The sequence below is a fragment of the Equus przewalskii genome, chromosome 7 (assembly GCF_037783145.1).
Source record: "Equus przewalskii isolate Varuska chromosome 7, EquPr2, whole genome shotgun sequence".
Lineage (NCBI taxonomy): Eukaryota > Metazoa > Chordata > Mammalia > Perissodactyla > Equidae > Equus > Equus przewalskii.
Genome location: NC_091837.1, coordinates 12,493,674 through 12,760,749, shown reverse-complemented (window position 1 = coordinate 12,760,749; position 267,076 = coordinate 12,493,674). Strand labels below are relative to the sequence as shown.

The following is a 267,076-nucleotide window of genomic DNA, read 5'->3' as shown; positions in this document are numbered from 1 at the left end:
CTGCTGTGGGTCCTGGAGTCTCTGAAATTAACTGGCCGGGTGGGGAAAACAGACTCTGGTGCTCGTGGCCCAGCGCCTGGCACCTCGCTGGCCCTCTCCGCCCTTTACATTACTGGTCCAGGCCCATAGCCAGCACCTGGCCACCGGGAGCTCTGGGGGCCGGGACCATCAAGAGGCGGGCTAAGACGGTGGGGGCTGGGGCAGGATTTCAGGGTTTGGTCAAAATGGCTCTGCGCTTCTGCCCTTGGCCACCAGGGGGCAGCTGGCTCCTTTCCCAGCATCTTCTCAGGGCCTGGAGGGCAGCTCCCTGCAGAGCAGAACCAGCTCTACCCCTCCCCCCAACCCCTCACTCCCCACCCCCACCCCCCCACACCTCCGTCCCTGGGACAGCCTCTCTCCAGGCTCTGCCTGGGGTCCCTGCAGGGAACGTGAGGGCAACAGGAAGAACACCTGCCTGGCTCAACTGGAAAAATGGCCCCAGCACCACTGATGGGGGGTCGCCTGCCCCTGCCCCTCAAAACACAAGTAGTACAGAAAACAGTAATATTAAGACTGAGCAGTTACCATGTGCCGGGCACTGTTCTAAGCGCTGTACGTGCATCCTCTCTTAATCTGCCCCGTCGCTGGAGAGGAATTGCTAGTCTCAGCCCCATTTTACAGATGGGGAAACTGAAGCTCAGAGGGGTTGAGTAACTCATCCAAGGCCACACAGTTAATCAGCATCAGAGGCAGGATTCCAACTCAGATGGTCCGACTCCAGCACCTACCTCAGCCGCTTCGTCCTTCTGCCTGGACACAAGTTTGTTGCGATTCTTGCTGCTGTCCATGCTTGGGCTCATCATTTCCTGGATTCTGATTTACTTACTCACAGTAGGGCCTGGGCATTTTTCAAAGTTCCCCACACGATTTGAACGAGCAGCCAGGGCTGAAAAGTGCTTTCTCGGGGAAGCTGCTGGTTGACAAGTTTCCAGGCTGCATGAGGGCCCCGTAGACACCCATGGCAGGTGCAGAATCCAGGGAGGTGGGGGCCAGAGGCTGGGGCCCTAGAACCTGCCCACTCCTTGAGACCCTCCCCCTTCCTCACTCCCTGGGGACCACATGTCACTCCTGGTCCAGCCCGTTACTCCTGCTCCAGTGAAGCAGCCACCTTTGTGCCTTGGCAGTGCAGCCTCTCAACCTGGCCACCACCCCCGGCCACCATATGGGCCTGGTGACATCCACTCCTGGCCACCTGTCTCTGATACGACATTTGCAGACCATTTCCATTTGCAGCATCACCCCTTCGCATGGCAGACTGTGCTGGGTCTCGCCCCAGTTGGCCGTCAGAACCACCACCCCCCCCCACCCCCACCCCGTGAGTGCCCGGCCCCGCCACCAGCTGCTCTGATGAACCAAACTCGGGCGGGCTCCTCCACGGGCAGTTTGCAAAAGCTCCCAGGTGATTCGAACGCGCGGCTGGGGCTGAGGATCCTATGGTCATTTCCGCACACCATCGTGGTGCAGACAGCTCTCCTCTGCCTGGGCTCCCGTCATCTCTGCCACCCACTAGCCATGTGGCCTTGGCCCAGCCAGGCCCCCTCTGGATGCTGCGGTCTCCTCATCTGAAAGATGGAAATAATAATACCCAGCTGGTAGAGGTTTCATGAGGCTTGAATGAGAAAGTGCACGTAAAGCCCTTGGCACAGGCCCGGTGCATCGTGAGCACTCGGAATGCTCCTTATCAGAACGGCCCTGTGCTGAGAGGCACAGGCATCGCAGAGCCCAGAGGCTCAGAGTGTGCGCAGAGCTGGGTAAGAGTGCCCAGCCCTGTCTGTGCAGACGCCCTTGGTTGAGACCCTGGGCTGAGTTCAAGAAATAGCTGGTGCCACTGGCTTCCCAGCCCCCTGCTTCCTCCCCGAGGGGCGGTCACAGAGCTGGCGCCCTCTTTGCAGCCAGAGCACGGCAATTTCTCAAGTCAGCACTTGGAGCCGCTCCCGGCCTCTGCTCTGGCTTTACCACCCCTCATAGCCCGAAGTTCGAGAACGTTCCCCTGGTCTGCCAGAGGCTGCACGTCGGGAGGCAGGCAGCAGAAACTGACTCACCCCAGACAGAGCAGCTGCTTCATGGCACCGAGTTCTCTCTGTCGGTGGGGACTTTTCCTCCCCAGAACGTTCCCCGTGAACCGCAGCCACCTGGCTGGTTGGGTGGCCAGCTGCAGGTCCCCGGGCGTGCTTGGCCCAGCCTGTCCTCCGGGGCGCCTGGGCTGGGCCCCCTGCCCTCTTCATTCCCGTGCCCCGGCAGCAGCTTGGTGTCCAGCCCCGAGCAGGCACTCCCTTCCCTGACCCTTCCTGTTCCCCACTGATTTGGGACCAGCTCCTTGGCCGTCCCTGAGCGCCGACTGCGTGCCAGACCCAGTCCTTGTCTTAGATGAGGACATCGAGGCCCAGAGAGGTTGAGCAACATGCCTACACTCACCCGGCCAGGGGTGGCGAGCTGGACTGAAGTGGAGGTCATCAGGGTCCAGAGTCTGGGCCATTTAGCTTTAAAATTACTGTTGTTACTATTACAAAAACAGTATATATACACTATAGAAAGAAAGAACAGATAAAAATAAGAATAACAGGGGCCGGCCCTATGGCTGAGCGGCTAAGTTCATGCGCTCTGCTTAGGCAGCCCAGGGTTTTGCTGGTTCGGATCCTGGGTGCGGACATGGTACTGTTCGTCAGGCCATGTTGAGATGGCGTCCCACATGCCACAACTGGAAGGAACCACAGCTAAAAATACACAACTATGTACTGAGGGGATTTGAGGAGAAAAAAGCAAAAAAAAAAAAAAAAAAAAGAAGATTGGCAACAGTTGTTAGCTCAGGTGCCAATCTTAAAAAAAAAATAAGAATAACAAAGTACCATGTTTTGCCACTCAGATTCCTCTGTTAACAGCTGCCCCCTTTCCCTAAGTGTGTGCGTGTGTGTGTGTGTACGGGCGTTTCGATAAAACAAGGTTGCAGTGGTCGTGCCGTTTTGCTCCCTGCCTCTTTTGTTAACCATCACTTTTCCGTGTCAGTATGTTTTCATCTGTGACGCCTAGGCCATTGTCACATCTCCCCCCAGTTGCCCCCAAAATGTCCAGAACCCTGTCCAGGACCCCACATCTGGCCGTGAGAGCCCTCAATTCCCTTTTGCTCCAGCACAGCAGCCCTCCCACACTCTCCTTCCTCCGTTTCGAGACGCGGCCAGTTGTCCTGCGGAGGGTCCCGTTGGTCGTTCAGGTTGCACCCCTGCTCATGGCCCTGACAGCTCCTGAGTCACTGGCACCCAGCCGTCCCGAGCACCGGCCGTGGGCCCCGCGGCACCTCGTTCTTCACGTGCCTCACCCTGCGAATCCGCTCAGTTCAGCCAGACGGGTCTCGATCCCATCCTCGGTCTGTGGAGGAGTAAACAGGCCTGGGGGAGGGAAGTGACCTGCCCCGGGTCACAAGGCCAGCAAGTAGCAGAGTGGCATCTGAACCATGTCTGCGTGACTTCAGCTTCCCGCTCACAGCCACTGTACTGTCTCCAGGACCTGACGCCTGACCTCCCAAAGCCCCCTCTCCATCCGTGCCTCACTGCTGTGGTGGAGTTGTCACATCCACCACTGTGGCCTGCTCAGCCCGCCCCTCCTGCCCCCTCGGCCCCCATTGCTGCCCAGGCCTTGGACCCCGTGGCCCTGCCAGCACCATGGACAGGCACACTGACCGAACTGTTGAAGAGCAGGATGTGCTGCCCCGCGACACGTCTCCCCACGGCCAGGGAAAGTCTGTCGGGACCGGCTCCGACAGGCATCCCAGCCTGTGTCTTCTCAAAACTGAATCGCACGACGGCAGTAGTCTCCACCATCAACCAGATGAATGTTTTGGTTGCTTGTGATTAGAATGCAGAAGTGTCACCGTCAGGAGGACCCTTGGCGATCACACGGTCCAGTCTCATTTGCTGTTGATGGGGAAACTGAGGCCCAGAGAGCCAAGAGACCTGCCTAGGGTCACACAGCAAGCCGCCTTTGGGCTTTCTCCCCACAGTCGGGGCGTCACAGGAAGAGCACTGTACTGGGAGTTAGAGACCCGTCTCAGGGCCTAGCTTCTGCACGGCTGACTGCCAGCCTGGAGAAGGGGGTCCCCTCCGGGCCTCAGTTTCCTCACACGTAAAGTGCCAGGTGGCATGCCAAACCCCTGGGGTGTTGTCATATTTAATTCCCTTGTCAGCTCAGGTGCAGGTCAGACGGGCCCACAGTCCCTTGTCTGAAACCCTGGGCCAGGTGGGATCTGGGATTCAGAACTCTGCAGTTTGGGGATAGACACGCTGCGTCCCATCCCTCCCTGGTGGCATCTGGGGCAGCACCACCCCAGGCTCTAGCGAGAGCAGAGATGCCACCTAATGTCAGCCAGGTTGCATTGGCTGCCCTGTGAGCGCTGGGGCCCGGCTTCTGGGTTTGAAAGCGTCTTGGATCGTGGCCCTGAATGATTCTCCCGTTTGGCAGAGAAGCAGACAGATGCTCCCTCAGTGAAGGTCAGTGACACCCAAGGCCACAGAGCTAAGAGGGGGTGAAGCCCAGGCTTGAGCCCCCCACCATCAAGCTGGGCACTCTCTCCCCCGCTGCAGGGTCTGACCAGGCCCGTCATCGTCTGCCAGGGTGAGAGGGCCCTGCGCTGGCCGGTGGGGGCTGAGGGTGAGGGGCGCCGGTCCCAGGGACACTGGCTCAAGCCGGTAAGCCAAACCAGACTTGTCTGTCTTATTTATTTTTTTCCCACCATAAGCTTGTAATGTGACAAGCGAGGCTGCAGGAAAATGGCCCACTGATGGCCCTCGCCTCCAGCTGCTGGGCCCTCTTGGGGCTATGCTGCTTCCTGCAAACCAGGGGCAGGAATGGGGGGCCACGGCCCACCTCCCCCCAAGCAACCGGAAGAGGGGGCCAATGCATCAGTTCTCATGGCACTCGGGGACTGACGGAGCGGGCAGCGTCCAAGTGACACTTAGGGGAAGAAACGGAAATCGGGCCTCTTTCCCTGGCTGCTCTGCCAAACCCCCTGGTTCAGGAGATTAGCTGGGTCTGTTTTCAGACCACGTTTAGGATCTGATAAGGAAAGCATCCGTTTCGAGGTATTTGCATAATGCATTGGTGGAGGCCAAGGTAGCCCACTGCAGGCTGGTGGGGCCCCGGCTTTGCTGGGATGCGCCTGCCTCCTGGGCACCCTCCCCTCCTAGAGAGAAAGGAGCTGCCCTCCTCTCCAGGGCCGCCAAGGCCTGCAGGCAGATCCCAGCCCTCAGCTCGTGGACACGATTCAGCAAATGTTAAATGTGTACTTACTACGTGCCAAGAACTGGGCTGGGCCCTGGGGAGGGGAGGTGACTCTCAGGGCTGCTCCTGCCCTCGGGGCCATGCTGGCTTGCGGCTCTGCATGCCTTCACATCCCTTCTCTCCACCCACACCTACACCCACAGGAAAGTGTGATGAGCCTCATTTGACAGATGAGGAGAGTACTGTCCAGGGATCAGGAGATTTCTGAAATGCTGTGTGACTTAGGCAAGCAACTTACCCTCTCTGGGCCTTGGTCTCCTGTCGTTTCTGAGGATATTATTTCAGCCCATGAAAAGTGCCCTGGGATTTTCCACCTGTCCCTCAGCACCACTCTGAGGAACCCCACCCACTCAGAGACCTCCAGCTCCACACCTCCAAGAGTGGTCTGGGGCACCATGCAGCGTGCCCTTCCCCAAGCTCCAGGGACGGCCATCCTGTGAGAGAGTGGACACACTGTGGCCCAACCTTTCTGTCTAGTTTCTAAAGAGAATTCAGGAATCTGGAATTTTTTTTTTTTTTTTGGTGAAATACCCTGATTTTTAAATACTGTCAACCAATAAAGTAAAACCAATTGGAAAAAAGGAAAAACCCCCAATGGCCAAATGAAAGTCTTCTGCAGATGGAAAACCCTCCGGGGTTGAGACCTCTGTTGCTCCGGAGACTGTGGGGGCCCCACCTGTGGGAGGGCGCCCTGCCGGCGGCCTCGATTACCCCTGGGCGCCCCGGGGATGGCGGGCGGGGCCCTGAGGTTGGGCTAAGAGCGCTTCCCCCGTGAGGCACAGATGGTATTTTTTTTTTTTTATCAGTGTCAGCATTGGCTTCTTTCTGCTCTGATGAATAGATTCTAAAGAGGCAGTGACATTATTCGAGATAACAGAGGAACAGAAAAAGGGTCAGCACGGAGAGAAAATGGCAGAGCCAGCAGATAAAGCGGAGGCGGCGGGGGGGGGGGGGGGGGCGGGAGTGGGGGGTGCCCCGGACCCCGATGGCGATGCCCCGGCTCCCTGCCGCGGGGGCGGGATGCCGCCCGGTCCAGGACGGGCAGGAGGCGGCCGGCTGCGCGCCTGCTCCCTCCGCCACAGCCCGCCTCCAGCCCGCCGCCCATTCCGCCTTTTCAATTCGATTCAATTAGGCCTCCCCGCTCGCTCGGAAGCTTGTCTCCTCTGATATCCAGTTTAACTGACAGGGGATTAGAGCTGTTTGTGTTACACACACTCGGGCTGCTGAACCGCCAGCAGGGCCCAGGGACCCGCGTTATTTATGGAGCCCGCAGCGCTGTCCCTCTCTCTTCCTGCTGCTTTCGTGGGGTCTGGGGGCCCTGCTGTCTCCGCATCTCCCTGCACCCCCACCTTCCCTCCCGGCCTGGGCAGTGGAGCAGAAGAGCCCAGAGAGAACTCTGAGTTTGAATCTCAGCTCTGCCCCTTGCTGGCTGTGTGGCCTTGGGCAAGTGACTTCACCTCTCTGAGCCTCAGTGTCTTCATCAGGAAAATGGAGACAACCAACTGAAAGGTGGTTGTGGGGCTTAAGGGAGGTAACAGGTGTAGGGCATTTGGCACGGTGGCTGCTATTCACTCTGCATATTCAATCAACAAACATGATTGAGCGACAGCTCTGTGCCAGGCGCTGGTCTGAGTCACAGAGGAAGAGCAGTGGGCCCAGCAGACCCCATGCCTGCCTGCAGGAAGCTTACATTCCAGTGCAGGCGATCTCACTCACGGTGCTATGTGAGCGCACACAGGGGGTGGGGGGCAGGTGAGAGCCGAGACGATGAGGACGACGATGGATGAAACAGCTCACGGTGCAGGGCCTTCGCCTCTGCTGGTCCCTCTGCCCGGAACACCCCCACTGCCCCCATCTCTCCCTCTGTTTTCTTTCCAAACTCTGCATCAGTTGCTGCTGCATTGCCCGTCTCCCCAGCAAACAGCCGGCTCCCCCGGGGCAGGCATCTCTCTCGCTGCCTTGCTCACTGCCGTCTCCCCACGGCTGGGAGCCGCCACATGATGAGAGCTTGAGGTTTTCCAAATGAATGATGGGTGAATGAATGAATGAGAAGGAAGATAGGCAGAACGTGGGTCCTCTCGCCTGCAATACGGCTGCCCCACTCAGCTCAGGAAACTGGCTGCCCCAGCCCACCTCCCAGCCCTCCGATGGGGTTTGCTGGGTTTAGGAACCGGTGGGGTTGGGGGCTTGGTCAGGAGGGGGTGGGCGTATCCTTTCTGCACTGGGAGGGGACCCTCCCTCTCCCAGCAGGAGGGGGTGGGGAGATGAGTGCCATTTCTAAAGCCCTTTGAAATGCTGGGAGGGAAGGCCCGAGGGGTGGGCAATGTCCTCCTTGCGGGGAGGGGGGTGGGGTGTTCCTGCCAGGACCTCTGCACCCTCTTCCTCACTCCACTTACCAGATCTTGGGGGGCCCTGTTCCCCAGGGGAGTGCAGGTCTGGATATTTATAAAATGCACTGTGACAAAATTACATGCATGACTGCATTTCATTCTCACAGCTGTTCTCAGTGGCAGGTGTTGTCTCCATTCTCCAGAAGAGAAAACTGAGGCTCAGAGTGGTGGCAGGGCGTGCCCCACGTCACCCAACCAGGAAGGAATGGAGCTGGGATGGAGCCCCGGACTCTGGGGTTAAAGACTACTCGTTCATCGGACATGTGCTGTGTGCAGGCACCTTTGTGTACACCGTCTCCTGGCATCCTGAGAAGTGGGGATTTCAGCCCCCACTTTGCAGAAGGGAAAACCGAGGCTGAGAGAGCTGAAAGGGCTGGCCCCTCAGTCTCACAGCCTGTCAGAGGCAGAGCCAGGTGGAAACACAGCTCTGCCAGGCTCCAAATTCAGTTTGCAATCTCTCCCCTGCCATTTACTTCTCCACTCAAGTGCCCAGATTGTTTGAGATTTGTATTGGGCCCTGGGAGGGCAGTGAAGGGTCAGATCAATCAACTGGCTCCTGAAGTATGACACAGTCCTTACTGGTAAGGGAGCTCTCATCTAGTTGGGAGAGTGATATTTTAATATGTAAAGAGTTATAGGAATTAAATGACAGTAGAAACTTTGGGCACATGTGTGCTTCATGATCCTGAGGACTTGGTCAGGAAAGCTGGCCTTGAATGACATGTGGGTTTTGGAAACTGTCCATATGATAACCATTACAATGATAATAATCATTAATAATCACCGTAATTAGTCTTTTTTTTTCTCAGTTGGCCAAATCCAGTAGCCCTGGACCAGCTGCACTGGGAGGAGGCCACTTTTCTTTTTTAAAGATTGGCACCTGAGCTGACATCTGTTGACAGTCTTCTTTTTCTTCTTCTCCTTCTTCTCCCCAAGGTCCCCCAGTACATAGTTGTGTATTTTAGTTGTGGGTCCTTCTAGTTGTGGCATGTGGGACACTGCCTCACCATGGCCTGATGAGCGGTGTCATGTCCGCGCCCAGGATCCGAACTAGCGAAACCCTGGGCTGCCAAAGTGGAGCGCGCGAACTTAACCATTCGGCCAGGGGGCCGGCCCCCATGTTGTAGTCTTGCTGTTCCCATTTCACAGAGGGGGATGCTGAGGCTCAGAGAGGTGCAGTGACATGCCCAACGCCAGCCAGCTGGTAAGTAGGACTCAAGCCCAGGTCCTCTGACCCCAAAGCCAGTTTCTCTCCCTGCACCTGGGCGAGCTCACAGTATCAGGAGTGGGAGACTGTCTGGCCCGGGGCTAAATGGCTGAGCCAGCATTCGTTCAAGAGCCAGCTTCTTGATCAAGGCGGCAGGTGGACATACCACCTGAGCTCAGACTATGTGCTGGACCCTGGGGTCTCAGGGGCGAATGAGACCCCTCCCTGCCCTCCAGGGCTCACAGGGCAGGGCCAGCTGGGCAAACTCAATGACAGTAAAGAACAGCGGGTTCCAAGTTATCCTGGGAGCCCAGGGAGGGGTGGGACATATCCCAGCTGGAGTGTGGCGAGGGGATCAAGGAAGGCTTCCTGGAGGAGGAGGCACCCGGGCGGAACTTTGGCTGAGCCAAGAGCTGAGGGAGGGCGTTCCAGGCGGCAAAGGCGCTTGGGGGACCAGTGCTGGCAAGCCACAGATGGTTTGGTGTTCAGCTGGCACCTACCGTAGGAGGCAGGGCCAGGGCCACCACGAAGCGAGATTTGTGCTGAGGGTCCGGGGAGCGAGGGTGGGAATTAAGTGAAGGAGGGCAGGCCACAGTGCGCTTTGGGAAGTCCTCTGGTTGTGGCGTGGTGGATGGAGGGGCAGTGGGAGCGGGGAGACGGCAGTGGCTGGAAGGCAGCGGACGGAGGGGAGGTGGCCGATGGGAGGGCTCCACGGTGCCCAGAGGGGCCTTGCAGTTTTGGAGTCTGACTTGTCTCCCCTGTTCAGGGCACGGGGATGCCCCTTCCTGGTCGTCTCCTGCCAGGGGTGGGGCCTCTTAGCTGGTCCCGAGTCCGCATGGAAGCCCCTTGCGTCAATGTCCCGAGGCTGCCATAACGAACTGCCACAAACTGCAAGGCTTAAAGCTACGGAGGTGTCTTCTCTCACGGTTCTGTAGCCTGGACGTCTGACGTCGGGTGCCAGCAGGGCCGGGCTCCCTCTGAGACTCTGGGTAGAAGCCTTCCCAGGTCTGGCAGCTTCTGGGGTTGGCCGTCCCTCCTTGGCGTTCCTTAGTTCACAGCTGCGTCCTCCAATCTCTGCCTCAGTCGTCACATGGCCGTCTTCTCCCTGTGTGTCTCTGTCTTCACGTAACATCTCCTCTTCTTATAAGGACACTGGTCACATTGGATGAGGGCCCACCCGAATGACCTCATCTTCACTTGATGACCTCTGCAAAGACCCCATTTCCAAATAAGGCCACGTTCACAGGGACCAGGGGTTCAGACTTCAGCATCTCTTTTGGGGGTACACACTGAGCTCATTACGCTGTAAGGGAGGGGTTTTCCTGGTTCGTTTCTGCGTCCGCGTCCCCCACACAGAGCTGGCGTATAGCTGTGCTCAGGGGAGAGTCACAGATAGAATCGGGGCATCCAGCCTCCCCCCATGGCTGACCCAGCCCCTCTGACGACCGCAGCAGCCCCGGCCATCGACATCTGGGCAAGGCAGGTCCCCAGGGGCCACCTCTCCCACGGGTTGTTCTCCGAAAGACGTGGTGTTGATGTCAGCAGATGTCTGTCACTTTCTTTCCCCAGCAGAATCTCAACTGTCAGAGTCAGTGAAATAGTCGTTGCCTATCCTTGCGTTTGAGATTTTGTTGGCAGTTTCATTGTCACCCAAAAAAACCTCCTTTTCAACGCTGGCATTTTCATCAGGCGAGTCCGGGGGCAGGAGGAGGATGCGGGGCTGGCTCCTGAAAACGGGTTTTGGCAGGGGGTGGGCACTGGTTCCGCTGGTCTGGGGCCAGCAGGGGCAAGAGACCCACATACTGGGCTCCCCAACACCTGGGCTCCAGCCCTGCCCCACAGCCCCCTCCGGGGGACAAGAGGGAAATAAGAGACAGGACAGGAGGGCACCTGAGGGTCCCTGGATGGCCACGGGGGCCAGATGGGGCAGCGCAGGCCCCACAGTGGGTCCTTGGGCTCTTTCCAGCCCTCCCTGGTGGGCTCCAGAGAGGCGTCAGGCGCTGGGTGAGCACCTGGGCTGTGGGATGGGAGCCACCTGTGTGCAGTTCTCGGCTCAGCCACGTGCACCTTAGGGCAAGCTCCTCGCCCTGCAGAGCCTCAACAGCCCCATGTGTCAAACGAGGTCGTAACGGGTCCCTTCCACTGGCCAAGGCTTCACCATTATCCTGTTCAGTTCCGACCAGAACCTGGAGAGCTGGGTGCCATCAGGACCCTCACCTTAACACTGTGGAAACCAAGGCTCAGAGAGGTGAGGTGGCCTGGCTCAGGCCACCACGGCCGGGGAGTGGCAGAGGCTGTGTTTGAACCCAGGCTCGGAGCCCCCAGTCCTGGCTGTGAACCCACCTTGTAGGGTTAGTGGGAGGGTGCAGGCCATAAAAGGTCACACGGCGCCTGCACGTAGGGAAAGCGGTCTGCTATTGTTATTGTTGTTAGTGTGGGATGGAACCGGGTCCTGCGGCAGCCACTCTGTCCCCAGGACTCTCTGGACATCACTGGGTGGTCTTGGCCACAGGGCGGCCCAGGGTCCTCCGAGGGCATGGCCTGAGCTCAGGGTTGTGCAGGGGCTGAGGACTCGGTCAAGGCTCCTATCCCGCTCCTGTCCCCCTCTGTGCACCCCCGCCCTGGCGCCCAGCAGGGCTGCAAGTGGGGCGATCAGCTACCCAGTGGACAAGGGCGAGGTCAGCTGGCTACAGCGTCAGACTGAGGCCTTGCAAAGCCGCTTAATGCGTCCACACCGCACAGATGGGAAGCGAGGCCGGGAGAGCCAACCCTGCTCAGGGCTGCCCAGCCAGGCAGGGGAGGAGAGTCATGGAAACCATGGATTCTGGAGTCACTGAGATCCGACTTTGGGTTCTGGTGCAGCCACTCAGGGGCCGGTGGAAGTTGTGTAAGTTTCATCCTCTGTTCAATGAGATACTAAAATGACCCCTCGGGCAGTCCAGGGGCTCAGTGATACTGCATGGAAAGTCCTTAGCGCGGGGTCTGGCACACAGAGAAAAGAAGGCAGAATTTTAGCACCTAACGGCTTTTTAAAAAGAATTATTTATTGGGGGCGTATTGGCTTACAACCTTGCATAAATTTCAGGTGTATGTTATCACGTATCAGTTTCCGTACAGACTGCCTCGTGTTCGCCATCAACAGTCTCGTTTCCGCCCGTCACCAGGCATGTGTGCCGCTTTATCCCTTTTGCCCTTCCCCTCGCCCGTTTCCCCTGGTGACCATTAACCTGCTCCCTATCTATGTATCTTCCACGTATGAGTGAAGTCGTACAGTGTTTGTCTTTCTCTGTCTGACTTATTTCACTCAGCGTAATACCCCCCAGGTCCATGCCTGTTGTTGCAAATGGCACAATTTTGTCTTTTTTATGGCTGAGTAAAGGCTCCTTAGGGATCTCAGAATGCAAACCCCTTCGTGGTGCACAGGAGGAAACTGAGGCCCAGAGAGGGGAAGAGTTTCCTCTTAGCCACCCTCAGCGCTGGGGCTCCCGCCTCGGCCTCCGGACTCCTGGTCCAGTGCTCCAGGCCCACCCCATCCAGCTTGTCAGCCGAGTCCGCCTCCGGCCCTCCCCACCTTTCTCCTGGCGTCTCCGGCCCCCGTGGCTTCGAGAGCTGGAGCCACCGCGGGCCGCAGCAAGGAATGCTATTCTCCCTCTCCCCGGCACACGGAAGGTTTTGAAAGTTAAAGTATTACCGTCAGCTTTGTTGTTGCCTAACTACGACAGACAAATTGAGAACCAGTTGTCAAAATGTCAGAGCACAACAAATCAACATGCGAAACGAGTCGCGGCGCTCTGCGGTGTATAATTAAACAAAAAATCCCTTTTAGAAATTTCAGCGAGCGTTGGTTCCACTTTATATTTGTCTGTGTGATTAATAAAGGCAGCTAATTTTCAGACTTTAAAAACAGCTAGAAAATAGCTCCTAATTACATATTAGGTTCCTCGCGGCCCCCGCTGAGCTCCGCCGGCATTGGTGGGCCGAAGAATTTGGCAGCGCCTTAATTGCATTCTGAGCATCATCTAATTTTAGTTAAATGTAATGTAATCAGCAGCAGATGTCTGAAATAAAATATGAATTATGAATATGATGAAATTTCATTCTTGAATAAAAAAGTAATTTGCTATTTAGTTCATTAAAGTCTTAGAGGTTTATTAGGAGCAGGTATGTATAGCCCGGCGAGGTGATACGTGAAATGATACAGGGGAGAAACAGAGAAACCCCAAAGGGATGGGAAACTTTATCCGGGAGCAGCTGGTTGTGATTAATGACTGTGGGGCCCGGGTGAGGCGCCCGGGGGCCCGTGACTCCCTCAGGCCCAGAGTTTTGGGGCAAAGGAGCTTGGAGTGGGACGCTGCGTGTGCCGCTCAGGCTGCACTGCCCCGGACATCCCACCTCCATCCCCTTCCCACCCAGGGCTGGTGTCCCCTGGCCTCTGAGATGAGCAGGTGGTGGCTGGCTTCTGGGGACACCGCTCTATGCTGGGGACTGTGCTGGGCTTGGTGACACCATGGGAGGTGGCGACAGCACCCCAGGCACCAAGCGGGGTTTCAGTCTCTGCCTCTCGCTGTCTGTGCCAACTCAGTTCAGGGCCTCAGTTTCCCTTTCCATATAATGGGGATAATAATAGCCCCTATCAGACACTCAGGACAGAACCTGGAATGTGCGAAGCTGCGGTTTACCGTTGGCTGATGCTGTCGGAGTTGTTATTCTTAGTCGTAGAGGTCATAGTAAGTCAGCATCAAAATGCCTTCTTGTGTCTCGTCTTTAGAAGCAGCCCATGATGCAGAGATTACAAATGACTTTTTCTTCATCTGGGGTTCAGAGAAGTTAAGCAACTCGTCCGAGGTTGCACAGCTAGTAATTGCCAGAGCTGGGATTTGAACCCAGGACCATCCCTGCTCCCAGTGTTTCCTGTTGCATCCCAAAATGGGGCTGGGAGAGCTGGCCCGGGGGGAACCCTGGGCTGAGGATTCTGGAAGGGGGCTGAGCACGGGGCTGGAGGGAGAGGGTTCGTCTGTCCCAGAGCTGGGGCAGAGAGAGGCGAGTAAGGGGTGGCGTCCTGGGCTCTGCCAGAAGCCACTCTGGGCAGCCTGGGGGACAGAGGCTGGCTCTCCACCCACGCTTCACACCAACCAATAGTTTCCTGCAATTATCTGGAAAAGATTAATTAGCAAAGTGCACCATATTGACTCGAGGCTGCCTCAGCGGTCGATAAACTTACGAGAGTCCCCCGGGTGAGTGGAGAAAGGACTAGAACTTGGAAACGGGGGAGGAAGCCCAGCTTTGGCGGGCCTGCGCCTGCTCCCCAGCACTGGGGAAGGCCGGTCGGCTTCCTGGGTTGGAGCCCAGCTCTGCATGACTTCCAGCTGTCTTTCAGCAAGTCCCTTTGCATCTCTGAGCCTCAGTTTCCTCATGTGTAAAATGGGGGCTGGGCTGCCCCCCACCAGGGATCTTCCCTCTGCTCCCTTAAGTTCTGGGGAGAGAGCAGCTCTCGGGGGGGTCCTGGGGACCTGTGGGCAGCCGCCAGGGGGGGAGCCCCTCTTCTCTTGGGCTCCGCTTCCCTTTGCTGACACGGCAGCCTGTTGGGGGCCGAGGAAGCATGAAGGATTCGCCATGGCCGCCTGTCAAAGGCGCAGGACAGCATCCGGGCTTTCCAAAGAATCATGCACGTACAGCCCCAAAGAGCTCTCCGCTGGCTCTGGTGTCTGCTCAGGGCAAAGAGTGGAGCATGTATGGCGTGGGGGTCAAGATGACAGGGCTGGGGGTCAGGCAAATGACTTCCCACCTCCCTGCTGGGCTCCCGGGTCAACGTCCTCGCCTCTCTGAGCCTCAGCGCTCGCCTCTCTGAGCCTCAGCGCTCTCCTCTGGAAAGTGCACATCCCATCGCGTGGTTGGGAGTTTCCAATGGCCAGCAGAGGCCGAGGCCCAGCCCAGTGCCTGGCACAGAGCAGTGTGGGGGCAATGGGCCCCAGATTCCCAGCCGGCTCCACCTGCATCCATCAGCATCCCGGCAGGACCCAGCGTTCCCCTCAGACGGTACAAATGACAAGAGCTAGTTAAGGGAGTTCTGTATACAGAGGTGCGAGCCCGCAGGGGATGTCGAGATCCTCGGGGTCTGGCAACAGCAAGGCCCCCTAGACTCGAAGGGGCAGAACTGGAGTCACAGAGCCCAGTGTCAGGGGAGCTGCAGAGGGGCGCAGGCGCCGTGGACTGGAGGGGACACCACCCATTGCCGAGAATGCAGCGCTGAGGCAGGCGGGGCGGGGCGGAGGTACCCCAACCTCCCCCTGCTCCCGTGCCCTCCCCCACCCCCCCCCCCCCCCCCGCCCCGGTTGGGGAAGCCTGCAGAGGTCAGCCTCCCGGGGCACAGAGCCGGGTAGAGAAGGTGGGGAACAGACAGGTGTGACCCCCACAGCCCGTCTCCCCAGGACTTTGGAAAAGTAGTGGGGGAGGGGAGGCGTCTGGGTTCTACGCAGGTGTTTGGACTTCACCCCATATCGCACACCAGGCCCCAAGGGACCTCTCTGTAGGGCTTCTCCCCTCTCTCCACCGGGCCTCACCCTGCCTATCAGGTGCACTTTGCATCCACTGCTCCCGAAACAGTGCTCCTTGGGAGTCACAGAGTTTGGCCAGACAGGCCTGGGTTCGCCATCTGACAGCTTGCTTGTGCCCCGGCTTTAGCGGCCTCACCTGCTCATTGTGAGATCAAATGATGCCGCCTCAGCAAAGTCCCAGCACGGGGCCTGATGCAGTCGGTGCTGCGTAAAGCATTCGCTTCCTGCCCTCTGCACTCTCTTTCCAATGAGCCCCGCGGCTGTACCCACTCGTCTGGTAGCACTTGGGCTCCTGCTAGGTGCCAGGCCTGCGCCAGGCCCACCCAAGCTGCGGTGAAACTGAGGATCACTCTCCTGAAATGAAAACGGACAGCATCTCCTACGAACCGGGCTCTGGGGACACGGTGGTGATGAGCCAGGCCCAGACTCCACTCTTGGGAGGGCCACAGCGTCTCAGGGAGGCAGACGCGAAGCTGGAGTCTTCAGAGTTTCGGATGTTGTGGTGGGGGTGTCCCGGAGGGCTGCAAGGTGGGGGCCCTGGCGTCAGTGGACAGCACCCATCCAGGAAAGACGCCCCCTCCTGTATTCTGAGGCTGGGGCCTGGGAAGCTGTCCCTGGGTTAGGGGCTCAGTGTACAAAGCCCCAGTGGGTGGGTCCAAACAGCCCCATGTCCTGGGCCCCGAGGGGGCCCTGGGAGGGCTGGATCGCTCCGGTGCCTCCCCCTGAGTCCCCTCACCTCCTGCCAGGCCCCGAGTCCGCCTGCCTGCCGCCCCTTGGCCACTCCCCGGCCCAGGTCAGCCGCCTGTCCCTGCTCTATTCATCAAGGGCATGACAGCTAAAATTCATTTGAAGATGAAAAAAGTGCCCGCTAATCCGTTCTGCAAGACATTGATAGACTAGCAGCTGAGGGAGAATTGCACAGCAGTAATGAAATTAGGCTAAAACTGCTGGCGGATTGCAGATAATTGCCCTTGTCTGTCACCAGGAATAACATCTCCCAAATCCAACACAAGGATTGTTCAACTTGCAGGAATTTCTTTTCTTTTCTTTTCTTTTTTTAAAGAGAGGCAGGAGAAGCAAAGCCAATCGGGGGCTTGGGACCTTTGTCTGGGCAGCGGCCTGGGGCGGGGGCATGGGTATCGCCGTGGTGACGGCCTCCGCTGCCCAGAGAGGCCCCCCGGGAGCCCCAGCCGGGCCAGAGGGACAGAGGGTAGGAGGAGGGGGCTGAGCCGCAGTCCCAGGATGTCCCTCCCACAGCCCTTTGTGTGTCTGCCCTGAGCCTTGGTTTCTCCTGGATGCCCCCACCTCCAGCATGTTCCGGCTGGCAAGGCTCTGGGTGGAAAGCAGAGACATCTTGGGGGAACTGGGGCTACAGCAATGACACTTGCAGATTTTTAGGGGGTGGAATCGGGTTGAAAGAAGGATCAGGGGACTGGCGTTAAGTTGCATTTGCCTTATGTCGAGACAACATCAATCCTCATATAAGGGAAGGAACTGCGGGGGGCGGGAACAGGTAAGGTCTCTCTGAGCCGCTCTTTGGTGCCACCCTGGGGGTCTGGATTCTCGTAAAGGAAAGTTCTGAGGAGGGACAGTCTAGGGACTCAGAGTTTTCCCGGACTGTTGGTGTCACTGGTACGTAGCTGGCTGGCACTCAATTAACACTGATGTCGTAGAGGGTTTGATGTCAGCAACAGCACGTTCGAATGTCAGCATAGTGGATCTTTTCACGCGTTGGCATTATAGACTGTTTGACATCAATATCATTGGATGATGCCACAGAACATTTGAATGTCAACATTATGCTACATTCAAATGTCAGTGGCCCAGAGAGCTTGGGTGTTCCTCTGAGAGGAAGTTGGAGGGTCGACATCATGGACTGTTAGTGCATAAATATCATTGACTTGTAGAATTTGGGAGCTCTAAGGAATCTTAGGGATTGGTCCAAACTCTTTATTTGACAGGTGAGGAAACTGGGGCCCAGAGAGGTTAAGCGGTGTGCCAAAGGTCACACAGCAAGAAGGATCCTAAATGTAAGTTTCATCGAGGTCACAATTTATCTAGGTCAGCCCTCGGAGAACTTGTAACCCCTTCGTCTCTTCGAAGCCGCACCCATTGCAGTCCCCTGAGGTGCTGGTCCCTGGTGCTCAGTTCTTGGGGATACGCCGATGTTCTTGGATCCATAGCAGGACCTCTTGGAATCCTCAGGCCTGCTAACTAGTTAGCCAGTGTCAGTAATCAGCTCCAGCCGTTGGCCGAGTCACACTTTCCATCTTCTCACTCCTTTGGATCAACCTAGTCTGTCGAGGGCGTATGACATCCGAGGCAGGGTGCTGGGAATGCGGTGAGGCTGGAAGAGGGATACGGAGTGGCCGGGGGCTGCGGAGGAGGGGGACCTGGTCCCCGCTAAGGGCTTATATTGAGGAAGGCTTCAGGAAGACGTTGACTTGGAGCAGGATTTTGAAGGAGCCCAGAGGTTTCCATTAGCAGCGTCATGAGATTGGGACCAAGGGAGGAGCTGGGTGTGGGGATGGGGGACCCATGCCCCTGGATGGGGAGGAGGCCGCAGAGGGTGGGGTAGGCACGGTGCTGCCCGAGGAGGTAGAGCAGTTCACGGAGGTCCTTTCACCCATCAGGTGTCATCGCTCTTCCAACATCCCTGGTGGCCCTTGGATGATCACCCCAGATCAGTGGCTCTCCAAGTGCTCCACAGACCTCTGGGGGTCCCCAAGCCCCTCTCGGGTGTCTGTGAGATCAAAACCATTTTCAGAATCATGCTAAGGCCATATTTGCCTTTGTCGCTGTGTTGGCATTTGCACCAATGGTCTAAAAGTAATGGGGGAATAAGACCGCTGGCCTCAAAGCGTGCTCCGTGGAGGTGATGGCACCAACCGTAATGGAGATAGTTGCTCTCTTTACTCCAAATACTCTCTCGGTTAAAAGCTAACAAGTCGGGGCCGGCCCGGTGGTGCAGTGGTTAAATTCACACTTTCTGCTTCTCAGCGGCCCGGGGTTCGCCAGTTTGGATCCCGGGTGCGAACATGGTACCGCTTGGCAAGCCATGCTATGGTAGGCATCCCACATAGAAAGTAGAGGACGATGGGCACGGATGTGAGCGCAGGGCCAGTCTTCCTCAGCAAAAAGAGGAGGATTGGCAGCAGATGTTAGCTCAGGGCTAATCTTCCTCAAAAAAAAAAAAACAAAAGAAAAGGAAAGAAAGAAAAAAGCTAAAAAGTCAGTTGCATGTCAGCATGTCCTTGATGAAAAGTAAAAATCACTAAATTTTTTAAAAAATCTCAAGCTTTGAGTACACATCTTTTAAATATTCCATGTGACACCATGGGAGGTGTGCACTCAGAGCCCTCCCCCGTACCCATCGTTGCTCCAGAAAGCGCCATGTGACCGCTGGAGTCGCGAGCCTCACTAGCCGCTTTTCTCACGGAACACCATTTTTTTCTTGAAATAACCACTGACAGACTAACGCCAGCCTTTCCGCCTTGGCTATGGGCAGATATTTTCTCGAAAATGAACAAAGCTGCCTGTCAACTGGCAGTATTTGCTGCCAATGATAAAATTTGACTTTCAAGCAAAAATTCGAATTTTGGAGAACTCGTGTCTGGCAGGGTGGGTTTGACAGCTTCCTACGTAAAGACTTTCCTGAAGAGGTGGGTGGTAATACTAGTGAGTGGGACTTTTTTTGATATTGTCTAATGAAATATGTCAGCATTTGGAAGAGCTGCCTAACTCAGTAACCCAAGAGTTTCCCCAGGACCAATGCGCGATGTGACAAAATGCGTGAAAGACCCATTCACACTGCGAAATAGACCAGTGGGCTTTGACTGAACAGAGGGCGGAAGCTCATCGGTGTGCGTTCAGAGGCCGTATTGCGGCTACCCTCTAGCAAACTGCCGCCTGTGGAGTTTTGGGTTAGTATCAGAGAAAAATATCCGAAAGGATCCGACAAGAGCGTTAGAGTACTCTTCCATTTTCTAGCTACCCATCTCTGTGACGCCCGATATTCTTCACAGACTTCATCAAAGACAACGTTTCGCAGCAGACTGAGCGCAGAAGCACACGGGAGACCCAGCTGTCTTCTGTGAAGCCAGACATTAAAGAGATGTGCGAAAATGTAAAACATTAAGTGAATCCCCATTTTACAGATGCAGAAACTCAGGCTCGGCAGGCCCTGGACCAAATCCCTTCCCTACCTGGGTCTCGATACCCCCATTTGGCAGGGAATCTGTCAGGCAGAGGTCTTGTCGTGTCTCCTGCCCAGGCATCTGGGAGGCGGGGCGGGCCCAAAGCCAGCCTTCTCGTCCTGCCGCCTGGGGTGGGCAGGGGCCAGGCCTGGGCAGCTGGCAGCTGGCCCCACGTCCCTGGGGCCGGTGAGAGGTGGCTGAGGCCGTTTGCAGTAATGGATGGAGGGCGGGTGGCGGCCGGGTGAAGGAGTGTGCCGGCCACGGCCCGTAATGCCTCACGAGCCAGCTCTGGCACGGGTAATTTACTGCCGCCGACAATAACATATTTCACTTCCCGTCGCCCCGATGAAGATTAGTTGTGTTTGAAAGTGGCTGAGTACACAGTCAATTCCGCTTAAACGTTTACAGTCAACTGAGCACAGATAATGCCCCCTCCGAACATGTGTCTGGGCCTCCTGCGGCTTGGGGAGGGGCTCCAAGCAGGGAAGGGGGGGGTCCCCGGCCCAGGAAGGGGCTGCAGCTGTGAGGAAGGAGGGATTCGGGAGGTGGGGGCTGGGCAGAGATCTCTGGCTTCCTTCGGCCCCACTTTTCAGACTGTCTTTTAAAATCAACAGATGCTTTCTGAGGACTGGCCAAGGACGTCTGTGCAGCCTTTGGGTACAAGAAGAATACAAAGCCGTGATTCCATCTGATCCCAGCAACAGCCCTGGGAGGCAGGCTTCCATTCCGAAAGAATGGAAAGAAGGCTCAGAGAGGCTCAGTAGCTTTCCAGATGTCACACAGCCAGTACTAGATGGAGTCATGATTTGAACCCAGGCCTGACGGGGTTTCTGAGTCTGGAATTGTTCCTAGCGACCTTGATCCTACGAGCTTCTGCCCAGGGCTTCACGAACTGTGGACTCACAGCCCCTGTGCACCATGTCTGGGTTGACCAGCAGCCTCCAGGGCTCCGGCTTAGAATCCCTGGGTCATAGGGGGGTCCCATGGCAGGACTGGGGTGCCAGGAGCCTGATAGAATTGGGAGCTGGAGAGAGTCCCGGGCCCAGATTTCGCTTCTTGGGTAGGGAGGCTGCCCTGACAAGCAGGCTTCTCGCCATCTTTGGGAGGCAGAGTGGCTTGAGGGTGGCCATGTCCACGGCACTTGCAAGGGTCTGGATCAGGGTACAAAGGGAGGGCCCAGCGCCAGCCCACCCGGCCTTCTCTTCCTAACATGGGCCGAGTCCAGGACTGGAAGGGCCTCGCTCACACACACGGGGACAGCAGCCTGCCAGGCCAAGCTGGGTCCACACCGACCCCTTCCAGGTCAAGGCTGCCCCTTGACCATCCCTGGGCCTGTGGGTGCTCGCCTTGGTGGCAGGTTTGTCCTGGAGGATAGAGCTCAAATGGACCTCGGGAAGAGGCCCTCCAGGCCTGGGCAGTGGGCTCAGAGCTGTTAGAGAGGGGGATTTGGGGTCTCAGCTTCCTGAGGGTGGTCAGCAGGGGCACAAGCTCCCAGGGGGGCGCCTCTTCTTGGCCCGTAGTCTTCACCCTGTGGGAAGGGGTGGGTCAGGCCTTCTAAGATGCAGGTGGCCCTGGTCCAAGGTGGTACTGATGCCCAGCAGCCTTGCTCACAGGGTAGGGGGCCAGGGGGGGAGTCAGTGGCCTGGGTTCCTTCCCATCTGCAGCCAGCCCCTGAAATCCACGAGGACTTCCACACCGCGGTGACCGTGCAGGCGCTGCACCCGCGGCCTGCCGGGAGGGGTGGGGGGTGGGGAACCAGAGCTTGCGTACCTCCCCTGGGGCGGGCTTTCCACAGCCACGACCACGCCGTCAGTAACGGAGCTTTATTGAGCGCCTACAGGATGCCAGCCCTCTGCCGGGCCCCGTGTGCACAGCACTTCACGCAAGCTGCACCGTAACCTGATAGGTGACCGTTCCCGCTCCAGTCTCAGAGGAGGAGACTGAGACTCAGAGCCACAGGGGGGGACACATGGAATGGGGGACAGGACCAGGATTCACAGCTAGGTCTGCGTTCCTCTGGGAGGTCCTGGCCTCTCTGCTCTGGACGCGGGGTGTGAGGCAGAATGTGAGTGCGTGTGCGTGTGTGGTTGTGGCCATACGTGTCCCTGTGTGACAGATGGGCTGCATCCCTCACTGTGTGATATCACGTCTGGTAAGTCGTGCCCGTGGATGCCACGGGCGCTGCGTCTACGAGGGTGACACTGTCCCAGTTACGCTGCGTTTTTCCACATCCCTAGGACATGGCCACGCGACTCCAAGTTGTCTGTGTGACGCCATCCATCCATTTCTCATGACACTGTCCGGTGACCTTGTGTCCAGGAGGTGCTTTTCCCTGTGAGGGGCTGTCACTGTGCATTCTCGGGCTCGAGAGCCCATGCTGGGCACTGGGTGCTGGCAGAGCTCGGTGACTGCTAGGCCCATCCCTGCGGCCCCAGCCACTCTGCCCATCCAGCTGGCCGTGCTTGGACTCGGAGGCCCAGCCTGGAGTCAGGGGGCTGCCACAGAGGCCACGGTCCTCGGCCATACCCATCAGGGTGCCTGCTGCTGGGCAGAGCTGACCCCAGGTCATCTTGTCACCCCCTACGTGGCGGGGGCATCTTTCACCAACTCCTTTCTGTCATCAGGGGTGGCCCTCTATCCCAGGCCGGACCCCACCCCAGCCATTTCTAAGTCTGGGGTCTCTGCGGGGCTCCCGGGACCCTCCACCCATCCATTTATCAAGCTCTTCCGAGGAGCGAGCCTGTTCCGGGCATTGGGGAGTCAATCATGTCCTTGCCCTTGCTGAGCACGCCATCAAGCGAATGTGCTCAGGCCAGGAGCAACCCAACTAGGCCACCCTCCCACGCAGAGCCCCTGCCCGGCCTCTGTCCCCGGGTGCCCACAGAACAGCTGAAGCCTCCTGTATTGGAGAAGAGGGAACTCAGGACAGGATCTATGAGACTGACTGACATCCCCTTGCTGCGTGACCTTAGATATATTGCTTAACTTCTCTGGTCTGAGACACAAGATGACCTAAGAAAGGCCTTTATGATTTGGAAGTGCAGCAGAAACAGCGGAACGCCCTGCATGGCACAGTGCTCTGCAGGGTCCAGGGGGTGGCTGCTGCCACCGTTGAAGGCAATGCAAATGGCAGCTTCTGTCTCTCAGCGCAGGCTCTGGGTCAAGCCCCTTGCATGCTGTATCTACCCAGAGGCAGGCCCTCTTTTATTCTCATTTAGCTGATGTGGAAACTGGTTCAGAGAGGGCAAATTACTTGCTCAAGGCCACACAGCAAGAGACGAACAGAGTTAGTTAGACCAAATCCATACTGAGAACAACCCCTATGCCTCCTACCATTGTCTCCAGAATGGATGAGACATGGCAGGAATGACCATCCTTTCTACAGAGGGGGAAGCTGAGGCTCTGAGAGGGGATGTGATGTTTTGGGGTCTCTGGACTCCCAACTCAGTGCTCTCTTACACTCTCCCCAATCTCTCTACCATCTTGAGTGCAAATCACTGTGGCTGGGGTGGAGGAGGGCAGGGCAGGCAAAGAGAGAGAGCCCATCTGAGACAAAGGGCCGCTGTGGCCACACAATAGTGACAATCCAAGCCAGATGACAGGCCCTGGGCTCGGGAGCAGCCTGGAGCCCACCTGCAGCTTCCCGCAGACAATGGGGCGCCTGTGCTCCTGGGAGGGGCACAATAGCCCCCTGTGTTTGGGGGCCTGCCTCTCCCTGCTCTGCTATGGGGACGAGAGATGGCCCTGGCAGCCAGTGCCCCACCTAGGAGCAAGGGGCGAGGGGCAGGGTGAACTCACGTGGTGGCGGGAGAGGGGGCCGCACAGCCCGCCCACATGCTAGGGTGTGGGAGGTCCCTCTCTCCTGGCCTGAACACCCCGCCATCAGTGGCCTGTCGCCATGCCTAACAGCGCATAGCCAGCTCTTCATTCCCTTGCCTTTGAGCAGACGTCTCAGAGCCTCAGTTTCTCTGTCTATAAAATGGAGATGATGGACGTCACCTGGCAGAGGGGCTGTGAGAGTTAGATGAGGGAGACACACAGAGTGACCTGGAGTAACGGCTTGAGACGTGTTAGTTCCTTTTTGTGATGGATGGATAGAGGGCTACGTGGTGGGTGGAAGGGTGGGTGGAGGAGGGAATACGTGAGTGGGAGGGTGGATGGACGGACAGATGGGACAGTAGATGAGTGGAAGAATGGATAAGGGATGGGGGGATATGAGGCGAGGGTCTGGGTAGCAGGTGGAAGGAGGAATGATGGCTGGGTAGTCAGGGAAGGCTTCCAGGAGGAGGTAAGCTGCAGATAGGCAGAGAGGAGGGTGCTGCGTGCTCCTTCCAGGCAGGCAACATGCATCTCGCAGCCCTGAATCCCCCGCTGCTGGCCTGGGTCCCCACATAAAGCAGGTACTTAGAGATCCCCCCTCCGGGGATCCCAGGGCAGCGCTGATCAAGTCCCTGGTGTGTTCCGTCCCGCACCTGGACCCTCCAGCGGCCGAGATGAGGACTCCAGTCGCTCTCCATCCTTGGTGGAGGTGGCAAAGGCAGGAGACTTGGAGTCGGGCGGCCCTGAGTCCAAGTTCCAGCTGTACCTCCTACTCACTGTGTGACTTTAGGCCGGTCCCTTTCCCTCTCTGGGACTCAGCTTCCTCTACTCTGTAAACCAGGCGTCCTCATCCCAACCTCACTGGTATTGTGGCTAGGCGGAGAGAAGGTGGAGATGGAAGCGCCACACACAGTAGGTGCACAGGAATGAGTCTGTCTGAGGCATGGAGCAGGGAGCGGATGGCAGCGAAGAGGCTCAGGGCCCAGAGCCTCTGCTGGGCCTGACCTGTCGCCTCCTGAACCCTAATATTCCCCAGACGCCCATCCTCCGGGCCCTGAAACTGGAAGAAGCCGCCGGGACTTCTTCCCGAACGAAGAGACTCTCGAACCACAGCCGCCTCTTAATGGAATTACTGAAAAGGGCTTTGTAATTAAAAGCAAGAAGTTGGGGACCGGTTCACGTCCGTAATTCAGGGCCCGGCACTGCGGTCGCCCATGGTTTCATTTCCCTCTATTTATGTCCCTCTCTCGGCATCATCTATATTGTTAAAATCCTGCGTGAAAAACGGCGCGGCTTTTCAGGTGGAGCCGTAAATATGTCCCCTGCCTGACGCGGGTCCCCTGTCGCGGGAAGCTTAGGGGCTTTTAAATGCAGCTTAAGACATCCCCAAGATGTCTCATTAAAATGTAGTCTTGCCTTTCTGGCTGCTGTGATGAGCACTCGCAGGGCAGCGGGAGGCGGCTGGAAGGGGAACATGGGGGTGGGGGCGGGGGCGGGTTGGGGGTCCTCGCTGTGCAGGCCTGGATGCCCTCCCTCCATAAAGGCCCACAGGGCAGGGGAGGTGGCCCGGGCCGGCCTGCCTCTGGGAAGGCGAGGCTCGGGGCCCAGGGCTGACCCTGAGTGCCTGTGGGCTACTCCATCTCACCCCGTCCCAGCCCCCTCCTCACAGAGCCAGCCGTCCTCCTGAGTCCCTCCTCCCTGTCTTCCTCCCAATACGCCACACCCCCTTGAGCTTCTAGGCCATCGCATCTGCTGTTCCCTCTGCCTGGAATACTGCCCCTGAGTTGCTTTGTCTCTTCTTAGCTCCTTCCGGTCTCTGCCTACATGTTGGTTCCCTGGGAGACCGTCCTGGCCCGAGGGTTGGATGAGGGGCCCCTCCTCTCTGCGCTTGCCATGATTGTAGCAATGTCACCCTAGGCTGTCACTGCTGCCTACTTGTCAGCCGCACCCTCCCCCCGCCCCATCCGTCTGCTTCCTGGACGTAGCTAGGGCATACTTCTTGCTCGTCACCCACCATGTCCCCAGCTCTACCACAGGGCCTGGAACGGGGAATGAGCTTGGAATGGCAGACAAGGTGAGATTGGCCCAGAGTGTGTCTGGTGGCGGCTCCTAGGTTGCTTCCTGGGCTGTGCCCCGAGGCCCTGCCCAGCTTTGGTGGGGAGTCTGAAGGCCTGGGGCCCCCCAGCTGGGCTCTCCCCTCAGCACAGCTGCAGGGTGTGACTCAGAGACGCTGGGCAGGCGTCTACTCACCAGTGAGGACTAGTTTTTTTCTGTTTTCTACCAGCTTAGTGAGATATAAGCCACATATCCTATAATTCACACATTTGAAGAGTGTCACCCAATGGATTTTAGCATATTCACAGAGTTTTACAACCAGCACCACAATTTTAGGACATTTTCATAATTTTCCCCCAAAGGAAACTGTCTTCTCATTAGCGGCCCCCCCCCCGCCCCCCCCCCTCCCCACACACACACACACACAGCCTCTGGCAACGGCTGAACCTTCTGTCTCTGGTGTTCCCTGTTCTGGGCAGTCATGTGAACGGAGTCATATGCTCTGTGGCCTTTCGTGACTGGCTCCTTTCTCTTGGCAGAGTGTTTTCAAGGTTCATCCACGTGGTAACCTGTACTGGTGCTTCACCCCTGTTTGTGGCTGAGTAATACTCCGTTGTGTGGGTGGACACATTTTGTTTATCCGTCCCTTGGGTGACAGGCATTTGAGTGGTTTCTGCTTTGGGGCTGTTAGAACAATGTGCTGTGAGCATTCATCTGTGTGCAAGTCTCGGTATGGACCTACTTCTCATTTCTCGGGGGTGGGTACCGCGGAGGGGATCATATGCTTGGGTCTCATGATGCATTTTGGCCACTCTCCTGGGTGGCGAGGGAGGGCCCTGTGCTGAGAGATGGTGGGAGGGAGGGAGGGTCATAGAGGGCAGAGCGGCAGTTCTGGGCTACCTGCCGTGGCGTCTGGGCAAGTTGCTCCCTCTCTGAGCCTTGGCCTCCCCATCTGCCAAACAGGGACAATCAAGGCACGTCCGGGAGTTGCTGGGAGCCACATGAAATGACAAGTCTGGAGGGAGAAGGCTCTCTAGGAGCCACTCCCCTTGGCCTTCGTCTGGTGTAGGAAATGCTGTGTCAACTGTCAAGCCAGCGGAGGGTGGAGTGGGAAGAGCCAGGCTTTGCGGACACTGACTACGTTGCCCTGGGAGGGAGGTGTCATTATGGTGCCCATTTTGCAGATGAGGAAACTGAGGCCTTAGGAGGCAACGTCACTTGCTGAGATCACATAGCCAGCCTGCAGTCTGTCTGATTAAGTCCCTTCTTAATCTACTCCTAGCCTGGTCCTGCCGCCTCCTGGCTGCATATGCGATGCGACGAGGAGCCAGGTTCTATTTGGGATGTGAGTTTCCCAAGGGCTGGAACTGTGTCTGTCCTGGCCCCTGGTGTGGCCCCAGTGCCCAGAATAGCCCCTGGCACAGAGTGGGCACTTGGTAATTTTGCCAAAAGGCTGCATGATTTGGAGCCTCAGTTCCCTCATCTGTGAAATGGGGATAGCATTTGGTCCCTCGGGCTTGTGACAGCACCAGGCACATAGCCTGAGCTTTTCAGGAGGCTCCCGCCTCATGGGGATGGTGTTGGGCGTGGATGAGAGACCAGCCCCCACCTGGGGCCAGGTCCCCTGGGAGGAGACAGAGGTGACAGTCCATGGCTGGTCCTGCCCTAGCAGAGTTCGTGAGGGCACCTGGCGCATCTCCCGCTGCCCTGTCCTTCCCAGCCTGGGCACTGTCAGTCAGCTCCCACACACCTATCTGGGGGCTCCGCCCCACAGCTCTGCCCTTCCTGGGGCTGCCAAGTGCATGTCTCTTCTGCACAGAGATGCCCTCGCTCATTTTCCAGCTGATGAGGCCAATTAGTGGTGTCAGCAGGTCCCCGCAGCTATGATTCTGTTATGACAGCCAGATTTTAACAGTCCAGATTATCAGGTGCCCAGCCTCGCGCCTCACTCACTCAGAAATGGGAGCAGAGGGAGGGGTGTCCACAAGGTGGGGGTGCTGAGAGGCCTGGCTCGGAGCGGGCCACGGCTTCTCTCTCCCCATCCCCAGGCATTGCTCGGCCCGGGAGTCGGCCCCTGCCTGCTCCGGTGGCAGGGCGGTGGGGGGAGGGGGGTGCGGCCTCCCCCATTCCCAGCTTTCCTTCCTCGCACCAGCTCACACGATCCTCACAGAGGCAGCAGAGTTGATTGGAGAGCTGAATTCCCCTGGGGCTGCACGACCCGAGCCCTGCTTTGTCAACCTCAATGACAGGTCGTTGCTGTTATTGCATCATTATTATTGTCAACATCCCCCACAGATACACTTTGCAAAATGCGGCCCCGTGGAAAAAGCCACGGAGTGGGAGGGAGGGGTCTGGGTCCTGGCCTTTCTCTGCTGGGGTGACCTTGGCAAATCCCACACCTCCAGACCTTGAGTCCCGGTCCGTACAGCGGCAGTGGCCCCCAGCCGCCAAGGCCCAGGCTGGGAGCGGGCTACCCGCTCTGTTCTTCACAGGCAGGCGACCTGGGGCAGATGACTTAAACACTCAGAGCCTCGGTTTCTTCATCTGTATAATGGGGGCATAGTAGTGCCCGCCCCGCTGGGGCGGGTGAGGACCTGTCTCGGGGTTAGGTCCGCAATGCCTGACTCCTAGCAGGACTCGGTAAACGTTAGCAAATGTTGCCAGCCCTGAGGGCTGATGCAGAAGCTCAGGGAGGTGACGGGGGTCGAGGGGTGTTTGGGGAATTGCTATGCAGGGGAGCAAACAGGGGGTTAGCGGCGGAGGAGGGGGGGGAAGGGACCACAGGCAGAACCCCTCCCCACGCCGGCCCCTCCCCAAGGCGAGGCGGGGCTGGCATCCTCACCCGCGGGACCTGTGCCTGGGGCAACCCCACGGGGGGATGTCGGCGCGTGTCACCCAGGGGCTGCGGTTGGAGCCAGTACCCCGTTTGTGTCATTTTCCAATCTGCCACGGAGAATCAAAGGGTCTGACGGGCCTGTTAGCGCCCATTCTCCGGGGATCACTCAGACAATTTCCGCAGCGCTCCGTGACAATGGGCCGTAATTAAGGTGTCAGCATATCATTTAGCCCCTTCAGTGCAAAGCCCAGAGACAGGCTGGGCAATCTTCAGCGTCTTTAACGAGAGAAGCGGAGGGAGCGGGAGGGTGGGAAGCAGAGAGGTGCGCATGCGCGAGAGGGGGTGGCAGCCTTCGGAAGCCTTTGCTGACCCATCCAGGAGGCAGGTGGGTATCCGAACAGGGGAGGTGGGCAGGAGAGGAGATGTCCCGGGAAGGGTGCAGGACCAGGGACAGGCTGGCTTGGCTGCAGCAAATGTGCCTGCAGCCCCCGAAGCCCCCGCTGGAGCTCTCATGAGGCTGCTTGGTCAGCAGCCCGTGCAATCTCACTCTCCATTCTAGACGGCCAGCTCCTTGAAGACAGCGACCATGGGTATAACCTCTATCTCTGTGTCTCCAGTTCCCCAGCATGGAGTTTGGCAGAGAGTGACACTCAATAAATGCTTAAAGAGTATAAGAAAGAAAGAAGGAAGCGAGGGAGGGAAAGAGGGAGAAACAGACAAGGTAAGAGGAAGCCGGAGTTTAAGTGTTTCATAGGACAAGGGATGGGGTGTGAAAATGGTAGAAGCCTGAGAGAAAGGTGCAGAGGAGAAGGGTGTGCATGTGTGTGTGTGTGCATGTGTGTGGTGGGTTGAATTGTGTTCCCCTAAAAGATATGTGAAGTCCTATGCCCCGGTACCTGAGAATGGGACCTTATTTGGAAAAGGGATCTTTGCAGATATCGTCAAGTTAAGATGCGGTCATTAGGGTGTGCTCTCATCCAATGTGACTAGTGTCCTTATAAGAAGAGGAGAAAAGACACAGAGACACACAGGAGGACAGCGAGTGACAACAGAGGCAGAGATCGGAGTGATGCAGCTGTAAGCCAAGGATTGCTGGCCACCTCCAGAGGATAGGAAGAGGAAAGAAGGATTCCACACAGCGTCTTAGAGGGAGGATGGCTCTGCTGCCATCTTGATTTTGGACTTCTGGCCTCCAGAACTCTGAGAGAATACGTTTCTGTTGCTTTAAGTCTCTCAGTTTTTGGTACTTTGTTACAGCAGCCCTGGGAAACTAAAATAGTGTGTATATACCTGTGTGTGTAAGAAAGTGAAGAAAGACAAGAGAAGAGAGAGAGAGGTGGAGATGCAAAAACACGGTGGGGGTGGTGCCTGGAGAAAACTGGGGCTTCAACATAGCTTGGCCTACTGCACTTTCTGTGTCAACAGAATCTTTTAATAGCAGTACCACATCCCCGTAACCACCACCACCACCATCATCATCACCACCACCACCATCACTATTATCATCACCATCACTGTCATCACCACCACCGTTATCACCACCATCACCACCACGATTATCACCACCACCGTTATCACCGCCAGCACCACCATCATCATCACCATCACTGTCATCACCACCACCATCACCACCACCATTATCACCACCACCCGTATCACCTCCATCACCGCCATCATCATCACCATCATCACCACTCTCACCATCACCTACACCATTGCCATTGTGACCATCATCACCACCACCACTATCATCATCACTATCATTGTTGTCACCATCATCGTCACCACCACCGTCATCACCATCACAACCACCATCATCATTACCATCATCACCACCACCACCATCATCATCATCATCACCACCATCATCACCACCATCACCATCATCATCACCATCACCACCACCATCACCACCACTATCACCATCACCATCATGACCATCACCACCACCACCACTATCATCGTCACCATCAGCACCACCGCCATCATCATCGCCATCATGGCCACTATCATCATCACCACCATCATCACCATAATGACCACCTCATCACCACCACGTGTGGGGGGAGAAGCAAAGACGGAGACGAGCAGAGCCCGGGGGAACACCCGCATTCAAGAGGCAGGCAGAAAAGGAGGAGGCTGCACATGCAGAAAATCGAGCAGGCATGTTCGGGGAGGCAGGAAGAGAACAAGCGAGAAGACCTCTCAGACTCGAAGGGAAAGGGGAGTTGTAAGGCGGGCGTCAGCACCGTGTTCGATGCCACGGAGAGGGCTGTAGGTGGGGCTGGCGCACATCCAGGGCTTGGGGCGAGCAGTGGCGGATGGAGGCCAGCGCAGATTGCTGGTTGAGAGAATGGGAGGTGGGAGTGGAGTGAGGGCGGCAGGCTGGGAGTTGGAAAGCACCCCTGCTTGCGGGTGGAGGATGGCTGGAGGAGACAATCCTGAGCCGGGGAGGCTGGGGAAGGGCTGCTGCAGTCCTCCAGGGGGGAGGACGGCACAGTGGCAGTCCCCTGGGGGAGGGGACTTGGGGACCGCGAAGGAAGAAGCCTTGGCCAGGCTGGCTGGCTGGCCAGCTCGCCCTCATTGCCACTGTGTTAGTGTCCTGGGGCTGCCATGACGGTACCTCCAACTGGGAGGCTTAAAACGACAGGAGCGTCTTCTCTCACACTCTGGAGGCTGGAAGTCTGACATCAAGGCGTGAAAGGAGCTGGTTCCTTCTGGAGGCTCTGAGGTCAGAACCATTCCCTGCCTTTCTCCTAGTTCTTGGCGGCTACTGATAATCCTTGGCGTCCCTCAGCGTGTAGATGCCTCACTCCAGTCTCTGCCTCCGTCATAACACGGCCTTCTCCTCTCTGTGTCTGTGTCCGCATTTCTCTCAACCTAGAAGGACACCAGTCATCAGACTTAGGGCCCACCCTACCCCAGCACGACCTCATCTCAGCTTGATTACATCTGCAAAGACCCTTTCTCCAAATACGGCCGCATTCCTAGGTACCAGGGAGGTTAAGACGTCACCATATCTTTTTAGTGGGACATAATTCTACCCACCACAGCCGCTGGCCTGCTGTCTGTCATCCCATCACTAGGGGCGTTTGGTAAGCGCCTCGTTGTCCCCGGAGCTGGCCCGGGCACGGGTCTCCTGCTCACGGAGCTCAGAGTCCATGACCAAGACACACAGCAGCAGCTCTGGGGACTAGGGCTGGGGCTCGGAGGGACTAGGAGGGTGTCGGGGGTCCACCCGTTGGAATGCTGTCCTCAGGGCTGGACTAGGTACAGGAGGCAGGCTGGGCGCAGCGGACCGCAGCCTCGGCCCCCGGTCCCTCTCGCCTTCCCCGGCATTTGGAGAAATCCACAAAGGAGCCCGTGGCATCTGGAGCCTGTGTAAACGGAGCATAAATTAGCTCTAACAGTCACATCTGTAGCCAGCACGCTGCAGTCTGCTTCCTGCCAAACCCCGGGTGGGTGGGAGGGCAGGAGCTGGTCCCATACAGGCCTGAAACCCCCACTGTTAGCATCACGGTGTCTAGAAGCTTCTGCTAAAATCTCTTTGTGCTCATGACACATGGGACACAGGGTTCTTTTCTTAGACTGTGGAATCAGAGTGTTAAGAGATGTGGACGTGGATGGAACAAGCTTTGAAAGGCGGGGAGTTGGGTGGGGCACCTTCTGGGGGTGAGGGAAGGTGAGAGCAGGACCACATAGCTCAGAGGCCATTGCAGTGAGGGACATGAGCAATAGCCCGTGTGGCCACAGAGCCAGCTTCACACCCTTCTCAGTGCTTCCTCCCTCCCCCACACCAAGTTGGGGTCCCAGACCAGCCAGGAGTAGGGAGGGAAGGAAGGGGCCACCATGGGCCAGACTGTTACAATAACTCAGCGCACAGCACCTAATCCTGACCGTGTCCTTGTGAAGGTGGTGTGTATCGGCCCCATTTCACAGATGAGGAAACTGAGGGACTGAGACTGGACCATTAAGACTTATCTGAGTCAGAACCCGAGTCAGGTGCTTCGACTCCTCTCCCTCCTTGTCTCACCCTACACCTGATGGGGAAAGGGTGCCACAGGGGTGTGAGCATGTGGGTGTAAGTGTGTAAGGGCATGCGTGTGTGTGTATGTGTCAGTGTGTGTGTGAGCACGTATGTGAATGTTTGGGGGGCAGCCTCTCCCCCGACTCGGAGTCAAAGTGCAGGAGTGGGACCTCCTCTCCCCATCCTGACCCAATTGGCAGGGCCACCGTGGGTCAGTGTCACCCAGTATTGAGTGCCTACTGTATACAGGACCAGCACTTTTGCCCTCGCAGCCACTCACTCGTTCATTAATTCAATAAGCCACTTCTTGAGCTGTGTACCAGTCCCCGCGCCAGGCATTGTGGACACGAGATGAGTGAGATGCAGTCTCTGACCCCAGCGGGCTCGCTATCCAGTGGGGGAGGCAGCCAGGGCACAGCTGAACTCGGCAGCAGACTGTGGTAGACGTCCTAAGAGATTAAGGTGGTAGATTTCTAGGAGGTGGCATTTGGGAATTTGCTCCCTGAGCACAGGGACCTTGTCTGTCCGGTTCATGCTGAACCCCAGCTCCCAGCACAGTCTCAGGCCCACCATAGTTGTGCCATACATGTTTGTTGAGCGACTATGGATTGAAAGATGGGCAGGTTCTCAACACGCAGAGTTGGGGATGGGGATGGTCATCCTGGCTGAGGACCCTGAGGCACCGGTGGGGACGTGCTGATCTATTTGGAGGAACAGCTTTGTGGGGAGCCTCGACCAGGAGAAAAAGCATGCCCCTGAGAATCAGACTGGACAAGCACTTGTGCGCTTGCTGGGTGAGTCCAGGTGGGCTTCTTAACCTCTCTGATCCTCTGCATTCTTGTCTCCAAAGTGGAGCCCCAAAGGACCTATATTTGCAGGGTTATTATTATTATTTTTGGAGGAATTTTTTCCTTTTTATTCTGGAAACTTTTAAACACATGAAAAAGTGGAAAGAATTGAATAGAAGAACTCCCACACACCCGTCATCTAACCTCAACACTTACCCTCATTTTGCCGTTCTGGTTTGAAGGTCCTTGACACAGTGATAAACTCAGTGGGTGACTGAAGACAATGGGGATACCTCTGGACAAGTTAGGGCACAGGGGCCAGAACGAGTTCTCCATGACCACCGCCTGCCTGCGGGCACCGGAGGCCACCGCTGCTGCAAAGCACACTCCGATTTCAGAGATGTTAACATGTGAAGAAATGTGCGTCTGGAATTGAGGAAATGCAGCGGCAGCGCGCTCACCCTGCGTTTCACTTGTCCTTAGTCCCTGTGCCGGGGGAGGGTGTCAGGATTTTCCTCACTCAGTGCTTTGTGAGTTCTTCGGTAATTTTTTTCTTTTTCAGCCTCTCCTCCCAACCAAAACGCAAACAGAGAAGGGCTCCTGGCAGAGTTCCTAGGATCAAAAGTGATAACGGGCTGAGTAGTATTCCACTGTGTATAGACACCACGTCTTCTGTATCCATTCATCTGATGATGGGCACGTAGGTTGCTTCCAAGTCTTGGCTACTGTGAATAATGCCTCAGTGAACACGGGGGGTGCAAATATCTTCTCAAATTAGTGTTTTTGTTTTCTTTGGATATATTCCCAGAAGTGGAACAGCTGGATCATGTGGTAGTTCTATTTTTAATTTTTTGAGGAACCCCCATACAGCTTCCATAGTGGCTGCACCAATTTACACTCCCACCAACAGTGCACAAGGGTTCCCTTTCCTCCACATCCTCGCCAACACTGGTTATTTCTTGTCTTTTTGATGAAAGCCGTTCTAACAGGTGTGAGGTGATATCTCATTGCGGTTTTGATTTGCATTTCCCTGATGATCAAGGATGTTGAGCATCTTTTCATGTACCTGTTGGCCATCTGTATCTTCTTTGGAAAAATGTCCATTCAGATCCTCTGCCTATTTTTTAGCTTGACTATTTGGTTTTTGTTGTTGATTTGTGTGAGTTCTTTATGGATTTTGGATAGTAACCCCTTACTGCATATATGATTTGCAAATATCTTCTCCCACCCAGTAGGTTGCCTTTTCATTTTGTTGATGGTTTCCTTCACTGTGCAGAAGCTTTTCAGTCTGATGTTTGTTTTTGCTTTTATTTCCCTTGCCTTTGGAGTCAGATCCAAAAGAATGTCTTTAAGACCAACGTCAAGGAGCGTATCACTATGTTTTCTTCTAGGTGTTTTATAGTTTCAAGTCTTTATTCCATTCTGAGTTAATTTTTGTAATGAAATCTTGCCATTTGCGACAGCGTGGATGGACCTTGAGGGCAGTATGCTAAGTGAGATGAGTCAGACAGAGAAAGGCAAATGCTGCATGATTTCACTTATATGTGGAACCTGAAAAATAAGAGAAACAAAACAAACGCAGGCTCATAGGTACAGAGAACACATTCGTGGTTGCCGGAGGGGAGGCGGGTTGGGGGGGGAGGCGATATCTGCGAAGGGGATTAAGAAGTTTTAACTTCCAGTTATAGAATAAATAAGTCCTGGAGATGCAATGTGCAGCCTGGGGAACATAGTCAATTGTATTGAATTGACTTTGTAAGGTGATAGGTGGTAACTAGACTTATCATGGTACACCTGAAACTTACATAATACTGTATGTCCATTGCACCTCAAAAAAAATAAAATAATTAAGATTAAATAAAAATTTGAAAATTGTGGTATAATACACATTAAAAAAAAGTGATAATGGGGTGTGGGAAGACGGCTGCTTTAGGTGTGATGGTGGAAGGCTCCAGGAGGAATTGCCCCGTGGACTGAAATCTAGTTGAGATGTGAAGAACATTCCAGGCCAAGGGACAGGCGAGAGCCGACCTTTGGGTTCAGGGATGTGGACGGAGACCAGCGAGGTTGTGCCTGCACAGTGGTGGGATGGAAGGAGAAGGGGAGACGGCCCAGGCAGCAGCGGAGACCTCTCTGGGCTTCGGAGGCCTCGGGAGAGGCTCTGATGTGCTCCTGAGAGTAGCGGAAGCTCTTGGAGGGTTCTGAGCAGAAGAATGGTGTGCAGGGTGGAATCATGGTCCCCGAAGATGTCCACATCCTAACCCCCAGCCCTATGAGTCTGCATCTGACACAGCAAAAGAGACTTTGCAGCTGTGATTACATTCAGGACCTTGAGATGGGAGATGATCCTGGATTATCTGGATAGACCCCACGTCATCACAAGTGTCCTTACAAGAGGGAGGCAGGACTGCCAGAGTCAGAGAGAGATGTGACGACCGAAGCAGAGGTCCCAGTGATTGGGGGCCATGAGCCGAGGAATGCAGTGGCCCCTACGAGCTGGAAGAGGAAGGAAGTGGATGCCCCCCTCGAGCCCCCAGAGAAGAACGCAGCTCTGTACCTCGATGTTAGCCCCCTAAAACCATTTGGACTTCTGACCTCCAGAACAGTAAGAGGATGAATCTGTGTTGTTTCGAGTCACTGGGTTTGTGGTCATTTGTTACAGCAGTAAAAGAAAACTCAAACGCACGGCAAACTCAGATTTTAATTTTTAAGAGCCAAGGTTCTTGCTTTCTAAAGATATAAAGAGGACGTGTCACCTGCCTTGGATGGAAGGCCCCTGACTGGGGCCCTCGCCACCCCTCTCTCTGCCTCGATTGGTCCCTGGGATCTCATCCCGTCTCGTGCTTTAACTACCATCTATGTGCCGGGAAGCCCTGGCTTCTAGCCCCAGCCCACAGCTCACCCTCAAGTTCCGCTCCCTCCTCTGCCTTCCCCCTCCCAGTCAGCAGCCACTCCATCCTTCCCTGCAGCATCCATCCTCCAGGGTCCAAACTCCATGTCATCCTTGACTCTGCTCTTGCTCTCAGCCCACGCGCCCATTCCGTCTGCAAACTCCCTCCTCTGGCGCCAGATCACTGGCCTTCCTGCCCCCACCCTAGCCCCCCTCAGTCTATTCTCAACACAACTGCCAGATGGAGCCTTTCCAGAGATGGGTGGGCACGTCACTCCTCTGCTCAAAAACCCACCGTGGCTCCCATCTCCCTCACCAAGAAGCCGGAGTTCATCCAGTGGCCCACAGAGCTGCCCTGGCCCCTGAGCCTCCAGCCCTCTGCCCTTGTTCACTCTCCCTGGGCTTCTGTCTTGTTCCTTCATAACCCGTGACTTAAAAAAATTTTTTAGGGCCGGCCCTGTGGTCGAGTGGTTAAGTTCACATGCTCTGCTTCGGTGGCCCAGTGTTTCGCCAGTTCGAATCCTGAGCAGGGACATGGCACTGCTCATCAAGCCATGCTGAGGTGGCATCCCATGTGCCACAACTAGAAGGACTCACAACTGAAAATACACAGCTATGCACCGGGGGGCTTTGGGGAGAAAAAGAAAAAATAAAATCTTTAAAAAAAATTTTTTTTAATTGAGAAATAATTCACGTACCATAAAATTCACCCTTTTAAAGTGTACAATTCTGATTCAGTATATTCACAAAGTTGTGCCACCATCTAATTCCAGAACATTTTTATCACCCCAGAAAGAAACCCTGTGCCCATTAGCAGTCACCCCTCATTCTCCCCTCCCCCAGCCCCAGGCAACTACTCTCCTCTCTGTCTCCATGGGCTCACCTATTCTGGGTGGTTCGTGGGCTGGATGCTTGAAGGATCTTCCTGCCTCAAAAGGCTCCTCTTCCCTCACACGGTGCCTGGAATCCCCTGGAGCCTCGGTCTGCAGGTCAGTGTGGTGTCCCCCAGAGGCCCCCTGGGAAGGTGCGGAGGGGCCATGTGGCCCGGCCTCCGGGAGCCGTGAGGGTGAGGATGGAGCACAGGTGGCTCTTGTCCCCTTGGGCCCTGGGGGCAGACACGATGGGTATAGCTGCTCTGCCCACATGACAGATTGGGAAACTGAGGCTCATTTGCCAAGGAGGGAATCGCAACACTGAGAGCCCTAGTAACTTGCCTAAGATTTTCCTGCTGCTTCTTGGAGGAAGCCGGACTCAAACCCAGGGGTTTCTGACTTCCAACCTCATTCTCTTCATCCCGCAGCATTTTTTGGACCACAAGTGGGCCTTGGCCCAGAGGTACTGGATTCACCGGGGGAACTGGCCTCAAAAGACACAGTCCCAGGCCTCACGCTGGGAGTTCTGTTTCAGTGGATCCAGGGTGAGACCCAGGACTCTGTCTGTTGAGTCCGCTCACTAGCTGATTCTTCCGGTGCTTTCTGAGTGCAAGACCCACAGTCTACACTTGGCTGCTTGTGAGGGTGTGAGACCTGGGGCTCAGGACCTGGAAGTTTGAAAGAAAGAGTGACCTGAAGGTAACTGGTTCCTGCCCCCAGGCCCCTCAGAGCCTCTTGAGGGACTCAGCCTTTGCCCCCTCCCTCCCTCCCGGGGGGCTGCTGCCAGCGGGGGCAGCTCTGCTAGTAAAGTCTTTATCGGGAATGTCGCCTAATGCATTCATATCAAACAATAGCGCCTCATACATCATCCCTGCCAGAGGCCACCTCCGCTAGGACAAGCACAGTCCATTACCCTGACGGGCGTAGGCCGTGCGCAAAACAGATAACGGGTCCTGGTAGTACGGGGGCACGTGGGGCAGGGAGTTGTCATGTGCCTTGGCCAGCACCAAGGGGCCCCTGGGCAGCTGCCACCCTGGGGAAGTCGGGACACAGGGCGTCCAGTCCCAGCCTTACAGGGTGGCAGATAGAGTATTGTGTGAGAACCTGGCTTTGCATCCTCAGGGAAGTGACTCAACCTCTCTGAGCCTCGTTTTCCCCATCTGTGAAAGGGGGCTGTGAACAGTGTGTGATTCACATAGAACGGTCGGGTGGGCTCAAGAAGAGGAGGCCAGAGAGAGCTGGGCACGATGCCAGGGAAGGAGGAAACGGTCTGCAGACGGGAGCCCTGACTGTTGCTGATGGATTCCCAGGCCCCCATTCACGCTGGCCTGCCCCTGCATAGGGACCATCTTCAACAGTCTTCACACCTCCAGACTCCCGTGGGTGTGGACGGACAAGTCACCCCTCCCCACTGCCGAGTCCCCAGAAGCAGACCCCGAGACTAGGGCTTGAGTGCAAGTCTGCAGACTGTTTGTTTGGGAGATAAAGCTCACACCAGGAGGAGGGCGGGGGAGGGAGGCAGAGAAGGAGGTGGCCAGCGGCAGGTGCGTGACAAGCCCCATTTTCGCTATGGCGAGCGGGCGAATCCTGCCGTGACGCTGGGACACACAGCAGCTCAAGAAGCTGGGAGCCGGGGTCTTTACAGATCTCCTCCCATTGCCATTGCGGTCACTCCATGGCAGGAGATCCCTGGCACCTCTGGCTTGGTGTCCACGTGGCAAAGCAGGCTTCAGAAAGCCCTCGGGTGGGGAATGGAGGCGCTGGTAGCCAGAGGCGGGACGACTGTGCACCCAGGTTCGAGGGTGAGGGGATACGGGTGGGACACTGTTATGGGCTGAATTGTGTCCCCTGCAAATTCATGTGTTCAAGTCCTGACCCCCAGTACCTCAGAAGGTGACTGTATTTGGAAAGAGAACCTTTAAGGAGGTAACCGAGTTGAAACGAGGTCATATGGGTGGGACCTACTCCACTAGGTGTCTCTATAAGAAACGATGAGGACACAGACACGCATGGTGGGGTGGAGACCCATGTGGAGATGCAGGGAGGAGAAGACAGCTGTCTGCAAGGCAAGGAGAGAGGCTCCAAGAAAACCAACCTTGCCGACACCTTGATCTTGGACCTCCAGCCTCCAGAGCAGTAAGAAAAAAAATGTCTGTGGTTTCAGCTGCCCAGCCTGTGGTGTTTTGTTACTGCAACCCGAGCCAACAAGACAGGCCTGATAGAGTAGCCACACCAATCAGCCCTCCTCTCCCTCTTTCCAGGCCATTCACCCTCTCTGCTGGCCAAGAGTCACAGGGCCAGTCCAAGGGACAACGGACTCTGCTGGTCCCCTGCTCTTATCCAGCACCCTCAGCTCTCTCTTGGTTCTCCAAACCACCTAAGATCTTTACTGTTCCTGCCACCCGGAATGCTGTTCCCTCAGATCGTTAGAAGGGCTGGCTTCTCATCCTTCATGTCTCAGCTCACTGGTCCTCTCTTTGCAGAGGTCCTTCCTGACCCCTTCATCACTCTCTTTCACCATATTTTCTTTTTTTTCAATTTTATGTCTCCTTTTCTTCTATGCAGTGCACTGGCCGTTCCTTATGTGTTTGTTTCTTGTCAACTCCCTCCAGTGAAGGCAGGAAACTTGTCCATCTTGTTCTCTGTGGTGGCCTCAGGACCCACAATGGTGCTACATTCGTATCGAGGGCTCAACACGTTTGTGGTGTAGTCAGCATCAGTCCAGGAGAGGAATGCCCCCTCCTGATTCCCCATGTGAACAGTGCCGTGGACTGAATCGTGGCCCCTCCCCGCCCCTACATCCGTGTGTTAAAGCCCTACCCCGCAAGGAGATGGTATTAGGAGGGGGGGGCCTTCGGGAGGTCACTGGGCTTAGAGATGTCGTGAGAGTGGAGCCCTCAGGCTGGGATTAGTGCTCTTATAAGAAGGGGTGCCAGACCTAGCTGTCTCTCTTTGTCCGCCGAGTGAGGACGCAGCGAGAAGGCAGCCTTCTACAAGGCAGGAACAGGGCTCTCACCAGAACCTGACCACGCTGGCACCTTGATCTTGGACTTTCAGCTGCCAGAATGGTGAGAAAACAAATTTAGGTTGTTTAAGCCGCCAGTCTGTGGTATTTTGTTAAGGCGGCTGGAGCTAAGACGTGTGGTGAGCTCCTGAGAGTGTTTCAAAGCTGTTTGCGTATCCACCTTGCCTTCAGCACAGTACAGGCACACAGTTGGTGCTCAATAAATCATTTTTAAAAAGGACAAGATCCGTGGGAGTGTTCGTCTTTATTCGCCTGCAGGCCTGGTGGGTTTTCCTTGGTTTTTGCCTGAAAAGTTTAAAGCTATGGATGTGCTTTCTCCCGTCTCCACCTCTTCCGGGAAGGGGTCACCAGGTGGGCGCCCTGGGAGAGGAGGCAGATTCCCCACAGCTCAGGACCAGGGAGTACAAGAGGCTATTACATTCTCCCAGCAGGGTTATGGGGAGGGAAATAGGCTGGATTAGCCACCAAGGACCATGGGAGACTCTGCTGATGCTTCTAAGAGAGGTTGGTTCTGTTGGTACCCAGGGAGAGGGCAGGAAGATGCCCCCGTGCCTGCTGGTTCTGGCTGACCTTCCCTCCAGCTCTGGAAGGCAGCCTGGGTGGCGGCTGCAGCTGGGACTCTGGAACCCTGTCTCCCAGATTCAGATCCCAGCCTTACAACCTTCTGGCTGTGCATCTTTGGGCAAATTTGTGAAACTCTCTGGGCCTCAGTCTACTTTGTCTGTGAAATGGGGTAACAGTAACTCCTTCAGATCGTTGTTGCAAGCATCAAAACCTGATGACATGAGTTTGCATATAATAGAATTCGTTTCCTGTCGGCCGGCTCTAGTCATTTGGCTCACATCACATGTGACTTTGCACCATATGCAATTGATTACTTTGGCCCCACTTTTAAAGATGATGGCAGGGTTTTTACTGCATATAACGCATTTGCACAGCACTGTGTGTTAACTATTATGATGATTAATCCCATTTTAAAGAAGACAAACCTGGTACCAGAGCTGACAGCTGGCAGAAGCCCAAGGGCAGGAGAGGGCATTTTTAGGCCCCTTGAGGTGTTAAGATAGGGTGGTTTCAGATGGCTCAGCCCTCCCCAGGGGCAGCTGGCAGGTCCCAAGGGGCAGCAGCTTCATGACATGCCCTGATCCCCCCACATCAGCTGCGTCAAGTGAAGGGACACACGATCGTAAACCAGAGTTTCTTTAGCTGCCCTATCGGTGGCTGGGCTGGGCTGGGTCTCCCTGCTCCAGGCCCAGAAGCTGAGTCCGACAGCTACTGCCCACGCAGGGCCCCGAGCCCCAGAGTAATCCAGGAGGGCACACCTAGAGCAGGCAGGAATGGAGGTTGGGTTTGAAGCTGTGTAGCAGGCCAGAGAGTAGGGGAGTGGGCCAGGCTCTCAATGGCATGTGATTAAAGACCCCAATAATTGTGTCTGACGGGGAACTCATCCCCAGGGCTAGACAGGAGGGGGACCCCAAAGCCCAGATGTGACCTAGGGTAGGAGCAGACTGGGATGGGGGAGCACCCCCTCAGAGCCCCTGAGCAGTGAGTCCTGTGGTTCTAGAAGATGGTGTCATACATCACCCAACACGCCTTTCCGTGGGACCGGCCTGGCTGACAGCAGCCATTTATCTGAATGTCATTGGCAGTAAACTGGTACGGGGGAGGGTGGTGAGGAAGGAGGTGGCTAAGGCAGGGGTGGGGGTCTCCTCGGGAATTTCCCAGAGGCCGGTCCACAGCCTCAGCCTTGGTTGGGGGGACGGGGCGCAGTCGTGGCTCATGGGGCGCTGTCCGTCGTGCTGAAATCCGCCAGGCCCCTTCCTCTCTCTCTGGGGACAACGTGGGTGGAGGCCAAGAACTCTGCGCTACCCTGGGAGTCAGATGGGAGCTGGGGGCTGCTCCAAGAGTGAGACACTCTGTCAGGGGAGGGAAGTGACAGTCATAGGCCCTCGTGCTTATGGACATGGGATTTGGAGCCATAATCCTGGTGTGTTCATTCATTTAAAGGATATTTATCAAGAACAGGTTCCCCAGGACATAGTCCCTGCAGATGTTGATCAAACAATCACACAACCTAAGGTAAAAATTTCAACACTAGCTGTGACACCTTGGGCAAGTTACTTAACCTCTATGTGCCTCAATGTCCTCACCTGTAAAATGAAGGTAATAACCATAGCCACTTCAGAGGGTTGCAAGATTAAGTGAGCTAATATAGTTAAAGTCCTTAGAACAGTGCTTGGCTCACGGAAAGTGCTCAACAATCTTGGCTAGTGTTACTGTCATTATTAATACTATGAGTGCACAGGGTGCTCTAAGAGGCAATAATGGGGAGCCAGATTTTGTTCACAGAGCCCAGGAAGACCTGAAAGATGCTGAAGACTTGCATGGAGGAGTGTATAATTCTGGGCAAAGGGGACAGCATGAGCAAAGGCCCTGAGGTAGGAAGGGGGCAGGACATTATCAAAGAGCTAAAAGGAAGCCAGAAGGGCTGGACCATGGAGAATAACGAAAGAACCTCAGTTTCTTAATCTGTTAAATGGACCTCATAGTAGAACCCACCTCCAGCGAAGCTGTGAGGGTTAGATATGAGATGATGTGTTTAAAGGTCCCAGCACAGAGCCTGAGCATGCAATGGCACTGGCTGGCATGATGACTGGTTAGATTCCTGGTTCCAACCCCAGGGAAGGCAAATCCAACTTGCCACACCCCACGTCAAAGCTGGAAAGGACTTCAGAGGCCGTTCCTTTTGCAGACAGGAGCACTGAGGGCTTTGCAGACCCACCACACAGGGAGGCTGCTGGGGCTGCCTGTTCTGGCTCCTGGGGTAGGCGAGGGTGTGGGGCAGGGGAAGAGTGCGGGTTTGGGGGCCGCGGGGTGGGCTTGAATCCTGACTCCAGTGCCGCCCTGTTGTGGGATTGGGTATGACAGACGCAACCTCGAGGGCTCAATTTCTTCATGTGTAAGGTGGGGACAGTAACACCCACCCAGAAGGCATTCATGGTAACAAGAAGGGTAAACACTTGAATGCTCACAGGGGCCAGGCAGGCAACGCAAAGGAGACAAGAGGACTGGGGGCACCGCGGGGCCAGGAGAATGCGAGCTCCACCTGAAGGGGCCGCATGCCCAGCAACCCTGTGGGAAAGTGGGCTCGGCATTGCCCGGGAGTCCGACTTTTCCAGAGAACCCTAAATTCTGACTTTATGTAGGATTTTCCTATTTGTAAGTGTGAAAAACTAATTCAAGCTTTTTACAAACACAAGGTGGATCCAAGGAACCATGTTGGTGGCTTGAGTTTGGTCCGTGGATTCCCAGTTTGCAGCCTCTGGTGGAAGGTAAGGCACTTAGTAGGTGCTTTGTTCGTGAGGTCCCTTTCCCTTGAGGAGTGAGTCGCTGTCTGCCCCCAGTCTCTAACGCCTCTCCTTTGTCTGTCTCTAGGCCGCCACTTGTCTGCTTGGAGATCAGACCTTCCCAGGCCAGGCTAGGGCCCAGGACCCAACACCAGGACCCTCGAATTCAGGAAGGGGCTGTGCCCACCCAGATCTAAGCCTCTGGCCATCCTCAGCTTCCTCTGCCACCATCCTGGGAGGTCCCGTCTTACACTAAGGTGCTGCCTGCCTGGGGACCCAGGATTGTGAAGCACGCAGGTGGCGGGTGTGGGAGGCACATGTCACAGCCCTGTCACCACCACGGCTGCTCCCTCCTCCTGTCTGTGGCATCAGGAAACCCTGGGAACCAGGTGACACAGCTCCCTGGGGTCTGTACCTGCCTCAGGGAGTGGCCGCTGTGACTCAGAAGTGCGACCAGGCTCAGATGCTGGAGAACGCTCCAGTAAAACAGGCAGAGAAGGAGCCATACCAGGCCACAGCTGCACGGGACCCTGGAGGGAAGCCCAGCAGCATTCAGCAGGGAAACTGAGGCCCAGAGGGAGGAAGGCCTCACCGCATGGTGGTGGGATCCACGTCAGCTGACTAGCGATTGGATGCTCTTTCCATGACACCTTCCTCCTAAACCAAGCCCTGGAGCAGGGATGTTGCACCCTGGGGCTGGACCACATTCCCTGGCCTTCCGCATCCCCTGGGTCACGGGAAGAAGAATGGTGCTGGATGCCTATGGACTGTGTTCCCATCCTGGTTCTCCCATTTACTGTGTGTCCTTGGGCAATTCAAAGCTTCTCTGGGCCTCAGTTTCATCATCTGTAAAGTGGAAATAAATGCTCTGCCAAGATTAAGTGAGAACTAGTGTAAAATGCCTGGCTCATAATGGATGCTTAAAAGTCTTTTAAAAGGTACTTGTATCTGGCCTTGTTTCAAAAAGGCTTAGAAATGACTTACAAACATATACCATTATGCCAAAGCAGGAAAGACCTAGACGAGAGGACCAGGGTGACAGGATGGGGGTGGGTAAGGGCCTGTAGGGTTTTGAGCAGTGGGCTGCGCATCTGGCTCAGAGTTTCCTGGCAGCCAAAGCAAAGAGAAATGTGCCCATGATATGACTTCTAGAGTCCATAAGCTGAGAAACTACCAGTTGTTTAGGGGGAAAATGGGCTTTTCTCAGGAATGGGTTTCTTGGTAATGAGATGTGAGTGGTTCCTCACACGAGTCTTCAAAAATGGGCCCGGTGGGGAAAAGTGGTAATTTTCCTTCCTTTCCACTTCCTCAGCCCCTTCTCTAGCTATTTTCTTAGGGTCACCCCAACCCTACAACTGTAGTTGAGGGCATAATGCTTAAGAGACAGTCCTGAAGATAAAATTTGTCTCTGCCTCTGTGCAGACTTGGGCTGGAGATCTCCCTTCTCGGGGCCTCAGTCTCTTCATCTGTAAAATGGGAGGTCATCACGATGACCGCCTCGTCGGGCTGGCCCTGAAGATGGAGAACGTTATTTTCTGTCAAGAGCTTGGAGCGGCATCTGGCAACACAGTAAGTGCTCAATAAACGGCGGCCACTTCCTTTAACAGCAGGAACTCAATAAACGCTCCGTGAAGGAGCATCACAGGCAGGAAAAGCATTTTGTCTCCCGAACTGTCCTTTCCACGCTTCTTGGCAGGAGCTTTCTCCCCAAACCGAACTGAAACTGTGCGTGTGTTTGAATCAATTCCACGGTTTGTGGGAGCCAAAAAGCCTGGGTTAATGGAACACCGCGGAATCCCCCGTGAATTTCAAACCCTCCTTGAAAGGCCTCTGCTTTTTCCTGCGCAGCCACTGGGAAGCCACCGCCTCCACTCGGGAGGAGAAATTGAATAATTGATGCAATTTGAATAACACTAGGATTTGTAATGATATTGAAATGTAAAGATAAAAAGGGGCGTGAACGGGTGCAGATAGCGGAAGGGAAAAGTTGTTAATAGGCACTTAGGGGCTCCCGTAAGGGGAGCATCCACCCCCCCACAGGCCTCCTGAAAAGGCAGCTAAGAGAGGAGGCGCTGGGGGGGGGGCGGCTGGGAAGTCTCCACCGGTGAGGGGGAGAAACCATATTCATAAATAAGATGCGGAAATTTCTCCCGACTCAGCAGCACTAACAGTTAGAGAGTGGATAATTATTTAAATGCCAAATCATTCTGTTCATTAAAATCTCAAATCATATCTGAAGAGACTGATTGCCCAGGGCAGGGCGGAGGAGGGGGCCAGGGAGGAGGGAGGTGACCAGGAAAGCAGGAAATGGGGGAGGTCTCCCCAACTTCTGGTCCAGGCCAAGGGGAAGATGGGGGTAGAAAGGAGGGCGGGATAGTAGGGAGGGTAAGACCATAGGCTCAAAAGTCTGACAGATGGGGCCGGCCCGGTGGCACAGCGGTTAAGTTCGCACGTTCTGCTTCTCGGCGGCCTGGGGTTCGCAGGTTTGGATCCCCGGTGCGGACATGGCACTGCCTGGCAAAATCCATGCTGTGGTAGGCGTCCCATGTATAAAGTAGAGGAAGATGGGCATGAATGTTAGCTCAGGGCCAGTCTTCCTCAGCAAAAAAGAGGAGGATTGGCGGCAGTTAGCTCAGGGCTAATCTTCCTCAAAAAAAAAAAAAGTCCAACAGACCTGGGTTCAAGTTCAGCATCTGGTACTTCCTGGCTGTGGGCCTTGAGCTGTGTTGCCTTCCGTCTCTGAGCCTCAGTTTGCCCAACTGAAAAATGGAGGATGCAAAGGTCTATTTTGCAGGCAGTGACTGTTGGCTGCTGCGATCAGGGAAGGATTCTGGGAGGCAAGACTGATGGACCAGGGAGGGAAATGGGCTAGGCCTGGGGGAGGTGGGAGGGAAGCCTCAAGTGAACCCCAAGTTGGGCCCCTTTTTCCTCTCCACCCCCAGCCACACACATAGGAGCTGACTTGAGAGGTACAGACTGAGTCCCAGGGAGGGTAAGGAACTTGGCCAACGTGACACAGTGAGTCCAGGGCAGAGCCAGGGACACCAAGTACATACACATCCTACAATCCCCATGGGCCCCCAACTCCCAGCCTGATCTGGCCACCCTCCAGGGTGCTGGGCGGTCTCTGAGGTAGGAGCCGGCTCAGCCTCTGGGAGCGTTATCATGTCTATGGACCCGAGTCACAAGGGCAGGTCGGTAACAATTCAATTATGCCGAGGGATGCTGGGCTGGCTGGCGCCCCCCTCCCATGGCAGACTGCCATGCCACCCCTCAGACACAAACGAGTGGGGCTCCTGGAGGAGGGAGGGCGACAAGGAGCACTGGCTGGGCTTAGCTGGGACAGGAAAGCCCCAAACAGGTGAACAACATGCATTCATGAGCTCTCAATATAACCGTCAGAATATTAACAATAAGACAACCACACACCTGTCAGTGCAGTTGTGTCTGTCAGCTTTTATTCTGTATCAGGCCTTGTGCTAAGCATTTTACATCATTTAATAGTCAAAAAGACCCGGTGAGCGGGGACAATGGGGAAACTGAGGCCCAGAGAGGTGAGGCGACTAGTTCACACAACTCGAAAGCTGTGAGGCTAAGGTTTGAAGCTATCTGCCTGAAACCTGAGCCTTGTGGAGTCGCTTGCCTCTGCACCCAAGCCTCAGTCTGCGCCAAACGCCTTGCTTTCTCCTCCCCATGGCTCTGGGAGGTCCTTAGGTGCCCTGTTTCCAGGCAAGACCCCTCACAGTCCCACAGAGCCTTGGAGAAGGAGCTGGGATTCAGGCATAGGTGGTTCTAATCTCAATCTCACGCAGCATCCTGCCCGCCCCTCTCTGCAGCCTCAGATCCACGCTCCAGACCACCTTGCCGATGACCCTCCACCCTACCCGACCCCCGTGGCCTCCTGGTCAATGCAGAGGGCAGCCCAGCTGCCTCTTACCCCATCCCATCCCTTCAAATAGAACTTTCCACAGCCACCTACCCGGCCCCCTGGGAGGAAGAACGAGATGCAGGACCTGGCACATAATAGGTACTCAATAAGTGGGATTGCCCCTCCCCCCAGCCATGCTCCTTTGATGGAGGCCCCTAAAGAGGGGACGAGGGGGTGTCCTGTCCCTCAGGAGCCTCGTCAGCAGGGCCCGCTCCAAATCGATCTTTTTCCCCCTGTTTTCGCACACGGCGTCAGCATCTCTTGGGGCAGGCAAAGAAAATGCCAGCGTCAGCACACCGTGTGCCCCAGCCAGACATCGCTGCTCTTTATTAATTAACCGCCAGATGTTAGTTTTGCATCTTTTATCAGAGGCAGGTTTATCACCAGGACCCTGTATGTCAGGCCATTAGGGAGACGCAGGCAAACATCCCATGGGGGGGCCCCAGAGTTGGCAGGGAGCTGGGGAGGGCAGCAAGAAGCCAGGTGTCCAGCTCCCTCCCCTCCAGAGCACGTGGCCTCCAGCTCAGAGCACCCCTATGTCCCGGCTGCCCCCCAGTGTCTCCCTGGTCACGTCCGTGTCTGCCACTGGGCCCTCCGAGGAGTGTCCGTGAAGCGGATGCTTGTGCAGCAGTTCACGGGGGCCACTGTGGTGAGCAAAGCAGACGCAGCCCGCGCTCTCCAAGGCTCACAGTCTGCGGGAGAGACAGCCATAATCCAGGAAATCCGAAGAAATAACCTTATGACAAATTGAGATCGGTGTCATGAAGGAAACTGACAAGGTTCCCCGAGAGGGGGCAAATAGCCGGCGGGGACCTAATTTAGATGGAGCGATTTCCCTGGGGAGGTGACATTTACGTGGCGTCATGGAAAAGGAGCCGGAGGACAGAAGTTTCCAGGCAGAGCACACAACGAGGGCAGAGGCCCTGGGCAGGAGCCAGCCCGGCACATTTAAGGACCTGAAAAAAGATCCGAGAGGCAGGACTGGGGTAAGGGAGGCAGCCGCCAGGCTGCTGAGGCCGGCTGGGCCTGGACCAGGGGTCCCTGTGGGACACAAGGAGGAGTGAGGATTTCTTGTCTTGAGGGCACTGTGGAGCCACAGCAGGCTTTTGAGCAGGGGAACGATGTGATGCTGGGATTTTGACGTTAGAAAGAGCCCTGTCTCTGGAGGGTGGGAGTGGATCGGAGAGGATGGAGAGAAGACGGGGAGCCCACGAGACGGTCAGTCTGCCAGGGATGGTGAGACCTGAGCAACGACTGAACAATGATGTAGCATTTACCAGACGCTTACAGGGTGCCAGGCAGAGTTCACATTCAACCAACGTCAGGAAGCAGCAGTGGAGGGTGGGGAAGAGAGAAAGATCCAGGACGACTTCAAGTGCCTCGCTCCAGACACGCCTGGGTCTTCTCATGCTCCCAGACTGGCGTTAGGATTGTCTTCATTGCACAGATGAAGCAAAGGAGGCACAGAGACGTGCAGCAGGATCCTCAAGGTCACACAGCTCAGCTAGGAGCAGCAGACCCTGCATCTGAACCAAGACTGCCTGCCACCGTCTCCCCTGCAAACTGCTGCCCCAGCTCGGGCAGCCTCAGGGAACTGCTCCTCCTAAACCTGCTGGTTCGTGAATGCCTGTGCCGTCCTGCCCCCAGTCACCGGGCCATCACACTGGACCCAGCAGAGGGGTCCTGGATGACCTGACCAGGCAGGCGGCCAGGGGTCCAGGTCCAGCCCTTGACTTGTCAGGAGACAGTAAATCCAGACCCAGGTCCACGTCAGCTCCTTCAAATAGAGGCGGCTATTATTTCAAATACCCCTGGTTATTATTTTCCTCCTGATCCACACGCCATCTGATAAACAGGTGATTACTTCTCCTCCCAGTTCAGGTTCTGATTTGCATACAATAAATATCACCCCCAGGAAGTCTGTGTGTGTTGGGGGATGGAAAACAGGGCTCATGTCTTATTTATGAGAAATAAACAGGAACGCAAGCTCGCATAATCAACACATATTTAATCTGGCCCTTCCTCGCCTTTTTGACTCTAATCAGGCCAGGTCTGTGTGTGTGTGTGGGGTGTGTATGCACGAGCACCCACACAGGCTGCATAGGGACACCCCTGTCAAGATCTTCACCCCATCCTGGTCGGGCTGCTGGTTCGGGGTGTAGACTGCCTGAGAGGGCTCCTGAGCCTGGGGCTTCTCAAGGGGTAGTTTGGGGGTCAAGGTTCAAGCTATGGCAGGGGGGCATTCGCTCCCCCCAACAACTTCACAGAGGAAAAAATTCTTCTAATGTTGCCAAAATATGTTTGAACCACCAAAAGGACTAGCAATATAAATTGTGCAGTTCTGTTTGCGGTGACATCTGACATGACATATTTTTCATCAACATAGAAATGCAAAACTGAAAAAAAAAAAAAAAGCCAAGCATTCCTTGGAGAATCGAGGTCACATGCTCGCGCATGCCAGAGCCGAGACTCGAACTTGGGACTCTGACTCCAAAGCCCATGTTGGTACGCCCCCATGGTGCTGCTCTCTGATGTGACGAGTAAGAGGTTGGGGAGAAACGAGATCACCTCCTGTGTCCAGCTCCTGTTCCACTGATGGAGAAACTGAGCCCAGAAAAGTAAAAGGACTCGCCCAGAGTCATACACAAAATGTGTCAGAGCTGGAATTCAAATCCAGGTCTTGATCATGTGTGCGTGTTTAAACAACTCTTTTAGCACGCTGACCTAGACAGGGTACAGCAGAGACAGCTCATGCTTGCTCACCAATGACTGGGTCCTAATTTGGGGTGGCTTGAATGGCTAGAAATATGTCTGGGGTCCCAGTTTTGGCTGCCAAATGAGTTCCTTGGTTCTTCTCCAAGTTGCATGTGCTGGAGCTGAAATGTCCACGATGGCTCTTTCACTCGCACCCCTAAGGCCTGGGCTCAGTGGCTGATGCAGCTGGAGCTGGCCCGTAACTCCCTCCACTTCACATAGCCTCCCGGCCAAGGTTGCTTGGGCTTCCTCACAGCGAGCTGATCTCAGGGTCGTCAGACTCCTTACACAACAGCTGACTTCCACCAGAGTGAGCATTCTGAAATCTTGGGTATGGTTTTTATTTTGGTATGCTTCTCTGTTTTTATGAATATATTGTTTTTCTACAAACACTAATGGTGGATGTGTGGTATAAAAATTCAAACAATTTGGGAAAATGCAAAGATTAGAGCAAAAAACTCATTCAGAATTTCACCACCCCGAAATTAACATTTGGTGAACCTCAATCAAGGAATCTTTCTACAACAAGATATAAAGATAGAAGGATGGATGGATGGGTGGGTGGATGGATAGATGGATAGATGGATGGATGGGTGGGTGGATAGATGGATGGATGGATAGATGGATGGACGGGTGGGTGGATAGATGGATGGATGGATAGATGGATGGACGGGTGGGGTGGATAGATGGATGGACGGGTGGGTGGATAGATGGATGGACGGGTGGGTGGATAGATGGATGGATGGATAGATGGATGGACGGGTGGAAGGATGGATGGGTGGGTGAATGAATGGGCGGATGGATGGATGGATGGATGGATGGATGGATGGTTGGATTGGGAGGGGATAGATAGATGGATGGATGGGTGAGTGGATAGATGGATGGATGGGTGGATGGGTGGATGGATGGATGGATTGGTGGATGGATGGATGGGTAGATGGGTGGGTGGATGGATGGGTAGTGGGGTGGATGGGAGATGGGAGGTGTATGGATAATGGATGGATGGATGCGTGATAGGTGGGTAGGTAGATGGGTGGTGGATGAGTAAACAGAGAAAACAAACGATACAAAGAAGAAAACTAGCCTGTTGAGGATTCTAGGAGTTAGGGAAAGGGAAAATTAAGGTTCTATGGATGTTGGAAAAATGGTGGTGAGAAAGGCCTGTTACTCCAGACCCTCACTCCTTCCACTCTGCAGCCGTGACTGAATCTGACTGGCTGCAGAGTCCAGTTCCTGATGGGATGGTGGAATATTCTGGAAACAGACCACTTCTCTCAGGTGAATTATCTAAGAGGAGATGGTCAGGAAGTGGGGCCCAGCACCTCACAGACATAGGACAGGTCTCCTCTCAACCCTGCCTCCACACTAGTCACCTTCCTGAGTCTTCCTAGAACTCAAACTCTTCCCTTCTCTTTCCTTCCCTTCCTTTCAGTGACTCTCTTTGCCTACAACGCGGAGTCCAAAGTATTACTACGATTACTCTTACTGCCACTACTCTTCCCACTACTATTGCTACTATTACTAGTACTATTACCACTATTGCTATGATTACTCCCACTACTGTTACCTATTTCTATTACTGCTATTACTACCATCACTATTACCACACGTATTACTAGTACTCTTACTGCTATTACTACTATTACTGTTACCATCACCACTATTACTATCATCGCCATCATTGTTGCTACCACTATTACCACTATTACTTCCACTATTGCTACTATTACTATTACCACCCCAGTGATTACTGTTATTACTATTACTCCCACTGTTGCACTATTATCACTATTACCAATACTGCTGTTACCGTTGCTACCACGATCACTATTATTACTACTTCTCCTCCTTTTTTCTTCTGCAGTAATTTAAAAAATTATTTTAAAGTCTTATTACAAAGGGAGCACATGTTCATCACAGAACAATGAAGAAATTAGAGATAATTTTAAAGAGAAATAACTCATCGCCAAATATGGCCGTCAGAGGTGTCAGCCCCCGTTAGGTCCCCCTTGGTCAGCGGGTCTGCAGGGCCCTCCGTGGCCAGCCACTGCCCACCGCCCCATCCCCTCTCCTCTCTGACCAAGCGCTCCAGCCGGAACAAACCTCCGACGCCCTCGCACTCACCTGCTCTCCCTCCTCTTGTCTCTGGGTTTTGCACATGCTGTTCCTTCTGTTCAGCATGGCCTTCCTCCTGCCCCGCCTGGCTGAACCCCATGCTCCCTGGGCTCCGAGAATAGATATAGGAGCTCTAGGGAGGCTCCTGTGAGCCCCCTCCAGGCCCCAAGAGTCCCCTAGGGTCCCCTGCTCTGAAGCGCAATTCACCGTCTCTGTGATGAGTTGCTGGTTGCTGTTTACCTGTCTGCCTTCTCAGTGCAGAAAGCAGGAACCATGTGGAACCACCTCTGTGTGCCCAGCATAGCCTGCCACATAGAAGAGCCTCCATATGTGTTTGTTGAGTGAATGAGTGAATGCATCAGTCCAGAAGTGTTTCCTAGAAGATGTGGCATCAAGCCACATTCTCACGGTGGTATGGGAAAGAAAGCAGTCAGGCTGTAGGGCCAGACAGCTTTTTCTGCCCCAAATGACGGGTCTTCTGCATTGACCTTTGACCTGGGCTGTCACCCGGACCCAGGGGCCCCTTGTTTGCAGAGCCACCAGCCTCCCGGTGGCGTGTTTGAGGAGCCCGGCGGCTCCCGCCTCTCCACTGCTAAACAGACAATGTCAGACACGAGGAACAGGCTCCTCCGCACTATTGATTTTTCATAACCGCCCGCCGACAGACAAGGTGAACAGTCCGCTTTTATGAATCCTTGTTAACGGTGTGGCAAGAGATATTTCACTTTAAGTGCCCTCTTTTTGCTGAAAAAGAAAAAAGGAGAACTAACAGACAATGTAAATTTTCTCATCATGGAGAGACGCTGAGAGCTCTGAGCTGGGCCTTCAGAGGAGACAGGCAGAGAGCGGCTGGAACGTGAGAACGGGGGGCCCCTTCAGGAGCCCCTGAGTGGTCAGGGCTGACCCAGGGGCCTTCCCTAGGCAGAGGTCGGCAGGGAAGCCAAACCTGGCGGGGGTGTGTGGCCATGCAGCTGAGGGCCACGCAGCAAGCGGTTACGGAATAGAAGCCAACTCTGTGCATCCAAACGGGCAAAGGGAAAAGTACAGGGAGGATCATGGCAAGCTTTAATGAAAACATAAAACTGGTAATAACCTAAGTGTCCATCAATGGGGGACTGGTTAAATGTAAATTTTAATACATCCATTTAAGTGGAGTACTATGCAGCTGGGAAAAAGAGTAAGACAGTCCTTTGTGGGCCAGTAAGAAAAAAGTATGTGAGACATTATTGAGTGGAAAAAGCCAATTATAAGACAATTTACAATGTGCTACCACTTATGTAAAGGAAAGCACATAGGTGTGTTAAAAGTATTTTGTGTAGCAAGAGTTATACAAAATCTATTCACAGTGGTTCTCTCTGGGAAGTGAGACTGAAGAACTGGGAACTGGTTCCATTTGTATTTTCATGTCATTTTCATTTTCACTTTCATGAAATCTTTTGATTTTCACTTCATTCACTTTTGTGCTAGTTTAACTGACCTTTTACTGCATGCGCTGTGACTTCTATAATCTCAAGTGTTTAAAACCTTAAAAAATGTTCCGCTTCAGGTGGGAGACTCTAATTTTTGCCTTTATATCCTTCTCTATTGTTTGAGTTTTTTATAACAACCAACTATTGCTTCTGTAAATATAAATATATAATATAAATTTTTTGAACAAGAAAATATTGGCTCAGGTGTCAGGCAGACCTGGTTCTTGTTCTCAATCGTCCCTTTGCCAGCTGAGTGATGTTAGGCAAGTGCCTTAACTTCTCTGAGTATCAACTTCCTCCAGCAACATCGGATATTAATAGTAAGTGCAGAGCAAGCATGCAGGGAATAATAGCTTTATTGTCATAATTATTATTATCCCGTGGAGAGAGATGGAGAAACTCCCTGTGCCATCCCAGTCGGGGAACTAATGCCCGTCTCTGTGGCAGACCCTAAGGAGCTATTGTATGCCATTGATCCTTACACAGTGTTTAGGTATGTAATTCATTGACAAATGGAATCTCAGGTGAAACCCAGTGTGTGTAAAACAGTTACAGGAACATTTTAGTAGCATCCAAAGTGTGACATTTACACACAGGCATGTTGGCAGCCTTCTGTCTGTACTGCATCCTTTCTCCTTCATTTGGTGACAGCACCCCTACCTTCCTTTGGGGAGATTGTCCTTCCCCTGCCCTCAGCCCCCCACCTACCGCCCCAGAGGTGGGCGTGGACTCAATGCCTGAGACATCCCCTGGCCACAGGGAAAGGTCCGGGGACCAGATTGTGACCAATGTGGGCCAGTCAGGCTTGTGGCTTCCATGCAAACTATCAAGGGAGAGAAGGTTGTTTTTCTCCTGGATTTGAGCCTGGGATGGGTATGAGGTAAGCCTGGGGCTGCCAGAGTTCACCCTCGGAGTCTAAGAATGAAGCTAATACTGTGAAAGGCAGAGCTGAGAGGTGGCAAAAACTTGAGCTCTGGTGATATGTCAAGAGCCCGTGAATCACACTGTGCCTGAAGCCAGCCCCACCCCTGGAGTTTTTTGTTGCAGGAACCATTATGCTCCAGCCAGTTGGGTTTTCTGTCACTTGCAACCAAAGAGTGCTAAATGATATAAGATATTTATGCATAGAACCACTTAGGAAGAACAAGGAAGCTGCTTTGACAGACATCAACATCTGAAATCAGGAGTTAAGGATGACAGCCACTGTCTTGTATCAATTGCATCCAAATGGTTTCTGTATTTGGTTCTGGTTGCTGAGTATCAAGAAAATCCTGATTCACAGGTAAGGATTGCAGCATAAACACTAAACGTGTCAGGCTTAGGTGCCCAGACTCTGGAGCAAAACAGTCTGGGTTCAGATCCCTGACCTGATACTCAGCAGCTGTGGGACCTGAGGCAAGTCACTTTACCTCTCTGAGCCTCTGCTTCCCAGAACCTACCTCCTTGGAGGTTTGGGAGTAGTCGATGAGTCACTACTCGAGAAAGCATTTACAGAGCGCCCGACACCTGGCAGCGGGAGCGCTTGTTACTATTCTGCCACAGTCCCGCTCTCTGGAGCACCTGTGCGCTGCCTTGGGTGGCAGCTTCACAGGAATAAACCTTCTCCTGCTATGCCGGTTTCGCTGACAAGCACCCTGAGACAGTGGGACAAGCTGTTACACAACTTAGCGACCACTGCTTCTCTGACTCAGGATGCTCTGGAGCATGACCTCAGGGCTGTGCCGTGGGGCAGGGGATCCCGAGAGGAGCTCTAGAGAAGTGAGTTTGAGCTCAATATGGAGCATGTTCCAGGGCATGGAGTCGTCTGGAGATGGGCCAGGCTGCCCTCTGGGCAATGAGCTCCCTGCGTCAGGAGAGGATTCACAATGAGACTGGATTCCCGGGCAATGAACATTGTAATAGGGACGCCAGCTCCAGACGGAAGATGGGCCCCATCCACTCATTCATTCATCCATCAAATCTTTACCGTGACCCAGGCGCGAGGCTGAGCCTCCCCACTCACTCTCAGATCAGATCATTTCATAAATGATTTCTTGCTACGGAGGAGGGACTCCCTCCGCCAGCCTTCCGGGGGCCGCTTCCTTTTTAAGAGGACCAGTTTAAGGGAATGGGTTTCTGACGCTGGACTCTCAGGTGCTTCAGCAGCTTACCTGGGTCTAGAGGGGAGAAGCAGACCCTCTCATCTCGCCTGGCATCTTACCTGACCCAAATGGACGGAATTAGGGAGAGGGACATGCCCCCGCCACCTCCTGGCAGGTTTCAGCTCACAATAAAGGTATGAACATGGACGGGCTAAGCGCGTGACACAAGTGATAGTTCGTTTCAGCTCAGCTGCCCTGGGTGGTGGTGGGGTCCCCCAGTCCGGCAGTTTGGCCTCAGACAGTCCTCCTCTTTACCCCACCTCACCCACCGGACGTCCTGGACCTCCTCCAGCACTGGGTGCACACGAGGCAGCCGGCTGAGCGGCCGGTGGTGCCAGGGGCTGGCAGCGTGGCAGAGCAATCAAACTGTCTTCCTGTGCGTCAGGTCAGGGGCGGAGCACAGGCCTCTAAGGGGTGGGGAGAGGAGGTGGAGAAAAGGCCAGGAGAGCGGAGCCCAGAGACCCTGGGGGGTCCTAGCTCCCCGGAACAGAGGAAAGTCTCCATCCACTGAGTGTTTTCTGTGTGCCTAACAACAATAACAGCTGGCGTTACGAAGCGTGTGCTGCGCAGTGCACCCAGTGTTGTCCTCATAGCACCTCTGTGACGTCATACTCTTATCTTCCCATTTTCAGACGAGAAACATGAGGCTCGAGAGGCAGAATGTCTTGCCAGGGAGCAGGCCTGTCTGGCTTCAGAGCCCCCGGCCTACCCACTCTGCACCCTGCCTCCACATCTCCCTTCATCCTCCCCAAACCTCCAAGGGTGGCTTTATGCCCATTTCACAGGGGCAGAAACAGAGGCCCAGAGAGCTAAAGTCACTGCCCAAAGTCTCACGTGAGCTGAGCCAGACTTTGGCCTGGTTCCGTCGGACCTCCAATCCCAGGGGTTCCCCTTTCCTTGCGGCCTATCTCAGCAAGACCCCAAAGGAGGCAGAGTGGGGTGCACAGGCCACAGAGTGTCGGGGAGGGGGCCGGGCTTCACCTGTCGTGGGAAACCATGGACCCCGTTCTTCCTCTGCAGCCGGGGGAGTATCTCATCCCCACCAGGGGCTGCTGGTATAACAAATAAATCTGCAGGTTTCTCTCTCTAAATGTAATGGCAGGCAAGTGGGATGCTATTGGTTTTAGAAAAATAAAAAGCAACAGAAAAGTAATTTGCATAGATCCGTGTGCAGCTCTTGATGAAATCTCAAGAGAAAGATCCCCCAGCTCTTGCTTAAATCCTGGGCTTCCACCTGGGAGGGTGAGGAGGGCTCAGAGAGGAATCATCAGGCCCTTCATATCCCTCTGCGTCCTAGGACAGCCTCTCCCTACCTCCCTCTCCTCCTCCTCTTCCCTCCCTCCCACCTCTCCTTTTGTCTCTCTCCCTCCCTAACGTCTCCTCCGCTTCCCAGCTCTCTGATTTTCTCTCTCTCCTCAGCCCCCAGGAACTCCGCTGGTGCGCGCTGCACCGAGAGGCAATTTATAAAGCAGATGTTTATTGCAAGGTTTCACACGAGCTTGGTGCCTCGCCAAACGTTATAGTAATTGGAGGCTGCGTTTAATTACTGATCAGTGTAAAGTTGGGGCGAGACAGGCCTGGAAACTGCCTGCGGTCTAGACAGTTCTCTCTGCTTCAGGCAAGGCAGGAGCTCCTGGCCCATCCTGAGCCGAGCCCGGGGCAGCGGCAAGGAAGGAGCATGTGGGCTTGCAAGTCCCTACTGGCCTGCTGGCCTCCAGGGAATGGCTTTGGCGAGAGGAGACCCGATTCGACCACAGTGCTTTTCTTGCCATCCCATTATTATTGACGCCTAGTCTGTGCCAGGCTCTGTGCTGGGCATTGCAGTCACAGGGATTGATGAATTTCTCCATGCTTGGGCTAAGGGCTTTACATACATCATCATTCACTCCAACACAAGACAGTATGGTACCCAGGCTCTGGGGTGGCCCCCAGGGATCCCTGCCTCCCAGTGTTCACCTGTTGCATTGTCCTCTCCCCCATGAGGCGACTGAGCTGTGTAACCAACATCACAGAAGCAACAACTTGTGACTTCTGAGGCTCAGTCGTTAAAGACGTGGCAGCCCCTGCCTTGCTGTCTGAGGTCACTTGCCGCAGAGGATGCCAGCTGCCACATCCCGAGGACGCTCCCGCCACTCCTCAGGAGATGCACGTGGGGAGCAACTCAGGAGCCACTTTGGGGAGGGAAAGCTCCAGTGCAAGCAAGGCTGAAGCCCTGGCTGATGTCCCGGCTGCAACCTCGTGTGACACCAAGCCAGAATCCCCCAGCTGAGCCACTCCCAGGTTCCCTGCCCACAGAACCTGTGAGCTACTAAATGGTTACTGTGGTAAGCCAGTAAGTTTTGGAGAAACAGATAACTAATACAATAGCCATGGGAAAGAAGGAAACATAAGGAAGCCTGATAAATAAGAAACACAAATGTGGCAAGGAGTTCAGCCATATAACCACACAGTACATAATCACCATATATATGGATGTGGACTTTTTGATATATTTATATATTGATGATATATATTTTATATATGATATTGTAATATAATCACAATAAATGTGAATGAGTTAAATTCACCAATTAAAAGGAAAAATATTATTTCATTCTTTCCTCAATGTAATCCCATGAGATAGGCAGTATTATACCCACTTTACAGATGAAGGAGTTGAGGCTCAGAGTAGGGAAGAAACCTGCCCAAGATCTCTCAACTCAAGAGTGATAGGGTTGGGATTCAAACCCAGGTCCTTCCAGCTACAAAGCCCAAAGCTCTAACATCATACCGTGTTGTTAGCTCCTTAGATAAAAGAAGAAACTGAGACTCAGAAAGGGTGAGTGACTTGCCCAGGGTCACACAGCAAGTCGTTTTGAAACCAGAGCCACAACTGGAGCAGATTCATTGTCTGGGGTCTGCCCCATGATCAGAGCTCTGCCATCGAAGCACAAGGATTTTATGGGTCTTCTATCTTCATAACTGCTTAAGACAGCTGGAGTCTTTTGGCTGTGGCCAGAGAGACCCTGTGGGGTCAGGTGGGGCAGCTCCTCAGGGAAGAACACCAGCACAGAGCAACGTGCAGGGGTACAGGGTGGGGGCGGCTCGAGGCATCAAGCTGAACTCTGGTAATTGCATCAGGGCTGGCAGCGTAATTTGTATCTGGATGATGAATGTCTGTGTTTTCGGGCCTGATTGCCCTATTTACATTTGGAATTTTCTGATCTATTATTAATGCCTCCTGGAAGCCAGGGCAACGGGCATGAGCAGCTGGGGAGGCCCTTCCCCCTGATCCAGGGAACACTAGCTCTTAGGTGCTAGATACCCCAGACACCCCCCACTTTGTGTGACCCTGGCTTTCATGGGGCGCTTGCACCCATTGGCAGAAGGGCTGACCTGCAATGAGGTTTCTCGACCTATTTCAGACCCATGCACACACTCAGATGTGCGTGTGTGCAGACACGGCACGTGCCTACACGCACACGCTCGCACATGTATGTAGATCCACATCCTCACATACCCATAGGCACCTTGAGACGACCATGCACATACATGAAATGCATGCGCTGACATGCAGACTTGAAGCTCTAACCCCTTATGTGACGGTATTCGGAGACGGTGCCTTTGAGATGTCATTAAATGGGAAGTTAAATGAGGTCATGAGGGTGGGGCCTTCATGTGGGCATCAGTGCCCTTATTCAAAGAAATCCAGAGAGAGAGCTCTCTCTAGCCATGCACATGAACTGAGGAAAGCACACAGCAAGAAGGCAGCTGTCCACAAGCCAGCAAGAGAGCTCGCACCAGGAACTGAATCAGCCAGCACTTTGATCTCGGACTTTGTGGCCTCTAAACTGGGAGAAAATTAATTTCTGTTGTGTAAGCCACCCAGCCTATGGTGTTTTGTTATGGCAGACACACCATTGCGTGTCTTGCCGTGCTGGGAGCGGCACAGCAGCTTGCCAAGGTCTCCCATTTTGAGAGTGGTACGGTAGGACCCGTGGACCCTGGGCCCAGGTGGCCTGGGTTTGAATCCCAGCTCTGCCACTCACAAGCTGTGTGACCTTGAGTAGTTACTTCACCTCTCTGTGCTTCTGTTTTCCCATATGTAAAATGGGAATGATAATGTTGCCACCTCATAGGGTTGTTGTGAGGATTAAATGAGTTAATGGAACTCACTTGCCTGGTGCACCACAAGCATGAGACACATATTTGCTGTGTCATTATTGTTATTGTCGTTGATGTGAGTTGTCACAGAATAGGCTCTCAATCATTTTATTGAAAGATGATTAAACACACCCTTCCACACCCATGTACTTGTAACACACACACACACACACACACACACACACACACACACAGTCCCTCTGCCCCTGCCCTCCCCCATCGCTGCTTCCTCCCGCCTCCTGGGCCCTGGGGCCCCACGGCCTCTTCTTCCTGAAGCCCCTCCTGATTCCTCATGTCACCTCAAGGCTGCAGGCAGGAGGGGACTGGGGAAGGACCTCTGATCGGGCATCCCCAAACCAAGAGTCAGACCTTGGCTCTGCCGCCTGCTGCCAGCATGGCCCCGGCCCAGCAATTCTAAGCCTAATGCTTGTCATCTACCCAGTGGGCGGGATGATAGAAATGACCTCCCAGAAACTGAACCTCCGGGGGATGGCAGGTGGAGTTAAAGACGGTGGAGAGGGTGGACTATTCCCAGGCCAGGCTGGGCCCTGCTGTCATGCAAATGAGCATGCAAACTAACGTTAACTCCCTAAGACCCAGGGAAGACAGACACTCCCCAAGCTGCAAGGCTCCCACCTCCAACCAGCTCTTTGCTGCAGGGCACAGGGTAGGGACGAAAGAGCACTGGACAGGGAGTCAGGAGATGTGCCCCATGGGTGATAGGCACAGATACCGCCTGCATATGCTCGCATGTATGTGGACACCCACATCCTTACATCGACAGCTTTAAACAAACCTGTACCTGATGGGAATGCATGCGTATGCATGAACATGCAGACACACATGGTGCAGCCACAAGGGAAGGGCCTGGACCTGGAGGCAGGTGGTGCTGTGTGACCTTGCCTGAGTTCCTGTACCTCTCTGGGCCTCTGTTTTCCTCCTTTGTAAAATGGAGTGAGTCACATCTGGCCCATACATGGTTGTGGTGAGGACAGACTGAGACAATAGATGGCAAGCTATGACCCCAGAGGCTGGTGTACTGTAAGCCCTTAATATATGGCCACAAAGTTATGAGCATCCTCTTCTGTGGAGGTGCCTTGTGACCTCCCAGACGGCTTCAAGGTCCCGGGGTTCTGTGAGTCCCATCCACTCCTCACTCCACCTATCAGCCATCCAGCCTGGAAGGCCTGGTGCAGGTTCCAGAAATTGGCCAGAAAAGGTGATTCAGCCATTCCTTGATCATGCTGGCGCCTCTGGCCCACAGTAACGATGAGGACTATGCTGGCAGGCCCCGTCGTGATGAAGGAGGAAACTGAGGGAGGGGCGTGAGCCACCAAGGCCAGTCCAGAGTCGGAGGGGAGACTGACATGGCAACCCAGCCTGTGGGGTGCTCAGGGCCGGGCTCACGCAGCCGGCATTTTCTGCAGCCCTTCTCTGCCCAGAGCAGAAGCAAGGCCTGGTGGCCGAGGCTGGGGGTTCCTTCTGCTTCAAGATGTGGCCCATCCCAGGGTCACCAGGCCCCAAGTAGTGGCCCCCCAAAATAAATAAACAGAATTTTATGTAAAAGCCACAAAGCCCCATAACCACGCCATATATTAAGTATTTGCTGCACACTAAGCATTTCCCATCTGTTTTATCTCGTTTGACCCTCCCAACCAGGATGCTCAGGCAGAAACACACACACAGCTTAAGGTCATACAGCTCAAAAGTGGCAGAATGGGGACTCGAACTCCGGCGTTCGCTGACTCCAGAGCCGCCGCCCTCAGCTTAAGCTCCAGCACCATCTCAACGATGCAAAGCAGAGAAAAGTGAGTTTGCAGACTGCAACAGACGGGCCGACCTGACGACTTGATTGCTGGGGTGGGGGAGGGGGGTGACAGGAGGGGACACGTGGCACAGCGGTTGCGGTAGCAAGAATCGTCCGATGCGTGCTCCAGAGAGGGCCCCCCGTTTCCCCGCCATCCCTAGGAAGGTCGAGCAGCGAGCACGTTAAATAAGGCCATAAATTTGTCATGAAGGCCTTAGAAATGGACGGGGCTTATCATTTATGGATGGAATAATTAAGCTACTGCGCTCGGCGGTTCACCGACGCCTGTGGCCGGACGCCAGGCGTCGCCAGCAGCTAAGCCGGCGACCGGTTTGGGGTCTTCGCTGTCCCCTCCGCGGGCCCCAGCATCGCAAACCAGACGCCGGGGTGCGCGGGCTCCACCCGCAGCCGGGGCAGCCGCAGACACGCCCGTCAGTAGCCACGGCCCCGCCCTCGTGATGTCATAACAACCCCTGGCCAATCACAGGGAGAACTCTCTCGAAGCTCCGCCCACTGGGGGGTGCCCGGCCCCCTTAGACGGAGGTGGTGGGTCTGGCTTCTCCTGGGGTTCGTCATAGGGTAGAAAGTGTGAGAAGCTTGGACTGACTTGGGTTCAAATTTTGTCTCTCACACTCCAGCTGTGTGCCTCTGGGCTAGTGACCTCACCTCTCTGAGCCTTGGTTTTCTCCTTTTGAAAATGGGCAAAATAATACATTGTACAGGTTATGTGGTGAATCAAGTTAGATTATAGTTAGAGAGTACGTAGTGAGGTTCTGGTTTATAGTAAGTGCTCCACAAATCCAGCATCTCACTTCTTCCCCCCAACAGAGCAGTTGGGCAGGCAGGAATCAGAAGCTCAGAGAGGCAAAGGGACTTGACTAAGGGTGCACAGCAAGTGAGCAAAAAGTGGGCACCTACTTCCTTCCCTGGGAATTCCTGTCATCACTCTTGTGAAAGGGCCCAGCCCATTTCCCAATAGAAGGTTGAGGCGCCTGTCCCCTGCCTGTTCCCAGCCACCCCAGGACAATGGAGAGGAGAGGTGATTGTAAAGGTGACCACAGCCACCGATGTTTTAAAGCTCCTGCAGTGGCCAGGCCCCATGCTCTGTCAGTGCGATTTCACTTCATTCTCCAGACAACCCTGGGAAATAAGAACTGCTATTATCCTTCCCATCTGAGAGGTGAGGAAACTGAGGCCCGTGCTCAGACCCTTGACTTGAGTCACTCAGCCAAGAAGCGGAATTTGTGTGCGGTTTCCTGGGTCCCAGCCATGCCAGGCTTGGGAGGAGGGTGGTGAATTAGAGACTGTTTGGGTTCCAAAAGAGATGTCAATTGACTCGGTCGGCACGTTCTAGAATTCCAGCTTTGATAGTCCATGTTCTCAAATGGGTTCAAGCCCTGATGTTACAGATGAGAAGAATGAGGCTCAGCCATGAGAGGCAGAACCTTGGGGCTGGCCCACCAGTTACCCAGGGCCTGTACCATGGGTGGGATGCCAAGGGTGGTACAACCAGAGGCCTCTGGCACCTGCCTCGGGGAGGAGTCTGGCCCCTCCTCGCCTCCCTGCCCCACCCACCCTCCGTCACCATGGCAACCATGCAGGTGAGCCTCATCACCACTAATCCTCTAATTACCAGCCACCTCTTCAATCGGCTGTAATTACTTTGGGGACACAGTTAACCTCTCATTAGGAACGCACGGCCGCTTTCTCCAAAAGCGCAGCGGTGACATGCCTAGTAATTTACCGCCCCGGCTTGCGGGCCGCTTTGTGTTTAACTCGGGCGCCATCGCATCCCTGTCATTACTCCAGCCCGGTTGTCATGACGATTAATCATTCAATCCCTCATCAGCAACTTTTGCCAAATGTCACCCTGCTCTTGATCAAAATCCATCCTGCAGCCCGACACTGGGGGACTAATGACTTGGAAATAGGCTTCTCCATTCCCGAGAGCTTTTCCCCAAGACTCCTTCTCAGCTCCCTCCAGGAAAGGGAGAGCAGGGCCTGAGCTCAGCGTTCGGGGAGGTGGGTGATGGCAGAAAAACTGGTGCGCATTGGATGGTTACTCTGTGCTAGGCACCTGAGGGCCATTGATGCATTGAACCGTCATGTCAGCCCACTTCCCAGAAGGGGAAACTGAGGCTCAGGGGGGCTGGGTGATTTACCAGCAAGGAAGGGTGGAGAGATTCCCCCTCAAACATGTCTGATTCCACAGCTGAGCTTTTTTTTTTTTTTTACCAAATCTCAAGGATATTGAACATTACCAAGTAGCATGGATCCTAGAGTGTCCGAGTTTGGGCAGCATTGTAGAAATTAGCTGGCCCATTCAGTTCAGGGCAAAAAGCCTTAAGAGACAAACCTGGGCACTTTATGATGAGGAGCCCAATCTAGAGTGAGCAGCTAACTGTCATGAACACCTATGTCCCAAACAACATGACAGCAACAGCCAGCAGACAGCAACCCCAGAACCCGGGTGGAGAGATAGGCTGAATCCTTTTGGGAGCAGGTCCTTGAAATGATCTAGACTGAGATTTTTGACCTGGGGTCCTTGGAGCTCCATGATGAACTTCAGTGGCCTGTGAGCCTCCTGAAAATGTTGGCTACATTGTGACTGGATATGAGTAAGTGCATTTTTCTAGGGAGATGCGACAGAAAATGTTAAGAACTCCTCCTCTAGTACATTTCTCTCATCTTTCCCCATATCCTTGTTTTACAAAAGGGGATACTGAGGCCCAGAGAGAAGCCATTGCTTGCCCAAAGTTCCACAGCAATTCAGGGTGAGAACGACTGGTCCAAGCAGGGGTGAACTCTTCCCAAGGTGCCCAGGGCAGCCAGGTAGGGCTGTGCAAAGGGGCAGAATTCCCCCTCCTTCACAATGGCTTCCAACCCCCTAGTCCCCAGCCACCTGAGAAAGCCCAACCCCCCACCCTGCTAAAGGAATCTTTCCGAGGCCCCTCCCAGAGAACGTTCCTGCTGGCTGGGCTGCCAGCCTGTGTGAGACATAATTACAGCACGTTGTAAATGGCATTAACAGACTGTCACAGCAGCCACATGGTATTAGCAAACGGCTCTGTCTTCATCATGCAGTCTCTGCAGCCCCTGGGCTAGATCACTTCCCAAGGGGTCTTCTTCCACGTCCAGGGTTGCAGAAGTCTCCTGGCGGGGGCCTGGGGGTGGGGGCCGTGATTCAGTCCACAAAGAGGTGGAGGTTTCCCGAAGGCTTTCTGAGGTCTCAGCAAAGAGCTGAGTAGAAAGTCAGGAAATCTGGTTTGTAAACCTGATTCAACCTCGAACTAAACTTCATTGGGTAGCTACTTATGTGTCAGGGGCTCTGGAATGTAATCTCGTTTAAGCCTCCTAACCGCAACCGAAAAGATTATATTCTTCACTCCACTTTATAGATGAGCTAACCGAGGCTCAGCGGGGAATGGTGACTTGCTCAAGTCCCTTCAGCTAATGAGTGGCATCTGTAGGATTCAAACCAAGTTCTGATGCTTCCAGAACCTGTGCTTTTCCATACATGATGTTGCCTTCTTAGAAGTCTTTGATCAGTTTTCTGCGAATAGATACTATAGCCTTGAAGGTAATTCCCTGAAGCTACCAGCCCACCAGCAAGTTACCAGCCCCTGAGCTCTGCTGACTAGGACTTTCAACACAGTAACAATCAAGATTGTAACAAATATTGTGTGTTTCTGTACAGTTTCTCCTATGATCTTTGTGGCAAACCCTTGAGGGCAAGAGAAACAATTTATCTGATTTAAGAGAGTTGGGAACTAAGGCCCAGAGGAGGAATGTGACTTGCCCAAGGCTCCACAGCTAGCTTGTGGTGGAGCCAGGATGAACCCCCCCTCCCCCGTCTCCTGATTCCCAGTCCTGGTTCTTTTCCACAAGCCACTGAGGAAACATCCACAGGCCTGCGGCTGGAGATTGAACAGGGCCGCATTCACGCTTCCAGGTGCCTCCTGCCCTGCTGTGGCCCTGTGGGCACCAGTGATTTATGCTTTATCCGGGAGGCCTCTGGGCTGCAGGCAGCAGGATGGGCTGCCTCCCGACTGGTAAGCAGATCCCCTGCTGAGCAGGTCATATTTTATCCGGGCCACCACCTGCCAGCTCGTTTGCTTATAGATACAGGTGCTTCATCAGGGAGGAATTAGTGATTACTTAGCCCAGGGACCCTGGCAGCCGGAGAGCAAGCCAGGGCTAGAGCTGGGGTGGGAAGCTGGGAGCCTGTCTGTGAGGTCTCTATCTCCTCCCAGGGCCCTTAGCCCTACTCTGAAACCAAAGGGTGGGAGTTAAGGATAGAAGAGGGGACGTGTCTGCTCTGGGGGAAGCTGATCCCCCACTCCCCACTCCCTGCTCTGGGGGAAGCTGATCCCCCACTCCCAGCCCCACCCACATTCTACCAGTTCCCCCAAGGCTGGGTGCCAAGAGCCCCACGCCCTGCAGCCTTCCACCATCCTCCACTTTCCCTGCCAGAAATCAGAATATAATAAATCTAGCAGTCCCAGAGTGCTTATTGGTGCCTAGCACTTATATGCATTGCTTCTTTTAATCAAATCAACTAAAGCAGGCATTTTAAAATCCCCATTTAACTGAGGAAGAAACTGAAGCTCAGAAAGATTAAGCAACTTACTCAAGGTCACGCAGTGGGTAAGGTGCAGAACCCAGTCTTGTCTGGTTTCAGATCTGCACCCCTAACCAGGACATATTCCTCCCCTAGGCTGTTCCCCCAAACTCTGTCCTTTCATTTTTGAAGATTTACTTGTTTATCTATTTACTTCTTTTTAAAGTAATTTTTTATCTCAGAGCAATTTTAGACTTACAGAAAAATTACATTGATAGTACAGGGTGTTGCCATGTGCCCTGCATCCATTTTCCCCCGTTATTGACATCTTACATTTGTATGGTACATTTGTCACAATTAATGAACCAGTACTAATACATTATTATTAACCGAACTCCATTCTGTCTTCGGATTTCTTTAGCATTTACCTAATGTCCTTTTTCTTTTCAGGATCCTGTCTAGGATACCGCATTACATTTAGCTGTCACTTCTCTTTAGACTCCTCTGGGCTGCGACAGTTTCTCGGACTTTCCTTGGTTTTGATGACCTTGACAGTTTTGAGGAGAACCAGTCATGTATTTTGTAGAATGTGTCTCAATTGGGATTTGTCTGATATCTTTCTCACAATTAGACTGAGGTTGTGTATTTTGGGAGGAGGACCAGAGAGGTAAAGCGTCAGTCTCAGCACATCCCAGCAGGAGAACATACTATGCATTTGGCTTTCCACTGTTGACCTTAACCTTGATCACGTGGCTGGGGTAGCATTTGCCAGACTTCTCCACTGTAAAGTTACTCCCCTCCCCCTTTCCACACAGTCCTCTTTAGAAACACGTCACTGTGTGCAGCTCACACTCAAGGAATGGGGAGTTATGGTCCTCTCCTGAAGGGCAGAGTAGCTTCATCAATTATTTGGAATCCTTCTGCACAGATTTATATATTTTCCCTTTTGGCTATTTATTCAGCCATTTATTTATATCAGTATGGACTTATTTTATACTTTGGGTCATAATCCAATACCACTCTGTGCTTTTTAAATGACACTTGGTTCTTTCTTCCTTGGTTTGTTGGCATTTCCCAAAATCTATTCTGAGACAATCTCATTCCATGGGATTTCAACAGGCAATTCTCTTAAAATGGGTTCTGGAGGCAAGTCATTTGGGGTAATAGGGCTTGAAAAGAGATCTTGGTTGCAGGACTTGTCAGATCTTTTAATGTGCTAATAATGTGAGCCAGTGAATCACCCAGAGGGGGATCTAACAGGCAACATTTCCTACATTTCTTTTCCTGACCCCCTGGGCTGGGGCGGGGAAGACACATACGAGAAAATAATCTAATTATGTATCTTGCCTTCCCCTGGAGACCAAAAGTTCTTAAGAGCAAAGCTTATGTTTTATTCTCCTTTTTATCTCTAGAAATTAGCACTGAGAAAGTGCTAAGGAAAAGTAGTTGGATAGGTGAGAGGATGGTTAATGAAAGGATGGACGGATGGACAGATGGATGGATGGATGGATGGATGGATGGATGCGTTGGAAGGTAGATGTATGAGTAGATGGATGGATGGGTGGCTGGCTGGCTGGATGGATGGATGGATGGGTGGGTGGGTGGATGGATGGGTGGGTGGGTGGATGGATGGATGGATGGATGGGTGGATGGATGGGTGGGTGGATGGGTGGATGGATGGGTGGATGGATGGATGGGTGGGTGGATGGATGGGTGGGTGGGTGGATGGATGCGTGGATGGATGGATGGGTGGGTGGATGGGTGGGTGGATGGGTGGGTGGATGAATGGATGGATGGATGGATGGATGGATGGGTGGATGGGTGGGTGGGTGGGTGGATGGATGGATGGGTGGATGGGTGGGTGGATGGATGGATGGATGGATGGGTGGGTGGGTGGATGGGTGGGTGGATGGATGGATGGGTGGATGGGTGGGTGGGTGGATGGGTGGATGGGTGGATGGGTGGATGGGTGGGTGGATGGATGGATGGGTGGATGGATGGATGGATGGATGGATGGATGGACGGGTGGGTGGGTGGGTGGATGGATGGATGGATGGATGGACGGATGGGTGGATGGATGGATGAGCAGATTGGTAGGTGGATGGATGAATGGGTGGGTTGATTGATGGATGGCTGGCTGACTGAATGGATGGATGGACAGATAGAATTGTAAGTAAACCGACTGACAGATGTTGACTTCTGGTATTGGTAGGTCCCTTTGTTAATCCTAAGAATTCCTCACTTCTCAGCCATCCACAAGCTTCCAGACTTAGGGCTTGAGATAATTGCCTGCTGCTGACAGAAGGCAGTGAAAGTAGTGACCATTTATTATGTCCTGACTGTGTGCCAGGTACTTTATATGCTCTTTCATCCTTGTAACAGACTGTATTATTATTTCTCTTCATTAGTCAAAGGAAGAAACTGAGGATCAGAGAAGTCAAGAAATTTGGACAAAGCCCCCTAGCAGGAAAAGTGGTGGAGCTGGAACTGGAGCTGAGATTTAAGTGTCTTGACTCCCTGGATTTCCCGGGATGACCCTGAGTCTGCAGGCCCATAATCATCTCTGATTCTCTTTGCTGGGCTCCACCACACCAGTGGGAAGATGATAGAGATCTTCAGGGACCTGGAGAAGAGGGAAGCAACACAGCAGGACCTATCTTTAATCCAGCAACAGGTTCCAGAATGTTCCAGGTGAGGGAGGGCAGAACATAGACCAACCAGAGTCCCAGGAAGCAAAGAGAAGGGAGGGCTTCAGACTAGATGTGTACATGAGTGTCTGTGTGCGTTAGTGGGCATGTGTGTGTGCGTGCGTTTAAAGGTGGGGAGAGTTTTATATAGCAAACAGTGTTGCTTCCAAAAATTATTTGAGGTAGCTGCCATTAAAAAAAAAACCCTGCCCAGGGGCTGGCCCGGTAGTGTAGTGGTTAAGTTTTTGGGCTCTGCTTTGACGGCCTGGGGTTTGCGGGTTCGGATTCCGGGCGCGAACCTACACATCGCTCATCAAGCCATGCTGTGGCGGCGTCCCACATACAAAATAGAGGAAGATTGGCATAGACGTTAGCTCAGAGACAGTCTCCCTCAAGCAAAAAAAGGAAGATTAGCAATAGGTGTTAGCTCAGGGCCAATCTTTCTCACCAAAAAACCCCTAAAAAACAAAAAACACCCTGCCTAGTTAAAATTATACTATTAAAACTAGATATAAAACACAAGACCCTAATACAAAGAGGGTTGGGAGCAGAGAGGTAGCAAGTTTCTTACATCAGAGAGAGTGAGCCAGTGGAGAGGCCTATGTCGTTGGATGGGGGCGTAGGGGATACACACAAAAAAAGTCTCCATTCTCTGACTACCCTCTCTCTATTTTCCAGTCTTGCAAGACAATTATTAGGTCAACCTATTCCCTTAGAAACTGTTTAAAAGTCACCTTTATCAGAGAATGTGGTTTTTTCCCGACAGTATGTGAGGAAACAAATTATATCGGAAAACCTAGGATAAGGTAGCAGTTGAAATCTAAACCTCAACCTGAGCTTCCTAGCAGCCATGGCAAAAAGGCAAACAAGTTAGTTTTCCTAGTTCTCATTGTCTACCAAAAAGAAAGTTTAAGGGAAGTAAAACTATGGGTTGTCCAGAAAGACTTTTCTCAGGTCTGAATACTGAGAGGGATGTGTCCCCTGGGCCCTTCTGGAATCCATATGACATGGAATGACCGTGGACAACATTGTGGATCAGTTTCTTGATAGCAGTTTTGCACAGAGAAAACCCCTGTGTGATTCTTTCTCATATAAACACTTAGCGACCACAAAGGGCTCCATCACTGTGTGGCCCTGGGTGGGCAGGTCTCCTGGGAAAAGGGTAATTTGGTCTGACAAAACCTGGATACTCCAGAGGGCAGAGGATCGGTGTCTTCTGGAGGCAGCAGGATGTAGGACTCGCATCCACGGGAGCCACGGAGGGTGTGCGAGGAGCTGGGCACAGAGCAGTTGATGTTCCCTAGCCGTCAGGACCAGAGTAGAAAACCAGGCTGGTGAGTGCCTTCTTTCTCCCCGCGAAGACGTAACCTGGGCGTTTGCCCCCCAGGAAAAGGCTTCAGCCTAGTCTAGCAGAATAGCTTTGAAATCAGACAACCAAGACTCAAATCCTGGCTCTGGCCCTCGCTGTGTGATCTTGGATAAGTCTCTTGGCCTCTCTGAGTCTCAGTTTCCTCATCTGTAACGTGGAAATAGAGACCACATGACAGGGATGCTGAGACCTTGAGCGACATGTAAAGTCAAATAAGCAGATGCCAGTTTCTTTCCTTCCTTCTCCTCTCCTGGCCCTGAAGAATCCAGCGCCCTGAGGGATCCCCGGGGAGGGGGAGCAGAGCCTGCTGCTTCCAGCGTGGGAGTTCTTTGGGGTCCGTGGATAGGTTTTACTGTGTTCATGAACCCCTGAAATAATAACAATAATGCATTTTTCTGGTTAGAAAGTCTACAGCTTTTATCAAATGCCCAAAGGGCTCCATAATGCCCCAAAACCAAGGACCACTGCTCTGAGGTTGGGTCTGGTCTCCTGTCCTGTGCTACCCCAGGCCCAGTCGTCAGGCCATCTGCCAGCCTTGCTGGCCATCGAGCCCTGGCCAGGACCTAGTTCTCAGGAGGGTGCAGCCCGGATCTGAGCTGGTGCAGGGAACAATGGGCCCAGGTGGAGGGGCCCTTCTGAAGGGCCACAGGGCTGTGCATGTCACTCCTTCAATCGTCCCTGAGCCCTGGGATGCAAGAGCTGTTATCATCCCCACTTTGGAGGAGAGGAAACTGAGGCTCAGAGAAGCGGCGGGAGGGCACACAGCTAGAGGCAGTGTGGGATTTGGACCCCGTGCCAGCTGATTCTGGAGCCCGTGCTCTTTCCACGGTGGCACAGGGGACCCAGGCAGTCTTTGGGGGTCCCAAGATGGGAATAGGGCTGCAGGATACAGCAATTCGCTTGTACCCTGCCCAGGGCCCCTGGTTGAGGGAGCGCATTGGAGAGTGAAAAGCATCTCAAACGCAGCCGAGTTCCACCAGCTGGGGCTTGCACCCAGGGCCGTCAATAGCCTGGAGGAAGAGCAAGCTTTTGGGAAGGGTTGCACCCCGAGGGGTGCTCCTCTCTAATTGGTCTGCTCAGAGGGATGCCTTTTTCTAGCTCCAACAAAGCCCCTAGATGGGCTCCCTGCAATCCTGGTGGAAACACGTTTTCAAAGGCGAGCATGTTGGCGGGAACTGAGGCGCTCGGCCCTGCTTCTAAAATGATGCTTCTGAGTGGACTCCCGGGGGGTCAGGGCCTGGGAAGAGCCAGCTCAGCTTCAGCAGGTGGGAAACAGTGCCTGACACTCTCCCAGGCAGCCAGGGCCCATGAGCAGGGGGCTTAGGACCCTGTGCATTCTGCTCGGCTGCCCCCTCCAACCTCACCTCGCCCCCCGTCTCTCACCCCCGCTCACCATGGGAATCCCTGGCATCGGAGGCGGGGCCCCATCTGCCATCATTTTCCGAGCCGCGTTGATCCAACGGTGCTAGCTTTCTAGGGAAGGGTGGGCAGGCCTTCCTGGTCCCCTAGAACGTCCCCCCACCACTGGACATCTGCCAGGATGGGTGGCTGCTCCTCCCAGGCAGGCCCGATGGCCACTTGTAAGGACTGACCACCAGGGGCCTCCAGCACCCAGCTTCCCTCTCTCCTCTTCCCAACCCCCTCCCTGCCACCACCTCCAGCCTGATTAATTCCCCCAAATCTGCCATGCCACAATGATTAATCAGGCGCATGCCCCACTAATTGGCACTCAGAGACCTGACAAATGGCTCTGCTTGCGGGATTCTGGGGCTCAGCCGCCTTAACTTCCCACGCCCAAACGACCCCAGGTTTGCCCCTAAGATAAGTGAGCTGGAACCTTGTTGGGGAGGGGGAGCAGAGGACCCAGGACAGAAGGGAAAGCCGCCACAACCCTGTGATTAACTCAGCTCTGCCACTTCCTGGCTGTGTGACTTGGAGCAGATTGTCTCCCTCTCTGAGCTCAGCCTTCAGGCTCCTGCCTTCTCTGAACTGGGCCTTGTCTCCAGCTTTAGCCCCTCAGGCCCCTTGTCCCCACCATTCCATCCAACCTGCCCAACAGAAGTGGCTTAGTCCCAGCTCTCTGGGGAAAAAATGTGTATGCATTCTATGTGTGTGTGTGCATAATTATAGTCTTGATTGATACACATTGCATTGATGTTGACCTGTGGTCCGCAATTTAAAAATAGTAGTAAAATATCCAATAGTCTTCACTGTAAATTCCATAGAGCCAATCGATTGGCATAAAATACTTTGATTGGTTTTTGCCAAACTCTCATATCCATAGCCAGCCTATGGTTGGGACTGATGGACCAGCGTAGTTCAGGCATGAATATCGGTTGATGTTTTCCTCCAAGTGTTAATGGGTAAGCTGAGACGAGACAACGAAGATGTATGTCAGAATGTCACTCATTTGTCTGTGACGTGAGCAATCTCTTTGCTGAATTGCATAATGGTTTTTGAATCCTGGAAGAACATTTCCTCCAATTTCTGTGTTCTTCACGTGTAATGGCTATACAAACAACAGACTTTTAAGTTTAATCTATGTTATTAACATTTTCTCCGTGACTTTCTAAGTTTAGATCATCAACGACGTGATAAATGAAGCTCTGATTTGTAGCACTTGCCAATTTCTGTGGTGCAAATACTCTGGTTTCAAACTCACCAACATGTGGGTGAAGGCAGAGTTGGGAATAGAGGTGCAGATACCATTATACGGTGTTTCCACCATGTGGATACAATAGACGGAAATAACCTCAAGAACATGATAGCAAAGTGTAGTGAAATATGAAGAAATGATGAGTTTTGAGTATTTATTACAGTTATGCTATGATTTATTTGGCTGTAAGTTTATATAATTTAAATTTCAAGAATTGCTCTGCATGGTGTAATAAAGAATTTGACTGGGGACCGGCCCCGTGGCCAAGTGGTTGAGTTCATGTGCCCCACTTCATCAGCCCAGGGTTTCACGGGTTCGGATCCTGGGCGCGGACATGGTACCGCTCATCAGGTACCACGCTGAGGCAGCATCCCACATGCCACAACTAGAAGGACCCACAACTAAAAATACACAACTATGTACCGGGGGGCTTTGGGGAGAAAAAGCAGGAAAAAGAAAAAGAAAAAGAAGATTGGCAACAGTTGTTAGCTCAGGTGCCAATCTTTTTTAAAAAAAAAAATTTGACTGGCCTTTGTCTGGTTCCTAGGAGGGAGACTCTAAATGCTTGGAATTTCCAGACTAAGAGGAGTGTGTGTGTGTGTTGTTCATGAGCCCCTTGGGTCACTCCTGAGTTTGTGCTAAAAGGTGAGATGACTCAGGATGTGGCTGTCACCAGAGAGAACAACCATGTGACCGGAAGGTTGGGGCCTCGACCCCCCCAGGCCCCCACACCAAACTCCAAGCAGAGGAGAAGCCTGGAGGTTGAGTCCAGTCACGTGGCCAATGGTTCAGTCAGTCATGCCTGTGTGATGGAACCCCAATAAAAACTGTGGACGCTGAGGCTCAGGACAGCTTCCTGGTCGGTGAACTCCCTGATGCGCCAGGAGGATGACGTGCCCAGATTCCACGGACGAAAGGGCTTGGAAGCTGTGAGCTCAGGACCGTCCCAGACCTCATCCTGTGTATCTCTTCATTTGGCTGGTCCTGATTTTATCCTTTATAATAAAACCATAATCATACACATAGTGCTTTCCTGAGTCCTATGGTGCGTTCTGGCCAGTTATCAAACCTGAGGGGGTCATGGGAACCCCTGAATTAGTAGCCAGTTGGTCATAAGTGTAGGGACCCCTGAACTTGCAGCTTTGTCTGAAGTGAGGGCCCTCTTTTTGGGAGGGTGCCCCTTGACCTTTGGAGTCTGAGGCTAACTCCAGGTGGTTAAGTATCAGAACTAGATTGAATGGCAGTACCAGCTGGTGTCAGAATGTGAGTGTCACACGAGCTCATCAAAATTCCTGAAAATTGGCAGCTGGCTCGCACTGGATTGGTATGAGCACAGCTGCCTAGTCCCAGTTCTGAGCCTTTGCTGATGCCGTTCCTTCTGCTGACGCCCTTCCTACACTCACGTTCGCAGAGGTGTTCACTCGCTTGCTCCCCAGCTCCCTCCTGAGTGCATGCTCTGTGCCAAACTCTATGCTGGACACTTGGGATAGTGAAGAGGGGCCGGCCTGGTGGCGCAGCGCTTAAAGTGTGCACGTTCCGTGCCAGCGGCCTGGGGTTGGTCGGTTCGGATCCCAGGTGCAGACATGGCACCGCTTGGCACGCCATGCTGTGGTAGGCGTCCCACATATAAAGTAGAGGAAGATGGGCAGGGATGTTAGCTCAGGGCCAGTCTTCCTCAGCAAAAAGAGGAGGATTGGCAGCAGTTAGCTCAGGGCTAATCTTCCCCAAAAAAAAAAAAAAAAAAAATAGGGTAGTGAAGAAAAGAGACCTCAAGTGCAGTGGGTACAATCCATGCTCCGCTCCCATCCCCCAACAGTTTCCACGTGCCGCCCCCCGCCAGCTTCTGTGCGCTTCTCCTCCATCTGCCTTCAGCTGTGACTCCTTCAAAGAACTGACCTCTGGCTCCTGGAGCCCCTTGCTGGCACGTGCCCAGAGCCCTCCTCGGCCCCTACTGGGGCGATCCTGAGTCAATGCCGCAGGTGAGGGTGGAAGTCCAGCCCCCTCACCTCAGAGCAGGAGAACTCCGTGGTGTAATTCATGCTCCTGAGCTCCTGTGTGGGATCAGGCTGAGGCCCCCTTCCATGAGGCTGTCCCCGAAATTGCGCCCTGCATGGCTTCCTCTCCTTCTCTGTCCTGCTTCCTCCACTCCCTTACTCACCTCCCTCGGGATCACTTCCTTCAACAATCACTTGCACACCAGTCCTTGTCCCAGGGTCCAACCCGAGACCCCCCTCTCTGCCCTGGGGTGGTCACCGTCTAGTGAGGAGACAGGCATCGTTCACAAGATCCCAGAAAGACACATTTCTTTATAAATGGAGATCAGCGCTCTGAAGGAAAGCAACAGAGTCAGGAGCAGGGCCTCTGAAGGCTGTGACAGAGACATGCTCCACCAGAGCAATCAGGGAAGGCTTCCTGGAGGAAGCAGGGCTTCCTGGAGGATGAACTCTGAAGAACAAAGGGGGAGGTTACCAAGTGAAGAGGACAAGAGAAGGGAGGAAGCTTTGCAGGTGGATGGCATAGCAGGTGCAAAGGCTCTGTGGTAGAAGAGGTAGGTCAGTGTGGCCGGGGCACAGAGAGAGACGGAGCCAGAAGAATTGATAGGGCAGGACCATGTGGCCTGTCAGCATGAGTGGGGATTCAGGTCCATTTTCTGAGAGGAGTGGAAACACATCTAAATGTCAAGCAGAGGGCTGACTTGAGAGATTTAAATTTTGAATTTGATCAAGTTTTGAAATATAAAGATCCTTCAACCCACAAGAATTTACCCTGTGAATAAGCCCACCTGTGTGCACACGGATGCTCATGGCAGCGCGATGTATGACAAAAAAATGAAACACGGAACCTACCGAAATACCTGTCACGAGCAGACGGGTTCAATAAATTTGGTCCATCCTCTCAGCAGACTCCTGCACAGCCTTTAAACAGCACGAGGGAGATGTAAATATGTTCCGCGGAACTCTCCCGAGGCTGGGCAGTTGGGTGGGAAAAAATGCAAAATAGCAGTGTGTTCACATTCTCCTAAAAGCAAAGTATACCCAGAAAATGTTTCTGGAAAGTCATGCACACACACAATTGCTAAAAGGAGCTCCAGGGTGCAGGGCACGTCATTAATAAACGTTTGCTGAGTGAATAAGGGAGGGAGTGAATGAAGGAATGACGGGACGCATGCATTATTGCTTCTAGGGAGGAGACACGAAGGCAGGAGAGAGCCCCACTTGTCTACTTTTTAATTTATAACCTTGTTACGTGGGGCACGACGACAGTTTTGCCTTTTCTAGAATTTCACGCACGTGAAATCGTGCGGTGTGCAGTCTTTTGAATCGGGCTCTGAAAGATGAGGGGGCGTTGAGCCAGGTAAACGGGATGGTAAAGGGGCGGGGAGGGAGGAAGCTGCAGGCAGATGGCACAGCAGGTGCAAATATATAATTTTTTGGAGATTCACGCACGTTGTCGCTTGTGTCAGGGGTCCGTTCCTTTCTGTCGCCAGCAGTCCTCGCTGGTACAAGTGGACCGCGGGTTGTTTATTCGTTCACCAGTTCGCGCATGTCTGTTCACCTTCCTGCTCACACGGCCCCGCCTCCATCCACCCCCACACAGCCCCCTGCCCTGCACCCACCCATTGCTACCTTCTTGCCTGTCCCCCCTGAAGCCCCATGAAGGGAGGAACCACATCCCTCCTCGGTGACCTTCAGAAAGTGTAGGGAGAGGTGGTGGCCAGCACTGTGGGCGGTCATGGCAGCCTCGTCCTCCACCGGCTGAGGCCAGGCCTTGGGTCTGGGAGAAAGCTCGGCAGGGGAGCAGGCAGGGGCCTGGCTGAGGGCTCTCTCCCTGGGGCCCCGTCTTTGCCTCCTCTGCGCCTCAGGCCTGAGATAGGAAGCAGGATCCGGAGAAGGAGGCAGGAGGGACCACTGGCTCCTTCGAGGGCTCCAAGCATCCCACACGCCCCTGGGAACGACTTCCTTTAATCCCACATGACCTTGCGTGGAGTGAGGGTCTTGTTTTGGAAATAGGGGAACAGCAGGTCAGAGAGGGCAAGGGCTTGCCCAAGATCACACAGCTCAGAGAGCGGCAAGCTGGGATCTCACCCCTCACCTGCTGTTGGCTCCGGAGATGCTCGGAGGTCCTGCAAGATCCAGAGAGAGTGAGCGGGAAGACATCCTAGAGGCACTGAGGCCACTGTGAGTGTGTGAACGGAGCCGGGCCAGGCCGTCCTGTTCATCCCTCTGGCCTCCGCTGCGGGGGAACCAGGTAGAGCAGGAAACATCCTGGCTTCTCGGCTCTGTCTCCTTGGTCCCTCTCTTCGCCACCCGGGGAGCTAGCCTGAACCCCTCCAGCTGTCACGTGACTGAAGAGAAGGGAAGAAACAAAGGAGGGGTCCCTCCCTACCAGGTAGGGCGGAAGGTGGACCCCAGGGCTAGGAGGAAGGGGGTGCCTCAGTATGAGCTGTCCTTTCTCTCCTGTCTGCCTGTTCGCATCCCCTGCCCCCTCCCTCCCAAGAAGCCAGGAATAAGAATCCATTTTTTAAACCCCCTACAGTCCCTACTGCTGGGCTCAGGGACATGAGAGAGCAGCCTCTGGCTGTCCATAAACATGAGAGACAGATGTTGCCAACATCTGGAGAGCAGGGAGGCCCAGTCCTGCCTGGAACTGGGAAGAGCGCCCAGCTGGGAGGATGCCCCAGGGGGAGGGGACCCCTACCTGTCACTCATCTGGACCCGGGCCACTTCCACCTCAAAGGAGGGCCCCCAGGGCCTGGCCAGGTTTGGAGGCCCTTTGGAGGAGAAGCTGGGCAGGGGCAGCCGGCAGGGAGGAGACTTCAAAGGCTCCCCTAATCCCCAGTGACATTTTCAGACACAGGAGTTTGCTTTCTTATGCTGCGGATCAAAGACGGGAGCTTTATAAATAACCCTCATAAAAGCCGAGGGGCTTGTAAAATTAAACAGTGTCACGAAGATTGTGCGCATTTGGGGGCAGGACAGAGGCTAGGGAGTCCAGCCCCTGCCCCTGCTCTTCTCCCTCCCGCCCCCCCAGGCAAAAGATGGAAGGCCCTGCGGGAGGCCAGGAGGCAGGCCTAGAGGGCCTGGGTTGGATTTGGAGCCTCCTCTCCAGCCCCCACCAGCTTCCAATCAGCATCCTGGAGCTGGCCATTCATTCGTTAAATCATTCCTTCACTCATTCATTCTTTTAGTCACTCAGTCAGTCAATCAACAAACATTCCCTGAGAACCCTGGCGCAGGGTGATGAAGGCATTTGCCTGTGGATGCCCAGCTAGACTGTGGTGGGACTGGAGTTCAATCCCAGGCCTGGCTGATCCCACGTCAGCCTTTTCTGCTGCTCCTGGAGGCGTCAAAGGTGGGCAGCTCAAAGCCGGAGTCTCCCCAGCAGGATCCACCTGACCCAGCCAATCCGGAGAAAGCAAGTGAGCTCCCGAGCAGGGAAGCTGGCTTAACATCCGGGCAGCTCTTGCCATGAGGGATTCAAATCTAGCTGCTGCCACCCAAGCTGCCAGCTTCCTGGTTCCCTGCAAAGAGGGATGAGGGTTGGAGAGCCAGGGGAGGTGGGCATGTGGCTCAGTCCGTTTGGGCTGCTGTCACAGAATACCAGACACTGGGTGGCTTATAAACAACGGGAATTGATTTCTCACAGTTTTGGAGGCTGGAAGTCTCAAAGCAGGGAGCCAGCGTGGCCAAGGGAGGGCCCTCTTCCTGGTAGCTGACTTCTCCTCGCGTCTTCACATGGCCCAAGGGGCTAGGGAACTCTTGGCAGCCTCTTCTATAAGAGCATTAACCCATTCATGAGGGCAGACCCCCCCAAAGGCAGACCCACCTCCCAGTACATCACCTTGGGCATTAGGTTTTCAACACGAGACTTAGGACGCAGACATCCAGGCCCCGGCAGCGTGCTGGGAATGCCAGTCATTGGTTCCATCCTTCAGGGAGGGAGCGGCACTGAACAAACCGTTTGTTAGCACCTGCCACACGCCAGGCCCCGGGCTGGACACCAGGGCTGCAGTGCAGACCAGACGAGCAGGGTCCCTGCCCCACAGAGCTCGGAGTGACCCAGCCCAGGGTGAGCAGGGCGAGGCTGGGGACACAGAGGTGGAACTGAGCCCGCACGCGGAGGAGGGTCCGCAAGAGCTTTCCAGTGGAGGAGACAATTGAACTGGGACCTAAATAATGAGCAGAAGTCAGCCTGGGAAAGGGGGCCGGGAAGGGCATTTCAGGCAGAGGGAATAGCCCGGGAAAGGTGAGAAGGCACAGGGTATAGACAGAAGGAACCCTCCCCCACAACACTCCTGTGCCCGGTTTCAAGATCAGGATCCCTGGAGTTCTGCATGTGTCCAGCATCCCACGATCCTCACATCCACTATGCCCCCAGCCCCCATCCCCAGGTAGATACTATTCTCATTATGGCACCTAAGACAAGGGAGGCTCAGAGAGATCGAGTAACTCACCCAAGGCAGCACAGCAAAGACACCTTAGATCCAGACCATCTTGGTGGACGTGGGCATCGGGGAGCTGTTTACCAGGAGCCCTCCCAAAGCCTCGAGGGTTTACAGCCTGTGCCCTCAGCAAGTCACGTCTCCTTGCTGAGCTTCAATGTCCTCATCTGCAAAACAAGACCCGGTGAAGCCCCCTCCACCTGTTACAGCCGCATCTCTCACTGACCTCATTAGGGCAGGTGGCCTGGAGCAGCGGTCCCTGCGGGAGGCTAAGCCACAAACCCTGTCCCAACTAGGCCAGGGACAATGGGATCCCCCTGTGGGCGTCTGGCCTAATTGGCAGTGGACCCCTGGGAGCTGTGCCAGCTTCGCTATGATCGTTTCACGACCCTTGACACGCTTGCCTGGAGCTCTTCTGAGCCAGCGCCAGGACCTAGCTCCTCTGAGGACAGAGATCAGGCCTCCACCACTGGACGGAGCCCCTCGCCCTGCCAGGCCCAGGCTGGGTGATTCCCGCGGATGCCCTTGCTTGATTCCCAAAGCGGCCAGTGAGATCAGTACCTACGTCCCCACTTTTCAGAGGAGTCCTCCCGGGGCGGTGGGCATTGCCTGCAGAGCCCTCGCCAGGCTGGAGGCAGCCCTTGGGGACAACCTGACATTCCGGGCCTCAGTCCCTCATCTGGAAAATGAGGATGATGAGGCCCGTCTTGTGGGGCAAGACACTGGCCTCAGTTTCCTCATCTGTAAAATGGTGTGGACCTCACCTGCCAGGTTATTGTAAGAATTAGCCACCAAATAATAACAACAGTGCACAATTATTGAGCGCCTACTGTGTGCAGGCACGTTTTAGGGGCTCTGGTGTATTCGCTCTTTTAATTCTCACAGAGATCTCAGGAGTCGCTCCTGCCAGTGTCCCCCACTTTACAGTTGAGCAAATAGAGACACCAAGAGCTTAAGAAACATTCCCAAACACAGATAAAGGCCTTTGCACAAAGGAGGCCTCAGAAGGGTTAGCTTTTCCTTCTGTCCCATTCCCCCAGGCTCCAAAGCCAGCCCCCGCTCACACTCCTTGCCCTTCCTGTATCTTCCGCCTCCTTCTAGACAGTGGCAGAGGGTGTCATTCGTGCGATGACCCAGTGGACGGAGTCGCAAATGCTTTTACTCAGCCTCAAGTTAGACAGCAAAAGGAACTTCCCAGCCGTGGGGGCTGTGAGCGGAAGAGTGGGACTCCCATAGTCAAGGCTGAGAGAAGCTGAGATATAACCCTGTCCCAAGACAGCAACAGGGACAGGCAGCCCTTCCAAGATCCTCCCAGCATTAGGATTCTAGAAGCAGGCCCGCAGTGGGGCCGGCCCGGTGCCATTCCTCCTGTGTTTCCTCCTGGGGCGGGGATGCCAGGCTATTGTCTGGCCCTGGGGGAAGGGGAGTTCCTCGCAGACGGGATCCTGGGATCCGTAAGCACACCGCCCTCCCCGCCCCGTGCTCGCCGGCCCCCCAGAGCAGCTGGGCAGCATTTCTGCTGTCTGTGGGCTCATTTATCATTCCGAGGGGGGCATTGCCGCTGTGAGGTCCCCCGGGACAGCCCTGCCGTGGCCCCGTCTGATTGAAATCCAGGCCCGGTGCAGATTCGGCCTGGGGAAGTGCCTGCCCGGAACTCGAAATAAATAATACCATGGGCAGGAGGCACAAATCCACCGCTAATTACGGCATATCCTGATTAAATGGGCTGCGTAAATAAATATTTCAGCTTGGAAGATGAATCGGCCAGGAGGGCTGCCACGGCCAGCCCCGCTCTGAGCCTCTCTTGTCCTGTTTCTTCCGACAAAGGACAGAGCCTTGGCCCTACTTGCTGGGTGGCTCAGGATCACTCACTAACCCCCCTCGGCCTCAGTTTCCTCATCCATCAAACGAAGTGTCAATCGATGATGACCCCTCAGCCGGGCTCACAGATCTAGGGTGAGAATCAGAAAAGGCATTTGGGGTGACTGGGTTTCGACAGAGCTGAGGAGGCAGTAATCATGAATAGGAAAGAACAAAGAATTCGGGGCCAAGCAGTCTTGGGTTTGAATCCCAGCTCTGGGACCATCCCCGTGCCTCAGTTTCCCTTTCTGTAAATTGAGTGGATGCAAAGAGCCAATGAATGCTCTGAGCCACGCCTAGCACACCGCATGAGCGGCACCGGCTGTGAGGATGACCAGCACCACACACCGGAGTCCTGGCAGTTATTGCCATTGAACGTGGAGGTGCCCTGAAGACCCAGCCCTGAGCGAGGTCCACACTCTCCACACCCGCTCAGAGGCCCTGCCCGGAGACTTCTGTGCCTGTCCTCACAGATGCCACCTACTCATTTCCGAGAGGCAGCGTGATAATAGAATCGGGGGCCCCGGGGAGGGGAGGAGGAGGGAGTCTCATCCTGGAAAAGTTTAAATCAATTAACTCCCTTCCAGAAAACAGGCTGGGAAACGTAATGGAGAAATAATAACTTTTCCCCACAGGATGAAATGACATAGACCAGGGCCCAGCGAGGAGTCAAGGAGGCAGGCGCAGGAGCCCTGTCTGTGATTACCTGTGTGGCCTTGAGCAAGTCTTCCCTTCTCCGGAGGCTTAGTTTCCCTCTCTGGACAAGGGGAGGGGCTTGGGCCGGCATCAGGAATGGCTAATCAATGGCGTGAGTCCTGTCACCCTCCCCTCCCTTGCCCGTGGCAGGCATCGCTAATCGATTGCAGCACTGTTCCCATTGAACCCAGATGGTACAGCAAAACCAATCCAAGCCAGTGTCCCAGGCGTCCCCTCTGGGTGGGTCAGAGTTGACACACAGGCACCAGACTGCGTTTACAAGTCCTCCTCTAGCACTAGCTCAATAGTCACCAGTCGTGTTATTATTGCTCTGATAGACTCAGAGTCCACCATAGTGTTAATAGCGAAGGTTAACATTCACTTGAATGTCAGCTGTGGGCCAGGCACTGTTCTAAATGCTTTCATACACTAACTCATTGAAATCTCATAACCAACAGATTATGAGGGTCCTATTATTATTATGCTTATTTCACAGGGGAGAAAACCAAGGCCCAGAGAGGGGAGGTGGTTTGGCTCAGGTCACACAGCTAATAAGCGGAGTCAAGACTTGAACTCACACCTGACTTACCAGAAACAGTCCAAATGGGGTGGGGGACCCTTCTCTTCTCTTCTGATTGGAGTCTGGGAAAGAGAGCCACCGTTTCTCCATGGCCAGCTCTGTGCCAGATGCATCACATCTATTATCAGTTTGGAACTGCAATTATCCTCATTTCCCAGTTGGGGAAACTGAAGCTCAGAGAGGGGATGGGACCTGGCCAAGGTCACGTGGCTGGTGGTTTGCTAGGGGTGGGGTGAAGTGGCACTGTTCTTTTCCCACCTGCCAGTCGCCCTGCAGGAATGGTGCCTGTTTATCACGGCCTCTCCAATGCCCAGCCCAGGGCCTGGCACACTGGAGTTGTGGAATGAATGAATGATACAGTGAGTGCTAAAGGAGTTCCAGGCTTGGGGTACACACCGTCCCCTCTATCACCAGCCCTCGGACCCCTAAGCTGATTCCCTGTCCCTGTCCCTTGCTGACCCACCTGCCCCAGCTGGGTGACCTCTTACCTCTGCTCATGGCCCCAGATGACCCTGGGGGCTTCTGGTCGTGGCCCAAATCCATCATCCCCGAGTGGTCTGTCCCAGCCCTGCCTCCGCCCATCCATCTTCCCACCCCAGCTAGAGAGAAGGAGGTGGTGCTGGGACAGAGGGGGAGGGTCCCGCTCCAGGAAGCTCTTGGCCCCACTGACATCCTATCCAGGGTCCTCTCATCACCTCCTAGGCAGCCACTTCCCACCTGCAGAACACTTTGGAACCCAATACAAAAGACAGCCAAAGGCGGCGGGCTCTGGCTGGTGGGCGCAGGGTGTGGAGTCCTGCCTGGTGGCCAACCTGCCCTCCTTCCCTCCTGGCACCCCCAAGGTGGAGACCCCAGAGAACTTTCAGAGAGCCACAGAGAAAAACTCTGCCCTGGGGGCCAGTAGACCCGAGTTTGAACTCCTGTTCAGCCACTGGCTTGCTGTGTGACATGGAACAAGTCCCTTCCCCTCTCTGGACCTCAGTTGCCTCAACTGCAACATGAGAGGATTGAACTCAGTGGTTTTCAAACCTTTGTTGTTGGAATAACGGAAATCATTTTTCAAATTAAGTCCCACTCTGAGCTCCAATATGAAAAAGGGATGAAATTGAACATGCTCCGGTTGAAGCTGGCGAAGTGGGGGGTGGAGTGTGGACCCCAGAGCTCTATATTTTCAAGCTCCCTTTGCCCACCCACACCACCAAGCAGTGGTCCCTGATGCATCTACCTAACACCCTAAGATTCCTAGAAAAAATTTGAAAATAAAGGAATAGATTTTTTTTTTTTTGGTGAGGAAGATTGGCCCTGAGCTAACATATGGTGCCAATCTTGCCCTCCACTCTCTTTTTTTTCTCCCCAAAGCCCCAGTACATAGTTGTATATCCTAGTTGTAAGTCATTCTAGTCTTCTATGTGGGATGCTGCCACAGCATGGCTTGATGAGCAGCATGCAGGTCCGCACCCAGGATCCAAACTGGCGAACCTGGGCTGCCGAAGTGGAGCGTGCAAACTTAACCACTTGGCCATGGGGCCAACACCCAGGGATAGATATTTGTTTCAATCACTTGATCATGAAACATTCCAAACATACAGCAAAGTTGAAAGACATTTACAGCGAACACTGAAATATCCACTACCTGGATTCTACCGTTAATATTTTACTGAACTCACTTTATTAAATAAGGGCATCTTCTCAGCTCTGCAAAACTCCCTGATTCAGCGAGGGCCACACTGGGGGGCTCTGAGTCCTTTCTGGGAACCCCCGTGAATATGTGATGGCAACACGGCTGCTGTAACAAACAGACCCCGGCATCTTCCTGGCATAACTCGAAAGAAGTTCATTCCTCGAACAACAGTTCAAAGCCTGTGTTGCTGGTCAACAGGTCACAGCTTTCCTCTGCAGGTGATTTAGGGCCCAGGTTCCACCCCGCCTTTGGCAGAACAGAAAACTTGTACAGCAGGGGTACATCCGCTTCTGACTTCATCTTGCTTATTTTTCATTGGCGAAAGCTACTCACACACAGCCGGGCCTGGAAGCATAGTCCCCAGCTACATACCCGCGCTGGGCTCTGCTTGCCAGTGTCCACCCCATCCCGTGGAAGGGTGTATGAATCTCAGAGGTGAGTTGGCTGTCTCTGCCACACCCAGGGTGCTAGACCCATCCGGAATCATCCCAGCCATCCCTTGGTCTCTGTGCTACCCCATGCCAGATCAGAGGGGGCCTAGCCAGCTCTCCAGGGGAGTCTAACTTTGTTCAACAAACATGTATTGAGCTCTTACTGTATACTTGGGCTCTGTACCAAGCCTTGACCATACAAAGATGAACAAGAGTAGGCCCCTGTCCTTAAGAACCTTCCAGTAAATGTTACAGACAACTCTTTCCTCTTGAACTCTCTCTTTCCTAAGAGAAAGCCTGTGAGATCTTCCGTTTTGTGCAAGTGGGTCGATCTGATGTTGGGACACTGGAGGAAGGAGTGGTTTAATCAAATCTTTACTAGGCACCTCTGTGTGCTCAGAACACTCACGTGGTTGAGCTTATTTCATTCTTCCTTTGCTCTTGCAAAGGCGCTTTCCCCATTTTATGTAAGGGAATGAAGGCCAAGGCTCAGAGCAGTAAAGTGACTTGCCTGAGGTCACACAGCTAGTGGTGGAGCTGGGATTTGAATCCAAATATCACTTCCTAGTTCCCTGCTCTTTTCTGCTCCATCAGAGCGTCTGCTGGAATCTGCAGTAGAACGGACACAGAGGATCAGCTTCCCCACACATGCCCTAAGCTGGCGGCTGCACGTGCGTCCCCTCATTTCTTACTCCCCACATCCATCAAGTCGCTGCTGCGATTCTTGCCATTTTAGAAAACAGGAAGCAGAGGCTCAGAGTGGTGAAGTGACTTACCCAAGGTTGCACAGTCAGTTTGGTTTCCTATCCCGGTCTCTCTGACCTGATGGGGGCACATCTTGATGTACGGGTGGTTTTTATGGCAAAACATCGAAGCAGTGGGGTTGCTCCTTGTCACAGGATGGCTTAAAAGGCAACGGGATGCTTTCGCCATTAACAGTGGCGTGAACATATTTTAAGGCAACGGAATGGCGTCTCTGAGCAATAATGGTTTACAAAACGGCTGCAGACAGCTTAGCAGATCCCCTCCCCGCTGGATCCCCGCCAGAAAGGGGCTCTGGGGCAAGGGCGGAGGCACCTTGCTGGAGCTCTCTGGGTCTGAGCCAAGGGCTGGGGCCAGGGGAGGGAGCCCAAGGCTACCGGGCAGGAAGCAGGGCCCGGCCTATCGACAACGAAAGGACCAATCAATGCTATCTCCCCAGGCCATGCCTGGCCAGACATTGATTTCTGCCGCTGTTGTTAACTCCCTGTTTATGTAACGCCTGAACTTTGCACAACTGAACCGTTTCATGTGCAGAAGAGGGCCTGTTGCCATGAAAACCAGGCTGCACATGACAGCCGGGATGCGGCGGTATCCCTGTTTTATTGGCCTGCGCTGAATGTATTTTAACCTTGATAAGTCAATAACTTTTTGTACAAAAGGAGATCTGCCAGGCTGGCTTGGGAGGGGCTGCCGGCCTTTCCAGGGGCCGGAGGGGCAGTGGGGCGGGCTGGGTTTAATCCCCTGGAAATCTTGCCACTCAGAGCCTGGGAGAACCAGGCCCAGCGGGCCAGAGACAGAGACGACCTTGGGGGGTCACGGGGACCACCCCCACCTCCAGTCACTGTTTCCTGTTTGTTAAGGCCTCCAGCTAAGTCAGAAACTCTCTATGGCAGAGAGACCCTCCAGGGTTCACATTCTAGTGCCACCCACTCCGGAGCTCGACGCTGCTTTGAGCAAGGCCACTGACCCTAGCCGCAGGGGCCATGTCTGTAATGCTGGTCAGTGATTCCCCTTCACAGGCTTGTTGCAACGGTTGCAGATCGCGTATGTGAAGCGCTGGGGCAGGGCCTGGTCTAGAGCGGGGCCTCCCGGGATGGACGTGATTATGATCGTAGTTGCTGCATTTTACAATCATAACCGTTGATCATATCTGTAGATCCCATTAGGTTTTTGGACGTGTTATACCGATTTTCTCATTATAGTCCTTGAGCTAGGCAGGCCTAGGGTAGATAGCCCCAATTTTCAGACGAGGAAACTGAGGCCCAGGGAAGTTGGCTGACTTGTCTAGGGGGTCACATGATAAGGTGGGGGTGATGATTGAAGGACTAAAGCCCCCTGACTGCCAGTCCAGTGCTCTTTCAAACTCCATGCACAGGAATAGCCCCCATGCTGTTAGTTCCCCAACAGCCGACCCCAGACTCCAGCAGACATCACTAATCCATGGCCACACAGCACGCTTTCCCTTCTGAGCCTGGGTGAGGCCTCAGAATCCTGCTCAACACAGAGCTAGGGTTGGAGATGAGAGTCCTATGGAACTGTGTGACCCCCAAATTGCTCTGGCTTTGAGTTCCACCTCTGACCCAAACTTATTGCATGACTTTGGGGAAGTGCCTTCCCCTCTCTGGGCCTCCTGACCCCCAGGGGTGAAACTAGGGGGGCATTTAATGGTTCCCAGATTCTCCAAGGGGTCTCCCAGGTGGAAGGGACCCCCACCATCTCCTAGTTCTCGTCCCAACAACCCAGGACCCTTGAACTCTCCCCAACTCCATCAACAAATACTGACATCAAACTTCCTAGGTGTCAGTGACAATGCAAAGGCTGGGGACACTGCAGTGAGGATGATGATGAAGAGTCCCTTCTCTCCCAGAGCTGACAGCCTGAACAGGGAGACAGGAAATAAACCAGTCAACCCCTATGTGCTCAGGGAATTGCTGAGGGTAATAAGTGCTGGGAAGGGAAAAGTGAAAGAAAGGTGCTCTGGGGAGAATAACAGATGGGGTAGTCAGGGAGGGCTTCTCTGAGGAGGTGCCATTTGAGCTGAGCCCTGAAGTATGATAAGGAGTCAACTGTGCGAAGAGCAGAAGGAAGAGTGTTCCGGGAAGAGGGAATAGCATGTGCAAAGGCCTCAAGGTAGGAAACAGTTTGGCACCTTCAAGCCACCAAGATGAGGCCAAAGTGGCTGGATGGGAGTGAGGGTGAGCGTGGTCAGGGAGCTTACCAGCGGCCAGTCCCTGAGGCACTTGGGCCCCGAGCCCCCTCCTCTGGCCTCCATGCCCCATCCCCCTGGGCCTGCCCTAGAGAGAGGCTCCAGGTCCTGGGGGGCAGGGCTGGGTGCATAACAAGGTTACACGTGCCTCTTCTTTCCCTTTTCTCCAGGAGGAACATAAAGAGCTCTTTCTTTTCTGCTTATTAATAGCTCTGATTAAATTATCTTGGAAAGCCTACGTGGTGTGCACCAATGGGGGCTCGGCTCCCTCCAGGCTCTGGCCTAGATTACAGCAACCAGGGCAGGTGAGGCAACTGGGGGCTGGGGAGGGAGGCTGGGGCAGGCCTGCTCCCCCACCAGGATAAGGGCTCAGTCTCTGCCTCCTGGCCTCCCTCCCACCCCAGCGCAGCCTCTGACCCACCTTCACTCTAGCGACAGGCACAGCTCCCTCCCTGGGGTCACTAAGCCTTTGCACTGGCAGCTCCCTTGGCCAGGAGCTCTCTTCCCTTACCCCTCCCCTTGGCTGCGTCCTACTCAAGTTTACAGGGCAGCCCATCAGCCTTTCCGCCATCAGCAGCCCATCGGCAGGGTCGGGGCCGTTCCGTGCTCTCCTTCCCTCTTCCCCTGGATGGTTACTGCTAGCTGTCTTCTCTGTCCCCTGTGAAACTTGAGTCCCACGGAACCAGGGACTGCGTCTGGGTCACTGCTGAATCCCCAGGGGCTGGCATAGGGCAGGTCCTTAGGAAATGATGAATGAATGAATGAATGAATGAACGAGCAGAGTTGAAGGGGGAAGCATCAGGCCTCAGTGAGTGAGGGCAGACTAGCCTTACATATGGGGGAGGGTGGGAGCGAAAGTTCCACGTTCCAGGCCCCTTGAGCAGTGCCTATGTGACAATTAACCCCATTTCACAGACGGGAGAAACTGAGGCACAGAGCAGATGAGTCACTGGGCTAGTAACCTGAAGAGTCAGGATTCAAATCCAGTCATTCTGATGCCACTCTGTCTTCCTCTCCCTGCTCCTCCCTACAAGAAAACACAACAATAACCTGGGCCACTTTCATTCACTGATTCAGAGATTAATTCAACAAACCTTTAGTGAGCGCTGACTGTATGCCAGTCCTGTGCTAAGGATAGAGCAGTCTGAATGCAGGCCCTGCCCTCACAGAGCCCTCAGGTTGGTGAGGAAGACTGACAAACAAGTGGGCCATTATAACACAGACTGGGTACCTTTAGGAAGGGGGAAGGGCTCCAGCCTGGAGGATGGTAGTCAGGGAAGGCTTCCCAGAGGAGGTGGCACCTTAGCTGAAATCTGAAGGAGGAGCAAGACTTAACTACCCGGAGGAAGACTATTCTAGGTGGAGGACACAGCATGGGCAAAGACCTGGAGGCCAGAGAGACATGTGGGAGGACGTGCAGGTATTTCCGCAAGGCTGGTATGTAAGAGGCATATGGGGGCAGTGAGGAATGAGGTGCTGTCTGCCCCCCAGCCCCCTTGGACCCCTGGCTGGAGCCAGTGTTCAGGGACTGGCCTGCCTGGCAGTTCTGTGGACCGTGGCAAATACATCTTGACACTGACTCCATTCACATAATGCAGAGTTATTGGACAAGACCAAGAGCAAGGGGAGGCTGGAGGGAGTTGGGGAGCTGGGGGGCACTGGCACGAGGGCCTGACCTCAGGGAGGTGGGCATGTGGGGAGTGGTGGGGGGGTGGGCACTGTTAGTCGGGGGGTGGGCGTAAGCAAAGATCCAAGGCTGAGCATCTATGGGGGGTGTTCACCTGCTTGGGGTGGGGGGGATCTTTGAGCATGCTCCTGCCTGAAATTCCGACATTAGCACGGGCTCACAGACCTTCCGAGCTGGAGGGGCCTTTTGAGATCTGGTAACCCCCTCGCTGCACACTGGAATCACGTGGAGACCTTTGGAAGCTACCGAGGGTGGTGGGGTTGTACCAGTTTCAGAGTCTGATTGGCAGGGCTGGGTTATGAGCCCCACCCTGCATTTTACAGCAGAGGAAACTGAGGTGCAGAGAGGAGAAGAAACTTGCCCTCAAGGTCATACCCAGTCAATTAGTGACTGGCACACAGCGCAGTAAATAAGGTCGGGGCTCTGGTGTTTGGGACCCCAGTCTGTCATTGTGTGACCTTGTGAAAGTCACGTGGCCTCCTTGGATGTAAGACATGGATAATAATGGAATAGATCTCACAGGGATGCTGTGAGGGTAAAAGGAGATAGAACTATGTGATATAAATAGCACTGAGCAGGAGGCCGGCACACAGTAGGTGTCAAGTCATGGCAACCTATGATGAAAAATATCCCAAACTTTGCAGAGTTGGTGGTGTGGCCCGGGTGCCTTTTTCACCCCTTCCTGCCCTCTTTCCTCCCAGGGTTTTGGTTGTCGCTGTCCCTTGCCCTGCACCCAGCTTGAGTCGCTGGCCACGCACTGTCCCACCTGTCCACACCCAGGGTCCACCCAGCCCGTTGCCCCGGCAACCCGCCCTGACGTCACTGGCAGCTCAGGCGGCCGACCAGGAGCTGAAGCAGCTGGCGGCCGGATCAAGTTTCCAGGTAAATCCTTACCCCCACCCCACCTCCCGGGGGCTGGGTGGGGCTGCTGGGGAGGACTAGAGCGGGGCGCCAAGGCGTGGAGCTGCTGGAAACGGCGTGCATGGCTGCCTCTCCGCGGCCTGAAACAGGGCCAGCTCCTGCCCTAGATAAGGTGGCCTACTTGGGCCCGCCCTGGGGCTGCCCGGCGGGCGCCTCTCCCAGGCTCTGGGTAGGTGTGGGCTGGCTCCTGGAAGTAGACTAGGGTCCAGCTATAATCAGCTCATCCCACGGGGTACGTTCACCAGGGTCTCCAAAGCCCTCTAGGTCTGCATGACCACAGCTGGCATTTATTGAGCACTTACCGTGTTCTGAGTCCTTTCCACGGAACAGCTCACTTTGCCTCACAACCCTGTAAGAGAAGAATTATGATACAAAGACAAGAAACTGAGGCACAGAGCCACGAAGATAAACGTCCAAGGCCGACAGCTAGCAAGGACAGAGCTGGAATCCCACCCTGGTTCTTTGGGACTCTGGGGATCACAGGCTCATAGCCCGAGGGTGGTGGGAGGAGTTCTGGCTGCTGCTTTGCATTTCTGTAGGGATCCTGAGGTCTTTCCTGGAAAACTGGCTGCCTAACTTGTTGTGTGATGGAAACAGGGCACCTGAGGGTCTCTCCCAGGACTTAGTTTCTCCAGCTGTAAAACGGGACTGCTAAACGGGCCACCCATGGGCTATCAGGCAGACCAAATGAGAATCTGTGAAGCTACTTAAGAAAGTAAAAGGCAAGGTGCAGCATAGTTTGATGGATCCAAAGTTTGGACCCCAGGTGATACTATGCTTCAGTTTCCCAACCTGTTAAGTGGGGGAGAATGCTGGTGCCTGCCTCCCATATATGTGGTGTGGATTCCATGAGATGGAGCTTTCAAAGAGCTCAGCACCTACCTGGGTATGTAGTTGGTGCTCCACAGATCTCAACTGTGATGCCAAAAAGCAATGTCTGCCAAAAATATGCCTTGAGGCAAAACAGGACAGAATGTCACCTTACATCTCTTCACCTCAGTTTCCTCTATAAGTTGGGAGTATAATAATAGTACCTACCATATCGGTTTTCTCATCTGCAAAATGGGGGCGATAATAATACCTACCTCACAGGGTTGTTGCGAGGATTAAAGGATTTTGTTACGTAGTGTTAGCTTCTGTTATTATTTTCATTATTTTTAACAAATTCCTCATAGAGTTGTTTCCAAGATTAAATGAAACAGTGCAGATAACGCACTTAACACAATGCCATGTCCCAAATATGCGCTCAATAAATGATCCAGGTTTTTTCATTCCTGGTTCCCGACAAAGGGACTACAAGTACCAGCATGCCCTGCGCCCCCGGTCGGGGACCCCTCCGCCCGGCGGCGGCGCGCTGCATGCCGGGAGTTGCAGTCCTCGCGGGGCAGGCCCCGCCTCGCCCTAGCTAGGGGGAGGAGGTTGGAGAGCCGCCCTGCCGGCCTTTGAATTTTGCCGCGAAAAGCGCGCGTGGCGGCCCCCGGCCCCGCCCCCCGCAGGACGCGGCGCCGCGTCACCCTGGTAACCGCCTCTCGGCCGCCGCTGATTGGGCAGGACCGCAGGGGGCGGGCGGGGGGCGAGACGCCGCAGCCTCTGCCGGCGCTCGCGTCTGTCAGTCGGGCCGGAGCGGAGCAGCGGGCAGGACGGCCGGGCAGGCGGCTCCTCGGAGAGGCTGCGCGCTGCCTGCCGGGGGAGGCGAAGAAGAGCCGGGCCCGCCGCCTGCGGGGCGCGGCGCGGCGCGCGGCACCCGGGCCTGAGGCGAGGCGAGACGCCGGCGCGCGCCAGGCGGCGCGAGGCTGAGGCCCCGGGAGCCCCCGCGCGCCGCCCGGGGCCATGGGCGCGTGAGAGCCCGGCGCGCGCCGCCCCTGCTGCAGCTCGGGAGCTCGCACGTCCGGTGCACCGTCCTCCGGCCCGTCCCCACGTTCGCCCTGCGCCACCCGGACCGGGTCTCTCTCGGCGCCGAGGCCCCCAGGGCTGCATCCGAGGCTCCGCCGCCCTCTGCCGCCGCCGCGGCTGCCGCTGCTCTCCGCCTTCCCCTCCCCCAACACCCGGGGCTCGGAGCAGGAGGAGGAGGGGCCGGTGCGTTCTCCCCGCCGCTCTTTGCAACCTGCGGGGGCCGGTGCATGCCCGGCGAGGAGCCGGGGCCGCCGCAGGTGCGTGCAACCCCGGAGGAGACAACCCCCCCGCCCCAGAGCGAACCGGGGGGCTGCAAGCCGCGGGCAGGCGGTCGAGCAAGAGGAAGCAACAAAGACAGGCTGCAGCTGGGGCCGGCGAGAGGGGCCGAAGCCGCCCGGCTCCTGGCGCGGGCGGAGAGGGCGCCCCGGGGAGCAGCGCGGGCCGAGCTGCAGCCCTGAGCGGGCCCCCGAGGGGAGGCGCAGCGCCGCCCGCCGGACGCGGTGAGCACAGACCCTGGCGAGGATGCGCCGCCTGGGCGCCCGCGCGGCCCAGGTCCCGGGCGGGCGCGACCCCCGCTGAGCGGAGAGACCCCCCACTCCTCACTTCGGACAGCGCGGGTAGGCGCCTGGATCGCCCTCACCGACAGCATCCCTTCCTACCTGGAGAGAGGCATCGGCCCCCAAGGGGGGCTTCCTCAGGCAGCCTCTGCCTCCTCTGCATGGCTGCGACCCGGCGAGCGGAGAGTCGTCGCCGCTGAGACCTGCTGCCCTTCGACGGCCTGGCTGATCCCGTGAGTTCCGCGGGGCGGGGTTCCGGGCTGGAGCTGGGGGCACCCCCTGGCGTCGGGGCAGCCCGGGTTGGAAATAAAGGGGCCTTGAGGTGTCGGGGCTCCTGAGCAGGGGTGCCTCCTGGCCGCCCTTTCCCCTCCCACCCACAACTTGTCTGGATCGGCCAGCCGGCCAGAGTGGAGATTGGGGGCCCTTTGTGGGCACTCTGCGGAGCCCTTGGGCGGGGCGTACGCCAGAGAGGAAAGGTCACCCCACCCCTACAGCCAGGAGACAAAGGTAGCGGTTCCATCATCTGAAAATTCCCTGGGAACTCCTATGTCTTGGAGGCGTTGGGGGGACGCCCAGGATGGGACAGCTTGAGGTTCTCCCAAGTAGCCTCTGAGATTTTCAAGGGACATCAGCTCAGAAGGAAATGTGGAGTCCCGGCCAGGCAGGTGGCTGCTTTTGAGGATTGTGCCCTCTGAGGCTAGACGTAGCAGGGTCCTCTCGCAGCGCGCGCTCCTACAAAAAACTCGCAAAAAACGCGGATCCCCCAGTGAGGCCGCGGCGTGACGTCACTGCCAGGCCTCTGACGTCACTGGGGTTGCCGTGGAGACACGACTTGCCTTGACCCAAGGCCGGAGGGGCCGGGCCGTGGTAAACAGGGGCGGGGCTGGATGCCTTTGGGTAGCTGATGGGTGAAGGCAGACTCCCCCACCCCCAAGTGCAGTCCTGTGACCTGAATCCCCAGCGCCCTGATGAGGTGGGGGAGGGAGGCAGTGCCAGCTGTCCCTACTGATGCTCCTCCCCCAAGGACAGGTGTTCAGCTTTGCCCATATAGCCTGGCAGGGCCTGGGGGCTCAAGACTTCCAAACAGAGCAACTTTCTGCTTTCAAAAGGAATGTGACAGAGGAGACCTCCCTGAATCCCACCATGCCCCCAGCCAGCAGGCTGAAGTTCCCAGGGTCCCCAGAGAGATGTGGGCCCCCTGCCTTAAAACAGGCTACTTCTGCTCAGGAAAACATGGGTGCCCCACCCCTAGCCGGGGAAGGCGCAAAGGAGTTGCTGCAGCCACCCCTCGGGTCCGGGGGATCCTCTGCTGTTCAACGCCAAGATGGGGAGCCTTGGCCAAGCCAGAGTTCCTGGCGGCCCCCACTCCCCTTTTGGTATTTAAGATGATTTTGACGTGCACTGTTGGTGCTTATTAAGTGAATGGAGGACAAGCCAAGCCCCTCAGTGCCAAGGTCTGAATAAAGCATGTCTCTGCCAGCGGCCAGCTCTGATGGGGGTCAGGCCCCAGCTCTCTCTCCCCCGCCACACCCCAGCACTGGCCCTGTTCCTGTGAAGGCCCAGAGAACCCCCAGCCAGCATCCTACTGCTGGCTCTTTCATTCCTCTGCTAAGTTCCTTCCAGCATTTGCTGCCAGCATCGGATGTGCGTGAAACTGCTCTGATCACATTTCTAGGAAAAGGTTCGAGGACTGTGTCATGGCTTCTGTGGCGTGGGGTGGGGTGAGAGCAGAGAGGGGTGTGTGGGGGGTCATTGGGAGAAGCCAGGCCCCAGTCTCTGTGCGGCCAGCATTTGTTCTGTTCTCTTATCAGGCTCTCCAGCTAGATTAACAGGTCAATAAATGTCGGTGGAGCTGCTTTTGGGGGCTTGGCAGGGAGATGATATTTCCAGCTGAAACGGTGTCGTTAAACACACAGGCTTCCAAGGACAGAGGAGCAACAGCAGATGGGGGGAGAAGTGGGAGAGGTGGGCAGAAGGGCTGTTTGCGCTTCCTCTCGAAGCTTCCCAGTTTAGAAACAAACTCAGAGTGTGCGCCAGAGAGCCACAAACACAGGCAGCTGGAGGTCCTCCGTGGAGCGTTTACACTCCCACAGCCAAGGCGGAGGGGAAGGCTGTCAGAATTGGGCAATTCCTTCTGCTCCCTTCCCTGGGCTTGGCAGGAGCCCTGAGCGACGAGCAGGAGGGAGTGCCAGCTTACCCAGCATCTCCCTATGTGCCAGGCATTTTATCAGATCTCAGTGACTCCTTGGGTTCCCTCGGGGCAGGGGTGTGAGGCTGCCCCCAGCCTTCCCAGGGGCTCTCAGCTGGTGGGGAAGGCAAGGATGTAGGTGGGACAAGGGCAACTTGGGTAGACGTGGCTCTTGACCCAGCCGGAGGATCGGGAAGGGCCCTATAGGAGGGGTGCCATGTGACTCCTAGAAAGGACAAATAGGAATTCGCCAGGCAGAGGAGTGGAAAGAGTGTTCTGGGCAGTGGCAGTGGCCGTGTAGCAGGCCTGTGAGTGCTTGGGCATGCTGAAGGAGGAGAAGGGGTGGCCCTGGGGTGGCCGTGTCCTGGAGGCGTAGGTGGATGGGGGAAGTTTAAGCAGGGGAGAGGATCCAGTTCAGTAACCCTGAACATCCCTTCTAGTCAGTTCCCGGGGCAGTCCCCTCTCTCAAGGTTACCTCCCCACCCCCACCCCCAGTAATCCTTATCACTTGTCTAATTCTGTGTAAGCTCACCATCCGCTATCCCTTCTGAGCCTCACAGTTGCTCTGGACTGGAGCTGGGCTGGGCTGCTTAACCCCCAGGGGTGGGCAGTGGCTCATGATTAAGAGCCAGGCTGTGGAGTGGGTTCACCACTTGTTGGCTGTGTGATCTTGGGTGAGTAGCTTTGCCTCCCTGAGCCTCAGTTTCCTCATCTGAGAAGGCGCTGATAATTGCACCCACTGCCCAGGGTCCTGGTGAGGATTTGTGGAGGGCTTAAGCACGGCCAAGGCACACAGTAAGCGCTCTATAAACGCACATTCTCATGGCCACTGTTAGCCTCATCCTCAGAACAGGGCCTTGAATGGTTCTCCCAGTCCCTCTTGGAGCCAAAGATCAAAGACCTCTGGGTGGGTCAGAGACCCCCACCCTTCCAGCTGCCTCCCCTGCATCTCCCACCCACCTATCCAGGCCACCCCACGTGGTGAGCACACGTTGCTCCCATCCGACCTCCTGCGGAGCTGGGGCCTGGCCAGGGGGCCCCTCCGCCGCCTCCCCCTGCCCCCTCTGCCTTCCAGTCCCTCACGAACCGGAGGAAGGAGCGGAGCAGCTCATATCCATGAACCGTAATTCAATCAGGCGGCGAGTCCTCTGGGCTCGGGGCGGGGGTGAGAACGAGGAGGCGCACAAAAGGGCCGCCTTATTACCTCCCGCGGGCCTGGAATTGCTGCTCTCCCCCGGCAGCGGCCGCAGCCGCCTTTATTGTGTTAACCCATTTGCGTGTCAAGAGCTATTGTGAGCTTTCTCTGCCGGTGCGTGCGGGGCGGGCTGCGGGAGGAGGGCCGCACCGCCGGTCACCTCCGCGGGCACCGCCCGCCGCCCTGATTGGTTGCTAAGTGATTTGCATCCAAGGTAATCACTTTTATCTCAGAAGGATGTCGACTATAATTATAAGCTACTGACATCTTTTGAAATCTGCCTAATGACTATTTTAGTCTGCGAGGGCTGGGGGTGGGGAGGGGGATTCTGGAGGCTGGGGGCGGAGGGGGGAGGCTGGAAGGAGGATGGATTCCTTCCACCTGGACCACTGATTCGTTAGTTGAGAAATAGCTGAGTGCCTACTGCGCGCCTCAAACAAAAGGCAGGTGGCAGAGATGTTGTGTCCCTGTGGGCGGAGTTAGTACCATTTCAGAGATGGGGAAATAGAGGCCCTGCCAGGGAGCCACCTGCCCAGAATCACACGCCTGTTACGTGATTGGAACCTGAGTGTCTCTGACCTCCAAATTCACATGCTGGCCGCTCCAGTGGGTGCAGACAAATAATAACCGTAACCATTCCTGGTAGAGGTCACCTTCCAGCACCTCCCAGGGTTTATGTCATAGCCTAAGAAATGCAGGTGCTGTCACTACCCCCATTTTACCAAGGAGGAAACAGCACAGGGAGGTTACCTCACTGCCCAAGGTCACACAGCCAGGAAGTGGCAGAAGGCTGAGGTTGTTGGTGGCCAGAAGTGGGGGTGCCATGTGGCCAGTAGGAAGAAGAGGAAAGGGCAAACCCGGGCTCCAGCTCCCGCTACGCCACCACCTGTGGTTCCATTCAGTGAACACCCACCTCAGCCTGGGCGAGGGCCCCTTGCCAGCCACTGTCTGGGTGGCAGAGCCCTAAGGAATCAGATGGCCCACAGCCCCCATGGGGGGTCAGATGAGTCTGCGACTAATTCAGGCTCTGGACAGAGCCAGAGCAGGGCTGGAGGAGAGAGAGACAAGGACAAGGGAAAAACTGCAGCTGGTCGTGGAGGGTTTCCTGATGGAAGGGGCCTAGGCTCTGGGCCCTGAGGACTGGGCGGACCTACCCAATGGGGAGCGAATGGGGATGTCTCTGGCAGAGGGAGTTTGAGAACCAAGGGCCGTGGTGAGGAAGGGCAGGGAGAGCTCATAAGAAGGCAGAGGTGAAAGAAAGAGATCTATCAGGGTGTGCAGGACCTCGAGAGCTGAGCTCAGTATCCAGTGTGTCCAGAGGACAAGTAGCCCAGTGACGGTATCTGGGGAGGAGGGGTGTGACATGGTCTGGGGGTCCTAAGAACAGTCTGGCAACCTTTGCAGGGGCTTGGGAGTCACAGATCGGAAGGGATCCCTGGCTCCTGCACTCTCACTGGCTGTGTGTCCTCAGACAAGTCACTCTCCCTCTCTGGGCCTTACTCTCCTCATCTGTTCATGGGCGTACTAGCAGTTTTCTCACAGGCTTGTGGGTGGGCTCAGGCACAGGCCCCAGCTAGTCATCCTGGCCCTGCCGCAAACCAGCCTCCCAGCCACAGCAGCTGTCTGGGGCCCTAGGAGCCCCTGCCATTGTGCAGAGGGCACAGGGGACAAAGACCTGGGAAGTCAGGGGGTAAGGCCGAGGCTGGCTGTGAACAGGCTCCCGGGGATGGGGACTTCATGACGCAGAACTTAATGACCCAGAGTCTGTGTGCGGGGGCCTCCCTTGGAGGAGGAGGAGGAGGAGGGGGAGGAGGACGGGGGAGGTCCAGCAGCCAGCTGTCTGCTCCAGGATTCACTGCCAAGGCAGGGCAGCTGCCCCGCAGGGCCAGGCCTCAGCTTAGCGTCCGGGGGAGGCAGAGGTGGCAGGGCCTCCCGGCCTGCAGTCCCCAGGCCTGAGTTTGGGGCTTGGCCCTGCCCCTCAGCATTTGCGACCTCAGTCTCCTTATCTGTCTGGTGGGCCAGGGCTCCATTTGGAGGGCAGCTGCGAGGTTTGGCAGGAACCGATAGCAAGTGGGCAGTAAACAGGAACTGCTATTTTTGCTCTTTATTTATCCGTTCATTCAGAGAGATGCGCTGCTCTCTGCCAGGCTCCCTGCCAGGTGCTGGGGATGTGAAGATGAATAAGCCCAGTTGCCTTGAACGGTGGTGAAGCCTTGGACACGCCATCACGGTACAGTGGGTTAATTGCCACAATACAGGAATTCACAGTGTGCACGCATTGTGCCAGGAGCAGGGGTCACAGCAGTGACCAAAGCCAGACGTGGCCTCTGCCCTCTGGGGCCCCCAGGCTCTCAAAGCACGCTAGGAAATCAGAGGTGGAAACTTACTTCCAGCCAGGGTAGCCAGGGAGGGCTCCCTGGAGGAGGAGGCACATTTGATTACTGGCTTTGGGGACTTTTAAACACCTTTGCCTATTGGAATCACAGGATGCTGTTGGCATCCACCATGTGCCGGACTGCGCTTCCTGCTTTGGCATTTTGTTCTCTCATTTACTCCTCATATGGTCCCGGGAAGGGTGTTTTTATCCTTGTTGTGTAAATGAAGAAACTAAGGCTCAACAAGGTGAAGTGACAGCCTAGGGCTACATGGCAGGTTGACAGAATTCCCTTTGTTAAGCCTATTCCTCTGCCTGTGAGGGCACGGGGGCGGGGTGGGGGGCAGGGGGCGGGGTGGGACTCTCATGGGAGGATCCTTGGGTAGGGGCTGAGGAGACGTAGTTCTGGGCCATCTGTTGCCTTTATGAGCCGCACGACCTTGAACAAGTCATCCCCCCTGCCCCGCCTCCCCCAGCCCGGCCTCAGCTTCGTCCTCTATAAAATGTCAAGGATGGTGAATCTGTGGCAGGCTTGGCTTGCCTTACACTGCTGTGCCCTTGACAGACATCGCCAATCAATTGCTGCCCTCTTCCCCTGCTGAGTTCTTCCCCTGACCTTGGGTTCTTTCCAGGGCTCTGGGCAGGCAGCACCAGTCAATCAGCGGGGCCTGAGCTGCAGCCTGCCTGCCTGCCTGGCCTCGATGAGCTCCGGGGTCCCTCTGGCTCATCTTCCTGTGGCTCAGAGGACCAGGGTGCCAGAGTGAGGGATTTCTGGGGGACCTTCTCTTGAGGATATGGGTTCTTCAGCCACGAGAACTGTTGAGGTGTGGATGTCTGTTACCCTCCTCCATCTCCCGGAGAGACCTGTGTCCTCATCCATGCAGCCCCACGCACGCTCAGTGCAAGTGGTCTGGGCAGCTTCTGGACGCATTCAGTCTGGATGATGACAACAGTGTTTGCTCAGCTCTTCCTGAGAGCTAGGTCCTTCGTGGGCACCCTGTCACTCATCATTCCACAGATCCCCTGCAGTGTGCCTCTCTGCCCCCCCCCCCCAGGAAGAAGTCTTCACCCATCTGAGAGATGAGGAGACGAAGGCTCAGAGCTGATTAAGGCAGAATAGGGTCATGCACCTGCCGAGTGCTGAGCTGGCATTCAAGCCCAGGTTTTGGTGTCCACAGCCTGGGACAGCCAGGGCAGCCTTCCTGGAGGAGGTGTCATTAAAGGCCAAGGCCTTAAAGGCTGGTGGGCTTCTGACAGGCAGAGCTGGGCCTTCTAGGAAAGGGAAGGGGGCCCTTCTAGGTGGAGGGAGCAGCATGAGAAGCAGCTCAGAGGGAGGTAGGCAGGCATGAGTGTTTAGGTTAAGGGACTAGGATGTGGCTGGACTGTGGAGAGAGGGGGCCAGGGGTGGTCCTGGCATTTGGACTTTGCCCTCCCATAGCAGAGAACTGTGGCAGCTCTTTGGGTAGAGAAATGATCCAGTCCTGTTCTAAGCATGTTTATTTAACATCTCCATGAACCCAGGGTGAGGTCTACTGGTGCTTGGGGCTCCCTCTGGTGTACTGGAAGCTTTAGCCTGGCACATAGTAGGTAGGCATCCAAGAAATCTTTGTTGAATGAATAAATGAATGAATGCTCGCCGGACTGAAATGCTCCTGACCTCCCCATGGGCCCAGCTGCAAGGAGGAGACAGGCCACAGTCCCTCTCTCCAGAAGTTGAACCCCAGGCCTGTGGGTGGGGGCCGGGGGAGGGAGCCAGGTAGGCTCCTGGGGCAGGGGCTTCCCCCGTAGCCCTCCCAACCCTCCTGCCTGTCCCCAAGACCCCTCCTAGACCTTCCTGCAGGGCTGCCCGCCATGCCTGGCAGGCAGCCTGGACCCAGTGCTTGGGAGGATAAAAGATGAAGGTTCGTGACCATTTTTTAACTCAATAAAGGGAGACAGGCTGCAGGCTGCAGGCCGGAGATATAATTAGTTCGCAGCAGTGGCGCTTTCTTGATTTAGCTTCTGAGAGAACAAGACAAGGATGTTATACCCAATTAGCAGTAACATCCAGTCGGAGCCTCAATAGGTGAGATAACAAGCTATTTTTATGACTTTTCTGTCCCAGCATGGAGGGGGCGGGGGGAAGGGGGTATCAGGGCCTTATTTCTTTTCATCAGGGAACAATTATTAGCGATCTCAGGATTTCCCATAGCCAAATGATGCATTTGTTAACCCAAACAAGCAAGCGTCCCAGGGCGGCAGCTGTGGGGTGGCAGGCTGGCATTGTGAGGCCAGGTGTATGGAAGGGCTGCAGGCCCCCCGGCCCTCTTCTAGAAGCCCTTGGAACAGGCTCCCAAATGCAGAGAGCCCATTGGTTTGGCAGGGGAAGCCCAGGCCCTTGAGATGTTCTCAGTGCCTGCCTCGATTTCCCCACCTGCCTCAAAGAGGTGTAAGGAGGCTAGGCCAGTTCTCCTGGGGACAAGGAAGGAGCCAGTTCTGGCCCTTGACAGCCCTTCCTGGCATTACCTAGATCTTTCTGCCAGCTGGGCCAGAGGTTCTGTCTCCTCAGCCTTGAACCTGCGCTGCACTCTGCCTCCTGGACCCCCGTTATGGCTCACAGTGCCTGACCACCCTCCTGCCCGTCCCAGGTCCCAGCCCCGGTCTCTGGCAGGGCTCACTGGCTCCACTCTCTCCACCCTCCTTACCCCCGCAGCCAGGCCACCTAGCACTGGCCAAGTCTTTACTGGGCAGGGAAGCCTTGCCAAGCCCCACCCCAGCTGCCTGGCCACACTCCGACTCCTGGCGAGGGCTGGGGGATGCCCAGAGAGGGAGCTGGCATGGCTGTCCTGACAGCCATCAGCTCAGGCCCCAAGCCCGTCCTGCAGAATCCCACCCCACCGTGCCCCGAGTCCCAGCTCCCTGTCAGTGTGGAGCCCCACGCTTGTGGTTCAGACAACTGACAAATCCAGCCATGCAAAGTGGGAGTTTAATTGCAAACAGTTTTTATGGATCATGGGCCCATCTGTGCTACCATATGCAAAAGGAAAAAAAATCCCCATTTAAAAAAAAAAATTTCTCCCTGCCCCACCCCCCAAACTGACTCCAAAAGAAACAGTTGCCAAGGTTTTTCTGGCTGGAGCCAAGCACAGAGCTGGGACCCATCCTGGGGGCTTCCTGCAGGTGGGCCTGGCAAAGTCGGGGGACCACGTGGGGCAGGGCTGAGAGCAGCCCACGGGGCTGACCGTTGAGAGGAGCACACGCCTCTGCAAGCTGCCAGCACTTCCTGAACCCACTGGATTCTTTCATGGCTCTGGGCCTTTGCACGTGCCACGCAGCTGTCCGAGTACCTGCCGGCCTCTCCCAGGCACCTTGCTGATGCCTCTAGAGCACGATACGGCTTGGAGCGGGCACTGCACGGTGTTGGTGGCAATGCAGGAATGAGTGGTGGTGTGTCCCGTTTTAGCCCAGGGGGATGGGGCTGCCCAGGCCTCATGGCCTCCCTTCTTCCCAGTGGTCCAGGCCTCCTGCTGTGGTGCTTGGCCCGGCAGATACGCCGCACCCAAGAGGTCAGCCCTCCCCAGCCCCTCAGAAAGGGCATCCACCCAGGGCCTGAGTGGCCGGTCATCCGGGTCCTGAGAGGACTCACCTCTGAGACAGGCTGCCAGCGTTTGATCACTGGGCCACCTGGTCCCAGTGGGTGCCTTCAGACTGTCGTTTCCGCGTCTCCTTGCCTCTGGGTTTTCTGCTGTGGAAGGTGGGTGAGCAGTCGATGGGATGCTGCTGTGAAGAGACGCTGCACCTGTCCGCCGTAGCTCATCCCCAAGCGAGGGGCTCTGCTCTGCTCACTGATGTCTGCCCAGGCCCCTCTTCAGGATGCCTGATGTTACTGCATGAGTGAGGGAGGGAGAGGGAGAGGTGTTTGGAGGGCTCCAGGGAGCCACTGGGACACCTGGCTTGTCAGGAATTCAGAGTTTTTACCCCCTTTCTCTTGGAGTCTAGAAACCGCTCTGCAACCTGTGGGGATTGTGAACTCCATTCTGCTCTTGAGGAAAACTGAGGCTCAGAGAGATCAGAGGACTCTCCCAAGGTCATGCGGCTGGAAGGAGGCCAGAGCTGGGCCGGGAACTGAGCCATGTGATTCCAACTGACCACTTCCCTGCCCCTCGCATTATAGGTGGAGAAGGATAGGCCCAGAGCCGGGAAGGGGTTTGGCCAAGGTCACACAGCAAGGAAACAGCAGCCAGCGTTTGTGGGGCCTCCCCAGCCCCATTGTAAGATGAGGAAACTGAGGCCCTCCAGCCTCAGAGCCAGGCCAGCTGAGTCCCGCTGTTCTTCCGTGCCTCCCCTCCCTCTCTCCTCTCTCCCCCGGGTCTGTGCCCAGGCTCACTGTGCCTCTGGGTTTCCCCATCAACGTGAAAAGCTGGTAGCCAGGTGTGTGCCAGCAGCCAGGCCCCATGCGGGCATCCCAGTGCCCGAGGCCTGGTATGCAGTGCAGCCCTCCTGCAACAGGTGGCAGGGCAAAGTGGGACCCCTGGGACCTGAGCAGCACAGGCTGGCCAGGCCCCTGGCAGCAGCCCAGGCCAGGCAGCAGGCCGCCCGTTCCCCGCTCGGTGGTGATCGCCAGCTCCCGTTGTAATCATTAAAACTATTAGAAGGAAACGCTCGCTTGAAGCAAATGTCAGGCACCGAGTTGTGCTTTGTAAACGTTCACAATTAATGCCAATCAGGCCCGGAAGAAAGCCGGCCCGGAATCCTGTCTGTTTCGTCTCATTTGTCAGCTGGTGCTGTTCCATGCTGCACATTTTCATACAATTGCTATAAACATAAAGGGGAACTCCACAGTGTTCCCGGGCACCCGGATGGTGCGCGCCGGCTTAATTACTTATATTCTGCTGTTCACTTGGCCGCCTCGAGCGGGTGGGAGGGAGAAAGGGGGACTTCATGTGGTAGGGTGAGGGCTCCCGGGGGTCAGCCAGGGAGATGGGTCAGGCTCCAGGCCCGGGTCTCCTGCCCCACCCTCCGCGGGCCCACGGAGCTGAGGATGTCCGTGAAACAAGAAAAAAAACTGCTAAAATATGTTTGCAGAATCCTCAAGGAGAAAAGAGGGGCTCAGAGTCCACCAGACTCGGCTTTGACGCCCGCGTCCGTCTCCTAGAATGATTCACCAGGTTTATTGCCCGCCTCCGGCATGCCAGGCAGTGCTTCACTTGCCAGCGGGGCCTCGGTTTCCCCTTCTGCGAGTTGGGGGTAACAGCCCCGTGGTCAGGGTTTCAAGCTTGCTGGACCTGGGCTCCGGGCTGAGGGTGTCAAGCAGGCTTTTTCTCAGTTGCTTGTCGCACGGCCCCTTTGAGGGTGGGCTGCCCTTCCTAGCGAGGTCAGAGTCCCACTGCTGGGAGCGGTGGAGCGGGATTGGGACCTGGGTCGCTGGACTCTGGAGCCCATAACTGTTGTGCTTTCCTCCTGCGCCCTCCCAGGGTAGCCATGGAGGTGGAAGGAGATGATGGGGCTCAAAGTCCCAGCACACAGGAGGTGTCGCATGAACAGTAGCTGCTGTCATCCCACTGCCTGGATACGGGCCGGGGGCAGTGGGCTCAGATCCTGGTCTGGGGGTCAGCGCTAACACACATGAACCTTGCTGGGTGGAGAGTGGAGGGTGGAGTGGTCCACAGGGGGATGCCATCCCCTCTCCCTGCCCAGGGTGCTGGCCTCCAGGCCCCCAAGGTAGGGCTGAGGAGGGAGATACTGGCCAAGGCCTAGGAAACCCCTGCCTGTCACCCCCTTCCCCACTTGCCCCTGATCTGACTCTGGGGTGCCAGGCGCTGACTGTGCGCCAGGCCCCACATTGCCAAACTGGACCCTTCCCAGCCCAGAAGGTCAGGCGTGTGATCATCACTGTTTCCAAGCTGACTTGAGGTCATGCAGCTAGGAGGTGGGGACACTGGAGCCAGGTTCAAGTTCAGCTGCTCCGAAGCCTTTGTCACGCCTTCCTAGCGCCCTCCCCATCGTACCCTGGACATGAGGCCTAGCCACACACTATGAACCCTTCCTGGACCCTGTGAGCTCTCGAGCTGTCTGTGGACGGGGTCTTCTGAGGGCAGGCTGGCTCAGCAGGGACACGCCAGCCTTTGTGTGGGCTGGGGTAGGCTCGGACCAGGCGGGGCAGTCAGCGGAATGGGCAGAGGGCGGTGCAGCCCAGCCGGCCAGGGATAAATGCTCAGAGCGGGGAATAGAGGCCCCTTTGTGTGGCGCTCGGTGGGGGAGGGGTGCTGCCAGCTGCCACCCTCTGTGACCCGGGAGGCCCGAGCCCTCCACAGAGATCTGCCGCCACCCCCAGGGGACTGGCCAGGGAGCTGTCGTCTTTTCCCCTGCTGCTTCCTTCCACCATTATTTGCCTTCCTCTTGTTTCCTGGGGGCCCTGGCTGCTATGGAGCTGTGGGCAGCCATTACCCTGGTTTGCTGCAGGCCTACTATGTGCTGGCACTGGGCCAGGCACTCCACCAACCCTGCAGGTAAAGGCAGTGGTCCCGTGTTACGAAAGAAGACACTGAGGCTCAGAGGGGACAGTCTCACCATCCTCACGCAGCTGGTTACAGGGCCAGGATTTGGCCAACTTCTAATCCTTTTCTTTCCATTGATCTTTGTGTCCTGGTCTCAGGTCCCAGGACCCAGGGCTGCAACTTGAGGTCCTGCTTCAGTTGCCTGGGTGGCCTCAGGAAGGCTGCTGGCCGTCTCTCTTTCCTGGGCCGGCACCAGGCATCCATTCCATCCCTCCATCCTGCCCAGGCTCTGGGCTACTGGCTGCAGGTTTAGTGGAGACCACGCACAGGACCCTGTTGAGGGCCGCCCTACCCATTAAACCTTTTCTGTGCCTCCATCTCCTTAGCTTAAAAATGGGAATGAAACAGAATCCACCCTCAGGAGCCCTGGGGGATGTCGTGCCAGGAGTCGGGTAAAGCTGAAAGGACAAGCTGAGGCAGTGGCCGGGTGACAGGGATGTGGGGGTAACTCTTAGGAGTGTAAGCATGTTGCATTGCGTCCCTGCCACAGCCCCATTTTACAGGTAAGCAAGCTGAGGCTCAGATAACTGAAGTGACTTGTCGAGGGCTCCAAGGAGCCCAGGAATACAGGGAAGGTAGTTTCCCAGAAGGCCCAGACCTTGGTCTCTTCCTGACCGCCACCTGGCCCACTGGGCAGCTGTCCATTGCAGACACTGACGAAGAACCCTCTGTGAGCCCAGTCCTGGGAGAGGCCCAGAACCAACCACAAGAAGCCCCCAAAGGCCATTCAGCTCCCGGCTTCCCACAGCATATTCCAGCAACCTGGGACCAGCTCACACCCACCAGGTCACCCCCTCTTCTGTGCTGAGGCCGGGGCTTCCACCGGGAGCACATGTGCTAGTCCCTTCCCCAACGCACACATGCACACGTGCCTTCTCTGCAGGGGTCACTCTGACTCGCCTTTTCCCTCAATGCCCCCTGTTCAGCTGGCACTTGGAATCCCCCCGCTGGGTCTCGTACCCTGCTCACTGCTGCTAGAGCCCCATGCCTTTTCACCTCTCTTCCAGCTCTTTGTCCCCTGTGTGGCACATAGTAGGCCTGCAGGGAAGTCTGACACAAAGGCACAGCCCTGGCCCTCCGGGACCTGGTCCCCACCTAGCGGGAGAAACAGAGATGAGTGACAAGGCTGCAGGTCCCAGGATGGGGTCAAGTGCAGGACACCTGAGGAGGCTCCCCACCTCCCCAGCTCTCCGTCCTCTCCCAAAGGGCGAAGGGAACGAAGACTTCTGAGCCCTTCTGTGCACCCGAAAGCTCAGCCGTCTCCTTTTAATCCTCCCAAGGCCAGGCGGGGGTTGTACAGACGGGACAGCAGGCTCAGGACAGCAGAGACAGCTTCTGAGGGAGGAGCCTTGGACCAGGGGACCCCAAAGCCCGGGCCGTTCTCCAGGAAGGAAAGCTCAGGTGCCCACGGGGGCCACCCAGGTGACACCATGAACAAAGCAGCTGCCACTTGACCTCGTGGGAATGTGGGCTCAGTGGTTCCAGAGCTGCCAGTTTTTTGTTTTTTCTAAGAGAAACCAGACAATGAGAATTTCAGGTGGAATTTTATTTTTTCTTTTCTTTTTAATATTCGCAACTGTGTCACAATTTTTTTTTCCTGCAGCAAACAGGGCAAAGAAAAGATGTTTGTGAGTGGGATTTACCCTCTCCAGGGACGTGGTATTGTCTGGGCGGGGGGTATGTTATGGGGGTCCCAGGATGTCTCGCCTTCCCCACCTCCAACCCCGGCCAGCAAGAGCCCCCGGAACCCAGCAGCAGGTCCATGCACCCCTCAAGACACCCCCAGATCTGCCTTTACCGCCAGAGGCAGGAGGCAGGGCCTGAGCCCCATGAGGGCACCACCCAAATAGCTATAATCAGCAGCCTCGCCAAGACTTCAAACTCACCCAATTATCCTGCGAGGGGAAAAAAAACACAAAATGAAAACAAATTAACATGTTTGCATAGAAGCTGCTGCAGCAACACACACAGCCGCGCACGCACATGCTGGCGCATGCCCCGGCGAGGCTCAGAGACGCCGCCGCCACCCCTCCCCAGGCCTGGCACCCACCTGGGAGGGCTGGGCTGGTCAGGACTGTGCCAGGCTGTGCCCACCACCCTGGGCCAAACTCTGCTCTAGGCCCAGTGACTAGATTGTTGCTAAACCTGATGGCACTGTCTCAGTCCACTGGCTTCCAGTTTCTTTTCTTTTTTCCAGTTTAATGAACAAACAGGTGAAATTCATTGTGTGCCAAAATTCAGCCTCATTGATCTGAGCCCCTTTCTTCAGATGGGGAAACTGAAGCACAGAGAGGTTAGTTGACCTGCCCAAGGCTGCACAGCTGGTGGGTGGGGTTTGAACCCAGACAGGCCAGCTCCAGAGCCCTCACTGTAACAACCACACCTTCTCCCTGGCTCCCTCTTGCCCGTGGATGGTGTGCCAAGACCTCGGCCTGGCCTTTGAGGCCCCTTCCCCAGTTGCTGCAGCCTGTGTCCATTCTTCTCTTGCCCACCCCTGCCCTGCATGCGCCCTCGTGCCGAGGAGCTGTGGGTGTGGTAGTGATGACCGCAGAGCCAAATGGATGTGGGTTCAAATCTCCAACCCACCAGTCCCTCACTAGATGGCTTTGGGCAAGTGGCTTCCCCTTCCTGTGCCTCAGTTTCCTCTCCTGGAAGATTGGGCTAATACCAGTCCCTACCTCAGGGAGGTTAGGAGGATTCGGTGGGTGAATTGCAAAGTACTACCTCTGGCACCTGCCCATGGGGAGGGGTTCCTCCACCGGAATACCCTTGCACACACATCCCCCCCCCGACCATTCAGTTGACCCTACAAGGCCTGGTCCTCAGTCACTGTGCCCCTGCTGGGTGCCTTTGGGCTCCGTTCCAGGTGCCGTCCTTGCCCCCAGAGCATGCAGTCAGGTGGTTCAGCTGCTCCCTCTTCCAGGAAGCCGCTCCTCCTGGGGGCAAGCCCCCTTCCCTGGGCTCCCTCCACCTGGGGCTCGGGTTGCTGGGCATGTGTCTCGTCATCCTGCTGCACCTCATTCTTCTCCGGGTCCCCACAGGCTGGCACCCAGCAGGTGCTCAGGCAAGGTGTACGAATGGAGCCAGCCCCTCGCCCCGCTCTCACCTTGGCATATTCCGGGCTTCTGAAGGGGCTGTGAAGGGTAGACTGCCAGGAGTTGGAGTTTTGGTCTTGGAGATCCAGTGTCCCCAGGCCAGGGCTGCAGACGCCTCCCCAGTCCTCTCTCCTCTGCTCTGCATGACCATGGACCAATCCCCTCACCTCTCTAAGCCCCTTGCTGTCACCTCTGGCCTAGGACAGTGATAGCTGAGGGCAGCTACTGCTGGCAGAGCGGGCACCCAGTGGGCAGTGGATTTCAGGGAGCTAAGAGGGGAACACTGACAGTGGTCCCTGCCGCTGAGAGAATGACTACACTCAGTAAACACGTTGTCAGACTTGGTCCTCACCACAGCTGGTGAGGAACCCGTGGGTTCTAGCCCCATTTTTTATCCATTCATCTGTTGATGGGCACTTAGGTTGCTTCCACGTCTTGGCTATTGTAAACAGTGCTGCAATAAACATTGGGGTGCACAGGACTTTTGGGATTGCTGACTTCAGGCTCTTTGGATAAATACCCAGTAGTGGGATGGCTGGCTCGTATGGTAGTTCTATTTTTAGTTTTTTGAGGAATCTCCATACTGTTTTCCATAGTGGCTGCACCAGTTTGCATTCCCACCAGCAGTGTATGAGGGTTCCTTTTTCTCCGCAACCTCTCCAACATTTGTTGCTATTAGTTTTAGATATTTTTGTCATTCTAACGGGTGTAAGGTGATATCTTAGTGTAGTTTTGATCTGCATTTCCCTGATGATCAGCGATGATGAGCATCTTTTCATGTGCCTATTGGCCATCAGTATATCTTCTTTGGAGAAATGTCTGTTCATGTCTCCAGCCCATTTTTTGATTGGGTTGTTTGATGTTTTGTGGTTGAGTTGCGAGAGTTCTTTATATATTAAGGATATTAAGCCTTTGTCAGATATATGACTTGCAAATATTTTTTCCCAGTTAGTGGGTTGTTTTTTTGTTTCAATCCTGCTTTCATTTGCCTTGAAGAAGCTCTTTAATCTGATGAGGTCCCATTTGTTTATTCTTTCTATTGTTTCCCTTCTCTGAGAAGGCATGGTGTCCCAAAAGATCCTTTTAATGCTGATGTCAAAGAGTGTACTGCCTACGTTTTCTTCCAGAAGACTTATGGTTTCAGGTCTCACCTTTAGGTCTTTAATCCATTTTGAGTTTATTTTGGTGAATGGTGAAAAAGAATGGTCAATTTTCATTCTTTTACATGTGTTAGCCCCATTTTTTAGATGGAGAAACTGAGGCCTCAAGGGACTCAGTGACTTACTCAGGAGAGTCCTGCTGGTATGTGGCAGGGCCTGGATTCAAACACAGCTGTCCTGTGTTTGTGCTGTAGCTGCTGGGGGCTTCCTGGGTATCGCCGATCAGGGGCCGAAGGAGGCAGTGCCTCTCGGGTCTGGAGAGTGAGGACCAGTAGAGTGCCATCCTGGGGGGGCGCGGGGCGGCGGTGGTAGAGAGCTAACTTCACTGGCCTCAGGATGGCCCTTTGGCATCAGCCTCTTGTCCTATATTCACGCGGACCGCTCAGGGCCAGGGTGGCAGCTGGGGGAGGTGGCCAGTGGAACCTCGGGTGCCCGTTTGGAATCCTAGCCCTCCCTTGGCATGGCCCTGCCTCGGGCTTGAGAGTCCAGCAGACCGGGCTCACGTCCAGACCCCACTAGCTGGTCCTGGACAAACCTTTGTCCTTCCTGAGCCTCTGCTCCCCTCCGGAGCACCGAAGCCATGGATATGCCCGCCCCTCTTAGGATGAGCCCGAGGCTGAGACGTGGCATCCAGCACGTGGTCGCTACTACATGAAGCAGCCCTTGCCCAGACCTCCTCAGGGGCCCTCTCCCTCCTCCAGAAGCTTCTCAGCCCTTGAGCTTCCACGACACAGCTGGGGGTGGGCTGGCCTTGCCTCCCAGACCATGCCCCACTGGCATTTGCCTACTTGTTGCCAGCCCTGCGCCTCTGCCCGCTCACCCACCGTGCTGACGAATACTCCCTCGGTTCTCTCGGGGCCCAGTTGTTGCAGACCAATGGAGGGGTTTGCTGGGTGGAGGTGATAAACTGTGCAGTGAAATGACCCCGAGGCAGATGACCAAAGAGGAGAGGAGAGCGGTGAGCCCTGGGCCATGCAAGGAGCAGCCAACCAGAGAAAAAAGCCCCAGGGCATCCCTCTGTTGGTTTAGCGAGGATCTATGAAGCATCTGCTCTGTGCCTGACCTTGGAGTAGAAAGAGACTGGAGATGGGTCTGCGAGGCCCCAGGCTCGGGCCGCCGCACTGCTGTGCACCCCTGGGCAAGCCACGCACTCTGGACCCAGCCTCCTTGCACAGGGCTGTTGAGAGGGTTACAGTAAGATGACATCCAGTACTAGGTGGGTGAGAGCCTGGGAGTCGCACACTCAGAGGTTCAGGCCGCTGTGCACCCCCCCCCCCCCCCCCCCCCGCCCTGGGAGTAGGGGAGGAGCCGGTTCCAGTGGCTGTCATGGAGCTATGAGTGGCAGGGGGCATGGCTCCCTCCTGCTCACCCTTCTGAGGCTCAGAGAGCAGAAGCGAGGGGCTGGTGGGTGCAAGAAGTAGGGAGAAGGTTCTTTTCCCTCCTCATTACAAAAACAATATTCATCTTTTAGTATTTGGAACTGACAAGTCTGATGAAGAAAAATTCAGTCATCATCCAACTGCCCAGATCTAAGCACTTGGTCCCGTGATGAGGACGATCTTCCCAGGAGTCGGGTGTCTGATTTCACTTTGCATGAATGACCGTCCTTGTCAAGCAGTGCTCCTGTGCGTGAGCTGAGCGTGGACATGGCCAAGCCCGGGGCCTGGCCCCCAGGAAGGGCCCGCTGCATGCTGAGCCTGTCCCGGGCCCGCGCCGCTCGGCACGTTCCGGCCTCGGCTGCTGGGAGCCACCTGCCCACCCGCCCGCCCAGCAGCCCATTGTCTGGCATGTGGGGGCTCGGAGCAGCCGTTGTTCTGCACACATCTGATCCCGTCTTTTTCACATCAGATCATTTGTAACCGTCACCAGGCAATCGGGCCGTCGCTGATTCAATCTCGGCTTTGTGCTGTCACAGCCGTTTTTCTGCGCCGGGCTGATTTTGAAAGGAGGCCCATCTTCTGGGCCTGCTTTTCAGAAGTGGGGGTGGGGGGGGCTTTGTGTGTGTGTGTGTGCATGTCCCCCACACACGTGCATACACACACACACACATTGGCCTCTGCCTCTTGTCACTGAGAGTAGAGTTTGGAATGAGGTAGGTGGACAAGGGGCCTGGGCTGCCAGCCCCGTCCTCATCCTCTACCACCTGCCCACCCTAAGCACCTACTCTGTGCCCCAGTGTGCCAACACAGCAGTCTGTACTAAGTAGAGGAGACAGATGCTAAACCATTTGTCAATAAGATAATTTCAGAGTGGTAACGACAGCGAAGGAACTACAACAGTGATGGGACAGTGGCTGGGCAGAGGATTGCTGACTTAGGGTGATCAAAGAGGGCCTCTTGGAGGGGGTGATGTTTGATTTGAGGCATGAATAAGGAAATGGAGCTGGCATGGAGAATGCCACCCAATCTGAACTGAGATATCCTGTAAGTGTAAAATCACCCCAGATTTCAAAGACTTAGTATAAAAAAAAACCAACATAAAATATCTCATTAGTAATTTTTGAATATTTATTACATATTGAAATGATACTATTTTGGATGTATTGGATTAAATAAAATATATTATTAAATGTAGTCTCCCATGTGGGTACCAGAAAACTTATAATTATGTTATATTTCTACTGGAGAGCATTGGTGTAGAGATTAGGTAGAGACAAAACTGTAAGTGCAAAGGCCCTGAGGTGAGACCAAGGTTGGTCTGTTAGAGGATCAGGGTGAGCAAGGGGAGGGGGACAGTTTGGGGAAGGGGTTGACATAGGGCCTCAGAGGATGTTGTTAGAAATGCCATGGAAGCCCATGGAGGGGTTTGAGTGGGGAAGGAAGTGAGTTCCACATGGAAAAGCTCCGCCTGGCCCAGTGAGGTGGAGAATGGGGTGCAGGGCCCTTATGGAGGCCAGGAGGTGACAGGGCATGTGGTAGGAGCAGGGTGTGTTGTAGCAGAGTTTCTGCCAGGACCTGCTGCAGGGTTGGCGGGCCAGATCTGGCTCCCCAGAGGGCTCCCTGCCTCCCTTGGCTCCTTCTCCTTTGCCTCTCCCCGCCCATCTCCACCTTCCCGGCCACCACCGCCACCGCCTCCTCCCTGAGCAGCCGCTCCCTGTCACGTCAGTGAACTTACAGTGCGCCCAGCTCCTCGTCTCCACGTGGTCAGCGGTTGAAATCCCTTTTGAAAAGTTATTTTAAAAAAACCCCGGAAGTGATGCACGTTCATTGTAGAAAAATTAGAAAGACAGAAAAGCACCAAGAAGAAAAATCAAGCTCCCCAGAGACAGACACGGTCACACAGCCGGACTGTGGCAGAGCTGGGGTTTGAACCCAGGTGGTCTGGCCCCAGTACGCCAGCTCTAAAGTCATAGTGCCCTGTGGCCAGATGACACCCGGAGGTGGGGGGAGCTCCTCCACCAGAAGAGGGCTCAGAGCCTCTGCAGCCCCAGCCCAGCTCACAGCAAAGGGCGACCGGGAGGCCTGGCCCACGCACGAGTGGGGTTTAGCTCTCCAGGGTTAATAGATATATATATGTTAGTGCTCTTGTTGGCCCTCAGTGTCCAGACCTGTTTCCCTCCCCCTGCCTAGAAGCCTCCGCTCATTTCTGCGCCAGCCTGACCCCCAGAAGCACCTGTTAGCCTTGGCTTCAGGCTGCAAGTCAAGACCAGCCTTTACCAGCCACTTTACCCCCCCCCCCCTTCTTCCCCTGCACCCTACCCGCCCAGCTTCTGCCTCCTAAGCTCTCCTGGCTGTTCCTGCCTGGGGCTCAGTCTTCTTCCCTTCCTCCTCTCCCCCTGGGATCCAATCCTCAAGCTCACTGGCCCAGGTCCCCCTCTTCCGCTGGGCTCCCCTCCACCAGCCGGCCTGTGGCCCTGGACAGCCCCTTCCCCCTCAGCCTCGGTTTTCTCATGGGTGCACGGACCATAGTAATCGTCTCTTTCTCCTGAGCGTGGGGTGGGTTAAATGAGGTGATGTCTGTAAAGTGCTAAGCCCAAAGGGAACACTAAAAATAAAAACTAGCTCCTATTATTGCTCTGATTATTAGATTTTCTCCTGCTCTGCTGCTGAGTTAACCCTGAAATGTGGGTGCAGGAACTGGGGAGAGGGGGCGGGGAGTGGAGGCGAGAGGATGGCTGGGAGCACCCAGCCCCTCCTAGCTCCACACTGGGTCTTACGTTTGACGCAGTGTTCCCTCCTCCAGACCGGTTATCCCAGAGTCCTCTGATAACGCCCACTGTCCTTTTGCTCTTTGCTCCGGCAGGAAGGTTCTCTGACCTCCTCCAAAAATACTAGGTTGAGGCCTTTCTACTGAGCCCTCCCAGCCCCCATTACAGCATCATCGCACTGATGTCTTTGGTATTGATTCCTGGCTTCACCCCCCCCCCCCCGCCCCCACAATTGCTGGAAGGTGTTGATGACACTTGTCATTAAACAGCCAAGGCTGGAACTAGGAGATGGAAGCTTTCCAATGACTGGTACAGTCGGGCCCCGCCCCAAACTTCCCACCTTGAGATCTGGCTCTCAGGCAAGAGTGCTTCAGAAGGTGGGAGCAGGGTAAGGGGTCTGAGATTTGAGGGCTTTGCTCCCCCAGCTAGGGCTTCCGGACACTCATTTGCATGAGAATGAGAACACCCCACCCCCCCCCACCCCCCCGCCTAACTATAACCCTCTCAACAGCCCTGTACAAGGAGGCTGGGTCCAGAGAGTGCGTGGCTTGCCCAGGGGTGCACAGCAGTGAAGCGGCCGAGCCTGGGGCCTCGCAGACCCATCTCCAGTCTCTTTCTACTCCAAGGTCAGGCACAGAGCAGATGCTTCATAGATCCTCGCTAAACCAACAGAGGGATGCCCTGGGGCCTTTTTCTCCAGTTGGCTGCTCCTTGCATGGCCCAGGGCTCACCGCTCTCCTCTCCTCTTTGGTCATCTGCCTCGGGGTCATTTCACTGCACAGTTTATCACCTCCACCCAGCAAACCCCTCCATTGGTCTGCAACAACTGGGCCCCGAGAGAACCGAGGGAGTATTCGTCAGCACGGTGGGTGAGCGGGCAGAGGCGCAGGGCTGGCAACAAGTAGGCAAATGCCAGTGGGGCATGGTCTGGGAGGCAAGGCCAGCCCACCCCCAGCTGTGTCGTGGAAGCTCAAGGGCTGAGAAGCTTCTGGAGGAGGGAGAGGGCCCCTGAGGAGGTCTGGGCAAGGGCTGCTTCATGTAGAAGCGACCATGTGCTGGATGCCACGTCTCAGCCCCTAAGTACTGCCGCTGGCGGGTCTTGGCTCTGAGAGAGGGCCGGCCCGGTCTGCTGCCAGTGGTAACGATGCCCCCTCACCCCATCACTGAAGGGGGCTCTTTCCAGCCTTCATATGAGCCAGCCATCCACCCAGCACCTTTTCTTAGCCTCTCCCTGCCCCGAACCATCACTGGTCCACAGGAAGTGGATCTTCCCGCCTTGAGGTTGGGGGTCCCTCCCCTGTCCCCTATGTCCTGGTGACCCTGCCTGGCCTCGCACAGATGGGGCGCTCTCGATTACTCACCAAGAGGGTTCCTTTCCAGCAACTTGGAGCTGCTTCAAGTTCTCCACGCTCACCAGTTTCTTTCCAGTTCTCTCCACACGCTTGCCTGTGCGGTCCTCTGCTGGGCGCCCCCTGCCCCTGCTGCCTTTGCTTGGCTATTTCCTACCCACCTGTTGATAATCATCGTAAACGCTAGTAATAACGCCTACCCCTTAGGAGTTACCACTATGGCCCTACTGCTTTATTTGTACTAATTTGTAGTAAGGAATTAAGCCCTTTTTCAGTCGAGGAAACTGAGGCTCAGAGAGATGGTGGGATTTGCCCGAGGCCACAGAGTTAAGGGACAAAGCTAAGGCATCTGGCTCCAAAGCCCAGGATATAATACTGTCACCCTCCTTAAAAGGCAGCAGGGCTGCCCTTTCGTCTTGATACCTCCAGGCTAGGCTAGCACTTGTCACCCTGCCTTGTAATTGCCCTTCTGACACGCCCACCCCCCTCAGGGTCTGTCACTGCCTCAGCATCTAGCGCAGGACCTGTCACACAGTAGGTGCTTAATTTGTCCAGGGCGGTAACGTCAAGGTTGGTTCCCATGGCGACTGACGCACTACGTTGGGGCTCGGCCCCGCCCCTTTCTCCAGGGCGCCTGTGCTGGGAGCTGGCCGTGGTGCTGAAGGGCCCCGGGACGGCCGCCCACCCCCAGTCGGCAGCCCTGTATCCCAGTTGGACGCTCCCTGAGCCCCGCCTTGCCCCGACTCCCTGGGCCAGCCTCTTGCCCATCCTTCCTTCAGGAGACAGCTTCCTGAGGGCCTACTATGCACAGGCACTGGTCATAGCATGGTGAACCATGGAAGGAGAGGTCACGGAGAGCCACACGGGGATCTCCATTCATCCAATTAGTCATCAAACATTTATGAAGCACCTTGTATGTCTCTGAGGAGCCCTTGAGGAACCTGGGCTTCAGTTGAAAGCCGAGTAGAATTTCAAGGGGGAGAGATGTGGGAAGGGCATACAAGCAGAAGGGATTGCACTGGTAAAGGCCCTCCGTGTGGTGGTGAGAGGCACGTCCTGAGGGATGCCCGTCTCGGGACCCTGCCTCCTGCCAGCCATAATTCGTGATTGTCGGTTCACTTTTTGGTCTCCCCTGCAGCCCAGAACTACCAGCATCTGTCTCTGGTGCCCCACCCAGGGTTGGGCCCAGGGAAGGTGCTAGGAACAGCGTGCGAGGACTGAATGGAGGGGTGCCTCTCTGTCCTGGGAACAGAGGCAGTCAGGTATGCTCTGTGGCCAGATCTGCATTTCAGAGAGACCTCTGGCCTCCAAGTGGAGAGGGCTGCAGCGCTAATCCTGGCAGTAGATGAGGCCTCCTGTTGGAGGGGGCAGTGCCTCCCCCGCCCTTAAAAAAAGAAAGTGAAAATCCCCTTCTGGTGCTGAGGCCCAAATGCTGTGGGAAATAATCACTTTTCACAGGCCCCTTATCCACAGCCAAGCCCTGTGCCAGTTTAATCAGCAGTGCCAGTGTGACTGGAAGATTCCCAGGCTTGAGAGATCAGGAGAGGGGTTAAAGAAAATTACCCTCGCCTCCTCCATGCTAATGTAATCTCTAACCAGATCTGCCTAGCCGCAGCTCAAATTGCTTTTTAGATTAACATTTAATTATTAACAGGGTCCCCTGGAAGGCCTCGGGCTCAGAACAGGGATGGGGGAGGGAGCAGCTGGAGGGGGTTGGGGGTGGGCTTCTATTCTGGCTGCCTTGAAGAGAGCGTGGGGGGTGGGTAGGGGAGAGTGGGGTCAGGAAGAGAGTGAGAAAGGAGACAGCAGGAAAGGAGAAAGGAGACACCAGGACAGGGGGGTGAACGGAGTAAGGGACAGGGATAAAGACAGGAGTGGCATAGAGAGAGATAGTGTATCCTTCTGCTGTGGGGGATGGCTGTGCACCCAGATTCCCGGTGGCACTCCTGGGCAAGGATCCTTCCACCCTTCTGTCCTGCACCCTTCTGTCCTGCCAAGGGCAGGCAAATCCTGCCCCTCGCTGTTTAGTGGGGACTGAGCTTTCTGAGGCTTCCTGGTGGCCCAGCTCAAGGTGGTGGGGACCATACAGAGAAGTGGTCCACTCAGGGCCACACAGCTGGGATCTGACCCCAGCTCTCCCAGGTTCCCAGTCCAGTGCTCATTCCCTACCCCAGGCCCTGAGCCTCCCGCCACCACTTCAAATTCTTCCCTGCATTTGGGGGGCAGGCTCTATGGCCAGGACAGGGTGGAGGAGACCAAATCAAAACATCCCCTCATGCCCAAGCGGGAAGGCCCTCCTGCGATCGGTGGGCCACTCCCCATGGATTCACAGAGGGAAACTGAGACTCAGAGAGGGGCTGTGACTTTCTCAAGGTCACTCAGCCACTCAGAACCTGGTGCTTGGCCCTGCCTGGAAGGTGCCACCCTGAGGCCACCAGGACCAGCCCTCCCCTCTGAACTCCTAGTCCCATTGGATGCCAGGAAGGGCCCGGCGTGACCTTCCCGTCCAAACCAGAGCCAGTCTTCGGCCTTGACTGGAGCCGCAGAGGCCAGAGCTGCTGCTCCAGGGGGGAGGGAAGGACAGGGGCTGGAAGTGGCACAGCTCATGGCCTTCACGGGGTCACAGCGTCGCCCTGCTGTGGAGCCCAGGTATGTCCTCACATTCTGCCCTGACAGGGGGCAGGCTGCTGACCTACAGGATACTCGCAGGAAAGTTCCGCCCACCTGCCGCTTCAGGGAGATATTGGAGCCTGGAGGGAGAAGCTGGGAAAGTCCCTTTTTAAGGGGCTGGATTTGGGAGTGGGCAGACGGTCTCAGATGCTCCCTTTGGGCAGGACGTTCTTACTGGTTTCCGGACTCCAGCACGTGGTCCGGGGCTGGCCCCCAAAGGATGCTCAGGCAGTGTTTGCTGCCTGCCTGCCTGAATGAAGGCCTGAGTGAGTGAATGAATGAATGGGGGGGTGGATGACTGCCCTCTCAAAGCAGGTCCCTGGAAGAGCCAGGGCCCGGGCGTTATTCATCTCAGGACTGTTCTGCCCCACACAGGCTTCATGCGTTGTCCTCTGTGAATGTTTATGGGATGAATAAGTGGCCTCCTGGGAGCCCCTCCTCCTCCTTCCCCTCCTCTCCTCTCCCTCTCTGTGATCCCAGCCCCTCCCAGAATAGAATCAAAGTAGACTTGGGCACTGGAGAGAAGCAGGCCCTCACTTCTGTTCCTTCCTGCCCGGCCGATGGGTAGCTGGGGGCTGATGGCCCCTGCCACGATGGAGCCAGGGGTGGGGGCCCTGGCTGGGGTTGACACTCTCGGGCTCTGCCACCTAAAAGCTGTGTGACCTTGTGCAGATTACTTCCCCTCTCTGTGGCCATTTCCCAACCTGTGAAATGGGGCTAAAAGCAGAACCTACCACCGCAGAGGCTGCTAGGAGGCTGCAGTGGGCATAATGGACAGGGCGCACGTGGGGTGTGGCACAGAGGGAGCAATCAGTAAATGCACATGCTATTATTAGCGCTGAGGTGTGCATTGCTATTTCTGAGCTCCCCCCTCCCACTGGCCTAGGGGGGGCTCCCCAATGCCCCCTACAGCCAGATAGGCAGGGAGAGATGACAAAAGGCAGGCAGGGCCAAAGGCCCCAATTCCCCATTCTTTTAATAAAAATAAAGACAGCCTTTAGACATCCTGCTCCCACGCATTGTTCTGCCAAGACGAGCAGCACAGACTCAATTCTTCCTCGGACTTGAAAAGTTCCTTCCCTTTTTTCCCCTCCCCTGTCACATTTCCTTTATCTAAATCCTCAGCTATGAAAGGGCATATCGACAGCTGGGGGCGGTATCTGTGAAGGGACCTTTCCTAGGGGTGCCTCCGAGATAACGCGTCTTATCAGCCCCCATGTCAGGGTCGGTGCCAAAGCATTCTAATCATTGAGGCTTGCGACATTTCCCCCTCCGCCCCCCTTTTTTTTATTATTAAAGTCACAAAAGACCTTGGGCTTATAAACAGCCTGATTTGCAGATAGAGTTTCAGAATGAGCAGGGCTCTCAGGACGGTCCCTGGCCAGGGAAATAATGAGGGGCTGGCTTTCTACAGACGGGATGATGCCAAGCAGAGACGAGGCAGGGTGGGGTCATGGGAAGATCATGACTGTTTTAGGCACCTGCTTCAGTGCTGTCTCTAGCTTGCTGTGTGACCTTGGGCAGGACGCTTGGCTTCTCTGGGCCTCAGTCACTTCATCTAACAATAACCAATTCAGCCATTCATTCAACACCTATTTATTAAACGATTACTCTTTGCCAGGCACTGGGGAGAGAAAGACAAATAAGACATGGTCTTTGCCCCTGAGAAACTCACAGTCCACTGGAGAGAGACAGACATGAAAATTGGCAATTACAAGTCTGTGTGATGAGGGCTGTGACGGGATGCCCGGAGGAGGGGACAGCTGAGCCAGAGTGGGAGTTAAAATGGCTCAGGGCCCAGCACAGGTAAAGGTTTGGAGGTGTGAGGCAGCCAGGCTGGAGGGAGGGCCAGGGGAGATGAGAGGGGCAGGTCAAAGGGGCCGTGAGGGCCAGGCAAAGAGTGCTGGGCTCTGTTCTGAGGCCGGAGAGTTTTTAGGCCAAGGAGAGGATCTCACTTGGTCGTGTTTGTGGATAACGGGATGACTCAGAAACCGGAGGTGGTGGTCCATTCATACTCATGCTGGGCTGGCTCCTGCCCTGACCCCACCCCGGACTCCCACCTGTCCCAGCGGCAGGGCACAGGGTTCCTGGGAGGATAGGCAGTGAGTTGGAGGGATTAGGGGTGCAGAGAGAGAGATCCCTCGTCTCCAGTGAAGATAGTCTGTCAGGCTGCAGGACCCTGCCTGCTGGTCCTCCAGAAACGAGGGATGAAACCATCCAGCCAGCTTCACCAGAAAAGCTGAGTTGAGGCCTTCACAGGGACACTCTCTCCTCCAGGGAGTCCTCTGTGGCCTCCGGAGCTGGGGCAGGGGACCTCTCTTGGCTCCCAGAACTGCCTGTGTGTCCGCCGTCAAAGCACTCTGAAAACCGGAGCCTGGCTGGGCGGGCAGTAGACGGGGTCCAGGGAGGCCCCAGAATAGGCAGCCCACCCCTCACCCAATAACCTCTGCAGCTCCCAGCCTGCCCTCCTCAGCTGCAAAGCATGCTAGGATGTCATGGGGGCCCTGGGGGTCATGGGGGTCATGGGGGCCTGGAGAGAGCCTGAGTTTCTGGGCCCCGGCACAGGTGAAAGACCACAGGTGGGGAGGACCTCCCAAGGCCTGAGTCCAGCCTGAACATGGAGCTGCTTTTACAAGGCCAGAGAGGGCCAGTAGTTCCTCTGGGGTCACGTGGCGGGCACTGGGCCTAGGGAGGTTCCAGGCTTCCAGCCCAGGTCTCCTCGGTGAATGACTTCGCTGGCCTGCCTCCTTCCTGGGCCAGTGCTGTCCCGGCTTGTGGGCAGCAGTGTCGCCCAGTGGTGAGGGGCAGGCTCACCCCGCCCCTGCCTGCTGGGTGGCCCTGAGCAGGGTGCTGCTTCCATATGGCTTGGGTTTCCCCATGTGGAGGGAGAGGCTTGGGCCCTGCAGCTGGCTGGCCTTCCCCAGCTCACCCCTCTTCCCCCAACCCCTGCGTCAGAACCGTGGGAGGTGGACGCTGCCCTGGGCTGGCTGGGGGAGAGGCCCGGCTGCCGGGGTGGCTGCAGCCCTCTGACCTGCAGGTGTGCACACGACTGTGCGTGCCCGTGCACTGCCTTCGTGTGGCCGAGAGGGGTCCAGAGGGCATGGAAGGGTGTGTCACACGGTGTGGACAAAGTTGTGACTGCGGTGTGCCCACCTGCAGTAAGACATACGGGGTGAGCGTGCACGCGCGTGTGTGGACCAGGTGTCCGAGCGGGGCAGAGCGTGCCCAGGTGTGCGGGTATGTCCTAAAGAGTGCCAGCAAGCCCTGCTCTGGCCGCCTGCTCGCGTCCCTGTCCCCGGGGAACAGCGCCTTGTTCCGCAGTCACGGGCTTCCATCTCTGCAATAAGACCCACTTCATTCCCTTTTTAAACTGTATAATTTCTGCCTGATTGTAATGGCATATTTTAAAATTACCAGAAATCAATGCCAGGAAGTGGATACTGCAGCTTTTATTGCATGGCTGGTTAAGGCTGGCGATTGGGGGGGGAGGGGTAGGGCCCCCCCCCCACCCAGCCCCTACTCTCTTATTCTTTTGAGACGGTAATAGGAGAAAATTGGTTTTGAAACTGAATAAAAGTCCCTTTCAGAGTAAATCATTTCTTTCAGGGTACCTTTGCTGAGAGTAAAATAGGGCATAATGAAAGGTGGTTACGCGATTGTCTCTCATTTACCGAGAGGCCAGGACAGACGGAGGCTGCAGCCGGCTCGGGAAAGACAAGATTGGAATAATTGCGCCGTAACAAGGAGCTTGTTGTGAAATTAGTATCTTAAGAAAGTAGTGAAAAAAGGCTTTTCCTCATGAATACTTCATTATTAGAGGGAAGCGGCAGAATTTAGGGCTCCAGACACCTGTTTAGTATTAAATAACTTCCCTTTCTTCCCCTTAAACACAGCCCCCTCCTCTGTCTGCTCCTTCTGTCTCTAAACCAGCAGGAGGATGGAGTTGGCCCCGCCTGGCTGCTCAGGCCCCGGACTGGGGGTGGGGTGGGATCAGGAGGGGGTGGGGATGGCGCGCCCGGGCTGGGTGGACATCGAGGGTGTCCAGAGTTGAACTCCCACCTGGGCCGCCCTCTCCTTACCGGGAAGAGGAAGGGAGGGGTCTGGCAGGGAATGGCTCCCTCTCCCCAGGGGCCTCCAGGGCGGGCCTGTGTCATCCGGCCCACAGGGGCTCTGCGTCCTGGGAAAGCGGGTTTTGTGAAGATGAAAATGCACATGGCCACATAAACCCTGGGCTCTGACTGAGTGAGCAAATAAGGACCTGTCAGGAGCCACACCTGAGCTGCCACTGTGGGAGAACTCTGCCCAGCCTGGGAGGGCAGGGCTGCCCTGGGTGGCCCTGCCCTTTCTGTTTGGGGTAGGGAGCTCGTTCAGGGAGCCCGGTGGCCCTTGGGGCTTGGACTCAGGGCTCAGTCTGAGATGCCAGGATCAGGCTCAGCATGGGTCAGAGGCAGAGCAGCCGTCATTCTCCCAGGGTGCCATCCTGGACATCTCTCCTCCAAGGGTGCTGTGACAATGCCCCAGGCCAGGGTCAGACCAGCACTAAAATAAACTGGAACACCCATTTCCCTCCTGGCAGTTCCAGGCAGCCTCTGCGTCGTTTCCAGAGGTGACCAGATGAGGTCTTTGCCCTGGATGAGCTTGAAGCGGAAGGGGGGTTGCAGAGCTATTCACAGAGGGTTATGGGAGAGCTGGAGGCCACCGCCACTGGAAGGACAGCCTGCTGAGGGAACACAGGCGGGTGAGGATCTGAGCAGGCTGGGGACGTCAGGGAAGCTCCCAGAAGGAGGTGACCCGCACACTGAGCAGGGCCGGGGCACATCTGACTGCACAGTTCTGGCCCTGTCATAGGGGAAGGCCACCACTCGAGAGACCCCGATTCTTTTCTTTCCGGTGAGGCCACGGATGAGCCTCTTGATGTCTCTGGGCCTTAACCTCCTCTCTGTCAAGTAGGGGAGAAGGGTGTGGGCTCTGAATGTCCCCGGTGTTTGGCGGGGTAGTGGGGAGGGAAGCTGCTGGCGGCGACTGGCAGCTGGGAAGCAGGAGGCGGGCCTGGAACAGCCCCGTGTGACCAGCACCTCATTTCCCTCGCAGGGACCCTGCCGCAGAGCGTGCCCCACCGCGGACCCCCAGCTCAGCCATGCTGGCCTGTCTGCAGCGGACCCAGAACCCGCCGGGCCAACACCTGGTCTGCCCGAGCAAGAGCCTGGAGCTGCGCAAGTGTGAGTGGGCACCCTCGCCCTGCGTGACACCTTCCGCACTTCCCCAGGCCCCGCCCCCACTCTGTCCACTCTGCATCCACGGGGCCTTTTCTCTGTTCCTGGACACACCACGCTTTTCCCACCTCGGGCCTTTGCAGGGCAGTTCCCAGGCAGCAAATGCCACCCATCCTCCAGCATGTCCACCCACCACGACCCTGTCTTGAACTCTCCATGTCCTTCTAGGCCATTGCCTGTGCTGTGCTGCCTCCCTGGCATCTCTCCCCGACTCTGGCACCCACTCCCTTTGTCTGGCCGACTCCCACTGGGCCTGGGCTTCTTCCCAGCAGCCTTCTCTGGCCACTCCCAGCATCATGGTCCCCACTATGCGCCATATCTGTCTCGCTCACCACCATTTTCCCGCGTTAGCAGAGAGCAGGGTAACACGGAAGCAAATGGTCCTCAGTGGGATCCCAGCTCCGGTCCTGATGTGCTGTGTGATCTCAGGCATGTCCTTTCCCTCTCTGGACCTTGCTTTTTCAATGTGTCAAATTAGGGAGGTGGACTTGGTGACCTCCAAGCATCTGTCCTCTTTGACCATCTAATACAGGGATCCCAAATCCTCTGATTATTTTTAGTTACCATGGGGTGTTAAAAAAATCTGAAGTGAGGCCGGCCCAGTGGTGCAGCAGTTAAGTGCACACGTTCCACTTCGGTGGCCCGGGGTTCACCGGTTTGGATCCCGGGTGAGGAAATGTGCAGCACCGCATGGCAAAAGCCATGCTGTGGTAGGCATCACACATATAAAGTAGAGGAAGATGGGCACAGATGTTAGCTCAGGACCAGTCTTCCTCAGCAAAAAGAGGAGGATTGGCGGTAGATGTTAGCTCAGGGCTAATCTTCCTCAAAAAAAAAAAACAAAAAACTGAAGTACTTGGAAACATTTAAAAACACGGAGATTTGTATAAAACTCTGGATTTCTAGTGTCTCTTGAAAAAAAATCAGAGGATCTGGTAGCATAGGCACGTGTCCTCATACTGCAGCTGTTGGTTAGAACTATTGCGTCTTTAAAGGAGATATCCATCTCCAGTTCACCACAGTCCCCACCCCTCCCTATCGCCTCTGTCCTATAGCACAGGATCACTTGCCATTTATCATTCTGCTTAACTGTTGCTTTTCTCCTTTTTCCATACGTATTTAGCTTTAGACCTGGTAATACATTCATGTGATCCAGTATTCAGAAGGAATAGAGGGACATACAGACAAGAGACTCCCTCTCCCTCTCCCCACGGGACAAGTTGCCCAGCCTGGTCTCCTATCAGAGGCAGCCATGTTGTCAGCTTCCTGTGTGACCTTCCAGGTGTTTTATGCACATCCCAGCAAATATGTGTGCACACACTGTCCTGCACCTCACTTTTCACTTAGTCATACATCCTAGATGTCAGCATCTAAAGAGCGTCCTCATTCTTTTGCCATATAGTTTTCCGTAGCAGGGATGATCCATAATTTATTTGACCAGCTCTAAGCAGAACCATACCTGGCCCGGGCATTACAAGCAATGCAGCAAGAAACAACTGTGTATGTGTCCCAAAGGTGTGACTAAAACTATAAGATAAATTTCTAGAAATGGAAATACTAGGTCAAAACTATGTTCATTGGTAATTTTGATAGATGTGGTCTGACTGACTTATCTAGTCATCTCCTTGGTCTGTTTTTCCAGTTGGGTTGTTCTTGTCCTCATTGATTTGTAGGAGCTCTTTGTATATGATGGAAGTAGACCTCTGTCTGTCTTATGAATTCCAGATGTTTTCCCCAATTTGTCTTTTGCCTTTGATTCTGCCACGGAGTAATTTTCTTTGTGAAATTTGTCAGTATTTCCTTTGATGGCCTTTGGATTTTATATCATACTTAGAATGCCCTTCGTCATACCGAGATTATTTAAAAAACAAACAAACAAATGAAAAAGCTCCCCTAAGGTTTCTTCTAGTTCTTTTATGGTTTAGTTTTTAAAATATATGCTCTCTGATTGTTCTGTGATTTATCTGGTATGAAATGTGGGGTATGATCCAAGTGTATTCAAGTATCAGTGCAATACTGTTTGGTTTTTTTTTTCCTTGAGGAAGATTAGCCCTGAGCTAACATCAGTGCCCATCTTCCTCTACTTTATATGTGGGATGCCTACCACAGCATGGTGTGCCAAGCGGTGCCATGTCTGCTCTTGGGATCTGAACCGGAGAACCCTGGGCTGCTGAGAAGCAGAACATGCAAACTTAACCGCTGTGCCACTGGGCTGGCCCTTGCAATACTGTTTTAATTGTAGAGTTATAATACATTTAAAAAGTTTTTAGCAGCTTTATTGAGATATAATTCACATCCTGCACAGTCCACCCATTTCAAGTATACAATTCCATGGTTTTTAGTATATTTACAGAATTTTGCAACCATCACCACAATTTTAGAGCATTTTTATTACCTCAAGAAGAGACCCCTTACCCATTAGCAGTCGCTCTGATAACCACCACTCCCCCGCTTCCTTCCCTATGGATTCCTGTATTCTGGACTTTCATAAGAAGGGAATCCTTCAGTACATGGCCTTTGTGACTGGCTTCTTTCACTTAGCATCATGTTTTCAAGGTCCCTCCGTGTTGTAGCATGTGTATAACACATCTTAATCTTTGATGGTCCTTGTTCCTTGTTATTCATCATTCTCCCACGCAGAATTTCCTTGGCTGTTCTGTTTTTCTGTCTGAACTATAGAATCAACTTATCTGGGTAAGAACAAAAATGCTGTTTCTGTTTTTACTGAGATTGCATGAAACTTAAAATTTAGGAAGAAATGACTTTTTTTATGATGATGTCTTTCCCTCTGAGCACCTGATATGTAAACTTTCTCTTTGTTCAGACTTTCTTTTGTCTACCTCTGGAAGGTGTTAATATTTGCTTCATTTAGATCTGGCACCTTTTTAAAGTTTACTTCTGGATAGTTAACCTTTTCTGGCTAGTCTTTTCTTCCATAAATGCAGGTTGTTTATATAAAGGCTATTAACTCCTGCCACCTTACTGAAATCTTTTATTGTTTGTAATGGTTTTTCAATTTAGTCTCTTAGGTTTTCCAATTATATTATCATATCATTTGCAAATAATTTTACTTCCTACTTTGGAAGTTTTAAACTTTAATTTCTTTGTCTTATTTAATAGTGTTGGCTACTATCCCTGAAACAATGAAAAATAATAGTGGTGATAATAGACATTCTTGCTTTTGTCCCTGACTTTAATGTGAAGCTTCTAGGATTTCTCCACGGCACAAAATGCTGGTTTAGAGGGCAGATATTTTAAAATTAAACTGAAATTAAACAGAAATCAAACTGTTAAATAAGTGCCCATCTATTCTGGTTTTATTAATGACTTTAAATATCAAGAATGGAAGTTGAACTTTACCAAATGACTTTTTAGTGTCTGTGACCATATGGTTTTTTCCTTTGACCTCTTAATATGAATAATGATATAAATTTCTTAATGTTGAACCATCCTTGCATTCCTGGTTGAATCCCACTTGGTCATGATGAATATTTCATTCTAATATACTGCAGGATTGGATTTGCTATTTTATTTAGGAGTTTTGCCTCAATTTCATTGGTGAGATTAGTCTTTAGTTTTCTTTCTTTGGAAGAATTTTTGTTGGGTTTTGCGATCGGTGTTACACTTGCATCATAAAGACAATGGAGGGTTTCCTTTTTTCTCCATGCTTTGTAACAGTGCAAGTAGAAATGGATTATCTGTTCTTTGAAGATTAGTTGATCCTCCATGACACAGGCTGGGCTAGGGCATTTATTTGGGGGGGGGGGGTAGCTCTTAGCTTTTCTTCTGTAATAATTGATGTTTTCATTGTTCTGCTTCTTGAATGAGTTTGGCAAATTATGTTTCTCTAGAAAAGTGTCCATTTTACCTAGGTTTTCAAATTTATTTGCATGAAGTTGCATAAAATAATTTAAATTCTTTTAAGTGAGTATTTCACCTTTATTCCTTATATTGTATATTTCGTGTTCCCCTTCCCCCATTTTTCTTGATTAGGTTATTTAGCTAATGAGTCTATCCCCTTTCCCAAAGATCTATCTTTAGGATTTATTAGCAGTTACCCTTGTCTGATTTCTAATTCATTCATTTATGCTTTAATCTTTATTAAAATCTTCCTCTTGTTTACTTTTTTTTTAATTCCTTGAGTCAGAGGCTTAAATCTTTATACTGATAAAAAGAGAAAAAAGCAAAATTAAGGTGGTGAATTCTCTGAGCACTGCTTTAGCTGTATCCTATAGCTTCTAATATGTATTATTTTTCATCGTCATTATTTTCTAGATATTTTATGATTTTGCCTTTGATTTTTTTCTTTGACCTAAGGCTCATTTGAGTTCCGCCTATCCACACAGATAGTAGGAGCTTTAGTGTTTTGTTATTTCTAGTTTTATTGCATTATATTCAGAGAACGATGTCTATGATTTCTACTTTTTTGGACTTTAGTGAGATTTTCTTTGTGATATAATCTATGATCATTTTGGTGAGTTTTGTGACTTTTTAATGGGGATTTGAAAAGATGTGGCTCTGTTTTCAGGATTCAGAGTTTGGTGTAGATCAATTATACCTGCCCCACTGATTATGTTAGTTAGGTCTTCTGTACCTTGCTTACCTGTCATGGACAGAGAAATGAATTCGATGCCTCCTGCTGATGTGTTCCAGTCCATTTCTTCTTGTAGCACCTATAGCTTTGGCCTTATAAATGGTGATGCCATGTTATTTAACACATAGATCATACCTTAAATTTTCATAGTGAATTGCATCCTCCTTTGCCATATTTAATACTTTTGGGGCAGATTCAATTTTATCTGTTAAGATGGTAATCTCTGCTTTTTTAATTCACATTTTTCTTGAAACTTTTGCCAACCCTTTTATTTCAACCTTTCTGAATTACTCTCTTTAGACATGACTCATCATGACTACAGAGTTGGCTTAAGCTTTGTGATCCGAACTGAATGCCTTTAAAAAAAAATTTTAATAGGAGAGTTTCGTCCATTTACATTTATTGATATGACAGAGGTCTGGTCTTAGTTCAATCATTTTGTGCTTTGTTTTAATTGCTTTGGAAAGTGTTTCTCTCTGTGATCTGTGTTCTCTGCAATCATGAGGAAGCCTGGTGTTTTGTTCTAGTGGTATAACTTTAAATAATACCCTAGTATTCTATTTCTTTAGAACAGTATCTATAACTTTCCATAAGCTGAACAAAATGATGAAATCAGCGCACTTCCTTTTTCTCTCTACAACACCTTCTTGGAGTTCATTTGGTACTTTTAAACCTCTATTACCTGGCATCAGCTTTAGATGATAGCTTTTGATCCCAGCTACTGAAGGTGAGGACATCATGTACCTACACCACTGTCCCTCTCTCTTCTCTCCCGCTCCCTTCTGCTGTTAGAGACACCATGACTCTATTCCCAGGGCTTGTAATGTCAGCATCTGGTTCCATCACCACAGTCCCACAGTGGTTTCCATCTCGTCTCCTGGATAAATAGGGTCAGTGCTCACCACCAGTTCTTTTGTCTTACCTTCCCGTCATCTGAAGTTGGCCCTCTAGTCTGCAGCTTAAGGCCTCCTGTGAACAACACTCCTGGAGTTCCCGCATGTACAGAATGGTCTGTCTGTCACCTTTCTACTTGAATGAGTGAAAAATAATCCCTGGGTCACTTCGTTCCCTTGAAGGTTTTTACAGACTTTGTTCTATTCTCTTCCAACGTTGAATGTTGCCATGGAGAAGTTGAAGCCTGATTTTCCCTCATTTATATTTCATTTTGATCTTTCCATATCTTTCATCTCATTACTTCACTAGCAGGTGTCTTGGGGTTGACTGTTCACGTCTATTTTTCCTGGAACACGGCACCGTGGCCTCTCGACAGGTAGATTCAAGGCTTCTATCGTTTCAGTTTTCCTTCTTTTGGGGACTCCAGTTAGGCACAGACTGGCTGTCTTTCACCTGTCTTCCCTCTGTTCCCTCTTCTGATCGAGCCTTTCTAACTCCTTACTTTCTTTTCATTTTGCTCAGTTTTCTTCCTGTGTTTTCTGCACCTTCCTTTTTTTGCCTTGTTCTCATTCCATTTCCTCTTTTAGTTTTATGATGAGGTTTCCCCCCCTACTCTTGTATATCTGCTTTGTGTTTTTGCTTTATACAAACACTTACTTACTATGTTTTTTCCTTCACCAAGGAAATAGTTGGCCATAGTCTTCATCTCTTCTGTGGCCACATTATTCTGACGGGAAGTGTTTTTTGCCAACCGTTACTTTGCTTACGTTTTGCCTTCCCTTTATTTTTCTTACACATTTGGATTGGGTCCTATGTGGGGTCAGTTTTGATTGCTTGCCTGTGGAGGAGGTGAGTTTTTCCCAGCCCAACTATTTCCCTCCCATTGCCTCAGAGATAGACAGGTTCCTACAAATATGGCGTGTCTGCAGGATTTCTTATTTAGCCCCACCTCCTTTGCTCTTTGGAGCCAGGTGGATCTAGGGAACCTCTGTCACCAGCTGCTGCAGGCTTGGTTTCACTGCTGCAAAGAAGGGGTTTAGATTTTGTACCTCAGGGTGTGTCCCTCCCATCTGGGAAGTGTACACTGCTGGCTCTTTCTCCAATCTACAGCTGTGGCACCCTCTCTCTGCTTCCTCCCTTCCTCACCCCTACTTGATCTCTGCTGCTTTGGGCAGCCTATATACCTGGGGTTTTTGTTGTTGTTGTTGTTTGTTGTTGTTTTGTTTTAGGGGTTTAGCTGTCTCCTAGTTTTGCCAAAAATGGAATTTGTGTTTTTATTCCATGTTGCTTTCAGAGTATTTCCGGAAAGAGAAGGGGGCCCTAAGATGTTATATCAACATCCTCAAAACTGAAGGTCCTCTGATGATTTTCTTTCAGAGATGGGGGTTTAGAGAAATATTTGCATTATCAAAAATAGAACAGTGACAGATAATTTGGAAAGGCCTTTGGTTTCAAGGAAAGATGTTCTCCTTGCACAGTCCCCTTCACTCCTTTATGTGACCTCCAGGGAGAACATCTCATTCTCTTTTACAAAATTAAGTACTTCACTGAATGGATTGTCCATGACACACAATTCAGAAAGCATAAGAACTTACAGTGAAAAATAACTCTCCTTCCCAGAGGAAACCAGCGTTAGCAGTTTCTTAAATCCTCTCCTGAAAAATAGGCGCGTGTGTGAGAGGCAGTAAATACCCTGTACATAACCATTTGCACCCCTACACTCTTCTAAGCTCCTTGCCTTTTTTCCTTTTTTTTCTTACCAATATATCTTGGAGATTATTCCCCATCAGACTGAAAGAATGCCCTCCTTCTTTCTAACAGCTGCCTTGTATTCTATCTCATGGACAAAGAATGGTAATATATTTACCCCCGTGTTGATGGACGTTTACATTGTTTCTAGTCTCTTGCGATTCTGAACAGTGCTGTAACGAACATCTTTATACATGTTTGTATCTGCAAAAAAATTCTTCCAGGATGGACTTGTTGGCTCAGAGGGTCTGTGCATTTTAACCTTTGATTGTTGCTGACCAGCTGGCTGGAGGCAGCGGCTTGGCCCAAGGACCTGGGCTGGTCGTTCCTTCCTACTCCAAGGCCGAAACTAGAGAGCGCAGAAGGCCACTAAGGATGTCCTGCTTACCCTGCCCACTCAGACCCTTTGACATCTCTGCACTTATTGGAAAAGACACTGCCTCTGCCTATAATTGAAGAGCACAGGAAAGAGGGAGGCAGGAAGGGAGGGAGATAAGCAAATTGAATTGGGTGCCCTGCTGCCGGTCAAGGCCTGGACACTTGGCAGGGGCGGCTCCTGCCCTTTCCTCCTGGGCATGAGTCTTGGGTGATCAGGCCCTGAACTGACCCTCTGGTCCCTGTAGCCCCGAGGCAGAACCGAGACAGGAAGGGCTGGCCTTGAGCTCTGTGACCAGACCTTGTGCTCTGCTGCGTTTCTCACCAAGGGAGAAAGGTCTCGACTGGGCCACGTACAACATGACCTTGGGCAAGTCGATGGGCCTCTTTGGGCCTGTGCTCCCCTTCTGCAAAGCAAGGGGTTAGATTAGATGGACCTAAGAAGCCATCCAGCACTGCCCGTCTGCCATGATATGTCAGGAGCCCAGTAAGAAGAAGATGTGGCCCAGTCTGAGACCCCCTCCGTCCTCTTCCTGTAAAAGCGGATTACAGCAGCCTGACGACACAGGGCTGTACTGAGGACTGGCCACCACTTATGCCCAAAACATGGCCAGTAAACCAGAAATTACCGCAGTTCACCTCTCTGGAACCTGAGGTCAGGCAGGCGGTGGGGCTGGGGGCACGGGTGGCTGTGTGTCCAGGAGCCCGGGTGGCTGGCTGTTGTAGCCTGTTCCAGATGACTGGAGAAAGTGACCTGGAACAAAACAAAGGAAAAAAGATGTGGGGGGGAGGAAAGACCATTCTCCTTCCCCTGTCTCAGGCCTCAGATCGTGGGCTGCTCCCAGCTGGCCAGAGTCCCTGGGTCCCAGACAGGACCTGCCCACCCCTGGGACAGAAACCTGTTTTTCTCAGCTGCTCAGGACCTTCCCTGCTAATAAATATTTGATTTCCTCATCATGGTGTTGATACATAAACTTTGAGTCACATGCCGCTGAAAGTACAGGCTGTGCAGAGAGCCACAGAGAGGCACCACTGGGCTTGGCCAGGGGGCGGGGCACTGTGGCAGTTGTCCCGGAGACTGACATGGGCTTTCGCCCTCGCTCTGCCGGACCCTGAGGCTTTGGGACCAAGATGATCGGGGGGGGGTCAAATCCTGGCTGTGCCCTGAGTGGGGCATGTATGTGGTCTTGGGCGAGTGAGTGATCAGCCCTCTATGGGCCTCAGTTTCCTCCACTGTGATATGGGGGTAAGAACAGAAGGAGAGAACCCCCCAGGGCCTGGGAGGAGACTCAAACCCTTTACCTGCCCCCACACCCATACCCATGAGGGGACAGGAGATTCTCAGGCCCATCGCTCTCATCTTCATGGACCAGACGCTTCGAAGGGCTTGCTAACCTAAGGAGATCGGGGAGCGGCCCTTCTCCCCAGCTCCCACCCCTCCCCCACCCTCTGCCAACAACCCCGACCCCCCCGCCACCCGAAGGCTGGAGCCACTGCCTCAGCCAGCCTAGTGAGTATTCCTGCAGGTGCAGCTGCTTCCACTGACACTAATAAAATACGGAAGAAACAAAGCAATTTAAAATTCCAATAAAATTAAAGACAAACCTCTGGCCGCACAGCAGATTCAATTACGTAGCTGTTGCTGAGTGCAGCCTGGGGGTGGAAGCAGGGTCCGGTGCCGCCCCTGCCGGGGGAGCCCAGCCTGGGAGAGGACAGAGGCTCGGACACGGCAGGGCAGGCGAGGGCCGGACAGTTAGCCCCCTTCTGTGACTTAAATAAAAATAAGCTCTTAGGAAACTAGGAAGGCAAGCAGCTTCCTTCATCTGTTACAGGGCATCCAAGCACAGTCCACAGCAAACCCACCCAAGGCTGATAGAATCCGCATCATGGCCTTTGCCCCCGTCCAGAGGTCCTGGCCAGCTCAGTAAGACGGGGAAAATAAATAACAAGTTCTGAGGGTGAGCAAGAAGTGAAACTAGCTGCAGAGAAACCCCAAGAGAATAAGACTTCAGCAAGATTGCGGATATAAGATCAACATACAAATGCAATTATATTCCTGTCCAACGGAAGTTGGCAGACTTTTTCTGTAAAGAGCTGATATTTTTGGCCCTGCAGACTCTACATTCTTGATTCCAACTACTCATCTCTGCTGCACTGTTGCGCGAAAACTGCCACAGACTCACAGAAATGAATGGGCATGGCTGTGTTCCAATAAAACTTTATTTACAAACGCAGGCAGTGGGCCGGATTTGGCTGGCTCCTGCTCTAGCCAACAACAAAGAGTTGGGAAATGCATTTTACAAAAAAGATACTGTTACAGTTTCTTTGGTAACAGCTTTATGTGTACATTAACAGGTACCATACAATTCACATGCCATACAATTTACCCATCCAAATGTACTAGTCAGTACTTTTTTTAGCATAAATTCAGAGTTGTGCAATCATCACCACCATCAAATTCCAGAACATTTTCTCATCACCCCAAAAAGAAACCCTGTATCCATGAGTGGTCAGTCCCCATTTCCTCACAGCCCTAAGCAACCACGGAACTACTTTTTGTCTCTATAGATAGACCTATTCTGGACATTTCTTATATGTAAATGGAATCATACAATATGTGGCCTTTTGTGTCTGGCTTTTTTCACTTAGTATAATGTTTTCAAGGTTCATCCATGAAGTATCACGTCAGTACTTTTTTTTTTTAAAAGATTTTATTTTTTCCTTTTTCTCCCCAAAGTCCCCCGGTACATAGTTGTCTATTCTTCGTTGTGGGTCCTTCTAGTTGTGGCATATGGGATGCTGCCTCAGCATGGTTTGATGAGCAGTGCTATGTCCACACACAGGATTCGAACCAACGAAACACTGGGCCGCCTGCAGCAGAGCGCGTGAACTTAACCACTCGGCCACGGGGCCAGCCCCACATGTTAGTACTTTATGCCTTGCTATTGCCAAGTAACATTCCATTGTATGGATATGCCGTGTTTTATTTACCATTTATCAGTTGATGGACATTTGGGTTGTTGCCACATTTTGGACTATTGTGAAGAATGCTGCTATGAACATTCATGTACAAGTTTTTGTGTGGACATATGTTTTCATTTCTCTTAAAGATTTTTTTATTTTTCCTTTTTCTCCCAAAGCCCTCTGGTACATAGTTCTCTATTTTAGTTGTAGGTCCTTCTAGTTGTGGCATGTGGGATGCCGCCTCAGCATGGCTTGATGAGCGGTGCCGTGTCCGTGCCCAGGATTCAAACTGGCGAAACCCTGGGCCGCCGAAGCAGAGCGTGCAAACTTAACCACTTGGCTACAGGGCCAGCCCCTGTTTTCATTTCTCTTGCATATATACCTAGGAGTGGAATCGCTGGGTCACATAGTAGCTGTGTGCTTAATTTTTTTAGGAAGTGCCAGACTGTTTCAAAGTAGCTGTGTCATTTTACATTCCCACCAGCAGTGTGAGGGTTCCAGTTTCTCCACATCCTCACCAACACTTAACCATCTGTCTTTTTAATTATAGCCATGCTAGTGGATATAAAGTGGTATCTCATGGTTTTCATTTGCATTTCCCTAACGGCTAAGGATGTTGAGCATCTTTTTATGGTTTCTTAGCCTTTGCATATCTTCTTTGAAGAAATGTCTATCCTGCTCTTTTGCCCATTTTTTAATTGGATTGTCTTTTTATTACTAAGTTGTAAAAGTTCTGTGTAGATAAGTCCCTTATCAGATACATGATTGCAAATATTTTCTCCCGTTCTAGGGTCGTCTTTTTCACTTTCTTTATGGTGTCCTTTCAAGCACAAAACGTTTTAATTTTGATGAATTCAAAATTTCTTTTGTCGCTTAGACTTTTGGTGTTGAATCTAAGAAGGCTTTGCTTAATCCTAGGTCACGAAAATTTATTCCTTTGTTTTCTTCTAAGAGTTTTCTAGTTTTAGCTCTTAGATCAGGACTGCGATCCATCTTGACTTAATTTTTGTGTATGGTGTGAGGAAGGGGCCCAACTTCATCCTTTCGCATGTGGTTATCTTGCCCCAGCACCATTTGTTGAAGAGACCAATCCTTCTCTATTGAATCGTTTTGGCTCCCTTGGCAAAAATCAATTGACCACAAATGTGAGGGTTTATTTGTGGATTTTCAGTTCTGCTCTGTTGATCTGTATGTCTGTCCTCATGCCAGTACCACACTGTCTTGATTACTGTAGCTTTGTAATAAGTAGTGAAATCAGAAAATGTGAGTCCTCCAACTTTGTCTTTCTTTTTCAAGATTGTTTTCACTCTTCTGGGCCCCATGAATTTTAGGATCAGCTTGTCACTTTGTGCAAGGAAGCCATCTGGCATTTTGACAGAGATTGTGTTGGATCTGTAGATCAATTTAGGGAGTTTTGCCATCTTGATATTTCATCTTCCAATCCATAAACATGAGATGTCTTTTTATTTATTTAAACTTTTTTCTTTCAACAACATTTTGTAGTTTTCAGATTATAAGTTTTGCTCTTCTTCTGTTAAATTTATTTCTAAGTATTTTGTCCTTTTTGATGCGACTGTATATAGAATTGTTTCCTCAATTTCATTTTGGATTGTTCACAATTGAAGTTTTGTATGTTGATCTTGTATCCTGCAGCTTTGCTGAACTTGTTTATTCTAATGGTTTTTTAGTGGATTTCATAGGATTTTCCATGTGCAAGATTATGTCATCTGTGAATAGAGAGAGTTTTACTTCTTGTTCTTTAGCGTGAATGCCTTTTCTTTCTTTTTCTTGTCTAATTGCCCTGGCTAGAATCTTCAGTACAATGTTGAATAGAAGTGGCAAGTGTGGACATCTGTGTCTTTTTCTGATTTTAAAGGGAAAGTTTTCAGTCTCTTACCATTAAATATGACATTAGCTGCAGATTTTTCCTAGATATTCTTTATCAGGTTAAGGAAGTTCCCTTCTATCCTAGTTTGCTGAGTGTCTTTATCATGAAGGGACCTTGGATTATGTCAGGTAGTCCAATTTCTGTGTCTATTGAGATCATCATGTGATAGTGACCCTTTATTCTCTCAATATGCTGTATGACATTAATTGAGTTTTGGACGTTCACCCTGCATTCCTGGGATAGGTCCCACTTGGTCGTGGTGGATAACGCTTTTTACATGTTGCTAGATTCAGTTTGCTAGTATTTTGTTGATTTTTTGCATGTCCATTCATAAGGCATATTAGGCTGTAGTTATTTTGTGGTGTCTTTCGTTTTGCTATCAGAGTAATACTAGCCTCACGGAATTAGTTTGCAAGTGTTCTCTCCTGTTCCCTTTTTTCAGAAGAGTTTGTGAAAAATTCCCATTAGTTCTTTAAATGATTGGTAGAATTCACCCTCTAGGCCTGGGCATTTCTTTGTGGATACTGTTTTGATTACTAATTCCATCTCTTTACTTGTTACAGGTCTATTCAGATTTTCTATTTCTTCTTAAGTCAGTTTTGGTAGTTTGTATCTATCTAGGGATTGTCTATAAGTTTATTCAATGATACTTTTTTAAAGACCTAAATAAACTTAGATATAGGTTATGGACAGATTCAATATGGAAAAAATTCAATTCAGTTCAATCCCTACATCCTTACCATCTGTGGGTGTGTACACCTTGAAAAGCTGACTTTGAAACTGATAAAGAACAAAGGGTCAAGAATAGCCAAGGTGCCCTTGACAAAGAAGAATAAGGGTGGGGGAGGGGCTAGCTCTGCCACGGCTTCAGGCTGAGATGGTGGGATCAGCACAGGGTCAGAGGGGCCCAGGGGGTGGAGCCGAGCATCTGGAAATGAATTGACACAGATGTGAGCTCAACCTAAGAGCGCAGGCCTTGCAGATCCCTGGGGATGGACATGCAGCCCTGGGACAACTGGCCGTCCATGTGGAATAAATGGCCCTGGAGCCTTACCTCACACCATACACAAAAGGGACTTCCAGCCAGACTAAAAATCTAATACCGTGGAAAGCAAAACCATACCATTCTTTGAAGAAAATGACAGAGAATATCGTCCTCAAGACGGGAAAGATTTCCAAACTGAGAGAAAAAAAGCACAAAGGAAACAGGTCGGACCACATTAAAATTAAAAACTGAGGCTCAGCAAAATACACTGTTAAAAAACATCAGAACAAGCCAAAAATTGAGAGAGGGTGTCTGAAGCACTTATAATGGACCAGTGTCCCAAAGAGAGAGCCACAGAGAGCCTTTCTGCACAGGCTACAGAAAGACAGCAACAGGGATGGGCAGGGAGCCGGGGGTGGGCGGGAGGGGGTGAGGCCGGGAGTGAGTGCTGGAGACGAGACTGGAGTGAGGAGGGAAGGGGCGGATGAGTCAGACCAACGCAGATGTAGATGGAGGCAGACGGGAGTAGGTATGTGGCAGACGGGAGTAGGTACGTACACTGCCAAAAGGAGGGAGAGATGAGGCAGCAGTTCCAAGGGCAGAGACAGCCGCCATGAAGATAGAGACAGGCAGCAATGTAGTGGGGTGAGACGGGGACACAGACACAGCCAGGGGCCTGGCTACAGGGAGAGAGGGGGGAGTGGGCTCCCGAAGACAGAGCCCGGTCAGAGAGCAGGTAAGGGAAACTGAGGTGCAAGCAAGGGGCAGGAAAGTCAGTCTGGGGAGGGATTAAAGTGCTCCAAGCTCCACCTACAGGGACCTTGTCGGCCACTCCAGGGCTCCAGCCGGGGCTCAGGAGGTGTGGAAGGCGCGTGTGGATACACACGTGTGCCTGTGAGCACCTGCCCATCTCTGTATGTGTAGGACATCCCTGAGTGTCTGGGCACGTGTGGCTCACGTGTGGCCCCAAGCTTCGGAGCATGTCTGTGAGCTCACACAGGTGTGTGTGCATGTACGTGGTTAGAGAATAAGAGAGGATCCTTGTGCAGTGCCCAGTGATAACCACTGCCCTGAACAGCCCAGTCAGGCCCAGAATGTGCTGGAAGGTAGGCAGCCAGCCAGCCTTTTTGAGCACCCAGTATGCATCAAGCCTCTGACATCATCCTCTTATTTACTCTTCCCTCGTCCCCTTGGGGAAAATGGAGGCCAGGGAGCTATGGTCACGTCTCTGAGGTCCCCTAGCTGGTCCTGGGGCACCTGGATTCACAGCCGGGTCTGACCTCAGATGCCCTCCGCTGCCACGAGGTCAGAGGGCTGGGGCTGAGGGCAGGTCAGGTTGCCAACCACCCTGAACCTCCGCACAGCTCTCCCAGCCCGGGCCGCGAACAGCTGCGTCTGCCCTGGCCCGCCGCCTTCCCCCGCCCCCCCGGGCAGCCTCATTAGGGATTCTGCCGGTGCCACCAGCTAATTAGTGTCACATTAATTGAGCATTCAGGAGGCTGCCACCTCCAAGGGCAGAGTGTCAGCAGCGAAGGGGAATGCAGATGTGTGCTGCTCCTGCCTGGGGGCTGAGGCCAGGCCCCATGTCCGGGAACCCCTTCTGTCCTGGATTCCTCTCCTCCCCCCATTTCAGCACAGATAATGCGCACTGTGACTTCCAGAGCCTTAAGAGGCAATAGACAAAACCTGTGACAGCGTGAGAAAGAGATGGCGTTTGCTCAACACCCACTGTGTGCCTGGCACATCTTTAATTCTCCCGCCCCTCGTATGGGAAAGCTACAGTTACCTCCATCTTACAGTCAAAAAATCTGAGGTCCACCGAGGGAACCACTTCTCCAGGGGGATGTCCGGTGGATCCGTAGGAACCCGCGTTCCTCTGGACAGTACCTGGAGGGTCTGGCATATATCCACTGTAGATGCCTGGGGTCCCCCAGAGAGCCCTGGAGTGTAGGAGCAGGAATTCTGGGCTGGCGTCCTGGCCCTGCCCCATCCACCACCATCCCCACCTCCACCTGCCCCCTCCAGGAGCAAGTACCACATGCCTTACGGTACAGAGGATCACACGGACTTCAGCAACCCGGGGCATGTCCACCCCTTCATTCCCTTACAGATGAGAAACTGAGGCTCACGTTCAGTGGCTGCCCGAGGTCACCCACAGCAAGTGGCAAAGCTGGGTGTCAAACAGCCTGCCCCGACTCCAGCCGGAGTCCAAGTGTCTCACCTCTCCACCGTCTCTACAGCAGAGCCCGTACCCCCTCCCTCTCCCACTCCCTCCCCCTCCTCACGGCTTCTGAAAGGCCCCTGCCGAGTCCCACTCCCGTGTCTCCCTGTAGCGACATTAAACCCCACTCAAAGAGCAGCTTTTAATTGGCTTAATATACTCGTTAATAACCACGTCTATTTAACGCACCTGTAAAAGGCCCATAACATTCACTTAATGGCAGCGGCGGCTCCCAGCACTTCCAGCCAGCCTTTTAAATTTCCTGACAAGGCTTTAATGGGGGCCACGGCGGGCAGGCAGAGCAGGGGCAGGAGCAGCCCACTTCACAGGGCGGGCACCTTTGTCTCTGTGCACACGGGAGTCCCGCTTCTGTCTGGCAGCTCCCCGGCGCCTCGCCTCTCGAGGGCCTCGGAACAGGGGATGCACCAGGCTCTGCACTGTCACTCATGTGATGCGCCCCAAGCACCTGCTGTGGCTCCACGTGTTCTTTTAGGCATAGGGTGGTGAGAAGGAGCAGGGTTTGCCCTCAGGGCCTCCAAATTTAGCCCAGGAGACATGTCGACAGACAGCTACAGCATGGGAGTCCTGGGGCAGAACGTGAGGGGAGGCTGCTTGGATGGCGGGGGGCGGCATGCATCTCGGCTGAGAGCTGGAGGGTCAGAGGCAGCAGAGTGGGGGGCTGTAAGCAACCCCTCTTACATCATTCTCCCAGCATATGACTCAGACACCACTCTGCACCAGGCACTGCATGCACCATTCCACCCAACCCCAGATTCACCACTCTGGGTCAGGTACTTGGGGGGCCCCAGAGACGGGGCACTTCCCACCGCCTGTGGGGCGGAGGAGGCAGACGGGGAGACCAGATGAGCGGGGTGTCCAGGCCATCCGGGGTGTCCAGGCCATCAGCACAAGGAGGCATCATTCAAGCTGCACTTTAAAGGACCTGGGGATTTTGGTTAGCGGGGGAAGGCACGTCAGCTTCAGAGAACCGGCCCACACACGGTGTCTGTGGTGCCCCGGGATTGAGAGCTGGGTCCCAGGGGACAGAGGACCAGGGCTCAAATCCTGGCTCATAAATCCTTCTCTGCCACCAGAGCTCTCAACCTGGTGGCCCATGAGCCACATCCCACCCACATCCCCTAAGTTTTCATGCCCAGCTGGGGCATTTCTGCTGGGGGCCTCCTGGGTGCTCTGTCTCATGGGCCAGTTGGGCTGCTCCCAGGACACTTCCCTCCTGATGCCCTTTTCCTGCCTGTTTTCTCTGCAGGAGCCTGAGGGGTCCTGTTAAGGCCTACGTCAGGGCACCTCTGTCCTCTGCTCCCCACCCCCCAATGCGGAGTGAGGCCCAGGTCCTCACAGTGGCCCCCAAGGCCCAGCCCGTTTGCACTGCGTGCCCCCCACGTCCCGGGTCCATCTTCTACGACCCTCCCCTGCTGCCTCTGCTTCCCCAGACTCGCCTTGCCCACCGCCCCTGGCCCTTGTGCCTGCTGTCCCCACTGCCGAGGTCGCGCTTTCATCAACATCCACGTGGCTCACCCCCTCACCTCCTTCCGCTCTCTTCTCAAAGCCACTTCATTAGGGAATTCTTCTTCACTAACCACCATGTCCAAACCAGGCGCCCCGCCACCCTGTCACTCTCGGCCCCTCATACCCCACTGTCCCGGGGACTATGGCCGTGTGCCAAATTAACCCAAAACTCGATGGTGTCAAACAGCCATTTAATGTACTTGAGAAAACAGACGGGGATGGTGTCTCTGCTCCATGATGTCGTTTGGGGGGTGGAGGTGGGGTGCATCTGCTGGGAGACCCAAGCTGCTCCTCACACATCGGGTGGTTGATGCTGGCTGTCGGGTGAAATAGCCACACACGGCCCCTCCATGGGGCCTGGGCTTCCTCAGAACACGGTGGCCGGGTCTCAGAGATGGACAGAGAGAGAGAGACACACACACACACACACACACACACAACACACACGCAGACCTACCTGGATTCCAGGCAGAAGCCATACTGCCTTCTACAGCCCAGCCACGAAGGTCACACAGCGCCACCTCCACGTTCTATTCAGTAGAATCAAGTCGCTAAACTAGTTCACGTTCAAGCGAAGGAGAATTAGACTCCACTCTTTGTGGGAGGACTGTCAGAATCAGTGGACATGTTTTAAACCCACTACCCCGCTTCCTTCCTGCGCGTGGGGCTTGCTGCTGCCTGACACGTTACACGCTGTTGACTGTGCTCGTGCTCCCCAAGGGCAGGGACTTGGTCTGCTCTGACTGCTGCGGCGTCGCCAAGGCCCGGTACAGGGCCTGTCATAGGAGGGGCTCGGGAAGCATCTGGTGGATGCGGGGCTGGAAGGAGGCTTCCAAAAGGCAGCTTTCCACAGGGCTGTCTGTCCGGCTTAGTTCCTCACAGGACAAATTCTCCCAAGCATCCCGACCGGCAGTGGACGGGGGTTCCCAGGCTGGACGGGTCTGTCTGGCCACAGCCTCGTTGTCCTGAGCACCCAGGGTGGCTCAGGAGAAAGCCCCTCAGGAACAAGGCGTAAAGCAGGGGTTGCAAACTCTAAGGCCCACAAGGGCCACAGTGGCACAGCGAGCAGGCCAGGTTTGAGACAAGGGACTCCGGTGACCTGCAGGCCCACGCCCACCTGAAGGCACTCACGTTCAAAACACTGGGGAGCATCCAGCCCGTGTCCAGGTGACACCTGGGCTCCAGGAGCAAGGCAAAGCCGAGGGCAGGGTGAGAGCTGCCTGGCCCTGAGGCCTCTCTGAGCCGCCAGGCTGACATTATGGTCCCTCCTCAGGACTGTCCCCTCCTAATTCTGTGGAAGAAGGGGGACTCTCCCGGCTTCATCCGGGGCCTGCCTCAGGGTGCACGTGGGGTGAAGGTGACCTCCAAGGCAGGCAGACCACGTCCAGATGCCAGCTCTGCCCCTCTCGGTTGTGTGGTCTCAGAAGCTCTGAGCTCCCGTGTCCTCATCTGTAAAATGGGGGCCCGTGTTAGTTATCTACTGCTGTGTAACAAGTGGCTCCAGAATGTGGTGGCTTCAAACATCAGTAGTCATGCATTCTCTCTCGCGGGTTCTGTGGATCAGGAATTCAGGGGCGGCTTAGCTGGGTAGCTCTGCCCTGTGTCTCTTACAAGTTATAGTCAGATGTCGGCAGGGGCTGCAGCCATCTGAAGGCTTGACCGGGGCCAGAGGACCTGCTTCCAAGAAGGCTCACATGGCTGTTGGCAGGAGGCCCTGGTTCGTCTCCACGTGGGGCTCCCCGTGGCCGCTCCGGTGTCCTCACGTGGCAGCTGTTTCCCCCAGAGCAAGTGATCCAGGAGAGAATGAGGGAGGAGGAAGCCACGGTGCCTTTTATGGCCTCGCTCCTTCACTTCCACAGTATCTCATAGGTCACACAGCCGTGTCTGGAGTGAGAGGACCACAGTAGGGCGTGACTACCAGGAGGTCAGACTCCTTGGGGTGGGGGGGCGTGGCAGATCTTGGAGGCCGCCTGCCATAACTTGTCTGCTTTCTTATCTGCAAAATGAGGACCACTTCCCACCTCTCAGAGCTGTTACGGCTCCAGACAACAGGAGCAAAGCTGTCGGCACGGAGCCTGGCACGTACCAAGCGCTCACCTGTGTTAGGGCACCCCCATCGGCTCCCACGAAAGCTGGAGGACCAGCCCACCCTCCCTGCGCCCTGCTCACCCATCGGGGGCCCCTTCTTTCAATGAGTGGGAACTAGTAACAGGCATTGCTTTTTCTTCTTCTTCTTAAGGTTTTAAACACCTAATTTATTCCATCCATTAGATAGATTTTGTAGATTTAATCATTTTCACAGTTGGTGGCTCATTGGATACTCAAGATAAACTCCAAATGAAAGTATAATGGTGAGGACAAATGAGTTTTCACACCACAATGGCAGAAACTTGCTTGGGAAGAGAGTTTAAGAGGAACAAAAATATATACAGATATCATTTTTTTTCCCTCCCGGCAGCCGCTTTTGCTGACTACAGTAGGTTACTACAGTTAATTTCACCAGTTTTGTTCATCTGTAAAATTGCATAAAAGTGACATTTTTGTGCTCATTATAGCAACTGCTGATTTATGGCTGGTAAATGAAGAGCTGGCCCCTTTTTTGCGGGCCTCTCCGAGCGGCGCTAAGTGCCCATGAAATTGCTTGTATAATGTAGTTTAAATCCAGTCTCGGAGAAAGATTCCCCCGTTGGCCAAAGTGACATTTCCATTCTCCACACTGGGTTTATCTGAGGCCATGCAGGAGTGGGCTGCCCCAGGCAGGGTCCGGATGGGGGCCCGTGGCCGGCCCAGCCTCGGCTTCCCCTGCCGGGCCCAGGTTAGGCCGCAGGGGTGGAGTGGACTGGATGCCCACCCCTTCCTGCCTGCTGCCCTGCCCAGCTCTGGCACATCCCTGCCCCTGAGGGCAAAGGGGAGTGACCTTTCTAACACCACCCCTGCCCCGCCTGCCCTGCCTGCCTCATCACTCCCGTGGCTGCAGCACTGCTGACACTGGGGCCAGACCGTTCTTTGTGGCAGGGGCTGCCCTGGGCATCGTAGGATGTTTAGCAGCATCCTAGGCCCTTCCCCACATTGTGACAACCAAACTCCTCTCCAGACACGGCCAGTGTGTCCTGGGGCAGGACCCCTGAGCATCTCTGGCTCGCTCGGGCCCCCCGCCTCTGGAACCACTGCTCCCCATCTTCTCTCCTCCACCTGTCTGCTCGGGCGTCTGCTCTTACTCTCAGTTAGTTACACCTCCCGCCCGGACGTGCCTCCTCACCCCCGGCCCTTTGCCCGCGCCGTTTCTTCTGCCTGCAGTATGCTTCTCTCCTTATCCTTTGCTGGGAGCCTGCTTCTTCTGGAAGGCCGTCTCTGACGCCCACCCACCAGGTGAGGCTCCCTCGTGTCGCCACGCCGCCTGCACCTCCCATCACAGCAGCATTGGGCTCCGACTGGCTGTGAGCCCACAGGGGTCGTGGGTGAGGCTCTGCAAGGATGGGATGTGGAACGTGGCCTTCCAGTTGGTGGGGAGGCCTGGCAGGGGGTGGGGTCTGCCTTCTGTCCCAGACAACACTAGGCCCGCCTGTGGAGGAGCCCCTTCCCCTCCCAGGAAGGCCCTTGTCCCTGGCAGATGGGGAGGGTATTAACACACTTAACGAGCACCCCCTTCTGCTAACGGGCTCCACCACAGGACTCGGTAACTCACAGCCACCCTGGGAGGTAGTGTTAGCTGCAGTGTAACCCCATTTTACAGAGGAGGCCACTGAGGCTCAGCGTGGTGAAATCCCCCCTCCCCAGCCCCCCTGGCACAGTCACTGGTGGGCCCCTTGGCACAGTCAGTCCTTGAGGCCACTCCACAGACCTGGCACCATCCTTATCCCCATTCCACAGGTGGGGAAACTGAGGCTCAGCCAGACAAACAGCTTGCCCAGGGCCACACAGCCCCCCCACCAGGCAGGATCCACCAGGCCTGCCAGCTCCAAAGCCAGGGTCTTTCCATCTGCCTCACACAGGGCCCGGCTCCCTTCCCCGCCCCAGGGAGGGTCCTGCGCGGCACTGAGGAGCATCTCAGGACCAGGGAGGGGCTCTGGATGGGAGAAGGGGGTCTGCCCAACGGCAACCCGCCTCCCCTGGACAAGGACCAGTTGTGCCCACTGGCATTGGGGACAGCCAGCCTGTCACAGAGTACACCCTTCAGCTGACAGCTTACAGAAAAGGCAGCGGCCACCACGCTGGTCGTACAGGGGACAGCAGGCTCAAGGAGGGGATGGGCAGCCAGTGGGGGCGGAACCCCTCCTCACCCGCCTGGCCATGGAACCAGGAAACCTGAGGGTGGGGATGGAAGCCAACAGCAGCGGCTCCCGCTTCACCTCCTCCTCTGCACCAGGCCCCGTGCTGGGCCCTGTTCACACAGCAACGCTTAACCATCCCAGGAGGTCGCAGGTCATCATCAGCCCATTTTACAGATGAGGGAAGGGAGGCACCGAGAGGAAAGTGAGGGGGTGGAAGGAATGAACACCCCCCAGAGCAGTTGAAAATGAAAGACAGCCGTACAGAGTGCCCTAGAGGGTGTGCAGCCCCCAGGACTCCTGTGCTCCGCCGTGGGGAGGGCAGCCTGGCACAGTCTCTTGGGCATTTTCCCCTGAAACTGAACATTCTTCCCTCCCGCATCCCAGCAATTCTGCCCCTGGGCATATTCCCAAGAGAACGCACTGAATCCGTGAACCGGGGGTCGTAGCACTATTCCGATGAGCCCCGTGCTGGAAGTGACCCCAAGGCCATCAACAGCAGGCAGGATGAGTAAATAGTGACGCAGTCACACGAACACCACACAGCAGCAAGAAAGAATGGACCGCCACCCCCCACGGCCACCTGGATCAATCTCGAGACATAACCTCGAGTGACAGAGGCCCGACACAAATGAGTGTGCACTGCCCGGGCCCATCTCACCACGTCCAGACACAACGAGTCCAGGGTGTCAGAGCAGGAGAGCCGTCCCTGCACTGGAGGGGCACAGGCATTGTCCCGTCCCTAGGCTTAGGGTCATGTGAGTGTGTTCTGTCTGTGACAGTTCAGCAAGCTCATGACGTGCGTGGTTCCTTCTGTCCTCTACTCCTTCATCCAAAGCTTAAAAACAGAGAAGGAATGAATGAAGGAGCCAATGAATGAACAGAGAAACAGGCGAGGGAAGGGCGAGTCCTGGGGAGCAGTGGGGGTGTGGCCTCCGGGGTCCCTGGGTCGCAGGGCTGGCTCTCACCTGTGCTTCCCTCTCCTTGCTTGTCCCCGCAGGCGAGACAGTGGCCAGCTCCATGCATTCCTCCCGCTACCCGAGCCCGGCCGAGCTGGACGCCTACGCCGAGAAGGTGGCCAACAGCCCGCTCTCCATCAAGATCTTTCCCACCAACATCCGTGTGCCCCAGCACAAGCATCTCAGCCGCACCGTCAACGGCTATGACACCAGCGGCCAGCGCTACAGCCCCTACCCGCAGCACAGCGCCGGCTACCAGGGCCTGCTGGCCATCGTCAAGGCCGCCGTCTCCGCCTCTGGGGTGTCCGCGCCCGCTGGGCCCGCCAAGAGCGTGCTCAAGAGCGCCGAGGGCAAGCGGACCAAGCTGTCGCCGGCCGCCGTGCAGGTGGGCATCGCGCCCTACCCCGCACCCAGCACGCTGGGGCCGCTGGCCTACCCCAAGCCGCCTGAGGCGCCCGCCCCGCCACACGGCCTGCCCGCGGCCGCCCCCGCCGCCTCGGTCATCCCCCTGCCCGGCCGCGGCCTGCCCCTGCCACCCTCCAACCTGCCCTCCATCCACAGCCTCCTCTACCAGCTCAACCAGCAGTGCCAGGCCCCGGGCGCCGTGCCCCCCGCCTGCCAGGGCGTGGCCATCCCCCACCCCAGCCCGGCCAAGCACGGCCCGGTGCCCAGCTTCCCCAGCATGGCCTACGCGGCCCCTGGCGGCCTGCCTGACTGCCGGAAGGGCCCCGAGCTGGGCCAGGGCAGCACACCGGCCTTGACGTTGGCCGGCGCCACCAAGCCTGCAGGGTACGCGGACGGTGGCCTGGATTACCTGCTGTGGCCGCAGAAGCCGCCCCCACCGCCGCCCCAGCCGCTTCGGGCCTACAGCGGGGGCACGGTGGCCAGCAAGTCCCCCGAGGCCTGCGGGGGGCGGGCGTACGAGCGGGCCAGCGGGTCGCCCCTCAACTGCGGCGTGGGGCTGCCCGCCAGCTTCACTGTGGGCCAGTACTTCACCGCCCCCTGGAACAGCGTGCTGGTGACTCCCACCAGCGACTGCTACAACCCCGCGGCGGCGGCAGTGGCGGTCACCGAGCTGGGGCCCGGGGCGGCCCGGGAGCTGGCGGGGCCCCCTGCAGAGGCCCTCTCAGGCCTGCCCAGCAAGGGCGTGTGCAACACGGCGGTGCTCAGCAGCAGCCTGCAGTCGTTGGAGTGTCTCATCAGTGACATCCGGCCGGCCTGCATCAAGGAGCAGATGCTGGGCAAGGGCTACGAGGCGGTGGCCGTGCCCCGGCTGCTCGACCACCAGCACGCCCACATCCGCCTGCCCGTCTACAGATAAGGCCTGCCCGACGGACAGATGGACCGGGTGCTGAGGAGGGGCAGGCCACAGAACAGGGTGGGCGGCACAAGGGGCACCCAGCCCTGCCCCGAGTCCGGGTGCCCACTGATGCCCGCAGGGAAGCCAGGCCAGCCGCTGCCATGCAGCCACTCGTCAGGGAGGGGCAAGGCGACCTGGCTCACCAAGGCCCCTCCCCCTCATCAGCTGCCCCAGGACACAGGGAGGCCCCGGGGCAGCCACTGATGTCCACGCCTCCCTTCATCCGAGCTGGCAGAGGCCGCGAGAGAGAAACCACTTAGAAACAGGAATCATTCTTTCTGGCTCTCCAGGAGAGGGGCTCAGGCGGGGGTGGGGGGGATGTGGGAGGAGGTGTGATGCTCTAGCTCCTCCCCCCACAAGCTCCCCAGTCTCCTGGAAAAGGAGGGTGGGGGGCGACTATAGGACATCACTGGGCTCACAGTGTCCCCCACTGGCCAATCTAGGTGAAGACAACTCTATTTGAGGCTCCAGGGACCTGCAGTCCCCCTGCTCCTCCTCCTCCAGACTCTCCTTCCCCTCCCCCCATTCCATCCCAACACAGAAAAATCGCACCCCCATCCCCATTCTCCAAACCCTGGACTACCACCTTCCCCCTTCCCTCTAGTACATCTAACAGGGCTGCTGGGCACAGTTGTGCAGACTGTGCACTGCACAAGGGCACCTCGTCCAAGGAGACACCACTTGCATCCTAGACTTGTATATTTATTATGGCAATTTTCCGAATCCTGAGGAAGGGGTGCCACTTTCCTATTCGCACAAAGGCACCACAGGGGCTAACAATGGGCCTGCCATCCTAGACCCCATCCAAGGGACCCTACCCTTCCTTCTTCAGGGGTTCTCCTAGGAGCCAGTGAGGAGGCAATCTACTGGGTTTACTTGGGAGACCCCATCTAACTCCTTTCCTGCGAGCCGCCCGAAGGCCCATCCCACACCCTCGACGCGCGGGAAGGCAGGCAGGGTCCCCCCACTGAGCCCCCAAGTCCCGGCCCCTCTGGCGCTCCGGAAGCGGTACTGTATCTTTCTCCAAGGCCTGTTCAAGCACTAAGTGCATTTACAAATCTCTGAGAATGTTTTTTTTTATACTAAAATTGACCATTATATTCTACTGTGAGAAGTGCAGTCTGCACTATATTGTTTTAAAAACGAAGAGAAAGAAAAAAAAGGCAAACAGGCGGTGCCTCGGCTGTGGGCTCGTTGGCAGCTCTGGGTCTTGCTCTTTCCGTCGTCCTCCCTGCGGGCGTGCAGCGGCCGGCGCCACCCGGCTGGGCGTGTTAGTCACTCCTCCAGCTCTTTTGGGAACCGAACCCGGGCCCCTCTGGCTGGTCCCCCGAATGGTGCAGAGGGGTTGGGGGTGGGGGGGCCCGGCATCACTAAATTCCTTCCCAGCTCTTCCTCTGTGCCTGGCACACTCCAAGCTTGGCAGCATGACTGGGGACAGGCCAGAGTGGCTGAGCAGTGGCATCTCCCCGGCCAGTCCCAGCACACACCCACCCCCTGCCCAGGTGCCTGGGGATTTGCAGGAGACCACCCCCACCCCCAACCCCTCCCAGGGTGCTCAGCATTTATCAGGCCCTTGCTGTGTGCTGGGCATCTCATCGACACCATGTCTCAGTGGAGCCTCGCCACCCCTTGCAAGGTAGGGGGGGTTGAGAGGAGAAAGTGACACTCAGAGATGTGAAGTACACACAGAGGGCACACAATAGGTCTGTGGAAAGCTCAAACCCCATAGCATGGACTCTTCCTCACATCCTGTCCCCACCTCCTCCCCTGGCCCACTGGCCTGACATCTGGGCAGTTACGTGGGCCTCCCCTGCCATGCACAGAGCCCTGTCCGGGTGCCTGGCGTGGTGAGGTCCAGGGCAGAAGCGGGAACAGAGGGAACACCCTGGATGCACCCTGTGGTGGGGCCTCCACCTCCCTCAGGCCAGGCCCGGAGCCCGGGAGGAAATGCAGCTCCGAGAGCAAGGGGCCTGTCCAGGGCAGGCCCAGCCCTCCTGAGCTGCTCAACCAACCTACACACCCTGGGGGGCAGGGGCGGGCGTCCTGCTGGGTGAGGAGCTGGGCCTCCGGGAGCAGTCCTAAACCAGACGTCGACAAGAGCTTTTCTGACCTCCGTAATCGAGTCTCAGCAGCCCTCTCGGACGTCATACCACCGTCTCCGTGGTCCAGACAGGGACACAGATCGGAGACCAGCCCCAGGACGGCATCCAGCCCACGCCCGCCCTGCACCAGGCGGCCTCCACCACTCCAGCCTCTCCCCCGGCCTCCCCCTCGTGCAGGACTGAAGCCCAGGGCGGCCCCCGGAGGCAGGCGAGCCCAGCAGGCTCAGATGGATGTGGGTTCGAATCCTGCCATTGCTTCTCTGGGTGGCCCTGCACCAGTCCGTCCCCAGCCTGCCGCAGAGCTGGAATTCAAGGAGACAAAGGCACCGTGTGGGTCCTGGAGGGGGCGGGGCGGCAGGGTCTACAGTCAGGTTTAGGACCTGTCCCAGGGGCCACGACTGCGGCCACCTCAGCACCAACGTGGTGTGTGGGGAGCCCAGGCCCACCCACCCTGGGGCATCTGGAGACGGGGAAGGAAGGGAGACCAGAGCCACCCCCAGGCCAGGCCCCTCTCACTTGGAGATCAGGGCTGGGGACCCGCCTCTTCTCCTGGGAAGCCTCCTTGTCCTCTGCAGGGCCAGTCTGCGTGCAGGGCAGGTGGGGGCACGTGGCACACCAGGCTGGGCTGGGGTTCTAGTCCTGGCACCTGCTCCCTGGGTGCTCTGGCGGGGCACCTTCTCCCTGGGAGCCGAGCCAGCTGATCTCAAAGGGCCCTCCAGCTTCGCCATTCTGGCATGCAGCCCCCCTGCCCTTTATTTGTACAGTCACCTTTGATTACACATTGGAGAAACAGTGCAGGTGACAAGGACAATATTACTGTCATTGCTACAATTACCAACAGCCCACTACTGTAGGCAGACGGGTCATCAGGCTCGGCACTAAATGGTATTTAGTCCTCACAACTGTGCAGGTGCACGTGATACAGGTGCACATTCCTATGTCACAGACCAGGCTAGTGAGGCCCAGAGAGGGGCAGTCATTTGCCCAAAGTCACACAGCTGAGGATGGAGAATGGAAAAGCAGCTAAGATAGAACACGGGCTCTGACTCAGAGTCTGAGCTCTTAACTGCTGCGCTATGCACAAAAGATAAAACCACCGCCAAGCCCCAAATGTGGCCCATTTGGCCCTGGAACCTAGGTGCAGCCTTGGATCCCACACCCCAGCTGCCGGGACTTCACGCTGGGGGAAGGAGTGGGGCGGGGGGGCAGGATCCTCCATGCCGTCCAGCCCCGGGCAGAGCTGCCCCCCTCCCCGTCTCTAAGCGTCTCCCTGGGGCACTGGGATCCCCTCTCCAGGCAGCTGTCGCCGGCCCACAGCCCTTAGAGCAAGCTGCCCAGTCTGGTGGCCCCCGGAGCTGGCGCCCGGCCTCGCCTGTCCCCACCAGTCGAGCAGAGCAACCGTGCGACGACCGCGCATCTGCCGGACATCGGCGCTGCCCCGATGAGCTTCGGCAAATACCTGAGCGGAGGGCCCGTGTAGGGGACACTCCCCTTTCCCAGGTGGCCCCCCGGCTTTCTTGACCCATATCCCGCCTTTAGGGCACGCCCCCGTCTCTGGGAGGGGAAGCTGACGCAGGTTAGACCCTGACTTGCCTCGAAACAGCCACCCCCCGCCCAGCCACGCCCACGTGGCTGCCACGTGCGCCCGGTTCGCTTGCTGCACTGCGCCTGCGCGTCTCGGGGACTCTTCAAGGTCCCTCGCCGTCCCCACCTGTCCCCCGCGCTGGCGTGGAAGGTGGGGTCTGGCCAGTGGGGTGGGTAAGGCTGGTGACAAAAGGTGTTCTAGTTAAATTACCACCATCACCAGCTCACCAGGGTGGCAGGGGCAGGGGAGGAGGCAGGGAGCCCGGCCTCAGCATCCCACTGACTCCATGTGTGACCCTGGGCGACTCATGTGGCCTCTCTGAGCTTCAGTTCCAGAGGTCAGAGGGAGCCGTGGCCCCCAGTGACGGGGAGGGTGCCAGTGAGGTGTGATGCACCAGCATGTGCCCTTTGGCAAGGGACCGCCCCCTCTGAGCCACCTATTTCTCAACTGTAGAGTGACGCTAATATTCAAAGCACGACCGTGTTGGGTTGAACATAGCAGAGGACTGGTCAAATGCCCCAGGCAGCACAGCGCCCCTTCCATAGAAGAGGCCCCAAAAGTTAGGTGTGTTATTTCTGTCGTGACCTAGTCCAGATGATTTTCATCTTGGAAAGTGGGTTTCCAGGTTAAAAGAGTTTGAGAAACACATGCATATCCTGCCCCCACCCCGTTCCACCTTGGAGACCCAGGAATCATATTAGCATATTAAAGGCTCTGACAAGTCCTGCAGGCAAGATACCCTTTCAACTTTAACCCAGCATTTCCCTAACTTTTAAAATCACCTTTGTTGTTGATATTAAGATCCCAAGGAACAAACCGGACTTCAGGAAACACTGAGTCCTACCTCTTGTTTGCAATTGGGGAAACTAAGTCCCCTCTCCTCTCTGGGCCTCAGTTTCCCTAACTGTAACACAAAGACTTCTAATGAGTTTGTAGCAGAGCAAGGACTGGAATCCAACGCTGACCCGGAGTCGTTGGGCCTCAACTCTGGAGCCACAACATCCTAACTGGTCTTTGTCCACCTTGTCAAACTAGGCCCAAAGGAGGGGGAAGACCCCCAGGGAGAGAGAGGAGGACTTCATTTGAGGAGTGGGGATGAGTACCCCTATTTTGAAAAGGAGAAAAGTGAGGTTCAGAGAGGGGAGGCAACTTGCATGAGGGCGCACAGCAACCAGGTCCTGGACCTTCCAGGGGTGGATCTAGGCTGCCTACTTTCCTTGTGGGTGAGTAGGCGGATTTCTGAGTCTTACAGCTTCAGCGCATACCTAATGGGGAACTCAGCTGGGCCTCTTCCCGACGGTGTCCCCTGAGTCCCCCGGTCTCCTCTAAGGAGGCGTCTGAGTGTGACTGCAGCGCCCCCTGGTGGCCAGTCTCCAGGATCCGCAGCGTCACCCCACACCAGCCAAAGGCGGGTTTCTGCACAACCTCTTGCGGTGGAGAAATGGGATGATGTGCGCGTGCCTTGGAAAGGCCAAAGGTGCTAAGTTAAAAAAGAAAGACAATCCTGCCGCCTCCCAGAAAGGTTCTCCTCCTAAGAGAGAGAGCGGAAATCCCGGCTCCACCGCTGTTCCGTCCAGGCTGTGTGTCCTGTGTTTGCATCATTGGGTCTCACTTTCTTCATCTGTAAGATGGGGATGAAAATTTGTTCTCGTATCTGCCTGATTTTGGCCGGAGTAACAGGAAATCTTGCCTCACTGGTTTAAATGAGAAAGAAAACTCATTCTCTCAAGCAATGATAAGAAGCCGTGAGGTAGGGCGGCCGCAGGGCTGGTTAATTTCTCAGCACGATAGTATCATCAAGGTCCTGTGTCCTTTTCATCTTTCTGCTCCCCCAAACTCCTGCATGGTCACAAAAAGGCTGTTGTAGTTCCAGGCATCGCATCCAGACCTGCCAGTGCCCGACAAAGCAGGAGTGTCTTCCTGTATTTCTCTTACTTTCCCAGAATCCCCCTCCTTCAGCAGACTTCCCCTCCTGTCTCATGGGGCAGAACTGGTTCCCACGGCTATTCCTCTACCAACACCTGGAAAGGGAAACAGAGTCGCAGTGGTTGGCCCACGACTGTAGAGCAGAGTGGAGAACTCAGAACAAAATGAGCTGCTGTGAGTAAGGAAGAGAGTTACTTCTGGAGAGGCTTCCACACCAGTGCGCAATGAACGCCAGCCACTGAGTGCGGTGGCCAGCATGTGGTGGGTGCCTTATCTGTGTTCCTCTGCTTCCTCCTTTTGGTGATTTCCTCCAAGAACACAGGACTCCCAGCTTCCCGCCCTCTATCCCTGGGGCTTGGGTCTCTCTCCAGTGCCCAGTGCCCCTGCCATCCTGTCCTCTGCTTCCATCATCACCACCTCCTTTTGTTTCTATCTCACACGCTCGGGATGAACAAAGATCTCCCCATTGTCCCCGATGACTTTGGATTCCTAAAAAATAAAAGCTAGGAGGTGCTTGATTCTCATGCAAATGCTTTCACCGGGGAGTCACAAGTTAATAACAGAGGCCTGGAGCATTCAACGGCCTGTCCAACCAACTGCAGTGATCAGAATACCCAGTTATTTGGGGGAGCTGGGACTGACTGCCGACCACGACATCATCACGTTCGGAAATGTCAGAAGTGTACGTTGGGGGGAGACGAACAGTGTGGTTGAAAATGGCTTTTGATTTTTAAAAAAATCCCCAGCATTCATCTGAAACAATAATAACAGCTAATAATAACAGGGCATGTAATAATGAACTATTCACAGGCATGAGAGATAATTGTTCAGTTAAGATCCCAGAGTTTATGAGACTGTCTTTTCTGATGGGGTCCCATTGTTTTTGACTCCAGTAGCTCTAATTATTTCCCAGTAGTGCTTTAAACTTGGGATGAAAAAAACCCTCCCGTCAAATATGACATACAAGTGGTTTATCATGATTAGATACACAGGCACGCACACAATGAGAAGTCCTTGTCGGAATAAACTTAGGGGTACGTTTACCGAGAGAGGGTTCTAAATGGGAGCTGACAGTCTCGGGGGCTCAGCAAAAGTGGCAGGTGACAGCCAGGTCTTCATCACACAAGTGACCTGGCCTCATCACCTCTCACTCCCCCAGGGGTCAGGATGGGGCCTGAGGACAGAATGCCTGGGTTCAAATGCCACCTCTACCACTTATCGGCCAGGTGCCCTGGGCGAGTCCTCGCCTCCCTGAGCCTCAGTGTCCCCATCTGTAACATGGAGTGCAGTGGACATCCCACTGTTTTGGCCTGCCCAGGTTCTATTTACTCTTTCATCTAGCATCTGTATCACTAGCTATTGCCACAAAATTGATGGCCGTGCTTTAAAAATCACAAGCACTCAGTGGCATATAAAAACATTTGTCATGCATCGGTGAAGTTCCTCTGATCTCGGCTGGCCTTGCCTGGGATGACATCGCTCAGCTCCACATGTCTCTTATCCTCCTCCTCAGGGCTAGCCTGGGCACATCTGCTAACAGCCCATTGGTTAAAACAAGTCACATCGTCAGGCCAGGGGTGTGTGCGAAATTATACCTTGCCCACAGTGGGAGAACACCACAAAGTCACATTGCAAAGCCACGGATAAAGGGAAGAGTGGGGAATCGGGGCCACTGAGGCAGTCAAGCACAGGGATCAACACTCCAACTTTCCTAGGAACCTGCCCCTCCCCATGCTCAGTCCTGGTGGTCTGGGGGAAGCTAGCGGCCCCCATGGCTCTAGCTCTGGCCTCCAGAGGTTCTGAACCTCAGGCTTTTCTCACTCAAAGAGACACTTTAACAAGTGTGGGGAAGGTATTAAAAACACAGAGGCATCAGACTGAGCCCTAATCAGGAGAGACAGAGAACTAAAGGTGGAGTATGTTTTCCCATAAATGATTCTAATTCCAATGTGTCACCTGAGAATATTTAGGCATACCACCAGTGCCTGTCCCACACTTTGCAGGACATTGGGAAAGGTCATCTTTAAGGTCTTAACTGTAACAAACAGAAAATCTCAATGACTTGAAAATATTTTAAGTTCCCCCTAAACAGCTTTTGAGTTCTAGAGACTCAACACCCAAACCATCAAAGTTTTAGAAAATCGCTGTTGAAAAAGTTACCACATGTTTAGCCAAAAATGTTCTCAGAGGAAAATTCATAGCCTACAGTTATTTCTTCAAAAAATGAATGAATGAAGCATTCACCTCAATAAGTTATGGAGTCTCTTTGAGGTGAGAGGGAGTTCTGATTCGGTGGGCAGGCCCATCCCATAACCCCCCCCAGAGAAGTCACCTCTTCATAGCCCCAGAATGAGCCACTAAGCCATTATTTTATTTTATTTTATTTTTTTGAGGAAGATTAGCCCTGAGCTAACATCTGCCGCCAATCCTCCTCTTTTTGCTGAGGAAGACTGGCCCTGAATTAACATCCGTGCCCATCTTCCTCTACTTTATATGTGGGACGCCTGCCACAACAAGCGGTGCCATGTCCACATCCAGGATCCAAACCAGTGAACCCCAGGCCACCAAAGCGGAACGTGCGCACTTAACCGCTATGCCACCAGGCCAGCCCCACCACAGCCATTCTTGTTGACAATGTTGCCCACTCCCACTGGAAAGATGGGGCATCTGGGAAAAGGCCGGTAGCACATGCACTATCGAGTCCCCCAGCCTCCTTTCTCACAGAACCCAGACCTGGAGGGGAAACTGCCTTCCTCCATACTGCCCCATGCTTCTTTAGGACAACCACTACTTCCTGCGTGCTGCCTGGCTAAAGCCTGGGACACATGACACAATTCTGGCCAATAATACGAGAGGGGAGGTCAGCTGGGGGACTTCAGGGAAAGGTCTCCTCCCGCATAAAAAGAGACACAACACAGGAAGAACCATCTCTCCTTCTTCCTCTGGATGCAGCGGGTTCTGGGTGTGATGCCTGGAACAGTGGTGCCATGTTGTGTCCTTGAGGAAAAAGCCAGCACACCCAGGTGGGCGACGCTGAGCACAGAGCCTGACAAATGTCGAAGGGATAAAGGAGTGGCAGATCCTTCAATGAGTCGCAGAGACTCTGTGTTAACCAGCCTTAGTGCCCTCCCCAACTTGACACTCCCTCCTATCTGAGACAATAAATATTCCTTTTTCTTTAAGCCAGTGTAAGTTTTCTGCTAGTTGCTGCCCAAAACACATAACTGTATGAACACCACAAACAATCCTCTTTTCTTTGAAAAGCCCAGGGAGTCACTTGATCGTTACCAAGGCTGGGCCCCATTTTACAGATGAGGACACTGAGGCTCGGAGTTTATGATCTATCCTGTTACCCAGAAGGCTTGGCTCAGCCAGCGAGGGCGTCTCACCCCCTGCCCACGGGATTGGCTCAGGAATGACATGTGACCCAAGTCCGTCCAATCAGAATGGCTCTTGGGACCCCACTGAGAATGCCGGATGAGGACGCGCTGTGTAGGTGTTGGATTGGAATGAAGACACGTGCAGCCATGGGAAAAGCGGGGCCACCGTGGACCACAAGGAGAGCACAGCAGCCTCCAGGAGGCAACGGAGAGAGGGGGGAATGGGACCTCGGGAAGGTCCCAGCCTCCCACCACCCTTGACGGTAATACCATTGGTCCTCCTTCCTTCTCAAAGAGCTGGATGGACTCACGCCCCTCAGGTCATTGATTCTCGTCCTTCTGACCGATGGGGACACGGAGGCCCAGAGAGGTAAAGCGACTCCACCAAAATTCCCAAAATAACCCACTGCCACAGTTTGAGCAGAGGGCACAGACCCCACGCCCTGCGTGTGTCTCACTGCAGCTGCCCTTGGCCAGGTCCGCAGAGCCCCACGCCCTTCCCAAGTGAAGCTCCAGAGGGGACCTAAGACCCCAGCCCCAGCCAGGGCCAGGAAGCTGGGGAGGTCAGAGGGACCCTTCAGCTAGCTGCAGGTTCCTCAGCTCCAGGGCGGAGCAGCAAGATGGGGTGATTGCGGGGGGGTCCCTCCTCATGCCAGGAGGCGTGGCGCTGCCCGGGGGCTTGATCGGCAGTTGGGGGTGACCCCGGGGTGAATGGCTGCCCTGGGAAGGGAATCGGGTTGGCCTTCAGCTCCAGCTCACCAATCACAGTCCCACCAGCACGTGGGTCCTACGGAGGGAAGCAGGAGGTCTCATCCCGTCCCAGGATCCATAGGCACTCTCACCATGCCAGTCGCCACCACCGTCCTTACGAGGGCCACTCTCGTCCTCACCATCAGTCCACTGCTGACGCTGGATGGCTCACCCGTCTCCAGAGCCCCTGCTCTGCCCCCACGCAGCAGCTGTCCTACCCCCCCCAGCACATCGTTACCCCCCACCAGCATCACTATCCCCTGATGAGCATTACTCTCCCCCCAGCAGCATCACTGTCCCCCCACTCCCTTCATGTCTACCTTCCCCATCACCACTCCACTCTCACCCCTGCCTCTCAGGCCCCCACCAACACCACCGCCCCCAGTCCAGCCCCCTGATCACCCCCAGGTCATTTCTACTGCCCTCGTGCCCCCAGCATGGGCATTCCTTAGCTCTCCCATCTCCCTGCTGTCGCCCCCGAGCCTGTTACCACTCCCCCCGCCATCACCCCCACCATCTCCACCATCAATGAATGAACATTTATTGAGCACCGACAAGTCCCAGACTCTCTACAAAACACACAGAAGGCGTGGCCCCACCCCGAGGGCCTCGGCCCCCCAGCAGAGCCCCCATGGGCTACACATGGTGGTGTGTGCAGCCTGGGCTAGGCTGGGGCTCGGGGCCTGGCTCTCAGTGCACCTGGAACCGGGTCCTGAGGCCTCAGCCAGGTTCCACTTGGGGGTGGGGTCACGTCACTTTCCTGAGAGCAGAACAAATAAATAATGGAGACGCGGGTCTGAGCCCCCGTGGACGGAGAGGCCCCAGCGTTGGCTTATGTGACTCCATGGGAGTGAGACAGGCGGCCGGGAGCCCTGCGCCCGGTAGGAGGCAGAGCTGGGGGCAGGAGCCTGGGGACCAGAGGGTGCTGGGGCCTCCCCGGTGTCTCCGCCGGCCCTCACCTCTGGGGGTCAAAGGAGTGTGTGGAGGGACACCCCGGGAGGCGCCTCTGAAATGCAGGTGGACTAGAAATGGGCAGGCGGAGGGGACGGGCTTAGGCTGCAGGTTGGAGACCCCGCCCCTGCCCGTGGCCCCTAGAGGGGGGCGTCATCAGTCCTCCACTTGGGGGGGTAACTCTGCTGGTGGCCATCACAGCTGGGGTTCCCCATGTTGTCCAGAGGCACCACCACCTCGTCCGGGTTCGAGTTCTTGTTCAGTTCCACCACACGTGGCACCACTGAGGACCAGCGATCTGCAGTGAGCACGAGGAGCAGGGATGAGGGTTGGCGGAGAAGGCACATGCATATATTGAGCGCCTACTGTGTACCAGGCACTCCACAGTGATCTAAAGGATTATGTATTATCATCCTCATTTTACAGAGGTGGAACTAGGGCTCAGAGAGGGTAAGGTGTCTGTCCAGGAGCACACAGTAAATGGGAGAATCAGAATTCAAGCCCAGATCAGAATGCCTGAGCACCCACGTCCCCTCCACTGTGTCTCAGGCACTCAGTGGAATGGGTGTGAGGAGCCCCAGCATTTGCGAGCAGCAAGGGAAACTCAGCGGGCAGCCCATCCGACCCTCCCATTCCACAGACGCGAACACTGAGCCCCAGAAAGGGGACAGGACTGCTCAAAGCAAATGAGTGGTGAGGATGGACCAGGGGCCCCCTCCACGCCCCAGGCTCTTCCCCACCTCCACTCACCCCTGCGGAGGCGGCCCACGGTGTGCGAGAAGCCATAATACTGGTAGCTCTCGTTCTTGCCCGGGTCCTCGTTAATGATGCCCAAGTTCTGGTTCCAGTGGGACCAGTTCACCTCGTCCACCCTGGCGGGGCCACAGCACAGAGAGGGTCAGGGGGAGCCCCCACCGAGGCAGCACCCGTCCCCGCCCCCCGGCACCCTCCCTGCTCCCTCCCCCAGCACATCCTCCTTTTTGTTTTTAATCGTGGTAAAATAATATAAAATTTGCCATTTTAACTATTTTTAAATATGCAATTCAGTGGCATTACCTATATTCCTAAGCTCATGCAACCATCACCACTATCTAGTTCCAAAACTTTTTCATCGCCCCAAACAGAAACTCTGCACCCACCAAGCAATAACTCCCCATTCTCCCTCCCGCCAGCCCCGGGTAAGCTCTGTTCTACTTTCTATCTCTGTGAATCTACCATTTCCGGACATTTCATGTAAACGGGATCATGCAGCACGTGGCCCTTTGTGTCCGGCTGCTTTCACTCAGCACGGTCTTGTCAAGGTTCATCCACGTTGTAGCACGTGTCCATGCTTTGTTCCTGTTTATGGCTGAGTAATATTCCATTGTACGGATGGACCACATTTTGCTTGTTCAGTCCTCTGCAGTGGACACCCTCTGTCTCGATCCTCTCTCTTCTTATTATTGGGACACCGTTGTAAAGTCAAGTTACAGCCTCTTGGGCACAAATTGGCTCAATATAATTTTTCCTTTTTAAAATTATGTTTTTGTTATTTTCATTCAACCTCCATATTTTGAGCAATTGTACATGTCAGGACCCAGCAAGGAAGACACATTCAATGTTCCCACTCCACAGATGAGGAACCCGAGGCTTGTTAACCTGCTTGTCCAAGGTCCCCAAGCCGATAAATTACAGAGTCAGGATCTGAACTCTGGATTCGAACTGAACAGGATAGAGCCGCTGGCCTATGGGGTGGCTGCTGTTAAGGTCCACACTTCACAGATGGGGAACTGACTCGGCCGAACTCCAGACGTCACGCTTGTGCTCTCTGCTGGCAATCACTTTACAAAGAATGCACCACCTTAAAAGATTCCTCGTGCATCTGGGAATGTCTCCACCCTGGAAGCTGCTGTTTCCTCAGTTTCCCCTTCCAGCCGAAGCTCACCCCGCTGTTCCATCAATAGAGGTGATGCTCTCAGATGGGCACCCCCTCCACCCCCAGCAAGGGACAGAAGAGCAGTCACACCAGCTGCTGTGCGGGTGCCCCAGTGTGCGTTGGGCACCCACCAGGCACATCATACATGCTAACCCACACAGCTGGCCTGGGGAGGTGGGGGGGGGGGGTGCTATCACTGACCCATTTCACAGATGAAGAAACCGGGGCTGAGAGTAAACGAACTTGCTCAAGATCACCCAGTGGAACCGAACTCTGGTCGGATCCCTGGGGGCCTCGGTGGCTCGGGAAGTTGCAATAGGCAGAAAACGCAAGGTGGCCTGAGCCACCAGGACGGGTCCACCGCCTCACCTGAAGCACCACCTGCGGTCCGGAGTGCCGTCCGAGCTCTTGCCCACGGTCACCATCTCGCCGGAGCGGAAGGCCTTCCTCAGGAACACGGGGAAGGAGCGCTCGATGTCCAGGATGGTGGTGGCCCACTGTGGGAAGGGGGAGTGGGGCAGGCCATTGGTGAGACAGAAACAACGGGACGGGCCGGGGCAGGCAGAGAACCAGGCTTTCCAGCTCCCACTGCCCCTAGAAACGGGTTAGAAACCCAAACACCCACAGAGGCCTGGCAGGAGAACAAAGGAGCGAAGCAGACCAGATGGAGGAATGCCACAGCCCGAGCCCCATGACACACGCACAGCAGTCACCATTCAGTGTTGGGAATCACCAGGGAGGGGTGGGGACTAGGGCAAACCAGGGGGCCCATGCGCTCTCTTCCACCCGCGCTGCCAGGCAGGAATGCAGGCCTGCCTTGCCTGGCTTCTAAGTTTTCAAGAAAGGCCAGAAATCTGGCATTTTATAAGAAATCTCTTAATTATAAAATTTTGCATTAAATTTTTTAAAAATATCGTAATGCAGAAAAAATAAATCTTTGCTGGTCAAATCCAGTCCACGGGCTGCCAGTTTGCATCTTATGAGTTACACTCAGTGGGGAAACTGAGGCTCGGGGAAGTAAGCAGTGTGGGTCAAGGTGAAGAGCAGGTCCAGATGTTTCGCTGAGCCCCACACCTGGCAGGATGATCCTGGGTTTTTTTCTCACTGCACCATTTCCTTGAAGGGTAGGTGCTCATTTCTGGACCTTGTGATGGCACCACTGACTGTGAACCATGAGGTTCGTGAACGGCACGTGGCCCAGGTGGGTGGGGACCCCCAGGGCCTCTGCTTCTTAGGATTGCATAGGAACCTTCAGGAAGCAAGGGCAGCAGCTCCCCTGGGCCAACGAGGCCCACGTCCACGTCGGCTTCTCCTCTGTGACGGAGCACACTCAGGAAGCTATGCCTGGGCTGGTGGAAGCCCCTCTGATGAGAATATGGGGCCGCCTATACCCACGCCAGCCTCGTCTCTTGGGCCGCGGTGGGGCACAGAAGCTGTCCCCGGCTCAGCGAGGGAGCCCTGCTGCAATGCTGATGCTCTCTGAGCACCTCCTGCACCAACAGAGCTCCCTCAGGGGTGCTGGGGAAGCCGACTGTGTCCTGCGAGCTGGACCACAAGGTGAACCTAGACCACTGCTGATGGCCAGGCAAAAAGCCACCTGGACATGCACCAGGCAGCTCTGGGAAGCGGGCAGCAGCCTTCAATGCCCATTTTACAGACAGGGAAGTGGAGGCAAAATGAGATGACGCGGCTGGCCCAGAGCAGAGGCTGAGGGGGTGTGGTGGGTCAGGTCTCCCCATCTTGGAAGGAGAAGGGCGGCTGGCGGGGTGGCGATGGGAGTCCCAGGGCCTCACCTGCAGCTTCCAGATGTGCTTGCTCTCCTTGGAGACCTGGCCCACCGTCTCCCCCATGAGGGCGATGAGCATGTTGAGGAGAAGCACGAAGGTGAGGATGATGTAGGTGACAAGCAGGATGATGAAGACCACGGGGTACTTGGTGCTGCTCAGCATCTCCAGGTCGCCCATGCCGATGGTCAGCTTGAAGAGGTCCAGGAGGAAGGTGCTGAAGGTCTCGCTGTCGCGGCACGAGGGGTAGGTGGGCACCGTGCAGTTGGTGTGGTCCTCGTTGCACACCTTCATGTTGGCGCACGGGTTCAGGAGGGAGACCAGGGCTGCGGGAGGTGACAGTGGCCGAGCGTGAGGATGCAGGCTGAGAGGTGGGAGCATCAATCCCATTTGATGGAGGGCAAAGCTGAGGCTTGGCGAGGAGAGAGCAGCAGCCCACGGTTACCCAGCCCGTCAGCCAAGCCCAAGGTCGAACCCGGGTCCTCCGGGATCCAAAGCCTTTGCTCTTCCCACAAACTCTTGCTAACAGGGAAGAGCTTCCCAGGGTCTGGTCCAGTGGTCCTCGACCTGGGCCAGTTCTTCCCCCAGGGGACATCTGGCAATGTCTAGAGACATTTTCGGTTGTCACAATTGGCGGGGCTGTGCCGCTGCTGACACCCCGTGGGTGGAGGCCAGGGATGCTGCTCAGCATCCCACTGTGCACAGGGCAGCCTCCACCACAAAGAATGACCCGGCCCCAAACAGCAACTGTGCCAAAGCCGAGAATCCCTAATCCAGCCCGTCATCCTTAGAGGTCTTGGGAGCCTGGAACGCGAGCATTCCGGGGGCAGATTCTCTCTCATGCTCCTGTTTCCTGGCCCACACCAGCTCCGAGAGGAAGAGTGGAAGCCGAAACGAGGTACCAGTCCTGATCGTCCCAGAAGCCGTGCTGGCTACGGCCCTGCCCCCTCCAGACATCACAAACTGATCACTGTGCTCATCCCCTCCCACGAAGCCCAGGCGAAGCCTCAGAGGCCTTCTCAACACGGTTCAGCAGCAACAACCTGCCTCTAAACCAGCCTGGGCAGGGAGCATGAGGAGGCTGAGCCCCTTCTGTCAGTGGGGCACAGACTGTCACAGTGCCTTCAAGCCGGAAATACAGTAAGTAGGTTTCAAGTCATAGGAGAACGCTATTCTATCATGTAGTAGCTGCTGAAACACGTGCTGCGAAGGATTCTGAGACCTTGTCTGGGCTCATCAGAAAAATCGTTCTGTGATCCATTAGCAATGTCTGCTATGCGCACAAAAGTGGGGAACATGGGCATGCGTGTCATGTTTATGTCATATCAGCCTCAGACTGGAGATTTAGTGGCCCCCAGCAGGAGAAGCCCTGGGACCAAGCCAACCGCTAAGTTGCTACTTTAACCCCTAAGCTTCTGCCTTTTTCTAAAATTAGGACTGCAGGAGGGCTGGACTCCTAAAGCCATTATGGAACGCTTGACACTGTCTAGTTCTTTCCAGTCCTCTCCATGGAGGGGACAGACGTACCCTGTCCCTGTCTCCCCAGCCATGGCTACAGTTCTGCTTCCCCACAATAACTCATGCAGGGCCTCAGCACCACCTGGGTTAAAATAGCACCATCATCAGATTTCTGCTTCACTGCTGGTCCCCAGACCAACCTCTCAGATGCGAATGTGGCCTGGGGAAGCCTGAGTTGGCCACTCCCTTTTGGATGTTGGGCATTGGATGGCAGATCACCCATCCATTGAGAACCAGCCCAATGGCTTGGTGAGCGTCCTCATCCCTGGTCCTTCCCCCATGGCCTGTGCCACTGAGGTCCCATAGCCTCATGACATCATGGAGAAGGCATACACTGGAGGGGGCCAGGACTGAGCTTTACAAAAGACCTGGGCTGGTAGATTTTAATTCTTTATTAAAATTCACCGTTCCCTGCATCCACGCCCCTTCAGTGTGGCCTTGCAGCATCCTCCATCAAGAGGGAGCATCTGTTTCCCCACTCTTTGAACAAGGGTGGCCCTGAGACTGGCTTTTGCCCATAGAGTATGGCAGAAGTGATGCTGTGCCAGGCCATGACCTTGAACACTTCCACTCACATTCTAGGAACCCGCAGACCGTCATGTGAACAAGCCCAAGCCTGCCGACTGGAGGATGAGTGACCATGGGGAAGAGAGCAAAGTCACCCACTGAGGCCACCTCAGCTGGACGAGTCAGCCGGCAGCCAACCCGCCAGCTGCCCACAGACACAGGGCCCCTTCAGGATTAGCAAATCTGGCCCAGGTCAGCACAACCCCCCGGATGACCCATAGACCTGGGAGCAATAATAAACGGCAGTGATTTTAAACCACTAATTTTGGGTGGCTTCTTTTGCAACAATGTCTAACACAGTTTTACCCTTTCCTAGCATTTGAACTTGGGCAAGTTATTTAACCTTTCTAAGCCTCAGTTTCCTTATCTGTAACAGGGCATCATAAAGGCACTCACCTTACCGACTTGTTGGCAGGATTAAATCAGGTGGGGATGGGAAAGGACAGCCCAGTGCCTCGTTCTCAGCGACAACTCAGCAAACACCTTTTCCTCCACCCATCACGGCCGCCGGTCCAGCCCTTGCACCACCCCGCCAGCCCCCCGGGCGCCCCGGGCTCACCTGAGGCGTAGCCAATCATGAAGAGCAAGTAGACCAGCAGGAAGCGGAAAAGATCTTTGAAGAGGATCTGTAGACCCCAGCGGGATTGTGGAGGCAGAGTTAAGACACATGGTTTCCCGCTTCCCAACTCCTCCACCCCAGATCTTTCCAGCTGCACCCTTGCCCCTCCCCGAGGTCCAGGCCCTGCTGCGGCCCCCACGGCGCCCCACATCCTCAGGTCCGAGGGCACCGTCTGCACACGTAAGATGTGCGTGGCGGGGGGGGGGGTGTGGCTCCCTCCAGGAACACAATCCGGAGGGTCCCCCGGCCCATACCTTCTGGATCATGATGCTATAGGTCCCCGTCAGCTTCAGCCCGCGGGTGAAGTAAAGGGCGTTCATCCAGCCCAGGACCAAGGCAAAGACCATGACGGCCAGGTAGGCCTCAATCCCCGCCAGGTAGAGGGCTGCCGAGACAATCACCAGCACGGAGTAGATGAAGCTAAGGGCAGCAGAGACCACGAGAGGGGGCAGAGGGGACAATGAGGCCCTGGAGGCGGAGGCATGCTCCCAAGCCCTCCAGGGTACCAGGACACCCGAATGCCTTCTAGACCCCCAGAAGGGGACAAAGTGGATTCACTGGGTTCCCCAGCATTCTGTTAACCAAAATGCTCAATTAATTGGCAATTACTGTGTGTGTAATGGCCTTGAGGCCCTACAAGATCCCAAAGGGATGCCCTTTGGAATTGCTAGAGAAAGATGCAGTGGTGTTTGGTGGAGATTTTGTGGCTTGGTGAATTTCATTGTTCTCTACCTCTAAGGGAAAGGGAAAAGATGTAGCACATGTACATCAACTCATCCTATGCCCCAGGCAGACATCATTAATCGAGCACAGCACTCTTTCCCACTAAACACAGCCACAGCCTCAAGATTCTTCTCAACATGGCACTCCAGGCATACATTAGCAGTCGATCACCAGCATAAGTGGTTAAATTATTTCTATCCATGGTGCATATGGTAACTTTCTAGCAACCAGAATCTTGCTTTAGCCTGAAGACCCTATTGCTTGACATTGGCCTTGTCCCGACTTTGGGCTACAGCTGTTTGGGCTGGTTGAGTTCACGCCTCATAGAGTCACCCCCCCACCCCAATCTGAATGATGTCCCAGCCCAACCCAGAAGCCGCCAGCCCAGGCACCTGTACTCACTAGAGTAGCTGGAAGGAGCCATCGATGAAGAGAGAATTCACCCCGGGGCATTTCTTCATGAACAAGTCTTTGATCTGTAAGAGGGGAGGAGGCACGTGATGGGGTGGAGCCGTCAGGAGTGCAGAGGGGAGGTAGAAGGGGGAACTGAGAGGAGAAGGAAGAGAGGAGGAGAGGGGAGCCAAAAGAGGTGGAGGAAGAGGAGAGGAGGAGGAGGACGGGCAGGCTGGTGGGGTTGGGGGCCAAGCACTCACGTTGGTGAAGAAGAACAGGACCCCGGTGAACAGTGTGATGATCTCGCCGGCCAGCCTCAGGTAGTCCACCGTGGTGCGGTAAGGGTATGGCGGCTGGGGGACAGGGGCACACAGGTCCTCACCAGCCCCTCCAACATCTGGCCCCAGATCCATATGTTCCCCCATGCCCCAAACATCTGGATCCTGTGGGGCCTCCTCCCTCCCCCTCCTCCGCCAGGCGTTGGGGAGCACCTCCCCATCCTGTTCCTGTCTTCTGCAGCCCCTCCCTCTCCGGGCCCAGGAGGACGGGCTGTGCCCCAGTGCCTGCCCAGCTCGTGGTCACTCACAGTGCCCTCCAGCGGCTGGTAGTAGGCGGTGAGGGTGAAGATGACCATGGCGCACAGATAGGAGACCACATTGATGTAGAAGGAGACGGCCCCGAACTTGCGCCACTTGTCCCTCAGCAGTTCGTTGATGGGCTCCACAGCCAGCATCTCGTGGCGGTTCTGTGGGGGGTCACGGGCCGCCTTCTCAACATGGGGGATCCGGACGGGCTGACTCCAGCACCCCTTCCCCCACTTCCTTCTCCGAACCCATTCTTGAGCGCACGCACTCAAGGACTCGCAGGGGACTGGATGGGGATTCAGAATCAGCCCCAATCTCCCGGGCTCAGCATTTGAGGCTCTGCTCAATTCTGCCTCAACTTACCCTTCAGCCTGTTCTAGACTCGTGGAACCCAGAGCCGGAAAGCTCCTTAAAGAACGTCTATTCTCGTGGTTCCCAAACTCCAATCTGTGGATGGTACTGAGTTGCTGGCAGCATAATCACCTAAGTACCTTGCTAAAAATATAAACCCCTGGGCTCCAACCTCAGAAATTCTGATTCTGGAAGTGGGAGTGGGAAACTCAGCCCAAGGATGATAAACACTTGACTCAGCACAATGTTCCAATTCTGAACCCAGGGCAGACATCAATAATGGAGTCCTGCACAGTAGTTCTCTATTCAATTCCCCAGGCAGACTCTACCAATCAATCAGTTTGCACGAGACATACTAAACCTCCAGCCACCCCTAATCTAAATCAAATCGGTCCCTAATTTCAAAGATGAAGGAAGTGAGCTTCAGCAAGGGAAGGCATCTGTCCAGGCTAACAGAGCAGGGCTGGAAGGGAGACCTTCTGTACCCAGGCCCCAGCATTTTCTGCCCCATTTGTATAGCATGCTGTCCCTTTAATGACTTGAGTTTTCTTTATAATCCCAGATCTGTGCAACGATGTAGCCAGAAAGATGCGACTGCAGTGTTACTCTGACAGCTAAATGCAGAAACAAACCCAAATGACCAAGAAGAGAGGAATGGTTAATTAGAATGTGGTACATTTACACCCAGCCATGATATTCCAGGAGAACATTTAATGGTGCAAAACGATGTTCGCAAAAACTACTAAGTGAAAAAAAGAGCTTTCAAAACTTCATGTAACGACTACTAATGATAATAGCTGACACATAACCTTTACTCTGTGCCAGGCTGTTCTAAAACGAACTCATTTGCTCCTCCCAACGACCCGATGGGATAGGCTCTATCCTTATCCTCATGTTACAAAAGAGAGAGCCAAGACTCAGAGAGGTTGGAGCACTTGTCCTGAGTCACACAGCAGGCACGTTACAGAGCCAGGATCCTGACCCAGTCCTCTTGTCTCTGATGCCTGACCCTTACAATCCTCCCATTTCCCCCAGTGCCAGACGCCTAGGCCCCTCCCCGGCTGTCAGCTGCACCCCTCTTTCCCCGGGCCCCGCCCCCTCCCCTGGCGCCCACCTCGATCTTGCTGTTGTACACCAGGATCTCCAGCACGGAGGCCTCCTCCCCGCACGTGTCCAGGGAGGAGAGGTCGTAGAGTGAGGAGTACACCGGCCCGTAGGCCCAGTCCTTGAACTTGCGAGACAGGTGCCTCGTGTCCTCGTCCGTCACCTCCCGGCGGATGATGTGCTGGAAGACCTGCGTGGGAGGGAGGGGGGTCAGGGCTCCCGGAGAGGACCCCGCTGCTCGTCGCTCTCATCGGAGGGGCCCCGGGGGCGCTGCAGCCCAGCACGTGGGAGGGAGGGGGTCAGGGCTCCCGGAGAGGACCCCGCTGCTCGCTCTCATCGGAGGGGCCCCGGGGGCGCTGCAGCCCAGCACGTGGGAGGGAGGGGGGTCAGGGCTCCCGGAGAGGACCCCGCTGCTCGTCGCTCTCATCGGAGGGGCCCCGGGGGCGCTGCAGCCCAGCACGTGGGAGGGAGGGGGTCAGGGCTCCCGGAGAGGACCCCGCTGCTCGCTCTCATCGGAGGGGCCCCGGGGGCGCTGCAGCCCAGCACGTGGGAGGGAGGGGGGTCAGGGCTCCCGGAGAGGACCCCGCTGCTCGTCGCTCTCATCGGAGGGGCCCCGGGGGCGCTGCAGCCCAGCACGTGGGAGGGAGGGGGGTCAGGGCTCCCGGAGAGGACCCCGCTGCTCGGTCGCTCTCATCGGAGGGGCACGTGGTGCCTCCCGGGAGAGCGGGATGGAGGGGAGGGAGGAGGGTCAGGGCTCCTGGAGAGGACCCTGCTGCCCGCTCTCATCGGAGGGGCCCCGGGGGCGCTGCAGCCCAGCACGTGGGAGGGAGGGGGGTCAGGGCTCCCGGAGAGGACCCCGCTGCTCGCTCTCATCGGAGGGGCCCCGGGGGCGCTGCAGCCCAGCACGTGGGAGGGAGGGGGTCAGGGCTCCCGGAGAGGACCCCGCTGCTCGCTCTCATCGGAGGGGCCCCGGGGGCGCTGCAGCCCAGCACGTGGGAGGGAGGGGGTCAGGGCTCCCGGAGAGGACCCCGCTGCTCGTCGCTCTCATCGGAGGGGCCCCGGGGGCGCTGCAGCCCAGCACGTGGGAGGGAGGGGGGTCAGGGCTCCCGGAGAGGACCCCGCTGCTCGTCGCTCTCATCGGAGGGGCCCCGGGGGCGCTGCAGCCCAGCACGTGGGAGGGAGGGGGGTCAGGGCTCCCGGAGAGGACCCCGCTGCTCGGTCGCTCTCATCGGAGGGGCACGTGGTGCCTCCCGGGAGAGCGGGATGGAGGGGAGGGAGGAGGGTCAGGGCTCCTGGAGAGGACCCTGCTGCTCGCTCTCATCGGAGGGGCCCCGGGGGCGCTGCAGCCCAGCACGTGGTGCCTCCCGGGAGAGCGGGATGGAGGGGAGGGAGGGGGGTCAGGGCTCCCGGAGAGGACCCCGCTGCTCGGTCCCTCTCATCGGAGGGGCCCCGGGGGCGCTGCAGCCCAGCACGTGGGAGGGAGGGGGGTCAGGGCTCCCGGAGAGGACCCCGCTGCTCGGTCGCTCTCATCGGAGGGGCCCCGGGGGCCGCTGCAGCCCAGCACGTGGTGCCTCCCGGAGAGCGGGATGGAGGGGAGGGAGGGGGGTGCCGGGCCCTTTCTTGTGGCATTGTCATTCCTGCCATCCTGGTTTACAGATGAGCAACGCAGGCTCAAGAAGGGTGTCCCCTGAGGCCACACGGGCGGTCAGCTGAAGCCAGGCTGAACCCAGGCCAGCCCTGAAAGTCTGAATTGGAATGAATATCTTCTTTATGTAATTAAAACAGCAACTAGACAACCTCATGAATATGTTAATTCTAGTAATAATTATCATATTGGGCCCTTCCCATACCACTGCGACTATCTTTCGCTTAGACATAGGGAAACTGAGGAACAGAGAGGGGGTGGGGATTGCCCAAGGCCACACAGTTTCGAAGAGCAAAGCCAGAATTTAAAGCCAGGCCTTTCCCACGGCTCCAGGACTCAGGAATCAATTACAATTTCAGTAACTTCGCTATATTTTCAAAGCGCAATAATAACCCCCACTCTCTACTCATCCTGGGCTCTTTATTAAGAGCTTGAAGTGGAGCATCTTGTTTAGTTGTCAGAACCACACGATCCCACAGGGCACTATTATTATCCCATTTTGCAGACGGGGAAACTGAAGCACAGAGAGGCAGGTGAGATGCCTGAGGTCACACGCTGGGAAGCGGTAGAGCCAGGCGGTGGGCCCAGGTGGGGCTGACTCCGGAGCACTCCAGGTTGGGTTCTCAGCCAGGGCAATGGTGCCCCCAGGGACAATCTGGCCATGCCTGGAGACATTTTTAGTTGTCACAAGTGGTGGGGGTCCTCCTGGCATCTAGCTGGTTGAGGCCAGGATGCCACTAAACATCCTACAATGCACAGGACACCCCCCATCCTAGAACCATCCAGCCCCAAATGTCAGTAGTCTCCAGGCTGAGAAATCCTGCCATAGACCCTGTGCTGTGAGGTCCAGAGAGGGGAAGGAACTGGGCAGGGCCACTCAGCAGGTTAGGGCTGAGTCATGACACCAACAGTGGAGTGTACGGGAGTACAGCAGGGCTGCAGCCTTGGGACTCAGTTTTACATCAGCGGCTTGTCCTAGCTGGTGGGAGTCGGGCGTGAGCATCCATGTGGGGGGATGAGGACAGAGGCTCTGGGATGAAGTTGAGTAGCGTGGCTGAACAGTAGGGAGCCAGAGCAGACTCTTGAGCTGGGACAGCTGCACACTGGGGTTGGCGTGATGGGAGGGGGTGTGCATATTAATAATAATGAATACCAGCAGCAGCCCCTCCTGTGTGTGTGTATGTGTGTATTTGTCTATGTGTGTATGTGCAGTGGGGTGGGGCAGCCGTGCCCCCCGGCCCCACACTCACCCCAATCTTGCCCGTCTTGGCGGCCATCATGAGGGGCGAGAGACCGTCGTTGTTGAGCACGGCCTCCAGGTTGCTGTCGGGGAAGAGGCGGGCGCACTTGAGCAGCAGGAGGTCGTACATCTTGGTGACGAACTTGGTGTTCTCGCGGGTGTTGTCGGCGATGGCCACCAGCGCGTGCAGCACCGTGTTGCCGCGCGAGTCCTGCCGCCGCATGTCGGCCTTCTTGTGGGGGTTCTCCGTCAGGTAGTTGACGATGTGGGGCTGGTTGGTGCAGGCAGCCAGCGACAGGGGCAGCTCACCTGGAGGCGGCGTGGGTTGGGGAGCTCAGTGGGGGGGGCCCAGGGCGGGGCTCGGCCTGCGGATGCTCGGGGCACAGCCACCAGGACACTGGACGCGGCGCCAATGGTCACATGTACGTGTCCCCTGGTGATGACACGTTTCTGTGGGTGATGCTGGGGGGATGGTGTGGCTCTTTGGGGGCATGGCCACACGATCTGGAGGCCACGAGGGACTCTTTAAGGACTTTGTCCCTGAACCCCACAGAACATGTGCCTTTATTAAGCAGGGGTGAAATTCAAAATCTTTCACTGGTCCAAGTGGGACATGGTGGTGGCCCTTTAGTCTCAGCAATCCGACCGTTGGTCCCAGCTTAAGTTGGATTAAAGGGTGCATTTGATAAGATGTGGGGCTGACACCCCATCACGACCCTAGGGGTTCTCATGATGCCCATTGTACAGATGGGGAAGCTGAGGCTCAGGGAAGCGAGCTCATGCTCTGTTCCTCAAAGGCGAGACCTCAGGGACAGAGACCAGCACACGGTCTGTGTACGGGGCGCCATCTGGGTCCGTGGCCAGGGCGGCCCTGGGCGTCTGGGGAGGGGTCAGGGCTGCGGACATCTCCGTGCAGCCCCCAGCCCCCAGCTTCTCCTCTAGGTGCCCCCAAGCCCCACCAGGCCCCTCCTCACCAAAGTAGAAGTAGCCCCCTTCATCCTTGGGCTGAAAGAAGCGACCCCGGGCCTGGGCGTGGACATCAGCTCCCTGGGCCACCAGGAGCTCCACGTAGTGCTTGCAGCGGCGCTCGATGGCGATGTGCAGGGCAGTCTGACCTGGGGAGGGGGTGGGGGACAGTTACGGGGGCTCCGTCAGGGCAGAGACCCGCCCGGCTTGAGGGGGGTGGGTGCAGAGTGTGGAAACCGAGTGGAGGCTGCAGCGGAGGCCAGAGCCCCAGCCGGCCCCAGCCGAGGGCAGCCAACGGACCCGCAGACGCTCCCCGGATGGAGGGTCGATGCATCAAGTCCTGGATCTGCTGCCTCGGGGGAGCAGAATTTTAAGCTCAAAGGACATTCAACTTGTACGATCCCAAATCTGGGAACTTTTTAGCCTCACAAGAGTCTAACTGTAGAGGAAACAGCAGCATGGGGGTCTCACAGAATTTTGGACTCAGGATATAAAGTCCACAGGCTGAATCTTCATATCCCGGAATCCAAAAGGTCAAGCCTGATTCACAGACCTCAGAATTTAGAACCGGGGACCCGGGACTCGTGACACCTCTGCCTCTTAGAGCTGTTGGCTCAGAGAACTGTTATCCTACACCCTGGGGGCCTCCGGGCCCACAGCATCTTAGGTTCAGAATTCCAGGTTCACGGGTCATTAGCCTCAGTGCATCTGAGGATCTTGGAACCTTTGATTCTGAAACGGAACATCCAAGTTGAAAGGGGTAGTTATTGCTCCTCCATTCATTCATTCATTCATTCACTCAACAATCAGTTCCTGGGTACAAGCTGGCGCCTAGGGCCCAGACTCAAGCTCTCGGGGCTCAGACAGAGGATGGTGCCCGCCGCCCCCGCGTCACCTGCCGGGCCCACCTCGGTAGTAGATGTCGCGGAAGGGCGAGTTGATGAACTCGCGCATGTTGCCGGTGCGCTCGGCGATGTCCAGCAGCACGGGGATGGTGTTGTTGTGGCCGTGGCTCAGGTTCAGCAGGGCTTTGGGCAGGCAGGTCTTCCCCGTGGACGGCTCTGCGGGGAGAGACGTGCAGGCTGAGGGCTGCTCAGGGGTGGCCCGGCAGGGGACAGGGGCCTGGGCGGGGAGCCAGAGGTCCTGGCCATGTCACACCTCCTCTCTGAGCCTCTTCCCTGTCTGCCTCCGTGGTACCGAGAGGGTCAAATGAACTCAGGCGGGCAGTAGTTCTTAAAAATGTGGGACGCCGCACATCCCACTCCTGCATCTCCCACTCCATCCCACTCCTGCATCTCCCACATCTCACAGAGAGATCAGGATTTACCAAAACATATCTAAAGGGAATTTAAAAAATCAAACATGGGTTAACAAAGCCAACCATGTCGTCTGCAGGACTTCTCAGAGCCTTTAATATGCTAACGGAGACTATGAACCTCTGAAAGCCAGACACAGCACGCGCAGCCTAGGCCCACCTGTTGGAACATAGATCTTTTTTCCCATGAAGCATTGAAACTAGTGTGCCAGAAGGAAGCAGAGGGGGTACAGTGTTCCCCAAGGTGTGGACTGCCTGCCAGGGGGGATGTGAATTACCGTAGGAGGGACGGGAGAGGATGTCAGGGACTCCCCCGACGCAGCAATGGCAACACTGAAGGCCCGCTCAGGGCAAGGTTTTATCCCATCGCCAAATCTCTCTCAAGAAGTCCGGCTCCAATTGGTCCTAACAGACCCTCAGCACCGCCCACTGATGCTTGCTAATGTCGTTTTGCAATTTCCTTTCGCTTGCAGTAATGTTTATGGTTACAGGAGGTGATTTATATCTTAAAGAGCAAGTCAATGAAAAGAGAACTCCCCTGTGAATTAGGGACAGGCCAAAATGGTGCTGGGGAACCGGGAATGGCCTGATGCAAGGACAGGATCGGGAATGGCCCTGATTAGGATGGGGTGGGAGATGCAGGAGTGGGATGGGGAGATGCAGGAGTGGGACGGGGAGATGCAGGAGCGAGACGGGGAGATGCAGGAGCGGGACGGGGAGATGCAGGAGCGGGACGGGGAGATGCAGGAGCGGGACGGGGAGATGCAGGAGTGGGTCGGGGTGGGAGATGCAGGAGTGGGACAGGGAGATGCAGGAGTGGGTCGGGGTGGGAGATGCAGGAGTGGGACGGGGAGATGCAGGAGTGGGTCGGGGTGGGAGATGCAGGAGTGGGACGGGGAGATGCAGGAGTGGGATGGGGAGATGCAGGAGTGAGACAGGGAGATGCAGGAGTGGGATGGGGCGGGAGATGCAGGAGTGGGACGGGGAGATGCAGGAGTGGGTTGGGGTGGGAGATGCAGGAGTGGGACGGGGAGATGCAGGAGAGGGTCGGGGTGGGAGATGCAGGAGTGGGACGGGGAGATGCAGGAGTGGGTCGGGGTGGGAGATGCAGGAGTGGGATGGGGCGGGAGATGCAGGAGTGGGACGGGGAGATGCAGGAGTGGGTCGGGGTGGGAGATGCAGGAGTGGGATGGGGAGATGCAGGAGAGGGTCGGGGTGGGAGATGCAGGAGTGGGACGGGGAGATGCAGGAGTGGGTCGGGGTGGGAGATGCAGGAGTGGGATGGGGCGGGAGATGCAGGAGTGGGACGGGGAGATGCAGGAGTGGGTCGGGGTGGGAGATGCAGGGGTGGGTCGGGGTGGGAGATGCGGGAGTGGGCTGTAGTGCCCGCTCTAGAGCCAGGCACCTTGGGGCTCAATCCTGTCTTTGCCTCTGATTTCTGTGCGATCTTTACTCTGCTACAGTTTCCTTTCTAGCAAATTGAGCCCAAAAAAGGAAATCAATGAGCCAACAGATGTTTCTCTGAGTCCAGTGACAGGCAGACAGGAGCCGGCGGACAGGATCGCTCAGACTGCTGCCATTGTAATTCCAGGGGGGCTGCTTGACATCCTCTCTCTGGACGCCAGGAATCAGTGGAGAGTGATTGAAAGATTCGCGGAGACCTGAACCCCAGGCCCAGAGCCCTGGCGTGAGGCTACGTGGTGGACCAGCTTTGTCCCAGGCTGCCTCCCGCAGGGCCCCTGGCACCCAGCCCTGAGTTGACACCAGGTAACTGCTTCTTGAATGAATAATGGACTCCAGTCCCCCATCTGCTAATGGGCAGGGAGCTGCCCCAGTGCTGGCCAAGGCCCTGGGGGATTCTGTCCACACTCAGCTCTCCCAGATGGCATATGTCCCCCTCTCAGAGAAGGGTGTCCCCAGCCAGCTAAAAACCTTTGTGTCACCTTTGTGCTTGTCCTCCTTTCTCCCCTACATCCACCCTCCAGCACGTACTATCGATTTTACCTCCTGTTTCTCCAATCCCTCCACCACTCTCCATCTCTGCTGTCACCACCCTGGTCCAGCCACAATCTCTCTTGCCTGCCCAAGACGCTTGTCTGGTTTTTCCCAGCCTCTCTGATTTCCTTCAATCCACTTTCCACATAGCAGCTGGAGTGGTCACCCCAGAGCAACGACTCTGATCATGATGAGCCACAGGGCCTTTGCATATGCTATCCCTTCACATCCTTCCTCCTTTTTTCACCTGGTTAACTGCAATTCATTCAGACTCAGCTCAAGTGTCACCTCCTCCAGGAAGCTCTCCCAGGTTTTCCTGACTAGGTCAAATCCTCTGATACAGCCTCTTGTTGACACACTACAGTTTGCCACTGTGTATTTATTTCTGGGATTGCTTGATCAATGTCAGTCTCACGAGGAGACTGTGAAAAACTTGAGGACAAGGCCATGGCTGCTTCGCTCACCATTGCTTGCCCCATGCCAAGAGCAGCTCCTGACACTTGGTGGGTGCCCAATAACCATTTGTTGAGTCAATAAACATTCAGTGAAGGGACGAGGTGGGCACCACAGGAAATTCCGAACCACGGGTAACCCCAAGTGGTTTGTGCGGGCTACGGTACTAGCCCTGAATTTGGGTTTCCGCAGTCCCAGACCCGGGCTATAGCAGGGTGGCGGGCTGCCAGCCTGGGTCCGGGGATGAGAGGCGGAACAGCATCTTCCCAGAAATGGGGACATGCAGTTCCACGACTCAACCACCAGGTGGCGAAGTGGCTCTGCCCAGGGGGCTGTTGGAGGGAGGGGCCCTAAATTAACGCCAAATTGGAGGCTGTCAAATTTTGGGGTCTCAGGGAGGGAGGGTGAGGGGGTGTCACTGACTCCCCTGAGTATCAGATGAGCTCATGGGCCTCTGGCTAGAAAAACAGGCAGGAGCGGATCCAGGTTTTGCGGGGCCTGAAGCCTACACAATTTGGGGGTCCTGTTTATGAAAACAAACACAATTATGAGTTCAAAATTAGGTCCAGGGCCTTAGAAGGGGCCAGAATAAACGAGGGGCACGAGCTTAATTAATGGGTCTCACGGCAAACCCCTCTCTACACAGGCACCATTCTCTACAGTTTCAGGGACCCCCAAGCCTGTCTTGGAGGCTCCCCCTGGGCTCATGCACAGAAACGCACTCGCCTGGGGGCTCCCGGTCCAGGCTAAGAGCCCCCCACTCGGTCCTGCCTTCAGTAGAAGCCGGAATCCCTGGCAAGCCCAGCCTGGCGCTGCTCTATTCTGCTAAGGGCACAGGTACCAGGTCCCCACTTCACCGGGGTTCGCTCTGCCCCAAGGCTCCCCACGTATGAACTCGGGGGCCAGGCGGGGCCATTTGGCCAGGGCTTAAATGTGGGTTATCTCCAAGTAAGATTATTCACACCATCACTGAGACACTCTGAGGGTAGAGGGGACCCACCCCCAACAATGCTACACTTGTGCCCCAAACAAGGGGCCACATCATCTGGTGGGCACCCTGAGTGAATATTTTTTATAAATCCGGTAATTCTCTTCCGACAGACACAACGACCCTGCACTGTACCATTCTGGTGTTCAACGAATCCGGTTGATAAAGGTCTACAGTCTACGTGAAAAATAGACCTCAGGCTCGGCCACCCTGTTTTGGCACTTAATGTCCTTGAAGTCCCTGAAGTCAAACAATGGCCCCTGGACATCGCGGACGCTTCATCAGCCCCGAGCTGTAGACGGCGGCCGGCCTTCCGGGGACAGGCCCTCCTTTGCAGCAAGTGCCACCATGCCTGACATCTTAGACTGATTTGTGGGGCCATCTGGCATTACCCCCAGTTCACAGACGAGGAAACCGCAGCTCACAGAGTCCACGCATCCCCTATGTGGGGGAGGTGAGATGTGAACCCACGTGGTAGACTCTGCTTACCCATGGTGCTAACCTTTTCAGAAATGAAGGCTGAATGAATGAAGGTAGCGAAGGTTCAGAGAGGTTAAGTAATATGGTGAAGGACCCACAGGACGAGACTCCCTGTCCAGTGTTCTTCCCGGCCGGTGCAGCCCACTGACCCAAGGGAAGATGCTGAGAGGAAAGGGGGCCCCTGATGCCAGGCCTCCCCCACCCTTGACTGGCCCGCCCACTATCCCTGCCTGAGTGGCTCACCCCGGAACTCCTCGTCAGTCAGGCGCTTCTTCTGGGTCAGCAAGAAGGGGAGCAGCCCATCCAGGTCGGCAGTGGAGCCCCGCGACACGATGTCAAAGAGGATGGGCCGGTTGAAGACTTTGAGGATGGGGGGCGGCTGGGGTGCGGGAGCTTTGGGGCTCTGCGGCTGCTTCCTGAAGGGAGCAGGGAGGCAGGGTGATGGGAGAGCTTGTCTCCTGCCCACCCCACCATCCCTGGACTTAGGGGCCCTCGAGAGGGACCAGACTGAGATGGAAGGGACAGTTGGAGACACAAAGGAAAGTTTCATCCAACAAAATACCCAGTACCTATTATGTGTTGGGTGGAGACAGATAGAAAGAAACATACAAGCCCACCCATCCATCCATCCACCATCCGCTCACCCAGCCAACCACCCATCCACCCAGCCATCCACCCATCCATTCACTCACCCACCCACCATCCACCCACCCGCCCATCCACCCACCCACCCATCTACCCACCCATCCAGCCAGCCAACCACCCACCCATCCAGCCAGCCACCCAGCCAGCCAGCCATCCAGCCAGCCACCCACCTAACTATCCACCTACCCATCCAGCCATCCACCCAGCCAGCCAGCCAGCCAGCCACCCACCCATCCACCACCCAGCCAGCCAGCCACCCACCCACCCATCCACCACCCAGCCAGCCAGCCACCCATCTAGCTACCCATCTACCCATCCAGCCATCCACCCATCCAGCCAGTCAGCCAGCCACCCAGTCATCCAGCCAGCCACCCACCCACCCACTCATTCATCTACCCACTCACCTACCCACCCATCCATCCATCTACCATCTATGTACCCATCCACCCACCCATTCATCCATCCACTCACCCATCCATCCATCCATCCATGCATCCATCCATCCATCCATCCATCCATCCACCTACCCACCCACCCAGTCGGCCAGCCAGCCAACCACCCATCCATTCATCCATCCACCCACCGACCCCTCTACCCATCCATCCACCCAGCTACTCACCCATACATCTATCCAGCCACCCAGCCACCCAACTACCCATCCATCCATCCATCCATCCCTCTAACCACCCTTCCATTTTTATCCAGTACTAATACTAAATCAGAGACTGAAAAAGATAAAGATACTGAGAAAATAAAGGAGGAACACCAGACTAAAAGATAAAGTAACTCATTCATTTATTCAATCATTCATTCATTGATTTATTCATTCAACAAACATTTGAGACAAATGAGGCCATGCACAGAGGTGCTTAGTTCAAGGACTACCACAGAGTAAACACACAATAAATGTTAGCTGATATTAATCTTATTATTTAGCCCCCATTGTGTCCAGAGCCTGTACGTGTGTGGGAGAAATGGTGAGCCAGAGGCAGGAGGAGAAAGAACATGACACAGAAGGAGAAGGAGAAAGGAAGAGATGGAAAGAGAACGTAAAGAAAAAACAGACATTCATTTGGTCATTCAACCAACATTAATTGGGCACCTGCTGTGTGCTAGGTTTTGAGAGACAGGGAGCTGGGTGCAGCGCTGGCCGGGGGCACCCGAGGGCAGGAGCCCTCTCTGTCACATCCTCACCCACCCAGGGCCTGGCACATCCAGGGTGCAGTGAGAATCTGTTACGTGAACCAGAAGATAGAGGGGAGAAAGACAGAGGCAGAGACTGGGAGGGAGAGAGGAGAGAGGGGGAGCAGAGGGTGAACCATGACAGAGAGGAGGTGGGGCTGGAGGGGGAGGGGAGACTGAGGCCACGGCAGGCTGTGGGCAGTGGGGGGGGGCTCGAGGGGTCTACAGGGGCAGAGAAAGCGGCGGCTGGCCGGGGTCAGTGGACAGTTGCTCCCCCTCCTTCCTCCGCCCGGTCCTCAGACTTTCCACCGTGGGGCAGGGCCTCCAGGGAGGGGGAGAGAGGGGCCCTCCTGCCGATGGGGGCACAGAGAAGGGTGCAGCCCCCATTTTACCTGCTCCTGAGCTTAACTGTGGAGCCAACAAACAAAGTTAAAAGACCTCGCTGAGGCAGCCGTTGGGGCCTGAAGCTGTCACCCACGCAGCCACACCCCAGCTCCTCCACGGCCCCTCCAAAGCCATCAGCCCTGACTGTCTGGGCACAGGGTGGGGATGAGGCCTCGAAGGAGGGGGTCTGAGGGAGGGGAAAGGGAGACACAGAGCGACCAGCCTCCAACAGGACCTGGAGGGATGGGGCACTTCGCTACCCTGGGCCTGTTTCCACCGTGAGCAGAGGCCACGCAGATCGTTCAGTAGCGTGCGGACTATGAGGCCCCATTCCTTGGACATGTCGAGCCTCTCCAGCCTCGGGCCCTTCTTCGTGCACCTCCCTCCACCTGGAACTCCCCACCCCTCCTTCCCCCATGTGGCTGCCCCTTCTCATCCCTTAGCTTTGGGCTTAAATGTCAGCTCCTCCGAGAAGCCCTCCTGGACCACCTTTCCTGTACCAGCTCCCCTCTCCCACCTTAACACCTCCCCCAGCTGGAACTGTAGAGTCCTGTGCTTATTTACTTGCTTAGTACCTGTCTCGGCCTCCAAACTGGAGGTGGCAATGAAGGCTACTCAGTGTCTAAACTGACGGGGTGGAATCCCGTCTGGCTCACCCCCGGAGCCCCAGGACCCACCCACTGCCCGGCACGTGGTGGGTGCTCGAGAAACACTCACTGAACGAATCAGTGACTCAGCGAATAAATAAAGGGGACAGCTCCTGACCAGGCAAGGGCTGAGATGGTGAATGGGCTTCATTCAAGGGCATAAATGAGTCTGTGACCAGCAAAGGGACAGAGGAGGACCAGGTGAGCAGAGGACACCTCTAGACTTCAAGATTGCCCTCCAGAAACACACAGGGGCCTGAGAGGGGTTCTCTGGGGTTTCCGTGGGTGGATGGCAGGACAGATAGATGACAGATGGATAGATGGGTAGATAAATATTTGAGTGAGTGATGAGGGACCGAGGGACCAGACAAGCGGGTGGACAGGTGGAAAGATGGGTAGCTGGATGAATGGATGAGTAGCTGATGGAGCAAAGGGGCTGGTTTCCAAGTCTGGGTCAATTCAGGGCACGTTAGGAACAGCAGGGTCCAGACCTAGAGAGGATCATAAACTGCACTAGGCCACCAGGAGCAGAGCCTGGGAGCAGAGGGGACAATGAGACTGTAAGCCCCACTCCCTCCCCTAAATTGCCAAAAACTTGGGGAAGTCCCCAGACTCCCTAAGGGACCAGGAAGGAGAACTCAACCTTGCAAGGCAAGGAGTCCGCAGGTGACAGACACCAGGGTTATGCTGGAAACAGAACCCTGGGGGCCTGGGATTGCAGAGTGCCACACAAACGACATGAAGATGCCGTGCAAATGCCTATGAGTCTGGAGTCCCTGCTGCAGGACTCAGCTCGGCAGAGCCCACTGGCGGGAGGTGACCTCGGGGGTTGGAGGCTCCCTGTCCCCAGCTAGGCCTGGCATAGAAGGCATCATTCTATGGCCATGGCCATAGACCACTCCGTGGAGATGGCCACGTGCTGTTACCCCAGCCAGGGGCTTCTCTCCACTCTCCTGCTCCTCTTTCAGCCAGCCTCCTTCACGGGAAAGAAAGGGTTAACGCCTTGGCTGGAGGTTTGAACTCTCCCCAAGTCCCAGGAAGGCCACGAGATGCCCAGAAATGAAGGTGATGCTTAGAGAAGACCCAGGACGGGCAGCTGGGGGGTGTGCCAACAGGAGAACGTAGATGGATAGATGGATGGATGGATGGGCAAATGGATGAAAAGATGAGTGAATGAGTCAGTGACTGAGCAAATGAATGAGTGAACGAACAAATGGACGGGCAGATAGCTGGGTGAATGAACTGGTGATTAGAAGAAAGGAAAGAAAGAAGGAAGGAAGGAAGGGGGGAGAGAGAAAGAAAGAGGAAGGAAGGAAAAAAGAAAGACATTAGAAATGAAATGAATGAATGAATTATAAATAGTTTGATAGATAGCTGACGACTGGATGAATAGAAACACTGGGTAGATGGGAGGATGGATGGATGTTTGAATGAGTAAATGGTGGATAAATAGAAGGTTGGTTGTATAGTGGATGGCTGGACAGATAGACAACAGATGGACAGACGGTAAATAGATATTTGAATGAGTGGACGGTGGATGGACGGATTGGACAAGTAGATGGACAGGTGGAAAGACAGGTAGCCAGATGAATGAATGAGTAGATGATGGATGGATGCATGCATGGATAAGTGGATGGATGGATGGATGGAGGCATGGATGGATGGATGGGTGGGTGGAGGGGTGGGTAGAAAGGATGGATGAATGAGTGGATGGATGGATGAATGAATACATGGATGGATGGAGGCATGGATGGGTAGACAGGTGGGTGGAAAGAAGGATGGATGAATGAGTGGATGGATGCATGCATGCATGAATGGATGAGGCATGGATGGATGGATGGGTGGGTGGGTGGATGAATTCAATACAGAGAAGACCATTGGCCAGGCAGCCAGCAATACTCACTCTATGACCTTCTTCCTCCACCGCTTGTTGTCACTGGGATGGTGACGATAGGTGCCATAGTCAAAGAGCGAGTCCATGGGTGCCTTCTTGGGCCCGGGCACCACCGAGGACTCATACAGGGTGGACTCCAGCAGGTCAATGGGGTTGGGCACCCCCTTGCGGAAGGCGCCCTGGAACTTCATGCGCAGGTTTGGCCGCCCATCGCTGGGGCCAGCAGGGCGACCCGTATCATTTGGTGAATGCGAGGGGGAGCCGTCTTCCCCTTCAAACAGATTGGCCAGCGAAGAGAGGGGGAAGGCCTCCCCACCAGGGATGCCACTCTCATCCCCGGGGGCCTCGGCCATCTCCCCAGAGCCTGTGCGAGGGCCTTCGCTGGGGTCCGCCATGCTGACCCCGCACCCGTCTGCACTGCTCGGCCTGCAAGGGAACGGGAGGGGAGTCAGGCAGAGTCTGGCCACTGGTGGGGGCTCCAGGAAGCCCCCTCCCACGTAGGCAAACAGCACTGCTGCCAGCCGCTTCAAAGCCACGGTTGTAATGACAGGGGTGTGGGGTGGCCACTCCCAGATGTGGTTGGCTGCCGGCCCCAGGCGGGAGCTGCAACAGGAGCCTCTTTCAGAGGCCTGGAAAGGCCTGTCTGCCTCAGGTCCAGCTTCCCTGGGCATCGGCTGGAGGAGGATGGGCCTCAGAGCCACCCTGGACCCCAAACCCGGAGGCTGGGGCTTACACCTGACCAACCCAACCAGCCTCAGAGCCCCACAGAGCAGGGTTCAAAGCCAGGCTCCACCCCGAGCAACTGCGTGATGCTGGGCAAGTCAACGTCTCACAGCCTCGGTTTCCTCACCTGTGAAATGGGGCTGTCAGGCACCGTGCTGACCACTGGGAGGCACGCTCTCCATTTTACAGAACAGAAAATCAAGCTTCCAAGACTTCAGTTGACTTCCCCTCAGTGCCAAGGGCTGACCCCTCCCTCCTCTTTCCACCTGGTGAACTCCCACCGGCCTCTGTTCCCAGTTCAGTTGTCCCCTCCTCCGGGAAGCCCTCCCCATCTGCGCGTTCACGGGATTAGTTAATTCCCGGCTGCGAGCACCGGGTGGCAGGGAATGAGCCGTCTGGTGCCCTCCTGTGTCCCCAGCAACTGGAAGGGCACCGCAGGGACAAGCGACCTTATGACAAAGGAGTTCTTTGTCTCCATTTCTCAGGCGAGGAAACTGGAGCTTTAAGAGGGGCAGTCACAGAGCTGGTGGGGAGAAGAGCTGCACTGGAACCCACAGCTCCGGGCCCAGCATTTCGCCAGGAGAAGGGCAGGGAGGGGCAGGGCCCTGCTGGCAGGCTGGCAGCCCCTGGCCTCTGCGGCGCACGGCTGGGCGGGTGGTGCTGGCACTGAGGGCCCGTTTCCTGGAACTCCCACCATCCCGTCCGGGCTGCAAGGAGATGTCTGAAAAACCCTCTTTTCTGAGTCTCTCTCTCCCCGCCTGACACACCAGCAGAGGCACCAATAAAGACTGGCTCCCACCTTGTTTGTCCTGGGCTGCCAGGAGGGAAGGCTTGGGCCGCAGAAGTGAGGGCCTGGCAAGGGGCCTCTCTTGGCGGGCACGGCGGGGCACACAGATGTCAGAGTTCCCACTGGGGACTGGCCGCCCCTGGGCCCCAGTGGGGAGGGACAGCCTGGACTTGTGAGTCACCCAGGCCTGGCTTCTAACCCCAGCCCTGCTATTTACATGCAGTGCGACCTCGGGAAAGTCACTTTAGCCTCCCGAGCCTCAGTTTCCTCATCTGTAAAATGGGTACAATTGCAGCAGCTTTTTCACAGCTTTGCAGGAAGAATGAAATGAGATCGGACATGCCCAGTGCCGCCCCTGGCACTAAACGGGGGGCTGTCGCTGATATAATCAAAGGGAAAAGGACAGGCGGGGAGTGGTTTCTGGAATCAGATACACCTGGTTCTGTCTGGGCCCTGGTTAGTTAGCAGCTGTGTGGTCTCGGGCCAGTCACTTCCTCTCTCTGGGCCGCAGCTTCCCCACTCATAAAGCCGGGGTCACCACGCCCCCTCCTAGAGTTCTTGGGAGATGACAGGGACCTCGAGAATCTGAAGCGCCCACTCAGGGCCGGCACCCGGTAGGAGCTCAGGAGACATTAGCTCCCGTCCACCTGCCAGGTGGGGGAGGGAGACCGGGCCCCGCAGCCCCTCGAGGCCGCCATGTGAGTGTGGCCTTGGTTCTGCAGGGATGGGGGGCATGCTGAGGCAGGGAGGGGTGTCCGTTGGGGTGCAGGCATGGAGGGGGAAGAGCAGGCTTCCCGGGCACAGCCCTAGTGGCCTCATCGGGGACCCCGGGGTCAGAGGGAGAGGAGGCACCAGGCACGTGCCTCTGCTGTCCACACCCTAATACCGCACCCCTCCCCAGGGACCCCTCACCCCACGGGGGCAGGGCCTAATGGACACCCGCCTCAGGGAGCTCCCCAGGCCAGGGGAGGCAGCCGGGAGAGCCCCTCAATCCCTGCCATGACTGCAGCCGCCCCCCAAGGGACCCCAACCCGCATGGCATCCAGGCTTCCTGGGGGCTCCACAACAGGGCCTCTGAAGTCAGCCAGCCCCGGGTTCAAACCCCCTCTGAGCCACTCACTCGCTCAGGGAGCCTCGGGCGAGGCACATGGGGACCGCGTTTAGCGTTTTAATTATGGTGAACTGGTAATTACGAAATAACCCCGTCAGCACTGTGACCATGTCGCCTCGGTCCACCGGGACAAGCCTCAGTGCCTTGCACACGCACCCTTGCCAGGTCCGCACTGCACCCTGAGGCCAGGGGCTCTCAGCAGGGCCATTCTGCTCCCAGGGACACTTGGCAATGTCTGGGGACATGTTTGGTTGTCACACTGTGCAGAGGAGAGAGGCCTATTGGCCTCTAGTGGCTGCTAAACATCCTACAGTGCCCGGGACAGTCCCCACCACGAGCAACGATCCAGCCCAAACATCAGTAGTGCTGAGGTTGAGAAACCCTCCCTTGGAGGTAGGTATTGCTATAATTCCCATTCTATAGATGATGAAGAAGCTGAGGCTCAGAGAGGTTAAGTGAGTTGCCTGAGGCCACACAGCAGCTTAGCAACAGAGCCTGGATTCAAATCCGGGCAGTTGGCTGCAGAGCCTGGACCACCCTAACCCCTCGGTTGACTGGGCCTGGCCTGGTGCCACGCCAAGCCCTTACTGTATCTTGTTCAAGCTGCACGACAGCCCTGAGAGGTGACGATTATGGCTACAGTCCATGCTCATCTCTCTGAGCCTCAGTTTCCCTCCTGGTTAATGAGAGTCACAATAACAGCTATCCTGTAGGGCTGCCATGACATAAGGCAGGTCAGGTGTCTCTCGGGTACCTAGTCAGCACTGGATAAACGCCGTCATCGTCCTCATCACCCTGTGGTACGGGCCCCCTTCCCTGCCCTCCTCGCCCCTCCCACGCACACAAGTGTTGTAGTCTGCAGCCTGGCAGCCACGGCCCACGGTCGGATTCACCCAGCCCCTCCCGGCCTCTCCCTCGGTTAACCCCCCAGAGCCTGGTGCACAAAGCTGGGCCGCTGCTCCCATTTACAGCTGAGGAAACTGAGGATCCGAGAGGAGCCATAAAGGCTCCCCAGGGAGTGACTGGCCATAAAGGACCCCTGATCCTAACCCTGGACTCCTTCCACACCACGCCACCCAAGCACGTGTACACACCAGTGAGCATGTACACACAAATGTACGTATGTGTACCCACACACACGCACACACAGCCTGCCCGGCTGCTCTGTGGCAGATTCTCCCCATGCTGCCCTGTTCTCTGTGGTCGGGGAGAGAGCTCACTCCCTGTTCTAATTTGCTCCATAGGCTGTCATTACACATTCCAAACCCCTGCCAGCCGGAGGGGGGAAGGAGGGGCGCAGGCCGGGGGGGAGGCAGAGAGGCCTCGTGCGCCTCCTGTGCGCGTGAATGTTGTGTGCGCTCATTTGCGTCTTTCCCCACGTGTGCATGCAGGTGCGTGTGTCCGCTGTGAGCAGGGCCGCGGGGCCCTTCACCACCCCCCACTGGAATGCCTTTGCAGCAGGCAGGACCCAGCGGGCACCAGGCAAGCCTGAAGGACTCAACCCAGCACGTCTACGCATGAGTGTGAACATTCCCACACTGCGTCCCCACGGAGTTGATTTAAAGCCGCGGTTTTCAAACATTTTTGTTTTACGCATCTAAATCGTTTTTTTGAGTATGTATTTGAGATTATAGTCTGCGCACAGAGGGCAGTTGTGGCAGGATGGACAGAGAGAGGATCTGAATCTCTGGGCCCAAGAAGCAGGATTAGAAACCATTCGCCTATTCATTTAGTCAACAAGGGTTTATTGAGCACATACTGTGTGCCAGGCACTGGGGACACGGTGGTGAGCAAGACGGAGGAATCCCTGCCCTCCTGGGGCTGACCTTCTGGGGGCAACAAAGTAAACAGCTAGACAAAGAAAGAAGCAGAGTCGTGTCTGACGGTGTGAAGAGCTGTGTAGACCCGAAGGACTCCGGAGTGGCCGAGTTAAGGGGTGCAGGGGTCCCCAGCAGGGGGAGGGGACACAGGGCTCAGCCAGGGTCCCCAAGCCCTCCTCTCTGCCCAAGGGTCATGCATTCTCCTCTGATGGGCCCTGGGGATGCAGTTGGGGCCCATGCCCTGAGGAAAGGGCACAGAGTGGGAGCTAGCATTTTGACGTCAGACAGACGGATCAGGGAGTTGGCCGGTAGACCCCCTGCTCATGAGCTGGGCCTCTCTTTCCTCACCTGCCCTGGGGATCTTAACTGGGTCATTGTGGGAATAACCAGAGTTGTGTCAAGCACCCCTCCCTAAGCAGCAAATCGCATGACAAAGCAAAGGGCAGGGGCCTTCCCTGGAGGGCGGAGGTCTCCGGCTCCATCCCCGCCCCCTACACAGAGGGTGGAGGGAGGGGCCTGGCCTCACCGCTCCCCTCCCCCTCACCCCTGTGGCTTTGCCCGATCTCATGGAAACCCTGGCACATATTTGTCAAATCCCGTCCTCCTGATTCTGCGACCAAGGAAAGCTGCTTAAACACGGGGGCAAGTGTGGGCCTGCAGGTGCTCCACCCCACGGGGAAGGGCTCCAGGGAGCCGGTTCCTGCTGGTTCCCTCCCTCCTGGGATCAATTCACCCCAACAGGCATCTGTGGAGTGCCACTTGTTTGCAGGGCACCGGGGAAGCACGAAAGAGTGGAAGCTCAGAGAACTCACAGTCTAGGAGGGAAGACAGCCGGCCTTTCCCTCCTCCAGCCTTCGCCCTGGCTGTCCCCTCTGCCTGGAACTCCCCCTTCACTGGCTGCCTCCCATTCTGCAGGTCTCCTCTTAACCAGCACTTCCTCTGAAAAGCCTTCCTGGCTCCCCAGTCTAGACCAGCTCCCTTGTTGTTCACTCTTAGAGTAACAGGTGCCTCTAAGGGGGCATTGAGGAATGGTGAGGCCTGAGGCATTGGGAGAAGAAAGGTGGGAAGGAAGAAAAGATGGGTAAGTGGGTGGGTGGATGCGTGGGTGGGTAGGAGGCAGGCAGAGCAGGGGGGAGCTTTTGGGCTCTTAGAGAGACCCAGCGCACTTTCTTTTTTTGGTGAGGAAGATTGGCCTTGAGCTAACATTGGTTGCCCATCTTCCTCTTTTTGCTTGAGGAAGATCATCCCTGAGCTAACATCTGGGCCAACCTTCCTCTACTTCGTATGTGAGATGCCACCAAATCATGGCACAATGAGCAACTGTGGGTCCGTGCCTGGGATCCAAACCCGTGAACCCTGGACCACTAAAGTGAAGCATGTGAATTTAACCACTATGCCACCAGCTCGGCCCCCCAGTGCACTTTCTCCCCGCAGATCCTGGGGCTCCTTGCCCAATCTGTGGGGCCTCCCCTTCCCGTGGTACGTAGACTAAACATGACTCTGAGCACTTGTCATTCCAGATCAGTCTTGGAGGGGTGGTCAGGGAGCCTGAAGTTTCCTGGTACTGGAGAGGAAACACCAGCTCTGTCCAACCCCCCACCTTCCAGGGGAGGAAACTGAGGCTCAGAGAGGTGGCGTCTCTCGTCCAGTGTTGCTCAGCTCCTTCAAGGGGGAAGCAGGATTAGAAGCCGTGTGGCCCCAGGACCTGTGCCTTCAATGGGTACTTTACAAGGACCAGGGGCCTCAAGACGGGTGAGGTGGAAGAAGGGGGTGAAGGAAGAATGGTGAGGGGTGGGTGGCTGCCAGCTCACCAGCTGTGTGACCCTGGGCAAGTTACCTGGCCTTCCTGTGCCTCGGTTTCCCCAGCTGTAAATGGTGATGATCATACCATCTCTCCCAGGGGACTGGTGTGAGGGTTAAGCTGAGCCCAGGGCCTGGCAGAGAGCACGCACTCGGTAAAGGACGGCCACTGTGAGCATCCTTGGTATCATTATATTATTATTATTAGAGATGGATGAACAAGCAGACGGAGGACCAAGGAAGGTATGAGTGCCAGGAAGGCGGAGCAGCTGGGCCCGGAGCCTGGCACCCTGGCAGCCACCTCAGAGCAGCCGCCACTGGGAGCAGCCGGCTGGGAGCCCAGCCTGTTGGCAAAACTGCTGCCCGCCAGGCTGCCCGAGGCCCCGGCCCCTGGTGGGCGGCAGCAGTGGGGGCATCACGCCACACCGGGCACCCTCCTCAGCCAGCCTGTATTTACCTAGCAGGTCTCGGCCCAGCCCGCTTCCTGTTTGCCGCACAGTGGCCGCCTGTCCAGGGCAGACAGAGCCCCAGTGTCCTGTCGGGTCCCCCTAGCCAGGAGGGCGCCCCCCTCAAGCTCGCACCACCCAGGCGGGGCAGGGCTGGGGTGACTCACTGGGCCCCAGAGAGGGCACGGCCAGTGCGGCCACAGCAGTCACCCGGTCATTTCACAAGTCCTTGGTGGAGGGCTCCCGCCAGGGTGCACAACCACCCCTCCGAGCTCTCACGGGCACCCACTCACGTCCAAGGGTCCCCGGGCCTGGGCGAACCCCCGGGAGGCAGTGTGGTTGAATGGGTTCAGAGCATGCGCCGTGCAGCACAAAAGGCCACATCTCCTGGGACTCTATTTACATGAAACATCAGGACAGGCAAATCCACAGAGACAGAAAGCAGATTAGTGGCCGCCAGGGGCTGGGAGATTGGAAGGGCTGTGATTGTTAATGGGTCTGGAGCTCCTTTTTGGGGAAGAGGAAAACGTACTCGAACTAGACAGTGGTAATGTCTGTACAGCTCTGAATATGCAGAAAACCCACTAAATCGTACTCTTCGAAAGGGTGAGTTGTATGGCACGTGGACAACATCTCACTAACGCCTCCTGGCTCGGCGAGCTTGGGCAAGCGGCTCTGCCTCCCCGAGCCTCAGTTTCCTCGGTACAATGTGGGGACGTCACAGGGATCAAACGTCCGTAAAGGGGCTGGCAGCACGCACAGGCTCCAGGACATGGCGCCTCTGGCTCAGGAGGCCCCGGCTTCTTCCTCCCTTTCCTCACCCCCATCCCGGCAGAGCACAGCCCCAGGATCCCACCCCTCAGACTCAGCTCCGCTCGGAGCATGATGCTCCAGCCCAGGAGGAGGGAGACCTCAAAAGCTTGGGACCCCCTTCTCCCCGGCCCAGCCCCTCTCCTGGAGGACAGTCACAGCCACAGAGCTCCCCCCACCGCCAGAGAAAATTCTGTAGCCTCAGAAACCGCCCAACCTATATTCTGTTCCCCACCTGCCCCTCACTGGCTGGGTGGCCTTGAGTAAGTCACTTTGCCTCTCTGGGGCTCAGTTTTCTCTTCTGTAAAATGGGGGAAATCATTACTGCCACCTGGGAGGGGTGACCCCATATTGGCTTTATAATTACTGTCGTACTGAATATTCATGCTTTCAATTAAAAAATAAAATGAGAGCTCCTACCCCAAAGGGAGGGGTGAGGCTTGAACGCACTAATTCAGGTGTTGAGGACACTGCCTGATGCACAGTAGGTGACCAACAAAGACGAGGCCCAGGGAGCGCAGGGCGGAGTGGGGCTGGACCCACCGGCTCCAAGGCCCTGCTGGTGACTCTGCTCAGAGCCCTCGCCTTCCAAAAGGGTTTCCTCACCTCCTCGGTTCCATCTCTGCCACCTCGGCGAGGCTGCCGGGACAGGCACTGCCCTATCTCCCAGCAGACAGGCTGAGGCCCAGGGGGACAGGACCCCCACCCAGCCATGCACACACCCCTCCACCTCGTTCCCACGCACAAACGTCCCAAGGTTCCCAAGTCAGAGAGGAGGGCAGACACCGTGGGATGGACGAGTTGGGCGGGAGCCCGGGGAAGGGAGCCCGAGGCAGCAGAAAGCAGGTTTGAGACCCTCTCTCCGCCGCAGCCCACCTCACCACCAGCCTGTGCCGAATGCGGGCTGCCGTCTCTGGTCACCTGCTTCGAATTGCAGCCGAGGCCAATGCCCGAAACCCCACCATCGGCGGTGCCTGCTGCACTGGTACATTTCACCCAGCACCTTCCGCTTAACCCAAATAATAGCTCTAGACGTTAGATACTACTGTCTCCATCCCCAGACAAAGAAACTAACTGCCAGGAGGACGGGAGCGTGGGGCTGACATTTACCCACCACCTACCATGCGCTGAGTACCTTCACATTTGCCTCCAGTCTGAGGTGGGCATTGTTGCCACCCCCATTTCACAGATGAGCAAACTGAGGCTCCAAGAGACCGAGAGACCCAGCTGAGGTCACAACTCAGCAGGAAGGGAACGTGGCTAGGATTCCAACCATTGGCTTTTAAACGCACTTCAGTCCATCCCTTTGGGGTCCAGGATGCCTTCTCCCTGGGGCCACCTTTCTAATGCCCTTGGAGCTCACCGGGGCAGGCGGGCATGGGCATGAGGAGCTGGGGTGCTGCAGGCAGACAGACGGAGTTTGAACTTGGCTTTGCCACTTAGTAGCTGTGCGACCCCAGGTGGATCCCTTCACCTCTCTGAGCCTCAGTTTCCTCATTTCTAAGAGGGAGCAAATGGCAGCCCCCGTCAGTGGGTTGTTTGGTCATTGTGGGTGTCAGGACCTCGTAAGGTCCCCAAAGGACGGTGTGTGGAACGACGGGAACTCAGACTCAAGCTGCAGGAGGGCAGGGACCTCCTCTGTTCCAGGCACCCCTGGGTCCCCAGGGCCTGGACCAGGGCCTGGCACATAGTAGCTGCTCAAGATACACTTGCTGAATGAATGGACTCAAGGAATCAATGAGCAAACTCATGGACACAGATGCAGGGACTCAGAGACAAGCCCAGTCATTCCCCACAGGACAGACAGGGTGCGAACGCTGAAACTCAGCCCAACTAACCAGGTAGCTAGCCAGCTGCCCCCCTCCCACCCTTTAACGGATAACTAACGGAGCACCGAATGCCTCGAGATCCCCTGTGAGGGCAAGAGCCTCCATGGGTCCATCCTATGGCTGAGGACACAGAGGCTCAGTGAGGCCAGGGCACTCGCCCAAGGCCACTCGGTCCGAGCAGGCGGTTTCTCCCGATGCCCCTGCCTCCGTGATGGGTCTGTTCACTCCTTCCTTCCTTCCTTCCCTCCGTCTGCACGTATTCCGGGCCCCTCCTCTGTGCTAAGGGGAGACAGAAGGGAACCAGGCCAACACGTCCCCACCTGAGGGCAGTCGGCCCCTTGCCCGCTGGGGTCTCCCCTGAGCTCGTGGGGCGCACCCAGGGCATGTGTTGGAAGAGGCCCCCCCCCATAAACACACCCCCCCACACACCCCCCCACGAGGAGCTGTCCCAGAAGGTGGCCAGCTCTCCTGGTCAGCCGGGTGGAACCCAGGCCACTCCACCCTCGGGGAAAAACAGGCCCCTGTGAGACTGAGGCCCTTTGTGCAGGGGCGGGCAGGGGGGTCGCGGGGGGGGGGCATTACTCACCACCCCAAGAAAAATAAGAGTATTCCCATTTGGTAAATGGCCCGCCTGTCTGCCCCTGGGGCCCCCACCTCCTTCTGTGGTCTTTCCCACCCTCTGACCTCATCTGGGGCAGACCTACTAGAATTCATGGAGGGCTCTCTACGCCCCTGGCACAGTCTCTGTGACCCTCCCTCACCGATGAGGAAATCTGCTCAGAGAGGTGGGGTGACCTCCCTGAGGCCACACAGCCAGCAGCAGCCAGGGCTCAGGGTGGAAAGCGGAAGACAATGATCAGGAAGGGGTGCAGAGGCAAGAAGGAAATCATAGTCACAGTGAAAGGGAGGTCCTGGCCTCCCTTCCTCATTCCAGGGTGCCAGCTCACAGGACACAAGGACACCTAAGGCAGGGGGCATCCAGGCTAGGGCAGGAGTGGCAGCCAGAATAACCCGAATCCCCCTCAAGCTGCCAGAGCTCTGACTTCCAGCAAACCCCAGGTGGCAGCCCCAGGAATAGAGAAGTTAAGCCACTTCCTGAGGTCACACAGCAGCAAGTGGCAGAGCTGGGACCTGAACGAGGTGGGTCAGACTCCAACAGAGGTGAGTCCAAGGTGGCTTTCCAGGAAGGAAGCTGAGCTGGCCACTGGGCTTTTCAGGGACCCAAGGGGACCAGAGTCACTCGCATCTGGCTTCCAGGTCCAGGTCTACCATGAGCCCCAGGTAAACCGCTTCTCTCTCTGAGCCTCAGTTTCCTCAGCTGTAAAATGGGACTCAGCCTTCCGGTCCCCATCCAACTCCAGTGGGGGTGAGGCCGTGACACCATCGAAGTGAACATCGGGTGACAGACGTTGGTTACAAGCTAAACAGTCCCTGTTGGGCCAGAGACAGTCCACACCCACCCACGAAGCAGGCGCCATCATCATCCCATTTTATAGACAAGGAAACCGAGGCCCAAGGGAGTGAGGGAACTCACGGGGAGCCGGGATCCGAACCCAGTGGGCAGGCTCTGGCGCTGGTTTTTAAGCATTAAGTCACCCAAGTAGGAAACACTGAGGGCTCCTGGCGCTCAGTCGAGGCCCGTGAATGTTCCACGGCTGAAACACAGCTCCTCGGTCCAAACGCAAGTCTGGATCTGCCCTTGCCCCCTTCCGCCCGCCCACCCGCCTGGCACGGAGGGGCTCTCCGAGGGCGCCCAGGCATGCGCGGGAGGAAAACACGCCCTGGAACAGGCCGGGGAACGGGGTGAGGAAGAAGATGGTGCTTCGGAGCCCCATCTGTGTGCCTTGGACGGTCCCTGCAAAGCAGGAACTGAGAGCCATTTGACACCCATTTGCCAGATAAGGAAACTGAGGCTCAGAGACGCCCAGGTGACTTGCCCGAGCTTCCCTGGTACCAGAGCAGCAGGCCTAGGATTGAAGACCGGGTCTGTCTGAGCAACTCAGCTTCTCCTCTCTGAACTGCAGAGTAGCTTCCCTGTGGCTCAGGGTCCAGAAGAATGGGACAGGCCAGCTTGGAAGGTAAGGGCATGGATTTGGGAATCAGACAAAGGGAGAGCAGATCCCAGCGCTGCCCTCCCCAGCGAAGAGACCCTGGGCAGGGGACTTCACTACCCAGACCTCAGTTCCTCCCTCACAAAAATGGGCACAATCGTCATTTTGTATCCAATTGTACTAACAGTGTTTGGCTCAGTGCCTGGCACACAGTAAGTGCTCAATAAATGCTTGCTACCATCATAATGACTACTAATGCAGCCAAGCCTGGATGAAGCCAGACAGAACAGCACACCCAGTGTTCAGAGCGGCAGCTGCGGGGCCCAGGACGACAAGTATCTCAAGAGATCTGAATTAATGTTTAACAGGTAAATTCCACTCCAAACCGTTGACGCGGGGCATTCCGGAGGGCCCGCCGGCATGAAATGTCCTCTCGGCTCCGTGGATCCTGAGTACGACAAGAAAAGGAGCCGCTTCCCGGGTCCCTGTGATTTAGGAAGGGGCCTGGAGTGTCTTTCCAACAGCCAAATGGGGGAAACTGAGGCAAACAGCAGGTTGGGGGCCTATGGGGCGTAGGAATGAAGGAGCTGGAAGGACTCAGCCCTCTCAAAATGATGTGTTCAGTCACTCGGTCGTGCAATAGAGATTTACGGAGCACCAGGCAGCGAGGTCACGTCTCCTGTGTTTCTCTCCCTCCTCCATCTTCCTCCAGCCGCCCCTCTCCATTCCCCCCACCCAGGGCCTTACATCTCTTGCATGGACCACTTCCTCGGCCTGGGGAGCCTGGCCCCCACTCTGCAGCCAGAGGGACCTTTCCAGACCACACGTCCGGCACATCCCTCCTAGCTTGGACTTTTAGGGCTTCTGGTCTGATCTAGCCCCTGCCTGTCTGATCCTTAGCCCTTCTTGTTCCCGTCACACACTCCAGACAAATGGAACAATTTCTTGGCTCTACAAGCCCCAGGTTTACCCACCTGGCAACAGGTGAAAGTCAGGTCTTTACCTGCATGCTTTTTCCCCAACATCCGCGTTTATTCTTAAAGGTGTGGCTCTAACGCCACCTTGATCAAGCCCTCCCTGATCCCTTCCCTATCTGCTCTCCCACCCTTCAGCATTCTCTCCTGACCCCCATTCATTCAACAGCATACATCTGTCAAGTATCTATCACATGTGCTCACCTTTCTGGGTGCCCACAGGGTCAGGTGAGGGTGCTGCCCGCCTGGAGGCCACGGCTGGCATGAGGGGCAATGCCAGCATCAGGGGGGCAGCAGTCAGGGGTCAGCCCTTCCTCCCATCTCACTGTCTCCCTTGGACCACTCAGTTTACACCCCTCGGGCTGGAGCTGGCTGGGCTCCAGGTGCGTGTCAGTGCCCAGCCCAGGGCTGGCACAGGTGGGCTTTCCAGGGCGGTCTGCTTAGCAAAGGAGGAAATGGCTGAGGCCCAGCTCACACCACGTGAGGCCAGAGGAGTGTCCACAGCCCCTCACCCGGATGCAAGGTGGCGGCTCCGGATTTCGCCCGGGGCATCCGGGCACCTTCCTGGCTCGCTCTCACCCTTCGCTCCCAGGCACCCCGTCCATGAGCCTGGGAGACTCCATTTCAGAACGACCCGCCCTGGTTTTACAAATGGGTACCTGACTGGCTCATGACCACCAGCTGCCATTCCCCACTCTAACATACCAATAAGGGGAGGAAAAGGGGGTCCCCAGCCGTTCTGGTTCCCACGGTTATCCCAACAGAATAAACAAGAGAAATGTGGAAGTGGCCAATTACCTTTCTTCAGCCCTTCCATTAACAAGATGTTTGGGGCAAAAATTACCAGCTCAAGCAGGATAAAGGGCTGGCACTCACTGAGCTCTGAGCCAGGCCGTCTGTCCTCACCCGGGGTCACCCTCCGGCAGTCCCATTTTACAGCTGGTTCCGCCCACACAGCCCCCACACGGACCCCACTTTTAACCTGGCAGATGCGGGGGGGGGGGGGGGGCTGCCCCTTCCCCCTGACCTCTCTAAAGAGGCCAGCTCTTAACCTTCCTCCAGGGCAGTCCCCGAGTGACCCGTGTCCTCGCCCCAGAAATAAAGTGGCAAAGCTTAAATCCTCAGTGGTTCTTAGCATGGAGAACAAAGCCCACACTCGCCATCGCGCCCCCACCCCCATCATCGCAGCCCCACCCCCACCGCCACCCCCAGCAGAGGCCCTTGTTTTAGAGGCTGACCGGAGCAGCGACAGGCCCACCCCTGCCCCGGCAGCTCCCAGGACACCCCCTGTGCACCAGGCCCTGAGGGCTTTGGGGCCAGACAGCCCTGGGCTTAAATTCCACTTGGCTAAAACCCCAACCTGAGCCTCAGTTTCCCCAACTACAAAGTGGGGAGGACGGACGGAGCAACCGGCTGGGGCTGGGCCAAGAGGGGTGGTGGGTGGCTCAATCCACGTGTCTGTGGGTGGTATCTCCAGGCAAGTGGAGAGTGTGGGAGTCTCTCCCTGTCCTCAGGGACCTCCCAGGAGTCTCCCAGGCAGGGCAGGAGGTTAAAGATTTCCCTGCCCCCAGGGGAAGAGTCCTCTCTAGGACTCAGTAACTAATTAGCGGCCTTTGGAAGTTCCAGACTCACCAGTTCCTGCTGCTTGCTTAGAGGCGGAGGGCTAACCTCAGGCCCCCCAACTCCCGCTTCCAAGCCCCCAAAATGGGGATGCCCCCAGCGCGGGCTGCAGGGCCGCCTCGTCTCTGGTTCCTGGGCTTGGGGCTCGGGGATGCCCCCCGCAGACCCGCACCCCCAGGGCCCAGGGTGGCGCCCATTTCACAGGCGATCAAACTGAAGCCCAGAGAGGTGGTCCTCGGCCCAAGGGCACCCAGCGGGGCCCCGCGCCTGCCGCGCCCGGGGCCGGGATTCGGAGCCTCCGAGACGTCCCCAGGGGCGCGAGGGGACCTCGGCTGGACCGTCCCTCCCGGGGTCCCCGTCCCGAGGGCCCAGGCCCCACTCACCTCCGGGACAGCGCGGCGCCGGCGGCCGGGAGCGCAGCGCTTCCTGAATCCCGGCCGCCAGCCGCCCCGCGCCCCCGCCCGCGCCCCTCCTCCCGGCTCAGGTTCCAGCCGCCGCGCCGCCCGGCCGCCCCCGCCCCCGCCGGCCCCCGCCCCGCCCCGCCCCGCGATCGCCGCCTCCGCGGGCCGGGGGGGGGGGGGGGGGCCTCAGTTTCCTCACCTGGACCATGGGCGTCACGATTCCCGGAGAGAGGGCTCTGGATGGAATCCTGAGATTTCGGGGTCCTGATTTCCCCGGCCTGGGACCGCGTCCTCATCTGAGAACGGGTGGCTCTGGCTGGTTCCTCTACGCGTTGGCTCATTCATTCATTCATTTGTTCAGCAGACAATTCCGAGACTGCTCTGCTGGGGGTCAGGCCCCCAGGCGCTCCATGTCCAATAGGGGAGGCCCTGGTGCTACAGACAGGGCCCATCCTTCTCTTTCTCTCTTTATCCAGCGCTTAGCACACGGCCTGGCACTGAGACGCGACCCCACCTGTAGTCTCATCTTCCACTCCAGCCACTTGAATACCCCCGCAGGACGGGCAGCTCACTTCTGTCGGGACTGATTGGAAGCGTAGTGGCCCTTCACCTCTGTGCCTCAGTGTCCCTACTGAGAGGCGTGTAGATAGGTCCCCATCTCACAGTCACCGTGAAGACGCTGGGAGCACCGTGCAGAGCCCAAGAAACGTTTTTAGCCATTTTTATCATTGTTTTTACTAAATTGAGCTGACTCCCCGGTTGGTAAGACAGTGGGGTAGGTCCCTCCCACCCCAGCTACCAGCTTGCAGGTTGAAATAGCTCCCATGAGGTGTTGGCTCAGTAGCTAGAAAGTGGAATTTAGAATTGTTGGAGAGAAAGGACCTCAACAGAAGGGATGTGTTCAAACCACCAGTGGGAAACATTTATGAAAAAATAAACCCTAATAATGAACTCGCCAAGCACCTGTTAGAGGGGGGATGGCAAGGAAGCTTCCTCCCCACCAGGCTGTGAGGTAGGGATCCCTGTGCCCACTTTGCAGATGGGAAGCTGAGGCCTGGAGAGGAGTGTGGCCTCTCCAAAAGCTGCTCCCTCCAGGAGGGGGTGGGGAAGAGAACCTCGTCCCTCTGTGTTTCCAGAATCTCAAACAGCAAACAGGCGGCTATCTGGCCGTGGCAAGGAATGTAAACAGTCGTCCCTTCGGCCTCTCTGACAAAGCCTACTGCTGGAGGTCTTCCCGGGCTGGGGCTGTGGTGGAGGCAGGACGGGAAGCAGGAGCAACGGGCAACCCTAGTCTGGGGCCCATTGCTGTGGGAAGGCCCTTCTCAGATGACAAGAAGATGACGAGGAGGACCCAGGCCAGCAGGAGGCTGATGGAGGGGGCCGGAGGAGATGGGGCCGGGGCTGGTGCTTGCTCTGCTCCAAAGTCAAGAAGGGGCGTGAGCCCTCAGCATCAGATAGCTGACCAACTCCCTCCTGACCCCATTTCACAGACAGGGCCGTGGACACCCCCATGCAAGGAAGTGACTCATCGGGGGCCTGGAGGCTGGATTTTGGCCTCTACTCCAGATGCCTGGGCTCCAGCTCTGCCCTGCGTCTGATCAGGTGGGAGCCGTGAGCAGGAGCACCTTCCTCTTAGCACCTCAATGTCCTCAATCAAAAAACTGGTATCAGTTTCCACGAAGCCAGGACTGTGTCTGTCTGTCTTGTTTGCAGCTGTAGGACCAGCTCCCAGCACTTAGTAGGTGCTTAAAAACATCCTGCTTGGGGCCGGCCTGGTGGTGCAGCAGTTAAGTTCACACATTCCGCTTCGGCGGCCCGGGGTTTGCCTGTTCAGATCCCAGGTGTGGACATGGCACCGCTTGCCAAGCCAGGCTGTGGTAGGCGTCCCACATATAGAGCAGAGGAAGATGGGCACGGATGTTAGCTCAGGGCCAGTCTTCCTCAGCAAAAAGAGGAGGATTGGTGGCAGATGTTTGCTCAGGGCTAATCTTCCTCAAAAAAAAAACAAAACATCCTGCTTGGTGGGGCTGGAAGGATGGGGGAATAGAGTGAGTGTTTAATGGGTGCAGAGTTTCCTTTTTCAAGAGGAGGAGTTGTGGGGCCTGATGGTGGGGATGGTTGCACAACAGTGTGAATGCCACTGAACTGTCCACTTAAAATCGGTTTAAGAGGGCAGAGCTGCTTATGTGTATTTTACCCCAATAAAAAAACAAATGGGGAAAAATACTGGTTGATTGAAAGCCTGAAGGGCTGCCTTGCCTGGAAGGGGTGAGTAGGACGAGAAGGTTGGGCACGGAGCCCAGGGCACCCAGCAAACACTCGCTGGTTTTACTAAATATGAACAAGGGCCACTGCTGGGATGTGGCTGCCATTATTTTATTGTTTTTCTTGCTGGTGAACCTCTCCAGCCTCTGCGCTGGAAGGACAAGAGACTCTTGACAGACGGAAAGAATTTTTCCTCTTAGGGAAGGAAAAGATTCCAAGGCCCTTAGCACAGGCTGAGAGTCCAGTGGGGGCTACAGGTGGGCCCAGCCCTTTTCCCCAGGGGGACACGGCCACTTCCACCAAGGGAGGTTCCCGGGCAGCACCGAGGGTCTGCTCTTAGTAAGCGCCTACTGTATGCCGGGTTCAGTGCCAGGCGCTGGGGAGAGATGGGTAAGGCAGATACGTTGGCACCTGAGGGACTTTGGTGCACCTGTCCCCACCCCCCAGGCACCCAGTTATAAAAACAAGCCGTGTGCTCTTCCCTTTACAGTTGGTATAGCCCTGATGCTGCCACCAACCCAGCTCATCCCCTGACAGCCTGGAAAGGAGAGATTCTTACATCATTTTCTATAAAAGGACAGAGAGAGGCCACCAGCCTGGGATCCCACTGCTGGTAGGACTGGAATCCAAGCCCGGCAGACTCTAGAGTGGAGCGTAGCCAGTGAGAAGACAGTCTCAAACAGACACACTGTCACGAGTGTTAGCAAGGATGTGGAGAAACTGGAACTGTCACCAAGCACCACGGGGGGGAATGTAAAACAGTGTGGCGCTTTGGAAAACAATTTGGCAGCTCCTCATGATGTTAAATATAGAGTTCCCATAGAACCCAGCAAGTCTGCTCCTGAGGATGAAGCCGAGAGAGGAAAACAGACAAATACACAAAAGCGTGTGCGTAAATGTTCAGAGCAGCGTTATTCACAATAGCCAAAAAGTAGAAACAACTCAGTCATGAATGAATCAGTAAAATGGGGTATGTTTATACAGTGGAATATTATTCGGCAATAAAAACAAGGAAGTACTGACATCTGCTGCAAAATGGGTGGACCTTTGAAAATATTACGCAAAGTGAAAAAAGGCAGACCTCAAAAGCCACATATCATATGATTCTATTTCTATGAAATGTCCCAGGAGAGGCAAATCTATAGGGACAGAGAGCCGGTTAATAGGTGCCCAGGACTGGGGAGGTGGGGTTTGGAGGGTGTAGGGTTTCTTTTTAGGGCGATGAAAATGTTCTCAAATTGCTGGTGGTAATGGTTGCGCACATCTGTGAATAAACTAAAAACCATTGAATAGTATCCTGTAAATGGGTGAATTGTATGGTATGTGAATTATATTCCATTTAAGCTGCTAAAAAAGATTTTTAAAAAAGAACATGGTCTCTGGAATCAAAAGATCAGGGTGTGGCTCTATCACATTTCTAAGCTGTGTGACCTCGGGCAGGTGACCCTGCTTCTCTGAGCCTCACTTCTTCATCTATAAAACGGGGAGGGGAAGCACCCCGGCCTCGCATGATTGGGAGGAGTCAATTCGATGGTGCCGGTGAGGGCTGGGCAGGCCTGGAACACAGTCACTGCTCAGCAAACAGTCCCCACCATGCTCCCCCCACCCAGACTAACTCAACACCCCTCCTGAATGCGCTCATGTTTGCCAACGCTCTCCCTCACACTACTCAACATCTTCTGTCCCGGTCATCTTGCGAGGTTGGCATTACTGTCCCCATTTCCTTGGCTCCATTTTACAGATGGGAACTACTGAGTCCAGAAGACTGTGGGCGTCCCCCACACGCCCGGGCAGAAACTTCTTTCCTCTCCCTCCCCACGCCCCGTGCTATCCTAGCCCCACTCTCTTCTCTCTTTCTCGTCATGGGCACCCTCTCAGCCCAGCTGGGGGCTTCCCAGCTCCAGAGCTTGGCTGGGGCTGGTGTCCGGTACTTGGGGGCCTGGAGTCGTTCTCAGTTAGGGATGCGGCTGAAACCGCCACGTGGGGTGGGTTCCTGCAGGCCCGGCGTCGGCCGCTCACAGCAGCCTCTCCACGCCGCAGAGAGGTGCGTCTTCTCCAGCCCTTTTCACAGACGGACAGACTGAGGCTCCGCACAGTGAAAACCCTTTGCCCGAGGTACCCGCTGGCGAAGTAGTCAGGATTTGAACCCAGGGCTGTGTGAATTCCAACTGCACCCTCCAGCCCCTATAGCAGCCACCTGACACAGCCCCATGTGCCTCAGTCCCCTCACCTCTGACGAGGGAAGCCCTGCTCGCACCCACCTGGATGAGATGGGGGGCTGTGGTTGTGTGGGAGAGTGGACCTTTTTTTGCCAATGAGTGCTGTGAATGTGCTCAAAGCTTGATGAGAAGAAAAAACAGAGAAACAATTGGGGAAAGAGCAAGGAGGAAGTACAGGGCTAGCATGTATGCATTTATGCAGCACTTGCTGTATGCCAGGCGCTGTGTAGGGCTGTGCCCTTAAGGATTCCTCCCAGCTACAGGAGAGGAAGCACACCTACAGAGGTGAAGGAACCTGCCTAAGGTCACACAGCCAGGAAGGTGGGAGCGTCTGATGGTCTCTCTCCTTCCTGCCCCAGTGGACAACAGGCCACCCCGTGAAATCACATCCCCCCACATTTACCGAGAAGCCATGGAGATAGAATACAAACAGGCTGGGGACAATCAGCTGGTTTGTCAACCTCGGTCCTGCAAAGAGCTGGCCATTGTCCCAGAAACTGGAGGCCCCGCCCAATCAGACACGTCAATGGAGCTCTTCTGGAATTCTCCCCCTCCCCAGGGCAGAAACCTGAGGCCAGGTGGGGAGGAAGCCCTGCCCCTCATTTGACCGTCGCCATGGGCACAGCCTCTCAGCTGCGGGCACTGGCTGGGATCCCCCTTCCTCTGGGCAGCTGGCCTGGCGGCCTGCGGGTGTGGCCATTGATGCGGGGACGGCGAGCCGAAGAGTCGAAAGAAAGATTTCTTGGACTCTCAAGGTCTGGCAGTGGTGCTCTTTTATTTAGAGAATAGTACGGAATAGAATGGGGACAGGACCCACGGGCAGTAAAGAGCTGCTGCATGGGGACAGGACCCATGGGCAGTCAGAGCTCCTGCTGCTGCCCTGAGTTGAGGGTTAGGGCTAAATTTATAAGGCACGAGTACGTGACTTATTTTTACTGGAAAAAGAAAAGATGATGTAAAAAGTCATTAAATGATTTCAGTGCAGATGGGGTCAGGTTATTGTGCGGTCATATAACTTTAGATACGAATCTGGTCATATAGATCGGCATGTAGGTGAGGATGCCCTGGGCTTCTCTCCCTGGGGCAGCCCTAATTCATACCATAAAAATCCACTGGGTCATATAGTTTGGCATGTCGGCCAGGTCACCTCGGGCTTCTCTACCTGCGGCAGCCGTAATCCACATCAGCTGTCACCTGAAGTTGTGGCAGAGGGAGGGAGGGGGGCATCCGAGCCTTTGCACCTGCGATGTTGGAGGAATTCAGGGTCTCCCAGCTGGGGTCCCTGGGTGGGCTCCTGGGGATCCATGGAATGGTGAATGGAATCATGAGTGGGTGAACGAGCACCTTCTGGAGAGAGGCCCCTGACACCCAGAGGCCTGGCCCCCCCCTCACACACACATAGGTGACGAAGGCTCCATTTTCCCAGCCAGGAAGAGGCAGAGGCGGGGGTGGGGAGACAGCCTTTTCTGAGTCCCGGGAAGGGACCCAGAGATCCTAGCTAATTGCTTTGTGAACTTTGTCTCCCTCTATTCAAAGGGGCTTACGTCCTCCCCTGCTGTTAGAACGAAAACCAAGCTCACGCTGGCCTTGGTATCTCTAGGTTTGTCCCTCACTCTCTTCCCCTTTGATCTCCAGGCTCCGCTGCTCTGGCCTCTCACTATCCTTAGAACTGCTGCTTTTTCTCCTGCCTCAGGGCCTTTGCACTAGCTGTAGCCAGCCTCTGGGCATGGCTTGCTCTTTCTCCCCGTTCAGATCTCGGCTCAAACATCACCTCCTCAGAGAGGCCCTCCCACCCTCCCCCATCTGAATCTCTTCTGGTGGACCGGGGCCCTCGGATGTGGGGCTTTCCCCGTCCTGTCCCTGCAGGACCCCCTGGGCCTCGTATGGAGTAGGTGCTCAGCAAACAGGCGTTGAACGACTTGCCTTCCAGACACTCCTCTCTGGGCTGGACAGAGGGCCGATTAAGGGTTAACGACCCTCAGAGGTGCCCTTTATCCAGTATCCTGTAGGTGCCCTGTCCTGTGTTAAGTGCTTTTTTTAGATGTCACAAGGACAGACCGAAGTCCCTGCTTGTGGATAGAGCGTTGACTTCACTGGAATTATGGATACAAACCAGGGGCTGGTACAGTGACAGGAGTGTCCACTGCGGAGGGTCAGAGCTGCGGGGGCCCTTTGAACTGTCCAACCCTCTGATTTTACAGATGAGGAAACTGAGGCCCAGAGGGGAGAAGGGACTTGCCCAGAGTCACACGATGGATCAGGGCAGGGTGAGGAATAGCAGCCAGATTGCACGACATGGTCTGGGCGGCTGCTGTTGACGTGTTGACAGGGGTGCTGCGTATCTTTAAGAACAAGGAGTAAGGGAGCCTGCTATGGTTCAACTGCATTCAGGGCTGGGGCGCCCCCCGAGGAACCCCTGATAAGCTGCAGCATCGTAATAGTTAAACGTATTAATAAAAGCCGCTTCTTGAACACTTCTCTGTGTCAGGCATTTTACAGACATTATTTGATGTAATCCTGCAAGGTAGAGGCGTTCCTGTCCCATTTTACAGGTGTGGAAACTGAGGCTCAGAGTGGTTCACTGACTTGCCCTGGATCACAGAGCTACAAAGCTACAGACCCTGGACTTGAACCCCAAAATCGTTTGGTGGTGGTGGCGCTGGCGCTGGCAGTGGTAGCACTAGCAGCAGCAGTGGTAGTGGTAAAAACAGCAGGACCCCCTTTGACACAGAGGCCGATCTGCACACACACACACGCACACACGCGCACACACACATAGGGCGCGGGCTGGAGGCCGGGGGTGCGGAGGCGCCCGCGGGCGCAGTGTCGACAGCGCCACCTACCGGGCCTCGCAGGAGCTGCAGGCGGCCAGTGCGCAGGCGCGGGGCGGTAGGGATGCGCCACCCCAAGCCGGGCCGGCGTGAATCAGGGCAAACCCATCAACGCAACCAACCAAACCCAAGGTGGATGTTCCTCCTCCGTTCTCCCATAACCCTCTTTAAATGGTGATAATTGGGTCAACACTGAATGATTATGCAGCCAAGCACCTGCCCAGGCAATTTCATGGACGCTCAGTGAGCTGGGAGCCATTAGTAAGTATCCCCTTTGTGCAGGTGAGGAAACGGAGGCTCAGAGAGGTGAAGTGATTTGTCCGAGGCCGCTCAGCTAGTCAATATCAGCGCTAGGACTCCAATACTCCGTCACATCCCCATGCAACCCACATCACGTGAATATATCGTGCGGTTTTATTGAACGCTTACTAAGACAGCTTGCTATGCTTCAAACACTTCCACGCTTTGCAAATAGTAACATTTCAGCCTCAACCTGTGAGGTGGGTTTTAGCAAGAACCCTGTGGTACGGAAAAGGAAACAGGCTTCTTTATGGAGAAGGGAGCTTCACTTCCTTGTCTGTCGCGGAGATGTGTTATAATGATTGGAACCATTGCTCAGTGAGGTTTAACTGGATGAATCCACAAGGGAATAAACGAGTCAACCCTTGTCAGACTTTTGGGCTCATTCGGGTTTCTGTGCACTGTCAGGTTAACCTGGGTCCGAGACAGCAGCTTCCACAGTGGGACCGTCCTGGCAGGAGGGTGGGTGGAAGGTGGGCTCCCTCTGTCAGCTGGCACAGAAGCAGACGGCTGAGGGGAGATACGGAGACTGATGCGAAACCCCGTGCCCCCTCTCCTGGCTGGGTCACCCTCGCCAAGTCCTCTTGCCCCGCCCCCGGTGGGTTCAGTTTCCTTATATGAAAAATGGGGCTCTTGATGCCCACATCTCAGGGCGGTTGTGAAACGAAGTGTGTGAAGCACTTGTGCAGGGCCTGGTATGCAGCTGGTGCTTAATGTATGTTCCTTCCTCCCTGCCCCAGGCAGAACCCACTTCCACTTTGACAAGGATGAAAGGGGAAGGCATAGATGCATTGCTGGCTTTGTCCCTGGGGTGGAAACCCCAAATGCTCCCAGGGGCCCGGCAGGCACCAGGAGTAAAGGAGGCCGTCCTGGGGAAATCCCAGCCTTCCGCAAAGAAATTGCCCTCCCAGTCTCGTTGTGTTACGTTCGAGACACGAAGGAAAGCTCCTTTTGTAAAGGAAGATACAGAATTTTTTTAATTTGTTGGCAGAGTTTTATATTTCTAGGAAGCCCAAAAGGAAAAAAACTTAAAAAGCAGTGAGAGCTTAGGTCAGTAGCATTCCTACTGTCAGCAATATTAGAAACTACAAGGAAATCAGAGACAGCAAAAAACTTGGTTCAGGGGCCGGCCCCATGGCCAAGTTGTTAAGTTCGCGCGCTCTGCTTCGGCGGCCCAGGGTTTCACTGGTTCAGATCCTGAGCGCCGACACGGCACCGCTTGTCAGGCCACGTTGAGGCGGCATCCCACATGCCACAACTAGAAGGACCCACAACTAAAATATACAACTATGTACTGGGGGGCTTTGGGAGAAAAAGGAAAAATAAAATAAAAAAAAACTTGGTTCAGGCGTCCATCCCTTGGCCATGCCAGAGGGAGCCTTTCCAACTGGGGATCTGACTGATGATGCACAAGACCCTTGAAGGTGGTGTGTAATTTTCAGGGTCAAGTTCAAATCCTTTGGTCTCATGATGTCTCACACACACAGCCTGCTCTGGGTCAAGCCACCAGGTCTTTATCTGTGCCCTGGAGTGTCCCCTGCCCCTCCTCCTCAGCCAGGCTCTGCCCACCCCACCCCTCCCATTGAGGCTCTCTGTCCACTGAGGACGTGGCCCCTCATCTGTGGCCCCAGGCTTCCTCTGGACACTGGTCACTCTCTGTTGTCACCACTGATTTACTGATCCCTCTTGCCCACTAGACTATCAGCTCTGTAGGAGCAGGAAGGAAGTAAAATAAATATTCCCTCTACATTTAACCTTAGTATCAGAAAAAGCATCAGCCCATGATAAAGTGCAAATAACCATGGTTCACTGGATTGGGGAGGCAACAGGGATTGGTGGGGACTGAGGCAAAGTGACGAATACATCCACTGACTCGCCCTCTCCAGCCAAGGGGGCAGTCATCTCTCAGTTCCTGCCAGGCAGTCTGATTTTTCAAAAGAAGCTAGCAATGAAGATTTTTTTTCCCTGCTTTTTCTCCCCAAATCCCCCCGGTACATGGTTGTATATTTTTAATTGTGGGTCCTTCTAGCTGTGGTATGTGGGACGCTGCCTCAGCATGGCCTGATGAGCAGTGCCACGTCCATGCCCAGGATCCAAACTGGTGAAACCCTGGGCCACCAAAGTAGAGCACGTGGACTTAACCACTCGGCCATGGGGCCGGCCCTGCCATGAAGATTTTTATGTAAAAGTTCCCCAGTTTCTCAATGTGGCAACTAGTTCTCTTTTCTTAAACCGTGGAGGCCAGAAAACAGGTACTTGGCTGGTTTTCAGTTGTAACCTCTGATCCAGGAAAAAAAAAAAAGAGAGAGAATCAAGAACCAAAAACAGCACACCAATGCGATTCCAAAATAGAGATTTCTTTATTAAGGATTATTTAGTTTCTCCATAAAAATCACCAATTGTTCCTCATTGGGTTTTTAACACACATCAGTTCTTTTGGAGTTGCTTTGTTTGCCCCAACGTTAAAAAATACAGCTCTTTTTAGCGCCAGTAAGGACAGTTAAGGCAACAAGGACGCATTCTCTTGGGTCTGAGCAGCTGGAGAGTTCCTCCTCTGCCCCTTGAGAGAACACACGTGGTAGGTAGTTTCTTAGGTTGGAAAAGCTATCCCTGAAGAAGATAATTATGCAGAAGAATGCACACAGTCATCTTCAGTCAGTAATTTGTGCCCGATAGCTTTAAAATACTCACCCCCCCACCCCCACCCCCATCATCAAAGGCTTGCTGGTTGGTTTCAGCTATAAAAAGACTGTCTGGCAAAAGACAGTGAGAAAGAACGGATCTGTGATGACAGTGCTCTGAGGCTGGGCTGTGTGAACCACAGAACACACACCAGTTTGCTTTAAAAAAAAAAAAAAATCCCGCAATCGGGGTCTTGTATAATTTTAAATCAAAGTCTTCATAGTCCTTAAAATTCCCAAAACATCATTCTGCCAGATCCTCATAAGGAAAGTGCGGTGTATGACACTGTCCCCACAGAGTCATGCTCACACAGGGAGAACCCCAAAAACCCTAGGACGTGATTTATTAGAAAAATTAATTGACTTTTACCACACGGGAACGAAGGTCTGTGTTGTTGTGAAATTCAAAGAAGATTCAGAAGTAGGATGGTTAATTATTGCTCCATTATGATAGACCCCAAAATGACTTTAAAAAACCAGGACCGTCCCCTGCAGCCCCCAGGCAGCCCCCCGCTGCTCCGGGGTGTGCGGGCCAAGGGCGGCCCTGCGATTCACAGTGATCCGGGCTGGCCCGGGTCCGCGAGTGGCCGCGTGTGGGCGGCTGTCCCCGCCGGGCGCCTACACCTTGTAGCTGAGCTCGGCGTTCATCTTGGTGTACATCTCGTAGATGACATCGATGGTGGCCGTGAAGTTGACCAGGAAGAGGCGGGTCTTCTCCAGGCACTCCTCCTCCGTCACCGCCTGCCCCTTGGAGAGCGCCTTCAGGAAGTCGGACTTGTAGGGCGCCGCGTACAGCGCTGCCTGGGGATGGCAGAGAGGGGCGGGCGGTTGAGCCGGGTGGGCACGGCGGGGTCCAGGGGGGACTTCCCGAGGTCTGTGCTGGGCAGGGGTCGGTGCTGCTCATGGCGTTGGAAGGGCAGGGAGGAGGCAATGGGCGATGTGTGTTCCCTTCTACCCCCGTGAGGGACAGCAGGAAGGACACCAGCTTTGGGGACAGACAGACCTGCGTTCAAATTCCAGCTTGTGCCGCCGACTAGCTGTGAGCCTTGAGCAAGTTACTTAGCCTCTCTGAGCCTCAGTTTCCTCATCTGTAAAATGGGGATAATAATAGCACCCACCTAATTGGGTTGCTTTTGTAAGGATTAAGGAGGTTGTGCAAAGGGCTCAGCAGGGTCCCAGGCACACAGTAGGTGCTCAGCACAGCACTGGGCACACAGTAGGTGCTCAGCGTGGATGAGCCTCTTCCCTCTGGGGTCCCTGCTCTGGAGAAGGTGAACTGCCGGCTCGGAAAACGCCCTTTCTGAGCAGGGGAGAAGACTGGGCCCGCTCATCCGAGCTGTGGCCTCTTCTGTCCTTCAGGGGGCGACCCTCCCCTGAACTTCAGGGCTTCCCCGACACTTGAAGAGTCCAGAGCATCAGAAACTCGCAGAACTGAGAGCCAGAAGGGAAAGGATGCAGCTGGATCAACAGCTTAGGCCACAAGTTGGACAGGGTGAGGGAATTACAAAAAATAATCATAACAATGGCATATTGTTATGATTGTTATATTTAAGAATATAAATAGTAATAGCCTCGATTTCGAAGGTGGCGGTTTGAGGCCTCCGGAGGGAGCGATGCTCTGCAGGAGTAGGGCGTGCTTTCACGGTGCCCCCTGGGACGGGCCCTGTCCCCAGCCCTGCCAGGGCGGACGGCCCAGAGGTGGCCATGTTTCCCGCCCGGTGACTGGCTCTTCCTGTCTGGACTGGACGGTTCCCAGCCCAGCCTGCCCACGACCTGTGCCGTGTGGGAAAGAGACTGGCCCATGGGACTGCGGTCCCCACGGGAGTGAGGCTGGGCAGGGGGTGGTGGCTGCAGGAGAAAGTGGCCACAACAGGCTGGATGAGACGAGGGGCAGCGAGAGGCGGGGTGGCCAGTGACAGTGTGGAGGGCACCCGGGGGCCTCTCGACGTCTCCTGAGTGAGCCTCCAGCCTGGTGACCCTGGAGCCTCTCAGGTCAAGGGTGGTTCTGAAGCCCTGTTTCTTGGAACCCTGGCCATCATCACCTAACAAGCCACCAAGAGCCCTGTGGGCCAGTGTCCTTTCAGCAGATGCCTCAGTGGGCACAGGGGCCCCCCTTCCTATCCCTGCCCAGGGTGAGGGTTGGGCCGAATCACGGGGGCCAGTTAGGCCAGCCCACCATCCACCTGAGGTCCTCGGAGCCTCTGCCTGGTTTCCCCCACGCCCTCCAGTCGGGCCTCCCGGGACAAGGCACCCCGACAGAAACACCACAGAACCTGCACCAGATCTCAGGCCATGGCCACGGGTGCAGCTGGCAGAGAGAGGGCAGCCCTCGCTGAGCCAACACAGGCTCCGAGGGGCCACAGCTAAGGAGCGGGGCGCGGGCAGCGGGAGTGGACCCTGCCCCCGGGTGGCCGTCCTGGGCCTGTGGGGGCTCACCTGGAAGATCTTCTGCACCACCCAGCCGTGGTACTTCTTGAGGGCCATCTCGTAGGCCTTGGTGGCGTTGACGCGGATGAGGTTGGGGTGGTTCTCGTCCCGCTCCCCATCACAGATGCTCTGGAGGAAGACCTGGATGAAGCGGAGGCCTCTGCGGCCCGAGAGGAGACGGCTCTTTAGGGTGCTGCACGCTCCCGCGCGTGGGGGACCCTCACGCACTCGGAACTCAGCACCTAGCGCGGGCCAGGGGCACGTCCACACAGAGGCGCCGCTAACCCCTCAGCGGTTCTCTCTACACTCGGCTTAAATGTAATGTGACTGCCCAGCTCGACACAGCCTGTCCCACCCGGCTGTCTACACTAGGCCTGGTGCCAGCTCCTGACCACGGTCCCTGCTGGGCTGTAGGGTCTACAAGGGCCTTGCCCGTATCCGTGGCCACGTGGCCTTCCATGGGCCAGCATGTGGCAGGTGGCCATCAGTGCCTGAGGACTGAAGCCACAGCGCTGGCCCTCATAGGGCTCATGGGCCACAGACGTGGATATGCTGACAAGCCTGGCCCAGGCCCGGGCTCCCCGCCTCTGCCACTGCCCGAGCCACGGTCTGGATCCTCCAGTGGCCACGTGAGCCCTTCCTCCAGGGGTAGGACAATACTTCAAGAGCCAGGAGGAGGGTACGGGGTATGGCAGGGTGACCGAATCGAAAATCAGATCCATCCAGCCCTTTAATCCACATCGTCTCATCTGCGGCCCCTCAGCCCCGTGAGGTTCAGCTTGGCACGACCCACCCATTTCACAGAGAAGAACACCGAAGCACCCCTGAAAGACTCAGAGGCCAGGAGGTGAACCAGCCCGATTCACCCCACGGCTGGGCTGCTGCCTTCACTGTCCCTCACTGTCCCCCTGGGGTCCCTGGATGAGCTGCTCTGCTCCCGCCCTGCGGGGGGTGAGGGTCAGGTTGGGGGGCTCTTAGGGGAAGGGGTGCTGGGCCTAAGGATTCAAGGTCTCAACGTCATCACCTACGAGGTGACGGAAATCCTCCACGCTCGCATCAGAACCCTCCGCCATCAGGGATCAGCCTGGGCTGTGGAACCAAGCATGGGATACAGTGCCAGCCCTGCCCTGGATGGCCGCCTCCCAGCACCCCTGCCTCTCCCCAACCGCTGTGATGATTCCTTCTCAAGCCCCATCCGACCCTGCTGCTGACCAGCTCTGGGCCCCTCAGTGGCTCCCCGGGAGCCCTGACCAGGCTGGCGCTCGTCCTTGTGCAATCCTGCCTCGTCTCTCCCTGCTCCCGCCTTGCACTTAGAGCCCTGGCTGGACCAGGCCCTCCTGCAGCTGCAGACGCACCGTGCCCTCCTGCCCTCCCACTTCTGCCAGGCCGTCCTCCTGGGACCCTCCTGCTCAGTCTTGGAGACTCTGCCTGGAGTCCCTCCTCCAGGAAGCCCTCCCTGACCTCTCTGGGCCCCGGGCTCTGCTATCCTGCTGTCAGGATCTACCCCTCAGCCTGACACCCTAAGAGGGGCTGTGGCTCATTCAGTGGGGCCTCCCACACGCCCAGCACCACGCCCAGCACACAGCAGGTGGGCATCCCGTGGTCCGAGTCATGTCTGATCCGGACACGAACGGTCTAACTGATCTGACATCACCATCTGCCTTGCTCCTCCTGAGAACCCCCAGAACTGCCGATGGACAGACCCAGGGCCATTGCTCATTCTGGGCCCAGGAGTCTTGTGCTGACAAAGGTGGGCAGCTTGGTGGGGGCAATTCCTAGACACGCCATGAGGGTGTTAATTATGGCCCAGCTGCCCTCTGATGCCCACCCGGCCGCACCCTCCGGGGAGCAGACTCTCCCTGTTCCATTCACCAAAGAAGCGGATGACAGGGGTTGGGGGCTAGCTTCCGGGGACGGGGAGAGAGACGGGGAGGAACACCCCTCCTGGCTCCAAGCCCTAGAGAGAGGGCAACACTGGGGACATCTGTGGGGCAGAGAATGGGTCCCTGACTTCACAGCGGCTGTTGGAGGATGTGGTGGCCACACGGCTAAAGGAGAATTCTGTAGCTCAGCGAGCAAGCTGCCTGGCCTCTCTGAGCCAGCAGCCTCATCTGTCAGATGGAACAATTGTTTGGGGCTTCACAAACAATTACGAGGACAATACGTAGAGTGGTTATGAGCAGTGACAACTCTGGGGTGAGCCTTTCTGGGTTCAGATCTCTATCAGGGTACCCTGCCTCCAGCCCACAGGACGAATCTGTTCATGTCAGATAAAAGCTCCTCCCCCTAAGATGCTGTATTTCTGTCAAGAAACTGCCATAATATACAAATCTACCACGTGTGTGATGTGACTAGCCCTAGACAGGACACCTCTGTGCAGTGCACAACCTGCACAACTGTGCTTGGCCACTCAGTCCCAGCTCTGCCCCTGTGACCTGGGCACATGATTTGGCATCTAGAAGCCCCAGTGTCCCCCTGTGAGATGGGGATAATCACCACCCCTAACTCACGGTGCGTGACATGCATTGGGGCGTATAAAGAGCCTAGCACAGCGCACAGAGGATGCGCTCACTTGCTCTGCCTCTGATGGCACTGAACAAGGACGCGTCACCATCAGGCAGGCCTGGGTATTGGGGTGCTTTTTCCCAGCCACTAACTAGCCTCACACAGAAGAGAGCCTGTGTGGAAGAAATCTGCTTACTGGCAGAGCAGATGCCGGGGGCGGTGACAGGATTGCCTGTTCCCCCAGGCCCAACAGCCACATGCGCCCTGCCCCCCGCGCCCATCACCTTTTCAGCCACATCAGCGCCAGCGTGGCCCCCACTTTGGGCCACTGTGCCCCGTACATTTCCTTCTCCACCTCCAGGATGTTCTGCAGCGTCCGGAACTTGGCTGGGTTGGTGTCATAAACAGCTTTGATTTTCTGAAATGGAGCACACGGGGTTTCCCTTTGGAAAGGCTGTCCCATGGCCGGCCGGCCCGCACGCGGGGCGGAGGGGCAGACACCGGGCCTTCCTCTCCTTCCCCCAGCACGAGGAGCGGCAGTGGGCTGGGGGGAACCATGCCCTCTGTGACCGCTCACAACCATCGAGCACCTCCCGCGAGGCAACGGGCACCGTGCTCCACGGGCGCTCCTTATTTGGTGCCCACAGCAACCCTGATGTGGCTCTGTCATTATCCCAATTTGCAGATGAGGAAACTGAGGCACAGAGAGGGGAAGTGACATGCTCGAGGTCACACAGCTGGTCCAGGTGAGAGCAGGTTCCAGCACAGGCCGGCTCCACAGTCCACGTTCTCCAACCACTGACAGCGCCTCAGACACCACGTATCTGAAGTTTCGCTTTTGTGGACAAGTAGAAATAGGCTTTTAGGATTCAAAGATGTCCAGGGACAAGGCTCCTGAGTTGGGGCCAGGCACTTGGGGTCTGAATCGCACCTCTGCCACTTCTCTGCTGTGTGACCTTAAATGGGTCCTTCAACCCCTCTGGGCCTCAGCTTCCTCATCTGTAAAATGGGGATGATGATAGCAGCAGCCTCCAAGGGCTGCTGGGGTGAAGAAATGAGACCATGCAATGCGCCCAAGCCCAGACCCGGCCCTAAGTGGATCCTCACGGGAGAGGGCCAGTGGCTGCGGGTGGCATCGCAGCTCCCAGGACTGGGGAAGGGAAGGGCCGGGCCAACGCCCTCGTGGACTGTGCTGTTTACTTCTTATGTGGTTGGAGTGGATGCAAGAACCAGTAGGTTCCTTCTCAGGTCGGCCCTTCAGACTGTGGTCCCTGTGAGGCTGTGACCCGATGGTGTGACGGCAGGGACCAAGAAGCCCAAGCCCCAAGTCAGAGGAGCCGGAGTCGAGGCTGTTATCCACGTCTCCCTCCTGTTCCTTGGCCTGGGGCCCACAGCGAGGGGCAGGGCACCGTGCCAAGCAGGTTTAGATGCCTGACGCAGGTACCAGGGCTGCCAGGCCACGTACGTACCGTGATGTTGCCACTTATGTCCGCCTTGATGGGAGTAAACACTGGGGACCCGAGGCAATCTGGGCAAGAGAAGGGAAGAGAGATTTAGATTCCCAAGGAGGGTGATATTCGGGACCGCCACGGAGGCCTGGGGACAGGAGGGGAGGTCACTTGGTGTGTCTAGGGAAAGGCGGAGTTGTTTACAGGTGGCAAAAAGGTTCGGGGGGGGAAAAAATTTGGAGCGCTGGGCTCCAGGTGAGACCATTTTCTTACTGCAGGACTTGTCAGAGCCTTTAAAATGCAACTGGACTATCTAGGGGGCAAACTCTTTTGTCCGCAAAAGTTCTGCCTAGGACAGCACTGTCCAGTAGAACTTTCTGCAACGATGGAAATGTTCTGTATCTGCATCTCCATTACGGGCCACGTGTGGCTATTGAGCACCTGAAATGTGGCGAATGTAAATTTGTAATTTTACGGAACTTTCATTCGTTTGAACTTAAATTGGGTACCGTATTGGACAGCACAGCTGCATAGTATCTGGCAGAACGAATGCTGTGAGAAACCCATCCCGGCCAACAAGGCAGGTCACCGCTAATGAACTAGCTTGGGCAGGAGACAGGAGGAGAGGGGCCAGAGTCACTAAAGATGACCTTCTCAGGCACCAGGTCACAAGGAAGAAATGAGCTGCTGCCCCAGAGGCCCCATGGTCCTGAGACTGCGTAAGAGCCCGGGAGCACACCAGCAAGGGGATCCCGGCCTCTGATCGAGGGCCTAAAAGTCAGCCCAGGACAGCCGGGGCGCGGAGCACGGTGAGCTTGGGGCAGACCGCCCACTCTGCACGCACTGGCCGTGGGGGCATTGGTACCTCCCTCCTCCCGCTTTCTGAGCCTCAGGTTTCCCATCTAGCAAGTGACGCAACAGAGCCAATGACAGGGTGCCACAAGGACGACCCACTCCCAAGACACACATTTTGTTTCTCTCTGGGATCGGAATGCTCTTCATTGTTTTTCGTTTCTCGGTGGTTCATAAAATAGCGGTGCATTTTAAAATGGGTGATGACCTCAAGTTGATGAAATGTAGACCTAGAAACGGGCAGTGCCTGGGCTTCCAGGGCTCCGCGTGACATGCGAGCAGCCTGCGGCCTCCTCTGCTCCTTTCCCTCCTCCGTGACCCCCTTGGCAGGCTGTCACGAGGCCCAGAGACATCCCACGGGTCAGAGCGCCTCGCTAAGGGCTCGGCACGGAGGAAACACGCCGGGAATGGCCGGTTGTCTCCCGAGCAGGCTCAGCATGGACTTCGCCCTCAGAGCCTGCAGACAGACAACGGTGCCTCCCCAGCGCTTCTCGCTGTCTGCACTGCTGAGTCCAGAGACCCGCCACGCCTGACACAGAGCTCAGGGGACAGACGCCCAAGCAGGCCACAGGCGGGTACCAAACCCACAGGAGGGAAACCCGGGCCAGCTTCCCCTTGCCCGGCAGGGGCCTCAGTATGCACCAACTGACCGCACGGGAGTAGGGAACTGGGGGAGGGCCGTCTGTGGGCTGAATTCCACCCAAGGTGACCCAGCACACCTGACTGGCCATATGGAACATCCTAATCGCAGCTGTTAAAGGAGATGCTTTGGGGAAACAGCCTGAGACACTATAAATGAACTAGCCCGTAACCAGAGGAAGGAAGCTGGGTGAGGGATGCAGACTGACGGGGTTTCAATCCTGGCCCAACCCCTCCCCAGCTGAGCGAGTCTCTTTGCCTCTGTGTGCCTCAGTTTCCTCACATGTAAACGGGGCCCTAATAGTACTTATTTCACAGAGTTGTTGCAGGAATTAGAAATCGTGCATTGATCACATTAGCAGAGCCCCCAGCGCATGAACACACGGTAAATGGACTTTGACCATTTTCAAGGCTTCATATTATTACTAGAGTCAAGCTCCATGGTCCGCCCGGTGTTACCAAGCTGTCTTGGAAGCCCAGGTCCCCCAGAACCTCACTGGGTGGAATGCACTCAGCCTGTGCCCCCTGCCACCTTCCACTCTCCTCCTTCCTAACCGAGGCCCCTCGTGGGGCCGGGACTGCCCCTTCGCCCTGCTGTGCTCGGCCCCTCTCCCACTCTGGTGGGGGCAAATCTCCCGCCACGGGGCCACGGAGGAGCTTCTACCAGGTAACCACAAGGAACAGCTCAGAGGGGCTGGGCTGGGGTTACAAGTGGCTTGTCCCACCTAACCCTGGGTGCTCTGGCCTCCCAGATGGGCCCACCAAAGGCATTAACAAGGTAACTACTCCATCCCACCCTTTAATCTTGCCTGATGCATCACTGACCTCATCCTGCAGAGGCAAATGTGGGGAGGTCGTGCAGTTTGCTAGCCCTGGAATGTGTCCTCTCCCCAGACACTAATCTCTGGCCCCCCCAAAGGACAACGCGTTCTAGACTTAAATAATAATGCAAGAGGGCCAAGATTGTCCTCCACTAGTGACTATTTCCTGTTGACAGTGCAGCCAGGGGTCGCCAGTGCTGCCCTCCCAGGGGCCATGCAGGTGCCATGGATGGGCTGCGTGGGGACGATCCCCCAAGGAGAGGCCGTTCCTCAGCTCAGCCGATGGCTTTCCATCCTCATCTTCCAATAACGTCCCTAGATATGATGAGGTGGACTGATGGACGGCTGGGGGGACAGCTGGTAGAGTAGGATCTTAATGGTAGAATCCACGTGGCAGGTGTACGAATATTGACGGTCAGATTCTTTCAATTTGGCTTGTTTGAAAATTTTCATATAAAATGTTGGAAAAAATATCAGGTTTTCTCTTGCTCATCAAGTCATATTTCTTCCTTGTACTTTTTCTCCGTTTCACTGTCACAGCGATTGTAGTTACACGTGTGACCCTCTGTTCTCCATCTGTCTCCCCCACAGATGTGCGCTCGGAGGGCAGGGACCAGGTCGCCTCGGTGCCCGCAGTGGCCCCAGCTGCTGGCATGGGGCCGGGCTCCAGTGGGTGCCTGGACGACACCTGTGGCGTGCTGGGTGAACGGACTGTGGGCAACGTAAGCCTCGAGGTGTATTTCCTGCCAGGCACTTTTTCTATCCACTTTCTCATAGTCCAGGTTGACCCAAAGCACTGGTTCTAAGCCCCCATCCAATCAACATGATGGAGAACATGGGACGGGGCTTGGGCCTCAGTTTCCCCGCCTGTAAATGAGAACGCTAGCAGGAGCTCCCCCGCAGGGCTGCGGTGAGGGCAGAGGCGTCTGTGCGCGCTGGCAGCAACTGTTCTGACTGCGACAGGCTGACTTCCGAGGCAAGCTATCCACGGAGAGGAGAGGAGACGGGGGCCCGGTAACAGAGCGCCATCAACCACGCACGGTGGTGTACTATCTTCTCCCAAGGATGCAGGTCATTCAATGTGCATTTTAGAGACGCAGAGGAATGTTACCCAGCTTCCTTGGCTCTGCGAACAGCCCCTGTGCGGTTCTGAGCGGCCCTGCCAGGGGCCGGGGGAGGCTGGTCGTTTGTCGTGTTCTCCTGACGGTGCGCGGTGGGTCACGAGGCCACCGCGGTCAGCAGCCCAGCAGCTGTTACTGCACGCTGTGGCCACCCGTACACAGGGTCAGATCTTCTGCTCAACTGTGCGGCACGGCCGCAGGGCCCAGGGGGCACTTCTGGAGCAGGGAGGGGGCAGAAGCGCCATCCCCGGAACCCACGTCCACGCTGGCTCCAGGGGAGCAGCCGGCAGGAAACGCATCTCTGTGTACACATAAAATGTGCACTGTGAAGCCGGTTTGGCAGCGTCTGCGAGCGGCCTCTGGGCTCAGCCCCCTCGCCTTCCACAGCCCAGAGGTGCTGTGTGAACAGGGGCGCTCCAGGAGCAGCTGAGCTGACACCTGCTCCCACTTGACCCACGGAAGGCTCTGGACTTCTGTTTGTCCTCAGTGCAGTCCAAGGCCGCTAGGCCCAGAAAAGCCAAGTGACTCACCCAGGGTCACACAGCGAGAGCCGGGCACTCAGACACAACTGCAAAGGCAAGTCTGGTTCCACCACTCCCTCGCCTTGCTGTCTAGAATATTCCCATCGGTGTGAACTCAACAAAAGTGAGAGAACTCTGGCAGGAAAACCAGAAGATAGATTTTAATCCCTAAGCACATGGTGGCCTTTCTAGCTGGCCCCTGCTCTGGATGGAGCAGGACGCATTTCTAGCAGGTTATGCGGCCTCACCTATCCCACAGAAGGCAGCCCTGCCCCAAAATTACCTTTCTTGTTTTACCAGTTTTGCGGTTCCCCCAAACTTGTTTTTTTACTGCAGTCAGCAAACAAGCTCTATATGCCATGCAGAACCTGCCAGGAGGGAGGCAGGGGGCTGGCATGGTTTTCCAGTTCATTATCTTACCTCCAGGGAGAAAGGAAGGTGTCCCCAAAATAACAAAGAACAAAAGAAAAATCAGATACAATCCCACCTTCTTACTTTATAGGACCAGCTCTAATGGGCACAGATTCTTTTTCATTACTTTTTTTTGGTGAGAAAGATTGGCCCTTAGTGAACATCTGTTGCCAATCTTCCTCTTTTTTCTTTCCTCCCTAAAGCACCAGTACATAGTTGTATATCCTAGTTGTAGGTCCTTCTAGTTCTTCTATGTGTGACACCACTACAGCATGGCTTGATGTGTGGTGTGTAGGACTGTGCCTGGGATCCCAATCTGCGAACCTCGGGCCGCAGAAGCAGAGCATGTAAACTTAACCACTATGCCACTGGGCCAGCCCCTGGGCACAGATTCTAAATACAGTCAAGCCTTGGTTATCTGGAACATGTGGCAAGTGGCCCCTTCTGTTTAGTGTAGGTTTTTCTAAGTATGCTACTTAACCCATAAGGTATGAGGAAAAGACCAATAAATCTGATTACAAACCCAGAAATCTTCTATATGGGGCTGGGGGTAAATCTCATCACCAATAAAGCCAAACAACAAACTGATGGGAGGACAGGGGTGTTTAATCTGTGAAACAAATATCACAGACAAGAATATTATCCTTAATATGTAAAGAGCTCTTACAAACCAATAAGAAAACCCAACAGTCCTATACAAAAATGGGTAATTTACAGAAGAAATGAAAAGATGCTTAATCTCAATAAGAAAAAGAAAACAAAACTAAAACAGTGAAATATTTTCCATCTATCACATATGAGTGAACGAAGCTTTTCTAGTTCAACTATTCTAGATGGAACGCATCAAAATGTAATACGAACATCCCTGCTTTCGTAGAGCAAGCCATTTGCAGTTTTCCTAACAGGGTCATCATTGAAAGTATGAATTATGATAAAGGTGTGACCGAGTATCATCACCGCCCTCCTCAACCCTTCACAAATGGCTCTGCATGGCGTGTTTTGGGGGTTTTAGAAAAGCTTTGCACAGTTTTAAAAATACTCCTCTTGGGGCCAGCCCTGTGGTGCAGTGGTTAAGTCCAGCGCACTCTGCTTCAGCAGCCCAAGTTCACAGGTTCCGATCCTGGGTGCAGACCTACCCCCCACCCTCCCCCCCCGACCCCCGTCAAGCCATGTTGTGGCGGTGTCCTGCATACAAAACAGAGGAAGACTGGCACAGACATTGGCTCAGTGACAATCTTCCTTAAGCAAAAAAAGAGGAGGATTAGCAAAGATGTTAGCTCAGGGCCAATCTTCCTCAGCAAGTAAATAAATAAATCTAGATAGATAAAAAAGAAAAAAAAATCCTCTTTCTGACAGTTGGCGGTCCCTTCCTCCTGCTTCCTCTGTAGGGCTTTGATTCCGCTAGATACTTAGAAAACAAATAGCCAACTGTGTCAGCATCACCCGCACAGTAAGAAGAAACAGCCAGCAAGCAGGCATTGTGCGTGACCTCCGTGACAATTCTGGCTGGACAAGGGGCATTTAGGGCCTCCTGCCCGGGTCTTTGCCATGGTTCAGATGGGGGAGATTGCCCCGAGAGCAGAATTCCCCGTAAGCCAGCAGTCACCTCATGCCACGCAGGCTCAGGCTCATTTCCTCTTTCCCTGGCCTCATCCTGGTTGGAAAGCACCGGCTGTGATGCTCTGAGCAACCACAGCGCACTTCTGAAGTTTCCACCCAAGCTGCCCGTCAACACCTGCCTCTTCCAACAACCGTCTGTGACAATAGGTGAAGTTCCCGACATCGGGCCATGAGGTGCCCATCACCCTGCCAGGCCCACCCTCTTATTTCATCTCAGGCCTCATTTTCAGTCAAGAATCAAAAGCATTCCATTTCTAAGACACACAGCTTCGCTTTCAGCCTGTGCGATTCAGGACGGGGATGCCTAAGCCAACCCACAAATACTCCCTAAAGGAAAGATAGGATGCTGTGCCGGGATGCTGGGAGCCTGGTTTGGGGAGGTTCTATTTCAAACTCATCTTCTTTTTTTTCAATAGCTGGGTAATAAGGTTCAGTTGCTAAACTCATGGGGCAGATGAACTTTACAGGTCCTGGTTACAAGGATCATAATGGGAGGCACTCAAATTACAGCTGAGAGAGATGAATCATTTATTAATCCACTGGGGGGGTGTGTGTGTGTGTGTGTGAGAGAGAGTGATGGCTCAGTTTGCAATAAGGTCTATTTTGAAGGATAAGAGCCCTGAGGATGCCCACCTTCCTAAAACTAATTTCCCCTCTAATTTCTAGCTAAAGAGGAAAGAAAGAATGTTTACAAAACAATGCAAAATGTTGCTTTTAAACATCAGCCCCATGACATGCCAACTCTTTGTCCACAATTGCCCCCTTTGGCAAAAATCAGCCTTGAACTGGGAATGCAGTTTGGGAAAATGATTTCTCTAACTTGCTGTGTGACCTGGAAAAATGAGTTAACCTCTCTGAGCCCCAGTTTCTTCATTTGTAAAATGAGGCTAATAATACACTCCATCTCATAGCGTTGTTGTGAGGCTTAAATGAGGTTGTATAAATAAAGGGCTTAGCACAGTTTCTGGCACTCTTTAACGCTCAATAAAAAAAGAAGGTATTCTTTGTGCTTATTATTACTATAATATATCATTATTTTCATCTTTCCCAACAGGCAAACCTTTTCTTTAGAGAGGAAATCCAGAAAATAATGATGCCAATAATTAAAATCTAAGGAGTGGGGCCGGCCTGGTGGCATAGTGGTTAAGTTCGGCACGCTCCGCTTCGGCAGCCCAGGTTTGCAGGTTCGGATCCCAGGTGTGGACCTACACTGCTTGTCAGCCATGCTGTGGCCGCAACCCACACAGAAAACAGAGGAAGACTGGCACAGATGTTAGCTCAGGGTGAATCTTCCTTCCCAAAAAAAGAAAAGAAAAGAAATCTAAGGAGAAAGAGAGGCAGGGAGGTGGGAGAGGAAGGGACAGAAAACGAGATGGATTGATTGGTGTGGGTAAAATTAGCAAGAACCCTCCAGTCATAAAACAACGACTGCATTCCAGACCATTGAAAAAGAGATCTCAGAAGACAGTGGAGAGGAACCCTGGGGAACAGCAATGCCGAAAATGAATCATTTCTGAGCGTGGGGAAGTGCAAGGCAGCTGCCTAACCACAGGGTAGAAAGCGGAGGTTTTTATGGGACGCTGGGGAGGGCTGATGGCTGCAATGACTTTTAAAAGCTCAGATACAGTTAACACTATAACAATGAAAAAAAAAAAAAGGCCCTGATACAAGTAACACTGTATGAATGTAACAAAAGGAGTGAACATCCACCCAGGCCATTTTAAACTGAAACGATGAAACCTAAGACTGGAACCCAGCGCTTCCATTCCGACAAGCTCATTGAAATCAGCACATTGTCACGCCCGACGAGAACTTCCTATCCTGGCCGCCACCCCAAACAGCACGAAGGGGCCCTTTTTGCCCTGGAAGAGACTTGGAGCGTGCTGGCCTCTCTTGTTGCAGGGCCAGCCCACTGCAAAGCCCCGTGGGCCACTTTCTAGCTGTGTGACCTAGTCAAATCCCTTCACCTCTCTGAACCTCACTTTCTTCTTCAGTAAAATGATGCCAATTCCGCCTAATTCATAAGGTCATTGTGAGGCCTGAAAATGGTATCGGCTAGTGCAATTGGAGGCACATGGGAGCCACTCAAAACAGGGGTTATGCTAGCTCCGATCGGGTCATGCATTATATTTGACAAAGCCCTTTGTCAGGCATTCTTGCCAGTTGAACACTGGCAGGGCATCTACGCTACGCCAGGCGTACTGCGGGGCCCTGGGAGGGCCCACCTTCTGCCTCTGCGGGATTCACAGGGGGCATCGTTCCTCCAAGCAGCCCCGTGCAGCGACGCCACACAGAGGAGGAATGGAGGCGAGGAGGAGCTGGATGAGCCGGCAAGAGCCAGTGGACACTCGCGTCTTCTCCCTTCTGCTTCTCCATCCTACCCACTCCAGGAGGGAGGCCGGACCTCAGCCCCCGAGCTCAGAGCCAGTCTTCTGACCACGGAGGTTCCAGGGGATCTAATCACAGCACTGGGACAGAGCAAGCAGGCCCACTGCTCTGGGCTCTGTGCTGGCCTTTGGGTGTTATGAGGCCGCTGGGAATTCTCGGACTTAGCAGCCGGGCAGCACAGCTGGCAGTTGGCCACCAAGACGCAGAGAAAGTTTCCTTTTGGAAGATCCTTGCTTCCGAAGGGTTGTGTGACAAGAGGTGCAGTTTCTAAAGGCCTGAGGCTGTCTGTCCGACCTGAGCAAAGGTGGACTGATTCTGGGCACTGAGCACCAAATCATTTTGGGAGATCACCTCCACTGACCCTCCTGGGAAGCCCCGCTTCCCTGCTTTCCAGTGAGGGCTGTAGGCTCAGAGAGGAGGAGAACTTGTACGTGGACACACAGCTTTGACACCATAGAACCAGGACTCAGGCTCAGGGTGGCTGAGCTTGATGCCAACGCCCGTGTTTCTTTCCATTCATCTGACTAAGGTGTTCCAAGTACGGACTCAGCGGACGACAGACCCAGGTTCAAAGCGACTTCTCCCTGCTGAGCCTTGAAACAGCCATCTCACGGGCTGTTACAGAGACAGGATAACAACGCAGCCAGCGGCAGCCCTCTCCCCTGGAGTGACTCGGTTCTTGCTCAGGCCAGATGAGATCGCGAGCGTGATGCATCGGAATGACACACAGTAGGGGCTCCAAAATGCCAAGAATCGAATCCTCGCTTCCCACTCGCAAATGCACTTCAACTGACAACGAGTGTCTGCAGGCAGTTTCAAAACCGCAAAACCCATGGCAGAAAGTGTGTACGCGGCTCCCTCCGCGACAGGACACTGTTTCTTCCTCCTAGAGGCATCCCTCCCAGACTCACAGTCCATATCTCGTTCCTCCAGAATCCAGCTCTCAACACTCAACCGAAATGATAACCAGCCTGCCATGGTGAGAGGGCGGCACGGCTTATCCTTCTTGATATCTTCTAGACAAAACCAAAAATAAACATATATATTTGTATAAACTTAAAAAAACGCAAACCCATTGCGGAGATGTGGTAGGTGGTCCCAAGTTCTGGAAGGTGCAATGGAGGGAACAAGTTCCCCTAAAGATGGGGAGCTTCCTTATCACAGGCCAGGGGTGCTGGTGGGGCTGCTTCCTAGGCAGTTCACGTGATGTTCCAATTACAGGAAAAATGGACCTGTTTGGGCCTCTCCACGGGTGACTTCCACATCCCAGGCATTCAAATTGGCATTCAAATGAGCAAGAGGTGTGGGCCCAGCTCGGCAGGCCAATTATGCGGCACACACCTCAGAGGAAACCTGCATATGTGGTCTGTGGTTCCCAGCATCTCAGACAAGTCACTGCGGTGCCAGCAGAGCAGCAGAGGCACTGGACTTCTTGAGCCATGCAAGCTGGCTCCACTGGGGGGTGCTTCTCCTCTAGCGGCCAGGAAGCCAGGACAGCAGGCAGGCACATGGCCAAAAGCACTGCATAAGGCGCCCAGAGGCCTGAGTTCTAGTCTGGCTCTACTGGTCACTCACTGGCTGTGTGACCCTGAGCAAGTCACCTAACCTCTCTGGTCTCAGTTCCTTTGGCCATAAAACAAACAGGTAATTCTGCGCTTCTGGGCTGCCATTGGCCCCCCAAAATAGAGCGAACACTGAACCAAAGTGATGGAGAAGCACTCTTTTTTGTGTTACTCTAGAACTAATTAACGAGTGCCAGATACTATGAGGCCTGATTCAGTGGATAACCATTTAATTAAGCAAAGAGGGCTGAATGAAGAAAAATCACCCTCAGAATTTGGATCTCAAGAACTGAGAGGCAGAAATCACTACCTTCAGCTCCCACATCTTTGGTTTCTCCCTAAACCGCGAGAGCAAACCGGTGTCACCTCATGCATCAACTCTAAATGACCCAGAGTAGTTGTGTTAAGAACGATGCTGAGGCTGTGTCTAGACTCAAAGAGGAAAACAGTATCATGACTGATTAATGATGCCTGCCATGGGTACAGGATATGTTATATATTTTAATTTTGTCCTGCATTTTAATTTACAAAGAGAGAGAAAAAGCAAAACACTTTTAGAGAGGACCCAGTAAAAATGAGAATGGAACTGGAAGCATTCACTCAGCAAAGATCACTAGCCCTCCGAGTGCTAGGCACTGAGAGGACTCAAAGCGTCAGAAGGTGATAGGTTCTGCGGGAGTCGATGGGAGTCAGGAATGACACTCTGGATGAGGTGACCCCTAAGCTGATTCCTTAAGGTAAGTGGAACCCAGCCAAGCAAAGGAAGGTGCTGGGCTGCTCAGGAGTGGTGCACCAGGCAAAGAGACCGACATGGGTAAAGCTCCAGACGCCAGAGATGGCAGGGCACCATTTGTGGGGCTGCAAGCCATTCAGAAAGGCTACAGCACAGATTTCAAGGTGAGGTAATGGGGAGCCACTGAGGCTTCTAGGTAGGGAGTGACAAGACTAAATGACATCTAAGTCTGTCTCCGCCCCACCGCCCCCGCCCTCCAATTGTCACTCCAGAACAGAGGCATAACTGACCTAAAGGGTGAGTGAGCAGGCCTCCCAGAAGTCAGCTGCAAACTGATCAGTCAGAGGTGAGATCTGATTACTGGATCAAGGTGGAGGAAGACGGACACAGGGTCGGCTGCTAAGTGGATGTAGTAAAACTCGTACAACTGGCAAGAGTCAAGCTGGAGATAGGGAGACGTGCTGGCCCAAGATGTGGATTCCCTAAGCCACATCCGACCTGCAGCCAAAGAATCAGCATTCACGAAGCCCAGACCAACCAATCTGTCACAAACCACACTGGATGAAGGTTTAAGAAATGTGGTTGTGGCTGGCCCTGCAGCGTAGTGGTTAAGTTTGGCGCACTCGGCTTCAGTGGCCCAGGTTCGGTTCCCGGGCACGGACCTACACCACTTACTGGCAGCCATGCTGTGGCAGCGACCCACAGACAAAATAGAAGAAGGTTGGCACAGATGTTAGTTCAGCAACAATCTTCCTCAACTAAAAAGAGGAAGATTTGGCAACAGATGTTAGCTCAGGGCCAATCTTCCTCACCAAAAAAAAGAAGAAGAAGAAGAAGAAGAAGAAGAGGAAGAAAGGAATGTGGTTGCTCTAATAGGCTAAAAGCCTTCACAACCTTCAACTCAGCAACTGCACTTCTAAAAATTAGAAACAACCAAAGACGTATGCAAAGAAATATATACAAGATGTTCACTGTGGCATTGTTTACTAGAGCAAAACAATGAGAAGCAATGTAAATGTCCCACAGCAGGGGACTGATTAAATAAATTATGGCCACATTCAAACAACAGAATTGACGTGGAAGGATGGTCATGCTGTACTGTTGGGTGGATTTTCCCTTCAAGGTCTATTTTCCCTTAAAGATGGATATAAATGAGTTTGGAAGGAAAATACTCAGAAACGTCAGCAGAGACTTTTTTCTTTAAAAATAACCTTACCTCCAAAGATTGTGAGAGGATTAAGTGAACTGATGTACAAAGAACCCTTAGCGCATAGTAAGTGCTCAATAAATGACAGGGAGATTTTTATTTATCATTTCTTCTTGCTTATTTTCCTGAGATCTGAGAAACAGATCTTCCTTGCAGAATTGAATACTTTTTAAAAACGCAGCTTTCAGCCCTTTGCCATATTTATCTTGAGAGCAGTGGTTCTCAAACAGGGGTGATTTGGTCTCCCACCAGATATTTTCGTTTGTCACAATTTGGGTAGAGGAGGTGTTACTGGCATCTAGCAGATGGAGGCCAGGGATGCCACCGCACATCTTACAATGCACAGCACAGCCTCCCCAACAAAAGATGATCCAGCCCCAAATGTCAGCTGTGCCACAGCGGAGAAACCCTGATTTGGAGGCAACTGCCACTGCAATGCCTTTCAGACCTTGTGTCCCTTATCTCAGACCTGCTCCATTCAAGAGACACTGACACCACCCAGATCATCCTGGATGGCCCCAAGATCTAGACGCAACCCCTGTGTTAGAGCTGACAGCAGATCCCAATTGATCCCTGAGTCCCAGAGAAAAGCTACCGGAGGGAGCATCCTCCTATAACCTAAAGCCTCAGGAGAAACTCTCCCCTCAGAAGAGACAGTGGCTCGAAGTGGATGATCACAATCTTTTAGAGTGCTAAGAATTATCCTCTGTGGGCCGACCCACTGAGGCTTCTGTATAAAGGGCGCCTCTGTCAACAGATGTGACGGCCCACATCCCCCGGCTCGCAGGAAAGACAAGGATCCTTTGAGATCAGGGAAAGGGAGGAGGGGACGTTCTCAGTCCTGGCACCAGATCACTGCTGGTTCCAGCTGCCACCATCCCCCTTCCTCTAAAAACAGCCAGACAATTGCATCGAATGAAGGTGCCCCCAAATGCAGAACTGACAGGGCAACTTTGCCGAAGATAAGAGAGGAAATGGCCCCAGAGCTTAACTCAGGGTTTCTCCACCTCGGCACTGCTAACATCGGGGGCTGGACCAATTCCTTGTGGGGGGGCCATCCTGTGCATTGTGGGATGTTTTGCAGCATCCCTGGCTTCCACCCACTAGACGCCAGTAGCATCCTCTCCACCCCCCATAGTGTGACTACCAAAAAATGCCTCTAGACATTGCCAGATGTCCCCTGAGGGGCAAAACTGCTCTTAGTTAAGAACCACCAGCTCAAAGAGATTCAGAATCCTTGTCCAGAGCGAGCTGGCTCTGTCCTATAAATGTTCATAGAACCAAAGAGGAGAAAGACAGAGAAAAAAACGGTCACAAAAATAAACTCCTCAATGCTAAAGCCAGTTAGCTTCTAAGCCCCCTGCCTGGAGATTCAGCGTTATCTCAACACTGTGATACTGATAATAAGAATGTTCTGTACATTCAACAAGCACTGACTGGGCACCAGGCACTGTTCTGGGTACTGGGGATGCAGCAGTGGACGTAAAGGACCAACACCATGCTCTCGGGTTGTTTACCCACGTCTGAGAATCATGCAAACCAGGAAATTGTCCTCACTCAAACACTGATGAGTCCTCTAATATAGGAAGCACCACAACTAGATCCAAGGACTTCTGCCATAACCATTCTCCCAACAGCTAAGATCTTTTTGGCACCCAAGGCCTCAGAGATTTACACACACCACGCATTTACTCCTTGCAGCTGGCCCAGGAGATCAGCATCCCCACCTCACAGATGGGGACACTGAGGCTCAAGAAGTGGAGGAGGAGAGCTGGGATATGACTCCGCCTACCACAACCACCCCAGAGCTCCCAGCAGCACAGCTACCACCCACAACGAGCCCTGATCACCCACCCACTTGCCCTGGGTGCCACATCTCCTCCGGCCAAGTCAGCGTTAAGGTTCTTTCAGTTTGTAGGTTTCAGCTGGACTCTGCCCTGAGGCCTGGGATCTTCCTGCAAAGTCCAGTGAACCAGCAGGGCAGGGCACTGGGTGAGCTCACATGGAAGAGAAGAAAGCAGAGGCTCAGGTTGCATCCCTCACCCAGGACCCGAAAGGCAAAGGGCAGGGCAGATAGCACTGTCTTCTCTTTCCCATTTTCCATCCAAGGCCTGGGCTGCGCTGAGGGAGGGGAGGTGGATGGGGGGGTGGGGAGGGGGCAGGGATCCAAGACTGGCTGAGGGACCGCCTTCCAAGTGTTCCTGTGACCTTCCTTGACATGACATATGGGGGAGGGTCTTCTTCCTTTAGAGCCCAGACTGAGGGAGGGATTCATGCCAAGCACCCTACATCTGATGTCACCCTACAAAGCAGCTCCCCTGGTCCTGGCCCCTGTTCTAAATGGAGGAAAAACTTTAGGTCGTTCCCCCGAGAAAGGGGCCCTGGAGTTCTGTGACTCCATCTTCCAAACTCTGCTCCTCACCTGCCAGGCTTCCTGCCTTTGGAGTGTGTGTGGGGTGTCTTTGGTCTGGAATGGGGGAAGAAGGGTTCACAAGGTCCCGTGGGGGAGAGGCTGGGAGAATTTAAGGACAAAAGAGGGTTTATGAAATGGGAGGATTCATTTTAAGGAGAGAGTTGAGAGCCGTTCTGAAAGGGAAAAAGGCGATGATGGACTGGGATGAAGGACTTGGGGGGAGAAGGGGTGGGGTGCTCTAGGGGAGAAGGAGGATTGGCGAACTGGGGATTTGGAAGAGTAAGGGGTGTCTGGGGAGATGAACGATTGGGGAGCCCAAGGAAGTGGCGTGTTGGGGGAGGGCATCTGAAGGATATTGGTGGAATGCGAGGTGTCTGGAGATGAAGGAGTGGAGTGCCCAGGGGAGATGGAGGATTTGGAAAGCTCTGGGAGGAGGTGGAGGATGTGACATGTTCGGAGGAGAGAGGATCTGGAAGTGATCTGGGGTAGGGAGAATTTGGGGTGCCTGATGGGAAAGGGGATCCTGGGGGCCCGGGGAAGTAGGATTTGGGGTGTCTAGAGAAGGGACGGCTTGGGGATGCTCAGGAGGAGGATTCGGGTGCGTCTGGCAGCGCTCCCGGGCCGGGCTGCCGGCCGGCTCCCCGCTTCCCCCGGCTCACCGAAGAAGGGCGGCAGGTGGGACACCGCCTCCAGGAAGGGCCCCGTCTCGATCTGCTTGTCCGCGGGCAGCGGCTTCAGCAGGTGCTCGGCCAGCAGCGCCATTTCGGGGTCGAGGCCCGCGGTGATGCCCCAGCCGGCGCCGCGGGCGTCCACGCCGCCCCCCGGGCCGCCGCCGTCACCGCCGGGGCCGTCACTGCCGCCCGCCGCAGGCCCCGGGGACGCCAGCGTCGCCACTTCCGCCCGCGCCGCGCCCCGCGTAGCGAGCGCTCAGCGCCGCCCGCCGGCCGAGCGCCTAAGCTGCCCGCCGCGCAGCCCCGCCCCCGCCCGCTCCGGGCCAATCCGCGCCCGCCGCCGCGCCCGCCCGCCCAATCCGCGCCCGCCGCCACCTCCCCAGCGCCGCCATTGGCCAGGGGGCGGGGCCGGCCGGCCCCGGCGCGGAAGCGCGCGGACTGGTGGAGCCAGGTCCGCCCCGGCGAGCCGCTCCCAGGTGAGCCTTCCCCAGGTGTGCTTCCTGCCGCCTCCCCCCAACGCGGGCGGGCCCACTCGGGCCGGGTCCCCACCTGCTGGGGGCGTGGAGCCGCCCAGGTCACAACTCAGAACCCACCCACCAGCCCAGGTCACAGCCCAACCCAGCCAGCGCCCCTCAGCACACCTGTTTCACCCCAAACAGAGCCTATCCTCCAAGAGCCCCAAGCGACCTTTTGGACACTGCTTACTCGGGTCTGGATTATCTTTAGCCACAACCGGCGGGGACACTTGATTCTTCTCTTCCAATGATCTTATACCTGTTGGACACTGCTCAAGTCACAAGTTATGTCAGCCACGCTTAACTAGAACTCGTTTCCCGAAATCCGGGGGCCAGTCTGACCTCAACAGTCTGATGTTACCTGATGGACCCAGCGCAGTTTACAATCCAACTCAATCACCACCTGACTGAGCACTCGTTTCCCCAAACCTAACCTCACCCCGGCAGCCCAGGGTACATGCTTGCCACAACCTGAAGCACAATTCATCTCAGCCACAGCCCACCTAGATGCTGTGTCCTCAAACCCAGAGCCCAGTTTATCCAAAAACCTAGCACACGGTTGTTGAGAACTTCTCATTCATTCCAGAATATTCGTCTTGCCCCCACTATGTGACATGCACTGTGCTAGGCATTGAGGATAAGGGATAAACAGTACAATAAAATCTCTGCTCTCGTGGAGCCGACATTCTAGTTGGGGAGACAACACAGTACAATACACAGATAACAATTTCAGGCTCTGAGTATAAATGGAGAAAATGAAATAGAGTGGAGTGACAGGGCATGATTGAGGGCATGGCTGAGAAAGGATGTGAGGTTAGGGGCAGCAAGTAACCATGAAGAGGTGGCATTTGAGCTGAGAGCTGGAGGAGAAGTTGGAGACAGCCAGAGTGGCCAGAGTATGTGCAAGAGCCTTAAGGTGGCAAAGAGCTTGGTGGGTGCAAGCAACCCGGGGGAGAAGGGGAGGGAATGGGAGAGAAGCCAGCAAGGACAGAGATGAGTGGAACGCTAGGAGTTGAGCTCGGGGAGGTGATAGGGGCTGGAGTATGTTGGGTTAGGTAGGGGGTGGTACAGAGTTTGGATTTTATCCTAAGGGAAATGAGGAATCGCTAGTGCCAGGAAAATAATTGCCAAATCTGATGAAATATTTTCAATTTCATCTTTCAAGGGGCAGATGGGAGAAGAAGTTGTTCCAAACCAAGGGCATGATCCAAGTACAGTCAGGAAGTGAGAAGGCCTGGGGGAGATGAAGCCATCATCACTTCTTGCTCATGAACCAAATCCTGACGTGCCCCGTCAAGTCAGATCTCCCACTGACAGGAGCCCAAGCCATCAATTTTGGCTTGTTCCCACCCCACCCAACCTCACCACCCAGGCATCCTAAGATACTATCTCTTTGAAGCTTCACCAACCCACCCAGCACCCTGGCCCAGTTCCAGAACCCCACCCACATTTTACACACCTCCATCAATTCCACAGAGAGATCTCAACCCACCTGGGGACCTCTAGAATCAGAGGACACCCTGATTTCTCAACCTGCTCCATCCCAGCCAAACCACCCAGAGACTATAGCTGATACAAGAAATTCAAGTCTGCAAGAATTGTCTTGCCATGGAACATAGGTTGGATATGCTGAAAGGTCATTGCTCTGGGTTAAAAGAGTGTCTTGAAAGTTTGTCCATTCGTCCATCTGTCTACCCACCCATTCATCCAACAAATGTTTTACGTGTCTGCTCTGGAGTGGATTCCCATAACTTACGATAGAGGTTGGGCTGATCCCAGGGTCCAGGCTGGTAGCATAAATGGATGATGTGGACTGAATGTTACACAATAAGGAGTGGTGTGGACTTTGGAGAACTGGGGGGTCACTGGGGGCCCATCTAAAGGGTACTGTGGCTATTTACCTGGCCACTCCTTGCTCAGGATTGTTAGTTCTTCAGATTTCTCAAGGGAAGTCAGAAACCTAGATTTGAGAGTAAAATCTCTTGACATTTAGATGTTGGCAACTAACTCAGAAATTTTAGAAAACACTATGTAAGCCACATAAAACATTTCTTTCTTTTTCCTCTTTCTTTTGACACAATCTCAAACTTACAGGGAAGTTATGAGTACAATTCAAATAACTTTTTATTCCTGAACCATTTGAGCTGGTTGATGACGCAATGTTCCATCACTCTAAATACTTTAATGTATAGTTCCTCCAAAGAAGGATGTTCTCCCACGCAATCACAATATATCCATCAATGCAGGAAATTAACACTGACATATTGCCATCTAATACTCAGACCTCATCCCAAGGACACCATTTGTCCAAATGATGTCCTTTTAAGCAAAGGGTCCAGTTTGGGATTGCCTGTTGTGTGTAGTTGTCCTGTTTCTTGAGTCTCCTTCAGTCTGGAACATTCCTCAATCTTTCTTTGACTCTCATCACCTGGACGCTTTTGAAGAGGCAGGGCAGTTACTCTGGGGAATGTCCTTCATTTTAGGTTTGTCTGATGTTTCCTCACGATTAGATTCAGGTGGTGCATCTTAGATTAGATGCAGACTGTGGATTCTGTGCATCATGAAATATCACAGAAGGAGTGCTGTGTCCTTGTCATTGCATCATAGCACATGATACGTGGCTTCAATTTGTCCTGGTATTGATGACGTTAACTTTGATCACTTGAATAAGGTGGTGTCTTCTAGGCATCTCCACTGTGAATCTGTTCTTTTCCTCTTTGAAAGTAATAAATATTTCACAGGGAGGTACTTTGAGATGAGGTAAATATCCCATCTCTCATCAAACTTTCCGTTTATTTATTTATTTACATTAGTATAGACTCTTGATTCCATGGGTTACAATCCATTACTGTTATCATTTATTTGGTTTGCCCAAATTATCCTAAATTTGGCCTCTAATAGTCCTCTTCAAGCAGGCTTCTGTGTCCTTTTGACATGTCCCTATTATTCTTTAAACTCGTCCTTCCTCTCTGGCACAAGATATTCCAGGCTTATCTTGTACTTTTCCTGCCCTTGTCTTGCAATCAGCCATTTCCCCAAAGAGCCCAGGTTCCTTTCAGTAGAGAATGGGATTAGAAATGGTATAGAAATCAAGATCCAGATGTGCTTATTGTGATTGGAGTGTCACTGCTCCTAGATTCTCTTAGTGGACAGAGTTATGGACACATGTGCACACACACCTTTATATCTATATGTATCTATGTTTGTTTCTATAGTCATCTATCTATAGTGAAAACCATGAGTTCACCCCATGAGACCCAATTCCAATCTAACTCCAAGGGTTAATTCTAGTTTTTTCCCTTTCCACGTTGGTAACTCCCTTCTCCAACAGTGAGAAACCTAATATTCTCATGGTTTTCAATGTATTCACTGATTTGACCAATCTCCCACATGTAACAATTTCTTTTGTTGATGTTGCCCTCTCCCCAAAAAGGACGCCTTTCATACCCCACTCAAGCTCTGACACCTCCTACCGGGCTGCCCTTCCGTGAGGATGCCCTCTTCGCTCACCTGGCCACGCACGCTGGACCGTCCTCATCCTGTTCAGACACTCTTCTTATCCTGTTTGGACTATGACACTTTTCTGCGGCCCAGCATGTACCCTCTTCCCCTCACCCTACTGCTGATGCTTCCCTGGCTGGGACCCACCTAATGGTTTTTGGATCGAACTGTTCAATTGTTCAAGAACAGAAGAAAAAGGAAGGGAAAGGAGGAGAGAGGATGGAAGGAAAAGAGGAGGAGCCACCTGAACCTTTAGCCAGCTGGCCTTAGTTTCAGGCCATCAGTTGCTCCCTTGAGCTTACTGTGGTGGGGCAGACATTCACACATTCAATAAAGATTTGTTGTGTGTTTATTCTGAAGCAAAGAGGACAGGGGATGAAGTCAACAGTACATAGTGTTGTGGGGAGACACTGCCAGACACAGAGGAGCCACCTCATCTTTGGGATTATTGGGCCATCATACTTGTTCCATCAGTTGCAAACCTCCTCTCAAATCAATTTGCAGGCCCAGCTTGGCCAGTAGAGCTAATTCTGGTGGTTGGCATTGACTCAGCGCGGGTGAGGTGTTCTTCCTGCAAAGCTTCATCATTTTCCTGAACCAGCTCCACCCAGTGTTAATAGCATCTTCCCAGACTGAATCATCAAATCCTGGCTGCTCAGACTATCTCTCTCCAACAGCGTCTGGTGGGATGGATAAAGTAGGCCAAGTTCATGGTCTTTTTGACATTTCATCCTATAACTCAACCTCCCCGTGTGCAACACCATCATCATCATCATCATCGGTAGCATTTATGGAGCACTGACTATATTTAAAGCCCCACGCCTCCACTTTCTAGCTGCATGGTCGTGGTCAAGTCACTTTCCGTATGAGTTTCCTGTGGCTGCTGTAACAATGACCACAAACTTGGTGGTTTAAAGCAATCAAAATTTATTCCCCCACAATCCTGGAGACCAGAAGTCTGAAATCTGTACCACAGGGGCAAAATCAAGGTGTGGGCAATGCTGCACACCCTCAGAAGGCTCCAGGGGACAGTCTGTTCCTCGCCTCTTTCCACTTCTGGTGGCTCCAGGTGTTCCTTGGCTCGTGGCTGCACCGCTCCAGTCTCTGCCTCTGTGGTCACATCACCTTCTCCTTCGTGTGTGTGAAGTCTCCCTCTGTCTCTGTTTTATGAGGACACTTGTGATGACATTTAGGGCTCCCCTAGATAATCTCTTCATCACAAGATACTTGGTCTAATCAGGTCTGCAGAGACCCCTTTTCCAAATAAGTCCACAGTGAGTTCAGGGGATTGAAACCAGGAATGAAGGAGTTAAAAATCTTCCCCAGGGGCCAGCAGTTAAGTGCACACGTTCCGCTTCAGTGGGCGGGGGCTCACCAGTTTGGATCCCGGGTGCAGACATGGCACCACTTCTCAAGCCATGCTGTGGCAGGCATCCCACATATAAAGTAGAGGAAGATGGGCACGGATGTTAGCTCAGGGCCAGTCTTCCTCAGCAAAAAGAGGAGGATTGGCAGCAGATGTTAGCTCAGGGTTAATCTTCCTCAAAAACAAAACAAAACAAAACAAAACTTCTCTTGGCTAGAAGAAGAGGAAAAAAAAATGTGAGATACGTTCTGCTAACTGTGGCTGTGCATACTCAGCATAGTCAATTGTTGTTTAAAACTAACCAGGTCTTTCTGTCTCTCCTTAGTAGATGAGTGAGCCGTTTTTCCCAGGAAGTCAAGCTCCAGAAGTCAAGGAAAAGAAGGAGCTTTGGCCTCACAAGGCCAAAAGCAGACCGAGGAAGGAAACTAACCAGAAAAGTTCAGACAGTCAAAGAAAGAAAAGATTCAATCTTCAAGACCACACACAGGCTGAAGACAGCAGCCAGCGAGGCCACATGCTCCTCCTCCCCGACCTTAAACCCCAGCACAAGCTCCCCGTCCCCCACCTCAAGCCACAGGGAAAACCCTAACTTTTCCCCTTTGAGAGGTAGAGTTGAGTTTAACTGCTGTCTCCTTGTCTAGATGCCTTTCCACGATAAACCTCTTTCCTTGCCACAAGCCTCAGTTAATTGGTCCCCCTGCATGTCGGGTAAGGGACCCTTGTCTGTGTTCGATAACAGGATTAGGACCTGATATCTTTGGGGACCACTGCCCAGCCTACCACACTTCCCCTGTCTGAGCCTCAGTTGTTTCATCTGTGCGAAGAAGATAGTGAGAACTCCCTCTCAGGGCCGCTGTGAGGTTTCAGTGGGTTAATGCAAATCAGGCCTTTGGCGTGCTGGCAGGCAGGCAGGCAGGCAGCTTTCGATGAATGGTGTGGTTATTATGAATTGATTTCTTGAGTTATTTCTACCCAGGACTGGCAATTGTGGGGGTAATTGATTCCAGTGATGTCACCTCTCCGACTGCCAGGTTTTCAGCAGGATTAAATGTGCCAAATGGGCTTTGTTGAGCCAACTCCTCTGGGTGTGAAGAGCCGCCATGCCAACCCGCCTTGCTGTTTCACAAAGGCCCGTCTGCCGCTTCTCCCTAATTAGCGCCAAGGCGACACCCGCCAGCAGGCCCACTTGCTGCCATCCCAGGAAAACAGCGCAGCACACTACAGCTAAATATTTGAACGTTTTTTTCAGTGACTGGATGAAAATAGTATTTTGGGCATTTAAACAGCACAGAGGAGAGAAGAGGAAGAAAGGCCACTTCATCCTTGTAACCATATGGGCAGCCTCAGGGACCAAGAGGGCCCAGCCTTTGGCGTCTGACGTGGAAAAAATGCTCTAAGGAAACCCAACTGTGTCACCGACCTAGGGCAATGTCACAGTAAACTACCATCGTTATGAAACGGGAGAATATAAAAATCGAAAGCTGGCTGCTTCATTCCATTCAGTTCTAGAATCACTTCTTAAGCTGCTCCCTCACATCAAGCTTTGCCAGGCACTGTGGGCTCGAAGACGGCACCCCCTCAAGGAGCTCACAGACTCCTGTGTTGTTAACATGAATGAATCACGTCCTGAGTCTGAACATCTGAGAATGAGGACGCAAGGAAACACACAGGAGCACAGACCCTGGAGTCTGACAGGCAGACAGGGGATCAAACCCTGGCTCTATTACTTCTAGCTGTGTGACCTTGGGCAAATGACATAATCTCTCTGAGCCTCAGTTTGCTCATCTGTAAAATGGGGATTCTAATAGCACCTCCTTAAAAGTGTCGAGGAGAATATTCAAGAAACAGCATAGGGATTTAAAGATCCACCTGGGACACAGGTTGGCATTCAATGTAAGTCCCAGGGGGATGCTGAAGACAAGGATGTTGATGATTACAGAAATGCCCTCCCAGGTCTTGGTAATTCTGGGTGAAAGCAGGAAGTCAAGTAAAGTGGAAAGCACCCAGTGGGCCCTGTCAGGGGACCCAGGATCTGGTCCTAACTGTTGTTAGCTGGTTTCAAGACTCCATTTCCCTCTTTGAGCCTCGGTTTCCCTTTGTGTTAAGCAAACAGGTCTGGCACAATGATTTCAGAGGACCCTTCTAATTCCAATAGTGGCTTTCAGGGTGTGTCCCTCACCCCCACTGCCCCTGGCAGCTGGCCCTTCTCCAGGACCCAGGCCAGTAATGTGAGGGCTCTATTGTCCTGATGAGGGTGGAGTGGAGGCATGCCTAAGGGGACAGGACTGAGTGGTGAAGCTTTTCCCAAGCAGCAAGGCTCTGGGAATTCAGTAGAGGAGTCTGGGAACATCCCAGGTCCTTGCTCAACAGGGGTTGCACTTAATTTTCAGGAACCGGTCCTGGCACACCATCCAGATTGTGTGACAAACCTCTCTGGCAGAGGTGTGGCCCTCCAGCGCATGTCTCCAGGCCCTCTACTGTGAGGGCACTTAGGCCAGTGCCCCACTGGCCGTAGTTTCATTCACTCAGTCACTAAGTATTTATTAAGCACCTACTGTGTACCAAGCAGCACAGCAGAGGCTGGGACACAGCAGGAAGGAGACAGCAAGAGCCCCGGTCTCATAAAGTTCATGGCCTAATTGGGCAGGATGGTCATTTTTAAAAATCATGTATTTAACACTGCTGTGAACACTATGGAGGGAAAATTCAGTGTGTCCTGAGGTCAGGCCTGACTTAGCCAGAGGAAATCAGGGAGGGCTTCTCAGAGGAAGTGACATTTGCACGGAGACCTGAAGGATGAGGAGGAATTAGAAGTGGGGAAAAGCCTCCCAGGCAGAGGGAACAGCATGGCAGAATGTTGACTGTGAGAGTTAAGAAGAGGCCAGTGGGGTGGCGAGGTCGGCCAGGGGTCAGACCATGCCAGGTCCAGGGGCTTGCTCATGGCATGGGCTTCATGCAGAGGGAAATGGGGAGCTGAGGAAGACTCAAGGTGAAGCAGAGAAGGGAGCTCCTCCAACACAATCCACCGGTCACCTTGAACTTGGGACCTTAGGAAGTGGAGGCTGTCTGCCATCCAGGCATGGCCAGCGGGTGCCCATGTCCAGGAAAGTCATGGAAAACCCAGGGCTGTCTCAATGCCCCGTCTTGGTGGACTGCGTCCATATCTGACAGCTCAGCAGAATGGAATCGGCGTGGGCTTTGGGATGGGGACCCTGACTCATTAAACAGGCCATGACAGTCCTCTGCCCAACCATGCTAAGCCTCAGTTTCTCCATCTGAAAAGTGGGGTTGTGATAATCTGTACTTCCTAGGGACACTGTGGGGATGAAAGGAAGTCACACCAGCACAGGACAATAGATGTCAGTAACTGCTAAGCAGGTCCTGGCTGAGTCTCCTCGCCTTTGCAGCTTCTGTTTCCCGCGTCCGCACACTGAAGCCACCAGCTGCTCTTGCCAGATGCACTGGCTCTGCCACTTATCTCATCTGGGCACACCCTCCCAGACTCTGGGCCTCGGTTCCCCCCATATAAAGAGAGAGGCGTGGATGAGATGAGCGCCACCAAGCTGGGTCAGGTGGTTCCAGCACTGTGGTGAGGTCAGATCCAGCAGAAGCTCTTGTCACAGAGGCTGTTCTGGGGCTCCAGTAACCAGAGAGAACTGGGGATGAAACTTGTGCATCAGTTCCCCAGCTGCTGTTATGGTTTAAAAATAACGCTTTGATTCTAAAAGTGAGGGTCTCACACACCATATTTTTTCCAGAAAGCATGCTGTTTGCACATGGTACAGGCCTATCTTCAGAAATTCAGCTGTGGCAAAGGAAACCAGCCCAAGTGACAAAAGCAGAGTTAAGAACCACCATTCTTTTTTTTTTTTAATTTCATTTTTTTAATTGCAGTAACATTGGATTATAACATTATATAGCTTTCGGATGTACATCATAATATATTTTGAATTCCGTGTAGATTACATCATGTTCACCACCCAAAAACTAATTATAGTGCATCCCCTCACATGTGAGCCTAATCACCCCTTTTGCCCTCCCGCTCTCCCCCCATGGTAACCGCCAATCCAATCTCCATTGTTACGTGTTTCTTTGTCGTTGTTTTTATCTTTTACTTCTGAGTGAGACCATATGGTATTTGACTTTCTCCCTCTGACTTATTTCACTCAGCATAATACCCTCAAGGTCCATCCATGTTGTCACAAATGGTCGGATTTCATAATTTCTTATGGCTGAGTAGTAGTCCATCGTGTATAAATACCACATCTTTGTCCATCCGTCCCTTGATGGGCACCTAGGTTGCTTCCAAGTCTTGGCTATTGCGTATAATGCTGCAATGAACATGGGGTGCATGTATCTTTATGCCTTTGCATTCTCAAGTTCTTTGGATAAATGCCCAGCAGTGGGATAGCTGGATCCTATGGTAGATCTATTCTTAATTTTCTGGGATCCTTCATACTGCTTTCCATAGTGGCTGCAGCAGTCTGCACTCCCATCAGCAGTGTACAAGGGAAGAACCACCCTTCTGATCGTTGCCCCTGTTGCGCCGCCTGAGACAAGCATTCTTCCAGAATTCTCTTGTGTCTGTGCGCCTCAGCAAACTGCCACCCTGCCTGGGGAAGTGAATATTTGAATGGTTATTTTGCTTTCTAGACCAAATAATACCTTGGTCATGGAAATATCCATACTCACAGTGTGGTGTGTGCTGTAGGATTGCTGTTATTACTATTTATATTTTCATGACCTGATCTTTTACATTAAATAGTAGCTGAAACACATTTTGAGATGGTTACACGACATTGTGAATGTACTTAATGCCACTGACTGGCACACTTCAAAATGATTAAAATGGTGGATTTTATGTTATATGTATTTTACTCCCTTCTCCCAAAACAGTCATATATGAAAAAAATGAATTGCCCTTTGAGCAACACCACTCTAGAAAAATCTACCAATGGGAATGCGTCTTGGTGACTGAAAAATGACTTAAGCAATAAGACCCTTTATTTTATCTTCCAAAAAGGAAGCTGTATATACCACATTTTCTTTATCCATTTACAATTCTGTACTGTATACTTAAAGATTTGTTAAGGGGGTAGATCTCAAGTTAAGTGCTTTCTACCATGAAAAAATAATAAAAAGAAAAATCTTAAAAGTGAAAAAAGAAAAAGGAACCTCAAGCTATGGGGTATGGGGTGGACACAGGATGGGTTAGTTCCGTATTTGATGTCACCTTCAAGGACCAAATTCTTCTCTCCCTGACCTGTGATGGTCATGGTCAGCCATGGCAGGTGGCTTCCTTCTGGTGTGGTGATGGCTGCCAGCAGTACCATGAGTCCCCCCAAGATATGACAACACCCAGAAACTCCCCCGCCCCGTTAGACACCCCCGTCAGTGTCATTGGCAGAACTGAGCCCCAAGCTCACCCCCAGCCGAGTCACCCACAAGGGCTTGGGTCCACCCCACTTGGCTTAGACGAATCCGGATTTACCCCTGAACCACACAGAGAGGAGGAGAACCCCACCCCGATCACCTGGAGCTGGGGAGCTGGGGGAATGGCTGAGTTAATCAATTGGGGGTGAGCCAATACGTAACCACTCCCAGCTCCTTCTTTCGGAGAGAGGGAAGCACACCCAGCATGCGCTGAGGCAGGTGCAACGCAGAAACCACCAGGATGAAGGCACTTGTACCACCCACAGTGATGATGCACCAAGTGCTGATAATGTGCCCAGTGCTGGGTTAAGGCAGCCATTAATAACAAACTGGTACTATTATCTCCATTTTACGATGACAAAACTGAAGCTCAGAGATATGAAACAATTCAGACTTAGTCGGAGGCTCCTTCCTTCTCATTGGGCGGGCTTTGAGAAGTAAGACGAATACCAAAAAAAGTTAGTGCCATTCTAACAGATAAATGTATTCCAGATGGAAGCAGCCTGAGCTACCTGAGGGCTCTGAATGGAAGGTTCTGGAACAGAATTCCATCTTCCAGCTTCCTCTGCACGCAGTAGCAGGCCTGTTAGAAAAAGGTTTGAGGAGCTCACCTGATTTACAGAGGAGGTGTCAGTGGAGGTGCAGTGGGAGGTCCTGGCCACACACCTGAAGAGGGCAGGCTTACCTGCTCAGGTTTCTTCCAGGCGCTGACCTCCATCCTGGGAGGGACAGGTAAGTGCCACAGGCCAGGGGCGCTTGGAGGGATAGGCCAGGCGGCAGCGTCCAGGTGAAAAAAACCAAGCAGACAAAACTGAATGAAAATAACTAAAAGTGAACCACGAGGAGGGGTGTGTCCCCCCTTCCCTCCGTGGTAGGTGGAATAATGGCCTCCAGAGATGTCCCCCTCTTAATCTGAGAACCTGGGAGTACGCTCCCTTACACGGCAAAAGGGACTTTGCACATGTGATTAACGTTAAAAAGCTTGAGATGGGAGCTTATCCTGAATTATCTGGGTGGGCACATGAACCCTTCGGTCCAAGGAGATGTGACCAGAGAAGAATGGTCAGAGGGAGATGCTCCGCCACTGGCTTTGAAGATGGAGGAAGGGGCCACGAGCCAAGCAATGTGGCGGCTTCTAGAAGCCGGAAAAGGCAAAGAAACCTATTTTCCCCTGGAGGTTCCAGAAAGAATGCAGCCTTGCTGGCACCTTGAACTTAAGCCCATGAGACTTGTGTCAGACCTCGTCCTACAGAAGTGTGCAATGTCCACAGGATGGTAATAACGGGGGAAAGTGGGTATCAAGTATAACCTTTGCAATTACCTTGGCAATTTTTCTATAAATCTAAAACTACTCTAGAACAAAAAGGTTATTAAAAATATAGGCTCCCAGGCTCCATCTCTGACCAAATTAAATCAGAACCTTTGCCTTGGAGATCAAGCATTAGGATTTTAAAAAACCTCTCCAGGTGATTCAGACCCGTAGCCACGGCTGAGAGCCACTCCTGCACTGAAAGTACCCCATAAAATATAAAACACGATGGAGATGCAGGTTGTGTGATAAACCAACCAGCACATTATTTTCTAAAAAGTTACACAAGTAACAGCGACCATCATAAAATGCAAAACCTAGAGAGAAATTAAAAATTCACCCCTAATCCTGCCCCGCAGTGATAGCTACTGTTTTTGGTGAAAGCCTGTTTACACTTTTTTCTCATATACTTAGACTCATTATTCCTTTTGTTATTATTATTAAAACACAAAACTGAGGCTCTGAGAGGCAGCCCCATAGCCTGAGTCTTTGAGCTCCTGTCTGCTTCTGCATCCTTTGTCCTCAGGGAGGGTGGGGAGCCCAGCCCAGGTGAGAAGAGAGAAACCGGAATGGCTGATGTTGAAAGGCACGAAAACCCAGCGTAGAAAAATGTGCCTTGGTAATGCCACCTGCTAATTCAGTCAGGGCATTGCACGGCCTCCAGCGCTGTCGCATTCCAGCTAATGGGGAGCTGCTCCCGTGTCGTCATGCCATCTCCCCATTCCTGTTTTCTCCTCTCGCGCTAGAACAGCCAAAGACTGAAGTTCAAGAACAGCCCCGAGTAACTGTGTGCTGGCCCAGAGCCCAGTGTGTGCCACGTCCCCTTGATGGTCCCCTGCCAGGGCTGCTTCTCTCAGCCCCCTGTGGGCCATACTCATCAACCTGTCACTAAATATTTAATGTTGCTGAACTCTTTATCTGGCCCAGCTGGTCCGCATCTGCTGGCCTCTTTTACGAGCTACACCTGCAAGCTGCAAGCTACTGGAAAAACAGACTGAGGGGAGATTCATGAGCTCTGGAGGTTGGGTGTGAATCCTGGCTCTCATAGTCCTTGCTGTGTGACCTAGGGAGAGTTGCTTCACCTCTCAGAGTCTCACTGTTCTCAACTGCAAAATGGGAGCAGGAACCTCACAGGTTGGAGGGAGGTTTAAGCAAGGGAATACACCTAAAAGCATCTGGCACCTGGTACGTATTCAAACAGTGTTGGTTCCTTTTTGTCTTTCTTTCAACACCATCTTTCCCTTTTTCTTAGGGAGAAGGAAGAGAAGAGACTCCGAGCTGGGGAATTTACCCATTCATTCTCAGCAAACATTGACTGAGCACCTCCCATGTTCAGGCACTGGAACTGCAGCAAGGCAGGTACTGATTCCTGCCCTCATGGCGCTGCTGGTGGGGCACAGGCCCTGGAATCAGACAGAGCTGGGTTCAAATCCCGGCTCTGCCACCTACAAGCTGTGGTTCCTTAGGCAAGTGATGCAGCCTCTCTGAGCCTCAGTTTGTGCAACTCTAAAAGGAGGACAATAAAATATCTCGCAGGGGTCCTGGGAGGAACAAAGGAAAAGATACCTGTAAAGATGCTCATTAGAAGTTGAATAGTCGGGGGCTGGTGAGGATGATTGTCTGGCAGAAGGGCCTGAGGCTCCCAGGACCAGGCCAGTCGAGCCCTAGGCCCTTGAATCCCACTAGTGGAGCTTGTTTGGTCCTTTAAGGCCATTATACAGATGAGGAAACTGAGGCCCAGAGAGCAGAAGGGCCTTACCCAAGAGGCACAAAATCAGGGCCTGAAGTGACCCAAAGCACGTATTTCTGAAATTTCTACGTACTCAGGGAATCCGGCCAACAACATTGTGCTCTTTCACTGGGTGGGCAGCTCTGGCCGGGCTGATCACAGTGGGTGGCTGCCTCCACTGCCCACTGGGAACATAATATGAAACAGTGGCCGTGAGCTTGGCCAAAGGGGTGGGGACCAATGAGAGGGTAACCCTGGGGAAGCTCATGGCCAGGGCAGGGCAGACCCCAAGTAAAATGTCAAGAAAAGGGAGAGGCCAGAGTGTGCTCACCTGAAACGCGCCAGGTGCTCTGCTCCGGGCACTCTCCATGTAACCCTTCCTTTCCTCTCATGAAGGCAACCCTAGAAAGCAGCACTGTTGGTATCCTTGTTAAAAGGTAAACTGAGGCACATTAAAATTTTCAAGAGTTTATTTGAGCATATATCAATTCAAATCGGGGCACGCCATATCAAAGGTGGTTGGCAGCGCTCCATCAGCAGGAGCCAGGAGAGAGGTTTTCATGGAGAAGACACAGAAGGAAATGGTTTGATTGGACATAGCTTAAGTGGTGGCCTTATTTGGGGAAGCCTACCTGACTATGATTGGTAAGTTTCATTTTCTTGGATTTGAGCACGCTGACTCTGGCTTAGGTTTCGATTTGCTTGTTAGACTACTGAGGCATTATAGCCACCCCAGTCCGATGGCCTCCTTGTGCAGTTGCTGTAACATTCTCATTTCACAGACGAGGATGCGGAGGCACAGAGTGATCAAGTGTGACTTGATCTGCTCAAGACACACAACTAGCGTGGTGGAGGTTGGAAAAGAGGCCATGGTGTTCAATACTGCACCCAGGAAAAAGAAACAAATAAAGGAATGAAGGAATGAAGGGAAGAAGAAATGAAGAGAAGAATGGGAAAATGAAAAGAGGATGAATGAAAGAGTGAATATTTTTCTTTATTATCTTTTCTTGGGGGGTGAGGAAGACTGGCCCTGAACTAACATGTGTGCCAATCCTCCACTTCATATGTGGGATGCTGCCACAGCATGGCTTGATGAGCAGTGTGTAGGTCCCCCATGAATCCGAACTGCAAACCGGGGCCACTGAAGCAGAGTGCGCGAACTTAACCCTTACACTGCCAGGCCGGCCCGTCTTTATTATCTTTTTAATGAAATAGCTGATACATAAAATAGTATGTGTAACACATGTGAGTTACAAAACATTCTAATAGAATGAACACCCTTGAACCCGCCATCAATCCAAGACTACAACAGAAAGTCACCAATAACTCGTGTCTGCTTACACCAGCGGTTCTGCGAGCTGGTTGCACATTGAACCCACCTGGGGAGCTTAGACAACGACTGATATCCTCAGAGAGCCTGATGGGATTTGTCTGGAGTTGGGTCTGGCATCTGGATTTTTTTTTTAAGGCATCTGGGTTTTTGGGAGCTCCCCAGATGATTCTTACGTGCAGCCAGGTTTGAGAACCACTGACTTATATAACCCTCTCCTATAGTATCCCCGTGATTCCCCCCGCCCCGCTTTGTCCCGCCAGGTAACCACCATCCTGCATTTTCTGTAGCGAATGGATTCTTTCCCATCACCCTTCCCTGTTTCCAGCACCAACGACGCTCGCGATCGATCTCCCGCCCACCACGAGGGGGCGCCAGAGAAAAACCACAGCCTCCTTTCTCGGCGCGTCCGGCGTCGCGGGGGAGGCGGCTTGACCCTCGCGGCGCCCCGTCGCCGGCCCGTCGCCCGGGCAACGAGCGGGGAGACCGCGGGCGTTGGTGCCGCGCCGAGCGGAGGGGCGCTGCGGACGCGCGGGGCGTGGTTGCGGCGTGCGGGAGCTGGGGCCGGCGGGCTCTTCGGAAGTGTGAGTCGGAAGGTTGGGGTCACCCGGGAGCCGGGGCCCGCAGAGCCCGGCCGCAGTCGGCCCCGCGCTGGCGGGAACCCCGGCGGGCTTCCGGGGACGCGAGCGCCCGGCGCCTGGCTCCGGCATCCCGTCCTCACTGTAACGCGCTGTGGGCCTGACGCTTTCCTCTGTGTCCCCTTTCGTCAGTGTGCATGTGAGACTGAGAGTGGGATGCGACTTGTTTAGGGAGCAGGGCCCTTGCAGGTGGCCGATGGGGGACCGGAATCCTAAGTTTCTTGACTCCTGGTGCAAAGATTTATTCACCGGCGGCTTACAGGGCAAGGAAGAAATTCTGCCAAGCCGGCCACAGTCTCAAGACAGATCGTAAACTGGCAGCCTCAGGCTAAACTTGCCCCAAAGCTGCAGATGATTCCCCCTCAGCTCCGGAGGACTGTGAGTTTGAGACTTGAACCCAGGCCTATTGGCTTATTTGGCAGGCGTTCCTTAAGCACTGTCATAGCCAGGCACTGCGTAGATCCTGCAGATGCGGGCAGCTTGTGGGTCAGGGGACAAGATGTCCGGAGTGAGACTGCTCTCTGCATTCATGTCTCCAGTTGTGTCCCCAGGTTGCTTTGTGGCCCAGGCGAATTGATCCTTCTCTCTGGGTGGCAGTTTCTCCATCTGTAAGGTGAGGGATCTGCCCTCCATGTAATCCGGAAGACTTGCAGCTGTGACACCTGGGCTAGGCCCCTTCCCGGCCAAAGCCAGGGCCTGTTGGTGCCAACAGGCAGCCTCTTGCAGTCTACAGAGCCTGGGCCCTGGTCTCTGACGACATGAATTAAGATCCCAGCTTTTTTATTTCCTCTGCTTCCTGGCTTTTTGATCTTGGGCAAGTCACTTTGCCTCTTTGAACTTAAGTTTCCTCACCTGCCAAATAATGGGGTGGTTGTAACAATGAAAAAGGTCACAGATGTCAAGAGTTTGGCACATATACATGTTCCTTAAATTGTTATCCCTGTTACTTTAAACAGAGCATCCAAGGCCCCGGTGTGCTTGGTCCAGCGTTGCTAGGACTGGTTCCCTGTCTCGGTCTGCAGTGCCCTTGATGATGTCTGGCCCATAGCTGAGTGCGGTCCAGCCTTATTTAAACCGACGCTTTGCAACCCTGATGGCAAATCATTTTAAAAATGCTCATGCTTGGGGCCCTCACTAAGACTTGTTTGATTTAGTTGGTCTGGAGTAGGGCCCAGGCTCCACCAGGAGATTCCAGTGTGCAGCCAGGCGGGGAGGACCACTTGTGAAAGGGATGAGGCCAAGCTTGTGAGGGTTCCTGGGGTTGCAGCGGGCTCATTTTCCTACCATTGCTTTTCTCCTCAGATGGCACTCCCCACGCTGCCCTCCTACTGGTGCAGCCGGAGGCTCCTGGATCAGCAGATGTCACGACAGCGACAGCGAGAGCAGGAGGCCCGGCTTCGGCAGCAGTGGGACCAGAACAGCCGCTACTTCAGGGTGTCTGACCTCTGCAGCTCCAAACAGGCAGAATGGAGCTCCAAGACCTCCTACCAGCGGAGGTAACTGTGTGGTGACCGCGACTGGACGGAGCTGGGGTCCACCTGGTGGCAGGGGATGTGGCCTTAAGGACCTGGGGAGAGGGGCTTGACAGTATGTTTTCTGGAGGGGTTTGCTGGACAGCATGGATTAGCTGCATGGTGCTTTTCCAACTGGAAATTGAAAAAAAGGTAATCAGTGAAGTAATACTTTTGCAATGAAAAAGAAAACAAGGAGAAGTGTATGTAGAATCCGGAAGTCTCCTTGTAACCCCACAACTCCAGAGAGAACCACAATTAACAGTCTGATGCATGTCCTCTCCTACTTTTTCCCATTTGTGTGTCTATAAACATATACAAATATAAAACAAGATTCTCTAACGCATGGTGTTCTGTGACCTGCCCTCTTCACTTTGGTTGGAGGACACCCTTCCGTGTCAGCGTGTTATGTCCGCCTCAGCCTCTTTTACCCACACAGCAGAGCAGAGCGTTCCACGTGTGGCTGTAACATGATTCACTTATGGCGGGCTCCTCCTCCCCCAGCATGCATGCCTATCAGCGTGAGAAGATGAAGGAGGAGAAGAGGAAGCGTCTGGAGGCCAGGCGGGAGAGGCTCAGGCAGCTTCTGCTGGAGGAGCAGGACTTGCTGGCCAGAGAACTGGAGGAGCTGAGGCTGAGCATGAACTCGCGGGAGAGAAGGATCCGGGAGCAGCACGGGAATCTGAAGTCCGCCCGAGAAGAGCAAAGGAAACTGGTAACTTCTCACAGCCCATTAGGAGGCTGTGGAGCAGGAGCTTGCCCAGCCCGTCAGGGTGGTGCATGCGGGCTCACCCTTGGGCGTTCTGGTCAGATGAGATGGCAGTAACTCTAGAGCCAGCCGGGAAAAGTGCCCACTCTAAGTTGTTCTCCACTTGTGTTTTGCACAAGTCATTGCTATTCTCTTTGGCCCCTTAAATCATTACATCTGAGTTCTTTTTCTTTATTTGAGTTCTATGGTCCCATAAAGCCCTGGGACTAAGGTATTTTATCTTCCAACGTAGTTGTGTGGAATGGTGAGCCCCAGTCTGTGTTTTTAAGCCTGCTGTGTGTTTCAAAGCAGATCTGTAGCTTCTCGGACCCATCTGTAGCCTCAGATTTTGGCCCCCATCATCACCATCGTGGAGTCATTTGTCAGTGCCATCCAGTTCCGCTCAGGCGTCTGGCTCCCAGAGCCGTGGGGGCAGGCGGTCAGGAGGTTCGAAGGGCAGGTGCAGTGGCAGCGTGCCAGCAGAGGAGCTCTGAGCCTGAGCCGACTCTCTTGTGGGTTCTCGAGAATGTGAGTGGATTTGAAGAGCAACGTCAGCCTTCCCTCTTTGTGTTTTCTTGACAGATTGCCGAACAACTTTTGTATGAACACTGGAAAAAGAATGACCCCAAACTTCGAGAGGTGAAAACCAAGGAGACCCCTCCGTTGATTTGCCTAAGTAGATGAAATCATTTTACCATGCTTGCTTTAAACGTGCATCTTGTGCTGGGGTGAAACAGAGGAGGGAACATTTCAGCCCCCTGAAAAGAGCACCACGCAGAAGATCTGGTTCATTCGGTTGTTTAACTCCTGTTTACTGAACTTCTGCTGCACCGTCCACCGTGTGGGCGCGTGGAGATCAGAGGTCGTCCCCACTCTTAAGGAGCTCACGGTCCGGTAGGGGAAGAGTGGGCAGCTTGTTACAGTGCAGCATGCACGGTGCTGGGCAGGCCCGGGAAGATGGGCATCAGGGCAGTGCACCCAGCTCAGTTGGAGGTCAGGGGACATCCCAGAGGAGTTGCTGGGGTGGAGGAGTTTGGAAGGACATGGGGTGTTAACTTGATGGTGTAGAGGTGAGGAAAGGACATTCTAGATTGAGGCAGCCGTGCAAGAATCAGGTCTGAGTCACTCGAGCAGAGCGAGTCCAGGGAGCTACAAGTGGCTGGGGAGCTAGGACATCAGATAGGGAGGGTGTCCCCAGGAGGTGAGGCTGGTGAGGCAGATGGGGCCAGATGTCAGCAGCCTGGTGGGCCTTTCCCTGGAAGCACTGGGGAGTGCCTGATGGTGTTATGAAGCCGGGGCATGGGATTCCAGCTGCATTTTGAGCAGCAGCTCTGGCAGCAGTGTCGAGGTGGGTGGGAAGAGGTGATGCTAGTTGAGGGCAGCTGCAGCGGCCCACGTGAGTGATGGTGGGGCCTGAACTGGGGTGGCAGGAGAAAGGACAGATCTGTAGGACCTGGAGGTAGGGGGAGAGAGGGGGCATTGTGGTTTAGGTGCCATCATTCAGTGGAGATTGGGCCAGAGGGAGCTAATCCCATCACTGATCTCATTAGCTTATTTCAGCTAACAGCTTGTGTGTGCGTTTGGTGGTGGTAATTTACATATTCATAATTCCATGTGGAGATGGCCAGTCTCTGAGCAATGGAGCCATCCAGGGGCTCCGGAGCCTTGTGCAGTTAGCACCAAACTGTGGGAGGACTTTCCCTGGCTATTGGTTGGCCTACGGGGTCCTCCAAAGTCCTTTACTCTGAAAAGTTTATTCAGAACATTCAAGTTAGTTGCAAATGTTCATATTTGTAAGTTGAGAAAGAAAACTTAAACTTGTATAAACAATTTCCTGAACAAAAGCTTTATTGGACAAAGTATTGCAATTCATTTTCTGATCCAAAAGATTCTCTAAACCCAGATCTCTTATTAATAACCCCAAACTTGTTGCATCGAGTAGAGCATGCATCTTTTGATACAGGGAGGTGGTGTTTTCCCAGCTGCTGCTTTGCAGAGGAAGTGTTGGGGAGCCAGGCAGGGGTTGAGTCTGCCCTCACCCGGCTTCTGCGGCCCTGGGCCTGGCGTGCTTTAGGCTGACCAGGTGGCCTTTGAGGTTGTGGTTCCATTTCAGTGTCTGCTGAGCTGTCCCTGCACAACCCCAAGGGGACTTGACTTTGTTCCAGCTCGTGAGACTAGAACTGCCTGCTCCCGTGGTTTTCTAGTTGACTTGCATTCAGACTTATGTATGTTAGGGTCACCGTGTGCTTCTAAGACCCCGGGGCCACTCTGAGTGCTCACAAGGGAAGTCATGGTCACGTTCTGGTGCATGGCGCTGTGCTCCACGGGGAATATCTGTCAGAGGGCCAGTGAGGAAGTTAATACTCTGCCCCTTCTCATCCTCAGATTGAATCGGACCTTCACAAGAAGCATGTGATAAACTCTTGGGAAACGCAGAAAGAAGAAAAAAAACAGGTGTGGCCTGCGACTCTGGAAATAGTCCCACGTGCTATGGTGGGAGACTGTCTCCATGTCTTTGAATTGTTTCTTGTCTTTAATGTTAATGAGGCCAATCCAGGCATAGACTCTTCCTCAGTTTACTTAAGCCATGTTAAACCTGAACGTGTGTTGCTCTTACATGTACTAGAATCCTGTGTGATCGTTCCCAGGGCAGAATAAGACCAGGTGACCGGGGCTGGTCGATGGTAGTTGGAACGTGTGTCTTAAAGGGCGTTTTTGTTGCTGGAAGTCTCTTTTGCTATAATTTGCCTCATAAACGCTCAACCTTGGCTTACAGCAGCACCTCTGGGGGTCAAAGGCACACCTCCATAACTCATCGCTTTGCGTCCGGGTTCATCTGGGGCAGGCGTTCGTTGAACTGCAGAAGGGGAAGCAGGCTTGCCCTTCTTGAGCCCTTCCTCTGTGCCAGGCATGTGCTGAGGACTCGCCCAGCTTCATCTCTAAGGGAGGCATCACTGGCACGGTTCCCACAGTGATAACCAAGCCCAGGGAGATGCCCCCTCACCCAGGGTCACACTGCTGATCAGTGGCACGGCCTACTCTGGTGTAGACACGTTGGAATAAGGAACTGGGCCCTGGGGCCTGCGGAACGCAGCGGGAGCTGGGTCTTTGCTGGCTGCATGTTGTAGATACTGACCTGGGTTCGTTTGGCCTGTGTAGCAAGAAGCCACAGAAGGGGAAGAGAGGAAGCGGTATGAAAATGAATATGAAACGGCGCGAAGGGAGGCACTGGAACGGATGAAAGCAGAAGAGGAGAGGAGGCAGCTGGAGGGCAAGCTGCAGGCTGAGGCGCTGCTCCGGCAGATGGAGGAGCTGAAGGTGAAGGAGATGGAGGTGAGGGTGAGACCCCGGGCCCCGTGGCCTCCTCTCGTGTGGCCACTTGTTGCTATAAAACGGGCATTTTAACGCTGCTCTAAAGACATCCTCTCGGGGAGAGGTGAGTCTAAGAGATGCAGCAGCACTGGGTTCTCCCTTCTGATAGGTATTTCCATCTCTGGTCTTTGCACACTCCTGGGTTGTATGCCCAGCTTCTAGAACGTTAACACTATGGAGATAATACCTGCTCTTGTAGGTGTGTTTAGAGATCTGCTGTCTGAGAGCCGTCTTAGGACTTGGATTTTCCGGGGTACTAAGTAGACTGGATTTAGTCTGATGTTCTAGCACACAGCTCTCCCCAGCCCTCAGGTTTTGGGTCTTAAGGCATCAACTGGGAGGATCTTTGGTCCAGGAGGCTCTTTTGCAAATACTGTGCAGTTTCCCTGCAGGGGCTGGACTTCCCGTTCAGAGGAGGGGAGCACTCCCCTTCCCGCAGCCTGAATGATTCAAGAACTAGATCCTTAGTGCCCACTACTTATTCTAGGTGCTGAGTGAGCACTGGGCCGGGTGTTAGAGACACCACTGTGAGCAGGATCCACTTTCCTGGCCCTCACAGCAGGAGCAGTGTCAGGTCGGGGAGACATGTTAAATTACAAGAAAGCATGGACCACTACAGGCTCCTGTGGGAGCACGGAGCATGGGGCTCGTCCTTGTCCGCAGGGTTGGGAAAGGCTCTTGCAGAAAATGACTCTGCTGAGATGGGACAAATGAGTGAGTTAAGCTGGGCCCAGGGGCTCAGATCCCAGAGGTGGGAGGGGATTATGATCACCAGGTGGCCGGGCCAGGCGTTGGTGCAAAGTGCCTGCTGAAAATGGACATGAGGAAGGAAGGAAGCTCTGATTCTCCTGACCTGTGTTGGGTTCACTCTCGTTGTAACCACAGGCCACCAAACTGAAGAAGGAGCAGGAGAATCTGTTGAAGCAGCGGTGGGAGCTGGAGAGGCTGGAGGCAGAGAGGAAGCAGATGGCAGCGCTCCGGCAGAAGGCGGAGCTGGGGTGTGTGTGAGAAGGGGGCTCCCTCGGCCGGGCTGCCTGCTTTCTCAGCCTTGCGTTGGCGCCCCTGAAGCCGTAGAGGACACAGGCTGTAGTAAGGAGTGGTCAAACCTCACTCACTTCTTTGTGAGACACTGAAGGCAACCTATATTTTGCTCATTTTTAGACGCTTTTTGAGACATCAGTATAATGTGCAGCTCAATAGACGAACACAGCAGGTCCAAGAGGAGCTGGTAAGTCTGAAGAGGCAGCCTGGCATTTCTTTCTCTCTCTTTTGAAAAACACGTTTCCATTGCTCTGTAATGCGCGCGTCCTGGTACGAACAAAACCACAAAGTGAGATTCTGCTTGAGCAGCTGGCAACCCCCGTGCTCCCCCGAGCTGTCCGTCTTGGTGTGTGTCCGTGTAGACCCACGTGCAGACACACACGGGGAGGTGGTGTTTTGTTTTGTTTGTAAATGTGCTTGGAGTGGCGCTCTCAGCATACGCACCCGACGGTGAGCCTCCAACTCCAAGATCACAGACGCGGGCTGAGCTTGTTCTTCACTGGCTGCCCAGTGTCTGTGTCAGGTGTATCGATGGCTCCCTGGCTGCAGCAGGCTGAGGAGAGGGTGCGAACAGAGCTGTTCTCCTCCACCCTGCCTGTGGCCGTCAGCCCTGCTTGGGTGGCAGTGCCACTGCCACTGCTCCGTCCTTCTGTCGTTCAGCCTTCCCCGGGTACATCCTCCCATCGCCAGGCCTCCAGAGCCCCACATTCATTTACAGCGTTCCGCTGTATGGCATCCATAACAGCCAGTTCCCTGCTCCTGGGCATTGGGGTTGTTTCCGGTTTTTCCCTCTTACCTAACAGCCGCAGGGAGAGTTTCATGCACATATCTTGGTGCGTTTGTGTCTCTGTCATCTATGTTCTTATACATGGAATTGCTGCCAAACTGGCTTCTAAAAATCTGTGTCACCACACGTGTCTGAGGGCAGGGACACACCTGTGGTGGCAGAGGGGCCTTCCTTTAGGCAGAGAAGAGCTCCTGGGCCTCTGCAGGGTGGTTTTATTTTTTATTTTTGTTTTTTAATTTTTTTGAGGAAGATCAGCCCTGAGCTAACATCTCCTGCCATTCCTCCTCTTTCTTGCTGAGGAATACTGGCCCTGAGCTAACATCCATGCCCATCTTCCTCTATATGTGGGATGCCTGCCACAGCATGGCTTGACAAGCAGTGTGTAGGTCCACCCCCAGGATCCAAACCGGCAAACCCGGGCTGCCCAAGGGGAACGTGCAAGCTTAACTGCTAACGCTACTGGGCCAGCGCCAGGGTCATTTAAAACCATCCCTAGGTGATTCCACCCTGACTTTTTGGAAACATCCCAACGTCTTCCCATCTTTCTGTGGAGAACATTTGGAAGCATCATGAGTGTCTCCAGCAGGAGCGGGAGGCTGTGGCTGCAGAAGGGCGGGCTCCACACCACACCCACCGTGCCTCCTCCTCCTTCCTCTAGGAGGCAGACAAGCGCATCCTGCAGGCTCTGCTCGAGAAGGAGGATGAGAACCAGCGTGCGCACTTGGCCCGGCGGGAGCAGGCCCTGGCTGACGTGGCGTGGATGAAGCAGGTCATCGAGGAGCAGCTGCAGCTGGAGAGGGAGCGGGAGGCAGAGCTGCAGATGCTGTTGAGGTGAGAGGCGGCAGCTCTCTGGGCCAGACACTCCCGGCCCCTCCTCTGGTACCTTGGATCCCGCGGGCACTGTGAGGGCCGCCTGTTGTTATTGAAACACCTGTCCATGTTAATCAGTCCATCATCCATGTGGAGCACATCTTTGCTGATGGACTTGGCTTGTAGGGGTGTTTCCTTTAGGTTATTTAAGGTGGAAATCATTAGGGTTTAGAGTAAGGATCTGTTCATCTAAAATCTTAAATTTGAAAGGAGATTGTTATACATTATGGAAATGTTGAATGCTTCTTAGGTCTGTATAAATGGGTCTGGATCCTAAAAATCTAGTAGATTGAAATAATCGAATAACAGGTAACACTTATTAAGCACCTATTGTGTGCCAAACACTGCGTTAAGATAATCCTGATCTTATTTAATCCTGACCTCCAGCCAAGTGGTAGGTCACAGAGAGTGGAGGAGGTCACTCACTTGCTCTAGGCCACAGGGCGATCTGGCAGTGACCCCAGGAGCAAGGTGACAGAGCTCAGGCACCAGCAGTGCTCCTCTCCCCGTCCAGGGTCCTGAGGGTGTCATTTACCTCAGCGTTGAAATGGCCTGGGTGCAAGTCTTCACAAGGGCTCTGTGTAAGGAGTATCGAGGAAGGGGAGTTAAAGTGTCTCCTGTAGTAACGCTTTCTGTGCAGCTGTCCGTGATTGTAATCCGGTAAAAGTCTGTGTGGAGAACTCTGCTTGAAGGTCGGCCCCCAGAAGATGTCTGCTGCCTCGTGCTGTGGAACCCTGTTGGTTCTTTCGTCCTCTTCTGCCATGGGTGGTGGCAAGGAGCCTGCTGTCAGCCGCTTTGTGTCTCCCCAGGGAGGAGGCCAAGGAGATGTGGGAAAAGAGAGAGGCAGAGTGGGCCCGAGAGAGGAGCGCGCGGGACAGACTGATGAGCGAGGTAATCCGGGCTGCGACAGGCGTGCGTGTGCTGGCTGGTCCCCGGGCAGGGGTCTGGGAGTTAGCGGCCACACACTGACCCCGCCAAATGTTCTGCTTATTTCAAATGGACTTTTAATATCATTATAAAAGTAATGTAAGCTTATTAGAAAAAATTCAGGAGTACAGAAAAGTGAGAATAAAATTCACGCAGACCCCGTAGTCTCCATAGCCGCGATCACTCTTTCCTTCTGTCTTCTGTTTCCACGCGTACTGTTTTTCTCCATGTTTTTATTATACTGTGCTATTGGATTTCACGCATTCTAACACACTGTCACCTCTTCTTTGTGAATACCGCTTTGATGGCTGCATAACATATCACCACATGGGTATGCTCTAGTTTGTTTATTCCACCCCCCTCTTGTGACTATTCTGTTTTTTCCCTAATTTTGAGCCACTGTAAGAAACACTGCAGTGAACCTCTTGGTGCATAAGGCTTCTCCATATTTAGGATTTTTTTTTCTTGGGGTGCGTAACCAGAAGTGGACTAAAAATCATAGCTGTTCTATTTGTCAGTATTTAAGTAATGCATATAAGAAACACCCCAATTAAAAGGGAGTCTTTTGGGGGAAAAGTCTTCATTATCCATGTATTGAAAGTTATCTTAAAGAGGTCTGAAATGGAAATATACTTTGTGCATGTCAGTATGCTACATTCTGGAATCCGTGGCAGTCGGGTCCCAATTAGTGCTTTTTCACTTTTGTGAACACCAGATATTCTCCAGTATCTTCTGATTTTCCCCATTTAAAATGTTCCTCCTGTTGTAGCCGCTTTTCGTGTTCCCTCCAGAGAGTGTAACTGTTGGGTGCGGCAGGTGGCTTCCAGCCGTTCCTGGTTCCTGAGTGCTGACCGGAGTCTGGGCTGGTGGTGGGCTGTGACCCTGCTTCACACGCAGCAGGTTCTGCTGCTCTGAGCAGTCAGTTTAAATCCAGAAGGTGGGGGGATGACGCAGCCTCTCCTGCTGTCCTCTGGCTGGCTGAGGCTTCTTTCTAGGACCTCCTGATAGGAGTGGGAGTCACCTTTACTATTCTGTGCCCTCGGGGAGGGATCCATCCCTGCCTCCTGACTTGTGGGCTCAGCTGTCCCTCCGTAACACACCACCTGCATAGATTTGTGTGTGCTGGCCGTGGGTGGGAAACGGAGCCCACGTTGTTTTGACTGAGTCCTGTAGTCTGGGCTTGCCTTCGTCGGGCGTATTTAGGCCTGAGGCTGAGGATTAGCTGGGTCTTGGTGTAGCTCCAGCTGCAGCCTGTTCACGGCTGCTAGAACAGGTGCCTGTTAGTGTTAAAATAAAATCTCTCTTGATTTCTGCTGAGGATAGGTTCTGACAGGGAGACAACAACAAATACAAGAAAAGATTGAACAAAACCGACGGGCGCAAGAGGAATCCCTAAGACACAGGGAGCACCTTATTCAAAACCTTGAGGAGGCAAGAGAGTCAGCTCGCCGTGAGAAGGAGGAGAGTGAAGAACTGAAATCGGCCAGGAGACAGGAGCTGGAAGCCCAGGTGGGGCTAAGCCCGCGGGTGGGGTCGGCCTCCGCAAGGGGAGGGAGAGCTGCCGGCAGCAGGCCTCATCACGGCCCAGCACTCAGAGACCCTTGACTGACTTCACAGCCTGGCACTAGGCCCTTGTCCAGGACGCCCGCCTTTGAGAGCTCAGAGCGTCCCTGTTCCAGCTGGAACCCTGAGTCTCCGGACTCTATGCAGTGCAGACTCCAGCTCCCCTGTCACACAGGGCGCAGGCTGTCGTGACCGGGCAGCATCTCTTTTTCCTGTCTGCATCTGTAAGCATTGGGCTCACTGGGCCACAGGTCTGTTTATTCAATTCAGTACCTGATGTGTAAGACACAGTCTTCTTCCAAACACGTGGCCACATCGAGAGCTGTCTGCAAGGTCCATATGACCACACACGGAACGTTTCCAACACTGCAAATGCCCTTCCTGTTTATTGGCACCTGCCATCACTATTACGTAGCTCTGACTCTCCAGCCAGGGTAGACCACAGGCTCTCCCTCCTGATGAGAGGCAGGGCTCTGCCCCAGGGGCTTTGTCTCGGGGTGACTTTGCTCTTGGTGCCCAGGTCGCAGAGCGCCAGCTGCAGGCGTGGGAAGCAGACCAGCAGGAGGAGGAGGAGGAAGAGGAGGCCAGGCAGGCAGAGCAGCTCACCGACGCCCTGCTGCAGCAGGAGGCGAAGACGATGGCCCAGCAGGGCTACCGGCCCAAGGTAGGGAGCCTGCAGGTGACGGGCCACCAGCCGAGCCACTCAGCCTGGCCCCTGCTCTTCCAGGCCCGTTCACAGCCCTGTGCTCAGCTCTGCTTCCCAGCCAGCTCGGATTCTTCCTGGCTCCTCTTCTCCTGTATTTCTCCTTTCTCGACTAGTGGGGAACTTCAGCACGGGCCCCTTGTTGGGCCTCAAATGGCCTTTGAGGTGATCTTGTGCTGGCTCCTGCCACTGCAGCCCAAAGGCTGAGGTCCTGACTGCTGAGTTGTGTACCTGTCGACCCCATTTGGGACAAAGGGCAATCTAAGAAGAGCTTTGGCACAGCTGGCCAGAGGTGAAGGAGCAGAGGTACTAGGTCCTCACTGTCTAGGCAGCGCAGCCCAGGTGAACAGGGGGCCTGGTTCCCTTCCTCTCCTCCTCTGGCACCTCCAGCTGCCCTCTCTGTTGTCTGATCCTCTCCTTCCATCTTTCTCTGTCTCTTGAAGTACTTTGAGTGACCCCTTGTGCAGGGCACTTTGGGGAGCACAGAGAAGCAAAGGTTGTCACTCCTGCTCCGAGGAAGCTGATGACTAATGCACCTGGGAACTGACCGAGGGCCCAGCAGGCATGTGGCCCCGCCCCTCCTTTACCAGGGCCCCTCTGGCCACCCTGGCGCTCCCAAGTGCTGCAAGAGAAAGGGGCTGGCTCTTCTGTGGTCGGATCACTCTGGGAAGCCAGTGAAACAAACAGAGCTGGTACTACACCTGCTGCAGCACGTTACTGTCCCAACTGGCCGGGCTCTCGAGGTGCAGGGAACAGCATTTTCTACACTCACTTGAGCATGGATCAGTGAGTGTCACAGGGAGTGTGAAAAAGTTACTTGGGGCTGGTACTTAAAAAAAAAAAAAACAAGTCAGAGGCTGGCCCGGTGGCGCAGCAGTTAAGTTCGCATGTTCTGCTTTGGCAGCCCGGGGTTCACCAGTTCGGATCCTGGGTGTGGACATGGCGCCGCTTGGCAAGCCATGCTGTGGTAGGCGTCCCACATGTAAAGTAGAGGAAGATGGGCATGATGTTAGCTCAGGGCCAGTCTTCCTTAGCAAAAAGAGGAGGATTGGCAGCAGATGTTAGTCACAAGGTGCCTCATATATGGCTTAGGGTCAAAGCTTTCTCAGCTCTAAATGAAAACAGCCATTTACATTGTGGTTTGAGCTCTTTCTTAAAATGGGATTAATTCCCAAAGCTCCAGAGACTGCTGATCTGATCAGTCTTACGATTTTTCTTTCCTCAGCCTTACGGACATCCCAGAATTGCCTGGAACTGACTTCGCTGGTACTGTAAGCGCAGCACGCAAGGATGCCGAGACCTTTGATATGCAGCCGCGGTTTTAGTGTCCCATTCTAGTGTTCAGGTCACTGTGGACTAGTTCAGCTAGCCTGTTCAGGTCCATGACTAAACGGAGCCAGGGTGTGGCCAGACTTGGAGGAGTCGTGGATGTGCAGCACCCAGCTGGAGGCCCTTTCCTGCCTTCTTATCCAAGAGAGGGGCTTTTCTAGTCACACGCTGACGGTGCTGTCACACAGTCATGTAATATATTTATAAATAATGTAAGAGTCTAAATCAGTGCCAGAAGTTACAAGTTTTATTCCAGAGATACAGTTTCTTGTCATCTTACCCTAATCGTCAACCTCCAGTGAAGATCCAGCTAGAGATAAGAGGGAAGTTTTTCACTTTTTAAAATTGCCATTTAACTGTAACGGTTCTATTGAAAAACTCGTAAGTCTTGGCGCAGTTTATTTCAGGGTTTACTAATCTAGTGGTCCCAAAAGGATCACTTCTTGTTTTCTAGAAGAGAAGAACTAGAAGCCCTGAGACAGTGTGATGTGGGCTCTGGACGCTTTCTGGAAAGGTGGTGAGAAGTGAGTCTTTCCTCCTTTTGGAGCATTTAGGTAGAATTTCCATAGAGCACTGTGTGTAGGGGGGAGTGATCCCAACCTGTATGTTACTGAGCCTCGAAGGTCACTTGGATGGCTGGCCTTTCAGTGTGACCCTCCGGACCTCTGCTGTCTTGGGAAGGTCTCAGCTACAAGCAGCCTTCCTGGATTTATGTGCCCAGAGGAAGGGGCATTGAACCTGAAGAAACTAGATCAGACTCAGCCACAGATCAGCCAAAAATTTCTCTTCCCACTGTTGATCAGTGGGATATAGTTCTAGATTAATCTCTACAAATAGCTACAAGTTCCTTGCAGCAATAATCGTATTTTTATGACTTGTATTTTTTATATTCTCCCTCTGAGGTTTCAGTTTTCACTATATTGTGTTCTAGATTTCATATCTCAGTAAATTACAGCTAATTACAGGGCTATGTTCCATGGTTATTAAAAACCAGTTTATTAAAAATTCCTGTGTCTAAGAGCTGCCTTGCCTTTCATTTCAATGTGCTATAAAAACGAACTGAGCTGCACACTGCATCCTTACTCAGTTTTCATTTTCTTGCCTTGAATTTCGTTGGATCCGATCCCCTGAGCACCACTTTCCTTGTACATGCTCCTGTTTACTTCCCGGTTCTGACATTCTTATTTGTGGAATAGAGTTCTGGTTTGATGGCATTGCTTCCAGGCTTGTTACTGATGCTTTTATTAATTGCTGCAAAGTGGGTTGTGTAGAATGATAGATTTTGGCCGATTTAATCGACAGCTCCTACAGGTGTGGATATTTTCTATGACTGGTCGCATTTTCTAGATTATATTCATTTTTCTTTGGGAAATGGTGTTGTCTCTCCTTTCATTTCCACTGGAGTCTCTTCTGATTCCCACGGGGAATTATTAGCGGCCATATATTGTCTTAGCTCCAGCACAGAATCAATGTGGACAGCATGCCTGGTAAATAGGCACTCAAATGTTTACTGAACATTTTTTATTTCTTTGGATTTCTTGTTTTTGAGGCCTGCTGGTAATCTTCCTTATTGGCATTAAAAATTTTATTACATTGGTTCTCTACTCTCATTTACTTAAATGTTTCCTCTCTAATCTGGGCTAAAATATTTGTTTCTAAATTTTCAGCTCCCACTGTCTTCCTATTTCTGGTTTGGCACATACTCCTCATACCTCATATATAGTTTGATTGTGTTGTGATTATATATATGTATATTGGTTTTATTGTTTTTAAGCACCTTTTTCTACTTACTGTAAAATTAATGATTTATAGATTATTCTTCAGCGTACTCTTATATAAAGTTCAATTCCATTAGAACAGATGGTGTTGAAGCCACTACTAACATAAAAGATTCTTATTTTGTTCTTTCTGTAAACGATTTTTACTCTTTCTGCTCATTCAGCACATACCCTCTCTAGGGAGGATGCAGTGCTGGGCCTGGGGAAGTTGCAGCGCTGAACAAGAACAGTGACAGCAATCAAACCAGCACCCGGACGAGCAGACGTCACTGTCAGGCATGGAGCCAGCTGTCACTCGTGGGACTGAAGGGACCATTTGTGCAATAAGTATAATTCAGTACATCCCTATCTTTTTATGGATATAATGAATATTTTTTCACAATCTGGGTTTGTAGGTAGTTTTCAGTGTTTATAAAATCATTATAATGCTTTCAAAAGCGTTAGCATTAACAGTGCTTGCTGACCTTGATGAAATTTAGCCGTGAAGCCACGTGGAGTCTGAGAGAGTCTGATATTGTAATATCTTCATTTTAGGGGGCATTTACTTTATGACTTAATATTATGACACTCGCAAGTTCTAAAATGTAAAAACAATTACCTCAAAGGATATAAACGTGATATTTTAACTTAATTTTTTTTAGAGCAGTTTTAGGTTCACAGCAAAATTGAGAGGAAGGTACAGAGATTTCCCATATACCTCCTGCCCCCACACATGCGTAGCCTCATTTGTCACCACCATCCCCACTAGAGTGGGACATTCTTTAAATTGATAAACCTACATCGACACATCATAATCACCCAAAGTCCATGGTGTACATTATGGTTCACTCTTGATGTATATTCTGTGCATTTGGACAAATGGACAATGACATGCATCCATCATTATGGTATCATACACCGTATTTTCACTGCCCTAAAAATCCTCTGTGCTCTGCCTATTCGTTCTTCACTCCAACCCCTAACAATCACTGATCTTTTTCATTCTCCTTATTTTCCTTTTCCAGAGTGTCATATACCTGGAATCATACAGTATGCAGCCTTTTCAGATAGGCTTCTTTGACACGGTAATATGCATTTAAGTTTCCTCCATGTCTTTTCATGGCTTGATAGCTCATTTCTTTTTAGTGCTGAATAACATTCCATTGTCTGGATGGACCACACTTTGTTTATCCATTCTCCTACTGAAGGACATCTTGGTTGATTCCTAGTTTTGGCAATTATGAATAATGCTGCTAAAAAGATCTGTGTGCAGATTTTTGTGTGGACATAAGTTTTCAGCTCCTTTAGGTAAATACCAAGGAGTGTGATTGCTGGATCATATGGTGAGAGCATGTTTAGTTTTGTAAGAAACCACTGGAGTTCTTCCAAAGTGGCTGTGCCATGTTGCAGTCCCACCAGCAGTGTGTGAGCGTTCTGGTTGCTCCACATCCTTGCCAGCATTTAGTGTTGTCAGTGGTCCACATTTTGGCCATTCTAATAGGTGTGTGGTAGTATCTCATTTTAATTTGTGTTTTCCTGATGACAAATGATATGGAGCATCTTTTCCTATGCTTATTTGCCATCTGTGTATCTTCTTTGGTGAGGTGTCTGTTAAGGTCTTTGGCCCATTTTTAAAATCAGGTTGCTTGTTTTCTTTCTTTCTTTTTTTTTTTTTAAAGTATGCTTTTTGGTGAGGAAGATTGGCCCTGAGCTAACATCTGTTGCCAATCTTCCTTTTTTTTCCTCCCCAAAGCCCCAGTACATAATTTTATATCCTAGTTGTAAGTCATTCTAGTTCTTCCATGTGGGACGCCGCCACAGCGTGGCTTGACAAGCAGTGTGTAGGTCCACACCCAGGATCTGAACCAGCAAACCCTGGGCTACCGATGCAGAGCATGTGAACTTAACCACTTGGCCACTGGGCTGGCCCCTGCTTGTTTTCTTATTGTTGACTTTTAAGCATCTTTGCATATTATGGATAACAGTCCTTTATTAGATGGGTCTTTTGGCAGATATTTTCTACTTGACCTACTATATTGGCTAGAACTTCTAGTACGGTGTTGAAAAGGAGTGGTGTGAGGGGACATCTTTGCCTTGTACCTGGTCTTAGTGGGAAAGCTTCAAGTTTCTAACCATTAGGTATGATAGTAGCTGTCATTTTTGTGTAGTTTTTTTTTTTCTGGGAAAGATTCACCCTGAGCTAACATCTGTTGCCAGTCTTCCTCTCTCTTTGCCCCAAAAGATGGTCCTTTGAAAAGATCAATAAAATCAATAAGCCTCTAGCCAGGCCAAGAAAAAAAAGAGAGGATACAAATTGCTGGTATCAGAAATGAAGAGGGGACATCACTACAGGTCCCTTAGACATGAAAAGGATAATAAAAGAATACTATGAACAACTCTATGCCCACAAATTTGATAACCTAGATGAAATGGACCAATTCCTTGAAAGACACCATCTGTTAATATTCACACAAGAAGAAATAGACAATCTGAATAGTCCTCTATCTATTGAAGAAATTGAATCATGTTGCTGGCTTGTGCCTCCTGAGACAAACTGAGCATTCTGGCTTATATGTACATTTCTTGCTCCTTCTGGGGTGACAATACAAATGGGGTTCTTTGGGCACTTCTGCAGAGTGACTTGGCCTTTGCCACTTGTAACCTGTGGAGTACCAGCCTTTAGGCCCAGGCCTCTCGTCACCACCCAGGCCCTTCCTAGGTGATGTGAGCCAGGCCTCTGGCTTCCGGCACCATCAACTCCTGGATCTAGTCCAGACTCATATCCACCACCACCTTGACATCTCCACTATATGTCCAAAGGTGCCTCAAACTCTGTGCAGCAAGACTATGAAATGCTCTCTCCTAAACTCCCATATTAGAAAAAACAGCAGCAGCCATCTGGCCCTTCTCCAGTGTGCTCAGATAACTGAACGGCACCATCCATCCTGCCAGCTGCAGGAGCCATGAGCCGAGGGGCACTGAGTCCTGCTGCTTTGACCTCCTGAAATCTCCGAGTCTATCCACTTTGCTCCCTCTCACCACCATCTGTGACGGCTACCACTGTCTTCTGTCTGAAGTCACCCATCCACCTCACTTTTTCCTCCATCCTGCAGTCAGAGATCTTTCACAGACACATACCTGAAGTGGAAATCTTCCACCTTCTTCAGTGGTGTCCCTCTGCACTTAGGACCAAGACTCAAATGCTTTCCTGGCCTACCAGGCCCATACCAGCTGGCCCTCCAGGAGACCCCCATCCCCCGAATGTGCCACACTGCCTCCTGGTCCAGGAAATAGAAGTAACAATCAGATTGGTACAAAGATGTTCCTCACAGTATTATTTACAGAAGCAAAAATTGATAGTGTAGATGTTCAACACTGGGAGGCTGTTTGAATTTGGCATATTATGCAGTGCATTAAAATGAAATCCTTGAAAATTTTTTTAAAACTTCTGGAGAAATGTTCATGCTGTGTTAAAAAGTTCAAAAGCAGTATTTATAATTTCGTTTTTAAGGAAACAAAATGTTACTCTGTGGTTATTTCTAAAGGTTGGGATAATGGGTATTTTTAATTTGGGTGCTTTTTTTTTTTTTTTTTGAGGAAGATTAGCCCTGAGCTAACATCTGCCAATCCTCCTCTTTTTGCTGAGGAAGACTAGCTCTGAGATAACATCCGTACCCATCTTCCTCTACTTCATATGTGGGACGCCTACCACAGTATGGCTTTGCCAAGCAGTGCCATGTCCGCACCTGGGATCCGAACCAGTGAACCCCAGGCTGTTGAAGCAGAATGTGTGCACTTAACTGCTATGCCACCAGGCCGGCCCTGGGTGCTTTTCTATATTTTACAGAGAACACAACCTTTGAAATGAGAGGGAAATGTTATTTAAAAAATAAAGAAAAAGGGGACCCAGCCCCATGGCCTAGTGGTTAAGTTCAGGGCCCTCTGTTTCAGCAGCCCAGGTTTGGTTCCTGGGCCCAGACCTACACCACTCGGTGGCAGCCATGCTGTGGCAGCTACCCATGTACAAAATAGAGGAAGACTGGCACAGATATTAGCTCAAGGCCAATCTTCCTCAAATGAAAAAAAGAAGAAGATTGGCAAAGGATGTTAAAACAAGGTGAATCTTCCTCAGCAAAAAAATAAAAAGGCAAATACTAGAGATAATTAAAACCACCAGATAAGACTAAACTAAACAACTCAGCCTCTGTTCCTTAAGGAGATAATTCCAAAAATTAAGGACCCATTCCAAAATATGGGTGTGGGAGGTTTCTGGTCAGAGCACAGTCCTACGATGGTCTCAGGGGGCCCTCCCCAGGACCTTGGTCACTGAACAACTTAGATGGGTGTTATGCAAAAAGCCAATTTCAGGGGTCATGTGCTGTATGATTCCATTTATATAACTTTCTGGAAAGGACAAAATTATAGAAATGGAGAAGAGATTTGTGGTTGCCAGAGGAGAGAGGGTGATTCTAAGGGGACAGCAGGAGGGAGAAGTCTGGGGAGGCAGCAGGTCTGTATCTTCATTGCGGTGGTGACAGGAACCTACACGTGTGAGAGAACGGCATAGAACTACACACACACAGACAGGAGTGCGTGTACATCTGTGATGTCTGACTCAGGTCTGTGATTGTACCAATATCGTGTCCTGACTGTGGTACTGTACGACAGTGACGTAAGATGTCACCATCGGGGAAACCGAGTGAAGGGCGCAGGGGCCTCTCTACTACTTCTGCAACTATTTTGTGAATCTGTGATTATTTCAAAATAAAACATAATAGTAATCTAGAGTAGGGGAGGTTTCTTAAGACACAACGAACACTAACCAAAGGAGAAGATTGACAAATTTGACTACATTAAAAAAGCTTATCTTCAAAAGACACCTAAGAGAGGAAAAAGACATGCTCCACAGGGAAAAGGATGTTTGTAACAGAAAATCAACAAAGGACTAGTGATCAGAACATTTTTTTTTTTTTTACCATCTTTTATCATACAAATTTATTACAATATTGTTGACTATATTCCCTATGCTGTATATTACATTCCCATGGCTTATTTATTTATTTATTTTTATTAATGTTATGATAGATTACAACCTTGTGAGATTTCAGTTGTACATTATTGTTAGTCATGTTGTGGGTACACCTCTTCCCCCTTTGTGCCCTCCCCCCACCCCCCCTTTTCCCTGGTAACCACCAATCAGATCTTGTCAATATGTTAACTTCCACCTATGAGTGGAGTCATATAGAGTTCGTCTTTCTCTGACTGGCTTATTTCGCTTAACATAATACCCTCGAGGTCCATCCACGTTGCTGCGAATGGGCCAATTTTGTCTTTTTTTATGGCTGAGTAGTATTCCATTGTGTATATATACCATATCTTCTTTGTGATCAGAACATTTTAAAATCTCCTATGAATAATTTAAAAAACAGACATAGAACCTAATGGAAAAAAGGGTACACATCAAACAGGCACTTCATAAAGAGGAAATGTAAATGACTAATAAACATGGAAAAGCACACAACCATATTATTAAGCGGAGAATGTAAATTAAAACTACAAGATACTACTACAAACCCACTGGATTGGCAAAATTAAAACAGCGTATTACATCATATTATGGAGATGCAGAACAATGGGAAATCTCATATTCTGCTGGTACAACACTTGGGAAAACAGCATAAAAACAGTGTTACAGGTTTGGAGATGCACAGACTCTATGACCCAGGACTTCCACACCTAGGTGTATATATAAAATGGAGTCATATATGCACCAAAAGATATAATATTCATAGCAGTTTTTTAATAAGAGCCAACAACTAAAAATAACTCAAATGCCCATCAATAAAATACCAGATAAATAAACTGTGGTGCATACATTCAATAAATACTACACAACATGGAAAAATGTGCTAACTAGAGGTGTGCACGTTGACCTAGTTGAATCTCACCATGCTGAGGGAAAGACAAGAATACATCAGAAGGGTTCCAGTTACATGTTTGGAAACAAGCAAAACAGAGCTCTTACTCAGAGACGCGCACACACGTAGTGAACCAAAAGCAAGGACGCGATTAGCACTGAAGTCCACGGGAAGGAGGGGCCCCCTGGCCTTCTAAGGGAAAGGCAGTGTTCTCTTTCTTGACCTGGGTGGTGGTTACACCGTGGTCACTTTATAATTCTACGTGGATGTGTCAGATACATTTCTGTATTCAGAGTTCACAATGAGGGGGAGGGAGGGCAAATAGAAGCATAGGGGTGAGGAGAAGGCTGCTGGCCCAGGGTTCTGATGCCCCAGCACTTAGAGGCCGGATGACCCCTTTGAGCCCAGGTCTTCATTTGTGAAATGTGGAGAATGGCGATGTATGGATGCGATAAGATAAATACAGAAAGCACAAAGCTCAGATGGCCCTATTTTTCCTGCCAAGGCGATCCACCACACCCCTGGAAACAAGCTACCTATGGTGAAGCGCCCTGACTGCCGTTGGACTTGGGCAGGATTTTCACCTTCTTTGAACTGGAAGAAGCAAGTCAGACTCAGGCTCCACTCCTCCTCCACTGAGTCAGGCTTCCACCCTCGGTGGGGGGAGCTCTCCCCCTCCCCGTACTCTGGGGATGGGGTGGATCCCCCTGTGGGGGGCCATGCCCTGAAAGGAGCCCTCCTGCTTCTAGCAGCAGGTACAGGGCTGCTCCTTCTGGAAGGGCTGACTTGGGGCGAATCTGCATGCCATGTGGATTCTGTGAGGTTCCTGCGTTGATGAAACAGTTGAATTGGGCAACGTTCTCCATTCATAGATCAGAGTCTATACAGAGTCACAGAACAGTGGCTACCAAGTGTCTCATTTTGAAACAGGCAGAAAAGAGAAATATTTGCAGCAAAAATAAGGAATTGGAAGACAAAATACAAATCTGGCCACCCAGGTTCTATCCCTTCAAGCCCTCACAGCCCCCAGATGGGCAGAGGACCACACAGAGACCAGCATCCCTCCTCCTGAGTCTGCTCCACATCTCCCTCCCACCTTACCTCTGCCGAGGTGGTGGCCGTTCCGTGCCCTATTTTGTTTCGTCTGCGTCTGCCACGTTCCTCCACCCTCCTCATCCCTGATGGTCCGCGCCATGACTAAGAACACAGGTTCCATGCTCCGGCGTGCTCCACCACCACCAACTGGACACTCAGGGCGAGCCTCAGTTTCCTTGGCAAAATGGGGGTAGTTTCAGTTCCTCCTTTATGAAATTGTACTTAGCCCAGTGGCAGCACTCAGTGAGTGCTAGTGTGAACCCAGACCCTCTGGTCTGAAAGGAATATTGTAGGGTGGCGTGGGGAGTGAGGGAGAGGTAGAGAGTGAGGACCTGGAAAGGGGAGGGCTGGAAGAGGGAAGCAGACAGCAAAACGTGGTGCAAGGGGAAGGCTAAGAGAGCAATCTCAGATCCCGGAATGGGGTGGGGGTCCAACCTAGATTTCAAAACTTCCCTGTCCAGGGGCCCGCCTAGTGGTGTAGTGCTTAAGTTCGTGCACTCCACTTTGGTGGCTTAGGGTTGGCAGTTTCGGATCCTGGGCTCGGACCTACACACCGCTCATCAAGCCACACTGTGAAGGCGTCCCACATACAAAATAGAGGAAGACTGGCACAGGTGTCAGCTCAGCAACAATCTTCCTCACCGAGAAAACCCTCAAGAAAACAAACTTCCCTGTCCGTAACATGTTCCGGGGCTTGTGAGGAAAACAAGACCTGGAGGCAGATGGGGCTTAGAGGACAGAACCAAGAGGAAAGGCCAAGGCTAGGGGTGGGGTATTTACTTGGGGGTTCTGAAAGGGAAGGCAGGTGGAGAGCTGGCCCGAGGGGAAGGGCAGGACACAAAGAAGTCCATGCTACAAGGGCCGGGGAGCATGGGGGTTAGTGAGGAGCCTGAGAGAGAGGAGAAGCGAGGAGATGAGTCCCTGGAAGGGAAGGTGCTGGGCAGGGGTGAGGGATGAGAAGAGGGATTTTGGGGGGAGAGTGTCCTGGCGTGTCTAGACAGCCCGGGGGCCTGGGAAGAGAGCAAGTCAGGAAGCTGTGCAGCAAGAGCCTGGGTGTGGGAGGGAAGATGGCGGTGGGGCAGGAAGAAGCAAGGGTTCACGCCCACACACCTCTCCTTGTCCCCAGCAGCCCCTCCCCTGGGGACCTGCTCTGCTCTGCTCTGTGGTGAGCTGACACGTGCCCCCGTAAAGCGGTGAAGGAGTCTGTCCCACCTCGTGTGGCTCTGGCTTGGTGGCCAGCTGGCAGAGGCAGGGACCACAGAGTCTCCTCTGCCTGGCATCTGTGGGCACTGGGACTGGCTCCTGGACAGCCTTGCACACCAGCCCGCTGGGCAGCAGGTTACCCTCAGGCAGTCACCAAGCTGTCCCTGAGGTGAGGCTGTCCCTGCACAGCCCCATGGGTGGAAAAGCGCTGTTCACGGTGCTTGGGACAGTCCTTCCAGTTGGTCACTCAACAGACGCTGGAAGGGTCCCGGTGCCCAGGGCTCAAGGGTGAGACATAGCCTTGCTCAAGGGCCCGTCTTAGGGGTCACAAGCCAACTGTGCCCCATTTATCACATAAAGCCATTTATTCACATAGTATCACATCACCCATGGGCCCCACCAGCCCCGCTCTAGAGTTTCAGGGGAATGTAGCCACCATGCAGCTTCGCCTCCACACAGAGGCCACATTCTGACACTCCCCAGTCACAGACCCCACTGGGATCATGAAAACCCAACTTGGCTGATTAAGAGGAAGACAAACTGGACAAACAGTAACTCACATGCTCCCCCTCATCCTTCAACCTCTTTGAGTGTCAACTTCCTCATCTGTAAAATGGAACAACTCCTGCTTCATAGGGTCGTAGTGAGGATTAAAGGAGTTGAACCCAGCACGGTGCCTGGCACAGAGTAAACAGTTAACAGATGTTAGCTGTAATTATTATAAAAACATGTTTAAAACCAGAAGACAAGGAGCGCATCGGGGGGTGGCTGGGGCAGCCCTGAAAATGTCCACAGCAGTGCTTCTCAGAGTGTGGTCTCTGGACCAGCAACATCAGTATCCCCTGGGAACATGTTAGAAACGCAAACTCCCAGGCCTCTCCCTAGAGCTGCTGAATCAGAAATGAAGCAGAGGCTGTTTCAGGGAGCACTCCAGGGGCTGTGATGCTGGCTCTTTTGAGAACCGGTGCCCTGGGAGGCGCTTCTGAGTGTGATGGGTCTGACCTGCTGGTTCTGGCTCCTCAGACAAGCTGGATCACCCAGTGAGGATGCACCTTCTTCCCCAGACTTCTCGCTTGGAAAGGCACCTGTGATGGCCAGGTCCTGCCCCACCTTCCTCTGTCTGGGCCCCAAGTCACCTCTCCAGAGGACAACTGTTGGGCAGTGGGAGTGGCCCTGATGAAGCCAGGTATAAATCTATACTCCACAGTCCCCCATGTGAACCTGTACGAAGGGCCTTGCTCTGAAAGTTAAGACAAAAAGCCCAGGGGCCAGCCCAGTGGTGCAGCAGTCAAGTTCACATGTTCCGCTTCTCAGCGGCCTGGGGTTCGCTGGTTTGGATCCCGGGTGCGGATATGGCACCGCTTGGCAAACACCATGTTGTGGTAGGCGTCCCACGTATAAAGTAGAGGAAGATGGGCATGGATGTTAACTCAGGGCCAGTCTTCCTCCTCAAAAAGAGGAGGATTGGCAGTAGTTAGCTCAGGGCTAATCTTCCTCAAAAAAAAAAAAAAAAAAAAAAGCCCAGTCACCATAAGAGACTGAACTACAACCTGATCACCTGGTAAGAGGAGGTGAGGGCCTCTGTGCTAGGTTGGCTTTTGCTGAACTTAAAAAATTAAACTTAAGGGGCTGGCCCCGTGACCGAGTGGTTAAGTTCGCGCGCTCCGCTGCAGGCGGCCCAGTGTTTCGTTGGTTCGACTCCTGGGCGCGGACATGGCACTGCTCATCAAACCACGCTGAGGCAGTGTCCCGCATGCCACAACTAGAAGGACCCACAACCAAGAATATACAACTATGTACCGGGGGGCTTTGGGGAGAAAAAGGAAAAAAATAAAATCTTTAAAAAAAAAATTAAACTTGAGTAAACACATCATGATAAAATGCATGGAACTGATATCCTGATGC

The 267,076-nt window shown here is 54.2% G+C and overlaps 4 protein-coding genes and 2 long non-coding RNA genes across 9 annotated transcripts; 2 read left to right on the top strand and 4 right to left on the bottom strand.

The window, feature by feature from the left end:
- Positions 1-73,099: 73,099 nt before the first annotated feature.
- LOC139084439 (uncharacterized) lies at positions 73,100-92,902 on the bottom strand. Of its 2 annotated transcripts, XR_011541798.1 has the most exons (12): positions 92,765-92,902; positions 91,095-91,164; positions 90,515-90,561; positions 88,567-88,631; positions 79,401-79,555; positions 78,788-79,115; positions 78,591-78,718; positions 78,201-78,467; positions 77,645-77,820; positions 76,393-77,291; positions 75,793-75,913; positions 73,100-73,941 (listed from the first exon to the last, which is right to left on the bottom strand). It is a non-coding gene; the product is annotated as an uncharacterized lncRNA (long non-coding RNA). The 2 variants fall into 2 exon arrangements; XR_011541799.1 differs by lacking the exons at positions 73,100-73,941; positions 75,793-75,913; positions 88,567-88,631; ... (1 more) ...; positions 91,095-91,164; positions 92,765-92,902 and adding an exon at positions 85,413-85,689 and having other exon boundaries at positions 76,355-77,291.
- LOC139084440 (uncharacterized) lies at positions 84,171-85,269 on the bottom strand. The gene is made up of 2 exons (XR_011541800.1): positions 85,148-85,269; positions 84,171-84,550 (listed from the first exon to the last, which is right to left on the bottom strand). It is a non-coding gene; the product is annotated as an uncharacterized lncRNA (long non-coding RNA).
- FAM222A (family with sequence similarity 222 member A) lies at positions 92,762-147,633 on the top strand. Its single transcript, XM_070627000.1, has 3 exons — positions 92,762-92,895; positions 122,468-122,595; positions 145,115-147,633. Exons 2-3 carry the CDS (start codon positions 122,514-122,516, stop codon positions 146,392-146,394), a joined length of 1,362 nt encoding a protein of 453 aa, XP_070483101.1. The 5' UTR covers positions 92,762-92,895; positions 122,468-122,513; the 3' UTR covers positions 146,395-147,633.
- Positions 147,634-156,701: 9,068 nt separating this feature from the next.
- TRPV4 (transient receptor potential cation channel subfamily V member 4) lies at positions 156,702-194,982 on the bottom strand. Its single transcript, XM_070626999.1, has 16 exons — positions 194,874-194,982; positions 180,529-180,945; positions 176,011-176,183; positions 171,445-171,597; positions 170,545-170,685; positions 169,581-169,879; positions 166,696-166,875; positions 165,233-165,391; positions 164,907-164,999; positions 164,656-164,729; positions 163,785-163,950; positions 163,471-163,537; positions 160,836-161,152; positions 159,412-159,539; positions 157,878-157,999; positions 156,702-157,425 (listed from the first exon to the last, which is right to left on the bottom strand). Exons 2-16 carry the CDS (start codon positions 180,912-180,914, stop codon positions 157,268-157,270), a joined length of 2,616 nt encoding a protein of 871 aa, XP_070483100.1. The 5' UTR covers positions 180,915-180,945; positions 194,874-194,982; the 3' UTR covers positions 156,702-157,267.
- A 9,860-nt stretch (positions 194,983-204,842) lies between these two features.
- Positions 204,843-226,775, bottom strand: GLTP (glycolipid transfer protein). Of its 2 annotated transcripts, none has more exons than XM_008540016.2 (5): positions 226,515-226,775; positions 211,589-211,647; positions 210,404-210,537; positions 207,624-207,774; positions 204,843-205,988 (listed from the first exon to the last, which is right to left on the bottom strand). In XM_008540016.2, exons 1-5 carry the CDS (start codon positions 226,615-226,617, stop codon positions 205,806-205,808), a joined length of 630 nt encoding a protein of 209 aa, XP_008538238.1. In that variant the 5' UTR covers positions 226,618-226,775; the 3' UTR covers positions 204,843-205,805. The 2 variants fall into 2 exon arrangements, with proteins under 2 accessions (XP_008538238.1, XP_008538239.1); XM_008540017.2 differs by having other exon boundaries at positions 225,297-226,650.
- A 15,303-nt stretch (positions 226,776-242,078) lies between these two features.
- TCHP (trichoplein keratin filament binding) lies at positions 242,079-261,742 on the top strand. Of its 2 annotated transcripts, XR_548044.2 has the most exons (14): positions 242,130-242,293; positions 243,650-243,843; positions 244,363-244,573; positions 245,189-245,245; positions 246,992-247,060; positions 247,766-247,939; positions 248,864-248,976; positions 249,140-249,206; positions 250,465-250,637; positions 251,486-251,567; positions 252,927-253,112; positions 253,687-253,830; positions 255,095-255,722; positions 257,141-261,742. XR_548044.2 is itself a non-coding variant. In XM_008540018.2 (13 exons), the coding sequence occupies exons 2-13, from the start codon at positions 243,650-243,652 to the stop codon at positions 255,125-255,127; spliced, it is 1,503 nt and encodes a 500-aa protein (XP_008538240.2). In that variant the 5' UTR covers positions 242,079-242,293; the 3' UTR covers positions 255,128-256,218. The 2 variants fall into 2 exon arrangements, 1 of the variants encoding a protein (XP_008538240.2); XM_008540018.2 differs by lacking the exon at positions 257,141-261,742 and having other exon boundaries at positions 242,079-242,293; positions 255,095-256,218.
- Positions 261,743-267,076: the final 5,334 nt, after the last annotated feature.

Coding starts and splice junctions, on each gene's coding strand:
- FAM222A (XM_070627000.1), top strand. CDS start 122,514: ATGCTGGCCTGTCTGCAGCGGACCCAGAACCCGCCGGGCCAACACCTG. Junction 122,596..145,114: donor GAGCCTGGAGCTGCGCAAGT/GTGAGTGGGCAC, acceptor TTGTCCCCGCAG/GCGAGACAGTGGCCAGCTCC.
- TRPV4 (XM_070626999.1), bottom strand. CDS start 180,914: ATGGCGGACCCCAGCGAAGGCCCTCGCACAGGCTCTGGGGAGATGGCC. Junction 166,876..169,580: donor CCAAGACGGGCAAGATTGGG/GTGAGTGTGGGG, acceptor CCTCCCACGCAG/GTCTTCCAGCACATCATCCG. Junction 157,426..157,877: donor CGTGGGCCGCCTCCGCAGGG/GTGAGTGGAGGT, acceptor TGCTCACTGCAG/ATCGCTGGTCCTCAGTGGTG.
- GLTP (XM_008540016.2), bottom strand. CDS start 226,617: ATGGCGCTGCTGGCCGAGCACCTGCTGAAGCCGCTGCCCGCGGACAAG. Junction 211,648..226,514: donor CCACCTGCCGCCCTTCTTCG/GTGAGCCGGGGG, acceptor TCTCTTGCCCAG/ATTGCCTCGGGTCCCCAGTG. Junction 205,989..207,623: donor TGGTGCAGAAGATCTTCCAG/GTGAGCCCCCAC, acceptor TGCCATCCCCAG/GCAGCGCTGTACGCGGCGCC.
- TCHP (XM_008540018.2), top strand. CDS start 243,650: ATGGCACTCCCCACGCTGCCCTCCTACTGGTGCAGCCGGAGGCTCCTG. Junction 248,977..249,139: donor CGGCAGAAGGCGGAGCTGGG/GTGTGTGTGAGA, acceptor GCTCATTTTTAG/ACGCTTTTTGAGACATCAGT. Junction 249,207..250,464: donor AGCAGGTCCAAGAGGAGCTG/GTAAGTCTGAAG, acceptor TCCTTCCTCTAG/GAGGCAGACAAGCGCATCCT.